Source organism: Halichoerus grypus, chromosome 11 (assembly GCF_964656455.1).
Source record: "Halichoerus grypus chromosome 11, mHalGry1.hap1.1, whole genome shotgun sequence".
In the NCBI taxonomy this organism is placed as follows: Eukaryota; Metazoa; Chordata; class Mammalia; order Carnivora; family Phocidae; genus Halichoerus; species Halichoerus grypus.
The window spans coordinates 7,371,962-7,633,099 of record NC_135722.1 but is presented as its reverse complement, the minus strand read 5'-3'; the positions used below and the strand labels follow the sequence as shown (position 1 = coordinate 7,633,099).

Genomic DNA, 261,138 nt, shown 5'->3' with positions numbered 1-261,138 from the left:
TAAATAATTCATTGGGATTAATTAAATGCCAATTCGTCAATGGGATCATTGGGTAACCTGGCTGAGAAGGGGGCAAGGGAGAGAAGCCAGCTAGGACCCAGGCATCCAGGCCCCAAACCCTCTCCATCCATGCAAGGACACATGTCTCCAATTCCCCCTAAACAACACTCACCCCTTCCTGGGCCCCAACCCCACTGCTCACCAGGCCAGATCCTTCCTAAACTTAAATGTCTGTCACGCTCAACCTCCAATTCCCAGTCCTCACCCTCAGTCCTGGCCCAATACCTGGGTTCTCTTCACCCTTCAATTCCACCCCCTCCCCATCCAGGGCTGGGGGAGCCACCAGGAGGCAGGCAGGCTTATTTACATAAAATTGCCTTTCTGAAATGATTACCCTTGTAACGGGCTGTCAGAGAGCAATTTATACCCCACACCGGGGAGGGGAATTTGCATCTCGTTAAACTCCAAGTCGTAATTATTTATATCCAACAACCCTCCTGAATATTGCATTGATTTTATTTTGGGGAGGGAGGAAGGGAAGGAGGTGGGGAGAAGCCTGGGAGAGAAGCAGGGCGGGGCCAAAGTTTAGGAAGAGACAAGGAAAGATTGAAGTTGTTGGGGTGGGGGGGTGGAGCACAGGAAAAGTGACAGAGACAGAAGAGTAATGGAGGAGAAAGGTGGCCTGATGGGGAGAAGAGGAAAGAGACGATAGAGAAAATTAATCCAAACAGCATTTGTCAAAGCCCTGGATGCTGGGCATTTTTACAAATGGCATTTTACTTAATCACTCTGAGAAGTCCCGCTATTCCCATTAACCACTGGGGAAGCCCTCATAGAAAGTCTAGGGACTTGCCCAAGGTCACACAGCCCGTCAGCAGGGAACTGGGACTTAGATCCACAGGTGTCAGACTCCAGTCTCTCCACAAAGGATACAAAGGGTAGGGCAGACACGGGTGTAGCTCAGGGCAGTGGGAACCAAAAGGAGAGAAGAGGGGTGAGAGAGAAGGTCGGATGGGTGTAGTTCCTTTCTACATGGGAGAAAGCTGGGGTATGAAGGGAGAGAGAGAAACCTAAGGGCCCCCTAAAAAAAACATAGCAGGGGAGTGAGAAGAGTCAAGGGAAGGCAGGGATGGTTAGAGTGACATGTGTGCCGAAGGAAGAAGGGCCAGAGAAGGTCCCAGGAGAACAGTGGGAGAGTTTGGGGAGCTATTTCCAAGAAACCCTCAAAGCCCAGTTCTCAGGTCCTTCCATCTGGCTTCTTCTGACTGTTGCCCCCACCACCACCAACCCCCCACCCCAGGCCCACAGGCATCAATGGGGACTCAAGTGTCCTGCGTCACTGCCCCTCCAAGGGCTGCCCCTTCCTGAGCAGGGGACAGAGCAGGCAGACAGCCCCCTCTCCCTCCGAACACTGTCCGGGTTATATATAGCTTTACCACTGCCTCTCCTCATTGGGTAATGGAGATAATTAACATGCGCGGGCTAATTAGCCAATCAAATTAAATGCAGCACCTGCTCCCAAGCTGATTGACGCCCTTACCCACACACACATGCACCCCCACCCCAGCCCTGGGCAGGGGAGGGGGACCCTCAGGCTTGGGGGAGGGAAAGGCCAAGCCCCCTCTTCTCCAGAAGGGGCAGGGAGACCCCCAGCGGAGGCACAGGCCGGAAGACCAGAAAAGTGACGTCCTTCCTCCCTCCCCCGCTGGGGTCTCAGTCTCCGACTGGCCCAGCCTCTCTCTGTCTCTCTCCCAAACCCCACCCCCACCTCTGGACACATTTTGGGGAGGGAATTAATTAGCTATCGATTTCCACTAGCAGAGGGAATAGGATTTCGTGCTGCTGTCCACTCACCCCTCAGCTCAGGAAAGGGAGGGGATCAGTTCTCCTGCCCCACCCTGAACCCAATCCCTCTGTCATACTCACATCCCCCACCCTCGAGGGAGCCGGCAGAGGGCTTCTTACTGAAAAAGCCTCGGGGCTGGGTCTCCCTTGTTCAGGAGGCTGGCAGAGCACAGATCGAGTGAAGGTTGGTGAGGAGGCCTCCAGAGGTTGGGGAGGTAGATGCCTGCGTCCTAGGAGCCAGAAGGAATTTACCTGGAGGCCAGTGGGGGTGGGGGAGGCAAAGTGCGTGAGAGTCCAGGAGGGGGTGACTCCACAGGGCAGTGTGTGCCAAGCTGTGGAGGGAGAGTGTGGGAAGGGAGCGGGTACTGTGCTGGGAGGCAGCTGTGGCGGCAGAGACTGGGCTTGTGCGGTGTCTCCTGGGAGGGGCGAGGGCAGGGTCTGGGAACCAGGGCCCCTCAAGACTCATTACTCATTCTCCCCACAGCCCACAGCTCCGCAGCCCAGGCCAGCCTGGCTCGGTGCCGGGCACAGGGGCTGCCGGCCTGGCCAGGAGGAAGCCCTAACCCTCCCCCGGTCCTCTCTCCAGGGACCTGGAGACCCTTTGGGCAGCTGCAGGCTTGTGAGACAGAGATGGCCCCAAGAAGACTGTGTGCTAAGTGGACACCTGGGTCCCTTCCACCCCACCCCACCTCACCCCACAGTTCCCCGGGAAACCTGCTGCTCTTCCCCTCCCCGGGACTAAGCTTCTGCTGACCCAGCCTCCAGCCCACCCTTCCTGCCAGGACGCAGGGCGTTCCTGCAAACCTAGGACCCACTAACCTTCCTCTACTCCTGGCACACAGCTCTCTGGGCTCAATCTCCTTGCCATGGGCCAGGCCCATCGCCTTGCACAACTACGTCAAGTAAATGGTTCCCCTGGAGTTGTACAAGGCAATGGCCCCTCCCCCACTGGAAGCCCCCTGCCCCCACCGTCCAGGCACTGCTCCCCAAGACCCACTCTTCTTCTCCAGTGCCCACTGTCAGTGCAGGGACACTGGCCAGAGCAGCCTCGGGATATCCTGTCTGCTGACTGACGTCAGTGTAGTGCACACAGCCAGCCACTGCTGGCCCCCCGACCACTGTTCCTGGGGGACCTGACCTCTCCCATGTTCCCCAGGACTCTGCACCCAGTCAGCCTCCTAGCACCTCCTACCCACAGATGGCCTCTGCAACCTTGAGCCAATGGGGAGGGGAGCTGCGTGGGGAGGGGGTGTGGGGTGACTCGGCCACTCTGAGGACCTGACTTACTCTCTCGCCCACTGAGCCCTGTCCCACAGACTCTTTCTAGGTCTTCCTAGGCTGACAGCCGCCTTCTCGTCTCCCACGGCCAGGCCAGGCCAGTGCCACGGCGGCACGTGGACTGCAACTTCTGGACTCCCCAGTGCACGCCCGGCGCCTGGCTGGACCACCACACGCACTGTCTCAGTTTCAGGAGTTTGATGAGCCCACTCATCACCCCAGGCTTACAGACAAGCAACCTGAGCTTAGCATGATAAACCCATCTGCCCAAGTGCGAGTGCAGGTAAGGGGTCTGCTCGCTCCAACGCCTGGGGCCTTCCTGCCACCTTGCCCGGGCCACAGGCCACAGGGAGGTGTCGAGCTCAGAGCCCACCTTTCTCTGATCTGGCCTTCACAGGGGGTCACTGCCCTCTACAGACAACCCAGACTTAATCGGCCCCTGGAACTGAAAACCACAGAACTCAGAGCTCATGGAGTTCAACCCTCTTGCTTTTTCTGAGGTGGGAACTGAGTCCCAGAGAGGGGCAGTGACTGACCCAGGGCCACATGGCAGAGCAAGACTAAAACAAAGGTCACTGGCCTTCCATTCTAGACGCTTCCCCCTGTACCCACCGTTCCAGACCTGGGCCTTCTGCCTGACCAAAAGCCTCAGCACCCCCACGCCCCCGGGGCAACCTGAGCGAACGGTTGCAAATTCCACGGATGCAAATTCCGGGAGGAGAGCTAGTCCATGCCTACTCTGGCAGAGCCCCTGGCCAGGGGCCTTCTCCCCACATCCACCCACCCCCATCTCGGGCCACCTCGATACCACACGCACCCGTGCACGCACACACACCTCCAGCCATGGGAACGCCAGCCTCCCTCTGGCTTTCTTCGCCTCACGCCAGCTGGGAGTGTGACAGCAGGGGCCTCCCCCAGGCGCCGGCGAGGAAGAGCTGGGTTTACACACATTCTGGTGGCCCCAGAAGGCAGCCCATGGACAGGTGGGAGAAGTGCGTGTTAGGGGGAGGGAGATTTTGGCTCGAGCTAAAGAGAGGCTTGCTGGCAATTTAAAGCCTCCAACAGTGGAGTAGGCTGCCTCCGGGGGGGTGGTGAGTTCCCCTTCTGTGGAGGTGTGTGAGCTGAGCAGGATGACTACTGCTCAGAGTAGCTCAGGAGGGGGGCCCTTGAATCCCATGGGAGGGGACATCACACTACTTGAGCCCTAAGGTCCCTTTCAGTCCCAATGTGTTTTTTTGGAGGGTCCCCTCTCCTCCGTGAAACCACAGGCAGGCTTGGTGGGCTGCAAACAGTTCTGACCTCCCTCCTCTGCTCCCTCCTTCCAGCCCTGATGACTTTTTTGGGGAGACCTAGAGCGTGTCCGCATCTGGCCACCCCTCAGGAGTGGGCAAAAACAAAGCAGTGATCGGAGGCACTAACTCCGGAGCCTGGGTTCAAATACCAGAGCTACCCCTTTCTGGCTGTGTGACTTTGGGCAAATCACTTAGCCCCTCTGGGCCTCAGTTTCCTTACGTGTAAAATAGAGGTAATACTGGTGTTGTCAAAATTAAGAGTTAATATATGTAAAGCACTTTATAACAGTGCCTGGCATAGCCTAAAGTATGTGTTGTGTTAATGATTACATTTAAAACTCCTCATCTCCAAATCTTGCAATTTGCAAAACTCCACGTGTCCCATGTTTCCTTTGATTCCACCAGGGCCCGGTGAGAGAAGCAATCAAGGCAGGTCTTATCACCGCCCCCTTTTGCAGATGGGGAAACACACTCAGAGAGGAAAAGGGGCCCCCCAAGGTCACAGAGCTTGGAGGTTGCAGAGCTGGGACTCAAATTTTGCCCCCTGGGCCCTCCCCAATTCTGCTGGACACCTCCTCCTGCCTAGGAAGGTGGGAGAAGGTCTAAAGACCAGAGGGAGTCCCATAGCAGCACCGCTGGAAGTGAGGGCAACCTGAGTGTGTACATGGCGGCCCCCTGAGCAGGTCTCTGTGTACCTGGAGAGAAGCATGCGGGGGGCTGGGCACAAGAGGCGGCACCTCGAGGCGTGCATGATGAGGCTGTCGTCAGGTGTGGGGCTGAGGAGTTGGGTGGGCTGGGGACGGAGGTGCAATTGAATGACTCGGCAAAGTGGGGGCTGGAGCACAAGTGCCTAGGAGCTTGGGGGCAGACAGTGAGAGCGGTGAGCTCACCCCTATGCCCGTCCCTGAGCTGTGCACAGCTGGGGGATGCCGACCTGGGTGGGCACACCCCAGTGATGCAGGGGGACAGATGGTTTCCAGGGGCAGCCTTGTGAGTAAGCATGAGGTACCTGGGACTGTTCCCATGACAGGTGTGCGCACACGTGTGTGTGGAAGGTTGTGATCATGAGGAAAAGAGCTGCCACTTGCCAGAGGCTCGCTCCATTCCTGACAAATACACGACGTAGAGTTGAGAGCATTTAGCCCAGAGCCGGGCCCACAGTAGGAACGCGATGCGTACAATTGTTACTGTCACTGGCAGCTCATGGAGTCCTTGCAGGAACCCCAGGAGGTAGGTACGAGGACCCCCATTTTACAGATGAGGAACTGAGGCTCACTGAGGGGCAGAGCTGAGCCCACATGGCGCCCCCATGGTGGTGGCAAGAAGGCTTTGTAAATGATCAGGTGCCATGCAGATGCTGGATTATCTGTTGAGTGAGTCTCTGAGCCCCACGGGCCTGCCGGTGTGGATGGAGCCAGGCGGGGAGCCGCCCCAACAGATGGAGCAGCAGGGTAGGTGGCGTGTGAGACACATGGTCGGCGTCCCCCTGGGAGCTGAGCTCAGAGCTGGGATGAATGGACAGCGTGGCTCCAGCGTCAGGCAGGGGTAGGGCCCCCAAGGATTAGTGCCGAGGGGGGGGCCTAGAAATGGGAGTTTCTGGGGAAGGCCAGGTGTAGCTAGTGACGGGGAGGGACTGTGGTCGTGGTCAGGAGGGGTAGGAGGGCCTGGGGCTTGGGGGGGCTCTCGCAGGGCACAAAGATATGAGAGTGAACGAGAGCGAATGAAAGTGGGGGAGAAGTTAGGGGGTGAGCCAGGGCATAAAGGGTGTTGGCAAACACGAGTGTGTGCCAGGGTGCACACACACACAAAGGCCTGAGGCAACGTGGTGCCATGACACATCGTGATGCCGACTGGGGCTGGGGGTGTCCGGGAGGGTGTGTTCCGGAGGCGAGGGTGTGTATGGAGGAGCGCAAGTGTGCTGACTTGACCCTGGCTCCTGGGGACGTGAATGGGTGGGTGGGGAGCTGTGTGTGTGTGTGTGTGTGTGTGTGTGAGGGTGAGGGCTGACAGTGCGGAGCTGGGGCTGGGGCTCCGGGGGCAGGTGGGGGCCATGCGTGTGTCGTGTACATGAGCGCAGGGCACCTGGGGGAGGTCTCTGAGGCAGGCAGCGAGGTGGCAGTCTCCGGGCGGGGAGTGTAGGCGTGTGCTGCCGGGAGGTGTGCTGTGTATGCATGTGTGTGTGCCTGTGTAGGTGTGTGTCTGGGTGGGCGCCACCGAGTGTATGTATCAGTGTCAGGTTGTCTGTGTCACTGTCAAGGGCGGGCAGGAGGGAGTAGCTGGACTGGGGCAGAGACTGCGAGCTTCCCAGAGAGCTCCCTAACAGCCCCTCCAGAGCCCAGCGCCAGCCTCTCAGGAGCCCGCAGTGTGGATTCAGCCCAGGCCAAGAAGCCAGGACAGAGCCCCGACTCCTGGAGAGAGCTTCCCGGCCACCCGGTGACCACCGGCCCCTGCCTATCGGTCAGTTCCACCCACCCCTGTGGATCTGAGGACAGGATGGGTCTGAGAACACTTCCTCCAGCGGGAATGAAGGAACCCCCGGCTAGACCCTTCTCCCCTGCCCTCAGGAAGATCCGACCCAGCCTCAGATGCCAGCATCCCCGAGGCATCCCTGGAAGCAGGAGGACTTAGGGACTGGAGTGGCTGAAGCACCCACAAAACAGAAGGCCTCACGATTAACAGACCAGCCGACCTCCTTCCACTCTTTCTTCCCTCTGTCTCCTTTCTCTTTCTACTTCTCTGGCAGAAGATAGAGAATGCAAAGCCCTAAAGTCCCCCAGAAGGAATACCCAGACACAAGGCAGGTGGACAGAGGGAGGGGGGAGGGAGTGGAAGGTCCTCCCCCACCCCACCCCCAACACACACAAAACCAGAGGTGTATGGAAACCCCCAAAGCTGTGGAGAGGACTGGATGCCCAAACCCAGCCCCTAAGGTTTATTCCATCCCTCCAGGTCTGGACGACTAGCCCCGTCACCTCCAGGCACCAAGAAACAATCCTTTCCCAGCCCTCGCTCATTCAATAAGGCACCAAATGCCTTCACCCAGGACTCAGGTAGGGGTTGAGAGTAAAGAAGACAACCGCCCCCCGAAAAGCCAATTTTGCCTCCAAGGGCCCATCGAGGGTTCAAGGGCTCACACCCAGCCCAAAGAACCCAGGGCAGATGGCTCCTTCAGCTGGGGGAGAGGCTGGGACATGAGAAATTGTCCCCTCCTCTTTGGGGGTGGGGGAGCAAGCCCAGGGCCCTGCAGCTGCCTCTCCCTGCAGCACTCTCTGACCATAACCCTGTCGCCGCCCCCAGCGCATTCCCATCCCAGCACAGCCCCCTCCTACTGATTTCCCAGTCTCCCTCTCCATCGCCCCCAACCTTCCCCCGCAAGCTTCCGCTCCTCTCCCTCAGGCCCCCCATCTTTCCCGGCTCTCCACAAGCACAGACCCATCTCTGCCTCAAGCACCTTGGCACCTTCCCCTCCGCTCCCTCCCAATAACCTCCTCTCCCCTTGGCTCCCATCCCCCAGTAAAGCCTGGTCCTCAGTGGTGCCCCCCAGTATGAAGCCCTTGGCCTGGCCCCTGCTCCTTCCTTGCCTCTCCACTTCTCTCTTTCCCCTCTCCAGCGCCCTCTCCTTCTCCCACCAAGCCCAGTTCCTCGCTGGTTTCTCCCCTGCAGACCCTTCAGAGCACAACAGCTTCCCAGCCCCTCTGGATGAACACTGCTTCCAGCCCTTGGGGCTAGCACAGACTGGGGACCCCCCTTCAGAGCCTCCCTCCCAGCCCTCCGGATGCCCCTCCTTCTCGGCCCATCCCCTCCCCCAACGACCCTCCCTCCCACCCCTCCCCATTCACCCCTGCTCAGGACCTGTGCCCCTTCCACAGGGAGCCTCCGACCCCCAACCCCCTCCCCAGCCACTTAGCCTCCTCGCTGTCACCCAGCCAGCCCTCTCAGCGCGGCAGCGCCCCCGCCCCCCAATCCATCCTTCCTGCCTCCCCCGCCCCTCCGATCGCTCCCCTCCCCCGATCCGCTCCCGCCCCCCGCCCGTCTCCGCCGCAGCCCCCCCCCGTACCTGGTTCTGGGGGCGCCAGGAGCTGGAGGGTGGGGATCAGAGCCCCAAGGCCGCCCCGTCTCCAGCGGGTGGCAGAGCCGGGGCCAGCGGTGTCGGCCGCCTCGCGCCTCTCTCGCTCCCCGCCGCGTCCCCTCCCGCCGGCTCGTCCGCCCGCCCGCCCCGCCGCGGTGCCGCTCGGAGGAGGATGCTCTGCGAGTCAGGGCGGCTGCTCCCGCCGCCGCATCCCTGCAACACCGACTGACGGCAGCATCAGCACCAGTGCCCGCCCCCCAGACACGAGCATTGGGCCACGCTGCGCTAACGGACGAGCGGCGCAGCCAATGCGAAGGCGCAGAAGCCGCCAGTCCCGCTGCTCCACGGGCCCACCTCCCTCCCCTGCCGGGGACCCAGGCGTCCCGGCCCCAGGGCATCCGAGCTCTTCCCCGCCTGTCGCGGTCCTTGGCCCTGGCGCCCAGGCTCCCAACCAGGCAGACCCCCAACTCAGCCCCAATGTCTTTTCCGGCAACCCAGACACCCTAACCTCTCCCGTATTGGGTCGGGTTCTCGGGTCCCGCGTCCCTCGGCCGACGGCCCCGTGTGGCAGCGCCCAGGACTGAGACGTGCCCAAGGAGAGGCTCTGGGCCCCGACTTGGGGCACCGAGGGAACAGGACCAGTGAGGGGGCTCGGGCCGCAGCGCCCTCTACTGGTTACGCCCAGGGACGGGCCCGGGCTGCCGGGAGCCTAGGGAAGGAGGACCTGCCCGAGGCCGCGGGGGGATCTTTCCAGCCCCTAGCCTGGCCTCCGCCTCCCACCGCCCGAGGGCGCCCTGGCTTCCCTTAGAACTGAGGCGTGAGGGTCTCAGCTGGGATAAGGAAGGAGGCAGTGGGGGAGGGAAAGGCAGCGATGATGGCGAGGTAGACCTAAGGGCTTGGGGTTTCCCAGCCCTGCCTGATGGGAATCCGAGTTTGAAGCCTGGTTCCCAGTCCTGCTGCTACCCCCCCGTCCAGAGTTCCGGGCAGGACTGGGGGCAGAGGTGAGGCTGCACTTTGCCTGGATCTCTTAAGGAATCCGGTCTTCTGTTCTCCTCACCCTCCCCCCCCCCCCGCCCCAACCAGGAGTTTCAGAGTGAGCCTGGCGCTGGGTGGAGGCCTTCTCCGTGAGGACACCCTAACTGTGCGCGTGTATGAGTGTGGGAGGAAGGGGACACCCCTTCCCTCCCTCAGCCAATCAAAGATGGACCTGGCACCTAGTGTGTGTACCACAAAGTTGGACCCTGGGCTTCTGAATGAGGCTGTGTGTGTGTGTACCAGACCATTCTGCCACCTCACCCAGAACCCTGATCTCTGTCGCAGGGTCCGTGATTTGCATAGCCCGTAGTAGGTAGTGCTTCTTTAGCCAGAGGCAACATGCAAGAACACTCACCTTCCACTACTAATGCATGCACGGGCACCCAGGGGCACACTCTCACAGCCATGCCCACCTATCCATGTGCACACAGGCATTCCCAAAGAGACACCCAGGGACAGTTGCAGAAATGCCCCACCGGGGCAAGATACCCACAGGAAGCACATGCTTGCCCAAGAACATACACCTACACATACAAACTTGAGCACACAAGTGCCCGCACACTTAGAGGTAAATGCACGCCCAGGGGAATAGGTGCACACAGAGGACTTGCTCACAGGGTCATTCTGTCCCCGTGAAGCACTTCGCACAGGAGTGGCCAATTACCGAGTAGATGGGCGGGGATCCCCACCCACAAAGTGGTCTTCCTCTCCAGACTGCGTGGGGGAGGAGGGGACCCAGACTGCAAGGGGCGTTTCCTAGAGGTCTGGAAGAGCGATCCCTAAGCCAGGTCCCAGACTCGAGGCCCACTCTGACCTTGGAAAGACCCTCAGCCTGGCCACCAAGGCCACTAGAGGAGCCAGAGAATGGGAACTGCTGAGTCAGGGACTGTAGATGTGAAATAGCCTCTCTGACCCCACAGCCCACTGCCCCACCCATCCCCCACTGCTCACACACACACACACACACACACACAAACATACACACACATACACAGACACAGACTTGCCCAGCCAGACACCAGGGCATGGAGAGACAGGCAGACAGGTGCAGTGACTCAGAGACTCTCTCAGACCCTTTTAGATGGGTGTAAAAAGGGATAGGAGGAGGACAGGGGCAGGGAGAGATGTAAGAGTGAGCATCTGTCTCCTGTCCCTACCCCCAGCTCCCTGGGCCACCTTTGCCCATCAAGGGCAGGAAAGGTCACCTGGCAGCTGCTTCACCTCCTGCCCCTCCTCCCAGGTACAGGAATGTCTCCCCCCAAGGTCCAAGGTTCAGACTACCCATCGTAGTTGGGACCCACCACCTCCAGACAACCCCCCCCAAAAAAGGCACCCACTCAGTGTGGCCCTTCTCCCAGGCACAGTCCAGCAGGGACACACAGTAGGGGGAAATGCAGCAAATAGAGCGTGTGCGTCTGTGCACACAAACACATGCGCACACACACACACACACACACACACAATGTGAAGGCTCATACACCACATTCACACAGGCAACCATGAAATGACAGTCCCACGTTACACTCCCGGGGCAGGGCAGACCTGAGCCCATGTCTGCATTCACACACACACACTGGGAAGAGGCCAGGCTGGGGCTGAAGGCTGCAGGGAGGGGAGCCGACCAGGCTGCAGGGATGGAGGCAGCGCGGGAGGCGGGCGGCACAGGGAGCGAGCTGCTCTTCACAACACAATCGCCGTCTGTTGTTATAGCAACTCAGCCCCCAAATCGTGAAACGGATATTACAGCCTTCAGAGGGGGAAGGGCAGGAGGGGGCTGAGGACGCTAGTGCGAGGGACCCGATGGGGGACAGGACTGGGGGCCTGGGAGAGGGCAGTGCTGCAGCTGAGAAGTAACAGGATGGGGGGAGGAGGTGACCTCAATGAGGAGTGGGCCAGGAGTAGGGTGTCAAGGGGAGAGGTGCGCATGGGGTCAGGGGACCCTGAAGGAGGGGCTGAGGCCATTGCTTTGCAGGTAGCAATTGGGGTGCTCAAGCCTCCACCCCCAGGACAACCCACAGCTGCTGGAGGATACACCCCAGGTTGGGGGCTGAGGAGGTAACTCCCCCACTCTCCCGGGGGCTGCTTGGAGCCTGGCCCAGCTTCAGAATCTTTAGAAGACCCCCAGTCCACCCTCTTCACCCAGACCAGCCTAGAAGTGGTCTTAGCCTTCCTCAGGTAGCGGTGACCCCCAAAACCTCCGTGCTGCAAACTCAGGAGGGAAGAGCTGGGCTGGGAGAGGCCAGAGGAGGCTTGAGAACAGGATCAATATGCATTTCCTCTGGAAGTGGCCGTCCTTCCGGCTGGCAGCAGCACCGGGCCAGGAGGCTGCAAGCTCAAGGAGTACACCCCCCACCCTGAAGCATGCAAGCCCAGCAGGGGCTACTGGGGCCTAGGCTGCCCGGGGCCCCACCCCTTCCCCTCCCCCTCGGCCAGCACTCTGGGCTGCCCTCTCTCCCCCATGATTCCCTGCAGTGAGGTCCCCATTGCTGGAAGGATTCAAGCTGGGGCTGAAAAGCCACCTGTCAAGCAAGGGAATTTCGGCTATGGGCTGAAGGCTATGGTTATACATGACCACTGGGCCCAGCAATTCTGGGAGCAAAGAAGCACAAGCTTCAAGTTTTAGACACCCAAGATTCTGGACTCCTGGAGATTCTAGACCCTTCCCCAAATTGTTATATTACAAGGTTTTTTGGTTCTACAGTTCTAGCTCCCAATTCTAGTCCCCCTACAATTCCCAACACATGAGATTCCAGACTTCCCAAGATTCTCTGACTACAGAGTTCTAGACTCCAAGACTCTAGTCCCTATGATTACAGTTCTCGGCTCCCGCACCCCATCCCACCACCACCCCCACCCCCCCACCCCCGTGAAGATTCTAGACTCTGATGGTCTAGGTTAATTACATGGGCCTTTTTATTCCATCTGGAAAATACAAATATTCACAAGAGTCTGTACAACCTTAGGGACGCCAGCCCTGGCCCAACCCTCAGTTGCATGCCACCCTCACACCCCGCCCCCCAGCCCCAGCCTGCTGCCCCAGCACCCCAGGCTTTCTGCTCTGGTCCAAGTCTTTTCTCCAAGGCAGATATGAGTGCTTGATCCAGTCACAGCTGGGAAGGAGAAAAAACAACAACAACAAAATAGAGGTTGTAAGGAAGACCCTCCCCAAAAAAGTAGGAGTCCACCTGGCCTGGGCCATTTGGACAGAGCACCTGTTTCCCGATCCTGCCCCCCCCCCCGCCCCCATGCCCCAGCCCTCAGTGGCACAGGCTGTGGAGGGACGACTCACCATCCATTACAAGTGGATGTCGAATACGCCATCCTCCACTCCCTGCACCTCCTCTTCTCGGATCTCTGCAGGGAAGTGGGGGGGGGGGTCACAGGAACAACACCTGGGTCATCGTGCCTTTGGCAGCCCTTCCCCCACTCACACGAGGCACCCCACCCCATCCCGGAAGCAGGCCCATCCACCAAAAATCAATTCACCAAATGACCAATTGGCCCCATTTTTGAGGCTCTTTCTCTAAGTTTTCATTCCGCTGCAGCTTTTTCACAGCCACAGATTTGTCAGTGCAGTTTGCTTAAAATGTCAATTTTGTGTGTGTTTCACATTAGACCCCCAGTACTTCTGGAAGGCTCAATGCAAATGGTTTCGTCTTTTCTATTTTTGAGGACTTATGCCTGATGCCTGCCTCTATTTTTGAGGACTTACGCCAATCCAAACGGTTGTGGTCAACTGCCTTAGACCCCCGTTTAACGTGGTTGCTCAGACTTTTCTTGGCAAAATAATCATTGGGGGAATTGTCATTCAGCAAACTGACCCTAAAGCCACCAGAGACCCCAAGAGAGCCGCCAAAGATGTTCAGGGCAAGGGACTTTTCTCAGAATGGTGTCCAGAGCAGCCAAAAAGGGAAATACAGGCAAATGGCTCACACAACTCTCTCTACAATCCATTGTCAATCCTCCTAACAAAATAAGAGTGTGACTGGAATTTTTTTTTTTTTTAATGCCCAACATAGGGTTTGAACTCACTACCCTGAGATCAAGAGTCACATGCTCTACAACTAAGCCAGCCAGGTGCTCCTGTGACTGAAATCTTGAAACCTCTTTCACTTTTACTCTTCTTTATGTATTAGCCTCTCTTAGCTTCAGAAAATAAAGGGTTCCCAAGCCACCTTCTGGCCCCCTTACCTGTTCAACCCTTCTTTATCGCCCCACCAAAATAATAGAATTACAAACTCTGGAATGGTTTCCATCCTGGATAAGCTAATACTTTGCCAGAATGGCCCTGCCTTCCTCCCTTCAGAGACCAAAACAGAATGAGATCCCCTCTTACCTGGAGGCCGGGAGCCTCGCCTACCGGGGCGGGGCAGGGAGAAGCTGAAGGCCCGATGATGGGTGTGTGTGGGTGAGGGTGAGGGTGCAGAACCCTCCAGACTCACACTCTGGGCCCGGCGCCGGCACTCAACTGACAGACGGTCTCTACACTGCTTGTGGCAGTTCACACCACAGGCTGGGGGAGGCAGAGGGGGAGCCCAGCCAGGGCCATTTGTCAGAACAACCTTCATCCTGTTCTCCAGGCCTCCACCTCTCCCCAGCTTCTTTTGCTCTTGAGCAGCTGCCCCACCGAAATAAGAATCTCCTTCCAAAGCGCTCTCTTCATCCTACTTGCCAGTCCATGCCCTCTCCAGAGCTCTCTGTTCCTGGGCAGCTCTCTCACCAAAATAAAAGCCCACTTGAAGGCTACCCCCTTCAATATGATCATCGTGCCTCTCTGGCTGCAAGGTTCTTCACTGCTCGGCAATTGCCCCACCAAAATAAGAATCCCTACCCAGAGAGTAACTGTTCCCCCGCCCCCCAAATTCAGCCCACCAGCCCTGCTCACCTCGGCATTTGAGGCCCTGCTTGTAGATGCCCAGGATCTGAAATAGAGGAGGGGGCCGTGCTGGGGAAGAGGTCTTTAGAGCTAATGACTCTACGTCTTCCTTCTCAAGGGCAGGGACTGGGACAGACCCTCTCTGGGCCCCTCTCAGGGCTAGTTAGGTGCAGAACAGCGAGAGGAGAGACAGTCGGGATTAATACTGTTTGCCCCGGCTGAGAAGCGTCCAGCAGGGGCGGGGCCAGAGGGCGCGCGGGGCGGGGGAGGGGCCAGGGCCGGAGGGGCGTGGCTTAGGCGGGGGCTCACCAGGGCCTTGCAGTGGCGGCAGGCAACCGGGCGCAAGGAGTTGCTCTCCTGGAAGTTGTGCACGAAGCCCATGCGGCCGCCCAGCACGGAGCTGGAGCGCAGGAAGTAGGAGACCATCTCCTCCCTGCTGATGCAGCCATCCCTGTCGGGGGAGGGGGAGCGCCTCAGGTCGGGCCCGCCCCTGGACCACCCACCAACCGGCCTAACCCATCCCACTGGGAAGCTCCCTACCAAGTAAAGATCCTCACCCAACTCCTGATTGTGGATTTGGATTCCTGGTGCAGGAAAGACTACGCTAGCCTTGGAGTCAGGCAGATGCGCGGGCTGCTACTAACTACTTGTGTGGTCTTGGGCAAGTCACTTGCCCCAACTACCAGTCACCCCCCAGGTTTCCTCCCCCCGAAAAATGGGGATCATAATTCCTGCCCTGGCCACTTCACAGATTTGGGGTGGACACTAACTAAAAGGGCTGTGCACTTGCCCACGAGATCATCAGCTTTTGTTTTCCAAAGTGAGCTCTTTGGAACACCAGTGGGGAGCCCTGAGAATTAAAAGAGATTTGTGAGGAGCTGCGGGACCGGGCAAGATTGGGAAAAGCCGCTGCGCCTCATTCTCATGTGAGTGTCAGAAGGACACCTGCAGTCAGGGTTCCCCACATAATCCAGGGCTGCCCACAGAACCCTTTTCTCACCCATCAACGTATAGTAGGGCAAGAGTGAGCATGTGCTTGGGAGACAGACCTCAGTTCAAATTCTGGTCAGCTACTTCCTGGCTGTGTGATCTTTGGGCTAGTTAATCTCCCTGTGCCTCAGTTTCTGCTTCTACAAATGGGGACTGTGATAATCCCTGCACCTCAGAGGGTTTGTGTGAGGATTCAGTGAGGCAGGTGCATAGGAAGCATTTACAACAGTGTCTGTGTAGTTAGCGGGTCCTGGGCCACCAGGAGCTCTTTCCGGCAGGGTTGGTCCTTGTTGGAAGCTCCTGCCCATTATATCTGGGGCTCTGTGACCTGACCCAGGCGACTGACCCTTCAGTTCAATGGGGCATGGGGGCCACTGGCCATCTAGAAAACAATATCACCCTAGATTCCTACCTCCACACTGTGCATGAACATTAAATCTTCATCGAACTGAGAACACTAATGTAAAAAAATAAAATTATTAAAGTATCTGCTGAAAAGGTGTAAGAGAACAACTTGGTAATTTCCAGGAGATGAGGGTCTTTCTACACATAACACAAATCCGAGAAGCCATAAAGGAAAAGACTGACATATTGAGCACACGACATTTTTTTTAAATTTTATATGGCAAAAGACAACATAAATGACAGACTGGGAGAAAATATTTGCGAACACATTCAACAGCAAAGGGTTAATATTCATTAACAGAGATTCTGAAAATTGATGAGAAAAAGACCAATGAACCCGGTGGAATAATGGAGAAAGAATATGAACAGGCAATCCACAGAATAAATATAAGAGGCCAATAAACATATGAAAAGATATCCTACCCCCACTGGTATTGGAGAGATTCAAATTTAACCAAGACACCATTTGCCAATTAGACTGACAAAATTGTAAAGCTTATTATAGCGTCCACTGCTGGCAGGGAAGTTGGGAAATGGGCACTTGCTCACTGCTGATGGGGGTGCAAACTGACACAACCTTGCCTGAGGTCACTTTGGCAGTCTCTCTCCTAATTTAGAATGTGCATATCTTTTGATCCAATTATCCCACTTCTAGGAATTTCTCCTACCAAAATAGTGACCTGAGTGCAAGGGTACAAAGAGGTTCACAGCAGCATGGCATATATTAATAGCGAAAAACTGGGAACAGTCTACATGTCCGTCAGTAGAGAATGGTGAGGCCAATGACGGCCCAGCTACACCGTGGGGCTATGCTGCAGCTATTCTAAAGAATGAGGTCGTTCTGCATAAAGCAGCATGGAAAGCTGTCCATGATAAAGGGTTAGGTGGAAAACAAAAACAAAAGCAAAAAACCAAGATGTGCAATTCCATCAAGACAGCGATTGAACAACAACACCACAAAAACCTGAAAATCCTACTGCTACAAATACATAGAAAATCCTAGTTAAAATACATCCACATTTGCTTTAAGGGCATAGGCGAGTTTTCGAGAAAGGAATGGAAATCCCCAAGTTGCAGAAACAAAGAGCGAGCTTCAAGCTGACGCAGGGAGTGGGGACCAGATGTTGAGGCTGCCCCAGGAGGGGGTTGCTGGTCTCCCCAGTGAGCCAGGTGCTGGGTTTTGATACCCAGATGCTCTGGGCACAAGGCTTGGGGCGTGCAGAAGGTGGGGAGTTAAGGCTGAGACCCCTGCGTGAAGCTATATCCAAGGTCTCCAAGGGCTGCACCCTCACTGAAAGTGTGACCTGGAAAAAAATCCACCCACCAACGCAGGGACCTAACCTAGAACTCGGGCTCAGTTCTGGTAGCAGAAACTAAGCAACCACAACCAGCACGATGGGCAGAGCCAGATTCGTACGATAGTCCTGTTTGTCCACGGAACAGACCCAGACAAACAGAATCTGTGTCAATTTGCACATACATGGAAAAAAAAAAGACTGGAAGGATACTCTGTTGCCAAGCCAGTAACATTGCTAACAAGTTACTAAGGATAATATAACCTTCTGATGGGAAAGAGGGGGTAAAAGAAGAAGGGATTTTCACTTCTTACTTCATAGGCTTTGTTCACTCTAAGTCTATTTTACTACCTGGATTTCTTTTTCACCACGGAGTGTTGCAGTATGAAAAAAAAAAAAAACAACCAGATTTTTTGAAACGTGAATAACATTAAAATATAACTCGACCCGAGATGGACTGTAAATTTCGACTGGAGTTTTGTCCGCTCAGCAAAACAGGGATATGAACATGGTTGCGGGGGGGCATGTTTAACCTACTTCAGAGAACCAGCTGTTTGTCCAAATTGTCAGGATGTGAATTGTTGATAAGCAAGTGGGTGCTGCTAATTACAGGCCTTTCTTTTCTATTCATTAAAACAGGCTACCCAGGAGTTGAACTTGCCCACACTTTTTGCCAGCTGTGAGTTCCACAAATAAAGCGGCATTTATGTCCCCAGGCCACAGTCTTTGCAAGATTCAGGTGTAGCCCCCCATCTGTCTGAATGAGTGAGGTAACCCTGTGCTGCTGGAGCTGGCAGCCTCCCCCCGCCCAATAAGAGCCCCTCCCCACATTGGTAGCTTCCTCTGCCGAGATCATCTGGTTCAATGGCCTCCTCTTGCACAGGAGGAAGCTGAAACCGGAGGGGAAGTGAGCCTGCCTTCCCTCTCCCCCAGCCCCCTGCCCTCCTCACTGGTTCTGGTCGAGGTCCCCAAAGGCGCTGAGGTAAGGGAAGTTCCCACGGATGATCTGGAACTCTTCCTGGGAGATGTGGCCATCCCCATCGACGTCAAAGTTCCGGAACACAGACTGGAGCACACAGAGGGACACACAAGGGCAGGAGCATAAAACAAGCATCAGCCCCGTCCTGCCCATATTCCCAGTCCACATTAGGAAGGGTGTCTCAGATGTGGCTGGCTCTCCCTCTCCCCTTTTATCTCCCTCTTCCATACCCTCACACCAACCCCACCCACTGGCTATGCCACTTGCCTTCTGGAGACTGAGCACTGGCCCTTGAACATGGCACTGGTGTGGCTCCAAGGGGAGTGGCCTGGCAAAATCACTCTTGATTGGCCTGTCCTATGGGCTTGTCCCCCAGCCCCACAGGTGCCAGGGCAGGCGGCCACAGAGTCTCACCTCCACCATCTTCTCGATGTGCTCCACCACAAGTGCCTGATCCAGCTTGGGTTTGGCAGCTGAGGTCCACTCATCCAGCACTGGGGGTCGGGGAGGTGGGGTGCAGCTTGTGGGGCTGGTTGGCTATGGGAATGGTCAGGACTGAGTGAGAGCCAGAGGGAGGGAGCCCAGGGCCCAGGAGAGCAGAGGGAGGGAAGCCCTGGGGAGAAGGGAGCCCACCCAACAAGCTGGAGAGGTGAGGTAGCCTCTAAGAGCTCTGCTTGCCCTCATGTCCTGGGATTTTCAGGAAGGGCAGAGGTAGGAGAGAAAGAGGGTGGGCAGAGTGGGGAAGCAGGGATTCCCTATCTCACCGAGGACTTGGAGCGTGGCTCCCGCTGCAGGGACAGCTGGTAGAGTTCATCCTCTGTCTGATACTGATCCAGGGATACCTGGGACACACACAGGTCTGATCATACCCACTGCCCCTGCTGCCCTCAGGAGCCCACTGTCCAGAGCCCAGGGTCATAGGTCCACCTAGAGGCCACAGCTCAGCCTGGAACCCAGTCCAGAAGCTAGACTCAGGACAAAGGCCAGCTTAGAACATACCCCAGCAGGGCGCCTGGGTGGCTCAGGCTTGATTTTGCCTTAGGTCGTGATCTCAGTGTCATGAGACTGAGCCAGCAACCACACGCCAGGCTAGCCCACAGACCAGAAGCCACATCTTGGCCCAAACCCGGAGCACAATGCACTGCCAAGAATCCAGCCAAGAATCCAGGTCAGAACACAGCCAAGAGCTCTGAGATAAAGCCCCAACCTAGAACCCAACCCAACGTCCAGAATCCAGCTCAGATTTCAATCCTGATCCCAGTCCAGAGCCTAGAAAGAGCTAAGAAGTCACTCTAAACCCAAAACCCAAGCCCCAGCTCCATGTCCAGCACCTAATCCAGATCTAGACTAGAACCTCACTCTCATCCTAGACCCCAAAACCAAGTCCAAGTCTGGGCTTGAGCTCAAGGCCATGTTTAGAAACCACCCCTGCACCCAGAACCCAGAGCTGGGCCCCAAGCTTTGAACACAGCCCATTTCCGGGAACTCAACCCAGGACCCAGGACCCACTTCAAGGCCCAGCACAAAAAGCCCACATGGCAGCCTTGAACTCAGATCTCCGTCCATAGCCCTGTTCAGAGCCTGGAACTCATCTCAGAGTCCACTCCAAACCCTGGAGCCCAGGCTGGATCTCAGTCCCTCTCTCAGAACCTCGAACCCAAGGTCAAGTCCACAGCCTTGCACAAGCCCAAGACCAGGTGTGGGTGTCAACCCTGGTGCCCAGCCCCCCAGCATCCCTGCTCCCAACGCCTCACCGTGAGTAGGCTCAGCAGGTCGGGGTTGGCTTGCACCGGTGGCCGAAGGCTGGTCACCATGGCCAGTTCCTCCAGGATGCTGAAGAGCTGCTTCATCTTGGCGCCGTTAAGTCGGGTCCGGGCAGGGTCCAGCCAGTCCGGCAGCGCCAGCTGCAGGGCCACCAAGTCCTTGAGGTGTACGCCCAGGATGGGAAAGCGGAAGCCCACAGAGGCGGCCAGCCGGCGCCGATAGTTGCCATAGTTGCCCGTGGCCGTCACTAGTTCTGTCAGACCTTCCCAGAGCTGGGGGGGGCGGGGGGTGCAGAAGGCAGAGGGTCACACACACACACACACACACACACACACACACACACCATTGGCTCAACTACCCTCCCACCCCCCCAGCCCGGGAAATGTGGGAGGGGATGAGGAGTCAGAGTCAGGGGTGGGTGAAAGGTTAAAAATCCTCCCTCACTGTCCCCCGACAGTGTCTCCCCGGAGGGTCAGAGTTCATAGGTCATGAGCTCAAGGGAACACCCACAGCCCAATACCACACCTCTGCACCAGGCCTGGGCATGGACTATCAATATTTCACAAGAGAAGAAACTGAGGCTCAGGGAGGCAAACAGCACAGGAGAAAGATCCAGAAGAATGTTCCTAGCTGTGTTGTTTGTGACAGCCCACACTGGAAAGACCCCCAGATGTTCAACAGGAGAATGGATCTATACATTGTGGTAGACTTACAATAAAATATCATATGGCAACAGAACCGAATGAACAACTGCTCCAAGTAACAGAATGTAAGAATGAAAGAAGCAAGACATAAAATAACATACAACAGGATTCCATTCATAGAAAATCCAAAAACAGGCGACAAAAACCCCGCATTGTTTGGAGATTCATACGTAAGTGGTACAGCTATAAAGAAAAGCAAGCCCATCATTACGAAAGTCATGACATTGGTTACCTCTGATGGGGAGGGAGTTATGCTCTAAGGTGCTGGGAGCTTCGGGGGCTGGCAATGTTCTATTTCTTGACCTGGGTGGTAGTTACACAGGCGTTTTCTTTATAATGTTTCTTTAATCTGTACATATGCTTTCTATACGTCTCTGTACGTATGTCACCCAATATGTGAAAAGATAAATATAAGAAGAGGAGAAAAGCGCAAACTTTGGGGTCAGGCAGACCTGTGAGCCCTCACTCTGCCACTCTCACTGTGTAACCTAGGAAGAGCATTGAACCCCTCCGAGCCTCAGTTTCTGTATCTGTCAAATGGGGACAGGAGTGGCCAGCCCCCAACACTACTGGGAGTTCTCAATGAGGCCAGACCTGGGAAGGCTGGCCCCGCAGGCTTGATGAGGTTCTTCCCCTGACACCCCCCCCCCTTGGGTCCCAGGCACCTTGATGGTCTCAGGGCTAACATGACTGTGGGTCTCCTTGAGGCGGGAGATGGAGCTATGGCTCAGGCCTCCGACCACCGCCATCAGTGTGTTGAAATTCTGCAACTGCAGCAGCTTCTGTGGGGGGGGGGGAGAACGAGGAGGGGCAAGGCAGTGAGTCACTGGACAAGGCCCAGGATTTGGCCCAGCTTTTCTGGAAAGGAGGCAGTGGGTGAGTGGAAAGGAGGGAGTCGCCCTCCTGGCCCCCTGGGAGCTTAGGAGAGGGGGAGAAGCATGCACCTCTGCCACATGGACGAAGTGCGTGATGACCAGGGCCCGCTGAGGGGCCGTGGGCTTGCTGAGGATCATGAGCTGCACCCACTGCGAGACACTGTTGAAGAGGGAGATGAATCGCTCCAGGACCGGGTTGTCCACGGTGCAGCCGTGGGTCACGAAACTGTGATAGTCCTGAAACTGGGGGCAGGAGTGGCCTCAGCCCCGCCGGGCCCCTCCCCTCACAGATGGCCACTCCTCACCCTCCAGCTGCCCGTGATCGGTTACACTGAAACCCCCGACCCACCCCGGGACCCTGCCTACCCCAGTGACTGACCCCGTTCCCCCTGGGACCCTCTCCCCAGCCCACACTCCACCCCCTGACTGAAGGCCCTTGGGCCGCACCAGGATCTTGCAGAAGGAGCGATACTCCAAGTAGGTGAGATGTTCTGCCAGCTCCATGGGCTCCAGGTGGTCGAACAATAGGGACATCTTTCGCTTTTTCTGTCCTACGGGGTTCCGCTGGGTCACCTGCCTCTTCCACTTGTAGGTGGGGCTGGGAGGTGGGGCAGGGGCAGTGAGCCCTTTGCTGGAGACGCCCCATCCCGTGCGGCCCCACACTCACGCAGACACACCACTCAGGCTGACAGAGGACCTACACCATCTGAGGCACTGTGCCGGACACTGAGGTCCCCCGTCCCAGCAACTCCTGCAATCTCCCCCTCGTCATGCACTCAGGTACTGTGCTAGGCGCTGGGGGGACAGAGATGAGCAAGACACAGTTCCTGCCCTTGAGGAGCTCACAGTCTACTGAGGGAGACAGACACAAAAACAAACAATCACAAAACAGCATGGCACATATACAGGTCTTTGCACGGGGCGGCAGGGGTGGGCGGGGGGTCTGCACACAGGGCTGCGGCGGGGAACACAGGAGGGAATGACAAATTCTGCCCTGGGAGGCCTCCGAGCCCTCCGAGCCCAGAGACACTCCACACTTGAGCGGAGTCTTCACAACACAGAGAGGCAGGCAAGGGGACCCAGATGAGCAGAGCACCATGGTGGGAAGGGAGGCAAGGCTGGAGAATGGCGAGCGGACCGTGCAGCTGCGGTATGGAGGGCGTGGGATGGGAGTGGGCTGTGGAAGATGGGGCAGGAATGCCAAGCTGGCCGGAGACTACCAAAGGCCTTAATCCCCGGCTGAGACATTGTGAAGGTGACAAGGAGCCATAGGTTTTCAAGCAAGAGAGTGACATGACCCTCACTCATTCAAGTCAACAAACATTTATTAAGCACAGATGGTGTGGGATGCTGAGTGCCCTCCCCAGCCCTCTAGCTCGCCCCACGCACACACTCTCGATGTCAATGAGGCTGCTGTGCCGCCTGTTCCCTTCTTGGTCGAGCAGAGCCTTCAGCTCCTTGATCTGCTCAGCGAGCTCAGGGTTCAAGTCAAACTCTGCTGGGAATGCTGAGATCCAGTACCTGCTGGAAGCTTCGAGTCACCCAAGGCAGCCCTTCCCCAACCATACCCGGAGACCGGAGCTCCCCAGAGAGGGGGAAAGAGCCCCAAACTGTGGTTCCCCCCAACCTCGGGGCTCATTCCTTCCCCACCCCCGCTGTGCAGATCCAGAAACCCAGGCCCACACCAGCAAGGGGCAAGCCCGCAGCCGCACACCCACCATGGACAGAGCCGGGACCCAAACCCACACGACCAACTCCCAGAACGTGCCCTTTCCGCTCCTTCAGGCCAGTCTAAAGCCTGAGAGAAGGAAGCAAGAGGAGGGGACAGAGCCCCAACAGGAAGACTCACCTGACCAGGTGGCATGTTTTCACCTGCAGCGAATTGGAGTTGTCCTTCCGGGATTGTTGGTAGGTGAAGGAGAGTTAAGGAAATCGAGAATGGAGACTAATTCTAGAAAGGGAGGCAGGGGAAGGGTTCCGAGTTCCGGAGGGAGGCTGAAGGCCCGGCCTGGTCCTCGGAGAAATGCTGGGGGCGGGATCTGGGGTGGGGCCTGTCGGAAAGGGGCTGAAGGCTGCGGGGGTGCGGGGTGAGCTTTGGGAGGGTGCACAGCTGAGAAGGGGGCCAGGTTCTGGGGGTGGCTGAAAGCATGGCCTGGGTCCTGGGAGAGAGGCCAGAGGACGGACCTGGGCTGGGAGTAGGGACAGGTCCTAGACTGTAGGGAGCAGGAGAGCAAAGCCCAGGTTGGGGAGGGGGCGGGGCCTGAGTCGAGAGGAAGAAAGGGGTGGAGCCTAGGCCGTGGAGAAAGGCTGGGCCAAGCCTGAATTCTAGGACCTAGGAGGGGCTCGCGAAGCCCAATCTTGGCCTGGGCTGGGCAGCCGGGCTCCCTCATGGACTGGGACTGCGGGGCCCATGGCGAGGCCTGCGAAGGATATATGTGGAGCAGTTTTGCCGCCAGCTGAGAAGAAGGGATGTACCAAGGGTGCATCATGAGGAACATGCGCACCAGCTGAGGATCCCGTACCTTCCCGGAGTCATCTAACTCCGAGGGGTCAGAGAGAAGCGGGTTGACCCTTGGTCCCCTAGCTGTGGTCCCTCAAGCCTACCTCACAGCCCCGCCGGATATCTGGCCCCCCGCCCATCACCTGCTTTCCCAGGACTCTGAAACCAGTAGGCAGACGAGAGAGAAAAGGTAGGGTGGGAGAGGGATAAGGCAGGATCCGAAGAACTGGAGGAGGGGAGCATCTGACCCGGCCCATCGTCCCGAGGGGAACCAGCTGGGGCGGAAGAAGCCTGGGTTCCCCAGGGTCAGGAATCCAGAGGTCATTTCCTGAGTGCTTGGGGGAAGGGGCACCCCTTCACCAGATAAGCTGCCCCCATCAGCCGGAAACAGCTCCCAGGCCGGAGATAGAGAGTTCCTCCGGATCCTCCGGGGAGGCAGATAATGCTCCTCATGGGCCAGAGTCTGGGGATCCCATCCCTCTCCCTTCAAAGCCGGCATACTAGGGAAGGGAAACAATCTTTCTGAAGCGTAGGGATCTCTCTACCCTGTGACGAAGAGCAGGCTTTCGTTAAAAAGGTTGCAGGATGCGGAACTGGATGGGTCTAGGCCAGGGGTCTGTCCTGGGAGGCAGGGACCCCGCTTCAGGCTCGGGGCTGGGCTCAGGCTGGGTGTGCCCTCCCGTGCCACTCACCGAAGGCTTCGATGCAGCCGCGGAGCAGCTCCTCCACTGTGCAGCCCTTGTCCAGGTCTAGGGTGCCCGCCATGGCTGCCGGAGCGGGTAGGCTAGACCAAGCTGCACTCCGGAGCCTCCCACGGGGCTCGGACCGGACCCCTGTCCCGGGAGAGGCAGAGAGGGAGTCTGCGGAGGCGCGGCGGGCGGCGGGGGTGGGTTCGAGTTGCCAGGCGAGGCGGGGCGGGGCGGGGCGGGCACGCCCCCTGCTGGGCAGGGGCGGAGTCGTCCCCTGCGGCCACTCCCGGGGTTAAACGGTCTGGCCCGGGGATGGTGCAACCCACCAGTTGGGAAACCGACCGGCCGAGAGGCTTCCGGCTCACCCTCGGAGTCACGGGAAGGCCGAGGGGGGCTCCCCGGGGATGGGGACGAGCCAGGACTCCGGGGACTGGTTTGTGCCCCAGCCCCTGGTGGGCCCTCTTCCCCTCGCGTCCTCTCCCCAGAGGCACCTGCAGCACCCCGCGGCTCGGCTCCGCGCCCCTCCCGCTTCCCTCCTGCCACAGCCTCCCTTCCCCCGCAGGGTTATTTTGGGAACCCAGAGCCTGAGGGGACCTCGGAGGAATTTCTCCCTGGGATGGGAGGGAGGGAGGAACCCAGGCGTCCTGCCCGCATCGCCCCCTCCTGGGCTCCCGAGGAGGGGAGGCGGGGCTGTGGCAGCCCCCAGGGGCCTTCCCCTGGGGAGGCGAGCTGGAGTGGAGAAGAACATTCCTGGGGCGGGGTGGGGGTGGGGGGGAGCCCGCGGCGGCCGGGAGGCGTCAGCGGGAAGCCTGAGCCTGGGAACCGCGCGCTCCCAAGCCACCTCCTCAGTGAAGGCCCCAGGGGTCCGGCCTCAGCCCTTCAGCTGACCGTCTTCCTCCCCAGCCGGAGTTCCTGACCCAGGCCCCCACACTGCACAGTCGAACTGGGAGCGCACACAGAGGCCGGCCACATTCGAGCACACAGAGAAGGGTGCCCAGAAGGGGGCGCTAGCGCCGTGAGGGGTGGAGAATGCCGGGCTGAATCCACCAGCAACTCCAGTCACTGGCAGGGTCGGACGCACCCATGCAGGGACACACACCCATTCTATACCCGAGGCCAGGGGCTCATATTGGGGTGTAAGACACCCGCCCCTCCCCCCACACACACACCCGAGCCTCAGCCACTTGCCTCCCATCCTCTGTCTCAGACACACAATGGCACTCACACCCGCACACACCTGCAGGAAGGAACCCTTCGGCACACATACCCAGCCTTCCAGCCCAGAACGCAAACCCGTGGATGGGGCCAGTTCCCGGACTTGCAGCTCACTCGAGCCAGGCCAGCCTGGAATTCCGCGGCCACAGAGGCGCTGGATCGCACACGTGTGCACACACACAAGACAGGGCACCTACACGCATGCACACTCCCACACATGCACACACCCCCATGGGTGCGCACACACGCCCATTCCGCCGCCCCCCCTCCTTCATCCGCAGTCCAGCACAAGCTCTGCGGCCGCAACGCCCTGCCACCCCTCATGCCCGGACGTTGGCAGGGCCTGGCCCCACGAAAAGGTACCCCGCCCCTACACAAACTCCCCCGGGGCTGGAGGGGGGCTCCTCTCCTGAGTTCTCCGGCAGACTTTCCTAGGAGCCACCCATAGCCAACCCCGTCTAGCCCTGCTGCTGCCTCGCTGCGTGACCTTGAGAGTCACTTGGCCTCTCGGAGCCTCAATTTTCTCATCTGTCAAATGGGGGGGGGGCCGCGGGAGAGAAGGTCCCGCTGAGACGTGGCTGGGAAGAGCCGGATGTGCCGCGGATGCCGCCCCCTCCCGCGGGTTGTCCAGGGCGCTTCAGCTCTCTCCCTCCCACCCCGGACCCGGCCGCAGACTCTGCACCCACCAATCCACCCGCTGCCCCCAGCCCGCCTGCGTCGCCCGGGGGGGAAGGGGGAGCCCTAGGGGCCCGGCCCTCTTCTGCCCAGCGCCCCGCCCGCTCTCGCTCACTCACTCTTGGGACCCGCGGCACGGAACCCGCACCCGGCCGGGCCGGCGCCACCTCGGTGCGCTCCCGCCCGCCGGCCTCGCTGCGGCTGCGGCTCCCGCCCGCTCTCCGCGCCGCGGCCCCGCTTCCCGCCGCCCCGCCCCCGCGCCGCGGCCGCCCCCTCCCCTCCCCGCCCCTCCCGCCCCTGCGCGGGGCTCCGCACCGCCGGCTGCCCCTCCCCCTACCGGGGGCTCCCTCTCGCCCCGCACGCGGCGGGCCCTGCGGCAGCTTAACCCCTCCCCTGCCGCGCCGCCCGGGAGGCCGGGGCCGCGGGCTGGGGCTACGCCACCCGCCGCGCGGAGGGTGGGCGAGTGGAGGTCAGGCCTCGCGGGACGTGGAGGGGGGAACTAAACCGAGAGCCCTCTCCCCCAACCCAGACGCCCCTATGCCCCCCGCCCTGCCTGGTGTTGGGGCAGAGGAAGCCGGGAGGGGCAGGAAGCGGACTGCGGTGGGGAAGGGGCGCCCCGCCCAGCCCCCGGCCCGGGTTCCTGTTTTCGAGACAAACCGTTCCCACGGGGCTAACCGGACCCGGGGCCGGGCGTCTTCCTGCGGGCAGAGGGGGGCACAGACCTGGTAGAGATCGGGGGCGTGGGGACAGCGGGTCCTTGTGATAGCCTGGAGCAGGGGCTAGGAACATTTTGGGGACAGGGGCCTGTGGGAGGGAGGAATGAAAACGCGGCTACCTGAAAACGTGGCCTCGGTGTCTGGGGATGGGGGCGGGGGGCTCCAGTTCACACAGCGGGGACGGGCCCCGGAAGCCTGGCTCCCCACGGGGCCAGATGGGAAGGGGCAGCTGCAAGCCGCGGGTGGGTTCTACGCAGCTTGGAGACTGGAAACCGGCGTGCGGGTCCCCCCACCCCCGGCAGGGAGGAACTTGGGAGGGGCAGCCACAGGCAGTTGGGGTCCCCACAAGCCAGGCCCAGGGGAGCCGGTAACCATTTCCGGCGGTTTGGGTTCAAACACACTCACTGTGAAACCACGGGCCCCAAACCTGCCTTTCGAGGCTTGCCCCTTCCTGCTTCAGGGCTAGGGAGGCAGAACCTCCCCTACACCTCAGTCTTGGTAATATGAGGCCCAGAAACTGGCCGTTTCTGGTCCTCAGTTTCCCCAAAGTGGGAGGGGGCAACACTGGCCTAGCCTAGACGGTCTGTGAGTGTCCCCCGCCCTAACTCCCCGACTTCAGACCAAGCGTAGCCACCTGCTTAGAGACCCTTAAACGCCGCAGTGGGGCGGGGCTAAGGGCGGAGTCAAAAGGGCGCCACCCACCCACAGGCTCCTCCCCCTCCCAAGTCCTGCCCGGGACGGCGTGGATCCTCGGTAGTCCCGGAGGCGTCTGCCCAAGTCCCAGCTCCCGGCCCCGGTGGGCTCCACCCAGGAGACGCCCCGCCCTCGGCCAGCCTGGCAGGCCGCTGACCTAGTATGGACACAGCTCTGGGAAGAGAGGCGTGGAGGGTGACGCCTGAAGGAGGCTGGAGAGTCTCGGGCCCCGCCCCCATGGGCTGCCCCCTCCTTCCGAGGGGACGCACCTGCGGGTGGAGGGGTGGGGCACGGTGACTGCGCAGCGGCTGTTACGCCTGCCCAGAGCTAAAAATATTTCCCAACAGACAGAGGAATAAGGAGGCTCCCAAGGAGAATCAATTTATTGGGGAGTGGGTGCAGTCGGTCAGACCCATAAATAGGAGGGGGCAGGGAGCCAGAGGACAGGATGGGAGCAGCGTCCTCAGTCACGCTGGACACTAGGATCTTGATGCCGGGGGAAAATGGGGGGTTCCAGGAGAAGGTTGAGAGATCTAACTCTAGTATCCCCCTCCAGATGAAGAGCTGGGGTTGGCCCAAGGGATTGCAAACAAACTCAGGGGCCAGTTTGGGGTCCAGTCTGGAGGCTCAGATGGTCTCGTCAGGGGCTGGCAGGCGCTTCCGCAAAGGCTCTATGCCCCAAATCTCCCGGGCATACTGGGCAATGGTTCTGTCGCTGGAGAACTTGCCTGATGTGGCTATGTTCCGGATCACCGTCCGCGTCCACTCTCTTGGGTTCTACAGGCCAAAAGACAGCTCTGGGTTCATTCTGCCAGTGGGATCCCCAACATCCACCACAGCCCAGCCAGGGCCACCAAAGCCTTGCTGACCCCTGGCCCAGGACGCCTCACCTTGTACAAGTCACTGACTTTCTCCTGACATTTAATGTAGTCTTCGTAATCTGCAAAGACTTTAAACCTGGAAAGGAATAGAGAGGCAGGAAGTTCCATGAAGTCAAGGGCCAAGCCTGTCCTGTCCCGGTGGTCTTCCGGGGGCCAGGAGAGTAAAGCTGCTTCCAAAGGAGCAAAGGAGCCTGACCCCAACTGCCCAGGACCCCTGCCCAGCCTCCCCACACACTACCTGAGCCCAGTTCAGCCCAGCAGCCCCACCTGCACGGTTCCCTGGCCAGTCAGCTCACCGGTCATGGTGCATGAGCATGTTGACAATGTCCTTGAATAGGTCCGGCTGTTTGGGGGAGAAGAAGCCACTGCTCAGCTGCTCAATGATCTGCCGAAGCTCGGGAATTCGGTCATAGTACTCCTGGGCGTTGTACCTGTGGGGGAAGAGTGGTCAGCACCGTGGAAAGGAGTTCCTGGCTCCTCCTCCCAAGAAAACCTGAGAAGTCCTAAGCCCCAGGGTCAAAACCCAGGCCCAGCCTGCTGCTGCCCTCCCCGAAGCAGCTGCACCACCTCTGGCGGTCCTTCCCTGGAGGCCCCCTCCCTTCTCTGCCCAGCTTTTCATCCCCCTTCTGTGCTTGAGGTCTGGAGAGGGAGAAAGGTAAGCGGCAGAGCCAAGGCCCCAAACCAAGTGCTCTTCCTCCCACACACCGCTACCTCTGCTAACCAGTATGTTTCCTTCCCGAATGCCTGGGCTCAAAACCCTCCCCAAGACCAGTCTCATCTCTTTCCTTCCCTCCCCACCTCCATCCAGCCATTCAGGCCGAGGAGTGGGTGCAGTTGGTCAGGATCCACAAATATGAGGCGGCAGGACTCTGGAAAACAGTATGGAGGTTCCTCAAAAAGTTGAAAATAGAGCTACCATATGATCCAGCAATTGCACTACTGGGTATTTACCCCAAAGATACAAAAGTAGGGACCCGAAAGGGTACGTGCACCCCGATGTTTATAGCAGCAATGTCCACAGTGGCCAAACTGTGGAAAGAGCCAAGATGTCCATCAACAGATGAATGGATAAAGAAGATGTGGTATATATATATAATGGACTATTATGCAGCCATCAAAAGGAATGAGATCTTGCCATTTGCAACGACATGGATGGAACTGGAGGGTATTATGCTGAGCGAAATAAGTCAAACAGAGAAAGACATGTATCATATGACCTCATTGATATGAGGAATTCTTAATCTCAGGAAACAAACTGAGGGTTGCTGGAGTGGGGGGTGGGGTGGGAGGGATGGGATGACTGGGTGATGGACACTGGGGAGGGTATGTGCTCTGGTAAGCGCTGTGAATTGTGCAAGACTGTTGAATCTCAGATCTGTACCTCTGAAACAAATAATGCAATATATGTTAAGAAAGAAAAAAAGAAGAAGAAGAATGTAGCAGGAGGGGAAGAATGAAGGGGGGGAAATTGGAGGGGGAGAAGAACCATGAGAGACGATGGACTCTGAAAAACAAACTGAGGGTTCTGGAGGGGAGGGGGGTGGGAGGATGGGTTAGCCTGGTGATGGGTATTGAGGAGGGCACGTTCTGCATGGAGCACTGGGTGTTATGCACAAACAATGAATCATGGAACACTATATCTAAAACTAATGATGTAATGTATGGGGATTAACATAACAATAAAAAAATTTAAAAAAAAATATGAGGCGGCAGGGAGCCAGAGGACATCCCTCACCCCGATCCCCAGCATGGACGCTGCAGGCCACTCTCCTCGCACTCCGGTGTCAGCCCCCACACTGGGGCCCCCACCTGCACTTTGCCCCCTCCTCCCCTGCAGTCCAGTCTCCACCTCGCAGCCAAAACCGTCCTTCTGGAGCCGCTTCTGAACATGTTGGATCTTGCTCAAAACATGTCCTATCTCCCTCCTGTCCAAAGGACAGAATCTGAACTTCCTAGTCAAGCCCAACAGGAGAATTTCCTTTCAATATTTAATGCCAGCTCTCAGAAGCAGTTGGGGGGAGCGTAAACTGGTACCAACTTTCTGGAAGGCCATTTGGCAACATGCATCAGGAGCCTTAAGAACTCATACTTTAAAAAAAAGAAAAGAAAAAAAGAACTCATACTTTATTTGACTCAGAAATATCCCCTCTACTAATTATCTTAAGGAAATAAAGATGTGGACATGGGTGTAAAAGGATGATCATCACAGGGATATTTACACTGCCGAACAGCAGAAATCAACCTAATGTCCAACACTATGGAACTAGTTCAATAAGTTATGGCACCTCCGTTTTGATGGAACCCTATGCAGTTAAAATATTTTAAAGACTGTTTAATGACATCAGGAATCAAAATTGTGTGAAGACATCAAAATTGTACAGGCGTTGGTCCCAACTTTTACAGATACACACGCATACATAAGTACGTGGAAAAAGAGCTGTGACTTTAAAAACGGATGATGAGATTATGAATGACAGTTATTTTATTCTTTGTGGTTTTGTATGTTTCCAATTCAAGAGCATGTATTGCTTTTATGATAAGGAAAAAATATGTTTTAAAATAAATTTTAAGAAATGTAAAGCCAGGAAAATATCTACTTTGAAGAATGGCATTTCCGACCACAAGCACAGCTGTACGTACTCTACTTATATTTCCCTTTTTGCCACAGCTGCCAGGGAGCTCAGAATTTAATTTTACTTCCAGAAATTCCAGAAATAATATCATGTCCTAGGAATGATATAATTTCCTTTTCCTTTGCCTTGAGTTCTGTGTGGCTTCTTTCTTTTCCTATACCATTAACCTCATGTGTTATAAGTGACCTCAAAAGTTCTCCAGAATCCTGAGGGCCAAAACTAAGACCTTACTTACGCAGGCTGGACCAGCCTTTCCAGGCATGCCCTCTGGCCCCCCAAGCCCTACCCTCCAGTAGCCACACCTCGATGCCTCCTGCCCACGGACTGTGAACTTTGGAGCCCTTGCCCCCCATACCCTCTCTGGTCAAGCTTTTCCACATCCTCCACCCGCATGCCGAAGATGAAGAAGTTCTCTTCTCCCGCCTCTTCCGCCATCTCCACATTGGCCCCGTCCATGGTGCCGATGGTCAGAGCCCCATTGAGCATGAACTTCATGTTGCCCGTGCCTGAGGCCTCAGTGCCTGCTGTGGAGATCTGCTCGGAGAGGTCAGCGGCTGGGATCACTGTGGGGAAGCAGCAGGGGACAAGCTCAGCTCCAGGAATAGTCCCAACCCAGCCGGGGACTGTGGAGTTAAACAGATTCAGAGCCCCCTCCATCCCAACCCCCCAGAAGTCACCAACTGGGTCTCCCTCTCATCACCAGCCCCCTGTCACTGCTTGGTGATCCTTGAACATCCGAGATCTAACCTGGACTCTCTCCCCATCCTTGCCCCACTGTGTGTGTGATTTGAAGGGCAAATCTTCCCTATCATTTCTGCCTGAAATTCCACCATGAGAGGGGGACATCCTCGTGATTGGAGCATTGTCCTCTCCAGATTCTTCTTCCAAGTGCCAGTATGCTAGGAACAGGTGACCAATAGCTCTTCCTGGCACTGAACTCATCCGAGCCTCCCTCTGGTGGCACCCCACCTTTCTCTGCCAGCGAGACTCGGTAGTTCTCCAGGAAGATCACACGGAGGCGGTCTCCTACCACCGGGTCGTGGTTAACCACATCCCCAATGGCCGTGATGAGTTTGATGATCATCTTGGCCATGTGGTATCCAGGGGCAGCCTGTGGGGGCAGAGTCTGGGGTCAACCCCAGAGCCCAGCCCCCTACCCCCTATCCTGCAACCCAGCCAGGCCAACCTCAACCTGGGTGTCGAAGGACCAGAGCCACAGTCTGTGTCCTGGCTTCTCACCTTCCCTCCAATCATCACAGTTCGGGGCACAACAAACCGATTGGGTTCCTGCTTGATGCCTGTTGAGAAACAGAGCAGAGATCAGTGGGCCAGGTCTTCCCTCTGGGTAACACCTCCTGACAGCACCCATCCAGTCAGGGCCTTGGCTAGGAGACAGTAGACCTGATTTGGGCAACTGCTTGCTATGTGACCTCAGATCTGCCATTTTCCCCCTCTCTGAGCCTCAGTTTGCCCGTCTACGAAATGGGGATAATCCTATGTCCCAAGAGCTGTCCCAAGGCCGAAGGAGAGACATTGATTAGGAAGTATGGAGTACACAGAGGGGAGCCCCAAGAGACAGAGTGAAACCCTGCCACTCACGGTTGTACAGAGTGATGACGTGGAGGCAGTTGAGGAGCTGGCGTTTATATTCATGAATTCGCTTCACCTGGATGTCGAAGAGCGAGTTGGGGTTGATATGGACTTTGTATTCCTTCTCCAGGTATGCAGCGAACTTTAACTTGTTTTCCTGAAGGGAGGGAGGGAGAAGAGCTCACCAACAGGCCTCAGCCTCAGGAAATCCTACAGTGTCATTTCTTTCCCAGAAAGATGGAGGATGGGAGTCTCGCTTGCCGCCCCCTCCATGCCTGCCCCAGAGCAGACATTGCTAATCAATGTCAGCACTCTTCCAGCGCCATCAGCGGATGCCTTCTCGCCATGGACTCCAGGTAACTTCTACCAGGGGCCTGAGGTTGCAGGAGAGACGGGCTCCCCCGGCCATTCCCGGACCCAGGCACCCAGCGCCTCCGGCACGCTCCCTCCCACCCCTGGCACGAGGGTCCCGGGTTGTCGCACTGCCTACCTGCTTCACTTGAGCCACATCCCGGATAAAGGCTTCATCATCCACAAAGGAGAGCAGTTTGTGCAGCTGGTCCAGGTCTGAGATGTAGTCCTCCCCAATGCGCTGCGGGAGACGGCGGTCAGGCCTATGTCCCTCCTCTGTCCTCCCTCACAGAGGGGTCCCTTTCCAGGTCAGCCAAGCCCTGTCCCCGGCAGACAGCCTCTCCTTCTCCAGCCTCCAGCAGGGGCGTTGTGTGTGCACAGCCATCTTCCCTCCGGACCTTGAGCTCTGACGGCTGACCCCACCTGACCCCAGCAGGCCTTCCTCCTGGCCTTTTCCTCAAACAGGCAATGACCCCGAAGCCCTGCTCACAATCTCTTACCCCCTCCCTGCCAGTCTCACTTCAGATGTGACCTGCTGATGACCCTCTCCATTAGACTGTGAACCCGGGAGCCCCCTACAGTGACCCACCTCCACATCCATACACAGCTGATCTCTGTAGTGACCCGTGTTGACTCCCACTGGCCATACAGTGACCTCTCACCTCAGCAATGACCTCTGCCAGCCCAGGGTTACACAGAAGTAGCCAGCGACGAGGGGTGATGCCGTTGGTCTTATTCTGGAACTTATGAGGCTCCAGCTCGTAGAAGTCCTTGAAGCTGCAGGATGGGGTTGGAGGGTCAGTACTCGTCCCTGTGGGACGAAGGCCTCCTCCCTGAGGCCTTACCCTGGTTTCTTGCTGAGAGGGGCCTGGAGGTGAGGGGGTGGTTGTGTGTGAGAGGGGGTCATCTGGGGACAGAACTGTTCTGGACATCAGGGCCACGATGGTTATAAAAGCCGTGCTACCTGTGGAAAGGGCCAGCTGGGGTCAGGTAGTGAGGGGGCCTGGCCTGTATGTCAAGGACGTGGGCTGGGGGCGGGGCCAGCAGAGGGGCGGGGCCAGCGGGAGGAAAGGGAGGTGTCTCACATTGTCTTCTTGAGGATCTCTGAGTGGATGCGAGCCACGCCGTTGACCGCGTGTGACCCGGCGATGCACAGGTGGGCCATGTTGATGCGCTTCACTGTGCCCTCCTCCACCAGCGACATGCGCCGCAGCCGGTCTACATCCCCTGGGAACGCAGCTGCCACCCGCTGTGCGGGGACAGCCCAGAGCTCAGGCACGGACCTGGAACCCAGGTCCCCAGCCCCATACCCCCAGAGCTCCGCGCTTAGCCCCCCCCCCCCCCCCAGTGTCAGGATGCCTAGTGCGAGCAGCCTTCCCCAGCCCACGCCCCCAGCCCAGGCCTCCTCGGCTCACATTCAGGAAGCGCTGGTTGATCTCATAGATGATCTGGAGGTGGCGGGGCAGCAGCGCCTCAATAAGATGCACGGGCCAGCGCTCCAGGGCCTCGGGCAGCACAGTGTGGTTGGTGTAGGCGCAGGTCCTGACCGTCACGTCCCAGGCCTGATGGGCAGGATGGGGAGTCAGGAACCCCGGGGCCTAACCACCAGGGCTCTCTATACACACAGTATGCAGCCAGGAGCCTGGGCCCTGCCACTGAGGAGCAGGTTCGAGGACACTCGCCCTCTGGGCCTCACACTGCTGTCTGTTCCGCTGGGGGGTGCACTTGCATATTTCCGCTTCCCCCACCGGGAAGGGAACCCTGAGACAGAAAGAGGGTCAGGCAGGGGGTGGAGGGGTCCTGAAGCTCACCTTGTCCCAGTCCAGCTGCTCCAGGTCCACCAGGATCCTCATTAGCTCAGGGATGGCCAAGGAGGGGTGGGTATCATTTAGCTGGATGGCCACCTGTGGAGAGGGGGGCTGGGAGTCAGTCTGGGATCCAAACCACGGCTGTGATCACTGTCCTTTGCCCCTTCAGAGCCCCCTCCAAGGGTCCACATGGCCCCAGGGCAGAGCTGGGGGTAGAAGTCCTCAGAGGGGCAGCTGTGGGCAGGAGGAGGGGGGCAGTCCCCAGGTGATGTGCCCATCGATTGAGGATCCTGAGCAGGGCACCCTCAGCCTCTACTTCCTCCTCTATAAAATGAGTGGGGCAGGCGGAGGCTGGAGGGGAGAGGTGGCGGCACACGTCATGGGAGGTGTGGAGAGGGGCCCTCCCTGGGCCCTGGTACCTTATCCGGAAAGGCATCGAAACTCGTGCGCACAGGGTCGCAGCTACCGAACTTGGAGGACTTGAAGCGGCGGATGATGTCCTGGAGGGTGGCGGCCACTACAAAGTACTCCTGCTTCAGACGCAGCTCCTTCCCCTCAAAGAACTGGGAACAGTCCAAGGCAAGGCTAAGCAAGTCAAGGTTGGCGGGGGGTGGGGGTGGGGTGGGGGGGTGGCCTAACGCTGCTGCGGGTGGGACCAGGAGACTCCTGCCCACACTGAGGCCCTTGAGCCCTGAACAACCCCCACCTCCAGGGCCCAGGGGTCTTTCGCCCACCAAGAAGTAGTGGCAGGGGATGGTGTTAGGAGGGGGGCACGTAAGGACCAGGAGTATTGTCAGCATCACCAGGGAACAACAGCTCCCAAGTGCCCTGCCCTAACTTGCTGTCCCCAGGACTTAGGTGTCCTTTTAAAGAACTCGGGGGGAAAACAAGGACACACAGGAGCAAACAGTATGTCCCTGGGTGCAGGGCACGTGGCTGGCTCAGTCAGAAAAGCACGTGACTCTTAATCTCCAGGTCGTGAGTTCAAGCCCCACATTGGGTGTAGAGATTACCAAAAAATAAACTTAAAAAACAAAAACTATGTCCTGGGTGTGACTAGGGCACCCAGGAACAGTGCCTCCCGGTCTTTGCCCTCTCCCAGGCCCTCAGGCTTCCTGTCCCCAGCCCAGGAGGTGACATACGTTGTCATTGGGGTACAGGACACGTGAGATGTTCTCAGCAAGGTTTCGATCCAGCACAGCTTGGATGTAGCCACCAATGTTGACTGAGGGGTGAAAGTGGGGACAGCGTCAGGCTGGGGCTGCGTGCGGGCAGGGGTGGGCGGGGCTGCTGGTGGCCAGGGCTGGACTCACAGTCCTTGAGGTTGAAGTCATTGGGGGCCTTGGCCGACCACAGGCGCATGGTGTTGACGATGTTGTTGCGATAGCCAGGCACTGGCGTGTCGTAGGGCATGGCCAGCACCACCTGCAGGGGCGTCGGGCTTGGTGTCAGGAGCTAGGTATCTGCCACATGAGTCGTGAGGCCCTGAGAGCTGGCATTCCAGCCTTTGTCCTTGTGCTCTGCCAATTCCCAGCCCTGGGTTCCCGCACCGACTCTGGGTGACCATGAGCAAGCCTCTCAGCCTCTCTGGACCTCGTCCATAAAGAGAGGACCCCCCCAGGACCTCCCCACAACTCCCACCCCACCTTGCCTGGATGCTTGTGAGGATTACAGGGGGCAGTGATGAGCCCGGAGCCCAGAGCTGGGCTCTGTTGGTGGCCACCCTGCAGGGGTGGGGATGAGCTGGCCTGCCTGGTCTGAGCGCAACCTAGAGGACTCTCTGGGCGCATGAGAGGGCTGGGGGGAGCCTGGGGCCCGGCTGAAGGGGACACAGATGTCAAGGCCATCCCAAGGGCTTATGCCTGGTTGACCACAGGGCTAATCAGCAGTATCTAATGCAGGCCCCACCTCCCGCGATGAGCAGATGTCAAAAATCGCCGCCAACAGTTCCTGCTACCACGGACCTGGGGGCACATCCACGCCCGCCAGGGGGCAGCACCCTTTCTCCCTAACACTAAGTCACTGAGCTGCTAACTGGAACAGAGTGGAAGCTGCAGCTCAGAGAGGGAAGGGACTGGCCCAGGAGCATAGAGCTAGGTGGGCAGCCAGAGCCCCTGCTGAATCGTATCACAATGGCAGCTGAACCAATGCCCGAGTCTGGAAGCCAAGAGGTTTCTGTGCAGCCCTCTGGAGGCCCATGACCTGCAGCCACAGCAAGAGAATTGACGGGGCTGGGATTCAGACACCTGGTTTGGCTTTTGGCTCCCTCTAACTTGTGTGACCTGAACAAGTCAGTTCCTCTCTCAAGGTTTTCACTTTCTCCCTGCCCCCCTTTCTGGGCTGTTGCTTTGCTCCCCATCAAGCTGCCAGTTTCGACGTGCTGGGGAGTCAAGTCACTGTGATTATTCTTGGATGAGTCTTGTTGGGTGGAAAGGAGCCAGGTCAGGGGAAGGGCACTGGTGGAGCAGGGTGGCCTCTCTCCTCCTCCTGGGCTCTGTGCTTGGCCTGGCTCCTCTGTGATCCTGTCTCCAGCCTCTCCTGGCTCCAACTGTGTGACCTTGAGTAAGTCACTTAAACTCTCTGAGCCTCGGTGGCCTCCATTATAAATAGCACTGGGTCCAGTAGCCTCCAAGCTCTTGCCTTATATCTCCTTGTTTTCTTCCAGAGCCTCCCCCACTTCCCTCTCACTGGGAGCTCCCCCAGCTCCCTCACCTGTGTGTCCACCCACTTGGCCCCCTGGCTGGTGTGCTCCACTCGGCCATAGAAGTGCACCGGCAGCATGAACTCGGGGCGGGCCTTCTCCCAGGGGTTTCCATAGCGAAGCCAGTCATCAGCCTCCTCCATCTGAGCCCAGGGCAGGGCGGGGAGAAAGGAAGGCAGCGTCAGACCCAGGCTCAGACCCAGACGCACACCACAGGGGGCAGTGGGTAGGGCGGGAGCCGGAGCCTTGGTATGCCCTCTCTAGAGTGTAAATTAAGGGCCCTAGGGTGGGCCCCCGGTCTGGTGGGGTATCCAATGGGACATGGCGTGTGTATGGGAGTCTGAGAGGTTCCATAGGTGTGGACCACCTGTTCCAAGAGTGACCAGCAGGTTTTGGGGCCAGGGAGAAGGGACAAGGATGCTTTCTGTCAAAGCCGAGGCTGGTTCTGGATCTATCCAGAGGTGGATGACCCAAGGGGGTCCTCTCCATCATGCCTGGGTCCCCACATGGCCAGGGCCCAAGGTTGCTCACCTGCCAGCCCCCGCAGATCTTCTGGTTAAAAATCCCAAATTCATAGCGGATCCCATAGCCATAGGCAGCCAGGCCCAGTGTTGCCATGGAGTCCAGAAAGCAGGCTAGGGGTTTGCAGGGAGGTGGGTGTCAGGGACCCGGCAGAAAGGAACCCTTCTGCCCACCCCACCCCTGCCACCCTGCCCACTTACCAGCCAGCCGACCCAGGCCCCCGTTGCCCAGCCCCGCATCCTCCTCGATCTCCTCCAGCTCCTCCATGTCCAGGCCCAGCTGGAGGGGGGAGGGTGTGTCAGTGGTCAAGGCCAAGGGCCAGCAGGTGAATCCCCCAATTCCTCAGCTTGCCCCACTCCCGGCCCCGCTCCCAGCCCCCTCCACACCTGGTAGGTAGCCTCATCACAAGCATTCTCCAAGGCCAGGTTCACCATGGTGTTTTGTAGTGTCCGTCCCATGTAGAACTCCAGAGACAGGTAGTAGATCCTCTGGCCGGAGAGACAGGTGCAGGGGAGGGGTCAAGGCTGCCCAGCAGCATTTGGCCAGGCCTCTCACACCTCCTGTCCCACTCCTCGGGCCCGGCACGTGCCAGCCCTGTCTCCATTTATTTTCTCCCCATCTCAGGCTTCCGGACCCATGGGGAAGGTTCCGGTCCAACATTTCCTCTGACTTTGGACACACAGCTTTTCTTCTCTGAGCCTCAGTCTCCTCATCTGGAAAATGGGGCTGCCCTATCTACCTCGGGGCTTGAGGTGCTTAGGAGAGGTGAGAACCCCTGCCATCGCACATGAGCCTCCCGACGGCCCACCGGGGAGTCAGGACGCGGAGAAGCCCCCCCCTAAGTACTCCCCCAGAGGGGAAGGCCAAGGTAGCAGAGAAGCCAGTCATTTGCTCAAGGTCACCGTGACTCATGGCTAGAGGTGGCCACCTCCTGTCCTTGCAGTGCCCAGTTCCCCTTGGTCCTCAAGCCTCAGCCCCAAGAAGAGGACAGGATGCTGAGGGTACCTGGCCTCCTGCTTCCCTAGGCTCCCCTCCCTGGCCCACTCGCCTGCCCCACCCCCTCCCCTGCCCAGGAGTGTCAGGTTGCTGACATTTGCCATGACCCCAGCAGACACTTGATCCCACTACGCCAGCTGTCCCGGCCACACACCGGCACACCACCCGTAGCGCAGGGACACCACGCTCATATTGAATGACCTGGCCTTCCGCTTCAGGTCCGACCCAGGCCGCAGGGGTCTTCCCGACCACCAGAAGCCCCTCTGCTCTCTGAATGGGCACTTGCCTTTGCAACCAGCCCGCCTGATCTGAGCCCCCCGACCTGCCCGCCCCTCCCCCGGGTTTCTCTGCCCGGGTTGTCCTTGCCCCAGCTGCACTTCGCACTCCCGCTCCTCCAACCTCAGCAACCTGGAAGGACCCTTTATTCTGCCGCAGAAACCCCTGACCCCCCACGAAGGGCCGCCACTTCGTCAGGATCTCCCGGGTGGGGCCCCCAGCCCATTTCCCACCCGGGGCGCCCCAAGCAGCACCTTGGGGTCCTTCTCGTAGTAGTGCTGCTGCGTGCGGATCCAGCGGCCCACGAGGTGGTCGCGCACGGTGTGGGCCAGCGCGAAGTAGTAGTCCCTCGGGGTGGCCACATTGCGGTCCTTCACGAGTGTGAAATGGAGGTGCCGGTTGAAGTGCTTCTTGAGTTCGGCCACATTCTCCACGCCGGCCAGGCCACGCACGCTGATTTGCTTTCTCTTCTCCTGGTCTGACAGGGGCCGGGACATGGCTGCGGGAGGGCGGGCCGGACTGATGGGTGGACAGGCGGCCTCAGCACTGCCTCCAGCCAGGGAATGGAGATCCCCCCCTGCCGCCTGGGGTTTTAAAGCCTGGATCTGGGCAGCTTGCCCCGCCTCCCCCTGCAATGGGAGGGTCTTGGCCTGGCAGCTCAGGGAGCTATTTTGGGGGCAAAGGGGGAGGGGGAGAGGGGAGAGGGGCAGGGAGAGCAGGCCCAGCCTGGCTCATTCACAGCCCGGGGCTGACCCACTTCCTCCAGGCCTCGCGCACTGGGGTCTTCGGTGCCCACCTCCGAGACAAGATGCCGCGGGCCGAGTGCTGCCTGAGAGGCCTGAGGCTTCACTGGAGCTCAGGGGCTGTGCCTTTGGCGAAGAGGCTGCCCTGATCCGGGCCCTTTCCCTGGGTTGTGGATGAAGGGTGGGGCCAGATTTTGGCCTCGTTCAGGGCTCCTGGAGAAGCCAAGGAGGGCTGTCAGGGGGCAGGTGTCAGGAGGCTCAGCCTTCATCAGAGCAGCTGGGCTTCTGTTTTAGACATTTGCCCAAAGACCACCAACCACCAGCTGCAAGACCTCTGGTCAAGCTTCCATGGTGGCCCTCCCCGGGGACAGGGGGCACCTGGGCCCAGGTGGGGTGGTCATATGCTGTGGCAACAGGGGCCAGGACACCCGCATGCAAGCTTAAGGGCCAGGAGCCGAGGGTCAGCTGAACAGAAGAGGTGTAGCCAGCAAAGGACACTGGGTGCCTGAGAAAAGGGGGACCAGGACCCTGGGTTCCAGGGGGTGGTATGGAGGAAGGAGGTCGCCTGAGGCAGGGCTACTGCCCACCCCCCAAAGCTGAGCCACCCTGAGTTCCCCCTGTTGCTGTCCTTCAAGGAGCTCTGAAGTGACCTTTTGAGACGGATGGTGGTCAGATTACAGGCCAGCTTTGGCTAGGGGCTGCCAGCCTAGAGCAGGGGCCTCTGGGAACTGTAGTCCTGGGCCCACAGTGGAGGAATAGACAAGCATCCCCCACCGACTCATAGTACTGGCCAGTGGTATTAGGTCTCCCTGTGCTGCAGCTTCCAGGTGACCGGAGACCTCCTCCCCCTCGTTCTTCCCACCTGGGGCCACATACGGGACGGAATTCAGTGGGCCAGGGATCACATGTGACCTCACCCGTAAACTGGGAGCCTCTGCACCCGGAACTTGACACCACTCGTCTTCACGGCTGGGCAGCTACGGGACTGTCCCCAGCCCACTGCTCATGCCCTGGCCCCAGCACTGATTTGCTGTGCGACCTTTAGCTGGTTGCTTTACTTTTCTGAGCCGTTGAATTCCTTCATCCAATTTATACTCTCAAATGAGAATATAAATTCCTGCCTCCTCCAGCTGCTGCCTCCTACTCCTGTGGAGGCAACTTTGGATCCTGCTTTGTTCTTTGAGCAAAAGGAGCCCAGGGCTTTGTGCTATTTCAAAGGATGCCTGGGCCTCCCAGGGCAGTGGGCTGGTGGAGAGGGGCTGGGTGTTCTGGTCTGAGGGCCAAGGAAGCAGGTCAGAGGCCTGGACAGCTGCAGGGTGCTACTGAGAGCCTGGTTTGGGGGAAGGCCGAGCTGTCTTCGAGGACATTCTGAGCCACAGCAGACCCAGCCCTGGAGGTACAAGCTTAGCGTGGGGTCTAAACTGCGAGTCTTCCAATTCCCGAGCCCTGCTCTCCCCTGCCCCCAAACAGCATTACGGTGTTCATCTCCCATAGCTGCCATGCTTCAAAGTGAGAAAGAAGATCAGGAAACACCCAAATGTGCCTACACAGATGTAGTGGGAATATAGAAAACTTCCTTACATTTCGCGGTATTTTCCAGTTTCTCCTTTTGGTCTTTTTGTATGCTCTAGTTCAATAGGGTGCTTGGTGGCTCCCTGGTCTCTTGTGAGCCCCATCCGCAAGGCTCCCCCCCAGGGCTGTGCCTCTGCTGGGGTCACCCACCCTCCAAGAACCTGGTCTCCGGACTTGGCTCGCATCTGGGGCTGTTGGGCCTGGACTTGCTCCCAAGAGGCTGCTCTGAGTCACGCTCAGAAGGCTCCTTGGCACTTAGTGCTCCCTGGAGAAAGCCACCTGTTATCTGTGCTATCACCTCACAACCCTGTTGTGGTGGCGTCGTGGCCACACAGCCCTTCTACTGACCCCTAGTTGCCTACCAGTTAATTTTCCTGCCACTAAGGACCTGCTCCCAAACCATTCCCAAATTCTCATCCGACTCCCCAGATGAATCCAATGCTCTTCCAGCCAGCTGGTTCTGATGCCCCTCTTCTGGGCATCAGCGCTGTGCTCGCCCTTCTTCGGGGCTCAAGGCACTTGCTCACCTGGGACTTGGCCTGTTTCTACTAGGAAACAGAAATTCCTTTTTTAAAGTAGGCTCTGTGCCCAACGTGGGGCTTGAACTCACAACCCTGAGATCCAGAGTCCCACGCTCTACCGAGCCAGCCAGGCACCCAGAAATTACTTTGATTTCTCCAACTACCTTCCTTGTGCGTCCCTTCCATCTTTGTTGTCTGTGCCCCCCACTCAAACTGTTTCCAGGCTTTTTCCAGGGGTGACTCCACCCTGAGGCCCCTCCGTTTATTTTGCAAGCCCCAGCCCAGCATGATCAGACCTTGAAGGCTCAAACTGACCCACTTCTTGTGTCCCCAGGTCCTCTCCAATCCCTCACTCCCCCGTGCTGCGGGTGCAGATCAATCTGGAACCCTGGAGGCACTTGACTAACTTGAATAACCCAAGGTTGTTTGTCTGACTAGGTTTCTAACCAGAAATCCTGCCTCTTTCTTCAGACCAATCTTGGGTTTCTCCAGGGCCCTAACGCTGACCTTTCCCAACTGGTATTCCTTTCACCACCCAAGCTGGGGCGGGGGCGGGGAGCCAGTGCTGCCAGGACAGGCAGGAACAGACCTGGTGGAGCTAAGGTTTTTTCCTCCACCCGAGGTGGTCTCAAGGCGGGTGGGAAAGCATTTCTCCTCTCTGCCCACCCTGCCACAAAGGCAGGTGCCCCCTGCGCTTCTGAGGGCCAAGCCTTCCTGCTCTCTCTTCCATCTCAGGGCCTGGAGCTCCTTGGAGAAAGGCCTGAGCCCGATGCCTTAGCTAGCCACTTTGTTACTCTCCAAAACCTTAACAAAAGCTGACGGCGGGGAGCCGGGAGGGAGCTAGCACAGGAACGGAGCTGGCCCCGGGGGAGGGAGACGAAGGAGATAGCTGGGCTGCGGTTAAGTCATTTATTGATTTTATTTCTAAAACCCACATAGCGCCACTTTGCCTCTTCCAGAGCTTCAAAGAGCTAATTAACCGCCCAATGAGCCCACCAGGGAAACCGAGCTTGTGGGGGAAGCAATGAGGTGAAGCCAAGGTCAAAGAGGGTTGCTAGGCCCCAGGCCCTGCCCCCATTCTGTCAGTTAAGGACAGAGAAAAGATCATTCTTTTAGTCAAGTGAAGTTTCGGTCTTGGTTAGGGAAACCCACTGCACTTGCCTTGCTTCCGAGGCTCCGTTAACCCTACCGGCCTATAGCCAAGTAGTACAGACATCCCATCCCGGACAGGGGGCCCACACAACCCGCTTCTGCTCCAAAGAGCAGTGGTCAGACCCAACTTGAAGGGAGAGGCGTCCCCACTGGCAGGTGCTGGGGGCAGCAGGGGCGTGCTGTCCCTTAACCTCCCCGAAGGAAGGAAAGGCAGCCGGGGAAGGGCAGGCACATAGGCACGGGGCGGCATGCCAACAGCCGGGCAAGGACCTCAGACCTCGTGGAGCCCTGACGTGGATTTTTCGGGTGCCACAACCAGCACGGCCCGCTGCCCCAGACGTGAAAGAACAAAACCACCTGAGACCCGCCACGAAGAAGTGCTTACAAAGCACAAGACAGGGCACTTTTTTTTTTGCCCCCAGCCATCCCCAAAGCCTGCAGTGCTGGCAGGCTTCAAGTCACCAGCGGAGAAAGAAAAAGCCACCTGGCGGTTTTAATTTTATCTGCTCTGCGCCTCGCAGGCAGGATCAGTTGGCTTGACCTTTAGTGCCGACGCCTCCCTAGGCCCAGGGCCTTCCGTCAGGTGGTAGCTTCCAGGCAGAGATCGCAACCAGAGCTCAGCAAATGTCGGGGTCCAAGCCCCAGGGAAAGGCCTTCAGAACAGCAGGGACCAGGGGATTGAGGGGTGATGGGGGTGGGTGATGGTGGTGAAGAACCTGGTTCTCAGCTGTGAACCAGTAAACAAAGGGGAGATGGTGGGACCACCCACATACTCAGCTTCCACCAGCAAAGCCACACACAGGGACGCAGGCGGGAGGCTCCCTAATGAAGGTCCCAGGGGTTCCCCAGAGAGAACGGGATGGCTGGGGCCAGGTGCTGAATGTGGGCAGGTGAGGTAACTTTGGAGCTGCTGCTAAGTACCGGGGGTTTGATGAGAAAAGAAAAATGAAGAAACAGACCCAGAAAACCACACTGCTCTTTTATTCAATGGAACATCCCCCTTTTAACGCAGTGTTGAATCATACACCGAAAAAAAAGCCCAGAGAAATTTCTGCAGATAAACCAGTGAAGAGAACGCGCATTATACATTATTGTCAACATAATCACTCCATGAAGAGGGAAGGGGAGAAAAAAGTAGAACGAAAAACAAGGGGCTTAAACCCCTAGACACTGCAAAACATTCAGACGTTTGGGATTAAAATAAAATTTGAAAGGAAACCTTCCAGGAAGGAGAGGAACAAATGGAATCTGAGGCAGCTCAGGTGCTCAGGGAGCAAGGAAAGGACTCTCCAGGGTGGCAGACAAGACCAAGGTAGCTTGGGTGGCCCCACCTACCACTGGCAGGGGTGCCAGGATGGGTGTTGGCCCGGAACCTGGAAATTAACCCACTAGTCTATTAAGGTGACAAAAACAAAATATCACACTACAAAAAACAAAAAAACTGGGGTGGTCATGGCAACCTTGAATATCTTAGAACCAAAAGGAACCCCCCCCTTCCAAACAGCCTGACATTAATGGCCAAAGCTTGCGCCTAAAACCATTTGCTCCCTCCTCTCCTTGGGAAGAGAAGAACAAGGAATGGAGAAAAAGGAAAGGAGTCTAATTGCAGCAGAAGATCGGGGAAGAGCATCTCCTTGGACGGAGTCTGAAGAAAGGAAGAGATACGGAAATAACAAAGGAAAAAGAAAAAATTAATAAAAATTTCACGATATGGAGCCAGCGTGTTCCGATTCCGTCCACAAAAATAACTCAGGCTGCTTTGCCGAACCATCCTGTCCACCAGGGGCGCTGCTGAGGCTGTCTGCCTGGAAGGGTCACCAATGGGCGCGGAAAGTCCTCACTCTCATGGCTCGGGCCATCGCCGCCGCGGGGAGGGATCCTGGCGGCCCGGTTTGGGGAGAGGCAAAGGGAGTTGGGTGAGGAGAGAAAGAAGACAAAGAAGACACTCGATGCTACGGGGCGCCAGGAGAGCCCAAGCTGGCGCCCCTACTACCACCTGCCCGTTCCCAAGCGAGTCCTCAGTCGCTTGGCCCAGCCCGGTGCGTGCACACACACACATGCGTGCACACAAATCACATGCGTGCATCCCAATGTCTGGCTCCATATGGTGAGGTTCGGCGTGTGTTTAAACGAGACCAATTCTCTCTCTATATAATATATATTTTCTTAAAAAAACCGAGTCTAGTTCTGTGGTGGAGGCGGTGGGGGAGCTGGAGGCATCCCGAAGGGCGGCATGCCCGCCACCCCCATGCCCATCATGGTGACAAAGTTAGAAGGGTCCATGGGAGGCGGAGGAGGAGGGGGCGGGGCATACATCATGCCGGCGGAACCAGGCGGCGGAGGCGGCGGAGGGGGAGGGGCCCCGGGCGGCAGAGGCGGCTGGACCCCGGGGGGCAGGGGCACCATAGTGGGGTTGCCTTGCATCTGAGGGGCTCCTGGAGAAGCTGCGGCAGCCGCCTGCTGCTGTTGCCATGGCGGGATGGACCCTGTGCCAGCGCTCGTGGTGGTAGTCGTCGTATCTGGGGTGGTAAAGAAGCCCAAGGTCACACGCGCGGGGGCACACCGCGGCTCTCTGCGGCTGCTGCCTTGGGATGGGGGGGCGAGGGGCGCCTGCTCCTTGCTTGGCATGCGGTACGGTGGTGGGGGGCGGGCGGGCGGGGCTGTCCTGGTGATGGGGAGTGGAGGGGTGGGCAGGACTACCCTGGGGTCAGCCTCGAGGTCTCTGGGCTTAGCAGAGCAAGCCCTTTGTCACCAGTGCCCCTGGAAGGGCTGAGGGGAAGGTACCAGACACAAGAACCGGCTCTGACATCCCTCCGCCCATCCGCCGCCACCACCGAACGGCACATTCAACCTCAAGGCCACAGCTACTCTCCCCACAGCCCGGTCCCATCCCTGCCGTCTCTCAGGCCCCAATCACGTCCCTTGCGCAGCATGCAAGCACCCTCCCCACCCCGGCCTTACACACAGGCTCGGGCCAGCCAGCAGCCGGCAGCTCACGCAGCCCAGCCCGTGAGAGCCTGGATTTCTGGCACCCTACCTACGATGGCAGGTTCCCTCCAGGTCCCCCAAAACCGCTCCCCAGACACAACCACGCCAAACATCAGCTCTCTTCCCCAAGACCCCCAGGGGCCACGAGGCCCTTTCTGCTTGCACCCCCAGCAGAGAGCAGCGTCTCCTCCCTGGGTGTCTGCCTGCCTCTGTGAGCCGTGAGCTTCTTCTGCTCCTCTCAGCCCCACCTCCCCATCCCACCCACCCCCACAAGCCCAAAATAGTCCACTCACTTTGCTGCCATGGCAAGGGGGTACTGGAAGCCATACTGCTGCTGGGCGGAGGGGGTGGCGGAGGCTGCTGCTGCTGCTGCTGCCATGGGGGAAGAGGGCCAGAGGGAGGGGGCGGGGGCTGCCCACTGGGTGGCGGCGGCGGCGGCGGCATCATGCCCATAGGCGGCGGCGGCATCATACCTGCAGGGAGGCGGAGGCGGAGGCGACGGTGAGCCTCGGGCCGGAGACCCCACTGCCAGGCCCAGCGCCCCCCAGCGAGCAGACGCCAGGCCGCGTTACCTTTTCCTTGATGCAGGCGATAGACCCCAGAGCCCACAGGCGTACTTCCCAGGTACTGATCTTGATGGAAGGAAAGAGCAGGGACTTAGCAGGACATGGGAACCGGCCAGGGAAGACGCCCCCACCGACAGCTTACTGGGTGCACACACCTTGCAACCACTACCCTTGTAAGAACCGTTCTGGAACCCTGCCTTTGAGACGTAGGTCTATGTCTACCCCACGCACAAACCACTTCCTAAGCCAGGACGAAGTCTTGCTCCTTCCGGAGCCCCGGCCTGGGCAGGAGACCCGATGCAATACCCAGCCACTTTGAGAGCTGCTTCCGGGTCGCAGCAACCTGACGTCACCCTTGCTCATCCCAAAGCCCCAAGGTTTCTGGTCTGACACTTACTTACCCATTGGAGGAGGGCCATGATGCCCAGGTGGGTGGGGGCCCTGGTTCATCGGTGGTGGCGGCGGCTGCATCCAAGGGGGTGGGGGTCCGTTAGGGTTGTGCTGCATGGGATGTCCACCATGCCCACCTGTCAGGCTGGGTAATGGGTGTGGGAAGCTGTGGGGGCCACCTCCAGGCCCACCAGGACCACCTCCGTGCATGCCATGGTAGGGCCGACTCTCTGAAGGGCCAGAATTCATCCAGGGTGGGCGGCTCTGGGTGGTGGACATGAGAGACTACGTGAGAGCATTTCCCGCCAACGTCCCTGCCTGCTCCCCCTGGTGGCAACACTGTTCTTTCGGCTACGCCAAGAGTACCAGAAAACACACAAGGACAGGATCTTTCTAAAGTGAAAGATCCCTGAACATCCTGACACCCGGAAGAACAATGTTGCCAGCCATGTCTGTCACTGCGCTCTACCCAAAGCACCTGGCCACAGCCCTCAGTCTCTGAGGAAGAGAATGGGGGCGGCCAGACCACAAGAACCAGCCCCTGAAACTCACCGGTGGAGGCGGGTTGTTGGCAGGAGCAGCAGGCCGAGGTGCGCTGGCCAGGGGCGCGGTGGCGGGCCCCGAGGTGGAGCCCACGGATGCCGGCACCGGCGCTTCGCCCAGCTCAGCCATGAGAGACAAATATTCTTTATCCATCCGTGCTTTATCCTGAGCTGACTGGGGGTCACCAGGCCTGAAGGCAGGATAAGAAACACAGAGAAAGAAAGAGAGAAGAGAAAAAAAATTCATTAAGAAGGAAAGTTCTATCCTGTAGAAGAAGTGACAGAGTTCTTTGAATTCAACCATCCTTTCTAACCGTTCCTCAAAATACTCTCATCAAGTCCTCAGTTCTGCGCCCAGCTCTGCATCTGGGAGACCACGTGGATTTCTGTCACAACAGAAAAGATGGAGAGCACCCAGCCAGCCACATGAGCTAGGAAAGCACAGGCTCTTCCAAAGAGCAAACCTTCATCAAATCCTACATTCCCAGTTTGAGGGAAGGAAGGTCTATGCAGGACTAGAACACCTGCCAGGTTTTCCAAAGGAGAACAAAGTAGAAAAATGTTGCTATCAAGTGCTGGTTCAAAACTGGTCAAAAATCCAGATGGCTTCTGAAACCGATCCTAAGCAGCAAAAAGTAGTTAATACTGAGCCACAGTGGAAACATTTACACTCAGGATGGAAGTTTCTAGTTTTCCTGAATTCAAGATGAGCCACAAAATACAGGTGTTCGCACAAGCTGCTTCTCATCATCCTGGGCTTTAACATCACACCATTACAGACCACATTCACAGAAAGGAAGCTTCTCTAGAGCCCAAAGGTTAACAGCAACCAACCAACATGCTCAAGCAATGTCTTGAACACCACGGCTACAAAGAAGCCATAATCCCAGGCCCTCACCTTTGGAATTTGCAATCGGAAGCGATGTGTCCAGCCCCACCACACTTGGTACACACTGTGGTATTGGTAATGCTGCGTGTCTCTGAGCTCTGCCAGGGTCTTAAGATCCTGTCGAGGAAGAAGGGGGGAAAAAAAAAAGAGTCATGTCAAGGGCTACGGCCAAGCATCCTACTTCCACAGGTTCTTCAGGTTTGTACACTCTCTCCACTCTAAACCGATCACACACCTGTTATCATCTTCCCGAAGGGTCCCATTCAAGCGAGCCAACTCCCGAAGCTGCATCTTCCGTAGATCATTCTGGTCCTCAGGGGTCTCAATACCCTGCTTCAGGATGTTTCTTATCTAGTGGAGATGCAAGGGTCACAGTTACATAAAGCGCTGGGGCCACCACTAGATTTCTAGCAAGAGGCTTCCTTTCTGGCTGCCTCACCTGTTCCACAGCTTTCTTCACATTCTCCATGGTGTTGGCGGTAACTAGGGCATGAAGTGGCTCATCTTCTCCAGGGAGCATCTGGCCATCTTTGCGGCCAACTTTCCCTTCTTTAACAGACCCTTTCCCCCGGATCATAATCTTGGCATTACACTCCTTCTCTATGTTCTTCAAGGTGTTCCCTCTATCAGGGGCAGAAAAAGTTGAATTGTTAGATTTGATAGGCAAGTTCCCATGCCAGAGGGGACAGAGTGGGCGGATCACACCGGCAGGAAACCATGAGTGCAGAGTTGGATTTTCCCACCAAGAGCTCCATGATCTCTTTTAAGTTAAAGGCAGCCACACCAAATCTGTAAGATTTGAGTTCTCTGCAGTAAAACGGGGTTGAAGAGATTTTCTCACAGAAAAGTGTGAACTCCCACCAAAAACAGGAAGGGAAGCCATCAGTGGTACCCAGCTGGGCCTAAGACCGATACAGCTCACAGTTTCTTAACAATCATGTATCCCACAGGGTAGCAGTTACTCACCTGGGCCCAATCAGCAGCCCCACAAAGTTGATTTCTGGATACTCGTCTTGTGGAATCATTACTTTATCGCTCACCCGTGTTGCTGGAGGTCTAAAAAAGAAAAGACTCATAGACTCTGCATGTTTCTGAGAGAGGACACAACCCACAGCTTTTAGAACTAACCTTGCTACCATGTATTAACTATACATGACTTGAGGACAAGTGGTGTGACGTTAGTACCAGAATAGTTCCACCAGATCACACGTGATCTGTACGTGTCCTTGGCCTGGACAACCAGCCCCTCTGCTTACTTGTAATCTGCAGGTGGCTTGAAATCAGGGTTGAGGGCAACCATCTCCGTGATCAGGTTATGCCGCTCCTCTTCAAGCTTTTTGCGGGTGCGGAACTCGCGGGTGTTAAGCCGCTTCCCCTCGCTATTGTAGATGGGCTCAGGGGAAGGGGACCTGTGGGAAACAGATCACCGTTACTGCTTTGCCTTCACTCTTCTCATCCCACATGGGCTAAAATTAGTCTTCCCCAGCCCCTCTGCCTCTCAGACCCTAACACAACACTCTTCGGAGGAACCGACCGTAACGTGTGCTACTCAAGATCGTGTGGAATGGGGAGATGAAAGCTGGCTTAGCATTAGGGGGACTGGGGTGTGTGTGAGAAAGAAAAAAAAGGTCTTGCTTCTAAATGTTGAGAAGAAAAAAGTCTGTCCTTCTGGGGGAAAATCTTTGGACTGTAAATGGCAAGGACAGTATCATCCTCTGGAGTCTTCTTGCCAAATATGGATTTTTCATTTTAAAAAATTGTACATTATTACAACTTTATGAACCACGGAAACCCAAAAGTTTAGGTAAAATGTGAACTCTTGCAGAGCTCGTGCCCTATCAGGAAGAGTGTCTGCACCCCTGCCACATAGTTAAGTATGAGCTCTTTAACCCAATGCAACTGGGACTCAAGGCTGCTGCAGCTACTTGGCCCCACAATGGAGAGAGATGGTTCAAGGCTTCGTCTCTGCTTTTCCTTCAATGGCCTGGCTGGCTGTGTCCAAGGCCCAGGAGTCAACCTGTTTTCTGGCTGTTCGAGGTTGGGGAGTCTGGGTAGAGAAAAACGTTAACGTGCTAAAGCAGCTTCTGCTAGAGGCTGCAAATGCAGATTTGGTCAAGTACTTGTCTAGGGTCTGGACCTGCAAACGGCAAGGGGAAAACCTAGGATTCTCCACCAGAGTTTACAAGTCCAGAAAGCAGATTCTCTCTCTCTCATTTTTTTAAGGAGTAAAATGCTGTTGCTACAAGTAAAAAATAGTAATGATAAAATGGTCAGTTTACCACAGCTGGATTTTGCGGTAATAAAAAAGAGAAGTTACACTCCTAGAATTCTGAGTTGAGATTACAAAAAGGACCATAGCTTGATATTCTGAATGAAAATTTAGTAGCAGCTGCAAGAAGGGAAGAGACCATGTGGATCAGGTTATTAAAAAAACATCCTGAAAGTAGTCAAGACTCCTATACCCTTGGTTTAGTTGAGAGAACCTTGCCTAGTTGGAGAGCAAGGACTGAACTCGGCTGCTCCCACTGTCTTCAGCCTAAAGGGAACCATGTCATACCACGTTACACACACGATGGAATAAAAGGTCAGGTTTGTTCATGGCTAATGACGGCTAAATGACACCTCCGTTTCTAGCATTTATATAAACTGTTAACACAATCCAATAATAATGAACAAAAGCAAACATACCCCAGCTCATTAGACTATCATCTTATACATTTAAGTCTACAAGAGATTTTTAAAACATTTTTAACTGTGCAACTTAAGCAACATCAAAATAGCATAGTGGCTTAATATTGAGAATACACCTTCTTAGGAAATAACCTCAGTAAGGTAAGAAACTCATGCAGTTCCCTCCAACCTGGGCTCAAAAGCAAAACCAGTCAGGCATTAGGCCCTCTTTCAAACTGAATACAAGGGAGAAAAAAACTGCTCTGGTTTTATTTCTAACGTGCTTGACGTTTCTAATTCCCACCCCGTAGCTGTCTAGAATTAAGCATTTCTGGCTAATCAACAGAACAAGGTTTACCAGTACCAAATTGGTCATTTAAAAGCCTCACAACAGTTTAATCTCTTCCCAAATTGTGGATGTGAAAAGGCAAAAGCTAATATTCTAGAGGTTATATTGGCCCAACTTCTTCACTTCAAAGAGGCATCATATAGATCAACTAAACTCTAATCCCATTTCTCCAGGAAGCAAAGGTTTGTTAAAAATTCAACCTTTTGAGGAATTGCCTGGTAACCTGTTAGACGTATTATTAAAGGGAAAAAGGCCAAAAAAGCACTCAACAGTTGTGGTCTACAACCTACAATGCAATCTTTAAAAAAAAAAAAAAAAAAAGAAATATATATATATATAAATATATATATATAAATATATATATATAAAACACAACACAACCCTCCAACCAAAATCTACAGGTAAAAAAATAATAAATTTCATTAAGTAAAATTAAAGAGCCCACATGGAGAGATTAAGTTAATTTGTTCCCTGGCAAAGGGCAGCAGAAAGATGCATAAGTGAGTGGCTTCTAAAATCACTACATCATCTTCCTGATTTAACAAGCCATTAATTGGGTAATAAAAGCTAAAAACACTACTTTTTAAAGTGAAGTGTTTTCAACTATGCCGCATGCACTAAGAGCAATTTCACGGAGAGGGAGGCATATTGCCCTTCTATTAAATGGACCAGATTTAGCTGTTCGAAGTTCAACCAGCCAATAAAATTCCTGGTTAAAAAGTTAATTTCCCTCAGACTTTTTACTTTTCAAAGGTGAGAGAAATTGTAAACTGAAAGGATGTGACTACAGATGTTTGAAGACCACACTCTTGAAAAATAAAGGTGACTTAGGGTTGGTTGCTAGCCTTCCCAAAACAGGCGAGAATATTCTGGACCCTCCCAATACCCCCCAGGCAATGGCCAAGGCGGAAAATTCACTGGCAGTGAAGGAAGCTGGTTAGAAATCTCATCTATTTTAAAACCACCTCAAAACCATGAGCAGGAAGACTGCAGCAATGAGCTAACCAGACTGAGCTTCTGGTCTGCTCAAATTCAGTGATGCTCAAAAATATTCTTAATCCCTGCACCATGTACCTGTGAGAAAAGCTCTACACCCTCGGTTTTCAACCAAAGCAGTTACTGAAAAGGCTGGTTAACGGGCCACCTCACTGTCCCTACGGGTGGGTAAATCAGGTTAAAATCTAGGTGCTTACCAATTGGAAACCAGATGTCCATTTTCCTGTAACTTTTTATTCTGCTAGTAATTAAATTTCATTCCAATTTTCTAACTGACGACTGACCATATAGATTGCTAATTAAACCCTAGGCCCCAGAATGGTCAAAGTATTATCACAGTCGTCTTACTAGGATTTCATTGAACTGACACAATATGTTGCCACCAGTAAAACGTATTGAGAAAAAGGTAAAAGCGTTACTGTCAGCTGGTTAAAACTGTTTCCCAACCTGTCCTCAGGGTTAGGGGGGATGCCCAGGTCTCCTGTGCGCAGTTTACGAGTCAGGTCTTCTATCTGCAGTTGCACTGGAAGAAACCAGGTTAGGAAAGAAAAAAAAAGGATGGAAAAAAGACAATGTTACCAAAAAACATCTCAAATCTCAACAACAAGCATGAAGAACTCGGAGACTTTGAAAGGGACGACTGATCAGTGAACACATTGAGGCAAAAACCCCCAACCACCTATCGGCAGGAGTCCATTTACATCTATAGGTATTTTTCACTTCAAAATGGTTAACACTTAAGGAAGCAAACAGTTTGTTGGAAGAGGGGTTAGCAGTATACACTGTTCACTAAGGCTAACATCAAAGCAATTATTAGGTGTTTCACCTCTCCCTCCCCTCCAAAGCTTGCTATACAATTGGCACCCAGAACAAACCATGTTATGTTATCACCAATACCCTGTTCCCAAACAAATTACTTCGAGGGCAAGACTCTTGAGAGTTTATTTTTCTTCATTAAATATTAAGCATAGCCCAAAATGAAATCCAATTAACATGGGACAAGGAAAAATACCAGTTGAGCAAAGATCATTTTCATTGATACCAGGTTCAAAATTCCTTGAACATGTAAGACATTTAATAACCAATTCAACACCTCATAAAAAGCCTATTATACATACTCTTTCTGTACAACCAGATCCATACTAATAAGGATCTCCCAATACCTGTTGCTTTTATTCCAGTCTTAGGTAACAATCCATATACCTTAATAAACCAGTAACCGTGAGACGTTAAGAAGTCTGTTCTCAGACTCGCTCCTCATGAGGGGAGTAAAAGTAGGGGATGTAGAGAAAGAAAGTGTGGGTCAAGGAGAATGTGTGGCCCTCAGACCTTGACAAAATGAGGCTGTACATAAAAAAGAGAGGAAGGTTTCACAGAAGTTCAATGACTCCAGGGAAATGTTACCCGGGTGACTTCTCAAGATAATGGCAACTGTAGAGCCAGATCACGGTCTTCAGCGTGCTGAAGAACCACCTGTTTCTTACCTTTGCAGCATCTGAAAGTTGTGAGCAGGCATCTCTAATAAGGGCAAGTCTTAGTGGGTTGGGTTAAAGTCGAGCTGGCTCCAAAACAGGATTAATGCATGTCTAACCCAAGATACCCTTCTACTTTTAAATACACCCCACAGGGCTATACCACATACCCATTCCAACTCCAAAGAACTGAAAACCCACATTCATATCAAGAGAAGATATTGGGGGCATTGTACAAAGCAGTGTATACCCTGAGAGACAGAAGATGAATTAAGATACATAGATCCCTAAGCTCTTCTACGCCAGAAAATTTCTGACTTGACAGTCAAGTATTTAGCTCAAGAACTCAAGGTGAAAGTCAGCTTCATGGAGGCAGGCAGCCCTCCTAACTGAACTGTAGGGGTGTGGGGTCTGACCTGAGGAAAACTGGCACTTAAATCAAAGTCTGTGATCTTTCTTGGAGCTGAGATCTACACTGGCCTCTGTTTTGGCTCTACCCACTTTTGATTATAGAGCTATAAATACCCTCAGGGCTCAGTGCATTAACTCCCTGCACAGGAAGAGAACTGGAGATGTAGAGAATAAGTCTGTTTTCCCCCCTTTCTAAGTCTGCTTGTGTCCCTGGAATGTCATTCCACTAAGGACATTTCCACAAGGTTGTAAAGACCCAGGCCGATCTAATGAGACAAGCGGGTGGGTGGAAGTAAATTGAACAGTGGGGAAAGAAGAAATATTAGTACCGTGAAAACAAGGTAACAATTCCAACACCTCAAAACTCTCAGCAGTTAAAAAACATAAAATATAATGATCCTCAAGAATAACACATGCCAGCCTTGAAGCTTTTGATCTGTGAAGGATACAGCCTCATAGGCCTAGGCGGCCTTTGCCCTAATTTACTCCAAAGGGGATGTTTCTTTGGTTAGTAAGAAATGTTCATCAAGTGAACTTTTTGGAGACAGCTGCAGATACATGAATAAAGGTAAAACTCACATTAAAAACCTTATATTTAAAAAAAGGTAATTTTGAGGTTAACTTCATTTACACTGTGGACAATTATTGTTAATTCTTGAAATTTCCCAACAGATAAGATCTTTTATCCTACCACCTCATTCCATATCCAAGTAGTACCCCTTTCCCAGCAGAGTTCTTTGATAGTAAAAGAGCCCTCGTTTTAAGACAGCTCTCCAAAGACCAAACCAGAAAAGATGCTGAAGGAAAGGTTAAATTCAACAAAATGGTAAAAAGGGGTGCACTGTTCAACACTTTCAGGACCACTCTTTGATAATAAACTGAGTTTTTCTTTTCAGAAAGTACCTATAAAAGTAAAAGACCACATTTGAAGGAGAGGGAGGAATATGAAATGGTGAAAGGCCATGCTGTGAAAAAGGTACTTAGTTTATAATACCTGCAGTGTTCTCCACTGGGGCCGTGTCCAGAGAGGCAGAAGACACTCACCTCACCAACTGGCAATGAACAGCAGCTGAAAAGGGTGGGGTGGGGTGCTGGACTGGGGACTACCCTCACTCCTAAGTGGGTCCCTCTACCTTCCTGGCACTCATGGAGAACACTGCTGTTACGAACAAACCAAAACAAGGAGCTTCAAATGCAGGACTTACAGAGTAAAAACTGATGGGTTATGTCAAAGTCATGAAAGTACACCTGACCGTACCTCATCTCAAAAGAACAAGACTTTAAGGTCTCAAACTTATAACACATAAAATGTTGCTCAGAATAAATCATATCAATCTGACAACGTATTTGGATGCAGAACGTGTATTTACCTATATAAGCTCTTTCTTGTTCCCGAGTAAGTCCAGGGGGGATGACTGTAGGCATTCCCGGAATCACCGTCTTCTGTTCCATTGTATCTTGGTTCCAGCGGCTCCTCTTCCGCTTCTTACTTGGAAAATCTGAAGGCAGATAAAGTCCATCAAATGCAAATATAAACCAGCAAACTACCAACAGGCACTTCAGGATACTTATGACACTAGACACAACCTCGGCAAACTGGGAAACTGAGAACTTGACCTAAAATATATATAGCAAAAAAATGAACACAAACCCGAGAATTCAGAGACACATGGCCACCACAAGGGTACCTAGCTCTGGATCCGAAAAAGTAGCATTTCACATTTATAATACGTATCCAGAAAAACTGTGAAGTATGTAAACAAGCAAACACATCTTTCAGATATGCGACGTCAACCATGAATGTTTTAAAAGCCCCAAGGGAGACAAGGTATACTGAATAATCATACCTTAGTAAAGCAAGATTGGGAAAACTGCTGATTCTTCTCACCTCCACTCCCCACCAGTCACCTTTCTAAATGGGCCGAACACAACCAAACCTATGATTTACTAAGTGAAAAAGCCCAGTTCTTCAACAAGATCACTTTTTTCTTCAGAAATTTAGCCTAGATAAGGATTCAATTTTCCCGGCCAACTAGACACTTAACATCTGAACTCCTAGAGGATGTATCAAAGTCCGACAACAACAAAAAAGCTATACAACAGCAGCCAAATCCTCCTCTTCTGATACAGAGGCATAAACTCCATACACATTGGTACACACAAGTCAGTTCTACTTCCCAGGGGGAAAGCCCCAACAACTAAGGGGAGGCATATCTGACTTCTCTAAGATAAATGGAGATTAGGAAAAAACTCCTTCCCCCGAAAAGTGCATCAGACCCAATCACACTCTAAGGATTTTCGGCCTCTTTCTTTCACTGTAGTGAAAACCTTGCCCTACTATAGAAATAAAAGCTACTCTTGCTACTTTTCTGCTTTTTGGACTTCTCTAGAACCAGGAAGGAAGTGCTCCACATTACCAGTTGACCATTTCACGCCCTCCTGACATGCACACCCACCCCTCCGTCCACCAAATCAACCTACTCGCCACCGCTCTCCTATACCAGAGTCTAGAATATAACACAGACCCCCCCCCCCCACCAGATTATAGTCGGGCCACAAAGCCCGGCCGCCACACTGCGCCTGCGCACAGGAACCCTCCGCTCTCCCCCCCCCCCACCCCTTCCAGCGCGCGTGCGCACTCGGGGCCCGAGAACCGGGCCGCGCGCCCTGTGGCGCCTCCGCCCGGGGCCTCCCCGTGCGCGCGCGCGCCCCTGCCGCGTGCAGCCGCCGTCGCCGCCGCCGCGCGCCCCTCAGGCGGCCGGGCCCGTCCGCGCGACGCCTCTCGCGCTCTCTCGGCCCGACTCACCTCCTCCGCCGCCGGCCGGGCCCGGCTGCTGGTCCTGACGGGGCGGCTGGGGTGGCGGCGGCTGCGGCGGCGACACGCGCTGGTAGAGCGGCGGCGGAGGGGGAGGCTGCGGCGGCGGGTACGAGGAGCCCGGGGAGGGCGGCGGCGGCGGCGGCTGCTGGGGAGGCGGGGGCGGCGGCGGTGGCGGCGGCGGCAGCGCCGCGAAGGGGAAGGCCGCGGTCAGGGCCCCCACCGAGCCCACGGGCGGGGGCGGCGGCGGCCCGGGCACCAGCAGCCCCGCCCCAGGCCCGGGAGCAGGCGGTGGCCCCGGCTCGAAGCCCCCTTTGGGCCCGGAAAGGGGGGGGAGGCCGGGGGGGCCCAGCTTACCCAGCGGCGTGGCGTTCGCTCCGGTCGCCATGGCGCCCCCGGGGACCGGCACCGGCGGCTCCTTTTAGGCGGCGGTGGCGGCTTCTTCTTCGCGAACCTTCCGGGGGGAGGGGACCCGACTGCGCTGCCCCGGAGCGCGTCCTCTCACGCGGCGGGCGGCGGCGGCGCGAGACGCACAAAGAGGGAGGAGAGAGGGCGCCGCGGGGGCGGGCCGGGGGCGACGGGCCCGAGGCCTGGATTGGGCCGAGCCGAGGCAAGGGGTCGGAATCGGCGGCCTCCAATTGGTGGAGCCTTAGCCCTCCTCGATGCACGCTGGGATTGGCCGGACCGTTAGGCCAGGCGAAGAAATGGCGGCCGAGCCTAGCGAGCTGGGAGGTGTCGCAGCGCGCACTTCATTTGTTACTGCGCGAACTGAGCTCGGAGTCCAGAAAGGAGGGGATAGGGTGGGGCAAACTCTGTGACGTAGGGGCAAAGGGCTTTCTCATTGGTTGAAGTTGGTTGAGTCAATCATTCTCTGTTGCGTCGTAGTGTCTTGGGATTGGCTGTCGCTTGTTCGATTCTTTTTCTACTCCCCTCCCACGGGGAGCAGCTTCGCTGGGATTAAGCGAGAGGTCGCGGCTGTACCCCGGCTGAACGAGATTTACCGCCGGGGAGGAGTGGAGCAGGAGCGCGCATGCGTAGACGAGGCAAAGCTACCTCTCCGCCCTTCGCTTCATGGTCGACCCTGGGGTCCGGCGCGGAAGCCCTAAGTGACGTCAATTTTCGATTCCCATGGTAACCCGGAACCGAGGGACGGGGGAGGGGCCGGCGCGCGCCCGTAAACCGGATCCGTTGACTCGCCGCAGGTAAAAAGGGACTTCCTGTTTTTCTTAAAAAAAAAAGGTATAAAATAGTCTTTTTGAAGGATCAAAGCAATATCTGGGCCTATGGAAGAACACGTAATCTTAGGAGGAAAACAATATAAAGTCAATTCCAAAATTAATTTACAAGTACATTGCATTTCCATTAGAATCTCAACTGGGTTGGGGGTTGATTACATCATCTTAAAATATAATTTTGAAAATAGTGGGGAAACTTGTAAACGAGGTTGAAGAGGAACTTGCTTTTCAGACAATAGGAACAGCACACAAGACAGGATAATGAAACAAAGTGATTTTGTTGTAGGAAAGACAGATTAGTGCTACAGAATAGAGACTGGAAATAGATTCCCCATATGTAAGTAGATTCAGTAAAGAAAAAATTTAGCTAACAGATGGTGTAGGGTCCTAAATTAAACAATAAAACAGACCTAGAATACAATATAGGCGAGTGTCACGGTCATCTAAAGGTAGAGACTTTTAGGGAAACAAAAACTCAGACCAATGAAAGATATACTTGATCACTAAAGAAATTAAAACTGTATGATGAAAGTCAACAGACAGTAACACATTAGGAAGATATACTTGCCATACATGATAGCTAATATGCAAAGAAATCTTAAAAACTAATTATAAAATAAGACAAAAACAATAGAAAATGAGCAAAGATTGTAATAGGCAAGTCTCAGAAGAGCAAATCCAAATAGCAAAAAAACATGAAAAGACAGCAGTACCCACCCTCTGCAGGAAGATGCAAATTAAGACGATAAGGAGGAATCTCTTTATATAACCATCAAAACAGCAAACAACCAATGTGCTAACACTACTGAGAATTTCTTTTTTGGAAAGCATTTTATTATCTATTAAAATTGTACCCCTTTCAAGAAAAACTAAAAATAAGCCCTTTCAATGTATCAGTCCCACTCCTGGGAATCTGCCCCAAAGCAAGGCGTGTGATTATATAATGTAATGTGTTCATGGTCTTCTACTGCATTTACTGCAGCACTGTCTGTAATAGTGAAAATCTGGAAACAAAGTGAGTTTCCTTTAATAAGTGAAGGGTTCAATAAATTGGAATCCCTAACCTATTTTAATAGGCAGACTTGAAAATCAGTTAATCCATACCAACTGATTTAGAGGGACGTCTGTGCTGTTACTAAATAAGAAAAGCAGAGATATATTACATGATCTTGTTTTTGTAAAACCCTATATATGTGTGCATGTGCCTGTCTGCATTTGATTACGCGAGGATAGAGAAAGCTATAGAAGGGTATACACAGCATGTTATTAGTGAAGACATTGGAGAGGAAAACAGGTTACCTGGAAATTGTTCCATACATTTCAAGAACTCAACGTATTTTTAAAATATGCTTCATGGGACACCTGGGTGGCTCATTCGTTAAGCGTCTGCCTTCGGCTCAGGTCATGGTCCCAGGGTCCTGGGATCGAGCCCCACATTGAGCCCCGTATCGGGCTCCCGCATCGGGCTCCCTGCTCTGCAGGAAGCCTGCTTCTCCCTCTTCCACTCCCCCTGCTTGTGTTCCCTCTCTCACTGTGTCTCTCTGTCAAATAAATAAATAAAAATCTTAAAAAAAAAAAATTTATGACAATCCCATTTATTTAACATATAACTATAAACATAAAGAAATGCATTATAGGAAAACACCAAATTTCTTTTTTTTTTTTAAGATTTATTTATTTGAGAAAGAGTGAGCAGGGGCAGGAGCCTGCGTGGCTCAGTTGGTTAAGCGACTGCCTTCGGCTCAGGTCATGATTCTGGAGTCCCGGGATCAAGTCCACATTGAGCTCCCTGCTCAGCAGGGAGTCTGCTTCTCCCTCTGACCCTCCCCCCTCTCATGCTCTCTCTCTCATTCTCTCTCTCAAATAAATAAAATCTTTAAAAAAAAAAAAAAAAAAGAGTGAGCAGAGGGAGAGATAGAATCCTGAAGCAGACTCTCCGCATAGTATGGAGCCCGACATAGTGATCCCAGGACCCTGGGATCATGACCTGAGCCGAAATCAAGAGTCGGATGCTTAACGACTGCACCACCCTGGTGCCCCAGAAAAATCACCAAATTTCTTTTTTTTTTTTTTTTTTTTTTTTTAAAGATTTTATTTATTTATTTGAGAGAGAGAGTGAGAGAGAGAAAGAGCACAAGAGCGGGGAGCGGGAGAGGGAGAAGCAGACTCCCTGCTGAGCAGGTAGCCCGACGCGGGACTCGATCCCGGGACTCCAGGATCATGACCTGAGCCGAAGGCAGTCGCTTAACCAACTGAGCCACCCAGGCGCCCAAAATCACCAAATTTCTAATGGTGGTGGGATCTCAGCTAATTTTTTACTTTTTTTTTCTATTTCTGTATGTTCTATATTCTACTTTAATTTTTTTATACTGAGAAAGTATTATTTGTATAATAAAAAAAGCTAATATGGACAAGAAAGGAAAAATATAAGCTGTTTATTTATTTTTTTTTTTTTACAGATTTTATTTATTTATTTGACAGAGAGAGACACAGCGAGAGAGGGAACACAAGCAGGAGGAGTGGGAGAGGGAGAAGCAGGCCTCCCGCGGAGCAGGGAGCCCAATGCGGGGCTCGATCCCAGGACCCTGGGATCATGACCTGAGCTGAAGGCAGACGCTTAACGACTGAGCCACCCAGGCGCCCCAAAATATAAGCTGTTTAAATCATCTGTTTGAAAATGAGGGAAAGTTAATTTATTCAGTAAATACAAATTCTCTGGAGAAAAAGAGAAAAGAGTCATTAAATGTGTGAGCAGCTGTTGAGTGCAAGACAGGTTGGTGGATACCAGAGTAAATGAAACACAGTTCCTGCCTTCCAGAAAATCACAGTCTAATAAAGGAGAAAAACAAATGCACAAATGAAAATGTACTATTTTTTTTTTTAAGATTTCATTTATTTGACGCAGAGAGAGAGAGTGAGCACAAGCAGGGGGAGTGGCAGGCAGAGGCAGAGGGAGAAGCAGGCTCCCCACAGAGAAGGGGGAGCCCGATATGGAACTCGATCCCAGGACTCTGGGATCATTACCTGAGCCAAAGGCAGTCGCTTAACCAACTGAGCCACCCAGACGCCCCGAAAATGTACTATTTTTTTCAAGATTATTTTTATAAGTAATCTCTACAACCCTCATGGGGCTCAAACCTACAACCCCAAGGTCAAGAGTCGCATGCTCTACTGGCTAAGCCAGCATTATAATGATGCTCCCCGGGGCGCCTGGGTGGCTCAGTCGTTAAGTGTCTGCCTTGGGCTCAGGTCATGATCCCAGGGTCCTGGGATCCAGCCCCATATCAGGCTCACTGCTCTGCGGGAAGCCTGCTTCTCCCTCTCCCACTCCCCCTGCTTGTGTTCCCTCTCTCGCTGTGTCTCTCTCTGTCAAATAAATAAAATCTTAAAAAATAATAATGATGATGCTACCATACTGACCTTGGTAAAGGCTACAACTCCGTCTGACGTCTGCTGGGCCAGTCCTTCTCACTGCTCTCTAGTCATTTCAGTTGCATTTTGTCTTTTATTTTTTTTAAGATTTTAATTATTTGAGAGAGAGAGCAAGAGAGAGCACAAGCAGGGGGGAGGGGAAGAGAGAGAGGGAGAAACAGACTCTCCCACTGAGCAGGGAGCCTGATGTGGGGCCTGATCCCAGGACCCTGGGATCATTACTTGAGCCAAAGGCAGACGCTTAACACCTAAGCCACCCGGGCGCCCCGTGATCAATTTTTATGTGTTCCAAGGGCAAATTTAAGACCTAAGAGTTTGGATGTTGGCTACTCCAGGCACTGTTTTGGGTTTTCTACATAGAGTAGTAGTTCATTTCATCTTCACAACCACCTTCAGAGATGCTTATTGTCTCTAACTTATAGATGAGAAAACGGAGGCGCAGAGAGGTTAAGTCAACCAGCCCAAGGTCACCCAGTCTACCAGTATAGTCTACCAGTCCCAGACTCCTGTTTGGTCAGAACGGGATTGGAATACAGTCCATGCCACTTTCTGGCTGAGGACCATCAGGCTAACTCTTCCCGGTTTTGAGGCAAGCTGGAGCCTTACAGACCCAGGCCAGCCATCCACCAGCTGGCAACTAGGGAAGTAATTTAATCTCTCCATGCCTTAGTTTCCTTGTCTGCAGAGTGCAGACATTGACACTAGCTACAGGGTACTGTGCTCCTTCATGGAGATCAGAGAGCACCGTTGGTTTGAATAGGATACCTCTTGAGTTGCAGGGGCAAGAACTACACACAGATTTCAGACACAGATGCCTCCAGATTTTCTACAAGGCTGCAGTACAATAAAAAATAATATATATTGCTTTGTCCCAAGATCCTGGCACAGAGCTTCAAAAACCCTTGGGATTTCCTGAGTGATAAGACTGTCCTTCCTTGGGTGCCTGGGTGGCTTAGTCGGTTAAGTGTCTGCCTTCGGCTCAGGTCATGATCTCAGGGTCCTGGGATCGAGTCCTGCGTCGGGCTCCCCGCTCAGCAGGGAGTCTGCTTCTCCCTCTGCCTGCCACTCTGCCTACTTGTGCTCTCTCTCTCTCTCTGTCAAATAAATAAAATATTAAAAAAAAAAAAAAAAGACTGTCCTTCCTTATTCATAACAGGCCCCTTTGGACCATACCAGACTTGAAGCTAACAGGTGACTCATTGCCATCTCTGAGAGCCCTGGGATAGCTTCAGGATGCTGGCTGATCAGAAAAACCACCCAACTTTCAGCCCCACCTCTGGGGAGGGGAAAGGGGCTGGAGATGGCATTCAATCACATGGCCAGTGATTTCATCAACCATGCCTGTGTAATAAAACCTCAATTTATTAACTCTGAACAGGGGGCGCCTCGGTGGCTCAGTCATTAGGCGTCTGCCTTCGGCTCAGGTCGTGATCCCAGGGTCCTGGGATCGAGCCCCGCATTAGGCTCCCTGCTTGGCAGGAAGCCCACTTCTCCCTCTCCCACTCCACTGCTTGTGTTCGTGCTCTCTCTGTCAAATAAATAAAATTTAAAAAAATAAAACTCTGAACAGGGGCGCTGGGGTGGCTCAGTTAAGCATCTGCCTTTAGCTCAGGTCATGATCTTAGGGTCCTGGGATTAAGCCCCACATTGGGCTCCCTACTCAGCGGAAGAGTCTGCTTCTCCCCTTCCCTCTGCCGCTTACCCCCACTCATGCTCTCCCTTTCAAATAAAAAAATAAAATCTTTAAAAAAAAATAAAACTGAGCAATGAGGTTTGAAGAGCTTCTGGGTTGGTGAACATACTGACGTAACAGGAGGTGGTACATACCCTGACTCCGCAGGGTCCTAATAAGCTCTTGGGCTCAGGACCCTTCCACACCTTACTGCATTTCTTCATCTAGCTAGTCATTTGTGTTCTCTGTAATAAAACAGTAATCATAAATGTAGTGCTTTCCTGAGTTCTGTGTGTCCTCCTGGCAAATATTTGAACCTGAAGGGGGGTTGTGGGAACCCTGAATTTGCAACCAGGTTGGACAGAGGTGTGGGTAACCTGGAGACCCAGGACTTACGGCTGAACTCCTTAACCTGTGGGGTCTTCACCAACTCGGGGTAGTTCATGCCAGAATTGAATTGTAGGACATCCGGTTGGTGTCAGAGAATTGTCACTGAAAAGTAAAAGGTACAAAGTTCCAGCCCTTCGTACTAACCTTTGATATTTTCGGTCTTTTAACTCTGTATCCTATAGTTCAGAAACCCCAGCCCTTGGTGAGATTGATTGGTAGTATCATGTAGCTAGCTGACACCATAGAAGAGCAAGTCCATGGCTGTTTGCCTCTGTGTCCACCCTTTGGAGAGCCCCACCTGTGATTCCATTACCTGAATTAGGAATAATATCTACCATGGAGTGAGGGATTCACTGTGCACTAAGAACTTTTCATAATTTTGTCTTTCCTGGAAAATGATGTTTCTTCCTATTATTAAAGGTAATTTGAACCGGGGGGAGATAGGTAGTGGAATTTGTGACTTAGGCACAGATTAGAAATAACAGCATAATAGGTACATGCAAATCACATATCTGATAAAGGACTTGTATCCAGACTCTCAAAAATAAGAAGACAACCTTACTTCTTTAAAAGGAGCCAAAGATTTGAACAGACTCTTTTTTTTCTTCATTTTTTTGAGAAGACTTTATTTTTAAGTAATCTCTACACCCAGCGTGGGGCTCAGACTCACAACCCTGAGATCAAGAGTCACATGCTCTGCCAACTGAGCCAGCCAGACGCCCCTGAACAGACTCCTTTCCAAAGAAGTCGTATAGATGGTAAATAAGCACAGGAAAAGATGCTCAACGTCAGTCATGAATGAAATGCAAATGAAAACCACCATGAGATTCTACTACACATCTGTTTGAGGGGCTAAAACGAACCAAGACCGACCATACTGAGTGTTGCCGCGGAAGTGGAGAGGTTAGAACTCTCCTATCTTGCTGCTGGGAATGCAAAATGAAAATGGTACAGGCGCCTGAGTGGCTCAGTGGTTCCTGCTCTCTCTCACTCTGTCAAATAAATAAAATCTTAAAAAAAAAAAAAAAAACGGTACAACCACTCTGGAACAGTTTCGCAGTTTCTTTTTTTCTTTTTTAAAGATTTTACTTATTTCACAGAGAGAGACGAGAGACAGGGAGAGAGGGAACACAAGCAGGGGGAGTGGAAGAGGGAGAAGCAGGCTTCCTGCAGAGCAGGGAGCCCGATGCGGGAGCCCGATACGGGGCTCAATGTGGGGCTCGATCCCAGGACCCTGGGATCATGACCTGAGCTGAAGGCAGACGCTTAACAACGGAGCCACCCAGGCACCCCAGTTTCACAGGTTCTTAAAAAGTTCAACAACACTCACCACACGATCCAGGCCTTATACTCCGAAGTATTTATCCAAGAGAAATGAAAGTATATGTCCACACACAAGACACACATACGTGAATGTTCATAGCAGTTTTATTTGTAATAGTCCAAAACTGGAAATAGCCCAAATGTCCAACAGGTGACTAGCCAAACAAACTGTGGTACATCTATGAAATGGAATAGTACTTGGAAATGAAAAAGAACGGCTATGAACACATGTAACAACATGGGTGAATCTCAGATAATCTGCTCAGTGAAAGAGGCAGAGAAAAAAGTGCATACTGTACGATTCTATTTATGTTAAGTTCTGAAAAATGCAAATTCTTCTATAGTGGAAGCAGTTCAGTGGGTACTATGAGGAGCAGGAGGGATGATTACAAAGGGGCAGGGGAAACGGCATGGGGGTGGTTTCCCAGGTTTATACATGTGTCATCATCAGATAGTACATTTTCAATACATGCAGTGTATTGGATGCCAATTTTCCTTCAATAAAGCTGTTTTTTTAAGATTTCATTTTTATTAAAAATTTATTTCCATGAGAGAGAAAGAGAGTGTGTGCACGCGCATGCGGGGGGAGGAGCAGAGAGGAAGAGAGAGAAACTCAAGCGGAGTCCCTGCTGAGCACAGAGCCTTACCCGACCCAGGGCTCAGTCTCATGACCCTGAGATCACAACCTGAGCCAAAACCAAGAGTCGACGCTTAACCAACTATGCCACCCAGGTGCCCCTTTAAGATATTTTTTTTCTAATATCATCTTTTTTTTAAGATTGATTTATTTGCCAGAGAGAGAGAGAGAGAGCACACAAGCAGGGGGAGCGGCAGGCAGAGGGAGAAGCAGGCTCCCCCCTGAGCAAGGACCCCAGGATCATGACCTGAGCCGAAGGCAGATGCTTAACTGACTGAGCCACCCAGGCGCCCCTCAGTTTTTATTATTTTCATTTTTTTAAAAAAGATTTTTATTCATTTGACAGAGAGATAGCACAAGCAGGCAGAGAGAGGCAGGCAGAGGGAGAGGGAGAAGCAGGCTCTGCTGAGCAGGGAGCCCGATGCGGGGCTCGATCCCAGGATCCTGGGACCATGATCCAAGTCGAAGGCAACCGCCCAACCGACTGAGCCACCCAGATGCCCCTCAGTTTTTATTTTTAAGTAATCTCTACGCCCAACGTGGGGCTCAAACTCACAACCCTGAAATCAAGAGTTGCATACTCCTCTGACTGAGCCAGCCAGTCCCCCTCAATAAAGCTGTCTTAAAAAACAATAGAAGAAACTAGAGAGAGAGAGATCTGCCCGTAGTTCTACTCACAATGCTGATTTCATAATCTAGGAAAGGATTATCTTGGCTTTTTTTTTGTTTTTTTAACCCATTACAAGGTTTTATTTTTTGAGGGATTATATTTAAACTTACATTTTATTACATAGTATTTGATACATACAAAAGGATGTGTGGCATCTTGTCTGAGTTAGGGACTGACACACATTGAATGCCCACGAACCCACCACCCAACCTGAGAACCAAGATTTGACCAAAACCCTTGCACACTCCTGGGGTCCTTCCTCATCGCTCCTCTACTGTCCTCTCCGAGACCATCATCTTGAATTTTGTACTTTTTCTTCCCCTGATCGAATAGGGTTTTATCACATGTGCCTGTCCCACCAGACAATAAATGGTTTCCTTTTGCTGGTTTTTTTGAGCTTTTGAAAATGCGACCGTACTGTGTGTAGTTTCATGCAATTTGCTGTTTGAGTTCAGTATTCGATCTCTGAGGCTTCCCCGTGTTGTTGCATTTTGTATATTATAGGATTTTCAATCCTCCCCATGGCCCTGCAGGCCGATTTAGGATTTGCTCTATGGGGAAAACACAGCTCAGCATTTGACAGTAGCTCTCACAAGAACAAACACGGCCACTCTGACGCAGCAATGTCGCTTCCAGAAAGTCACCGTACAGGACACTTGAATGGCCAGAGTGGCATGGGCGTGGTATTTATTGCACAAGGATATTTATTGCAGTGTGCCTCGTAATATCAAAGTCGTAGAAACACAGTTACATCAGTAAGGGATCTAATCGCAGTGAGTGAACAGGAGTTGTGGGAAAGCTATACAACGGAACACCACTAACTGTGAAAACAACAAGGGGAGGGGAGCACTGATGATGGAAAGCTCTCCAGAACAGATTTTAAAAGGGTAAGAGCAGAACAGTGTGTGGAATGTGTCACCGCACATTTAAAAAGGGGAGAAGAATAAATCATACGGAACTGCTTAAATACTTCCAGAAGGGTTCAGAAGTTTTCATTGAACCAAAGGGTTCAGACTTTTCATTGTATCCATTTTGTATTCTTTTAAAAAATAGCAGGCCACGGACAAGGGCTACCTATTTAAAAATACATAAATAAAATAACACTTTCAGTCTTTTCAGTGCAAATTCCCAGCTTCCTGGTCTTTCTTTGGCTTGTGGCCGGCCTGTGCTGCCAGTGAATATTTTATCAGAAGCCCTTGCTTTTCCCCCCGACCTCCCACTTTTTGGCATGTTACATTCTCAACTCCCCCAAAGCCCCTTTGCCGACCCGGGTGGCAGCCACGGGCTAGGGCAACCTGCCACAAGGTGGCGCTCTTTGCGGGCCGCTGCTTTGTAGGCGGGAAGGTCGTCCTCTCCCGGGCACCTGGGGTGAGGGTCAGGGGCCTCTTCTGAGTGGGAGCTCACCTCCCCGCCCCCGGCACACCTCAACTTAGTCCTACACCTCCACCAGGAAATCTGGAAAATGGGAAGTTGGGAATCATATCATGTCACTCCACCATTTGGTCCATCCAACGTCCTCCAGGCAGGTGCAGACTTTGAGAACTTGGGAGGTGCCTGCCACCCTCCTCTGGGTCTCAGGGAGAGGGCAGGTGTGACTGCCAATGTACAGCTCTGTCTCCCTCCCCGTCTGACAATTTATTTCAGCCAAAAACCCTAGGAGTCAGAGCAGTCAGGGCTCTGCGGGGGGGTGGGGAGGGGTGGGGAGGGTGGACAAGGGGACAACAGAAGAACCTGGGATGGCCGGGGCCCCTGGCAGGGGCAGTAGGGACTGAGCCGCTGCAGGCTCTCCACCTACGCTGCCATCTATCCACCACCCACCCACCCACTTGCATCCATTTATCAAATACCAGCAACCCACCAGGTGGAGAGAAATTCTTAATTCAAACAGTTGCCTTGAATATCAGAAGAAAGATAACTGGGCCACATTCGAGACCTGACCCCTGGGCCTTTGCTCAAGCTCTTCCCCCAGACCCAGGGCCTTCCCACCCTATGCAGCCGTGTGTGTGCACCTGACCTCTCCTTCAAGGCTAGCGGTCATCCTACCTCTTTGGCCTCACCTGCCCAAAGGCTCCGGTCCAGAGCAGCCTGGTCAGGGCCTGGGGCAATGGAGGGGGGGGCTTCCTGGCCTGAGGATATGGAGCCCTCTAAGAGGGAAAAGTGCAAGAATGACAATGCAAAGCAAAAGGTCAGCCACGGGCAGACAGACGTACCCTCGAGATGCAGGCTCCAGCAGGGATCGCTGCCTTCACTGGGGGCTGGTCCACATCTTGGTACTGACCTCTCTGTGAGCCCAGGGTCTGGCACTGAGGAGGCTGTCTGGGAATACTTGTTAAATGGACACAGGCTCATCTTCCCAGAGTCTAGCCTGATGACGGAGCCCATACTCTGCAGTCTTGGCCTGATGGAGCACGCTGATACCTAGGCAGCAGCTGGGAGGCAGGGATGCCGCCCCAGGCTTGGGCAGGGGACACAGGTCATAGCAGGCTGTGTCCACAGACCAAAGCCTCGCTGGCACTGGGTGGCGTAGCCAGTGGCCGGCCCTTCCTGGGCCCTGGCTGCCTGGTGAGACCCTGAACGGGGCAGGGGTGCCCTGGATGAGAGTCCCTTTGTTCAGCTTGGCCTCCCCCCCCATCTGCATGGTTCCTCGGCCACAAAAGAGGCCTCACACTTCAAAGCTGAGGGCTCATCCTGAGCAGGAGAGCCCGGGAAGACAGTGCCCCTGAGATGCCTTTTGGGGGCCACTGGCCTCTCCATCAGCTCTGCCGGGCTCCCCCATTAGGGAGTCACCAGAACACTGGGGGCCCCCCTTCCCTGGTGCCACAGAGAAATGTGCTGGAGGGAGGGAGGGAAGAAGGAGGGAGATGAGACAGTGGGCTCAGCTCCCCCAGACAAAGAGGGATCAGTGGAGTAAAATCAAACCAGCTTTAATACCAATATAGTCTCTCTTTTAAATACCATGTTCCCCAGGACAGGGTGCAGGGGCAGGCTCTTGGCAGGAAGAATGGAAAGGAAATGTGGAACAAAATGGAATGGGTCACCTGGGCCTGCCCCCACCCTGCCCGGGGACCCTTGCCACAGGCCCTGAGCTGCCCACAGGGGAGGGGGAGGTAACAGCAGCTTCCTCTGGTCCAGTTTTGTGGGGGGGCCTGGGGTGGGCTTCCCCCCATCCCCAGCCCGCAAAACTCTTCTCAGGATTATTTCTGCCCTTCAGACCAGCAGAGCCTGGGCTCCTCTGACCTGGGAGGGGCCCCTTTTGCCTAAAAGGGAATGCAGCTAAGGCCTGGGAGCAGGGTAGGGGGGATGCCCCCGGCCATGCCCGGCCCTCTCAGTAACTGCTCTGGTGGCCCGTGAGGATGTAGAGGTTGCTGTGAGCCCCTGGGTTGTCAGTGGGAATGCTCTCGAGGATGATATCCCTGGAGGGGAGAGAGAACCGGAGGTGAGCAGGGCAGGGAAGACCTGTGGCACATCCATATGGCCTCAGGGGCTTCTGAAGGGGAGGTCGGGGCACCGCGTCCTACCTGTGGGCCCCAAGCACTCGGAAGATCCTTGTCTCGTCTGTGATCTCCTGGGTCACCTGGGAAGAAAAGGGGCACTGAGGCCACCCCAGTGGCTCCTCTCCTAAGAGGCAGTGCCCACCAGGCCAGGGGCAGCGAGGGTCCAGAGTTCCACTCACCTCATTGGTGTCCAAGCTACGGCCTTGCATCCCATGGCTCCAGAAGGCCAGCACACTGTCTTGCAGACACACTAGGAGGCAGCAGGCTGCCTCAGCCCTGCACCTGCCCTGAGGACGCTGGCGCCCCCTGCCACACCCTGGCCCCAGGTCTGGGCCACCGAGGTCCTCACAGACCGCAGGTGACAGGTGTAGCTCTCGAGAGGGGCTGGGGCACCTGCCTCCTTGTCCCACTGCCCGCCCCGCCCTGGGCCACATCACATGCTCTAGGCTGGGGACCTTCCCGCCCCACCCCCATCCAGCTCACTCACCCACAGTCTCAATGGGGAAGTCGAAGGTCAGCACGGGCGCCAGCGTGGCCGTGGGCTCACCCAGCAGGTTGACCATCCTCACGCAGCCTGCACAGGGAGAGGGCTGGTGGGTGCGAACGGGGTGGTTCCCTTCTGGGGAGGCAGACCCACAGGCACCTGGCTTCCCTCAGCCTCCCCTCAGCCCCTCCACTGCCCCGAGCCCTGACCTCAGGGGCACTCACGGTCAAAGCAGACTAGGACTGTGTCCCTGTCCACCTGGATCACCTGCTGGGCGGTGCCCGGGAGCCCCTCTGCAGGCAGACAAGGGAGACACGGCCTGGCTGAGCCCCGCGAGGAAGACCCGGGGGGACGGCTACAGCCAGCTGTCCCCACAAGCGCCTTTCAGCCCCATAGCAGTCCGACTGATTCCCGCACAGCGCAGCTGGGGCAACTGAGGCTCAGAGCGGCTGAGTGAGCCGCCTGCAGGCGCCGTAGAGAGGCAGAGGTGAGTCCCAGGGAGCCGTGGGAGGGCAGGGTTTCTGGAGCCGGGAGAAGCACCGTGTGCGACTCCACCACCGTGTGACCACAAGTCTCTGAGCCTCAGTTCCCTCACGTGTAACCCAGGCAGGACGATGCCGACCTTGCGGGGCTGCCGTGAGGAGTAAGAATGAAGGCTTGTGTGGGAGGCCCCTGGCTCGGGGCCTGGGGCACAGCTGGGCCTTAGTCCAGTGCGCCCGTCCTTCTTGACCGACGGCCACTCCCTCTGCTCCCCTGAGCCGTCCCGACCCAGTGTCCTGCTTCCCTGCTCAGAATGAAGGCCCCCAGGCCCGCCCTGCCTGGTTTGGTTCTGTCCCTGCGGCCCCCTAATGAAATCTTTTAGAGAAGCCCCGCTGAAGGGGGGCTGGGAGCCGACAGCTGTGGTGAACCCAGTTCCCTGCCCGCCCCCTCTCTCTGACACACACACACACACACACACACACACACACACACACGCACAGCCCTCTGGCTCACCAGGCGGTATGAGGACGTCAGGCGTCAGACCAGCCTCCAGGGGCAGGACGTGGAACAGGACTCGGCAGCCCGGCCCCTCGGGGCCCTCCGCCCCCACACACACCTGCGGCAGCTCCTTCCCATCCAGCACCAGGGGCTCCAGCATCCCCGCGGGGCTGGGCAAGGGGCTGGAGAAGTTCTGGGGGCAGCAGGGGTGCTCAGGCCTCCATTTCTCCCCCCAGGCCCACTGCCACCATCCAGGCCCCCGCCCTCCCCCCCCCCCGCCCCCGACCGCCCCGCACCTTCAGCAGCAGGAACTTCTGCAGCGGCTCATACCACTGCAGCAGGAGCAGGCTGGTGGGCAGGGCAGCCAGCAGGAAGGTGCTGCCCGTGTAGGGGTTCCGCACTGCAACAGAGGCAGGCGGTGGGGACCCGGCCGCGCCCGTGCCCCCAGCCCCCCGACGCCCGGCTCTTACCCACACGACACTGCAGGCAGCCTTTGGTGTCTGGAATCTTGGCGGACAGGGCAAAGCGCCTGCAGGGGTGACGACCGGGGCACGTGTCATGGGTGCCGTCCATGGCCAAGGCCCCACAGAGCCCTGAGATGGGCACTATCCCCTTCCCTGCCTGACGGGGGAGAGCCTGAGGCTCCAACACCCACCTCCACAGCCTGCGGCCCAGGGGTGCGGGCACAGAAGCACCTTTACCTGTGCCCCTTTGGGCAGCTCACTTAACCTGCCCCTGCCTCAATTTGCTCATCCGGGGAATGGGGGTTACCGTGGCACCGACCCCGTAGTGAGGAGAAGGGCTTCCAGCAGAGCCCGGCACGCTGCGTGCACTCACGCAGGGCTAGCTTTTCCCATTCCGAATGATTACTTGCCCGCCTACTGCCCAACACTGGAAACCCTTCTGAGGCGAAGGCAAGGTCTAAAAGCAGACGGGAATGAAGAAACAAGGGCACGGAGGGGGCAGGCGCGGCTCCAGCCCTGCGAGCACTCACGGCGGTCCCCCCTCCGCCTGCCACATGGCACACGTCACAGAAGGGCAGGCGGGGCCCAAGAAGATTAACACTTGCAAAAAAACCACAAACAATCGGCCTGGCCTGCCCTCGCTGAAGTGACACCACAGGGAGCCGGCTGGTGGCTGGCTTTGGTGGCAGGGGGAAAATAGGTAGCGTCCTTGCTTCTGTTAGTGGCTGTCCCCCAAGCCCTCAGGGGACCTCCTGAGCCTGTTTCCTCCTCCGGGGAACAGGGTTACATGTCCGGAGGCCTGCCACCTCCTCCCAGCGACCCGGGCCGTCTGCCCCTCTGTCTCCTCTCTCCCTTTGCTGTCTCCTCTCTCCCCCAACTGGCTTCTGGACGGGACAGAGGCAGATATTTTTGTATCTGTTTTTTCTCCAAACAATTCTGGCTCTCTACTTTTTATGTGCAAGGTGGACAGCGTTGACTCCGTGACTTTCCAAACACACACCCGAGCTGGGGCTCTGACGGGCCTGTTTCCTGCAGGTCCCGGGACAAAGCAGAGGCTTGCTCGGGCACTGAGCTCAGGAAGCCCCAGGGCTGCAGGGCTCCAGATGTACACGAGCGAGCCCGCCGCAGGAAGGGCCTGGGCCCGCAGCTCCCCAGCTGGGGTAGCCACTGGCCTGACCTCTCCCACCGCCCCTACCAGCTCCCACCACACCCCTGGGCAGGGCAACATCTAAGCCTACCGCCCGGACCCCTCCTCGAATTCAGCCACACCTAGCCCACGGTCGATGGAGGTCCCACTTGCACATCTCAGACTCAATGTGACAACACTGAATTCTGCTCCACCCACACCTGATGACAGCTCTATCCTTCCTGCTGCCCAGGCCAAAAACCCTGGAGTCATCGACTCCTCTTTCTTTTCCATCTACCAACTATCAGGAAATCCTGCTGATACAACTTTCAAAAGAAAACCACAATTCAGCCGCTTTTCATGTCCTTCACTACTACCCTGGCCCACGCCACCATCACCTCCCACCTGATGGGTACAAGAACCTCCTGACAGGTTTCCCTGCTTTCCCTTCACCCTTTCAGTCTATTTTCAACACAGCGGCTACAGGGATGATCCCCTCAAAACCTCAGTCCATGTCACTTTCCCCCTGGATATCAACAAGCCTTGCTCTAAGTCTTTATTCAAACAGCACCGTCTCAGAAATGTCCTTCCTGACCACCTTGTTTAAGACCACCGTCCAGGCCCCACCCCTCCTGGTCCTCCTTCTCCCCATGCTTTAATTTACGTACCACTTTCCCCTCTGCACATCACCACAGAATACCCTTTTTATGTTGGTTGGTTGTTGTCCGTCTCTTGTGACAAGAAAGTCTGGAGACTATGAGGGACTCTTTAGTTCACAGAGGCCCCCAGGCACGTACTAGGTACTGAGGAGATACTCTCTGAATGACTGAACAAGGGACTCTATCTGGACAACTCCCCCCACCCCGCCGACGCCTCATAAAACACACGACACGATCTGCTCCCCCAAGGTCTCCCAGTCCCTCCCTTCTCCCTCCTGCTCACTCTGGTCAGGCCCCAGATCCTCTCAACCCCACTTCCTGAATATGGCTCAAGTCCGTTCATCTCTCACCACCCTGTAGCCTAACGCCCACCGCCTCAGGTCACTACACTGGCCTCCTTCCCAGGTGCCCTCTCACCAGCCTCCCCCTCCAAGTCATTGTGACCACTCTCAGCACAGCCAGCCAGCAGATGCCTCTAGTCTTCATGTGTCTCTCTTGACCCCCCAGCTCTAGGAGAAGGCACGTGACCCAGGCCTGCCCCCCGCCCCCACCAAGCTCCTCATGCCATGGCCACAGTGACAGGCTCAGAGTGCACAGGGACTTAAGCTAGACCCATGAGAATTGGCCCCCGGACTTTGTGGGAATTACTTGGAAGCAGAGGTTCTAGTACCACAAGCCTGTTAGCTAATGGAATGCTGGCCTGGAACCACGGCCCTCCCTCCCTGGACAGGAAAGCCTACCTGAGAACGAAGGTGATAGGGGAAAGCAGAGCCAAGAGATTCCTGATGAAGCCATTTAAGCCTGGATCCAGCTGGGCCTAAAGCTAACCCTACTCCTGAACTTGCAGTTACATGAACCACTGAATTCCCTTTTCTGCTAGTCAATCACTTGCATCGCCTGCAGTAGGAAGAGTCCCGATTGACATACTGAGGGATCCTTCTAAAATGCTCCCAGCACTGGGGCGCCTGGGTGGCTCAGTCGTTAAGCGTCTGCCTTCGGCTCAGGTCATGATCCCAGCGTCCTGGGATCGAGCCCCGCATCGGGCTCCCTGCTCCGCGGGAAGCCTGCTTCTCCCTCTCCCACTCCCCCTGCTTGTGTTCCCTCTCTCGCTGCGTCTTTCTCTGTCAAATAACCCAGCACTGCTGCCAGTTGAACAAAACCCAGATCCCGGGCCTGGCATCAAAGGAAGGGCTCTGCCACCCATGCGTCTTCCCCTCAGGCTGCTCCGCCCTCCTCCCCCAGGCCAAACGCCTTACATCTCCCCAGATCACCCACAAGAATTCGCTGGTGCTCTTCCCCTGCCTGGAATGCCATTCCCCAATTCATCTGCCCGGAAACCCACTATGCACTTGCCAACCCCACGCCCTCAGGCGGCCAGCCTCTCAGAGGCCTCTGCGCCCCACCCCCCCAACCCCCTGCTCTCCCCCAGGCTCACTTCAGGGCCAGGTCCTAACTGTCAAGGATGCATTTGATCTGCTGTCTCCCAGCCCAGCTTAGGACCAGGCCTACAGCTAGTGCTCGGTAAACGCTGGCCCCGTACCCTCACAACCACAACTGCCTCACTACGGTCTCCTTGCTTCCCTATGGGCCCAGCGGCCCGGGGCGGGGGCTACCAAGGCTCTGACAGATGAGGAACGTAGGCTCAGAGAGGCAAAGCCACGTCTGAGATCACAAGCCCAGTCACAGGCAAGGCCATATTCCAACCCCGGCTTGGCCCCTCTGCCTCCCCCTTCCCACCCTGCTGCACGTCCAGGCTCCCCTAGGGTCCCCGACCTGGGGATGATGCGCTGCGTGAGGCGGTTGGTGGGGAGGGAGAGGGGAACCTGTTGCTGGAGTCTTCGCTGTTCAAACAGGCCTGGGAGATCATGGGCCCAGATGTGCGTGGATTTCCCTGCCAGGGAGGGAGAGAGGGGCTCAGAGAGTGTGGGCCGGCGGGGTGCAGGCCCCGGCCCCCCGCCTGCCCCAACCTGTACCTGAGAGCGACAGCAGCACATTATTCACGCAGTAGAGCCAGGTGCAGCGGTGTGAAATCAGCTGGAGGCCACAGAGTGGTTGATGGACAGGGAGTCAGCACTCCAAGCCCCCCAGGACCCTCCCCCCTCCAAAGCCAGCCGGGCCTCACCTTCTCCAGTGTATCTTCATGCAGTTCATGCAGGTTGAGGGTGTAGATGCCTTCCTCGGCCCCCACCACCAGGAACTGGTCTGCGGGGAGGGGGGGCGGTTACGGGGTCAGAGGTCAGTCACACCCCCTGGCCCAAGCTGGGGATTCCCGGGCTCCTGCTTCCTCCCTGCCCCGCCTACCCCGGGTGACAGGGTGAATCCAGGTGACAGCAGCGTGGATCCGCAGGGGGCAGCCATTGAAGACCTTGGAGAAGCAGGCGCCCATCTGGGGAGAAGGCAAGAGGCCGGTGAGGAAGACAGAGGTGGGGGGAGGCAGTAGGTGGTAGGGGCAGCAGGGGGACAGGGCTGAGGGACAAACACTTACATGCACTTTGGGGGTTGGGGGAAGCCCATGGCAGGACGATCTCTGGAAGGGTGGGAAAGAGTCAGGGCCGAGGTGGCACCCCCAGTCTCCCATCTTCCCAGCCCCTCTGGAGCACCCCCTCACCTCAGGATCCTCCCTGTGCTTCATGGTGGCCCAGGCAGTGGGGAGCAGTGGGGGGCTGTTAGGGCCTGGGGGAGGTGGAGGTGGGGTTCCTGCAGGCACAGACTGGCTGTGAATTCCAGCTCTAGCCCCACCCACTCCTGCCTCCTGGTCCCCCAAGCCTGGACTCACCTAGGGGGCTGGATAGAGGGTCTTCAGCTGGAGGCTCAGGGGGGGATGGCCCCAAGAATGGGGCCCGCTTGATGGTTCCTATGGTATCGTCTGGGGAGTCCAGCTCCTGGCAGGAGAGTCAGGGGACCGAGCGTGGCTGTCAGCAAGACCCCATAACCTGGCCCTACCCCAACTGCGGCCTCTACAGCCCTCTCCCATCCCCTGCTCCAAATTCCCTGCACTCCATACCTGGAGTTCTGAGGCTGGCCGGATGGTCAGGCTCCTGTGGGGGACAAACCAGAGGAACATGAGGTGTGAGATGTGACCGGGCCCCAGGTCCAGCTGCCCGCCCCCCACCTTCAGGCCCAGCCCCTCACCTTTCCTCTAGGGCCTCCTCAACAGACTGTAGCAGGCTCCTGGGCAGGAGGGCATGAGGTCAGAGGTCAGCCTTTTCTGCCGCCCCCACCCTCCCCTGTAGCTTCCTTCTCCCTCCCTCACCATTCCCCTGTAGCTTCCCTCTCCCTCCCTCACCCCTCTCCTGTAGCTTCTCTCCCTCCCTCACCATTCTCCTGTAGCTTCCCTCTCCCTCCCTCACCCCTCCCCTGTAGCTTCCCTCTCCCTCTCTCACCCCTCCCCTATAGCTTCCCTCTGCCTCACTCACCCCTCCCCTGTAGCTTCCCTCTGCCTCACTCACCCACTCAGCTCCTCCTTTCCCAGCAGTGTCCACTCCTCCTCCCACTGCAGGAAAACCAAATCAGAAAAACCAAAAGAGAAGCAGAGAGAAGAGAAACGACATAAGAGGATGATCGAGAGACTGTGGGAGAGAAAGAACAGACAAACAGATGAAAAATGACATGGTAACAGGCGAGAAAATTGTGAGAGAGACAAGGAAAGGCAAAGAAACTATGAAAGAGGAGGACAGACAAACGGCGAGAGGGGACAGACGGGCAGCAAGAGCCAGAGCTGGTGGATTGGACAACTGGGCGAAGACACAGAACTGGCAGAGAGAACCATGCTGAGCGGGTGGGATGGGGGCTCAAGTCCGTGATAGGCCCATTTTTTAGAAAGGTGAGGTCACCATGCCCAGGAAGGAGCCCCCCCATCAATGTCACGGGCCTCAGGGATCTGAGGCGCTCCACCTCTAGCCCAGCTCCCTAGGCCGCCCTTGCACACCGCCCCGCCGACACCACCAGCCCCCTCACCAGCTCATTTAGTGGGTCTGTTTCCTTCCTGCGTGGGGCGCCAAATTTCACCTGGTGAACTGGGGGGCCCAGGGTACACGAGTTAGCAAGGCGGTCTTCCGACTGACCCCCATACTCACACCAGATCCCCACACCTAGCCCCTTCCACCAGATTCAGACACACACAGCCTCTGCCATAGTCACCCCCCAGATCCCCCCCACCACAGCACCCCCCACCAAATCCACATACACAGCCCCCCAAATCCACACATAGCCCCCCAAGTCCACACAGCTACCCTACCAAATCCACACACAACCCCCCACCAAATCCAAATACCAGCCCCCGACTCTACATACAGCCTCTCCCCAAATCCACACTCAGCACCCCCATCAAGTCCACACACCCCCACCAAATTCATATACACAGCCCCCAACCATAACCAAACACACAAGCCCCCACCAAATCCAAATCCACGCACACAGCCCCCCATCAAATCCACACACGCAGCTCCCCCCAAATCCACACACACAGCCCCCTCCACCAAATCCACACACACAGCCCCCCCAGCCAAGTCCATATACACAGTCCCCCCAAATCCACACACACAGCACCCCCACCGGATCCACACACCCGGCCTCCCCAGCCAAGTCCATATACACAAGCCCCCCCCACCAAATCCACACACACAGCCCCCCCACCGGATCCACACACACACACCCTCCCCAGCCAAATCCATATACACAGCCCCCCACCAGATCCACATGCACTGTCCCCCACCAGATACACTCACATAGCTCCCCCCCTACACACCCACATAACCTCCAGAGCAAACTCACACTGGATCTCCGAGGGGGTCCTCTCGGCCGGGCCGTGCTGCCCGCGGGAGTGAATGGTGTCTGGAAACATGTCATAAGTCTAGGAAAGAAAACAAACACAAACGGCTGACACGCACCCGGCACTCGCCTTCCGCCAGGTATCACTGGAAGTGCTTTACCCACACTTTGTTTTTACAACAACTTTCTGAGATTATTGTAAGATTAAAGATGAGAAAACCAGCACAGAGAAGAAGATAACTGGCCAAAGAACACACAGAAACCAGAAGAGAGCTAAGCTAGGGTCAGGTTAGCTTAAGCCAAGCACAGGAATTTATCAAGTGAGGGGTACCGGGGGCAAGATGGGCCCAGGGAAAATTTCTAATGGGTGGGCTCGCCTGGAGGAAAGCTCCCAGTGCTGGAAATTCGCAAGTTAAAGAGACCTGATCCATATCACCTCTGCATTCCTTACCACCTGGCCAGGCCAAGATCCATTCCTCAGCTCCCCTCACTTACCTCCAGGTCACAGTCCTCTGGGGAGGGGGTTCCCAGGTGGGGGTCATTGGCTTTGTCCAACAGCTGTGTGAGGAGAGCCCGAGGGAGGTGCTGGGTTGTGAATGGATGCTGGAGGATTGGGGGGGAGGGGCACAGGTTGGTTCCTGGCCTCCAGGCCTCTGCTTGCAAACACCTAGGCTCCTGCCCTGCCCCCATCTCCCACCTGCAGAAGCTTCTCTGCTGTCGGCCTCTTCTTGGGGTTCTTGGTCAAGGCCAGCTTGAGGAAGTGGTGGAAATGCTGGGTCCTAGTGGGCACAAGAGCCCCCGCCCCCAGACCCAGGTTAGCCCTCATGTGGGGCATCCTGCGAGCTCCAGAGGAGGGAGTCTGCTTCAGGAAGGAGCCAGACCGAAGCCAAGGGCAGCTGGCCTAAGCAATCCTGCTGTTGGGGCACAGCAGCTCCTCTATCATAACCATCTGTCCTTCCTCCCTGCCCACACCAGTCCCCCGGCCCAGGGGCAGAGCTTAGGCCCCTCCCACAGATGGTCCACAAAGGCTGAGAGTGCGGGGCTCCTCAGGTTGCACCCTGGGAGTTGGCAGGTTCTCCGCCCCCGTGGAGACTGCTGGAAAGGAGGCCCCAGTGGGGGATGTAGGCCCTCACCAGCGAGTCTTGTCTCTCAGCCTAGGCGGCTGGAAGCTACTCTTCGACATGAGCATCAAGGCCCTGTGGAACAGAGCACGAGGTCAGGGGACAAGGGCAGCAGTGCCCTGGAGGTCAGGCAAGGGGCAAGTAAGTGTTCAGCGGACCTCATGGGGTGCAGGTGGAATAGAGGGGGCTGCAGCTCGCCCAGCTCGATGGCAGTGATGCCCAGGGCCCAGACGTCACAGAGCTCGTTGTAGCCTCCTTTGCGTTCCACAGCGGCCACCTCTGGGGCCATCCTAGAGAGGGGGTCACAGGTGGGATGGCCAGGTGCCCGACCTGTGCCCCCCCCACCCCTCAGCCCAAGGCACAGCCTCACCAGTACGGAGTCCCAATGAAAGACCTCCTCTTAGCCACAGATGCCGTCAGCTCACCTGACACCCCAAAGTCAGCTGCAGGGAGAAAGAGCTGCTCCCACCCGCCCTCTGGCTACCACCCCCCACCCACCTCCAGGGCTGAGGCTCGGAATGCACCTGAAGGGTTCAGAGAGCAGGCGGCCCAGGTTCAGCCACAACCGCCACACGGTGAAGGGAAGGCCAGGGCCCCCTCCGGGAGGAGTCAACTACCTTCTCTCCCTGACCCAGTACGTAGTCCCGGGTTAGACTCCATACAGCCCCAACCACACCAACTTCTAGCAGGGAAGGAGGACGGTAACGCTTTCTCGATGGGGAAACTGAGGGTTAAGTGATAAAGTGACTTGCTCAAGGACACCCAGCACTTAAATGCAGACCCTAAGACTCCATAAGCTCCCACAGAACCCTCACCCTGATTGTGTCCCCGGGGTACTGACCCAGCTTGACATCTCCCTGGAGGGTGAGGAGAAGATTGGCTCCCTGTGGGAATGGAGGAGAGAGAATCCCATCTGGTGTCCCCAAGAGCCTCCTCCTCCCTCCCAGGATGTCCTTGGCCAGACCCCTACCTTGATGTCTCTGTGGATCTTCCCCTGAGAATGTAAGTGGTGCAGCCCCTGGGGACAAAGAGGAGCTCCTGAGAACAGCCACCCAGGACTATCTCCCCTTTCCTGAGCCCCCTCTCGCAACTGGGGCCCCCCACCCAAGCAGCTTCCTCCTCCCCTCTCCCCAAACAGGAAGTGACTGAGCCAAGAGGGAAATGTGCTGCTTCCGGCAACAGGGCTGGGGCCCCTTCCCCCCCAGGACCCACAGCCCCTCAGGCCAGCTCTGCCTGAGGCACTCCACCCCCCCCAACACACACACACATACACACACACACACACACACACAGAGGCAACCACTGGCCAGGCCAGCTGGGCTCCCTGACCACAGCTCCTGGGGCCTGGGGGTGTGAACAGCCGTAAGGGCCCAGTTACCTTCAGTGCCTCTCGGCAGACATAGGCAATCTGCCGTTCCTCCAGGGGCCCGGTGGCTGAAATGGAAGGGGTGAAGACTGGCATGGAGGTCGGGAGGATATGCTGACCTTCCCAGGCCACCCTGTGTGGGGGGAAGCAGCAGGCACTCCTAGGTGGAAGAGGTGTTGGCCACATCCCCTCCCTGCACAGCCTGGGATACAGAGCCCAGAGAAGGACACCAGTGTCTCAAGGTCACACAGCCAGTGAGGAGTGGAGAAGGGCCCAAGCCCAGGACCTCAGCTCTCCTCTCCTGCCCCATGCTGGGGAAGGGTGGGTTGGGAAAAGGCTGTGGCCCTCTGGGGCCTGGAGTCCTGGCCCTCACCGTGGTAAATCTCCTGCAGGGACCCCCCTCCGCAGAACTCCATGCAGATCCACAATCGGTCATTCCTGGTGGGGGGGGGGCACAGAACTGGGGTGGGCACATGGCAGGGCCACATGGGGGCTGCCTGGGGGTAGGCAAGGGGATGAAGCAGCCTCACCTGAGGTAGCTGCCAATGTAGGCCACCACATTGGGGTGACGGCACTCACGCAGGATGGTGATTTCCTGCTGGAGGGAGCTGGTGTCGTCCCCTGGGAAGCACAGGGAATCATGGGGGGGGGCGCATACGGATTGCTCTAACTCAGTGCCCCCATCTGCAAAATGGGCACATCCAGGCCAGAAAGATCCCAAGTGACAGTACCCTGGGGCCTGCCTCTCAGGGGGCCAACTCTCAGCGCCCGCCCGGCGCTCTGCCCTCCCTCCAGCGCAGAGGCCCTGGCCCCGGGCCCTCACCTGGGTCTAGCTTGACTATCTTGACCGCGGCCAGTTCGGACGTGACCGTGTCGCGGGCCTGCAGGGGCGGAGGAGGTGAAGCGGAATGAGGAGGGGGCGGGGCTGGGGGCTGGATGCGCGGTAGAGCGCAGAGCCGGCACCCTCCCCGCCGCTCTCCCGCGCGTCCGGCCGCCTGGCGCACCTTGTAGACGTCGCCATAGGTCCCGGCCCCCACACGCTGCAGCAGCTCGAAGCGGTCGCGCGGATCCTGCAGCGACACGTCCCGCAGCAGCGCCATTGCCCGGCGCCGGGCGGGCCGGCGGGCGGGCGGTCGTGAGCTGCGGAGCCGCGGAGCCGGCGCGGGGCGGCGCGGGGCGGGGTGGGGCGGGGCAGGATCGCCGGGGCGGGCGCGGGTGGCTCCGATGCCGCGGAGGCGGGGCCGGGGCCCGGGGCGGGGCCAGGAGGGGGATGCCCCGCCGCCCGGCCGGGAGGAGGCGCCCGCGGGACAGGCCCTCGGCGGGGAGGGGAAGCCCCGAGGCCGGGCGGAGCCGACCGGCAGAGGCCCTTCGGCCCGCCACCCGTTGCCTGCGCCCTACAGGTGGGGAGCCCGAAGGCCAGAAGGCAGGGGGAAGAGGGGACCCTTCTCCCTCGTCCCGCCCGCCCCTCCCGCAATTTCCTCGATGAAACACGGACGGGTATTTTTTTTTTTTTTTACAAAATGTATTCATCTTCCTTGGAACTGAAAAATAAATCTATGTACAAAACAGGAAGAGATCAGGCTCCCCTCACCCACTCGCAAACCCCTGCAGATTTCCTCCGGAGTCCCCTGAGACGGGCTGGACCTCGGGGAGGTTCCCAGAGGGTCGGAAAGAGGTCTGCTCTGATCTGGGGCCAGTTTGGTCAGGAAGGGGGCGGGGCTCAGGATTCACAGGCCGGAGAATGCGTTTCGTGTCCCAGACTCGCAGGACAGAGAAGGGAAGAAGCTAGGATTTCCAAACTCTGAAAGTTTAAGTTCTTTGGGGTAGGGGGGTTGGATTCCCAAGGGATGGAATTCTGAAGTGCGGAAATGTACTCCTAGGGGCTGAGCGGAGTCCCAGGTTCCCGGGTTGGAGACGGGACCTGTGCTTCTGGGGTGTAGGGCGAAACCTCAGCCCCACGGGCCCGGGAGCAACCGTGAGCAGCCCTGGTCTGGCCCAAGGTTAGAGCTTCGGTTCTGAGGTGGGGCCCTGTTTCCAGTGCTTGGACCTTTAAAGATTAATGATGGCGCTCAAAGTGAGGTTTCCATTGGCCGGCTGGGATTCTGGGGGATGGGATCTGCAGAGCCCTGGAGTAGCCTGTACTCCAGCAACTTGCAGCCTGGATTCCGGGTGGGGGTGGGGCCTGGAGGAGGGGCTTAGGCCCCCTCGGCCCGGGGGAGGGGCTTAGGCTCAAGGGGCGGGCGGGGGAGTGGGGGTGACTGGGGTGGCGCCCTCCTCCCCGCACCGCAAGGGCTGACAGGTAGTTCAGAGGCCCTTGCGCTGGCGCTTGAGAAAGGAAAGAGTGTAGTCGCTAGGTGTGGACACCTTCTGCTTCTTCATCTGCACTTGAGACTGCGCCGTGAGCTGCAACTTGATGGCGCTTGAGTTGATCTTGGTGGCCACCAGCAGCTCCTTCATGCCCTTCATCTTCTCGCTCTGGAAAGTGAGCACCGGACCCTCCGGTGGCGGCGACGCTGCGGGTGCAGGCGCCGGAGCCGTGCTGCCTCCTTCAGGGCCGCGCGCAGTGCCGGGGACTGTCCCTGGGGGCTTCCGAGGGGGTCCCGACATCGCCCCCTGGCCTCCGCCCGGGCCCTTGTCCAGCGCCGGCTTCTTAGGCGGCGGCGGCTCCTCGGGCTTGGACTCACGCCGCGGGCCTCGCCGCCGTCCCTCCCGGGCTTCCTCGCCCCACAGCTCCTCGGCCTCGGCCGCCTCGGCCTCGCGGCTCACGATGCGCACCTTCTGCCGCACCTGGACAGGGAGGAAAAGTGGAGGAGAGGCTGCAGGCCAGCGGCTGGAACCCCAAGACCCGCCTCGGCCTCTGCGTCCCAGGGCCTGTCTTAGCTGCACCCAAAGGGGACAAGCCAACCCTCTTCAGAACCAGAAAGGTTCTGCCTCGGCAGCTGCCATCACCCCCTGGCCCCCCCAAGCCACCCTGCACAGCTGCCCCTCACCTGTCCCTCGAAGCGGCCTAGGGACTGCACGAGGAAGGTGGCCCAGCCCACGTGCAGCACGGGCGTGGGGCTGCCCTCTTCCCACTTGCAGATGCCGTCATAGAACCGCAGCAGGTGGGCGAAGCACTCTGGGTCCTGGAGGGCAGAACCCTGGCTCTGGGTCCCCTGGGCAAGGGGAAATGAGGGCGCACGTTAGACCCCCGCCTTAGGCACCCCCTATCACAGGGCACAGTCCAAGCCCCTCGCCTAGGCAGAGAGCCCTGGCTTCAAAAGAGGTGAGCACAGGGGAAAAGATCGCTTAGAACCTCTTTCGTTTTATAAAACCAGTCCTTAGCCAGGACTTGGGGGGGAAAGCAGAAGCCATCTCTTACCTACACCCCACACCCTCAACTGAATGAGGGGTACAGACCATGAGAAAGATGGGCTTCCACCCCCTTTACCTGAAGGCACAGGGTAGAAACCCCTAAAATACCCTCAGCTCCCTCAGAGCCAGGCCGGGGACCCCCTACTGCAGCAGAGAATGTAGCTCTCCGCGCAGGACCACCCTCCCCCGGCAGGCCCCAGTCTGCACCGTAGCCCCCCGTCCTACACAGCAGTCCCTGTGTCCTGGGATGGGGAGCCTTGCTGGGGGAGAGGGGGAAGGTGAACACAGGCTGCAGCTCCAGCTCTTCACCTGGGTCTGCTCCCCGGGGCGCTCCTCGCCAGCCTCCAGCAGGCTAGCTGCCTCCTTTAGCAAGTTGGGGATGACATCATTGGCTACTTCAAAAAACTCCTTGTAGATCTCCTCGTCTTCACGGCAGTAGTTGTAGCTGTGAGAGCAGTAGGGCACTGTGAGGTCTGGGCCATGGCAGGGACCCCAGGGGACCTGGTGAGCGGTTGGGGTCTTCACTTGGAAATGATGGGTCTGAGCAAGGGGCCGGGGGGGGGGGGGGCATGGGGCAGGGCATGCGGATTCTACTGCTGGATGTCAGTGGTTGGAAATTGGGAGGCCAGGGGAGCCAGGGAAAGGTGTGAGGCCCTCATCAAGGGGTCCCAACCTCCTGCGTGATGGTGGCCTTGGCTGCCTAGGGACTGGATGGAAAGGGGATAGGGCTGGGGACCCAGGCCTCAAGCCTGGATGAGGGTGGTTGGAAATTAGGTAGAATGGGAAGAAAGGCTGGCCTGAGGCCCTAGTCGGGGGATCCTCACTCCTGGATGACAGTGGCCGTGTCAGCCCAGGCCTGGAGGGCTTCGCGCACATTGCGGTTGCGACAGTGGTAGCCAGCCAGGTACATGTAGGGGTAGATGTGCTCATCCCGGTAGTAGGTCTTGGCTGAGGCAATGCCCTGGGGATAGAGCGGAGGGACCTCAGGGAGCAGCCCCAGTGGCCCTGGATGGCACAAATCCAATTGAGTCACATCCATGAGGCACAGTAGGCAGATCCCAGAGGGTCCCGCCTCCAGTCTCACCTCCACCCCCTTCTATCCTCTCTGCCAGGTGCTCCTCCCCAGGGTCTGCAGGACTACCTGCTGAGGCCTGGGCCATGCTGCAGGGGGCAGGGACCCCCAGAGAACAAGGGCTAGGAAAGGGAAAGGACCCATCCTCCAAGCTCGGGGCATATCCATTTCCCTGGCTTTCTGACACACTCCTACACAAACACCAAAGCCTTCTAAGCCCAGCGCAATGTCCATCCTGCCCCCCCACCCCCACAAAGTTAACAACCCCTCCTCAGTGCTCCCGCCACATGTGACCTCTGTTATACTCTAGGACAATAAGAGGCAGCAGAAAAAGCAGGGCTGAGAGAACAAATTCAGGCCCCACCCCTCCCAGGCTGGGAAACCCAGAACGGATATCCCTCAGACAGTCCTGACTACACTGAATATGTGCATGGTAAATACAAAATGGGAAATGGAAGGGCGATACCCCCCAATACATATAAAGTTCCTTTCTCCTCACCTGCCCCCTCCCAGTCCCCAGGTAGAAGGGGACCCCAGCCACTGTTGGGCCTCCCTTCTGTACCCTCCTGAGATGTCCCCACCTTGTGGTAGAGGGTGAGTGGGTCTGGCCGGCCAGGGGTGGGCTCCAGTTCCTCCAGATCTGCCAGGTTCCCCAGTGCCATGGGGTACCTGGGAAAGGGTCATGAGTCCAGGCTGCCTCCCAGCCCCCTGAGGCCCAGCCTGGCCACTTCCCCCTACTGACCTTTCCAGATGTCCCAGGTCGTAGAGCAGCCAGAGCAGCTTCTAGGGGGGGCCGAAGGAGAGAGGTATGAGCTGAGGGGAGGTGAGGAGGGTCTCAGTCTACCAGGCAGATGTGAGTGGCATACCAGCAGGGACCTCCCACCAGGTGGGTGGGGCCAAAATTCAGGAACCAGCCCCTTATGGGAGTCAAAGCCCTTTCACATCTCAATTCTACTTTCCCAAGAACCCTGGGAAAGGCCAGGCCAAGAATGAGTAACCCCTGTTACCAAAGGGGAAGCTGAAGCTCAGGAAGGGAAAGTGCCCCCGCCCATGGACCCACAGGCACCTCTCACCTGCTGCAGCTGCAGCAGCTCCAGGGAGTCGGTGTGCAGGTCAATGGAAGGGTTGATGGCACACACCATAAATGCCACCTCCATCTTTCGGTCACAGCGCATGTATGATCCTTTCAGGTACAGCCAGCTCTTGGGAGAGGACAAGACCAGATGTCTCAGGATGGCCCCACCTGTGCCTGCTCCAGGGAATGACAGCCAGAAAAGGGGCACTCCCCCTTCTCAGCATATGAAGGTGATGCCAGGAAGAGGGGAGGTGGCTTGGGCTAGGAGAGGAGAGTGTGAAATGGACAAGGTGGGGGGAGGGGGCATACCCGCTCAGCCACACCCGCGTTGACTGTCTGGCCCCTGCGATCTTCGTTGCCCTTGCCATGCCAAGTGACCTCAGCTGTCTGTTCTCCGTTGGGCCCAAACACTACCCAGGCGTGGTCCTCAGACAGGGCCAGGTGGACATCCCGGAGACCCAGAGCCTGGCAGGCCCCCACCACGGCAAAGGCCACACCAGAGCTGTCCAGTTTAGTGCCTGTGGAAGGGAAGGGCATGGAAGAGGGTCCTCTGAGCTCTGACCTGGGGAAAGGGGCCAGGTGGTGATGGGCCATGCTCCCTCCCACCCTCACCTCCAAGCCTGTGCCCAAACCTTAGATGCTCCTGCCCATCAACTCTCAATCCCTTTCCCCCTATGTGTTCGAAGCCTCTCTCTCCCCCTTGACGTGCTGCAGCAAAAGACCTTCTTGGCTCTTCCGCAGCTCCACCCACCCTTTGACCCTGTCCCTTCTCTTTCTCTGCAACCGTATTATGTTTTATTGTGCCTATTAGATTATAACAGGGACAGCAAAAATGGGACCCTCTGGCCAACACTCTTTCTTCACACACCCACTGGTAGATACTCCTAATTTATCTCCGTACTTTTCCTGCTAGGCGCAGAAGCAGCCCAATTCCTTCTCAACGTGGCTCTCCAGGACCTGACTGCCAGTCAACTGGGCTTGGAGCAAAGTAGAAAGTTCTTTGCAAGCCCTGAGTCTTAAGCTCCTTGACACGAAGCCCCTCCCTCATCTGTTCACTTTCATTTAAGTGTCTCAAATGTAGCCAGATTTTGGCACCTCACTCCCCAGATTCGCTCCTGCCTTTAGTGCCTCATACTGGGCTGAGGGTCTCCTCTAGCTGCTCAATGGCAGGGATGGGGCTGCTGAGGAGGCAGAGTCAAGTGACTGAGGTGCAGGCCCAGCCCTGCCATTCCGTGCCTTTGGCATATCACTTCCCTTCTCTGTGCTTCAGTTTCCCTAGCTGCAAAGAGGGTAATAACACTTGCCCCACTTCACAAGGCTTACAGGTCTTAAAGGGCTCTGCAAACCATACAGTGTTGTGAAGAGGTCGGCCAAGGTTCCCAGGTGAGACAGGATTCTCCCCCTTTGCCACCTGTCAGCCTCCAACCTGTGATGAAGCTGAAGAGGGATTGGATGTGGGCCCGATCCTTGAAGTAGGAGCGGCTGAGGCTGTTCCAGATGACATCGGAGACCTTCTTCACCAGTTCTCGGCTGGAGACACCCCCCTCTCGCGGGTAGAGAGACAGGTCGACGGCGCCACGGATCTGGGCGGTGAAGCGGGCATACAGCGCGGCGATGATGGATAGGTCGGCCACAGGGAAGTAGGTAAGCCCGCCGGGTGGGTCGGGCGCAGGGCTGGGCTGGAAGGTGAGCTCGGGCACATTGGTGGGGATGACGCGGTTGACAGCTAGGAAATGCTCCACGAAGCCCAGTACCAAGGATAGAAGCACCAGGTCCGGTTCCTCTCGGCCCAGCTCGGCAGCGAACAGGCGCACCACGTCGTCGATGGAGCGCAGCGGGAACAGCGTCTTCTGGGCGGCCTTCAGCCCCATGGCGGCGGGCCTCGGCCTGCGGGCGAGCCGGAGGAGGGAGGGTCGGGCGGGCACGACCAGGGAGCCCCCTCCCAGGCTCAGCTAAGGTTCTACACGCCTATTCCCTACATTCTCTTGCTTCCCCGCCCCCCTGGCCCTCCGCTCATCTGTTCCCCCTCTTCCGTCGGAGACCCCTTAGCCGAGGCTGGAAGGGCCTCCTCGTCCCCCACAACCCCAGGAGCCGCGGCCCCGATGGGGGTGCGCCTCTAGGATCCCGCTGGGGAACTCTCCATGGCCGCTCCTACCCCTCTCTACGACCGTACCCCCGGACACCTAGAGTCCGTCCGGAAGGCGCCCCTAGGCCATGCCCCCCAAATCCCAAGGAGAGTCCTGGCCTGGGTCCCCCGCGCCCACCTCCGCGCTTACATCCCACACAAGGCACCACGGCGCCCGCCGCCTGGAGCCTGCTGGGAAATGGAGTTCCGCCCCTTGGGCCGCACTGCCTGCCGGGAAGTGCAGTCCCGGGCCCTCTCCTGCCCTTGCCGTGTCTTGAAATGGTGGCCGGGCCGACGGTCCGCGGTGGCTGATGGGAGTGGTATTCCGCTGCTCTGGGCTCCCCAGCGGTAGGTGAGGAGTGGAGGCTGCGCCACCTTCCTGAGATCCTCGGGGATTGGTCACTCCATTTCACGCCCTCCAGGTAGGCCGTGGACCGCGGTGCATTCTGGGAGATGTAGTCCGGGGAGTGACCCAGGCATTCCTCAGGCGGTCGCTAAGCTTAGGCTGTCACGTGACGTCAAGATGTGAGGAAAACCGGGGCGCCTGGGTGCCTCAGTTGTTAAGCGTCTGCCTTAGCTGAGGTCATGATCCCAGGGTCTTGGGATTGAGCCCCACGTAGGGCTGCCTGCTCCTGGGGAAGCCTGTTTCTCCCTCTCCCTCTGCCCCTGCTGTGTTCCCTTTCTCGCTGTGTCTCTGTCAAATAAATAAATAAAATCTTAGAAAAAAAAAAAAAGATGTGAGGAAAACGGGTACTTTCAAACACTGCCAGAGTACTGTTAGTGCGTTCAAACACTTGAGTTGGATATTTATCAGTATCCGTTAACATGTAAATGTGTCTACTGTATGTCTGGCAGTTCTTCCCTAGTTCTGCTCTTGAGAAAATTTAATATATGTACAAAGATGAACATCTGTGGGGCGCCTGGGTGGCTCAGTCGTTAAGCGTCTGCCTTCGGCTCAGGTCATGACCCAGGGTCCTGAGATCGAGCCCCGCATCAGGCTCCCTGCTCGGCAGGAAGCCTGCTTCCCCTCTCCCACTCCCCCCTGCTTGTGTTCCCTTTCTCGCTGCGTCTCTCTCTGTCAAATAAATAAATAAAATCTTAAAAAAAAAAAAAAGATGAACATCTGAAGAATCCTAGTTATTTGTAATAGGGTAAGAGCATATTGTTGAGGGAAAAAAGCTTCAGAACGGTATGTATGATAAGATACTATCTATATTAAGAACATTTTTTTTTTAAAGAGGCTTTTAAAAAAAAAGATTTTATTTATTTATTTGCCAGAGAGAATACAAGCAGGGGAGTTGCAGGCAGAGGGAGAAGCAGGCTCCCCACTCAGTGGGGAGCCTGATGTGGGGCTCTATCCCAGGACCCCGGGATCATGACCTGAGCTGAAGGCAGATGCTTAACCGACTGAGCCACCCAGGCACCCCTATTAAGAACATTTCAAAACTTCAAAATAATACAATAATTTCTACAGAATCATCCATTCACCTTCCTTATTCATTCAACAGATTTTTGATGCCTGTGGGCCAGGCACTCAGTCCTAGGCACTAGATATATAGCAGTAAATAAAACATCAAATTTCTGCCCTTCTTCACGTCTGTGGGTATTTTCCCCCAAATCCATAAGCCTAGTCTAATCATGAGAAAACATCTGGCAAGCCCAAACTGAGGAACATTCTACCAAACACTTGACCAGTACTCTTCAAAAGTGTCAAGGTCATAAAAGATGAGGAAAGACAGAAACTTTTGCAGGTTAGAACAGAGTAAGAAGACGGGACAACTAAATGCAACGTGGTGTTCTGGGTTGAATTCTGGGACAGAAAAAGGACATTAGTGGAAAAAAAATGGTCAATAGGGTGGCTGACCGTCGTAGTTTGCCCAGGACTGAGGGGACTTTGGGAGTATGGGATTTTAGTCTTAAAACCAAACTAATCAGGGCACCTGGGAACCCTCCTTGTGAAATTCAAATAAAGTCTGTAGCTTCGTTCATAGTTTTCATCAGTTAGGTTTGATAAATGTATCACTATTTTGTCAGATGTTAACATTAAGGGGAACCTGGGCGAAGAGTATATGGGGATGAGATCACCAATGACCGAGTTGTGGGGTACTTCTTCGCATAGAGATTAGGAGACCAGGAGGAACGAGCAAATGAGACTGGCCAGAGAGATAGTAAGAGAACCAGACGAGCATTTGTGCAGAAGAAGATGGACCACCGAGACAGGGGTGTTAATGACCGTGTCAGGCGCTGTTCATAGGTCAGCAAACTGAGCATGGAAGACTGACTGGATTTGGTTCAGAGGGAATGCCTGGTGACCACATTAAGAGCAGTTTGGGAGCAAAAGCCTGTTCCTTGGCTCAAGAAAAATGAGAGGAAAGAAATTGGAGACAGTGCTAATACTCAACTCTTTCAGGGAGCTTTGCAGCAAAGACAGGAGAAAAATAAGATGGCAGCTGGTGGGTGGGGCGGGGAGGGGGAAAGAAAGTCAAAGGAGGTTGTGGTGGTGTTTAATAGGAGAGAATTGCAGGACTGATGGCCTTGAATGGGTGGAGGGAATGGGAGTTCCTGAGTGGCAGGTTTGGCCTTTGCTAGGAGCATGAACAGTTTCTCTGCAATAATTGGAGAGAAGGCAGAATACATGGGAACATGTCCTGGTACTTTAACTTTTTCAATGAAAACAGGAAACCCAGTTGGTTGTCTCTTTTCCTCCACACCTTTGCTCAAATGCCACCTTCTCAATGAGGCTGACCCAGACCTGACCGGCTTACTTGAGATCACACTCTCTGGGGCGCCTGGGTGGCTCAGTCAGTTAAGCATCTCTTTCTTTTTTTAAAAGATTTTTTATTTATTTGACAGAGAGAGACACAGCAAGAGAGGGAACACAAGCAGGGGGAGTGGGTGAGGGAGAAGCAGGCTTCCCGCAGAGCAGGGAGCCTGATGCGGGGCTCCATCCCAGGACCCTAGGATCATGACCCGAGCCAAAGGCAGACGCTTAACGAATGAGCCACCCAGGCGCCCCAAGCATCTGACTTTTGATTTTGGCTCAGGTCATGATCTCAGGGTCCTGAGATTGAGCCCCGCCCTCCTCCCTTGGGCTCTGCACTCAGGAGGGAGTCTGCTTGTCCTCTGCCCCTCCCCCCATGCTCTTTCCCTCTCAAATAAATCTTAAAAAAAAAAAGATCATACTCTCCAACACAAATTTCTCTTTCAATCCCTCCACCCTGCTGTACTTTTCTCCCCCCTAAATTACTAACACCTTCTAGAAAAGAGTTTCTCAACCATGTTACTATTGACATCTGGGGCTGGATAATTCTTTGTAGTTGGGGACCGCCCTCTGTGCTGTAAGATGTTTAGCAGCATCCTTGGCTTCTACCAACTAGAGGCCAATAGCACTTCTTCCCCCGTTGTGACAACTAGTAATGTCTCCAGACATTGCCAAATGTCCCCTGAGGGGGAGGGGGAACAAAATTACCCCCAATTGAGCATATTATATAACCATTCCAGCATATTATATAACTTACTTATTTGTTTATTGTTTGTCTCCTCCCACCAAAATATAAGCTCCACAAGGACAAGATATTGTCTGTTTTGTTTATTGATGTGTCCCATATGCCCAGAATAGAGTCTGGCATATAATTGGTCTTCAGCAAAGATTTGCTGAATAAATAGATGCATTATGCAAAAGAGTAACTATAGTGATTGACATGGAATTTATGCTGTGTGAGGAGAGACGTAAGGACACATGAGGGATGAGGGACAGCAAAAGTGTGGCAAAATCCGTGGATTGTCGGTTCCGGTAGGGTCAAAAGTTTACTGGAGCTGGGGTGATAGAGAGAGCTGGAAAGATAGGGGTGTTGGTTAGAGATGTTTGAGATAGGGATGCTTGGGACTGAGATTACTGGGAGAGAGCTGTTGTTATTGGCAATGAAAAGACCTAGCCCAGTGCTTCCAGTAGAAATGTAACATGAGCTATATATATAACTTTAAAATTCCTAGTAGCTACATTTAAAAAAGTAAAAGACTTAAGTAAGATTAATTTTAATAACGTCTGAAATGTTGGGACACCTGGGTGGCTCAGTCAGTTGGGCGTCTGCCTTCGGCTCAGGTCATGATCCCAGGGTCCTGGGATCGAGTCCCCACATCGGGCTCCTTGCTCAGCAGGAAGCCTGCTTCTCCCTCTGCCTGCTACTCTTCCTGCTTGTGAGCTCTCTCTCTCTCTTGCTCTATCTCTGGCAAATAAATAAAATCTTAAAAAAAAAATAACGTCCGAAATGTTATTTCAACTTGTAATCGGTATAAAAATTAGTGATAATTTATATATATTTCCACACTAAGTTTTTGAAATCTGCTATGTATTTTACACGCAGAGCACATCTCATTTCAGGCTAGTCACCTGTCAGCGGCTCCACAGCCCATGTAATTGGTGGCTCTCATGCAGGCTGGAGCAGCTTTCCAGGATGGCTACGGGAGTGTGTGGCTTGGGCAGAGTGGAAGACACGGTCACGGGACCCAGTGCTGGATCATCTGTGTGTTATAGCACAGTCTCTAAGAATTAAAACCGGAGCGGGAGGGAGAGAGTGACGGGATGCCAGGAGCTAGAAATGGTCAAAAAAGGAGCGATCCGTGGGTTGGGAGATGTCAGAAACAAACTTGAGTGCACACCAACTTGAGTTTTTGAAAGGAGGGAGGAGGATGTCTGTAAGCATCAATGAGAATAATGGAGAGCACCTACCCCACCTCCAGGCCAGTGATAGAAGGTGGCGGGGCAGTAGTGACCTCAGGGTTCCTGCTAGAGCAGGGGGTTAGGGACCATCTACAGAAGGGGATAAGGACATGGGTGATTTTGCTGAAGACGGACCAGGAGCCCGGAGGGCACCGTGGATAGCTATTAGGAGCCGAGCATAGAGATGAGGTCAGAAAAGGGGACGGCCAGAGTGTGGAGAACCTTGGAGGCCTGAGTCCCTTGCCGTGAAGCTGAGGGTGAGGGAACCTGCCAAGAGTAGGGAAGGCCTTGAAGCTCTGACTTGATTTCCGCTGATGGAAGCAAGGAGGCTGCGGGAGGGTGGTCCCTCGATGTCTGGCTTATATGGCAACACATAGACATAAACTCATCTTATGGGGGGAGGGAAGAGAGTCACAGGGGAATTCACCCTCTAATTTACCTCTCCTCTAATTGCCTCTCCCCCCTACTCAAGTTCTCGTTCACTCTGCTCTCTCTCTTTCTCCCTCTCAAATAAATAAACAAACAATAGGGAAAAAAGACCAAAAGAAAAGGGGCGCCTGGGTGGCTCAGATGGTTAAGCGTCTGCCTTCGGCTCAGGTCGTGATCCCAGGGTCCTGGGATCGAGTCCCGCATCGGGCTCCCTGCTCCTTGGGACCCTGCTTCTCCCTCTGCCTCTCTCTGTCTCTCATGAATAGATAAATAAAATCTTTAAAAAAAAAAAAAAGACCAAAAGAAAAGGTTTTATTTATTTATTTGAGAGAGAGACTGAGCATGCACACATGAGCAGAGGTAGTGAGGTGCAGAGAGAGAGGAGAAGTAGACTCCCTACTGAGCAGGGAGCCCACTGTGGGGCCCCATTCCAGGACCCTGAGATCATGACCTGAGCCCAAGGCAGATGATTACCAACTGAGCCACCCAGGTGCCCCAGCTACATAATATTCTTGACAAAAAAGTTATTGGGGAAACCATCAGAAAAATATAAATTGCAGTCCATTCAACAAAATAACAGGCCTGGACCCTTAAAAAATGTTAATATCATGGAGGCAACAAAAACGGGAGGCCAATAGAATTGTTCCAGGTTAATGGAGACTAGAGAGCCCAGACCAAATGCAACATTTGATCCATAATTAGATACCCGATTTTTTAAAAATGGTACAAAGAACATTTTGAACATAGTTGTACCATGAACTGGGCAGCTTAAACAACAGAAAAAAATTGAAATGTCTTGTCTCCCCATCTGGCATTTGGAAGGCTGAGGTCAGGGTGTCAGTGGGACTGATTCCCTCTGAGGCCACGAGGAAGAATCTGGTCCAGACCTCTCCCCAGCTGCTGGGGGTTTGCTGACAATCTTTGGTGGTCCATGGCTTGTAGAAGCATCACCCCGATCTCTGCCTAAAGCTTCACATGGTCTTCTCCCCGTGTGTGTCTCTGCGTCCAAGTTTCCCCCTTCTTTAATTAAAAAAAATTGGGGGGGGGCCTGGGTGGCTCAGTTGGTTAAGCATCTGACTTCGGCTCGGGCCCTGATCTCAGGGTCCTGGGATCGAGCCCCGCGTCAGGCTCCGAACTCAGCACAGAGTCTGCTTGTCCCTCTGCCCCTCCCTGTTTGTACTCTGTCTCTCAAATAAATAAAATCTTAAAAAAAAAAAAAGTTTTTAAAGTAAACTCTAACCCCAATGTGAGGCATGAACTCACGACCCCAAGATCAAGAATCACACGTTCTATTGACTGAGCCAGCCAGGCGCCCCCAAGTTTCCCCTTTGTAAAAGGAACCGGTCATATTGGATCAGGGCCCACCTTAATGAACTCATTTTAACTAACTATTTCTGCAATGGTTCTCTTTCTTAGTAAGGTTATGTACTGAGCTATTTGGGGTTAGGACTTCAACAAACAAATTTGGGGGGATCACAGTATATCCCATAAAAGATTGTCATTAGATAATATTGTTGTATCAGTGTTAAATCTCTTGAGACAGTAACAGTAACTTCTGGTGGCTCCTTATTCTTTTTTTTTGCCAGAGAGAGAGAGTGAGAGAGCACAAGGAGGGGGAGTGGCAGGCAGTGGGAGAAGCAGGCTCCCCGCTGAGCAAGGAGCCTGAGGAGGGACTGGGGCCCTGGGATCATGACCTGAGCCAAAGGCAGAGGCTTAACCGACTGAGTCACCCAGGCGCCCCCCCCCCTTTTCTTGGATCTATTTATTTAGAGAGAGAGTGCGATGGGGGGGGCAGAGGGAGAGAGAGAATCTCAAGCAGACTCCCTGCTGAGCACGGAGCTAGACCCTCTGCTCGAGCCCAGCACCCCGAGATCATGACCCAAGCCGAAATTAAGAGTCGGACACTTAACTAACCGAGCCACCCAGGTGCTGCACGGTCGCTCCTTATTCTTAAGGGATGCCCAGTGAAGTATTTAGGTGCTCAGTTCAAGACGTCTGCAACTTACTTTCAAATGGTAGCAGGATACATGCTATATACACAGGCAGGTATTGACAGATATGGAGGCAAGGCGGAGGCAGCAAAATGTTAACAGTTGGTGAGTACAGGTGGAGAATCCATGGAGTTCTTATTTTCTCGATCTTTCTGTAGGTTTGAAATTTGTCCACATAAAACACTGGGAGAAAATTAATTATATTTATTTATTTTTAAGATTTTATTTTTAAGTAACCTCTCCGCCCAGCGTGGGGCTTGAACTCACAACCCCGAGATCAAGAGTCGCCCGCGCCACTGACTGAGCGAACCAGGTGCCCTGGGAGAAAATTCATTTTTTAAAAATGTGGAAATCTTTTGGATAAATCATTGCTGGGTATCTGGGAAGCAGCATTTCCCCAATTTGGAGAGGATGGCTGCGGGCCTTAGCTTGCAAGAGGTCTCGGCGTCCCTGCCCCCTCTCTGGGGTTCTGCATCTCAGTGGGCAGAAGCAAACATTTCCAGAGTGGGCTGAAGGCATTTTACACTCAGTGCACCAAAGTCTCGCCAGAACCTCCCATGAAGTGGGTTTTAGGATCCCGCATTTACAGATGAGAAAACGGAGGCTTAGAGAGGTCAGATAACTTGTTCATGACTGCACAGCTAGACTAGAAATCAGGTTGTGTGACCCTCAAGGCTGGAATTCCCTGGGCACCCTCCAACTCCCATCCCCAAGCAGATGTGACACTGGGGCCCCTTCTCGGTACTTTCCCCAGTTTAGGGCTGGCCATGAGTCTCAGGGCATAGCCCTCAGCTCCCCAGGCCTGCCCTGATCCCAGAGTCACAGGCTGTACCCTCCTTCCTCACGCACCTCTTGGGTCCTGCTCAGTCAGGGACCCTTGAGCTAAGAACCAGTGAGGGTCCTCCCACGCCTACCAGCCTGGGTGGGGCAACAGGGTGCTGGCACCCTTGGTGTGCCCTACAGATCCCGTTCTACCTTGCTCCACCCAGCTCGGTGCCCCCAAGGCGGCGCTGTTCCTGCTGTTCCCGGAGCTGCAGTGACCAGGCTCTAGTGTCCTTTGGCTGCTGCTTGTGTTTGGAAGAAGGGAGGCAGGAGGTGGAGGGAGGGAGTTGAGGGAGGTATGAGGAATTTATTCCTGGGCTGGCTGCCTTTCTGCTCAACCACAGCCAAATCCTACTGAGAGCCACAGCGACTGTCAGGGGACACCACTGCCTCTTCCTGCCTGTGGGGGCTAACAGCTTCCCACCCGCTAGGGCTCAGGAGCACCGCCTCTCCTTGGTGGGCTCTATGACCACTGCCCAACTTTTGTAAACCGTCCCTTTGCTGTTGAACTGTCCTCACCCCCATCTGCATGTGTCATATGATTCCTGAAAGTATGGGGATGACAACTCAGTCTGTAACTGTCCCTGACATCCCTGTTCCTCCCTCCATCTCTGGTCTCCGCCCCCCCATTTTCTGAGCCCCAGGAGGACAGATCCAGGCAGGGAGGCCAGCAGCTTAAAAAGTCATCTTTATTGGTTTCTTACTGCCTCACAGAGCATCAGGGTCAATCCCTCCTGGGAATATGGCATTTGAAGAGATAAATACTTATTTTGCCCCCAACTTGTCAGTAGAGGGAAGTTTAATAAAAATAGTAATATAATAACAATAATAATGACTATGACCAATAATAAAACGCCCCCTATGATCCCCTAATACACAGGTGGTTGAAGCTTTGAGAAAAAGGACCACCCCCCTTTCTGGGAGGGGCCAGAGTGTGCCTGGAGACCCTCCAGCGGCCCCCATCAGGTGCCATCTCCCACCAAGTAGCCTTTATAAATACCCTCCCCATCCCGTCCCTGTCTAGGAATGATCTCCCCCCTGGGCGGATTAGATGCAAGGTCAGTTGGTTCTCAGGGCCCCTCTCTGTTCCCAACCCTGCCAAGCTCCTCCCCAGAGAGAAAGGCCCCTATCAGTAGTGCTCTCCTCCCGGCCCCCCTCGGCTCTCTGCTCCTCTTCACTGCTCCTCCTTTATCCCTCTCCTCCTCTGGATGCCTCTTCTCTCCTGCCTCTTCCACTTCCTTTCCTTCCCCTTCCCTCTCCTACTTCCTTCACCCACATCCTCCTTCACTTACAGCCTCCCTGCTCCTTGTCTATCCTCCTTTCCTTTGAAAAAAAAAATATATATATTCTTATTTTTTAAGTAATCTCTACACCCAACGTGGGGCTTGAACTCACAACCCTGAGACCAAGAGTCACATGCTCTACTGACTGAGCCAGCCAGGCGCCCCATTCTCCTTTCCTTTGGATCAGACTCTGTCTTTCCTACCTTGACCCTGAGCAGAGACCGCGATACGCCCCAACTTGGCCTCACCTAGAGGCTACACAGTCCACAGCCAAGAGACCCCACATTGTTCCCAGGGACCCAGTCCTTCTCCATCCCTCATCCCAACTCTTGCTTGCAGGCCTTCTGAGGCTTGGCACTGGAAAGGAGAGCTTTGGCACAATCGCCCCTGGACTCCAGGGCAGATGGGCCCCCAGCGCAGAAAGGGGGCCATTCTATTCCCAGTAGCTAGCACAGATAGGGGCTGGGAGCAGAGGGGAAAGGCAGGATAAGGGCTGGGAGTCAGGGCCCCCAGGTCCTGGGTACCCAGACCAGCCTCCGAGTCGCTCTCCAACCCAGGCCCTCCCTGAGTCCGAATTTCCACACATCCCGGGCCAGCCGGAGCATGGCATTCCTCAAGCTCTTTGCTCGTTTCTGTCTCTCGGTCCTGGGATCGGGGTGGGCCCTGCCAGAGGGTGTCAAGGGGACCCCTCTGACTCAGGGGCTGGGGGGAGGCTCCGGGGCCGTTCTGACACCTGGAGGGGAAACAGAAGGAAGGACTCTTTCCTTACCAGACCAGTGCCCCCCAGAGGCCTTCCCAGGACCCATCACCTCCTGCATCCAGGCCCTTGGAGGAGACCAGATGTGAGGTGGGGGTGGGGCTATAGGAGAAAACCCCTGGGAACTCCTACTCAACTCTGGAGCCCAAATCAAAGTCCCTTTGTTCATTTACTCTATTCTTCCTCGATCAACAGACATGCTTTACTCTAGGCAGGCAGAAGACAAACTTGACCCTCGCTATCAGGGAGCCCACAGTTGAGGGAAGAGGACTGGCATCGGAGGAAGACCATAGCACAGAAGGACTGACAAGGAGGGGTGGAGGGAAGGGCACGGGCCCTAGGGAGGCTGGTGGCTGCCAGGCAACCAGGTGATCTTTGGAAAAGGTGATATTAGTGCAGAGCTTTGAAGGTGGCCTGGATGTTAATGAAAGGGCATGCAAAGCAGGGGGTACGTCAGGGGCAAGAGCCTGAAGGTGTGAAAGAATATGGCAAGTCCCAGGGCTCTGAGTGGCCTGGTGCGGCTCCACTGGGGGTGGTAATGGAGAAGTGGCCTGAGGGTGAATGGGAGCCTTCCCAGCTCCTCTTATGTCTTCCCCGTCCCCAGCCAGAGTGGACTCTCCTCTGATCCTTCCACCTCAGGTTGGGCCTCTAAAGAGTTGCTCTTCTGTGGCACTCTCCCCATGTGTCAGGTACCCTGCTGAAGTCATCATCACCTCATACGGTTACCACTTCTAGAATAATCTCAAATAATAACCTCATTTATAAGTGAAAGAAGCTGGACATCTCGCCCAGGGCCACACTCCTGGGACAGTCAGGGCCAAGATTCCCACCTAGGCCGACCTGCCTCCAGGCCTCTGTTGGGGCCCACTGTGGGGACAAGTCTGCTTCTCTTAGGATCCAGGGCAGGGATGGGCTCAGCTTGTTCTCTGGCTTCAGGTCCCAGCACAGGGTCTAGCACAGAACAGAACTACCTGTGCTTTTACACGGGAGGGGAAAACCCCCATCAGCTCACCTGTATCAGGGAGTCTGCGGGGCTCAGAGATCCCTGGGGGCAGGACACGGACTCGCTGGACAGAGATGTCCAAGGCTTCCTCTTCACTGCTCCAGGAGCAGGATGGGGGGGAGGGGGGGAGACACAAAAATCCAAGGTCAAATATGAGGGGCCCAAAGGGGGTGGAAGCTTTGGGGAGGGAAATGGAGGCAGTGGAAGCAGCGGGGTTGTCCTTACCGGCGTCCGCGTCTCCAGCGAGCCCGTCGCTGCCCACGGAGGCTGGGCGGCGCGAAGCCTCCGAGAAGCTATGGGGACGCTGGGGGCCGGAGCCGCGGGTACCTCGGCCCTTCCCTTCTGGAGCCTGTTGGGGGACAATGCAGAAGGGCTGGGACCGGGCGGCGCACCATCCCAGGGCAAATGAACCGCAGGGGGGCCCCCAGCCTGGACGTGCTGGGGTCCCGGGTCCGAGGTAAGCAGAGGGCTGCGATCGGCTCAAGCGCGTCAGGAAGACCGGTGATTGGCTGAGCCTTACTAGGGAGGCTTGTGATTGGCCCCAGAGAACTCACCCGGGGCAGGTCCCTGGCGCCGGGCTTCCCGTCCGTGGGGCCCACGTGCACCAGGTGGTTGAAGTTGGTGGGCGGTGAGATGAGCTTGGAGCGCACAAAGGGGTCCTTCAGCATCTCCCTGCGGGTGGAGGGAATATGGGGGGGAGGGGCGGCGCAAGAGACCTCCTCGGCCCCCTCCCGAAACGCCCCCGCCCCGCCCCCAAGCCTGGGAGGCCCCGCCCAGCTGCCGCATCGCGCACGCGCACCTGCGCCGCTGCTGCCGCTGCTCCTCAGACACGCGGAAGAAGAAGTGGCGCTTGCTCTTGGTGCGGAACAGCTGGCGCCGGCTGTTGTCAGTGAGGTCGGGGATGTCGAACTCGTCCTTCTCTGTGGGAGCAGCAGAGAGCCGGACGGTGCTCCCAAGTCCCCAGGGCCCGTCCGCTGGAGCTCAGGGTCACACATCCACACGTGAACGCACACACTCCGTACTCGCTTGCACACGCACGTCCTCACCTGCCAGCCGGTTCCTGAGGTAGGTCAGGCGGACCTTCTCCGTGCCAAAGAGGAACAGGGAGCCCTCCGGGTTTAGGGGTCGCACCTGAGGCAGTAGGCACAGAGGTCAGCCGTGCTCCCCGACTGCACCCCGGTGCAGGGCCCGGGGTCTGGGCAGGCCCTCACCTTCTTGAGTGGCACCGTCTGGACCCATTCTGCTTTCCTTACATCAAACACATCGATGGAGTTCTCGCTGAAGACTGTCAGGTAGGGGGCTGCATAACCTGCGGGGCAGGAGACCCGCACGTCAGGCACCTCTGTGGGCTTGTTGGGAACACCCCCCCCGCCCCCCCGCGTGTCCTCCTCCCTACAGTAACTTCCACGCCCAGCCGAAGGTCCTTCTGAAGACTCCAGGTTGCCCCACCCAAGGTCCATAAGGAATCAGAGATCACAGCCATGGAGCACTCGCTCACTATCTGGCATGCCAGGCAAAGTTCCAACCACTTGGCAGACGTTTTCTCCTTCACTTCTTAAACAACTCTGGGCAGGTCGTATTATCACCCCTAACTTACAGATGACAGAATGGAACCCCAGAGCTAAGTAATGGCCAAGGTCACCCAGTGGTGAGTGAGAGCTGGGAATTAGCCCTGGGCAGTCTGATTCCAACTCCTACAGACGAAGTCTCTGCTACACCCAACCCACAGGCCCAACCCCGGAAGAGCCACTGCTTATGAAGGGAGCTCTGTCCCTGTCTTCTAGCCTGGATGCCATCTCACAGTTACCTCCTCCACTGCCTTGTTCATTCATTCATTCAGTCATTCATTCCTCCAAACATTCATAGCCCCTAAGGTGTGCTTCCCTGGGCTGGGTGCAGGATGGGACGAAGAAACCAGCCCCAGCCCATTCTGTAGGCCCCCACTGTACCAAACCAGTCATTAGAAGAAGGTGCGAAGAGCAGTAGGGCAGAGGTCTGCACACAGAGGTGGGGGAGCAAAAAGGAACAAAGGACCAGCAATGGGGAAAGGCAGGGCAGGGAGCATGAAAGCAGTAATGACAATGGCAGAAATCATGGTGGTCATTTGCGGAGAGCCTACCAGCTCCAGGCCCTGAGCTGGCACTGCGGCTGGACTTGGTTAAGAGTTTGCCTGGTACAGGAAGAACAGTTTAGGCGGGGAGGAAGAGCATGAGCAAAGGCCTGGGAGAGGAAGATCCGGTGCAGTCCACTGAGGGCAGAGCAGGGGCTGGTCAGGCAGGAGGACCCTCCGCAGCCCGGCCCTCTGCAGGCCTTACCCCAGCCCGTGGGCACTGCTGGCCACAGCAACTCGTGGATGCGGGACTTGCGGCCGGCGCTGTCCACATAGACCCCCGCAGTGGTGAAGAGCAGCAGGAACTCACTAAGGCTGAGCTCCACGGCGCCCAGCGCCTCGCCCAGGCCCCCGCGGGACGGTGGCAGCTCCTCGGGCACCAGACCGGCCCCTAGCGCTAAGGGCGCAGCCTCGTTGAGCAGCGGGTAGAGGGCGAAGGCACCGGCGGCTCCCACGCACAGCCGGTCGCCCAGCAGCCCCAGGCTCTGCACAGGTGCGGCTGCCTGCAGCTCTCGGATGCGGCGCTGCCAGGGCCCCGGGCCTGGGCCCAGCTGGTAGCAGAGCACCTGGCGCTTGACGGCTACACAGAGAACGGGGGTGCGGGCCTGCAGGATGCGCCCGGCTGCCAGCACCTGGCAGCCTCGAGACTCGGGGATCTTGGCACCCACCACCTCCGCGCTCTCCAGCTTGGCCAGGGCGAAGAGGCGCACGCTGGGGCCACGGCCACACAGCACGACCAGAAGGCCTGCCGCGGGGCTCACAGCCAGCCGCTGCACCCGCCGGCACTCGCCCACCTGGAAGATGTCTTCGGGGTTGGCAAAGGTGAGTGTCACCAGCAGGTAGGTGAAGAACAGCCCCATGCCCATCCTCCTCTGGCCCCTGGGGCTGGCCCCCACCCAGCTCCACCCTGGCATGTACCATTCCTATGCAGGTGGATCACAAACAGCCCGTCCTCGGTGCCCAGAGCAAGCCGGTCCTGGTCTAGTAGAGGGAGGAAGAGAATCAGGGGTCAGGGAGCCCATCTGGCAGCCGGAGACGAGGCAGCTTGCCTGTCCTTGCTGAGCCTCAGTTTCTCCTGAGGACATGGGGATGGCGATCCCAGCTCTCCAGGGCAGGGGCTGGCTCAGGGCTGCGGCCAGCTGCCCGGGGAAGCCAGGAGGCACTGCTCCCTCACTTCCTCATGGAGGTCCCGCTGAGCGCCAGGCTCCTGGACGACCACAGCAGCCCCACAGTAGGTGGTGTGAGGCTCCCCTGTGGTCTCCCTGCTGCCAGTAAGAAAGCCAGCACGGGAGCCCTCGTTCATCTCTTGCTAAAAGCCTTTGCTCTTTTCACTCACTTAAGATTCTTTGAGAAAGAGCAGAAACTGAGGCACAAAAAAATGGAGTGGCAGGAGCCAAGCCCCCGGCCCCCCGGCTCAGGCTGCCCACATAGCCATGCCCAGGGGAGGGTGACGTCCGTAATGCGGAGCGTCCGCAGCTCGTGGCTGTAGGGACTGGGCAGGGACCCTCCCAACAGGCCTAGACTCCTCCCCAGAGCCCGCCCAGGGCAATGCCCCTCAGCGTGCGGCTCACCGATGATGGCGGCGCAGAGCGCGTGGGGCAGCAGTGGCAGCGCATTGTCATAGGCTTCCTTCAGTGTGTACACCGGCCTTGGCCTTGGCCGCGTGTCCAGCAGCAGCCGCTGCAGCTCGCCCAGCACCTGCAGCCAGCGCTCCCGCTCGGCCTCACTCTCGGCCAGCAGCAGCACGGTGCACATGGCGGGGGGCACGGTCAGCTGGGAGGCTGTCACCTGTGGGCAGGGACCCAGGCTGCAGGGCTGTGGGCCGACAGTCGGCCATCCCCTCCCTCCACCCCGGTCGATGCCTCTTAGCACCAGGTGAGCGGCCAGGTGCAGGGCCAGAAGCTGTCTTACAGCAGGTGATTCGCCAGACAGGACGGTCAGACTGTCACACCAACAAGGCCAGAGCCCAGAGCCAGTGCCGTGGTCGGGGAGGGATGGGGCATCATGGAAACACACAGCCCCAGGCTGACAGTGAAAGATGACCTCCCCGGGGAAGAGACATTTCTGCTGGAGCCCAGGGGGTGAGTGGAGTAACCAGGAATGATGGTCCAGGCTGGGGAGAGGCTCGGGGGCGGCCTGAGCCGAGCAGAGCAAACAGGATGGGAAGGGTCTGTGGTTACAGGGCACTTTTGGAACTGGAGAAAGCGAGCCGTGTTCCAAGCAGAGAGAGGCTCCAGAGGGAGGCCGGGGAGGCCCACAGGGTCAGAAATGTGAAGCCTCAAGGCCACGGTCAGGAGCACCCTGAGGGTGATGGGAAGCCACAGAAGGGTTCTAAACGAGCAGAACACGGCCAGCTTCACAAACGGAAAGCAAACCGCACTGTGGGATGGAGGCTACCATAGCTGTCCTTGTGGAGGTGGCGCAGGGGTGGGGTGGGGCGTGGAGAGGGCAGCCACGGAGAAGGACATAGAGAAGGGTGGCTGGAGCAGGGCTGCGTGGAGGCAGAAGATGGCCCGGCCCAGCCTGCCTGGCACTCACCCTGAAGATGCGGGGCAGGTCCCTGGACTGGGCGTGGATAACATCAGAGGCCAGGACGGGGGTGGCTGAGAACTGGGGGTCCCTGGAGAGGTCCATGGAGTTGGTCAGAGGTCACAGGGCCCCTGGCCGCCTCCCCCCACCGCTGCAGCCCTTCGCCCCTGCCGGGCACCCACCTCAGATCCAGGGCCTGCAGCAGGGCCCCGCTGGCCGGGCTGAGCCGTGGGTCAGGGGCGTCAAACAGGAGCAGGCGGGAGTCGCTGAGGGCCGCGAACACGCGCTGCCAGCCGCGCCGGACACCCGAGGGCCGCGGCACCTGCGGGGGGGCAGGGGGTAAGGCAAGCATGGGAGGGCCCGCCGGGCTCTGGGCCCCGCCCGCGCTGGCCACCCCCGCCTCCTCCCCGGCCAGCCACCACTCACCGACAGGAAGCCCTCGTAGGCTGTGCCCGTGCCCGTTTCGGGGTGCACTCCCAGGGCTGCGCGGAGGAGGTCAGGGGGCACAGGGCAGGGCGGGGCCTGGGGGGCACATGCTGAGTGACAGAAGTAGCCACAGGCTGTGGGGAAAGCAGGAGAAGCCGGTGGTGTGAGGCTGGGTGGGGACAGCCCGGAACCAGGACTCTGAACTCTCACCAATTCCCCCATCATGTGAGAAGAAACAAAACAAGAGAGCAAAATGGAGCAGCGGGAAACGAGCCGCAGAAAGTCGAGGTGTGTCAAGATCAGGGCCGTCTCATTCCTTCCACCCAGGGACGGGAGGCGGGCGTGAAGGTGGGGTGGGGGCCTCACCGTCACAGCCTAGGCCCTGGCGGCCCAGGCCCAGCATCAGCGAGGTGCAGCGGAGACACTTGGTAGGGGATGGGAAGCTCCGGGGCCGCAGCGCGTGTGAGCCAGGCTGGGGAGGCGGGACACGCCCGTTACCTTCGCCTGACCGTGGCCTCCCAGCGCCCTGCATCCCACCCCCGAGGCCAGCCTGAGGGGTCAGGTGGGATGGGGGAATGGGCCCGTGGCGTTGTGAACCCAGCCCCAGTGAGTCTGTCACAGCGCTCAAACTCACTGCCACCATCCCCCGTGGGCTCTGCCAGCCATCATGCCCGTGGAGGGACCCAAGCAGGTCCTTGGAGGCCTGGCAGAATGGCTTGGTGCCCCCAGCCTGCTCCACCCCTCCAGGTGCTAACCTTTACAGGAGGACCTTCTGCAGGGGCGGCGGGAGCAGCAGGTGCTTTGGGGAGCACGGCCTGGGGGTAGGCAAGCAAACAGGTGAGGAGGGCACAGGCAGCTGGTGGGGCCCAGCCCCCCAGACGCGGGACTCCCGCCTGTCCTCACCCCCAGGCGCAGGCTGCGGCGGCCCTCTGGCCTCAGCTCTGGCTCCACACCAGGCCTCAGGGCCTCCCCTGAGAGGCCAGGGTCCTTGGCGGAATCCTTCTGGGGAGCGAGATGGGGCGGGGTGGGGGGAGTCAAGGCCCCTGTGCTTCTCCTCAGGACTCCTCCCAACCAGCCCGCGCACAGTTCTTACCTCTGAGCTCCGGAGGGACAGGAAGGGAATCAGGGAGTTCGAGGGCTTAGTGTCTGCAAACAGAGAGCACAGGTCACTGGGGGTGGGTCCCTGGCCCAGCCCTAACACTCGTTCCTGAGGAACTGGGGGCCAGCGGGAGCCTCAGTTTCCACCTTGGTGAAATGGAGCAATGACTGCAGGCTGTGGTGGGCTCCGTAAGTGCCGGGTAACAGTGGGGTAAGCAGCAGAGTCTGGAACAAGCTCTTGTCTCCACAGTCCTGCAAGGCCGTCGTGGGCCCCCCTTGGTCCCCATGAAGCTCGAGCGGGGGCCTCGCTCCCAGACAGGCAGGCAGACGAGCACTTACCCCCTGGGCCGCGGGCCGCCAGTCCCTCCCGCAGCGCAGCCAGTTCCTGCTGCAGGCCCTGGTTCTGCTTCTCGGCCTCCTGCAGGCGGCTGGGGGAGGGAGAGCTCGTCAGAGCCCCCCGCAGAGGTCCGGAGCCCCCTTTGCAGGGCCTGCCCGTGCCCTCACCTCTCGGCCTGCAGCTGGGCCTCCTGCAGCTGTGTCAGCCGCTCCTGCAGGCTCTGCTTCGCCCGGATCTCGGCCTCCAGGGCCGACTGCAGCTCCAGCCTGGCAGAGGCCTCCATCTTCTGCAGCCGCCGGGCCTTCCACTGGTGGTCCTGGGGGCCAGGGGGCGCCCAGGTAAGACGCCCCCCAGGACCTGGGCTGCCTCAGAGGCCCCTTCCACCCTAGCGCACTGCCATCCATGCCACCTGGCCAGACTCAAAGCCCTAGACTGGCCACTGACCCGCTGTGAGCTCACGCAAGTCACTGATCTTCCATGAGCTTGGTGTCCCCGCCTGCCGAGTGAGGCTCCTAGCACGCCCACCCCCCAGGGTGTTTGCAGGGGCTCACCAGCGGCCGGGGAGGGAGCGTCTGGGTGCCCACGTTCCGCAAGGACTCCAGCTCCTCGGCCATCTTGGTGGCCAGGGCCTGCAGGTAGCCTCTTGAGCTCTTCTCATCATTCACCCTGATTGGGAAGGGGGCTCAGGGTCCTGGCCTGGACCCTCGGCACCCCCTGGGCCCAGCCCCTCCCCCACTAGCCCCTCGGCCCCCACCAGCTGAGGATGTCTGCGATCTGGGCCTCCCAGTTGCTCTCCGTCTCCCGCCGTTCGCCCTCCAGCTGCTGCTTGCTCTGTTGCTCCCGCTCCAGCTCTTCCACCAGCTGGGGGCCAGGCGGGAAGAGGGGTCAGTCCCCAGGGGCCCCTGCACGCCCCGGAGCCCCATCTGTGTCCACCCTAGTTTACCCACCGTAGCTCACCTGCCAGCTGTGGGTGCTACCGGGCTGGGGAGACCGCCTGCTCTGGGACCCTGGCAGCTCGGACCATCCACCCGGCCAGCTCCCCACCCCTGCCCCACTGCCTGTCGGTCTGTCCGCCCTCCATCCGCCGTGCTCACCCGCTCCTGCTCCAGGCTCAGCCGCCGGTTCTCTTCCTGTAGCCGGCACAGAGCCTCCTCCTTCCCACTCAGCCTGGGGAAGAGAGGATGACTCGATGACTCCCAGCACAGGCCCCCCTCCAGTCCCCCACCCCGGCAGCCCAACTCACCCGCGGCCCCAGGCCTGCTCCAGCTGCACGCGCAGGGCAGCCACCTCCTTCCTCAGCTGCGCTTCCTGAGGCCCGCCCTCAGGCAGCCCCGTGCCATTGGTCTCAGAGGCTGTGTGGATGGTCTTGAGGACACAGAGAGGGGTCAGGGCAGGGGCCTAAGGAGCTATGGCCCACTCCCCCCAGGGACCCAGGTGGGGCCTTCAGGGCCCTGAGTAGGTCGGGCCAAGGGAAGTGCCCCTTGGAAGAGGGTAAGACCTCACTACCTTGACCTGGAAAGATTCCTTCTCGAGACTTCGCTCCCTCTGTCTCTGGAGCTGTGTCACCTCCCGGCAGAGGGTGGCCACCTGGGCCTGCAACTGTGACGAGGCGTGGGGGCAGCCACTGCTGACCGTGTCCACCCTGAGCCACTCCCCCGCCTTGCCACAGACTCTGGGGCCTGCTGGCCACAGCAGGAATGCAGACAGTGAACCTCCAGCCGCGCCCCCCCGCCCCCGCCAAAATGCATCCCCTGGCTCGGGCCTCGGTCAGCCACAGTGGGGCCGCAGAGGCGCATGGTGTTGCCAGCCCCGAGGCCTGAGCTCCCTAGGCTTCCTCCAACCACCCTGGGGGGCCACAGGGGCAGGGCTCTGCCGCTGTCCCCACCCGCCCCCATCACTCACCCTTCTGCTGCTGTCCTGGGCTTCCTCCAGCTGGGAGCTCAGGGCCTGGGTCTGGCTGGCTGTGGCCGCCTCTCTCTCCTGGGCCTCCTGCAGCCTCTGGAGCAGGTCCTCCTGCCGCTCCTGGGCTCTGCGGAGCTCCTGTGCCTGCCCCCGCAGCCCTGCCTGAGCCTCGGCCAGCTCCTGGGCGGCCCGAGAAGGGGGGGAGGGCAAGGCCTGGAGTCAGGGCACGGACCCCCTTAGCATGGAGCCCTGGGCCGCGCCCCCCACCTCACCAGGCCCTCACCCGGACGAGCCGGTCTCGCTCCTGCCGTAGGTCGCAGTCCTGGCCCAGGCTACCACCCTTCGTCTGGGCCTTGCTGTCCCTCGGTGTCTCTGCCAGAAATCGTCACTGAGGCCCACACGTACTGACGGCCTCAGCCAGACACGCCGCGTGCAGCAGCTCACAGAACCGCCACCACAGCCCCGGAAGTGGGTCTCCTTGGCCCATTTTTCTACACGTAGGCTCAGAAAGTTTAAAATACTTCCCTGAGATCACACCTCATATACAGAGTCGGGGCGGGACTAGAATCCAGGTTGGACTCAGGTGTGCTGGGGAAAGCTGCTCAGCCTCTGGGGCGAGCGTGGGGGAAAGAGATGGGGGGCGTCAGGGGGGCGGGATACCTGACAGCCTGCCCTGCAGGGTCTGCACTTCCTTCCGTAGGCGCTCCAGCTCCCGGTGGTCTGAGGAGACCTGCAGGGCCTCTGCGGAGCGGGGGCACCCGTCGGTGAGTAGCTAGTCCGGCAGTAGCTCCCGGGTCAGACCCACCCCGGCCCGGCTGGGGAGCCCGTACCTTGGAGCTTCCGGCTCAGCTCCATCTTCTCCTGCTCCAGACAATGGAGCTGCTGCTCGAGGCCAGCCAGCTGCTCAGAGCTGCTCTCAGGGCCCGGACTGGGGACAGCAGGGCGACCCATGCTGGCAGAAAACCCTCCCCCGCAGAGCCCGCCATCTTCCCGCATCCAGTCGTCCGTTCACCCAAGAAACAGCCTCTGTCCGCCAGCTCTGTACCCAGCCCTGGGCTCCGTGCCGGCAGAAACAGACCAGCCTGGACCAGACCCCAGCCCAGGGCTGCGCCCCAAGGTCCCCCAGACCCAGGTTCAAGCCCCAGCCCTGGCACTTTTGAACAGTCACCTAACATATCTGAGGAACACCTCAGTTTCCTCACAGGCCCTCTTCCAGGGACTGGCACGAGGACGGGGAGATTTGGGCCAGCTGGCCCCATGCCCAGCACACAGTGGTGCTCGGAGTGCGGGTCAGACGCCTTTGCTTGCACATCAGAGTGCCTCCTCAGCGCAGTCTCAGGCCAGCCCCTCGAAGGAACTAGATCACCCGACCCAGTGTAAAATCGGCATAAAGAGGCATAAAGCGCAGCTCAGGGACTTGAAGGGGCCTGTCTAACTCTAGGCCTCTGGTTCTAAGTCCAGGACATTCTCAGCCTGCGTGGAGGGTCCTCTAAGGGCCAGATGCTGGGATAGGACCCATAGGGGGCATAGACAGGGCTCCACCAGAATCTGAGGACACGGGAAGTGTCTTCCCGAGGGCTCCGAGCACACTCCCGGACCACCTGTCACAGGCAGGCACCTGGTAGGCCGTTCAGCCTCTTTCCCGGGGTCCCAGCAGGCCACGTGCCCAGTGTCCTCCAGGCCAGGCCTCCCTCTAGGTATGTGAGGACGAGACTCACCTGCCCGAGGTGTAGGTGAAGCCCACGAATGGCAGGTGGTGGCCGGAGAAGGCTCCATGGGAGGGTGGTGGGAGGGTCCCCTGCAGAAGGAGGGGAAGGAGTGTCACTCTCAACAGGCAGGCCTGGCTCCAGGCTGAGGCTCAAGACCCAAGAGACTCCCCTGGGACTGGGAGTGCCGACCTCCTCCTGCTCAGAGGGAACCGAGGAGGGTGACGTGGCCTCCACCTAAACAGACCATGACTCCCACAAGTCCTTATGGCCATGGCCTCCCAGGCGCTGCTAGGGTCTTCTTCCTTACAAGACCTCTGGTTAACAGGATGATACTTGAGGTCCGAGGACCTCCACCCGTTACAACCCACTGTGGTACAGGTGAGCCCGCTCAGGTGAACCACAACGCCGTGAGCCTCTGGAGTGCGAGGGCCTCATCCTCCACCCAGCAGCTGCTCTGGAGAACTTCTGGGGGCTTCCCACAGCCAGCAAGGGTCAAGGCAGTGGGACCCGCTACTCACCGGATGGTTGAGGGTGTCGTCGTCCACATCGAAGTTGGAGGTGTCCATGGGCCCACGAAGCTCAGGGATGTAGGGGGCGGTGCTGGTTGCCAGTCGCTCCCAGTCCACGCCTTCAAAGAAGGGGTGGTTCCGGAAGTCGTCCAGCCCCCCACGACCCAGCCGCCCCTCCTGGCGGCACAGCAGCTGGCGGATCAGGTCCCGGGCAGTGGCCGGCACGTCAGGCACGTCTGAGGGGAACTGCAGATGGTCCTGCAGGCCAGGGGGAGGGAGAGGTGCAGGTGGGCACCCAGGACCCCACCCCCACCTGCGGGTGTCCCCGCCGAGGGGGCTCAGGACTCCTGCTGCCCTCCCAGAGCCCCGGAGCCTGGCAGCCAGACCTCATGGTTCATGATCTTGCCATAGGTTTCCACCAGGGATTCAGCATAGAAGGGCGTCTCCCCGAAGAGCAGCTCGTAGGCACAGACGCCCAGGGACCACCAGTCACACTGTGGGCCGTAGTGGCCTTTGCCTTCCTCCATGGCCTGCAGGATCTCGGGGGAGATGTAGTCCGGTGTCCCTACTGCCACTGACGAATCCACCTGGTTGGGGCGGGGGGGCGGTGAGGACGCCATGAGGACAGCCTTGGGCTTGGCTAGGCCTGATGGCCCCTCACCAGAGCCCCCGGTCTGGCCCTGACACCCCCCCTCCCTCAGGCTTAGCCAGCCTGCTGACCCCACCTGGGGCCTCGACTCAGTCCCTCCTTCCCCTGGGAGCTCTCCGGGCCGGGTGCCCCTGCCCTCACCCTGGGGCCTTACCATACCACTGTTGTTGAGACGGAGGCATGAGCCGAAGTCAGCCAAGCGGATGTGACCGTTCATGTCCAGCAGGACATTGTCTGGCTTGACATCCCTGGAGGAGCGCAGGGGAAGAGGGGCTTGACCCGCGTGTGTAGGTGTGTGTTCAGGCACATGCCTGGATGTGAGTACATGGGCACACGCAAACACCAGCATGTATCTGCTCACACATATTCCCGTGAGCACACAAGAACAATGTGTGTGCATGCATTGCATGCATACGGCGGGGGGCCGGTGGGGGGGCAAGGCCTCCTGGCTCTCAAGAAGGAAGAAGGTGGTTAGATTGGGAAAAGTGACCCGTAAGGATGATCTTTGGAGGCAGCAGGGCACGCTGGGGGGTACGCAGGAGTCAGACTTCCCGGGTGCAAACCGCTAGCTGAGTCACCTCAAGCCAGGTGCTTACCTAGGCTAAGCCCTGACTTTCTCACCTGTAAAGTGGGGACAAGGGCAGCCCCCATCACATAAGGTTTTTAGCGTGAGGATTCAAAGGCATCGTGTGTACGAAGCACCCAGCATAGGGCTTGGCATGTGGTGGGTGCTCAGCAACTGTCAGCTGTCCCCAGGGCAGTCAGCAGGTGGGTTGGGGGCCCTACCTGTGGACGTAGCCCAGCTGGTGCAAAGAGTGGATGGCCAGCACCATCTCAGCCAGGTAGAACTGAGCCAGCTCGGGTGGGAGGCGGTCCTCAAAGCGGCTCAGCAGAGTGAGGAGGTCCCCACCAGCATAGTAGTCCATCACCAGGTACTGGAAGGTGGTGGAAGGGGGGGTGGGCAAGAATCAGACAGGGAAGGTAGGGGGGTACCTGTCCCAGGGTCCTGCCTCCTGCCCACCTCCTCATGGTTCTGAGGGGTTCTGGGAAGGCGAGAGTGTCTCCCAGCAGCTCTAGGGTGGCCAGCTTCCAGCCAGAGCTCAGGCAAGGGCTCCAGGCCCAGCAGTTGGTGGGGAGTGGAAGCCTCGTGGTTCCCATAGGAGAGGTCTCTCTCTCCTCAGACCCAGCATCTCCTTTGTCCCCAGGCAACACCCTCCAACCTTGCCAAGTCTCCTCACCAGGTACTCGTCATCTTGGAAGGCATAATGCAGAGCAGTCACCCAGCGGCTGTCCCCCTTCACCAGAACGTCCCGCTCCTCCCGGAAACAGGCAGTCTGCAGCAGGTTTGGGGAGGAGGGGGAAGGGTGGGATCAGGGCCCAGAAAACCCTCCTCCCCAGCTCACGGGATGAAGAATAAGTAAATCCAGGAGCTGGGACTGAGGTTGCCTGTGTAAGCCAGAGCCTGTGCTCTCTGGCTCTGGGCCTCAGTGTTATCATAAGGAAAATGGGAACTACGCTAGCTTCTAAGAAAGGCTTATCGTGGGGAAGCAACAGGGGAGGTTGGCAGTTGTTGGGGTGGGTCCTCTGCGGGCTCAGCAGCCTCTCCTGCCCCTTCCCCAGAATGCCCTGTATGCCCCAGTGGCAGCACACCCGACCCATGCCCCTTGGTAGGGTGCCCAAGTCCCATCGGACCCCAAACTGACCTCGGCCCTCTTGAGCATCTCCCACTTGTGCAGCATTTTCATGGCAAAAATCTGCCCACTGTCCCTCTGCCTCACCACGGTGACCTGAGGCCATAGGGAGCACTGGGGTCAGCTCTGCCCAGGTGCGAACCCCGTCTTCCCACCTACCCCATGCCTTTTGCTCACCTCCCCGAAGGCCCCTCGGCCGATCACCTTCAAGATCTCGAAGTCATCTCTCTGCAGCCTCAGCTCTTTCACCTTCGCTACGAAGGGGCTGGCTGAGGGGCACAGAGTAGGGCTCAGGGAACCCACAGGGAGGGCCCTGGCTCCCTCTCTTGCCTGAGGAAAGTAGAAGCTGCAACCCCCAGGAGGCCAGAGCAGGGATGGCCTCCCCAGGGGCGGCCTCTGGTCAAGTTGCTAAGAGTAGGAAGCACGGAAGGTGGGGTCTGGGCTTTGCTGACCACCTGACCCCCAGACCTCCTGAAATCCATGGTTCCCTGGACCCGCGTCCCCAGACTCCAGGCGGTCTCAGTCCCAGGGGCTGATGGAACTTGTAGTCCTTCCCAGTCTGGGGTTGACCCTGGCTGACCAGGTCACCCTGAGGAGGAAGGGGATACCGTTCCCACCCTCAGCTCACAGTTCTTGGCGCCTAGCAGGACCAGGCCTGGGCCTGTCTTGGGAAACTGGACGGACAACATTCCTTGTCCCCAGAGAGGCTTCCCTGCCACTGGGAGCTGTGAGCCCTGGTCTTGGGACCCTACAGGCACAGAGGTACCTGGCTGGGAGTAAGGCCTGAGGCAGCCCCGGAGGACAAGTCACACAGTGGTTCCGCAGGGCTCCGGGAGGACAGGCTTTGTGCTCCCCATGTGGGGCCTTCTCTGTCTGCAGGCATAAATAGGTCTGCCCACATTCTCACAAGACTTAAAAACGGAGCCAAAAAACCTTTCCCTGGCGCCCGATGCTGGCACCTGAGGGAGCGAACACTCAAGATCTTCTCCAGGCCTGACCAGCCCTACAACTCTAGGCCCTGCCTCTCCCTCTCTGGACTTGGCTTTTATCTGAGCAAGAGCCTCCTCTTCTCCCAGTCCCTGATACTCCCTTGAGGGGCATCTCCAGCCACTCCCAGGCCTTTTCCAGGCCCGGAGAAGCCACAGGCCTGGGGAGGGAATTGGAGCCTGGAAACTCAGGGAGACAAGAATGACGGGTGGGAGGTTGGGGGCAGCTGCAGTCTGGCTCCCTGCCTCAGTTTCCCCCTGCCAGCAGGTAAACTCCCTGCCAGCTGGGCGGGTCTGTGGGTGGGACAGAGAGCTGCTCCACAGGTTTATCGGGCAGAACCCCCGCAGCAAGGGTGGTGTGGAAACTTCATTACAGAAATTAATTGTCTCCTTCCCAGGCCTGTGTGTGCGGCTGGGAGGAGCAGCCCAAGGCCTCCAAGGGGGAACCGAGGCCAGGTGGCTACCCATCAGCCGGACAGGAGCCAAAGCCAGGGGCCATAGTCAGGAGGATCACGGTCCCCAGGACAGGCTGCCCAGTCCTCTGGCCTTGCCGCAGGGGACGGGGGCTCTGGGCAGGAGCGGGGACGAGTTGGAGCAGGAGCTGAGTGAGTCACTGCCCTGCCGGTTACCTCGGGAGATGTCAACAGACAGGCCCCCATGCTGGGGTCCCAGGCGGAGACGCCAGAGGCTGGCAGGGAGGAGCACATGTGTGTGCAAACACACACACACACACACACACACACACGTGTGCGTGGGCGTCACAGCGGGTGATGACAACATGGTCAGATACACATGAATAAGGTGCAGAAGTGCCAGGGAGAGTGGCAGGCACCGGAGGCTGGGGCTTCCTGGCTGCCCTCACCCTGGAGGACAGGGCTGGGCTGGGGGCTAGCTCACTGGAATGTCTTGCAGGCCCCCAACTGGGCCAGGCCAGGCCTCGTGCCGGCCCAGAGCTAAGGAGTGCCAGGAACGCTAGTCACCCACTGGGCAAACACCGGCCTCGCCCCACCCTCCGGGCCGGGCCCCTGTGCCCTCCCCCTATGGCCTGGCCAGACATAACCAGGAGGCCTGGGGCTGGTGCCAGGCCGGTGTCCGCACTGGGTTGAGGGTTGCCCCAGGTCAGCCACTTCCGGTGACTCAGAGGAGTCAACCAGGAAGGGGTGCTGACCCACCTCCAGCCAAGCCCCCCTCTGCGGCCCTGGGGAACAGACCTCAGGAAGCCTGGCCAGCGACCTGCACAGGGAAAGGGGCTGAGGTTGGTGTCTGTGTCCAGTTTGGGGTGGCCTTGTATGCCGAGAGATGGAAGTGTCTGTGTGTGAATGTCTGCAAGTGTGCGATCCCTGTGGATCTGTGCGTGGAAGTAGGCAAGTGTGTAAGAGCCAGTGCGGTTGGGGTGGTGTTCAGGGTGAAGTGTGGGGCTCCCCGGATCTCTCCTTGAGCTGTGAGTATCTCAGCGTGTCCGTGTGGTATGGGGGAGACAGAAAGCGCGTGTGTCAGTGTGGGAGACACACAGGGGTCTGCGTGTGTGCCTGTTTGTTCTCCAGGGTCATGAAGTATGATGTGTGAGTGAGGAATCCCTGAGGTGACTCTGTAGCCCGTGTATTGTGTACCTGAGTCTGAAGTCTATGCTTGGGACCAAGCTTGTGTGTCTGTGGAAGCTGTGTGTTGTGTACACGCGCCAGCTTCTGTGCGCGGGAAGGAGGGTGTGTGCGTGAGTCTGAGGCAGGATAAGGTGTGCAGCTGAGAGGGCCCGAGGGGTCGGGCGGCACGAATCAGGGCCGGTGCGGGCTCCGCGCGGGGAGCCCGTGGGGGTGCCGCTCCCTGCGGGAGGGTCTGTGGGCGCAGGGCGCGGGGGGGAGAGGGTCCCGGCGCGGTGTCCCTCGGGCCGCCCCACCTCGGCCCCACCTCGGTCCCGCCCGGGTCACTCACCCCAGCTCAGGAACTGCGCCACGTTGCGCTCCCGCCGGAGGGGGGCGCTGCTGAGCTCGTGGTGCAGCCCCAGCAGCAGATCCAGGAGGCCGTCGAGCCCGGGGCCACCGCCGGCCTCGCCCCGCGCCAGCCGCTCCAGCGCGCGCAGCCGCCGCTCCATGGCTGCGGCCGGAGCCCCGCGCCCGGGCTAGAGCCGGGCCTCCCGCATGCCCGCCCGTCGGCCCGTCCGTCTGTCGGTCCGCGGGTCGTCCGCGAGTCCTCCCCCCACCCCTCCCGCCCTCCCCGCTGTCACCTTCCTCCGCTGCCGCCTGCGCGCCCACACCTGGGCGCCGCGCCCCGCCCTCTGCCCCGCCCCTCGACGGACGGGCAGGTGAGCGCCGGCCAATGGGAGACGCGACTGGAGGTGAAGGTGGGAGGGCGGAGGCGCGCGGGGGCGGGGACAACCCTCGGCCAGGAAGTGGGGGGGCGGGCCCCGAACAGTAAACTCCTGGCTGGGCTGGACAAGGGGGTCTTCCCGTAGGGGCCCGGGAAGGCTGCCTGGGTTTCCGCGCAGCCCCAGACCCAGCCGTGCCCGGCCCTTCGCCGGCCCCTAACCTAGGTAGGGGATGCCCGGGGCAGTTCGGCTTCCCTCGCCCGCCCTGGGACAGCGACTGCCTCTCCCTCAGGTCAGGGAGAGGGGGCTGGAGACGCCCGCGGCCCCGGAGCCGGATGGGAGTTGTAGTCCCCTCTCTCCCCGGGATGCCCGCAGCGCTTGGCACCCCCCCCCAACTCCCAAGGGCTGGGGGGGAGAACCTCGGTAGTTTCAGATTTCATTTTATTTGTATCGTTACAGTCGACTTGGGAGACAGGTAGGTGAGGCGGGGATGGTTACACCCATTTGGCAGATGGACACACTGACGCTTGAGAAGGACGAAGATGAATGGAGAGGCTGAGGGTGAGGAGGCCCCGCAGCTAGACCCTGGAGTGGGGCTGGGCTGGCAACTCCACCACAGGCTTTTCAAGCCTAGGCGGCAGCAAGGCCTGCAGCCGACCTGGGACATGAGAACCAAGGAGAGGTGGAAGCTGGGCTGGAGGAGGTGGGCGAGGGGAGGGACTGATTCTATCCAGTGGCATTTCTGATTTCTGCCCAGCTGGAGACAGCTGGGCTGGACCGGACGCCATGGGACTGTGGGTCTGTCCAAGAGGAGGGAACAAAGGGTGGGGCATTTTAGTGGCTTTAGACAACAAATTCTTCCATTAAAAGATCTCTTTGGGGTTTTGCCTGCCCCCTCAGACGGGGACCTCCCTGAGTCCGGACAGGGTCATTGCCAGCGTTGGCGGAGGAGGCGCTCTGTGAATGTCTGCGGAGCTGAGCTGAGCCTCCCTGGCAGTACGCAGGGGACTTTCTGTCAGGCCTCCAATTTGCTGTCCTCTGAGCCCTGCCCTGTGGCTTCCCTGTGCCCACCGTCAGCCAAGTGGGGAAATGAAGTCAGGCTGTCTCACTCACTCCTGGCAGGGAGTGGGGGCAGGAGTTCTGGTGCGCTCTCACCTGAAGCATTCTGGGTCCTCCTACTGGGGCAGGGCTGGGGTGGGGCCCACAGGAAGATTCCCCCCACTACAGGCCACAGGGGGGCGCCAGAGACCAGAGGAGGGCCAGGTGCTCAGGCCAAGTCCAAGTGCCCATCTCCTAAGGAACTCTAGGGTAGGGAAGGTGTCCTGGGTGGGAAGATGGGCCATTCCTCATTGCCCCTCTTGGCCACCCTGATTCCCTGCCCCCCAGCCCGCCACAGCCCCCAGGGGTCAGCAGTCACGGGCCAACCAGTGAGGCCTCTGGGTCCTGGATCACTCCAAGTGCGACCTCTGGCAAGTCCCTAGCCTCTCTGAATGCCATTCTCAGACAAGGCTATCCTCTTGCTGAGAAGACTCCATCCCCACAGGGGGGCCTGGCTGGCTCAGCCCACCTTATGGTGACCTGAATGCCTGGAATTCCTGCCTTTTACTGGGGGCTCCCTCTAAAAACCATCACAACACAAGCCCCCGGCTGAATCAGTCCATAGAGCCTGGGTCTCTTGATCTTGGGGTTTTAAGTTCAAGCCCCAGGGTATAGAGGTTACTTAAGAAAATTAAAAATCTTAAAAAGAAAAAAAGATTCCGGGCGCTTGGGTGGCTCAGTTGGTTAAGCGTCTGCCTTCGGCTCAGGTCGTGATCTCAGGGTCCTGGGATCGAGTCCCACATCAGGCTCCTTGCTCAGTGGAGAGTCTGCTTCTCCCTCTGCCCCTCCCTCCCCCTCTTGTGTTCTCGCCCTCTCTCTCTCTCTCTCTCTCTCTCTCTCGCAAAAATGAATAAAATCTTAAAAAAAAAAAAAAGATGCCATCTCCACATAGGACGGCAGAAAGGAAACTGAGTCACAGGCAGCAAAAGCTGAGTACTGCTGAGGTCTGCTTGGGCTCAGAAGGGACTGGCGCTTGGCACTCCCTGCCCATCTGGTACTTGATTCTATTTGGTCCTATATTTGTTTTGGGTTTTTTTTTTTTTATTAAAGATTTTTAGTTTATTTATTTGACACAGAGAGAGAGAGAGACAGCAGGAGAGGGAACACAAGCAGGGGGAGGGGGAGAGGGAGAAGCAGGCTTCCCGCGGAGCAGGGAGCCCGACGCGGGGCTCAATCCCAGGACCCTGGGATCATGACCCGAGCCGAAGGCAGACGCTTAATGACTGAGCCACCCAGGTGCCCCCTGTATTCGTTTTTGTCACATCCTTGTTCCAAGCCTCAGTTTCCTTGTCTGTAAAGGGGGTTGGGCGCCCTGCCCACTCCTGTGCGGCCTCAAGGTCAGGAAGCCCCTCAGGACTCAGTCAGTGCCTGAACTCCTGCTCCAGCCTCCACAAGCCGCCGGTCCTCCAGCCCTGACGGCAGAAAGTTCTTGCACGCAGCGCTGCTTTGCCTCAGTAGATCTGTTCTCTGAGCTTGTGTGAGCCAGACCTCTAGGGCCACAGGTCCTTGCCCCAGGGCGCCCTGTGTGGGACGAGGATCCTGGCCCAGGCCGGTGGGTGTTCAGCGGGTGAGTCTGAGCAGGAGACCCCCACCACCTCCCTCTTCCCCACTGCCCTCTTGGTGACTGCTTGTGGGAGGCCCACCCAGCTGCAGGGACACCTGCTCCCCTCATAACCTCTTCCCCGCTCTGAGTCCCTTTGGTATTGAGGTGTCGGCACCATCTCTCATCCAGCCCTGTGGGGAGCAGATCACCTGGATAACACCTTACATTCCATTCCTACTGTGCTTCTGAGCATTTCAAAGTGACTGCAGATCTGTTATCTTCAGGAGGAGGGGGTTATTACTTCCTTCTCTTAATAGAGTAATACCTTGAGGCTGGGGAGGTGGGAGGTGGGCGGTGCCAGCTTGCGTCCTGACCCAGGCTGCAGGGGTCCACCAGTACCTGGCAGCAGGAGGGCAGCGTGTCGTGCCCAGCTGCTGGGGACAGGGGCGAGGACATAGTCCTCGAGGACATAGTCCACAGTGGACTTGACATAGACTTCTGCCAAGGTCCTCAGATGGCGAGACCCAGGCCTAGCAGGGGAGAGAGGCCAGCCCAGATAAGGGGGCCCCAAGTGAGTGACAGGGCACTCAGCTTCTCCCGCCCCCAGACCATAGCCCTCTGGGTCTGCGAGGGGATCAGAAACAAGCCAGGCTCCAGGGTCTCTTGCATCCACGGCCACGTCTTAAGCCTCCCCAGCCTGGTCTGTGGCTCCCCTTTCCCCCAAGGTCGAGCAAGATGCAGCCCCAGTGGCTGAGGCTGAGCCCCTCCCAGCCCTGCTCGGGAAGCCACTCTCAGCAGACGGTCCTGCAGGGCTAACTAGGGTGCCAGACTGCCCTTGCCCTTGACCACAGCAGAAGCAGTGACCCACTCCTGCCCCAGAGAGCCAGGGAAAACCGAGAGGCTGGCTGCGGCCTCATCCTGCCCTGCCTACTGTGGACCAGGCATTGGCCTTGGGCAAGTCACTTCCTCTCTCTCTGGGCCGCTGTCTCTGTGCACAAGGGAGAACTGCCCAGCTCAGGCGTGAGAGGCAAATGGTCCGCAGGATGGCCACCAACGGTTGCTGGAGCTTGTTTGTCTAGTTAGAGTGTGCGGTTGGGGGGGGATGGTAAGTCGGGGGGGTTCCCTGTGTCCTGCTGCTCAGGCACTCGGGTTTTATCTCCCTGTCTGTCTACTGGGGTGGCTTTTCGGGGAAGGACTGATAGAGATGGTGGGGTTGAGGGCCCCCACTCCCCAAGCTAGTCTTGGCAGCCCCGCATGCCCGCTCCCCCGCCCTCCCCAACACACCAGGGGTGTGTCCTTTGAAAAGTCCAAAGCTCCAAATGGGTGGACATATGGTGATTTCATCATCCTGGTTTTTCTTCCAAAACCCTTCTCTGTGCTGCTCCAGCACACTATAGGGGCTCCCACGCTCCACACAGCGGCTGCAGCCCCACGTGGTTTTATAATTACCAATCCCTCTGGGTGCACAGGAAGCCAGGCCCTGAGCCCCCTTGGCCACCACCCCTCTGGCCCATGGGCGCCACCCGGTCTGCGAGCTGCTTCAGGGAAGGGTGGGTCCTGCCTGCTTTGTTCTGGGAGTTGGGTGCGGTGCTGGGCTCCCTGCACCAATCCTTACCGCCCCCCTGACCAACCACGGTGCACCTCCGGAGCTGGGCACCCCAGGGGCCTTCCCTCTGTGAAGCTGGGGTCCCTGCATTTGGCACCTGAAGAAACAGCCTCGGGAAGGGAGAGGCTAAGTCCTAACAAGAGGCCGAGCTGGGATTCTAACTGCCCCTGCCTGGCCCGAGGCCTGCCTTCTGTGTACTTTCTCGGCTGGGGTGTTCTGAATGCAGAGGGGCAGGAGTGGTGGCTTTGGGCAAGTCCTGTAACCAGCCCGTCTGAGATAAGAACAGGACACCGGGTTGAATTCAATGGTTTACTTTTTTGTTTACTAAGAAGTAGAAGGAATGTTCATTCTGATGTGTTCTCACGTGGGATGTCAATGGGTAAAACAGAGCTGCCAGGGCACCTGGGTGACTCAGCCGGTTAAGGGTCTGCCCTCGGCTCGAGTCATGATCCTGGGGTCCTGGGATTGAGCCCCTCGTTGGGCTCCTTGGTCAGCGGAGAGTCTGCTTCTCCCTCTCCTTCTGCCCCTCCTTCTGCTCATGCGCACTCTCTCAAAAAAAAAAAAAAATCTTAAAACAGAGCTGTCGACTGGGGCCTACACAGGGGGTGGGCCCCAGTGCCCCCTGGGTGCTGGACTCTGAGGTGCTACACGGGAAGATGGCCCCCAATGCACCTCATTCCAGGAGCTCTGGGGGCCGGGTGCAAACAGCCCCCTGTGCCCCAGACTAGTCTCTGAAGAGGGGCCTTTTGCCCAGGATTCTGGCCAGCTAGGGAGGCGGGGAGGAGGAAGGGATGGGGGGCTGGCCCTCAGGAGGGTGGCCACATCGGAACCTAGAAGACCCCCCCCAACTATAAAACACAGACCAAGGACAGGAGCTCTGAAGCAGCAGGGGGGCAGACACCTGCTGAGGGCCCCTCCTTCAAGCCTCAGATGGGCAGCCATTTCCTGGGGCAGCACCCCCCTGCTGAGGTTTCCTGGGGCAGCACCCCCATGCTGAGAGTGCGGGCCTTGGCTGGAAGGGGCAGAGCAGGCCAGCAGCGCCTCTCACCCACATTCCGTAAGAACTCAGAAGTTGTGTTTTCTTTCTCTAACAGCTTGAACAAGCACGCTCTACCTCTTGGGTGACCCCTGGAAATTGAGGGCTGTCCCAAGCCTTCAAGGCCCTGGGCTGGAGTGACCTCGTTGGACCTTCAGTGTGGGGTTCTCAAACCTGTCTTTAGCACAGACTTTGGGGACACAGCGAGCTTTTTCTCCCCCCCCGCCCCCCGCCTTTAAGATTTTGTCAGAGAGAGCGAGCACAAGCAGAGGGAGCGGCAGGCAGAGGGAGAGGGAGAAGCAGGCTCCCTGCCAAGCAGGGAGCCAGACATGGGGCTCCATCCCAGGACCCTGGGATCATGACCTGAGCCGAAGGCTGACCCTTAACGACTGAGCCACCCAGGCGCCCCTCGAGCTTTTCCTTTTTAAAGGCTGCTTTCGAGAGCTCGTGTTCTGGAGTCGGGCAGACTGGGTTTGAGTCTCCCAGCTCTCCCGGGTCTCCGCTTCCCGGCTGCAAAATGGGAAAAAGTGACCTCCTAGGTTTTGGAGGTCAAGGCAAACCTTCTGAGTGGTAACGGGAGAGCTGAGCTGGTGGGCCCCCCACTAGCTGGGCCACTGGCCATCAGACCGGACGCCTGCCACACGAGCTGCGGCCCACAGCCCGGCCCTCCAAAGCCACGGGCACCTCTTTGTGCTCTGCCATTTGCCACACACGGGCCGGCCTGGCCGGTCTCCACCCAGACTGCACCTCGAGTGTTCTACCTTCCAGGGCGCATCAGCTTCCGATTTGCCACCCTTCCCTCCCCTTCCCTCCGCTGGAACCAACAGTCCCCCTGACCCTCGCGGGCCCCACCCTTCCCAATTGTGTTTCTGTCGGTGCCGGTGTGCCGCTGGGCCAGTCTCCAAGTCACCCCGCGGCTAGTGTGGAGCACAGTACACCCTTGTCTACTTGACCCCTCCCGGTGCCCCCATCTGCCCAAGGCCAGGGATGGGCCCAGGTTGGAGAAGCTGTGAAGGTGGCAGAATGCGGGTACCTTCTCCCCCAGCCCCTGGGGGGCCGGCCTAGCCTGTCACCAGAAGTTCTCCTGACTTCACCCCTTCCCACCCCCGCAGGAGGCAGCAGCTGCCGCCGAGCTGAGCATCGCGGGGCGGGGACCACCACCGCCCCCCGGCAGGCTTGCCCATCGGTCTCTGCGGGCACCTCGGCCCTCCAGATGCTCTGCCAGCGTCCCAGCAGGCGCCGGGCGGGGCAGGCCCCTGGAAGAGACAACTAAGCACCGAGAGCTTCAGCACAATTAAACTTTTTTTTTAATGCAAGAAAAAAAAGCGGTGTCTGGTTGCTTTTTCTTCCCACAGGCAAGTGGGGAGGAGCCAGGACACCTCACAGTGACTTCCCCACCAGGAGGCTGCCCCCGCCCTCACCTAATACTGCACACAATGGTGGGCCGAAGCCAGCCGCAGGTAACACAGACCCCGTGGGGGCCCGGGGAGCAGCCCTGGCTGGAGGGCGGGGGGTGGTGGTGCCAGAAGAGGTCCACCGGAGTCCCTGAGACCTACCCTGGGAGTGCCTGGTGGGAAGCGTGCTCCCCCCACCGCGGTTCCAGCAAGGAGCCGGTGAGTGGAGTGCATCCCGGCCCCCCGAGGCTGTGCTGGGAGAGCCCGGCCAAGGCAAAGCTGATGAGGCAGGCTGCCCTGGCTGCTCGCTGCCTCCAGTCCCTCGTTCCTCAGCCTGGAGGGAGGTTACTCGAAGGACATCCAAGACATCTGCTGCCCGGCTCTGCTCGATGGGAGGAGAGAGCTTCCATGGAGAATGAACGGAGGTACGAGGAGAACGGTCGGGGTTGTCCCTGGTCTCTGCTGTCTGGACACTAGGTCCGGGCTGGAGCACCAAGCCAGGCCAGACTCATGAGGGCCCACCACCCATCCAAGGTGGGGGAGGAGGTACACCAGAATGTTCCAGGAGAGTGAAAGGGAGAAGCAGGAAACACAAACGCTGGGGTCCTCGACAGGGTGTGCTCTGTACATCCAACGGGTCCTGGGTGGAGCTGCCCCCTAGTTGGAGTGTGAGAAAGGAGACAAAAATCACAGCTTCTGAACAAGAGGTTGGGAAGTTACTGGAAAATTCGGTCAGGTATGAAAGGTGTCACTTTACAGAACAAAACTAGCTTGTATGTTTTTCTGGGAGACGTTCTCACATCCCTCCTCATCCCTTGGACCTCATAAAAGAGGGAGTTGGGCTTGCTTCTGTGACTGTCAAGCTGGGGGAGGGGGTGCGATGTGAGAGCAAAGAGCAGGGCCCGTGCATGGGGGCCACCGGGGAGGGCAAGGCAGAAGGCACCAGAACCAGCTTAATCCAGGAGCGTGGGGAGGGGGCAGAGCTGGACAGGGAAGGAGCCACTGGGTCAGTGAAGCAGTACTCAGCTTAGAAACAAACTGGAATCCTGGGGTTCCTGTCTACACACGGCACCTGCTGGGGGGTGGGGGCTGAGCCAGGGTGGGCACGTGCTGTACGGCAGAGCTGGGGGGGGTGGGGGGAGGACAGGGGCTCGTGTGCGTGGGGCTGTCAAATGGAGGAGGCAAGAAAGAACGCTGCCTCTAACGTTATATATTAAAAATATCCATAGTTCTTGTGCACAAAATTCCATCATTCACATACAAGTATCATCCGCCTCCCTGCTGGGCCCGCGAACAGCCTGAAAAGAAAGATGGTGGTTTTCCTTTCTGAGAGCCGAGGAAACTCTGCTCAGTCTTTCCAGCCCCTCGCCTCCCCCCGGTGGGCCCGGCCGGGCGGTCACTCGTGCCTCCGCTTGGAGGGCGGGATCAGGTGCGGGGGCAGGTCGGCGGGCAGCTCGTGGCCCTCCAGCTTGACTTTGATGAGGTGGTTGGCCAGGGCAAACTCCTCGTCATCCAGCAGCCCGTCCTTGTCCACATCGGCCAGCTTCCAGATCTTCCCCAGCACTGTGTTGGGCAGCTTGGACTTCACCATCTCCTTCTTGGCGTTGGCGCCCGTGATCTTGCCGTTGACAGGCGACAGTGTGTAGAAGATCTCATCGTAGGTGGGCTTGTCCTTGCCCACCACCCACTCCACGTCGTCGATGCCCTCGCCGGCCCCCTCGCCGTAGCCGTGCCCAAAGGGCCCGTTCATGGTGCCGTCGAAGGCGCCGCCCTTCACGGCCTGGGAGGGCATCAGGGACTCCTCCTGGCGCACCATCACCATCAGCCGGGCGATGTCGTTGGCCAGCATGTCGTCCACTGTGTCCAGCAGCTTAGGCTTCAAGGCCTGGAACTTGCTGAAGTCCTGAGTCTGCAGGAGCTCCTGTGGTGGGCAAGGGAGGGGGAAGGGCTGGGTCAGGTGTCCATGGACTCTAGGCAGAGTGGCCGGAGCAGGGGTCCCGAGCCACAGAGCCGGCCCCAGGTCACGCCCCCACCGAGGCTTGCCCCTCGGCCTTGGCTCCCCAGTCTGTTTAGTGGAGGTGGGAACAGTTCCTTCCCTGAAGGGCTGGGGGGGATGAGCCAGGATGGTGCTGGAGGGCCTGGCGCCCCGCCCTTTCCCCACCCCTGGGGGTGAGTCACCACATTCCCCTCTGCGGTGTCACGGCCACTAAACTCAGGGGCTTCCAGCTGGGAGGCCCGTCCCAGGGAGGGCGGCGAGCGGGGGACAGCCATACCTGCATCTTGCGGAGGCTCGGGAAGTCCCCGGGGGAGATCTGATGCTCCCGCTCGATCTTCTGATAGATCTCTCCCAAGTTGTTCACCAGCTCCTTCTTTTTGCTCTCTTTCCCGAACACGTTGGGCATCTCCTTCTTGAGGGAGCTGATGATGTAGGCGTGCACCTGGAGAACAGGAAGGGGCACCATGTAGGCAGAGGGCCTGCGCCGGGCTGCCCCAGACGGCCGGGACCGGGACCGTCACCGGGGACCGCCTGAAGCAGTCCGGGGCCCGTGCTCTCTGGGGCCCCGGGTGCACCCCCAGCTTCCTGTCCCGCGGCGGAGATGCGGAGCCCGCCATCCCACATGCGCACACCGGTGGCCGCTGACGTCGAGTTCTCAAAACCCCAACACGGCCCGAGTTCTGCTGGGCGTGAGTAAGGATTAGGAAAACCACGTGAGGCTTCACCCAGATATTCTGAAGTTTATCTGCGCTCAGTACCTTACTTGGGTGTTTGCCAGCGAAGGGCCGCACACCCTTCACTTCCCCACGGCGGGCTGGTAACGCTGGGCACCCTCCAAGGCCCTCAGAGCCCTCCGCCTCGCCAAGTAACGTCCGGGCGTGAAGGGCCGCAGCCGGCCGCCCCCCCCCCCCCACTGCCAGCTCTGCGCCATCGAAGCCCCTCCCCCGGCCTGGCCCTGTGTGCGAACGGCCCGAGGGCAGCAGGCCTGTCACAGAGCGAGGCAGCCGCCCCTCCGCCCGTCACGGCCCGTGTAGGTTGGCCTTCGCAGGTTGGCACAGAAGGCCGCTCGCTCCAGGAAAAGCAAACAGCCCGGAGCCGCAGGTGCAGCACGAGATCGGAGGCCCGGGGGTTTTCCAGGCGTGATGACTCAGGGTGCCCGGAGGAGGTGACACACCATTTCTGCAGATGAACGGGGAGCCCGCCCTTTGTTCTGTCCCGGAAGGAGGCTTCGAGAGGGCACAGGCGGCCCTGCTGGGGGAGGGGGGGGTGCTGGCCAAGGAGGGAGCAGCGCTGCCCTTCCCTGCAGCCTAGAACCGGGAGGCCAGGAGCCAGTGATGCGGGTTTTCTCACGGGGTCCCTTCTCAGAACCAGCTCCCTGCACGGGGAAGCTTCCAGAAGTGAGAGAGGTGGAAGACCCAGAGCAGATTCTGCAACCTCACTGTGCATACAGATCCCCAGGCGGTTGAGGTGTGCGGGGTGGGGCCTCGAGGGCTTGTGCTTCTAGCACACTCCAGTATGGTCCACGAGCACTCTGGTAACCAGTGTGGACACACAGACTGGTGGTAGAAGATGAGAGGTCAGTTCTTTTTACTCAAGACGGTGAGCACCAAAATGCTACCTGACTCCAGACCTCGAGATGGTGTGGGGCGGCCTGAGCCGCTGTGTGTGGCCCACAGCGGACTCTCAAAAGCCGGAGCTACGCGGCTGGCTCCCGGAGGCAGGAGCGCGGGCCGTGGGGCTCCTCCTGGCTCTCCCCGGAGGGGGCCTGCCACCTGCAGAGGAGGCGCCACTCCTCAGGCCTTTACTTGGGAGCCCGGGCGACTGCTGCACCGGCCACAGGATGCCTTCGCTGAAGCCCTAGCGCCCCCGACACCCCTACGCTCCGTGGCCACTTCGTCAGAGGAGCGGCGATGCACGGGGTCCCCGCTGAAGCCAAGCTCTGAGCCCCACGGATCCATGATCCGCGCATGTGCATGGTGGCGGCCCGCGGACTTTTCCAGGCAGGCTCAGAATGTGCAGCTGTGCTCAATCGGGGGGTGTTCTGCCCCTGTGTGTCTGAGGGGCCCGCTGGGGGCATCAGCCTTCTCTCCCAGCCCCAGCCACGCCGGGGTCTCCCTGAAGTACGTGGCCCGGAGCTGAGATTCCAAGCTCTTGAGCGATCCAGACGCCGCCAACAGGTGCCATTGGGAGGGGCTGGATGCTTTACGAGACCTCTGGGGGCTGAGGCCGCCCAGGGTTCTCCCTCGGCCCACAGGCTTGCGCCCCATCTCTCCGCTAGCTCCTTCCTGTCCTGGCTTATGCGTCAGCACCCACCCGAGGCCTCCCAGTCACCTGCTTCTGCGGCATCCCACGACAGGACAAAAAACCGTGCCTGACTTCCCTTTACACGTTCCGCTTTCCCGGTACGACTGGTGCGTGCTGGAAGGGCAGGGACTGTGCGTGTCAGTCCCCTTGTGTCCCCAGCACCCCGCACACGCGGAGTGCTCAATCAACAGGCCTGGGAGGGGAAGCCGATGAGGACTAGAGCTGCACCCGCACTGGCTCCCCACTTCCCAGGCCGCCCCTTGGCCCAGTGTTCCCTTCCCGCTTAACATCTACATGCATCAAGAAGACTCAGTTGAGAAAGGGCCACACGCATGGGCGCACAGAGGACCCATCTAGACACAGGGCAACGTAGGTGTGGCTGTAGGTCTGCGGGGATGGGTCTCGGGCACCCCAAAAGCCATGGCAGACCAATCCTGGGGCCCCAAGTGCCAGTCCCAGCCCCCATGGGCCCCACCCAGCAGGAGGCCCTGCCCCCCACCCCCAGTCTACCTTGGCCAGCCGTGCCCGCTTGATCAGGTCATTGAGCTTCCTGAGGGCAGCGTTTCGGGGCAGAGACTGGATGTCTTTGAAGAGGTCCTGCTCCTCCGCCTCAAAAAGCTTGCGATTGTCAGGGATGAGGAGCGGGTGGGACCAGAAGGAGCCGATGTATACCCTGACCACCTCGGGGGTGTTGATGATCTTCCCCAGGGACCACATGAGAGCCCCGTAGACCCGCATCAGCTGCTGGGTCTCGATCTGGTCGGCTTTGTTCAGCACCACGCGGATCTTGTCCTCATGGTTCTTGAGGGCCTTGATGACCTCGGAGAACTCGTCAGAGATGTCCAGCTTGTGGGCGTCGAAGAGCAGGATGATGCGGTCGACCCGCTCGGCGAACCACTCCAGGACGGCAGCGAAGTCATAACCTGCAGGAAGAGCGGGGTGAGCTCGGGGGCACCGGAGCCAGGCTGCTCTGAGAGCTCTCCTCCCTGACCCGACCTCGGACTTCTCAGCCTGGTGTCATTTAAATTTCCACCATGTCCTCACAGGGCCAGCACAGCACCCCGAGGGCAGGGGCGTCAGGTCCCCCCTATTTCTGTACCCACCCGATACCCTCGCCCAGCAGCACCTGGCACAGAGAAGTGAGCCACAGATAAATAATGCAAGAGAAGTCACAAAATCCAGGGGCGCCTGGATGGCTCAGTCCATTAAGCGTCTGCCTGAGGTTCAGGTTATAATCCTGGGGTCCTGGGATTGAGCCCCGTGTTGGGCTCCCGGCTCAGCGGGGAGTCCGCTTCTCCCTCCTCCTCTACCGCCCCCGGCCCCACTCATCCTCGCTCTCTCAAATAAATAAATAAAATCTTAAAAAAAAAAAAAAAAAAGAAGAAGTCACAAAATCTGGGCTCTAAAGTGGCTCAGACCAGGGCAAAAGTGAGGAGGGGGAGCCCAGCAGTGTGGTGAGAAGAACAGAGACTCGGGGGCTGCCAATGCCGGCTGGATGCCCTTACACGACAAGGACAGTAAGGAACAGCTGGGACACCTGCAGCTGCTACTCGTGGGGTGCTCGTGCGGGCCCCCCCTCTCCAGGAACCTCACTTATTCTCCACAACAGGGGTTGGCAAACTGCAGCTGGCCCATCACCTGTTCCGTAAATAAGTTGTTTTTTTGTTTTAAAGATTTTATTTATTTGACAGAGAGAGACACAGAGAGAGAGGGAACACAAGCAGGGGGAGTGGGAGAGGGAGAAGCAGGCTTCCCGCTGAGCAGGGAGCCCGATGCGGGGCTCGATCCCAGAACCCTGAGATCATGACCTGAGCCCAAGGCAGACGCTTAAGGACTGAGCCACCCAGGCGCCCCCCACCCCCCGCCCCGTAAGTAAGAGTTTTAGCGGGACACGGCCACGCTCCTCCGCACCGTCTGTGGCCGCTCTTGTCCACAGCAGCAGAGTTCAGCCACGGCAGAGACCACAGGCCTGCAGGCCAAAAACACTAACTCGGACCCTTCAGAAAAACTTCGCTGGCCACTGCTCTACGACAGGCCTACGAAATGCTACACACCGCATCCCCTCTCTAGGCCTTAAATGCGTCTCTAAAACGAGGTGGCTGGACTAGATCACGTCCAGCTCTCAAGTCTAGGCTACGCGGTCTCCCAGCGTCCAGTGGAGGCCCCTTGGGGGGCGGGGCCGTCGGCAGCAGAGACCGCTCACCGTAGCTCTTACCTTGACAACAACGGTCTAGTTCTGGCTGAACTCAGGGCCCCCCAGTTTAAGACCGCATTTTCTAGCCTCTCCTGCGGCAGAAATGAACAAGGTCTATGAGACCTTTGTCCTTTTCTCCCTTCCTGAGGGATGGAATGCAGATGTGATAGCAGGGGCTGGAGCAACCACCTTGAGTTCAGAGATGAAAGCCGAACGTTCAGGATGGCCTGGACTGTTATTTTCCACATGAACTAGCTGATATCTGGTTTAAGCCAATGGATTTTGGGGTCTCTCCGACAGCAGTTTAACCTAAATCCTATTTCACAGTCACGCCTCTTTTAAATGTTTCCACTTCTTCCACTGCCCCCAGAAGAAGTGAAGGTTCTATTTCTCATCTTTTATTTATTTTTAAGATTTCATTTAGTTGAGATAGTGAGCGAGACAGAGAGCACAAGCCAGAGGGAGAAGCAGACTCCCCGCTGAGCAGGGAGCCCGATACCGGGCTCCATCCCAGGACCCTGGGATCATGATCCGAGTTGAAGGCAGACGCTCGACCTACTGAGCCACCCAGGCGCCCCTATTTCTCATCTTTTAGGAGCAAAGATGAGGAGATGTAGGAAGACCAGGTGACAAGAGTGGCCTAAAAGTCTTTGGGAAGCTTGGGTCGAAGCCCCTGAGCTACCATTTCCTCTCCGGCTGATTCTGGGCAAGCCTCCTTGTCCCTGGGCTCCTCCTTGTTCTTCACCTGCTCCCCACAGGCCACCTCAAATACAGGCCGGGCCTCCTAAGAAGCACCAAATACACCCCAGAGCGCAGTCAGGCTCCGAAAGTAAGCCGGAGAAGCTGCTCTCATAGAGAAGAGCCCGAGACCCTGCCCAGAAACGGGCCCACCAATCTCCTCATCCTGACAGCCTGCTCCTGGCTAGCATCCCTTGCAAAACATGCTCGCGACCCTCTGACCAAACTGGGATTTGGCCACGCATTATCCAGACTGCCAGGTTACAGAAAAGTAGCAGGTAGAGGGAGAGAACAAAGAAAACGGACAGAATGAACTACCGCGCCGTGAGGAGGGGGGGCAGCCCTCCCCGCCCCTCCGGTAAGGAGCCTGCTGAGTGGGTCATCAGAGTGGTATTCGGCTGCTCCCGCTCCTGCCAAGCCTCCCAGACTGAAGGCAAGTCAGCAGCTGGGCTCCCCAAGAGGCTACCTCCACTCAGGCCAGAGCCAGGCCCCCATCGCAAGGGCTCTAAGATAAACAGTTAACACTGGGGGTGTGCCGAGGGGTGAAGGTCTGCTTGGCGGGATAAACATTCTGGCCGCCAGGCCCCCCAGGTTCAAGTGCGCTTCAGAGCCATGTGCGCCCGAAGCCACAGCATTCCAAGCCTCTCCCCGAACTTAAACACTCAGAAAGAACACAGGCTCTTAAATAAGACAGCCCTGGATTCGACTCCCGGCGCCGGCCGCTGACTGCGACCTGACCTGAAGTTCCGAACTCCTGAGTTACCATTTCTTCATCTGTAAAACTCCAAAAACAACTCCTCCTCCTCTGACCGTAGGGGGGATTAGATCAGGTAACACACGGGGCTCCCAGCACAGGCCCCATAGGCAGGAGGGGCCGAGGGGCTGGGGACAGCTGAACCGGTCAGGAACTGAGAGCCGCCGAAGTTCAGCCTGGTTCTGAGACCAGCGGCCAGCTCTCGTCCTTGGGGTGAGACACCGGAACCTCAGGAAAACCCCAGATTCACTGTTTCTGTTGACTTAGCACAGCAGCCTCGCGACGCAGCAACGGGCAGTCTGTTCCCCCCACAGCACGCCCGGGAGACAGGGCGCTCCGATCAGAGGCAGCCCCTCAACCGGCCGGAGTCTCTAATGGGGGCGGGGAGGTGGAGCGGGGGGGGCAGGGGCAGTAAGGTCCCAGTGAATCTGAACTTGAGCCTGGTCAGGGCAGCCATCGGCCTTCCCTAGGCCCAGGCAGAGGGTTGGAAACAGCCAGACCACCCACCACCCGACTATCGGTGCTCAGAGAGTGGGAGACAGCCTGGAGCCAGCACCAAAGGCCGTTGGGTGCAGAGGACATGGCCACCCCCACCCCCACCCCTGGCCCCGAGAGCCACCGGACGGCGTGCCCAGAGAGACGCCCCCAGCAGAAACCCAGGACGGGAGGGCCGAGGAGCAGGCAAGGGAAGCGGGCAGGGAGCCTTTTATGGCTGCCCCTGGGAGCGGCAGGTCAGCCCTGGAAAAGCAAGGCCTCAGGACTGAATGACGGCTCCCTCTCAGCAAGAATGAGGCCCAACTCGTCCCTCGTCACACTGCCTGTCCTCAGACCGCCGCACGCTGACGGAGCACAGATTCGCAGAGCTGGGGAGGCAGTGATGCCGGATGAGAGGTGCCTGGAATGGGAATGGGGGCTCCCGGATGGGCTGGGCTCCAGCCCAAGTTCGCTTTGGCCCTGCGGTCAGGACAGCACACAGGGAGCTGAGCTCACTCCCCAGACTCCACCCAAAGTGGCCTCGCGCCCCCTCCCGCGCTGGTGGGGACCCAGGACGACTCCCGGAAAGACAGAGAGAGGAGGAGGGGGAGGAGTCACCGCGGCAGAGCCGAGAACCCCAAGTGCCCCCCGCCCGCAAACCCAGTTACCCGCCAACACCTCAAGTTGGAGCCAACAGAGCTCTAAGTCCATTTTTTTTGCAGGTAAATGAAATTTCCTGTTTATTATGAAAAACGCTCTCACTTTTGGGGAGGGAGACATGGTGCTGGCCAAGTACGTCCACGGGTCACTAAAAGGGTCACGGCACGGGCGCTATGATGTCATCACAGGCATATGACCGCGCAGGCCCACCCGGCCCCCATCTGTCCACCAAACCCTCACTCTGGCCTGAGAGATGGTGTCTCGAAAGACACCGAGGGCTGGACCCGCAGCAGCAGCAGCGAAGCCTCCATCGAGCCCATGCACCTGGCAGGGCGGCCGCGGCCACCACTCAGCCCGGAGCGGGGCGGCAGGGGACAAGTGTGCCGGTGCCCCCTGCCCTCAGCACTGCCCGAGGCGGTGAGCCTCCAGGTTTCGGGACACACGAGGGGTCTGCCTCGGTGCCAGGATGTGTCTGGCCACTGAATTCTGGGACTTTGGGGAGATTATAAAATAAGCCAGGCACAAAAGGACCAACGCTGCACGATGCCACGCATCCAAAGTCCACAGAGACAGAAAGGAGAGCGCACCCAGGGGCTGCGGGCAGGGGGAAATAGGAGAACGAGTGGTTAATGGGGTTACGGTTTCCGTTTGGAAGATGGCAAAGTCTGAAAGGTGGACGGTGGGGACAGTCACACAACAACACGAAATGTACTTGATGCCACCAAGCTGTGCACGTAGAAGGGTTACCGTGGTTAATCTCAGCGCACACGCATGCACAGTCGTGGGGACTGGGGAAGGGGGCACAAAGAAGAATCGCTTGTACGCTCAGGGCCACCCAGCTGAGGGCTGGGCTCGGCCTCGGGAAGTAAGCACAGGGGCCACGTGGACAGGTCTCTGCTCTGTTCCCACCCAGCCTCGTCTGGGCCGCTCGGGCTCCTCACCAGTCGGCAGTCCTGACAAGAGTCCCGCTCCCCGCCACGGGCACAGAGGCGGAAGAGAGGAAGTTGTCACAGGTCCTCTCCCTCTCCTGACACCCTCCAAACACAGGTAGTTCCAGCAGCTGGTGGAAAAGCTGCTTCATACGTTCCAAGTTTCTAGAACATCAACAATAGAGGGCTTGTCTGCAATCGACTTTTGTTTCCTGCCATTCAAGCTGTGTGGGCCTTGGTATTTCTTGCCGTGGCTCCCACCATACACGTTTCTAACCGGTGCCGCGCCCGGGAGAGGGGGGCACAGGATGGCAGGACGAAGATTAAGGAGCCGAGAGAGGACCGACATGGGTGCCGAGCTTCCTCGGGCGGGCACACTCTTCAGGGAAGGACTTCCTTGGGGTGGCTCAGTGGCGAGGAGAAAGGGGCCTCCCCACTCCTAGGTATTTACCCAAGGGAAATTAAGAAACTGAAATCCACACTGTACGCAAATGTTTGTAGGAGCTTCATTTAAAATTGCCCCAAATTGGAAACCCAAAGGCTCTTCAGCAGGTGAATGGGTAAGACATGAGGGTACACGCATGGGACGGGAGGAATGGTGGGTCGACGGTCATGCTCTCGAATACATGATGAACGCCCCCAAGCACACACTAAGTGGAGGAGGGCAGGCACGGAAGACTCGTATGGACATTCTGGAGAAGGCAAAACCTCAGGGCTAAGTATCAGGTCTGAGTTGCCGGGGACTGGAGGGGACTACGAAGGGGAACAGGGAACTCTCCAGGCTGATGGAAAGACTAGATTTGATCCTGGCGGTGGTGGTTACGCAGCTGCTTCCTTGAGCCGTGCGCCTAACGAGGGCGAAGACCTCTGCAAATGTGACCGGGAAATGGACAAAGGGCAGGGAGGGACAGATGGACTCTGGAATGAGGCCGGCACTTGAATCGGAGCCCTCTCCTCGTCAAGCAGCTGCGCGACCCCAGCAGCCACGGCCCCTGTCCGAGCCTGTCTCTTCGTCTGTGACGGCAGGGTGTTAAGTCCCTGCTGCGCCGGGCTGCTGTGGGCAGCAAGGGAGTGCCTGGCACACCGTAAGCACTTGGTAAATGTTTACTCTTATTTACACACAGGAATTGTATTTCGGGCTCAAGGAGCGCAGATTCTGAGTGGTGTGTAGGCGACGACCACTTCTCACGCTCGAAGAATGCCTCGTACCACCAAATATAAATGGAACGTCCGCAGGCGCTCACACAGCTGCTCGAGCGGGGACCGCGCAGGGGCCGGGCGCCGGCTGGTACCAGTCCTCCGCGGGCGGCGGCCCACGCCCCTCGGCAGAGCGCCGCGTTCCCACCAAACGCTCGGGCCAAAAGCTGTCCAGGGGACCGGGGGCGGGGCGGGGGGGCATGGCGGGGTGAGAGGGAGGCTTGGACGAGGCTGGGGGCCCTGAGAAGGGAGACTCCGGCTGACTCAGTGTTCCCCTAGCCTCTGGCCTCCTCGGGATGTTAGTCAGAAAAAGGCCTTTCTAATCAGTCTGGGAATCCCTGGATTTTTGGGTGTCTATCTGTAATTAGCTGGCATTGGCTGAACATGTCACTGAGCACTAGGTGCTAGGGGTTAGCACATGGGCTGCAGTAACCCCCCCCAGGGTCCCCGGCTCCTAAAGTATTGCGCTGGGGCCTGAACCTTCTGTCATCATCTGTACTGTGGGCGCTGGGAATCCAAGAGGGACACAGCACATGGCCTAGCCCAAGGCCTGCAGGCAACCTCATGGAGCCTTCTATGGGCTGCAGAAAACCCTGACCTGGATGGAGGGCTCTTAGGGGTGGGGCAGCTCCGGAGGTCGTCAGCACAGGGGTCAGCAGGAAGGGAGGGCTGCCCACAGCGCGGCCCCACCTCGGAGTCAGAGGACTCCGTTCTGCACCTGGAAGGCCCTACCTGCCTAATGGGATGGCTTCCAGGCTTGGAGGGAGCCTGGGAACCAGGGACAGTCAGCAGGAGGGCAAATGAGAAGCTAGGGGACCAGCCAGCCTCGACCAGGGGTCCTACACCCATCCACAGAGGGTCTGGGGTGGAGGGAGCGATTTCTGGCTAGAGGCAGAGAACAGGGAAAAGGAAGAAGATGCCAGCAGGGTTGTTCCAAGCCCTGGACCTCGGGTCCATCTGTGAACTGAGTCTGATTTCAGGGCGGGAGAGAAGGCGAAGGCCTGTCAGGAGAGCGCAGAAGCCCAGCACGGTCACCACCCGAGGGTCAAAGACTCGCCCGGTATGCGCTGTCAGCGCTCCCGGGAGCCGAGCCGAGCGTCCGCTCTCAGCAACCGGGTGGCGTGAGCACAGCCCCTGCTGGGCCCGCAGACACACACTAGCCCGGGCGGCAAGCCTCGGCCTTCTCCTCTGCAGAGCAGCAGTGTCATCCCAGGGGCAGCTGTGGGACAGCTGAGGGGCACCGGCTCCCGAGGGGAGGACGCAGATGGTCTGCAGAAAGCCGGGCACAAGGCCGGCGGGGCGTCGGTCTCCAGACCCGAGTTTAAGGAACGCTTCCCTGCTGACGCGACTCGCGTGGGGGAAACCAAGGCGCAGAAGTTACGGCCAGCTCGCAGCCGCGTGGTGACAATGGCAGGGAGAGCCCCAGCCAGGGCCCTGAGCCCCACGCTGGGACCTCCACCTGAGCGCGCCTGCCCCCCGGGGACCCGCTGTGGGAAATCTCTGCTCCGGCTCGTGACTGCGCAGGCGCGGGCGGCAGCCTGGGAGCCAAGGGCGCCCGCCCCACCAGGCCCCGATGCCCTTTGGAACGCCCTTTATCAGTCACATGGCACTCAAGAATGAATGCTGTCCCCACAGATCACCCTTCTCTGCTGACACAGGAGAACGTTTATCTTTAAAGTCACTCAGATTAGCACAACAGGGAAGTGCACCCTGAGACTCCCACGGAGGCCCCGTCTCTTTCCCGGAGTAATTCTCAGGGGTCTCTCGCAGAGCCTGCCCTATATCCTGACTGCTCTGGGCCTGCACGGCCCCTACGTTATCTTTCCAGACAATATTTCCTGCACACGTAAGGGACCATGGGGAAAAGGGGAAGAAGCCAGGAGGGGCCTGGCAGATAGGGTGGGAAATGGATGTAAACCTAATTAACAACTCTAATGCACAGGCAACCTCCAGAAGAACCCTCTGTTCCCACGTAACGAGATCGGCAGACCGCAGAAGCGCACGCTGCTTGCCCAGGACCCGTGTTTTCTGCTGGCCCTATCTCGCTGAGAGGGAAACACCTGCTCTCCATGCTGTCAGCAAAGGGAGCAGACGGGAGAGCTGGCCGGGGAGGCTGGAACGCACTGCCCTCCTCTGACTTCCTCTGCTGGACAGGGCAACAGGGGACCTTTGCGAGGACTGGTGGGCGGGGCCTCCAAGCAGACGGCCACTCCTTCCCCGCCCAGCTAGCGGCCACCTCCCTTGAAGACCACAGCCAACAGAGCAGAGAGGTACTGAGATGGTCTCTCTCCGGCTGATAAAACGCCGACACCAAACATACTGCAGAGCAAATCCCAACTTGGTAACTTTTAGTAAAATACTTTAAACCGAGAGACCTAGGGTCCCGGAGGGAAAGAAACTGTCTACTAAAATCAGTTTGATCTCGCTATTTCACAGAAGGAAGCCCTCCCCCAATCAGAGCAATGCCCTTATCTTTAAGCCCCACTCCTCCTTCCTGCCCACGATAGGGTGGGGGAGGCCTTGTGTCGCCCCAGGACAGAGAGGGGCCAGTCTCACACCTGGAGGGGGGCAGAGGCAACCAGGGGTGAGCCTGGCGTCTCTTGCGGGCCTCCTCCTCTGAGTATCTGCCACCTGCGTGGACAACCTGAAGGCCAGGACTGCCTCGCGCACCACATCCCCCACTGGCACCGCCGAAGTGCACCCCGGGTGCCGATCCACCACCTGGACAGCCCAGAGAGGTGCTGCGGGGGTGCCCGTCCCAGAGAGAGCAGGTCTGGACATCACTGCCCACCTTTTTGCCAACCAGGAAAAGAGGAGGCGGCGGGGTGGAGGGGGGGACATCCCAGCAGACAGGGCCAGGCTGCCCAAAGCAGCAAGACCTATACTCCCAACCCGTCAGCCCACTAGGCTCTCCAGACCCAGGGTGACGTGTCAAAGACATGCCTCCCAGCAGGGGACTCCACAGCACTGGTGGAAAACAGTGGTTACGGGGGTCACAAGGGCCCTATGCCCTTTCCCTCAAATGCCTTAACTCCCAGCTCTGAAGGCCACAGTGAGCACAGCCTGCTGAGATGGTAAGCCTCTTCTCGTGAGCTATTGTCCCTATCCGAAGATGTGTACACATCAACTGACCCCAAGGCTGGGAGCATTGTGCGCACCCCAGAGATGGCTTAGTTCTCTAGCCCACGGCCCCAGTCAGAAGCAGCCCCCCTGCCTACTCTTCCAGATCATTACGAAGATAACACTGCGGAGCCTCGAAGAGAGTCCCTCTAGGATAACTCAGGCCTGGAAGTAAACGGAGAATAAATCCCCCCTTGTGGGTCTTTTTAATGCTTACCAGACATTTTCTTAAAACCAGCTTGGAACAACAAGAGCAGTAAGGAAAAACAACCTCGCCTTTTTATTTTTAAAGTTGTTTTTTTTTTTAAGATTTTATTTATTTATTTGAGAGAGTGAGCGAGAGAGTGAGTGAGAGAGAGAGCAAGAGCACGAGCGGGGGGCGGTGGGGAACAGAGGGAGAAGCAGACTCCCCGCTGAGCAGGGAACCCAAGGAGGGACTCAATCCTGGGACCCCGGGCTCATGACCTGAGCTAAAGGCAGACGCTTAACCGCAGGTGCCCCTTCTTTTTTATTTATGTAAGTAATCTCTGTACCCAACGTGGAACTCGAACTCACAACCCTGAGAGCAAAGAGTTGCATGCCCCTCCAACTGAGCCAGCCAGGTGCCCCTAGCCCTTGCCTTTTTAGAAGGGGTCCCAAAGCTGCTCCCTTGAACTCCTAGGAGTGTCTTTATCACTGGGGTGCGGAGCTTAAGAGCTTAAACGAGACAGAGAGAGAGCAGTTTCAGGGTGCTCTGATGCAAGCCCTTCCTGGCAGGGGCCCAGAGCCTGGAAAAAAAGAGAAGCAAGGTTTCTCAGCACCAAGAACGGGGTCCCCGCCCCCTTTAAGCCACAGGAGACATAAACATCTCCCACATACCAGGTCGTTGGCTTCAAATGCAAAGCTGGCCAATGCTGGCCAATGCTGGGCAGCCCAGAGGGAAAGGGGCACGGGAAAGATTTGCAAGTTAATGATACACAAATCCGGCCCCTTCTCAACCCCTGTCTGAGTGTGGTCCTACTTCATTTTCACATCTGCAGCTGCAGACTCCCCTCCTGGCCTGCCCTCACGCTCCTGCCAGGAAGCATTCAGGCCCCAAGGCTCCCCGCCCCTCCACAAAATGGAACAGCAGCAGAAATATAACCCAGTTCAGGCTCATCCTGAACCAGATCTTCGGAGTCCAGACAGCAGTTGACACAACCGGGGGCCTGGTGCACCAACACTCGGCACGAAAACCTTCCAGGCCCCGGGAAGGCTGCTGATTACCAACCCGAAGCAAACTGAAACACCTTTCCAGGAGCCCCTAAACACTTAACAAATTCCTGCAGCTTCTCCTTCCGGCTGGCTTGTTCGGGTCCAGTGTTCCCTCACAGACCTGCTGGGCTTGCCAGGAATTTAGACGGCGTCGGGAGGCAAAGCTTTTACACACCAAGTAGGGTGAGGGCGCCCCAGGGGAACAGCAATGCTGGCAGAGGTACCCGGAGCCCAGACACGGAGTGACTTCCCGTGACCTCACAGCCAGCCCCAGGTGCCATCTCGCCAGCTTGCCCTCTCTCCCAGCATGCCCCGGGGGGTGGAAAGCACGAGAGCCACGCAAAATAGGCTGTGCTCTCCCCCGGACAGCTCTTAGTACCCTCGGCACAGGGAGCCAAGGGAGAGAGCAACTCCTGCCCCCTTGGGGTTCAGCGCGCTGGGCAGACACGGGCCAATGTAAGATGGGCTGGGAGGGACCTCAGGGGCAGCACGTGGTCCGCGTCACAGACCGCAGAGGGAAGGCGCCCTGGGCTGTGTCGGAGCCTGTTTACCTCTGCTGATGCGCTGTTTCTCTCCAGACAGGATCCCGGGAGTGTCGATGATGCTTATGCTGTCCAGGACCGGGTTGGGCAGCTGGGCGCACATGAACCTGCACGGGAGCAAAAGCCGGAGGGGAGACGTCAAGACTCAGCCCTCGCAGCTCTAGAAGCGACGGGCGGCTTTCTGTGTACTCTCCTCTCCACCTCTGCCTTCCTTTCCCAAAGCAAGGCATTTACAGGAGGTTTTCTAGTGTTTCCAGGGGTGGCCCCTGAACTCTGTATTGTCTTTTTTTTTTTAATATTATTTTATTGTATTTATTTGAGAGAGAGAGCGAGCGCGAGCAGGGGGGAGGAGCAGAGGAAGAGGGAGAGGCAGACTCCCTGCTGAGCTGGGAGCCCGAGGCAGGGCCTGATCCCAGGACCCTGGGATCATGACCTGAGCCAAAGGCAGACGCTTAACTGACTGAGCCACCCAGGCGCCCCTGAACTCCGTACTGTCTTAACTGGGAATCCAACCAGGGGCTCAAACTGGCTTGCATCAGCATTTCCCTCACATTAGCTTTTCCCCCAGAGTTCAAGAGTTCAACTTTCAAGTTGCTGATGTGCTAGTGAAAACTGCACGAGATAGGCCACCGGTCAACTCCAGAAGAGAAAGAGAAAGGTGACACTGGGACTTAGCTAAATTTCCACACACTGAAGGCGGGGAGAGGCTTTCCTGCTGCTGCTGGGACCAGCCCATCCCTCCCACCCAGCTGCCTGGACGAAGGGACAGCAGGGGGCGGCCAGTACACGCTGGGGGACACGTGGGCTGGTTGGCGGGGCCGGGAGTACAGACATCATTCTCCGAAAGCCGGAGCAGGCCGAGGAAGAACAAATGAAGCCACAGAGGGGCTGGCAACTCCCGAGCGAGGGCTTAGCCATGTGTGCCTGAGTTCCCACTGAGCGTAGAACAGCCCAGAACAGCAAGGGGCTGTCCCAACTGATAGCAGAAATTCTTTACTGGACACAGAAAAGGCTCCTTTAAAAACTTCTCTGAAAAAGACACTGTGAGCAAAGAAAATACTGACCCTTTGTCTGTAGGATGCAGGCTTAAAGCTGCCTTTCCAACTGTGGGGAGGGATCTGAGCTGTAAGGTTCTCCTTTTGGCCCTACCCCCCCCCCCACAGCTCCCCCCCAAGTGACCAGGGGCCAGGCCCGGGGCAGCTGGCCAGGGGGAGGGGTGTTGCCTGCAAGCACAACGGGGCAACACCGGCTGACCCGCAGACCTTGGACCCGGTCCTCACTGTTGCCCTGACCGTGGTGCGCCACACCTGGGGCTCCTGCTCGGGAAGGGTCACAGAGGGAAGCCCAACTCAGAAGAACCTGAAGTACAGCTGGCTCTGAAAAATAACAGTACATAAAACCGCCCTGTAAAGGAGACCCGCGAGTACGACAACATCGGTAAGACCCAGAAACGAGATGCCCCGCGGAGTCCTGGGAGCTTGGCGGGGGAGACGAGGAAGGGGGCAAGCCGCTCCCACAGACGCAGCCGCTTCATCTCCCACCACCAAGGGCGCACTGACTGCCTCTCGCCCCGCAAGCGGTTTTCACAGGCTGCTCTTAGGACAACCTAACTGTAGTCTGTCTTGGTCTGCTCCATTGGATTTTAGTCTTAGAGCAGCCACTTAAGAGTAAAAAGGGCAGAAAGTCAAGTTCATGGCTCAATGGGTCTCTTTAAGCTGCCTGGAGAGGCTGTGTCAGCCAGAGAAGAGCCCCCTTTGTACGCCCTGGCTAGCCGGCCGGCACTCTGCGCACTCCACAGGCTGACAGCTCGGGGCCCTGCTCCAGGGCAAAGCAGTGCCCTCCCTGACCCTTGGCTGTTAAGACCCCTTTTGGCAGGGCTATTAGTGATCGAGAACCCTCTGGAGATGAAGTGGCAAGAGGGAAATAAGGGCTGCCTGGCTGGCTCAGTCAGTAGAGCGTGCGACTCTTGATCTCAGGGTCATGGGTTCAAGCCCCATGTTGGGTGTGGAGCCTACTTTAAAAAATAATAATAATAATAAATAGAACTGTGGGTCTTGAATCCTGTGGCACCAGCATCATCAGAGTGTCTGTTTTGGACCCAGCATCCCTGACCTGCGCTTTTTTCCGGGCAGAACCCACAGTAGGTGGTGACCGGAGGCATGAAGGCGGTCAGCCAGCGGGCACTGCATTAAGCTGCCCTGGTGAGCTCAACAAAGAGCACAGCCCTCCAAGCTCGGGCTTCCTGAACCACCGAGATGACGTCTACGATCCCCTCCGACTCTGAAACTTTAGGTCTCCAAATTCAGAAACAGGTTGAGTACCCCGTTTCTCCTTTCAAAAGCAGTCTGCTCTCACAATTAGAAGCGGAGGCCCGAGGACAGAAGGTGTACCTATCCCTCCTTCTAGCTTCCCAAAGTTCTGTGTGAAAGGCAAGACCTAATAATGGTTGGAATTCCCAGCACAGCAGCCAAACTGCGCACAAGATCCTCTGGGGCCCACCAGCTAAGAGTCTGGGCCAATTGCCCGTGTACGGGCACCATAATTCCGAGACACAGGTATTCTCTGGAGGAGGGCTCAAGGCGAAGAGGGTCATGCCCCTCACACGAAGGGCTTTATTCAGCTCCAGCCGTGACACACCAACGCCATCAACCGTAAAACAGGAGGCCGGCCTTAAATGCCCAAAAGGGGCAAAAAAACGTAACAGGAGTCTGCCTGTCTTCTCTGTTAAAAGTCAGCTCTGTGCACAGAGGTAGGCTGGCCACTGGCCTGGATCAGGAGCAAGCTGGTTCACCCTGTGTGGCTGGACAGTGTCGGGAAAGGAATGTGATCATACAGGGCGGAGACCTGGAAGGCAAGAGTCAAGGATTCTTTCCTAGGTCGTCCCCGACACATACTTTGAAAGGCATGTGAAGGGGCGCCTGGGTGGCTCAGTCGTTAAGCGTCTGCCTTCGGCTCAGGTCATGATCCCCGGGTCCTGGGATCCAGCCCCAGCCCCGCATCGTACTCCCTGCTCGGCGGGAAGCCTGCTCCTCCCTCTCCCACTCCCCCTGCTTGTGTTCCCTCTCTCGCTGTGTCTCTCTCTGTCAAATAAATAAATAAAAAATCTTTAAAAAAAAAAAAAAAGGCATGTGGAGTCACTCCTTGCATGGGGTCTGGCAGGAAAGGCAGATCTGTGAAGTCCTTTGGTATGTCCCTGGGGGCAGGGGTGGGGACAGGGATTTTAGAACCATTGACAAGCGCCTTTGAGCTCCTTTAGAGAAGAGTGAACTTGACTCCATAGAAAGACCAATGTTTTTCATTCCCAGCATCATGAGGGTCAGAGTCTTGGAGCATGACCCGGATCATGAGGAGACAGATTTCACCCATGTAACTGGGGAAACTGAGGCCCAAGCAAGTTAAGGAACATCTTCGTGAGGGAGTCAGGGCCCAGATCTTCCAGGCCTCCCAGTGCTACAGACTGAGGCTGTTTCCCGAAATCCCTAAAGGAGTACAGACCCTTTCGAGCTGACCCCCGGGGAGAAATGTTCACACTCCATCTGTCTGCTACCCCGTGGGCTGCCCCCAAACTCAGCAGGCCACAGCAGATCCTCCTTGTCCCTCCCACACAAAACCAGCGGTCCCGGGGGAAGCACAGCACAGCAGCAAAGGGAATGACGAAAAGTTTCACATATTTTTCCATGACACTTAGGCAGCAGCCACTTGAAGGAAGGGAGGGGGGAAGGGGCTGGTTTGAATGAATTCGGTGCATCCAGCCTGGGACTACACTGGGAGGAGGTGGAGACAGGAATCTCTCACCTTCCCAACGCTGACCCCGGTTCTGAGGGAAGTGGGGCTGGGATCTGCTGGAAGGTTTGGGAGTTAAACTGATAACCTGGAAAATTCTGGGGGTGACGGGGCGGGCGAGGGGGCGGCGATACCCACCCCCCAGACCTCCGGGTGGGCCGAAGCGGCAGGGGCCCTTGTCCCAGGGAGCGGTCGCCGAGGGGCTCGCTGGGGCCTCGGAGACAAAGGACGATGAGGGAGGCGGGGCCGGGCCGCCGCCACGGTAGGGTCGGGACCCGAGTGCGGCCCCGGGGGTCCCCCTCCGCCCCCCTCCTCCGGGCAAGGGGCGGGTACCTGTTGAGGAAGGCGTTGCCGAAGGCGTTGAGCTTGCGGAAGGGGCGCCGCGGGTCGACTACAAGCGCGTTGCCCGGCACCACGCCCTCGGTGGGGCCGTGCATGACCGCGATGAAAGAGTCGGTGGTGGGCTCGGGCCCGATGCGCATTCCTGGGAAGTCCTGCTCGATCAGGTGCCGGATGAAGGTGGTCTTGCCCGTGCTGTACTGGCCCACGAGGAGCACCATGGGCTTGTTGTCGAAGTCAGCGTCCTCCAGCGCGGGCGAGTGGAACTCGTGGAAGCGGTAGTGCTCCTCCAGGGGCAGCAGCTTCTGCGCGTACAGCTGCCGCAGCCCCTCGGCCACCGTCTGGAAGAGCTCCGGCTCCTTCTTGCGGCGGGCATCTTTGCTGACCCAGCTGAACATGCTGCCGGGGACGGGGCTGGCTGCTGCGGGGCAGAGCGGCGGCTAAGAGCAGGGCGAGGGCGCGGAGCCGAGGCGGGGCCCGGCCTGCCGGCGGAGGGGCAGCGGGGCAAGGGGGCGGGGAGCGGCCCGCACTGCGCAGGCGCACGGCACGGCCCGCGGGGCGCCCTCCGCGGAGTGGAGCGCGCGCCTCGCCGTGCGGCCTTTATAGGGCCGGGCCCCGCGTTCGGGCGCGCGCGTGCGCGCGCCGCCGCCGCCGCTACCGCGCCGGGCCGCGGGGAGAAGGGCAGGGGGGGAAGGAGCCCCACCCGCGAACTCCGCGCCACGTCCTCCCCTCCCCTGCCTCCCATTGGCCGATTCCAAATATCGCGAGCGCCGCTCGCCCTGCTCCCCGCCCCCGGCCCGGGTGCCGTGACAACCGCACCTGTTTTCGCCCCTCCCTTGGCGGGGCAGCTCGCGCAAGTGCTGCGGTTGGGAAGGCGGAAAGCGCGGGTCGGGCGCGAAGAGGTCCCGGAGCCTACGTGCCTTCCAACATCCGCGAGACGCCCAGTTAGACACCCGGCTCCCCGGCCGCGCGCCCCACCCGCAGCTCCCCCACGAACGGTCCTCCCTCCCCCGCTGGCTCGGAATTCCCCGGAAGTATCGGCGGACCCCCGGGGCGGCGGGGGGGGCCCCGCGCCTCCCGTCCGAGCTGCCCTTCCTTGCCGCCTCCTCGCCCCTGCTTTCCTGATACTACTTCCTACCCCTCTTCGTTATCTGCTTTGGGAGAGGGCGAGACAGAGTAGAGGAGGCTGAGGGAGTAGAACATCCGAGGCCGGCTGGTGACTGGGGAAAGAAGAATGGGGAGGGAGGGAGAGGTCCCTGGGGAAAATCTGACCAGCAGCAAGAGGCCTGAGCCCCCCGCAGGCCGGTGGGGCTGGGGATTGGAAGGGGGACACAGCAGTGGAGGACACATAGGACATAGGACATGTGGGGGAGAAGAGATGGCCTCTGAAGAGGCTGCATCTGTGGGTGGGAGGGGGTAGGGGTACACAGGAAGGCCTGGACGCTTGAGTTTTGAGGAAGTGAAATCGGAAATTCCCTATGTCTGGGGGAGGGGAAATGTGGGGCAACAATGAAATCTTGTGGGAACTTAGGGGAAATTAAAATACCCAAATACTTCTGCTTTCCTCTCAGGGACACCACAAGTTACCGTCTTTTACTCTGACCTGTGGGCCCCCCCTTACCAGTTCCTGGCTGTTCCATTACACTCATTCCCCGGCCATCATTCCTGGCCACACATCGGCCCCCTTGGCTGTCCAGGTTGGTGAGAATCTTCAGTGGGTGATGTCAGAGCTTTGGGGGACTGTGATTGTTAGGTAACCAGTGTCAGGACACCAAAGTGTAGGAGGAGGGGGTGGGGGTGTGGTGGCGCAGTGGTGGGGTGGGGGGAGACTCCTAGGTAGATCTAAAATGCACCATGTCCAACTTTCTGGCTTCTGGGAGATGTGGGATGGAGGCAGGAACTCTCAAACCTGAGAATGAGCCAAGTTCTTAGGGGAGCTGGGTCAAGTGGGAGCCAGAGAGGGCAAAAGGGGAGGTTTTGCTTGCCCGCCCCTTGTAGGATCAGGCCTCAGGGCCTTCTGAAGAAAAAAGATGTTCAATCAATTGCCTTCCCCTCCCCCCTTTGTCTCCCTAACCATTGGAGAGCCCTGTCTGCACTCTTAAGCCTCTGGCTTACTGCTTTTATTTGGGATTTCATTAGCATTCTTTTCATCAATACCAGTAAACCAGAAGCCACAAGACTCTTTTCTTGGTAGACTCCTCAAAAGGCCATATTGAGAACTCCTGGGCAGGGCTGTGCCCAGAGGCTGCCTGCTGGCTGGTGACGGGAGCCTTGGGTGGGCCCAGTCCAGACTTCCTGGGCCAGCCTTAGAAGCCAAAGGACTTGCCTCCTCCATGGCACTTTGAGGGGTCCACCCCGGAGATGCAGTTTCTGGGCTGTTCCAGGGAAGGGCTTGGGGCTGAGGCTCCTGAAAGAGGTGGTTGTTCAATGGCCTGAATGAGGCTTCAGGAAGCCCCCTCTCGGCAGAGTTCACATTGACCCGCCGTGGTCTTCACATCTCCCCAGAGTCCTCTGTGCTGGGAATAGCTAGCCCAATAAAACTGAAAACAACAAAATGTTCCTGGGTTATTTATACATGAAACTCCAGCCCCTGTTTGTTCTATATGGCCGCTTGACTTTCTCCAAGGAGCGCAAAGGACTGAAAGAAGGCATCTCTCCCCCTCAATGAGGCTCAAGAGGGCAGAAATTAGTTTCCCCATTTCACAGAGTTGGCACTCGGGTCTTGGGAAGCTTCCTGAGCTAGTAATTCCCAGACTGTGAAAATGTCCTAATTCTCTTTTTGTTGTTGGAGCCGGCGAGATTCTATTCGATGGGAGTTTTGTAAATCATGAGTGAAGCATTTCACTTTTGGTTTCTCTATTTCACTTTCTGTCTGTCTTTGCCCAGGGCCCTGGCAAAAGACTAAGGAAGAGTTCAAATATTTTCCTTTCTCGTGGAAATGAGGCCCGGCCCCCACTCCCAGGGTTTCCTTCTTTCAAATTCAGAAACACACCCCTGCACAACCGGGCCTCGTTCTCTAGGTCTCCACGGAGACTGCTCTCAGCAGAAAAGACCTACCTGCTTTTCCTCGAGGTGATCTGCTCAGTCCCATAATGGCCTGGTCTACAAAAGGGTCTATGTACAAGGCCCCTAAAAACAAAAAGAGAGAGAGAAAAGAAAAACAGACTTTTGTCCAAATATGGCAGAAGAGTTAGGCTGGAAAAAACCAAAACCACATGGGTTTGTCCCTGGGATGAGGAGTGGTTCGTTCTTCCTACTGAGAAAGTCTGTAGACCCAGCTTTTCTTGCAGTCAGGAGGAATAGATTTGGCCAACAGGCGAGTTTTGTCAAACCAAGGTAAAGAAAGGGGGAGGTCTGTTCCTGTGCAGTCCGGGGTCTCCAGCGCCGGCTGCAAGGGCATTCTCTGCACCCCGTGAAGCCTCTCTCCCGAAGGGGTACGGCAGTGCATGAGGCCATGGGGCTAGGGTCCTGGTGACAGTTGCTGTGTTCTAGGGGCCTCTGAAGGTGTCCCGCCGCAGGGATAGGCCCAGCTTGGAGGTGACAGGGTGTCAGGGCTGCTCGGGATCTCTGCTTTCAAATCACAAATGAGAAGAGCCCAAGGCCCAGGGATGGTGAGTGCCTTGCCTGGAGTCACTCAGGCTGAAGAAGAAGCTGGGCCTTTGGAATCTTAACATTGCCCTCTCCACGCTCAAGTCTTGAATTGGCAAGGTCAAGGTCAAGCCGGTGGCCACGCAGAGGGAGAGGGTTTCCAGAACCTCCTTTCCAGGTGCAGGCTGGGGTGAACTCTGCCCGTAAGCTCTGCAGCCTGGGGGCCCAGCCTGCGTATGGACAGGGCGCTGTGTATACAGAACCCAGTAGTGCTCTGCAGAGCTGAGCCACAGAAGCCTCTGAGCACCTGGGCTAGACACTCCACCCACTGCTGGGCTTCCCAGCACCCCACCTCGCAGGGGCCGCCGAGGCAGGAGCTGCCGCTGAGCACAGGATGCAGTGTTTATGCTAAACTCCCCGGGAGAGCTCAGGCACCACCCCCGGGCTGCCCTCCAGGCTTTGCTGTGGACACATCCGGTTGGGGGACTCCATGGGAGGTTGTTTATTATTTGGCACATGAGAATTCTGCCTTCTACAGTGATAGTATCAGGGGTCCTTTGGCAGGGTCTTGGGGTCTCCTTACTCTGTGCTGATAGAAATGGAGGGTACAGGAGGAGAAATGGCAGGAAGATGCCGAGGTCAGCAGGGGCCACGGAGGATGCGAGGAGGCCGTGGGCCGGTTAAGAGGCTGCCAGGGCTCGTGGCAAAGTCAGAGACAAGACGAGATTTGGGAGGGTCGGTCTCAGCAGTCTGAGGGTGCACCTGAGGGGCTCAGATGTTGCTGCCTGAGCGACCACAGGTGTAGCCCTACCTGTGTGAGTGCAGGCCACTGCCCTCCTTGCGTCCCCTTCACGCACGCTTTTCTGCTCCAGCTCACTCTCCCTCACCGTAGCCTCGAGCCCCTGTTTCCCCATGGCGGGGGTGGAGGGGGGGCTACCCTGAGCCTCTGCATGGACCTCACAGGCTGGGGGCCGGGGAGCAATTCTGTGCCCAACAGGGTGTCACACGTGTCTACCAGGGCACAAGCCCAGCTCCCTTGGCCTCTGGCCCAGCCCCTCACACCCACACCTCCGTGGGGGTCAGAAATTGTGCCCAAGGCCACCCTCCAGGCACGTCTGCTGACCTACATCTCCCTCCTCCTTCCCCCACATCGGTCTCCATGAAAGTCCCACTGAACTGTGTGGTCCATGAAGCTGCCCCAGGTGACCTGCTCTGCCAAGAGGCAGTCTCTCACTTCCCTTTTGGCCCAGCTGGAACATTTCTCTGACCTGCGTCTTCTTCATCCTGCCCTAAGTACAGGCAATGAAAATGGGTCATCTGAAAAGGGACTGGGAGCTGGGAAGATGAGAGGGCCCAGTCCTGCCCAAGCTCCATGCTTGCTCTCAGAAATAGTGTGTTGGGACTCGTCCAAGGGCAGGGGTGCAGCAAGACCCTTCCCAGAGCTGGCGTCGAGCCTCCATTTCCTGCTCAGCTAGCCTGGCCTCTGGCCCCTTGGTTCCAAGCCCTCGCCCTGAAACACCCCATCACCCTTTGCTAATCATGGTAGGCAGAATTCCAAGCTGTACCCGGGGTTTCCCACTCTGGTGTACACAGATGCTGTAGGACCTGGGATTGTGACTAGGATGGGTTTACTCTGTGATAGGTCATGTTCAGTGGCACAGTTGACTTTATTTTGTTTATTTATTTATTCACTTAAAAGATTTTATTTATTCGAGAGAGAGAGAGCATGCGTGTGTGCACGAGAAGGGGGGAGGGGGAGAGGGAGAAGTAGGCTCCCCGCTGAGCGGGAGCCCAACGCCAGCTTGATCCCAGGACCCTGAGATCATGACCCGAGCGGAAGGCAGACCTCAACTGACTGAGCCACCCAGGTGCCCCCACAGTTGACTTTTAGATACAAGATACTCCCAGTGGCCTGACCTAATCACAGGAGCTCTTGGAAAGCAGAGTTTTCTCCAGCTGGTGGCAGAGGAAGGAAGTCAGAGATTCAAAGCTCAAGAAGGATTCAATGTACCAGTGTTGGCTTGAAGATGGAGGGTGGCCTCGTGGAAGGAATGTAGTGGCCTCTAGGAGCCCAGAGCTGACAACAAGGAAGCTGAGGTCTCTGGGACCAGCTGGAAGGAAAGCACCTACCTCTAGGGGTAAATGAGTTAACGTACAGAGTGCATAGAACAACAACGTCAGCTAACTTGAGTGATTACAGGAAATGTCTACAGGGCTATGCTTGCTTCATAGGAGCTGGGGCAATTCTTGTTGACTTTTCTATATTGCCCAAATTTGATATCATGGACATATTTGACTTCCTTAACTGGGGGGGAGGGGGGAAGCTGAGGGATAAAACAACTGGCCTGTACTCTTCAAAAATGTTGAGATCTTGAAAAACAAAGCAAAACTGAGGACAGTTCCAGACTAAAAAAGGCTGAAGAGACCTGGCGACCACATGTGGGGTCTGATCTCCGTTTATTGGGACAGGTGGTGACATTTGAAAGGGGATGGCAGGGGCACCTGGGTAGCCCAGTGGGTTAAGCGTCCGACTCTTGATTTCTGCAGCTCAGGTCATGATCTCAGGGTCATGGGATGGAGCCCCAGGTCGGGCTCTACACTCGGCACAGAGTCGGCTTAGGATTTTCTCTCTCCCTCTCTCTCTGCCCCTCCCCCTGCTTGTGCTCTCTCTCTCAAATAAAAAAATAAAATCTTAAAAAAACAACAAAAAAAAGAAAGTGGATGGTATGTTCGATCACATCACAGTATTGCTTCACTGTGGCCAGACCTAAATTTGGTAACTGTATCGTGGTTGTGTAAGAGATGTCATATTTTTTTTGGGGGGGGGAATACATGTTGAAATATTTAAGAGTGAAGAGTCATAACCTATGTAACCTTCTCTCAAATGGTTGAGAGGAAATTTGGGAGGTGTGAGAGAGAAAGAGAAAGCAAATGTTGCAAAATGTTACTACTATTGGTGAATCCAGGTGAAGGGTAGATGGGTGTTCATTATACTTTTCTTGCAACTTTTTTGTTTTGTCAAAAACAAAAACAGGCCTGTAACTAGGTGCTCCTCCTTCAGGCCCTATGGGGCCTGGGCCAGTGTTACATTTGCTGCCCCATGCCCGACCCAGCAGTGCCAAAGTCCATTTATAGTAGAATGGAGAAACCAACTGTTTTCTATTCATACAGTGGAATGCCGCACAGCCGTGAATGAAGTGAACAAACTATGGCCCCAGCGACCTCCTGGGGACAGCTGGACCCAGCAGCAGGGTTCCACTTGGATAATAAATACATACCACCACCAACAAAGACAAGCAAAATGAACATATATTGTTTTAGGCTGTGTACTCGGGTGGGGAACCGCAGGGAAGGGCAATGAAGTGATGATCATAAAGGGCAGCATTGTGTTTACCTGGGGAGGGGGTCACCTAGAAGGACACTTCTAGGTGTGGGGGGGTCTGAAGCACAGAGATTTTCTTTTCTTTTTCTTTTAAGATTTATTTATTTATTTGAGAGAGAGAGAGAGAGAGAGAGAGAGAGAGAGAGAGCGTGGGGGGAGGGGCAGAGAATTTTAAGCAGACTCCCTGGTGAGCGAGGACCACCCCCCCCCACGCCTTGATCCCTGGACCCTGAGATTCTGACCTGAGCCGAAATCAAGAGTCTGAAGCTTAACCGACTGCGCCACCCAGGCGCCCCCAGAGATTTTCTTTTTTGAGTGGTACTTATACAGGGACTTACTTTATAATTATACAAACGTACACTATACATTTATGTTTTATACACAAATAGCAGCTGTTAAAAGTCCCAGCAAGGAACCCCCCACTTTGTGCCAGGTGCGCCCTGACTGCCTGGGACCCGCCACTGTGTTAAGGACACTGACTGACCCTTGTGAGGGACTGGAGGGGGCCTGGCGCCCGCCTCCCCCCTCGGAAGGGCTGGGGAGGAGGACGGGGAGGACTAGGCCCACCCAGCTTGGGAGGGACGCGGCCCAGTGCACCCCCTGGTGGTAGCTTCAGGGAGTGAGGCTTGTAGAAGAGCAAGTTCCCCACCGCCCCCAACCCCATGCCTCCTTCTTTCAGCGCCTTTTCCCCTGTTATTCCCTCCTCCTCCAGTGCTCACCACCTATTCCTGGGAGTCACCTCAGCAAAAGCTGGACTCGGACTCACCTCTCAGGGAGACTTCCCCAGCCAAAGCCGCTGTACTCTGACCTTTCCTTCCCCCATCGGCCTTTCTTTGCGGTCGGAACAGACTTTGCATATCCTCTCTGGGCACCTGGTCAGCATCCTGTCGTTTCGCAAATGTGTGGTGAAGCTGATGGCCGCCATTCACTGAGGGCCTCCCACCTGCCAGCGCGGCTGACCGTCCAGCTTCGGACGCCTGCCTCCCCCCAGGCATCCACGCATCGGGCAGTCCTGCAGCTTGCAGTTATGAAGATGCTACTCTGTGCCAGTCTGAGGCTACAGGAAACCAAAAGTCAGTGGCTGGTGCTGCCCGGGGTTCACAAGCTGGGCGGGAAATAGCTAGGCATTGGTGGTGGCTGTCATGGGGACTCTAAGAGAGCTCACAGAACATCCTGGGAGCCAGCGAATGGGACAGCGAGCAACAGGCATCCTGGAGGGCTCAGGAGGAAGCGGGAGCAGGATCCAGGCGAGGCAAGATGGGCACAGGGCCTGTCGGGAAACGGCCACAGGTCAGTGAAGAGAGAGGAGCCAGTCCGAGGCAGCCGGATCTGCCTTGCTCAGGAGTCGGGACAGGACCTGCTGGAGCTCGCGGAGGCTCCGTGGAGGCTGATGGAGGTGGACACCCAAGGCAGGGGCGGCTGCCTGCCACCACCTTCCACCCTAAGCCAGTACTCTGGGCCTGCGGCCTGACAGCCCCGAGAGGGTCAGAGTTCAGCTCCTTGCCATTCGGCCAGTGTATCTTGAACACCTACTATGCTGGGGTGGGGGGGAGACGGGGCAGGCAGGAGGACTTTGCCCTCAAGGAGCCTCAGACCAGCACCAGGATAAGATAAGTGCACAGAGGGGCGCCTGGGTGGCTCAGTCAGTTAAGCGTCTGCCTTCGGCTCAGGTCATGATCCCGGGGTCCTGGGATCGAGTCCCACGTTGGGCTCCCTGCTCTGTGAGTCTGCTTCTCCCTCTGCCCCTCCCCCCACTCATTCTCTCAATCTCTCTCAAATAAATAAAATCTTAAAAAAAAAAAAGATGGGCGCCTGGGTGGCTCAGTTGGTTAAGCGTCTGCCTTTGGCTCAGGTCATGATCCCGGAGTCCTGGGATCAAGTCCCGCATTGGGCTCCCTGCTCCACGGGGAGCCTGCTTCTCCCCCTGACCCTCTCCCCTCTCATGCTGTTTCTCTCTCTCTCTCTCTCAAATAAATAAATAAAATCTTAAAAAAAAAATACACAGAGCTGTCAACCCTGCAGGAATAAGATGAGGGGGTGGTGGGAGAGGCCCACAGAGCCCAAGGTGCGGTGGGGGGGGCAGCTCCTGCAGTCATGGGAGGGACCTCTGAGCAGGGCCTCAGTAGAGATGGGGGCCCAGAGAGCCGGAGCAGATAGGGCAGTGTGAGCAAAGCCACACTGGGAAAAGTGAAAGTGTCATAAGGGCCAGAGTGGGTGGCTGGATGCTTGTCAGTGGCATAGTCCATGGAGAGAGAAGGTTTGACTACTCTGTGACTTTATTATTATTACTATTATTTTAAAGATTCTATTTATTTCACAGAGAGAGAGACAGCGAGAGCAGGAACACAAGCAGGGGGAGAGGGAGAAGCAGGCTTCCCGCTGAGCAGGGAGCCCGATGTGGGGCTCAATCCCAGGACCCTGGGACCATGACACGAGCCCAAGGCGGATGCTTAACCAACTGAGCCACCCAGGCGCCCCTACTCCGTGACTTTAGCAAGATGTGCACCCTCTATGAGTCCGTGTCTTCATCTCCGGAACAGGCTCATGACGGTGGCTTTGCAAGGTCGTCGAGGTGACCCCAGGGGACTGACGTGAGCAAGTGCTCAGCACACAGAGAGGGCACAAGAACTGGCTCCTATTATTATGCAATTTGAACTTTATTCTTAGGTCTATGTTTCTAGTTTTGGAAAGTTTATCTTTTAGCAGCAGAAGCCTTTTTATTCAAATGAGAATGTCTCCAGAACTGCATCGTATCGAAGCCGAAGCCGGGCAGGAGTGAGGCCGTGTGGGAAGCTGGCTCAGGGGCTGGGTCTGCAGTCCTGCCCGCTAGGGTGCCCAGCTGGTGGCGGGGCCGGGGGAGCCTGGGGGTGGGGAACCCGAGAGAGAGAGAGAGAGAGAGAGAGAAAGAGAGAGAGAGAGAGAGAGGAGGGAGGGGGCGAGTGGAGGGAGGCCGCTCTGGGTCCTTGTCCTGGGGGGAGTTCTGACACAGACTGGGGCCCAGGGCCCTTGGCCCCTCTTGACCACACGGGACATTGGTGGTGCTTCCTTGGGGTGCAAGACAAAGGCTTAGGATCTGTTCAGACATTTATCGAGCACGCACCTGGGCCTGGCCTGGGCTGGGAGCTGAGCTCCCAGGTGGTGGGGAAGATGGAAACACTGAGGGAGTTCAGTCCTCTGGGGAAGCACAGGGTGCTGGGGGCGCCCAGGTGGGCAGTTGGGATCAAGTGGGCTTCAGGAAGGCTTCCTGGAGGCAGCAAATGCTTGGGCAGAGCTGGGAACAGTTAATGAGGGTGAACCTGGTCAAAAAAAAAAAAAAGCTGGAAGGGTGTTCCAGGCAGAGGGAACAGCATGGATAAGGCACAGAGGCTTGCCACAAACAGTCCATATGTAGGTGGGGCCCTAAAGCAGTGTGGGCTCACAGGAGGGGAAATGGAAAGGTAGGCATGAGACAGGAGGGAGTTGGGCCTGAGTGCTGCACTGGGGTAGCAAGTCTTCATCGCCCTCTGGGTCCCCGAAGCCCCATCCCTTCCCCCGCAGGTCCTGGCGGCCGGCATTGAGGCGAACATACCTGTGACCTATGGAATTGGCAGCCAGAGGGGAGAAGAGAGCACTGGCTGTCAATTCATAGGTCAGAGCCCTGTGCACTCGGTCTCAGCAGCCTGCTGACGGCCCACCGGCCTTGGCCATGCTGGGCCTGGGAGCGTGGCCATGGAGGTCCCTGCTGGTCTGCTCCTCCGTGGGTACTGGCCCCCATCCCCGATAACAGCAGCCCCACTGGAACCAGTGGGCACTTCCACATGGAGTTGCTGTTACAGGGGGTGAAAACCGGCTGGAGGCCTGGGCCCTGCCTGCCTGGTAGCTGCCCTTGGGCAGAAGTCTGGGGAGGACCTCAGGCCCACCCATCGGGTCCATGGTCTTTTTATCGAGGCTCCTTATCATCTGGGGCCCACACCTAGAGTCCCCGCGCCAGCCCCCCTTCTCTGGGTGAAGTCCAGGCTCAGCCCCAGCTCTGCTCATAAAGCCGGGAGTGGCTCCGATTTACAGCTCCCGGGCAGCCTTTGCCCACTCTGCCATCCCCACGCCCTCTGTCCCCAAGTTCCTTGTTTCCTCCTTTCTTTCCCAACCAGAGCTGGGCCTCAGTTCCAGGTTGGGCCACAGTGGCCTCCACCCTCTGCCCTTTGCCCACCCTTCCTGCCACAGCCACAGGGCAGAGGGACAGTGAGGGACAGCTGGGCATCTGTCAGTCTCCAGGGCCCAGATTCCTGGGGATGGCCCCAGATGAGAAGCAGGAGGCAAGACTCAGAGGGGCGGGGGGTGCAGCGGGGAGACAGAAAGTAGGAGAGTGAGGCAGAGAGGCCAAGAGAGAAGCAGATGTGGAACAGGAGGGAACTGGAAAGGAACAGAGCAAATAGGGACAGAGAAAGGCGAGGGGGGAGGCAGGGGGAGAACAGGGAACTTGAAAAGATGCTGATACACAAACCTGCTGGCCTCATGCTAAGAACAGGGCTGTCAGCAACCACCATCTGGAAGAACACTTAGCACCTCAGTGGCCTGAGAGCCAGCAGGGGTCTGGGAGCTGGGTGACCTTGAGCACGTGGCTTAACCCCTCTGAGTGGTGGCTGGTTCCTCACGTGCAAATCAGGGCCTGTGAGGCCTGTCCTGCCCTCTGGCCTTGACTGGTGGGAAGCCACCTTCCCTTCAAGCTTTGGTTCCATCCCCGCTGTGGGGAGTGGAAGGGGCTGCTTGCTGTGGTCCCTGAGCGGGCCCAGGACCCCCAGAGGAGCAGACTTTTCTCTTGCAAAGTGTGTTTGCACCCACCCTCCCATTCTCCAGACCGGATCTGGACCAAGAGGTTTCAGTGACAGGTTCCAATACCAATCCTACCCACCTAGGGGACATTTTGGAGAACCCAAAACTTCTGGAGGGGAGAGGGGACCTGGGACTCTGAGCCTTGAGAGTGGACTTGGGCAGTGGAAATGCCCAGAGAGGCAAAGGAGGCTGCCCAAGGTCACAAAGCAGGGCCTTGAGGTCTGTCCTGTCTGACAACTTCTCTGAAGTGGCCTCCTTCCTCTTGGGATGCAGTCAAGGTGGGATGGGAGGTCCCTGGGCAGGAGTCCTTTCCCCAGGAGGACAGGCCTGTGAATGAAGACACCATAGCAGGTGACACCTCCCACCCGCCAAAGCCCAGAAGGCCCTCCCGAAGATGCCCAGGCAAGGCCGAGCGCCAGGCTTGGCGGAGGCAGTGGGGGTGGCCGCCCAAGCAGGAGTCCCGGCCCTCTCATCTCACAGGTGGAAATGGGAGCCCAAGATTGGAAGGGACTTGCGTGGCTCACCCAGCGGCTGCCTAGGCCCTTTCCTTTCTTCCTCAGAAGGGCTGGGGCCCCTGCAGCAGGTGGCTGGGCTCAGGACAGCCCTGGGGCCCAAGGGCTGTGGGGGTCTGACTGCCCGGGCAGGCTCTTACCTGGGTGCCTGGCTGGCCCTCGGGGCACAAGGAGGAAGTAGGGGCGCCCTGGGCCCAGTGCCTTTTGAGCCGTTGGCCCAGCCCCTGGCGGTGGTTAATGATTATCCTGCTGCCTGTCAATAGGGATCACAAGTGTGGTTCGAAGGGCATGGAACCCTGGACTGTGCCCAGGCAGGGTGGGGCACTTCTAGGAAGCATCAGGCTGGGCCCCCCTCCGTCCCCTCCGGTGGCATCAGACCCCAGCCACCCACACCCTGTCTTCTTCCCCTCCCCCTCCCCCTCTGCTTGGCTGACTGCCCCAGGTGACCATGGGCGGCCAGGACCCCCGGGATCCACCTGGACAAAACTGCTCTGTTCATTTGGTGCCCAGACACAAAGGGGACAGCAAGGACACAGAAGGGACCGGGGGGATCTTTGCTCACCCGAGAGGTCTGTAGATGACCCTAGCAAGTGAGGGTTCTCTAAGTCTGGGCCTCTTAACCTGAGCCTCAGTTTCCCCAGAGGCCCACTGCCCACCTGCCTCAGCGCAGTGCTACTGGGGAGCGAGGCGGGTGGGGCATGATCAGATGAGCCCCTCTCGCTCTGAAGAAACAAGGTGTGTGTGGGGGGGGTTGTAATGGGCATTTTCCCTACCCCATGTCAGGAGCCCTGCTAGCCAGTGCCGCCCCCAGCGCCCCTCCCCGCCTAGTGCCCTGGAGCTGGGACCCCAGGGCAGAGGCTCCGATCACCCGACAAGCCTTCTGCCAGGGATGGCAGGAGCAGCCTCCAGGGGGCGCAGCCCTCCAGGAATGGTCCCTGGGTAGGGATCACCAGGAGGGGCCCGAAGCTCAGAGACCAAGGGTGCAGCCTCAGACCACACGGTCAGGGTCTGAACCTTCTTGGGGCACCCCACAGCCTGACCCTTTGCTCCGGCTCAGTGTCCTCCTAGCTGTCCCCTCACCCCTGGCCCTAGGTAAGGCTGGATCCTGGGCTCTTGCAGGGCTAGAGCGGAGAAACATGGTCGGGGGGAGGTGGGCTCCGGGCCCCTTGGGCCTCTTCGCTCAGCCCCTGCCGCACAGAAGTGGGGCTGGCAGCGGCGAGGGGCAGAGTGCGGACGTAGGGCAGCCGGGGGGAGTGCAAGGCCGGACAGCTAGCTGGGGGCCAGTTTTAACCTGCTGGGCAGGTGTGGTGACCCCTGGTAGGAACATGGGGGATGCTGGGTAGGGAGGTGGGGATCTGGGGGAGAGCCCAGGTCAAGGCTGAGGCCGGGGCAGCGCAGGTACACAGGACGAGGGGGCCGGCGGTGGGCACAGTTTATTGCATTTCATGCAGATACTGACCCACACGCTCCAAGGAGCTTAAAAATACATTGACCCCCACAGTGTCTGTCCCCCACCTCCCCCCAGACACAGAGAGACACTTGGCTGAGTGGGGTCGGGGTCTGAGGGTCCAAGAGCCTCCGTCCCGGGACAAGGCGGCAGTGTGGGCCCAGGTGGTGGTGGAGGCGGTGTCCTTTCTCCCCAGAGGAAAGGTGCAGAGACGGGGCTGAGGCCCCAGGCAGGGAGGCCTCGTTCTCACAGCGACTGGCAGGGGGGCCAGGCAGGGTCCTTCCGGGTCCTTCCCGAGGGCCCGCCCGGCTGTGGGCCGAAAGCTCTGGGGAGGCGCAGGAGCCAAGACGCCACCGGGGCCGGCCGGGCGAGGTGGGGAGCAGCGCCCGTGGGTCCCGGCGCCCGGTGCTCAGTCCTGGCCTTCGTCCGAACGCCACTTGAGAGCGTGGTCCTTGTGTGCGTCGGGGAGGATCTGGTTTCGCATCCCCCCGAGCAGACTGGACGTGGCCTCGGTGGCTAGAATGAGGGGCTTCACCACGGTTGGGGGCAGCTGGCGGATCACGCCCCCCACGGCGCCCGTCAGCCCCTTCTGCTCGTGGCCCCGAGATGCCACATCACAGATGGTCTGAGCCGTGTCCAGGATGCCCTGTGGAAGTCGGAGGTCAGCGCAGGGGTTTGGGGGTGGGGGGGACGTGGGCGTGGGACTGGGAAGAGGGCAGGGTCTCATCACCTCTCGAACCGTGTCATAGGCCTTCGCCACACCCTCCCGGAGGTCAGCGGGCTGGTGGCCCTTTCGCAGCCTTCGCACGGAGCGCTTGTCCTGCAGGGAGCGGGGGATGGGTGCTGCTGGGGACAGGATGTCGTACACGGTCTCAGCTGTGGCCTGAGGGGACATGGAGGGCACCAGATGAGGAGAGCCAGCGCGGGCACACACACCCAGCCCCTAGGACCCCAAGCCAGCCCCAGAGGACCGTGCTGGAAGGCCTGGCCAGCCTGGGGGGGGGGTGTGGGGCATCACACCTCTGCCTCCCCCACAGCCGTGCTTTACGGGGCTGCTCCTGCATCCTGCCGATGCTTCCAGCGCCCAGGTCGGGGGGCTTCAGGTGGAGGGCATTCTCCTCATGTCCACTGGACCCCAAACCCTCCTCGGGTGGACCACCACATGTGGACCCTTGCGCCATCTGTGAGGTGCCGCCCGTGCAACTTTCTCGAGACCGAGTGCACCGTCTCCCCTACCCTGCCCCTCGTCTGGCCCTGCCAGCTCTGGGGGAAGCCCGGGCGGAGTGCTGGGGTCCCTTAGCTCACCCCACCGACTCTCATCTGCCTTCTTATGCTGGCTGCTCTGTTCCTTTTGCCCCTCACTTCTCACCCTGCCTCCTCACCTAGCTGTGCCTTTGGGGGGCTCTCTGGGGCCTGCTTATCCTTCCAGCCTCCTTGCTAGAGATCTTCCCCACGGCCTGCAAGGGGCTGGGCGTGCAGATCCCAGAAAGCCCTGAGCTCCCCCTTGCATCTGCACGCTCACCGCCCCACAGAGGCCTGCCCATCCTCGCCCTTCCACTAGCGTTCACGGCACTGAACTAGAGCTGCTCGCAGGACAACTCCCGGGCCTCCCTGGGGACCTGTCTGGGCCTAGCCGAGTGCGGGGCCTGAATGAGTGAGGGCCAGTCTGCGCCGCGGTTCTCCTGTCTGTAAACAGAGCCACACCCCCTTCCCTCCTCGTCAAGAGCTGGCCAGGAGCAGACACCCGGTGGGCTAAAAGCATGCAGGGCCCCCACCCCCCGAGGAGTTGCTGTGGGCCCCAGGCCGGTCAGTGGGCCTCTCCTGTCCATGATTGTGTCTCATAAAATGAGACTGCTCATCCAGACTGTCCATCCTTAGTAGCGCTCTGGGGACGGATCAGGCACCGTGGAGCAGACTCTCCCTGCCCTCCTGGCCTGCAAGCAGGTGCCCACTCACCTGGATAGCTTGCACCAGCCGGTTGCTGAGTTCCAGGGCGGCCGAGGCCGTGGATGAGCCAAAGGAGGCGGCCCCCCGCTGCAGCCCCCGCATGAGGCGCCCGTCCTTTCTGTACTGCTCGATGGGCAGCCAAAGCAGGTCCCGGAACCCTTGAACTGCAGGGACCAGGCTGTCAGAGATGCCCGAGGCTGTGCGGCCCGCACCGACCCTGACTTAGGACCTCCTCCCCCTACTCCTGGGGGCAGCTTCTAGGCTGCCCAAGAGTCAGAGCCGTTTCCAGAGCCCCCACAGCCAGCCACTCACAGAGCTGGACAACGGAGTGCATGGGGCCTACACCGCCCAGCAGGCCAGGCAGCTGGTTCTTGCGGATATCCTGTAGCCACTCGTTGAGAGCGTAGCCCAGCACCTTGTCCACACCCAGGAGCCTGGGAAGGGGAGAGGAGAGGAGGGTACAGGGGCAGAGCCACACACTGAGGGGTCCTGGGGCCAGGACCCGAGTGAGGTACCCCAATGCTCTCCAGCCCAGTGCAAAGGATGACTGTGCCCACTTCACAGAGTGGAAACTGAGGCACCAGAGGGGGACTTGGCCAAGGCCACACAACCAGTCAGGATATAGCCAAGGGAAGACAGGAGACTGGGGGTGCTGGAGGGGATGGGGGGCTCACCCATGTCGGCAACAAAGCCGCTTCAGCTTCAGCTCGGAGCAGTTGAGCTGGGCTAGGCCGATGAGGAGGCCAGCGAAAGTACCCTGCGGAAGGAGGGATTTGGGCTCACACGATTCAGCTCCTCGGAGCCCCTGGAGGCCGGCTCAGCAGCCACTGCTGCTGGATCAAGCCCCGGCCCCCAGAAGACGAAGCCACCCCCGGGTAGAATGGGGAGCCCCGAGAGGGATGGCCCACGCAGCCACTCTGCGGGACAGCCCCACTCACCACCTGGTCCATGGTGACGTGCTTGCCGTGGTAATCCAACCAGATAGGCACCTCGGACGTGAAGCGGAACTCCCTGGATGGGAAACAGGGAGAGGGGGCCTTTAGTGCCTGACCCCGCCCCCTGCAGCCTGGGCAAGGACCCCCAGCCTTCAGCCCTACCTGAAATAGATAGGCTGCTGCTCAGCAGAGGAGCTGTGTCCACCGCCCGCGGCCTCCTGGGAGCCGGTCATCTTTGCGTCCTCAGGCCGGCCCTCCTGGAGGCTGCTGGGCTGGACTCGGGTCTCAGGGCGAGCTAGGGTGGGGGACACCGATGGGGGATGGGCCCAGGGATGGCTGGGAGGCGGGAGGCGGGAGGCGGGAGGCCCAGGCCCTCCCCTCCCAGCTCAGCCTCTCACCCTCAGCGGACGTCTCTCCCGAGACCATAGGATTGATGCTAGCCACCAAGCTGGTGAAGAAGTCCTTGAGGAAGAGCAGGGCATCCTGCCGGGGAAGGTGCAGGTCAGAGAGGCCCAGGGGCAGTGGGGCTCACCGCGCGCTCTGCCCCCGTCTGGCCTACTCACCTGGTCCACGTTGAGCCGCAGGGGCATCAGCGAGACCCGGAGACAGCACTCGGGCCCCCCCAGGTTGGTTGTGGGGGCCACATGCAGTGCTTTGATGGTGAGCTGGGGGCAGAGGGCAAGCTCTGGGAACCCGCCGGGCCTCAGGCCCCTGCCCCCACCCTGTACCCCGCCCCCCCGGTGCTGCATCTGCACACGCTGGTCCCTCAGCTGGGCCTGCCTGAGCCCCAGCATCCTCCCAGGCTCCCACCCCCTGCTGTGTGGGCACACACGGCCCTGCCCGCGGCGGCAAGTGGGGGCGGCCGGTACCATGTTGGAGTGGGCGCGACGTGGCATCCGCTCGCTCGTGTGCAGGTATAGGAACTTGTTGATCTGGGAGGAGGCCAGCCGGTCCCGGACCTCCAGCTCCTGCACAATGAACACCTGGCGGGACAGGGGCCGCTCCTCGAGCTCCTGGCCGGGGGCCGCAGGGCCTGTGGCTGGCTCCACCGGGTACACCTCGTGCTGGAAGCTTACCTGCGGGGCGGACGGACGCCTGAGCCGGGGAGGCAGGGCCCCGCCTCTCCCAGCCCCCCTTCTGCCCCAGCCCCCCCCCAGCCCCCCACCTGGCTGCCTCCCCACAGTTGTCCCATAGTCAGTTCAAACTCCACTTGGCATGCTGAACTCTTGACCTGAATGTCTGCCCTGAATCTCCTTGCTCCGTTCCCTTCCTGTCACCTTAGAGGCCCCCGTGTGCCTGTCACCCAGCGCCAGCACCGCCCTTCTCCACACACCCAGAGGGACCTTCACACAGCACACGCCCACCCACCTTGTGCCCTGCAAACACCCCCTCGGGGCCTGGAGGGGCCCGGCCTCTCCCTCCACCTTGCTCCTGACCGCCAGCCCCACTGGCCTCTCTCCTGCCCCTCGAACAGCTCAAGGCCCTTCTCGTCTTCGGAACTTTGCCCTGGCCTTCCCTCTCCCCGCCCCAGTGCTGGCTCCCCAGCCCCACTGGCTGCAGAGAGCCCCTGAGTTTGCTCGGCACGACAGCCCCGTGCGCTGGGGCAGAGGGCCCGCACGGCCTCGCCCTCAGGAAGCAGCACCTCTGCCCGCACCGCCTCGTGTCGCCCGGCCTCCCAACCTGGGGTTCCTCCCCATCCAAATCTCTCCAGGATCGGACCGCCGTCACCGGCTCTGCGGCTGCCACCACCCTGTGCGGCCACCGTCTCTCCTGCTGACCGCATCTCACTCTAGTAAAAGCCAGAACCGTCCTGTGGTCTGCGGGGCGGTCGGCAACCTGGTTCCCAGTCAGACCCACGGCCCCTCCCGGCCCGGCTGCGGTCCTGCTGGCCACGTGGCTCCAGCACGGCAGGGATGCTCCCGGCCCCGGCCTTCGTGCTGCGCCCTCTGCCCGAACCCTCTCCCCGCCCCCTTCCACGGGTCTCTGTGCCAACAGCACCGTCTCAAGAAGACTGTGCTGATCCTCCCCGGCACTCCCTATGCCCCCTCCCTGGTTCACCTTCCCCAAACACTGACCCCAGTCCACACCACACAGATCTGGGGCTCCCTCCCCTACCACACACGTGACGGGCAAGCAGGGCTCTGTCTGCTGTGCTCGCCGCTCCCTCCATCGTCTAGAACAGCACCTGGGGTGCAGTGTGGCCGCCGCTCTGCAAGCGCTCAGGGACCTGGTGCCTGACCAGGGACCCGGAGCCAAGGGGCCGTGGTGGCATGCTGGCTGGGTGCCAGGGATGGGAGGGCCTGCCCTGTCCCCCTCCCAGCTGGCTTTCCGGACTCTGAGCCCCCAGCTCACCTTGCTGAGCTGGATCTCCATGAGGACGTGGTGCTGCCTCCCAGTGCCCCCCTGTGTACGCCAAGAGTTCTGGGGCCGGTTGGGGCCGGAGCAGCGGGAAGGAGAGCCCCTGGGGCCCATGAAGCTGCCTCTTGCCCTGGAAAGAGGGACAGGGGACAAGCTGACTCGGGGGAACCCCCTTCCTGTCAGAGCGGGCCCTTCAGCCTGGGGCAGGACACCCTCTCCAGCCTCAGCCCTGGGGAGGGGGGGTAAGGAAGGAGGAAGAACGGAGGCCATTGAGGCAAGGACACTGCTCAAGGTTACCGGCGGCTGAAGGTCAGAGCTGGCCCCCAGCCCGGGCCCCATCTCCCAGCTGGGTGGGCCCCACGCCATTGCTGCCACCTGCACCTGTCCTTCTCACCTGTGGCCAGGGTGGGGGCCAAAGTCCCGGCCCCCATAGAGGTGCCAGACGAGCGAGACCTCACGGAGCACCACACGGCTGCTAGGCACGGGGAAGTGGGCAGGCGCCCGCAGCAGGTCCGTGCTGCCCAAGGGCCGTGAGAAGTACCCGTCCTGCACGACGATGGGGCCTGGATGCAGCTGTGTCACCACGGGCTCCCCATCTCGGGGCTGCAAGGAGGGGGCCGAGTGAACACAGGTGCAGATACCGTCCCCAGTCCAGGCCACCCTCTCCCAACTTCCTCCCCATCCTCATACCTCCCCCCCATTTTGGACAAAGGATGACCGTCCTGGGCCACCATCCCCAGAAGCTGTGTCAGAGTGCTCTGTCCAGGGGGGATCTAAGTGCCCCGTGCTCTCGCCAACCCTGTCTCCCTGGGCCTGGGTCTCACTTGCATGTGACATTCCCATTGGCTCCTGGGGCCAGCCGGTCAGCACCCCGGCAATCAAATGGTTCTCCTCCCCCTCCTGCTAACCACCCTGCTCCTCTCTTTCCCTCCCCTTGATGTCCTGTCCGTCTGTCCTCGATGCCATTCTTTCTTCCTCTGGAAATCCACTTGCTCCTTCAAGGCCCAGAGTCAGAGAGACTGCCATGGACCCAGACCCACCTCCTCAGTGACAGAGACCACCTCCTACCCCTCTACCAGCAGGAGCTCTAGAAAGGTGCAGAAGGGAGCCAGCCTCTCCTACCACTTCCTGGCCCTGCCCAGCCTGCCCCCCACACACCGGGATGCCCAGGCCAGGAGCATCAAGGATGCAGAACTCGTCACTGTCCAGGGTGTCTCCATCTCCCTCTTCCTTTTCATCTTCCTTGGCCTCTGAGCAGGACCCCAGGCTGCCAGCGGGGGCCACAACAGGGGGCGAGTGGGGCTGGGCCCCACTCCGTTCACCTGGGAATAGGTAGACTGACACAGGCGAGGTCTGAGGGAGGGGGCCACCTGTGGAGACAGACACCAGTTTTGGGGGCGATGCCTGATTTGGGTGCCTGATTGTGTCCCCTGGCCCCAAAGCACCTCCGCCCCCCACCTGAAGGCTGGGTCAGCTCCCGCAAGCTGCGCTCAGTGTCCAAGAGGGCGTCGGCCAGGTCCCGCTGGTTGATGAGGGCCGTCTCCACTGGAGGGCAGGAGGGCAGGGAGGCAGGGCTCTCGGAGAGCTGGGCCGGGCAGGGGAGGAGTCATGAATGAGGGACGGGAAGGAGGGGCGCCCCTCCTCGGAAGCCAGGCCCCCGGGGGCCGCAGAGTGCCAGTGGCCTCACCTGTACCTTCTGGCCGGCGATCTCCGTGGGGCTGGGGGCCCGGGGAGGGGGGTGGAGGTCGCCCTCACTCATTACGTACTGGAGCAGGTTGACCAGCAGGGCGCAGGAGTCTGCACAGCTGTGCACGTGCACCACGTTGTTGGAGCAACGCAGTTCGAACAGCGGCTGGCTCTGGGGGCGGCGAGGGACGGGGAATGGGGCACCATCAGCCCAGGCTTCATCCCCGCCACTCACGGATAGGACCCGGCCAGGTCTTCCCGGGGCGGGGGGGGTCAGTCTGCTGCCCAACGGCCCCACTGAATGAGGAGCAAACGGAGCCCCGGGAGTGAAATCACCCAGGGAAGGAAGAGTGCACTCCCCGCATGAAAGTGGTCCAGTGCCCAGTCCTTCATCGCTCACCTCAGCCTGGCCACGTGGGGCCTGTTACCTCCATTTTACCGAGGAGGAAGCAGGCCCCACAAAGGCCGGCTGACTCCCGAGGCCCTGCTTTTGCCCTGGCTGCAGCTGCCCCCTGGTGGTGGGGTTCATATTATGGGATGCCCAGGCTAGGCCTGGCCCTTCCCAGGGGGGCCACGAACCAGAGCCCAGCATGGAAGGGCAGGCAGTGACCGGAACCTGAGCCCAGACCCAGGGAGCAGAGGGAGGAGAGAGTGCAACGGCAAAGGGTGATCCCCTGAAGGCTCCCTCGGCCCTTGCACCTGCTCTGGCTCCGGGGGACTCTGCACAACACTCACCAGTTTGCCCTCGGTGCTCCCCTTCCAGGTTTTAATCACAAGCTCCAGAAGGTCAACATCCAAGACACAGACATAATCTGAAGCAGAGAGCAAGAGAAGTTCCAGTTGCTTCTTCACGCCCAGCCCCTGGCCCACCACCAGAGCAGAGAACCTGGCGTTTCTCTAAGTGCAGCCCTTGTGCGCGTGCATGCGTGTGTGGGTGTTAAGAGCCCAGCCAGCAGCTGGGTGAGGACTTCTGGCTGCTCTGGGTGTGGCCCGGGGCTGTGGGCCCTCAGAGGAGAGGGAGCCCAGTCCAGGCCCTGCCCACCTCGCTGCAGATCCGGCGTCTCCACCTCACACTTGTCGGACAGGTATAAGGCTGAGTCGTCCAGGATGAACCTGGTGGGGAACAGGGCTGAGAAGGGCCCAGGAGCCGCTGCAGGCTGCAGCTCCATGGGAGCCACGGGGGTGGGGCCCCTAGAGACAGGCAGAGGGGCAGCCACAGGGGGTCCCAAACCCACAAGAAACTAGCGCTGGGTCCTCGCTGGCCTCGGTGTTCTTGTCCATACACTGGGGAGACTGGGCCTGTCTCCTGCGCCGCAGGCCCAAAATAGCGCCTGCTTGCTTAGGTCAGAGGGCAGGTAGCGCTCTCCAAGTATTTCCTGCTCCTCCTCATCCAGGCCTCGCAGCGGCCGCAGGAGGGAAGTGTCCTGCTCCCCCCACCCACCCACAGCATTCATTGTTCTTTCAAAGTCAGTCCTTATTTTAATGGCAACATAACACAAGCTCCTTTAAGATATTTTAAAACACAGGAATAAGAAATAATCTCTAACCATATTCCCTTAATCCCAAATTCTGAGAAAAGCGCCCTATGTATTCTCTTCATCTTTTCTGTGAAGCCACAGACATGTATACAAATAAACCTTCATAAATCTTAAAAAAACACCACCACCATGTAGAGCTTTCTGTCTCGGGTTTTCAGCACATATTGCATTACGGCATCTCTCGTGTTTTTCAATGTTATTCTTCAACTTGACTTTAATGGTCGGGTCAGCCATGTTTACTGACTCAAGTTGTCATCTGGGGGCATTTAGATTGTAAGTTTTAAATTCTACAAAGGCATCGCATTCCACCTCTGTTATCCTTACATCCTTGGAACAAGCACGTCAGTGAGCCTATCAGGTTAGAGAGCACAGATGTTTTAAGGCTCTGCTGAGGAGGTGCCCACTGTTGTCCGGGAAGGTGGAACCAATTCTCATTCCTGAGGGAGGGATCATCACCCAAATGTACAGAAAGGCACAGAGACTGAGGACACAAATCAGGTAGGCAGGACCCTGGGGAGTGGCAGCTGCAGCCTAGTTTGGGGGGGGGGGAGGATGGAAAGTGAGCTGGGTGGGGGTGGCGCATACCTGAGCAGGAAGGTGGAGGTGTCCATGATGATGTTGCTGGAGAGGGTGAAGGTCTCAGCGGTGATAAGGACACGCACAGGGAGGTAGAGGGGCCTGGGGGGGGGGGGGGTCACACATGCACTAGGGCGGGCTCCTTACACAGAGAGCCTGCCCCCGGCCCCTGGCTCTTGGCCCACCCAGGCTGGGTACCTGTAGTCCACGGCGCAGGAGAACAGGTGAGTGTGTAGGACAGTAATGACGGTTGGGGGCAGGTAGCCCAGCACTGGGTCATCAAGCACATCTAAGAACTCCAACAGCTTTGGGGGCCGGCACAGGAGGGGTACCGAGGATCAGGGGCCTCTTCCTTCCTCTAATCCCCTCCCCGCGCCCCAGCATGGCTCCCCACCTGCTGCCCATCAGCTGCTACCATACCCCTTGCCCAGGGGCTTTGCTTGGAAGTCAGCTCTGGCCCAGCCCAGGCCCCTCACACTGGCCTCCCCCCAGGTGCAGAGACCTGCCTGCCCACACCACTTTCGCTCACCTGGGAGTGCCAACTCTGTTCTGGTAAAGCCATGAAGTGGCGCAGGGTGGCCCTGTGGAGCCTCAGTGTCACCAGGAACTCCTGGAGGTGGGGCACAGTCAGCACGGGGGGAGGGGGACTAGCCCACCAGGCACCAGGGAGGCAGTTGCCCCAGCCAAGTGGGTAGACCAGAAGCAGGCACTGTTGTACCTTGACATTCTTGTGGGGGTCCAGATGGATGCGCACAGCCGTGGACAGCATGTGGGGACCCCGGCCCTGGCCCTTGGGGCCCAAGGCTCCCCGTTCGGTCACCCCTTCCTCCGATGGGTAGATGGTTGGGGCCAGCTGGGCCGGAGGAACAAAGCTGGGCAGCTCCAGGCGACTGGGCAGCAGGTGGTCTTCCACAACCGCTGGGGAGGCAGCTGGTGAGCCCCTTGCCAAGCTGGCTGACCGTCCCCTCCACCCAGAGCCCACGTCCCTCCGGCAAGTCCCCTCCTTTCACACCTCGGTGGTAGAGCTTGGCCTTCTCGGCTTCCAGGCAGAAATAGCCGAGTCCCGGCTGGCCTCGGTACTGGGAGACGCTGAAGATGGTTCCTTGCTCCACATCCAACACCAGTTCCCCGTGTGAGGTCTCTAGCCGCCTCCCAACCTCGTCCTGCAAGCAGAGCATGTGGCGTGGCCTCACCAGGGCCCTCGGCAGCCCCCGTGCCCTCAGGGGGGTGGCCTCCAGGAGCCCTGGCCTGCGTAAGACCAGCTCTCGCTCTACCCAGACTCCGCTGAAGACCTAGAGCAGCACTTGTCTTTTTTTTTTTTCTTTTTAGAGAGGGAGTGGGGAAGGGGCGGAGGGAGAGGTAGAGAGAGAAGATCTTTTTTTGGGGGGGAAGGGGGAGAGAGAGAATCTTAAGCAGGCTCCATGCCCAGTGAGGACCCCGAGATGACCTGAGCCAAAATCAAGAGTTGGACCCTTAACAGACTGAGCCACGCAGGCACTCCATCACTTGTCTCTTTTGCTAGACGGCGAGTCATCCCTGCCCTGTCTGCCATCCAGCATGAGCTAGTGCCCATGTGGACCCCTAACCTGGTGCCTTACGTACAACAGGTGCTAACGGGGTGTGATGGATGGTTGGGGAGGCATGGGTGGTCAGTGGGTGGTGGGTGGGTGCTGCTGGCCAGACAGACCACTCTCAGCCACACTGGGGTTTCTTTTCCTAGATTCCCAATTTGGAGCTGCTCACACTGGTCTTGTTCTCCTGCCAACGGTAGGTTGGGGGGGCGCTGGAGTCAGCGGGGCTCACCTCCCCAGGGCTGCCCTCACCTTAGTCTCACAGAGGGCTGTGATCCGACCCTTCAGCACTGTCACCAGTGTAGAGAAGGTACTCTGGGAGCGAGGACTTCGGGACTCAGGGGCAGGGGGCTGGGGAGCGCCTGATGCCCCTACTGAGAAGAAGTGGGCATCCTCATCATCCGAGTCTGAGTCTGGGGTGAGATCAAGGAGCCAAGTGGGAAGGAGACCTGGGAGGGCTGCCCCAGCCCTGCCCAGCTCTGGGGGCCTCAGGACCCCTGCTGGGGCATCCCTCCTACCCAGCTTGAAGGCTGACTTGCACATCTTGAAGTTGTCGTGCCAAAAGCCTGAGGGGCCTGGGAAACCAGTGGGGTGAGCGGCGGGGTCAGGGGTGGGAAGCAGGTCTGCAGGCTCCCACATGAGCAGGTCGTTGTTGATCCTGGGGCAGGTGGATGGAGAGCAGCAGTTGAGGGTGGCCCAGCCCAGCCCCTCCCCACGCTCCCCCTACCCACTTGAGTCACCACCTGTTATAGAGGCTCTCGTAGACCTCCTTGCTGGGCAGGAAGATGTGGGCGCTGGGCAGGAGCACTTCCAGGCTGCAGCGCGACAGCGCCAGGGCCCGGCTCTGGAAGGTCCTCATCTCCTCAGGGTCTCCAGGAATCACCATCTAGACAGGCGAGCGGGAAAGGCATCTGAGACATGTCAGGGCCTGCTTCTGGCTCGGCAATCAGACCCTGGTCTGCACCCTGACTTCCTATCATTCATTCATTCATTCTCATTCATTCATAGGAGCCCCTCTCTGCTGGGACGTATGACAGCCAGCTCGTGCGAAGCGCTGACTGCGTGCCAACCCTGTTATGAAGGAGGACCTCACGTGGAGTCAACTCCTTTCTCCTCGTGATAAGCCTGTGACACAGGTCATTGTATCCACTTTCAAGATGAGGAAACTCATCTGCGTAGAACTCTGAGATTAGACTAGTTCCAAGAGGACGAAGCCACTGAATGGAAGAGCCTGGATTTAAACCCAGACCTTTTGGCCCAGAGGCCAGGCCCTTAACTCTCTCTCACTCAAATCTCAGCACCTTCAGAGAAGAGGATCCTGAGGTCCAAACACACACTGTCAACAGACGGGGTTGTGATCTTCCCCATCAGGGACCTGTGCCTTCCAGGGCCTGCCCTCACCAGTGTCCTCATGCCCAGGCCCCATGAGCTGGGGTGCTTTTGACTCCCCACTGGTCTAAGATGATGGAAGAGATGAAACTCTAGCTGGTGCCAGGTCACGTCAACTGGTGCCCCAGGTGGTCTTGTCCTCCTATCCCACAGCCACCAAGTGGCTCCCCTGGGTTCCAGGGGCCTCACCTCCTCCGTCTCGTACATGGTCCTTTTAGAGGAGAAGGGCGAGGGCTCAGGCTCCCGCAGCTCACATGGACTCTCAGCTGACAGCTCCAGCAGCTCTCCCTTCTCAGGGGCCACTTCCCACTGTGTACCGCTGAGCTGGGGGCGCAGCGTCACCACTACCCTGCCAGGGCACAGGCCTGTCACTGGCCTGCAAGGCCCCCTCAGCCCCGGATCCCACCTCGGGAGCCACCCTCAGCAGCCAAGCACTCTCCTGTCCATCCCTTCCGGAGCCCCCACTTACTGGGGCAGGAAGTATTTGCGCCCAGAGCTCTTGGGATCCAGGGCTTTGGAGACCCGCAGGCAGGGGATTGGTGGCTTCTCTCCATCTTCGTAAGTGCCTGGAAGGATGAGGAGGAGTGGGGGGCTGTCACTGCTGCCCTTCCCCATTTCTTCCCCAGTGGGAGGTGGGGTTAGTGGGGGCCTGGAACCTCCATCATGGTGACTGTCCTTTACTGTTTACAGGCCTGCGCCCTCCCTCACACCCACAATCTGCAGCAGGCCAGGGATAAAGGGTCCACTCTGCCCACTCTCAGACAAGCCTGGAGACAGGCCATGCTGGTGCGTCATGGAGCTGGTGAGGCTCGAGCCAGAGTCTGCCCCGACTGTGACTCAGTCCCTTCCGTAGGCCCGGGCCCACCTCTCCCAGAGGCCTGAGGCCCTGCCCTGGGTACTGTCCCCTGGGGGGCTCTCACCATGCAGATCGGAGCAGGTAAGTTCCAGGCGGGTGGGCACTGGGGGACCAGGACCGCTGTTCAACTCTGACCGGAACTGGGGCTCACTCAGCTCCAGCCGCAGCTGCTCGGCCCGCACAGCCCGGCCTGCCCAGGGGTCCCGCTCGGGCCTCAGGTCGGCAATGGGGAAGCGCAGCTGCAGCGTGGCTCGGGGTGCTGAGAGCCGCACCACCGTCTGCTGCTCAGCAGCTGGTGCGGGCTCTGTCTGCAGGAGGATGGGGGGCATCAGAGCTGCTGCCAGGGGCCCCACCACTGTGGCTCTGAGCCAGAGGGTCCATGCCAGCTCCCTGCCCCAGCTGGGTATCTCACCAGGAGGCTGGCAGGTGGCTCAGGAGGGGGTATGGTAGCCAGGCGCAGCAGGGCAGCAAGCCGGTCCAGGGCCCCCAGCTCCACATCTGCCTGGAAGTCAGCCAGGTCCAGGGCCAGTTCTGAGTGGCAATGGCAGGCAGCGGGGCGCCGGGGTCGGCTCTGAGGGCAAGGGTGTTCAGGTCAGCGAGGACTGTGGGGTAGGTGAGGGCAGGATGGGAAGGGACCCCCTTGAGCAAAAACAAAACACAGAGCCCTCCTGGGTGATGGGAAGGAAAGTTTGAGCAGGGGACCTGGAGATCCTCACCACATTGCCTGAGAAAGATGACCATGTTTGTTTAATAAAAGCCACCGATATCTGCAGACCCGCAGGGGTTTGCCAAGATGGGCCAGGGAAGGGGCAACCAGGCCAAGAGGATGCCTTATGTAGGGCCCAGCTGTCTTCAAGGGCTCCCAGATGGGGAGGTGTGCTCTAGTTGAGCACGGGCAAAGGGGGTGGACGGTGGGAGCAGGGAAGTCACTGCGGAGGCTGACAGGTGAGGAACAGCCAAGGGCCCTTAGGCATGGGGTGAAGTGGGTTACCTTGGACATCCGGCGGAGAGTCTGTGTGTGACGCAGGTGGGCACAGGGCCGAGCTGAGGCCTGGGAACCTAGGGTGCTGGGGAAGCTCAGGATCTGGGATGGGACACAGGAGGCAAGTCAGGCCGAGCCTCCACACCCACTGGAAGCTGCAGGCCTTGCCACGTACTCGCTCTCGGCCCTCACCTCTGTGTACTCGGGCTCTGACGTGTCCCTGGGCCACAGGCACTCCAGCACCTCGAGCTGCCCGAAGTGCACCTGTGTGCTCGTAGTCCTTCGGCCCCTGCCTGTCCGCAGCTCCCAGGACAGCTGCACAGCTGTCCCCGTTAGCCTGCGGGGAAGAAGCTGGGCATCAGAGGTTGGGCTTGGGGGATGGAGGGGGTCTCTCCTTGGGCCCCTGCCTTGGGCTTGTACCGGACATGGCTACAGGGACAGGCCCTCTGGAAGCGCGGTCGGAGATGGTGGAAGTCACGGGAGCCGAAGGGCCCATCCTTGGTGGCATCAAACTCCGCAAAAAAGTGGGTGGTGAGGTCAGGTGGTCCGGAAGATGGGGCAGACGTCTGCAGCAAGGTCAGGGTCATGCCCCCCAAGGTCATCTTCACCAGCGAGTCAGGGCGCAGGGTGTCCGGGAGGGGCGTGGGGGCCGTCTTGCCTGAGAGGATAGAGGTTTCACCAGGGACTTCCCAGAGCTCGTGGGTACCCCAGGTAGAGGGATGGTCAGACACTGGGCTGCGGGCTGGGAGAAGCCCTGGCCCAGATGGACTATGACTCTGGCATGGGGCTTGGCCGGGCAGGGCTAACCCAGAGCCTCGTTATGCCGGATACTGAGCCTAGGCTCAATCCAGCCCTCTCAAGGAGCTAGAAGAAGTGGGTGATAAAGCACTCAGGCCAGCACCTGACATACATAATCTCTCAATAAGCATCGGCCAAAACATATAGCCTACGAAGGTCAGATCTTAGTACACTCTTTTTACAGAAGGGAAAACTAAGTCTCCAAGAATTTAAGTGCTTGGCCCAAGATCACGGACTTTGAAACCTGGCCTCTATCCATTGTGTTACCAGCCTCCCCTGAGCATCCCCAGGGAACCAAGTAACCCACAGTGGACTGCTAAGCATGGATGGGGGCCTCCTACACATACATGACATCACATGGGCACTGAGGCCTTTTCCAGCTCCTCTTGCCCCAGGAGCACTCACCAGTTGGGTGGGCATGGGCAGACAGCCGGCGGGGGGCCATGTCGCTGTGCACAGAGGATCCCAGGTCTACATCCGAGAGGGAGAGCTCAGAGAGGGCTGAGGCCACACTGCTCGTGAGGCCCGCCATGGAGAAGAAGAGGTCTGTGGGCCAGGGCAGGAGAGGTCAGGGAAAGCCACACTCGGCGCCCGTGACTCCTACACCCCGGCTAGCTGCCTGGACAACTGCCAGGTCTGGCCCCACACCCACCAGTGTTGTCCAGGTTGACAAGAGGATTGGTAAGGGGTTCTGGGCTGAGGGGCTCGGCCACAGCCCCTGCCTGCAGCTGCTGGTTCAGGTCCTGCTCAATCAGCCACAGGTCTTCAGCACCGAGCGGGCGGCTCTTATTCAGCTTGTCAACCAGGCCGTCAGGGTCTATGGAGGAGGACACTTCCTTGTGTCTGTCCAGCCTAGCTGGCCCCTCCCCAGCCATCCCATCCCCTGGACGGCCCAGGGGCCTCACCTGCGAGGCTCATGGCACTGAGCAGTTCTTGAAGCTGCTGGAGCTGCTGAGGCGTCAGGAGCAGGTGCAAGGAGCCCAGCTGTCCAGCCACCTCCAGCTGGGGACAGAAGGGGCCAGAGGGGCCAACCATGGAGCCTACACTTGCCACCTCGGCCCTCTGAGAGCCACCGCCCACCTGCCCTCACCCAGAGGAGGGAGGATGCCAGTTGCCAGGCTAAGCTCCGTCACCACTAGGGAGCCGTGTGACGCTGGCCACAGCTTGACCACCAAGCCTGCTTCTCTATCCAAGGAGGCAGTAATTTCTCCCACTCAATGACCCTGCTTTGTACAGGGCAAGATCAGCACTGCTGAGGAGTATTCTGAAATGGGCCACACTCCCTCCTCCACAGGGGCTGGGGACCCACCTTGGGGCCTGGGAAGGCCTCATTCTGCTTCAATTTCACTGTCAATTCCATATACCCTGAGCAGCTGCCGATCTGCAAGGGGGGTTGTGGGGGATCTTCCTGGAGGCAAAAGGAGATAGGAGGGAAGGGGTCGAGAAGATGAGGTCAGAGATGGTCAGAAGGGATGGGGCGCAGCGGGGCAGATAGGAGACGGGGATTAGAAGGGAAGAAACTGTGGGGATCAGAGCCAGCCCACCTGTGGGGGGAGCTCCTCGAAGTGCAGGCGGACTCCCGCCAGCTGCAGCAGCTTGTGCAGGAAGGCAGGAGGCTGGTGCACGTCCACTGGAGGCGCCTGGCCTGGGTCCCGCACTGCCTCATCACAGTACTCCAGTCTGCCGAGTGCAGGATCAGCCCTCGCCCCAGCCACCCCAGGCTGGAGCCCTTCTCCCCACGCAGTACTCTGTTCTAGGGGCCTGGGGCCAGAGAGTCTGGCCAGCAGAGCTGCCCCATCATAGCCAGGCCATCCTGGACCTCCATGGCCAGCCCTTGCCCTTCGGACCCTCAGTGTGTAACCTGATCCTCGGGGTCCCAGCCACCTTGGGCCTGTACCACTTTGCCCCTGGACACCACTCCAGGCTCACAATATGGTCTCCCTCCACCACAGCCACCACCGAGGCCCACCCAAGATTTGCCCTGCTACTTCCCTGGAGCCCAAGCTGGGGTTAGGGGCAGGGCCAACACCATTCAGCAGCCCCTCACTCCCCCTCATCTGCACCCCAGCCCACCCCGCTAGGCATACCCCTACCTCTGTACATGGACTTCCACTGCCACACCATGCTCCCCATCACCCGGCGAGTGCTCCACCCTCACGACAGTGTCCAGGAAGGTCACCTTGATCCTTCGCAGCACTGAGGGGTGGAAAGGGGTCTCAGGCCAGGTGGAACAGCAAGGGGCAGGCAGAGTTTCCCTGCTGGGGCAGCAGTGTGGCCATCCTGCTGTCTGGGGCCCCTGTCTTGTGGGCTATGGAGGGGCGGGCAGCAGGGTAGCAATGAGAGGCCTACTTACCAGTCTCAATGGTCTGGGCAAACATTTCCAGTCCCTCCAGGGGCTGTGGTGGCTCCGAGGGCTCGGGCAGCCCGTCCCGAAGGCACTCCTGAGCCAGCTGCAGGCTCGTGGTCATGCATGAGGCCCAACTCTGAGAGTCGGCAGCCCCTGGCCCTGTGAGTAGGAAGAGGGTCTCAGGAGAGGCAGGCCTAGTCAGCTCCTGGGTGCCCAGGCCTACTCCTTACCACTTGCTCCCCACCACCCCCCAACCCCAGCCTTGCCCTGCCCTCACCTGGGCCCCGACGAGGCTGCAGGGTGAGCTGGAGGCCTGACACGTGCACGGTGCAGTGGTCAGTGAGCAGCGCAGCCCAGGGCACGGCCACCTTGATAGAGCCCACGAAGCCTTCCACCAGCTCTAAGGGTGATTCTATGGACTCCAGCACTTCGTTCACAGACTAGGAGCAGGGAAGGGACAAAGCTGGCTCAAGGAAACCCCAAATGTGGCTGTCTCCTTGGCTGCCACACTCCTTGTTAGTCTGCTCTGACCTTGGAGAGCTCCCTTGTTCTCCCCGCCCCACCGTGTGCTACTACAGAGTTCTACCCTTGCTTTAGCTGATTCCTACTCTTGGCCCATCCAAACATCTTTCATCCTTTAAGCCAGAGGAGGGGTGCTGAAGCATGAAAAGGAGGAAGCCAGGGGCACCTGGGTGGCTCAGTCGTTAAGCGTCTGCCTTCGGCTCAGGTCATTATCTGGGGGTCCTGGGATCGAGCCCCGCATCGGGCTCCCTGCTCAGCGGAGAGCCTGCTTCCCCCTCTCCCTCTGCCTGTCGCTCTGTCTACTTGTGGTCTCTATCTCTCTGTCAAATAAATAAAATCTTAAAAAAAAAAAAAAGGGGGCGCCTGGGTGGCTCAGTTGTTGAGCGTCTGCCTTCGGCTCAGGTCATGATCCCAGGGTCCTGGGATCGAGCCCCGCATCGGGCTCCCTGCTCTGCGGGAAGCCTGCTTCTCCCTCTCACACTCCCCCTGCTTGTGTTCCCTCTCTCACTGTCTGTCTCTCTGTCAAATAAATAAAATCTTTAAAAAAAAAAGAAAAGGAGGAAGCCAGGCAGAGAGGACGGAAGGTGGCATGATCGAGGCATGGGAACAGCATGTGGAAAGGCCCAGCAGAGTGCACCCATGTTATCTCTGGGCAAGTATGGAGTTCAAGGGGAGTATGCTGGAGAGGCTATCAGAGGACCGAACTGAGCCAGAGGGGGACCCCCCCCAACTCCAAACATTTGGTGTAGCTGTACCTCTTTGAGGTACAAGGCTGAGAGCCCCTGGTTACGATTGGGGAAAGAGCACCACCGCCATCTGGGAGCTAGGCAGGAACCCACCTGCCTGCTCCGTGTGATCCCAGGTGCTGTGTGGTACCACCCAGAGAAGTTCCCAGTAAACACTTGTTGGATCCAAGAATAAACAAACACATGGCAAAACTAGAAGGCTTATAGAGGTCTAGTTGAAACTCCTTACCCAGACATCCACAGATAGGAAACTGAGGCCTAGAGAGAAGGAACTAGTTTAATCACTCAGTGTAGTGTGAGGACTACAACTGGGAGACAGGCCTCTCTCCTCACCCCATCCCAGGCACTCAGCTTCTTCTGGGGTCTTCAAGGGGGGGGCTGCAGGCTGAGTGGGTGGGAGGAGGGGCTGGCTATGAAAGCACCTGCTTTTCACCAGGGGATAACTTCTCCCTGGAGGCCAGCCCAGAAAGCAGCCTAGCTAGGAGCCATTTCAATCCCCACCAAGAGGGCAGGGCAGGGCAGGGCAAGGCAGGGCAGAGTGGGAGTGTTTTCTGGGACTGGAAATAGAAAGCAGCAGCCTAGAGGTCTTGGCCATTTCTTTCAGGCCAGTCTAAGTCAGAGGTCACAAAAGGCCTCCACTAGGATTCATAGACAAGAGGTTATCGGGAGGTGTCCCCAACTCTGGGCTTGGATGTCTCCCTCTGCCTCTACATTTGCTCAGGAAGTCCTGGCCTACCACTCAAGCTCAGCTCTTCCTGCCCCAGATTTCGTCTGCTCAGCCAGAAAATTGAGAAGCCCCTGACCCCATGCCCACCCCTGCTGCTCTGGAGTGGGGGGTTGACCCCCTGCCAGTCCTGGCCTGATGCCTCTAATTGATGGCTCCTTTGCAACTTCCCAGTTCAGATGAGTTGAGTCACTGCCCCTCACCACCCCCAGCCTCAGGCTTCTGACCCAGACCTATTCCTCCCTGCCTCCCCAGCATCTCCCCTGGCCTCCTCCCTGTCTGAAGCCAAACCTCTCCACCTTTCCTCAGGGGCTTCCCGGCAGGTAGGGAGGCCGATTCCCAAGCCCCTCCCCAAACACCACTGGGTCCATCCCACTCTCCCCAAAGCAGGAAGTAGGCAGCCGAGGCAGTCACACGAGTGTTGATCAACACGGGTGCTGACGCGGTTGTTGACATCCCGGTCCCGAGGCGAACCCCACCCACTTGGCCCAGGATCCGAGGGTCAGGAGGTCAGAGCACCTTTCCCACAGGTGCTCTCAGCAGGACTCCAGACCCCTACACCAGCCTTGCCTTACCAGCTAGCTGCAAGGCTCCAACTCTGTCACTGCCCCGGACGGGTTCTGTCAGAGGCCCCTAGTTCCTTCGCTCCCTCTTCACCTTCTCCTCAGCTCCTGAGGACCACGCTTCTCAACTCGGGCCCCAAACTCGATGTGCTTACTCTGGCATTCTCCAGACAAGTGACACCCCCTTCCTCAGCCTCAGTTTCTCCTACTGGGAAGTGGAGGCAGGGACCCCCTTCCCACCCAGCTTCTGGCTCCGAAGCCGACCAGTCGCCTGGAAAGGGCCTGACTCCACAGCCTCTTCACGCCCTCTGCCCGGTCCCCCAACCTGACCCTTCAGCCAGGATCCTCAGGTCTCTGCGCACCGCTCCCCCGCTTCCCGATCTCGGGCCTCGTTCCTCACCCAGATCTCCAGGTGGATATCCCGCAGGGCAACACTGCCCTTGTACAAGTCGAGGCTGAGCTGATCCAGGCTGAGGTGCTCCTGGAAGAAGTGACCCAAGTAGTGGTGCAGCAAGTAGCGGCATACCCGCTCTTTCACACAGTTCGACCATGGCCACAGCCATCGTGACATCTCGGAGACCGCCGGGCCCAGGCCGCCTCCGCTCGCCGCCCGCCGGCGAGCCCTGTCCGGCTTCGCTGTTCACTAGAGCCCCCGGCTGTCCCCGCCGCTTCTCTCAGCGCCAGGCCGCGCCCCCGGACCCTCAGCCACGCCCCCCACGCTCACTGCCATTCGCCATTGTAAAGGGCGAGGCCTACTGATTGGCCGCGGGGGGCGGAGTCTTCGAGCACGAAAAAGGGACTGGGCTCTCTGCATGATATAGTGCTCCCAATCTCGATTTACGCCTGCGTAAAAATTCTGTGTGGGAGGACCTTTAGCCTCCCTTCTACGGGCTCCGGGAAGGCTGGGGCTTGAGGTGCCAGCCCCGCGGAGGAATGCGCATGTGCCGACTGGTCCACCTCCTTGAGGTAGTTGGGGAGAATTTAAAGGGACAAAGTCCCATCAAACTTAATAGGAAGCTTCCCAGAGGAGTAAGAGTCTGTGTGAGAGCTCCAGCACGCGTCGTAGAAACAATTAAGTGAGTAAGCATTTGCATTTTACAAAACGCTTTACCGTCTTTTATCTCATTCAACCCTTATAATCCTCTAAGGTGTCGATTTTACAGATAAGAAAACCATCTTACAAATAAGAAAGCAAATTTGTAAAGGTTGTTGTAAATCCATCACCAAGGAAATCTTTTTTCACCCCTCCTCACCTGGAATCCCGATCAGGAGATTTACCCACCCTCCCTTCTCTCTGCATTTGGTCAGGCCTCCAGCTCCTCTGAAAAAAACGATGGTTTTTCTTATCTCTAACCTAAAATTAATAACGAAAGGATTTTAAATCCCTTGAGCAGGGGTCTATTGTTTTTGTACAATTTTTATTTGCTTTTTTCTTTTTTTTTTACATTTTTAAGTAGTTGAAAAAAATCCAAAAAATAGGATTTCATGACACATGAAAATGTCATAAAATTCACAGGTGAGTATCCATAAAGTTTTAGTGGAACACAGGCACACTCACTTGATTAAGTACTGTCTGGGGCTGCTTTCTTGCTACAGCAGCAGAGTTGAGCACTTGGCGCAAGGTGGGGGGGGGGTAACTGCAAAGCCTCAAATAATTGTTTTCTGGCCATTTACAGAAAGTTTGCCAACTCCTGCTCAACAGGGTTGGTCACCCAAGCCCTCTTACATCATGGGTGACTTAACGGATACCCAAAGGTAATTATAATCCTATTTTAGCCTTACAGGGAGGGGGACTCTACTGCAATCTAATGCTAAAAGTAAGCCTGAAGCAAGGGCAAACACCCTGGCCTGAGGGGCAGGGACCTGGAGTCCAGTCCTGTGTGGCCTAAGGCAAGTCACTGTCCCCCAGGAGCCTGTTCTATCCCCTGTAACCTGGGGTTGGGTTAGTAGGTGGTAGAGCTCGTTTCCTTGGAAGGGACTAAGGAATAACCTCAGAGAGAATTTGGGGAAGCCCTGGGAAGTTTCCATTCAAGGAGGCAGGCTAACAGGGAAATGCTTGTGGAACGAATCAAAAGATCAGTCTTTCCCCATGACAGGCTAGGGGCAGTGTTGTGTTCATCACATGTTTATTAAATTAATAATAATTAAAGTGATAGACACCATGAATTGAGCCTGTGTGATGTCCTGGGCCATGGGCTTGTCACTTTATAGGCATTACTTCATCTGCTCTTCACCACACCCTTGGAGGGAGGTACTATTAATATCCCCATTTTACAGGAGAGGAAAACTGAGGCTGTGTGTCTAAGAGCCTATGGAGCAAGTGAATGAACAAACATCACTTCTCCCAAAGGCAGTGGGGACTGGAAGGGTGTATTCTGGAGTCTAGGGAAGTGTCCTGATGTCCAGACTAAGAGAGGGGGTCATTCCCCTGCTGTGAGAATGGGGTGCATCATGTACAAAGCTTGGGAACACAGAGCCATTCCCAGTATCCAGGCCCCCAATCTGGGTGGCTGCTTCTTGGGCCAGCTTCCCTCCAGTGAGGCTGTACTCACATCTGTGACATAGAGCAGTGTCTGCACCACCACAGGAATAAATAGGACTCAGAGGGGCACAAAAGTCTTTCCTGCTGCCTCCCCCAGTGTACCATGAGATCCACAGAAGACCAACTCCAAAGACCTAGTCCTTCCACAACCTGGCCCGGGCCTTGGAGCAGGAGCTGAATGGGAGAATAAAAAATACGGAGTAAAGAGAGTGGTATGTTCTCGGGAGGGAAGGTGGTGTGGGGGCCCCCTCATATATTTCTGGGATGAAGACCCAGGCCATGGTTCCTCTCTATAGAGATAGAAGGGGGGAGGGTCAGGCTTTGTGGGGCCCCTTGGGGGCCTCTCCATATTAGATTAGGTAGAAACTCAATAGGCAACCCAGGGGCTGTAGGCCTCAAGGGCCTTGGGGGGAGGCTCTCCCTTTCCCAGGGATGGTCCACCCAGAAGAAGCCCCTCAGGGAATTCCCTCAGTGGCCTTTGGATAGGTGTGGAAGGGATCATGGAAGGTAGCCTGGGGGCTGTGGCTTTTGACTTGATCCATGGTGGAGGGCCTGGATTTTGCATTTTGTCTAAATTGTGGTAAATTACACATAACAAATTTTACCATCTTAACCATTTCTACGTGTACAATTCAGTAGTGTTAGAGATACTCACATTTTTGTGCAACCAATACCCAGAACTTTTTCATCTTGGAAAACCGAAACTCTGACTCATGAAATGACAATGCCAAAGTGGGTGAACTGTATAGTATATGAATGGTATCTCAATAATGATGATTTTAAAAAAGAATTTTTACCCAATTGCCCCCAGGTGACACTGTATCTATTTTGAGACCCAGTTCAAATGCCACTGCTTGTAGGAAGTCTTACGTCTTCCACCATTCAGGCCCCCAAATCCTCAAATGGAGCACACCCTTTCTATAAAACATGAACCTTTCACACCCTCATTCTGGCCTGGAGACCCTCAGAGTTCAGGGCACTAGCCTCCAGGGAGCCTAGCGTGGGAGGCTGGAGCTGGTGCCCTCCTGACTCAGGCTGGGAGATCTGTGGTCCTAGCTTTGCGACCTTGGGCAAAGCACTTCTCTTCTCTGGGCCTGGGGGTTCTCACCTGGCTGGAGAAGGCTCTGTGGGCCTGCTGTCCCCCAGCTTTTTCTGCAGGGATGTGGGACGGGCTTCTCTTTCTGAGCCTGGGAGGTAGGCAAGGAGAAAATTGTGGGTTTTCATTTGACAGATAAGGACACCAAGGGCAAGGTGGACAAGGCCGGCTGAAGATTACCAAGCAGGGGGGCTTCTGGCCAGCTCCTCAGTCGTAGAGCCCTTACGCCCACCTGGCTAAACTATGGCCTTTGCTTTCTGTTGCTCCAGCAGGTGGGCACCTCTCAGGGAAGATGGCTGGGTGGTCACCAAGGCTTAAGGCAGGGTAAGAAGACTCTGAAAATGGCCCCAGTCCCCTTCCTGACCTCAGTGTCCAAGTCTCATTGCCCGTTCCCGCTGCTTACATGAACCAGTTAGTTGTTCATCCAGGCAAAACTTCTGGGTGGAGATTTCACAGTGTAGTGTAGGGGATGGAGTTAAGAGATATAAAGGGTGTTGGGGTCCAGGGTCCTAAGAAGGAGGCCCAAGACTGTAGGCCAGGAACTTTTGTCCAGAATGCCAAACTCCTGGAATCCCACCTGTACCTTGGATGCCCTGCAGTAGAATTTTGAACAAGAGACCCCACTATCACATCTTAGGGCCTAGAGGGGCGAAGGGAGGTCTGTCCAGGGAGGCCAGCTTGCCTGGGGTGGGATGGCGCCCCAGGGAACACCCACTGCTCGGATGCTTTGCCATTCCAAGCTGGCCCTTTAAACCCTACACCATGATGTCACCATAGACAGCAAGGGATGGGAGGGGGACTGCAGGCCTGAGGGCGGACTGCATTTCCCAGCAGTCTTGGGTGCACCACACCTCTCCCAGCAGGCAATGGTTCACTGCAGACTATTAACCAGTTCAGTGCCCGTTTCCAAGTGGGTTTGAAGTGTGCGGCCATTCTGGGGTGAGGGTGGGATTCCCCCGCGGGTGGAATGCCTGGGGCACGGCTGAAGCAGGCCAAATCTTTGGGCCTGGTATAGGATTGGGCCTCTTTCCTGTCACGGTCCTGGCCTCACCCCCAGCTTCCTGGTGCAGACTCCCGAGTCCTCTCTTCCGATGCAGTCTCCTTTCTAGAACGTGGGAGCCTAGCCCCAGTTGGATCCATCCCACTCTGCTTAAGCTTTGGCCCCAGGCCCCTGCAGGGGTTACCCCTCTGGTCTGGCATCCCCCTTTAAGCAGTGCGGGGACTACATCTCCCAGTGGCCCTGGGAACTTACTGACGCAGCACCCCCCCTCCACCCCCCCAGCCCTCGGGGAGGTGCGGGCCGGGCGGGGGGAGGTGACTTGATGTCATCCTGAGCAGCTGGGCGGCGGGTGCCGGTGCGCACAGAGCCGGGGCTCCCGCAGCGCAACGCCGCGCTGGGTCGGGTCCCAAGACTTGAGGAGAGGTCTGCACGCTGCCGGGGTAGCCCAGAGCGCACCGGACGCCCGCACCCCGACCTGGGGCTGAGCTGGGGGCATGCTCCGGCTCTCCCGGAGCCCGAGAGAGAACCCAGGAGCGCCGCCACCCAGAGCCAGCGCCGGGAGCGGAACCGCTGCGAAGGAGACCTGAACAGCGGCCCCTTCGCCACCCGCAGCCCCCGGTGGTTGGGGACGGAAGTCTGGGCTTCTGAGAAGTGAGTGTTCCTCCCCACCAGGAGGCAGATGAGATTTGGGGGGCGAGGAAGGAGGAGCTGAGGTGGAGAAGGTTGCCAGATTTTAGGAGGGAGGGGTGGCGTGGGGATAGGGCCCCCATTCTTGGGGAAGTCGCTGGTGGCCTGGATTAGTGGAGCAGAAGGGGGCCCCATTCTTTTAGGGGCCAGGGCTTGGGATGGGGTTCCCCATTCTAGGTAGGGGCTGGTTCGGGGGATAGGCCCTATCCCAAGAGGGGTTGTTTTGGAGCCTGGGATCTTAAGGTCTGGGAGAAGGGTGGGACATGCTCCTGTGGGAAGGGACTGCACCTGTATTTAGGATCTGGGAGGGAAAAGAAGACTTGAGCACTCGGACTTGAGCAGCCCCACACACTGTCTTTCCTGGAAGAACTGACAGGCTCTCTCTGTTTCTTTTGCTGGTCTCTCTGCCCTGACTACATTTTCAAAAGAGCCAGGGTGAGAACCCTAACTGGACTCTGCGGGACCCCCAGGAAGGACCTGAGGCCTGAGCCATCCTCCTCTCTACTCTGCCTGCCCCCCAGGACTGGGCAGTTGCCGAAGGCCCTGGGGGGGGGCCCAGACTGTGGTTGTGTGCCCCCCCCCCCAGCATGGGCCCAAGTTAGTCAGCCTCACCCCATTCGGCATCCTCCAGGCCCAGAGGGAACCCCAGGGGCTCTGAAGGCTTGACCCACCACCTGGCCACCATGGAGACAAAGCTGCCCCCTGCAAGCACCCCCACCAGCCCTTCTTCCCCAGGGCTATCGCCTGTGCCCCCACCCGACAAGGTGGATGGCTTCTCCCGCCGTTCCCTCCGCAGGGCCCGGCCCCGGCGCTCCCATAGCTCCTCCCAGTTCCGCTATCAGAGCAACCAGCAAGAGCTCACTCCACTGCCCCTGCTCAAAGGTGAGCCCTGCTGCTGGCTGCCAGGGTACCTGAGTCCCACCGCGGGCAAGCAGGGCTGCAGCAGGTAGCGACAAGCACTGGCAGCTGTGATTAGAGGGTTTAGATGGCCCCTTCCAGGCGAGGGACTCCACCACTGGAGATGACCCCCACCCCCCAGGCCTCCAGCCCTCTCTGCTGACGCATGGCCTGACTGGCCTGTCATCCTTGGAGGTGGGGCATCTGGAAGTGGCGCCACCCTGGGGGGCAGACCAGGGCCAAGGGTGGGGCCCATAGCCTGGGTTCCCGGAGGCCACTGCTAGGGTCCTGGAGCAAGTGCTCAGCATGGCTCCCCGTGATCACCATGTAGTCTCCCCACCTCTGGGTCACAGGGCCCTCGACTGGCTGAGCCAGAGAGCACCCAAGAAATCCTCAGCCCCCATCCTCCTTCTCATTTCTGGCTCTTAGAACAGAGTGCCAGCTATGAGAGGGAGGCATGGTGGTTTTGGGCACCTGTGGAAAGCCCGGGCATCCAGGGTTTCTTACCTTGCTTTAAGTCAGGCCATCATGCTGTCTGAGCCTGGGTTGGAAGGAAGAGATGCAGCTCCTTTACCCTGCAGGAATGGAGGATGGGACAGGAGTCGTTTGCTCCTTGCAAAGAGTGGGGGATGTCACAAGAGCAGGGGGTCTGGGGGCAGGGGAGGCTGCTCTGTGGATTCGGAGGGCACGCCGATGCCCAGAGCTGTGGTAACTGGGGCGCAGGCTCAGCCCCCTCCCTTCTCCCCAGATGTGCCAGCCTCGGAGCTGCACGAGCTCTTGAGCCGGAAGCTGGCCCAGTGTGGGGTGATGTTTGACTTTTTGGACTGTGTGGCTGACCTGAAGGGGAAGGAGGTGAAGCGGGCAGCACTCAATGAGCTGGTGGAGTGTGTGGGGAGCACCCGGGGGGTCCTCATTGAGCCTGTCTACCCAGACATCATCCGCATGGTAAGCACCTGGCCCCTGACCTCTGGGGGAGGGCTTGGGGGATATGGAACCCTACTGACCTGCTTGTGGTCCCCTTCTTCTGCAAAGAATACCTGCCTCTCTTTGGCTTAGCCTCAAGGCCCCCATCTTTCTCTCCCCCCCCCCATCCCCCAGCCCCACTGCATCTGGCCTGAGTAGGTCCCTCAGTGCCTCCTGGGCCTGACCCACCCTGCACTTTGGCTTATGCTCTCCTGTGGCCTGGTGTGCACTCCCACCATGTCCCTTATTGCCATGGCCTGGCTCAGGTGCTGCTTCTTCCATGAGGCTTCTCAGTGTTCAAGCTAGAAATCTCCTTTGTGCTGACTAGAATGTCTGTAGACCTTACCACTTAACATCTTGTCTTCCCCACTGGACTGTGCCCAGTAGAGGGCGGGGATGTGTCTTGTTTATTTCTGGGTCCCCAGCCCCCGGCCCAGGGCTTCCCTGTGTTCAGGTAATGATTGATGAGGAGTGAATTGCTTGCTGAGGCAGGTGCTGAGGCTCATTAGAACTTTGGATAAGAGATCTCCTGACTTCTGCCTTTGAGGGCTCTTCCTAAAAGAACCCTGATCCTGCCCTTCAGATCTCAGTGAATATCTTCAGGACCCTACCACCCAGTGAGAACCCTGAATTTGATCCTGAAGAGGATGAACCCAACCTGGAGCCTTCCTGGCCACATCTGCAGGTATGGGGGCTGGGGAAGGCAGGACGCTGAGTTTCAGTAGAGGGGAGAGGGTCAAGTAGACTGGCGGAAGGGGGCCATACGGCAGGGGGAAGAGGGAGGCTGTTCCTGAACTCACCTTTTTTGTCTGTCCCCTCTCCCAGCTGGTATATGAGTTTTTCCTGCGTTTCTTGGAGAGCCCAGATTTTCAACCCTCCGTGGCCAAGAGATATGTGGATCAAAAGTTTGTGCTGATGGTGAAGTGGGGAGCCCAGGCCGGGTGGTGCCATGGGACAGGGGCAAGGCTCTCTGAGGGGTGTGGGGATAGGATGGAAGCGACCTGGGCTTGGCCTCCCCCCTGACCCCTGACCCTGGGTCCCCTAGCTCCTGGAGCTATTTGATAGTGAGGACCCCCGGGAGCGTGAGTACCTCAAGACCATCCTGCACCGGGTCTATGGCAAGTTCCTGGGGCTCCGGGCCTACATCCGCAAACAGTGCAGCCACATCTTCCTCCGGTGGGTGCCTGCTGCCTGCCCAGCTGAGACCTGGGGAGGGAAGGGAGAGCTGTAGGGGAGAAGATGGAGGCAAAGGCTCCCGTGAGGTCAGCAGGGAAAGGGTATTTATTTCCATTTTACAGATGAGGAAATACAGACTGAGAGAGATGGACTGGTGTGCAGGGACTAGACCAGTCCTGGGGGCCTAGGATCAAATCTTCTGACCCTTATTGTGCTGAGCCATAAAGATCCAAATAAGATTCTTTCTGCAAATGTGTATTGAGCAACAGTGCCCACTGGGCATAGGGGCCCACATGGCCTTGTAGTTGAGATTGGCTTTGGAGCTCAATGGCCTTTTTGAGTTTGATTCAAATGTTTCGGTGAACGTGGGGAAATTATTTCAGTTCTCTCATCTCTAAAATGGGAATGATAGCTCTACTCACCCAGGGACAGTCATCAGGGTGAAATGAGACAATGTCTCCAAAGCACACAATATGTAGCTCTTTGACCAAGGCTGGGACTCTGAAACATTAGCTCTTTTTTTTTTTTTTTTTTTTTAATATTTTATTTATTTATTTGACAGAGAGAGACACAGCGAGAGAGGGAACACAAGCAGGGGGAGTGGGAGAGGGAGAAGCAGGCTTCCCGCTGAGCAGGGAGCCCGACGTGGGTCTCGATCCCAGGACCCTGGGATCATGACCTGAGCCGAAGGCAGACGCTCAACGACTGAGCCACCCAGGCGCCCCTGAAACATTAGCTCTTATGGTATTGGCTTACAAAATAGCTGAGAGAGATCCCTGTCCTCCAGGAGCTCCAAGTCCATTAGATCCCCTGCTTATTAACTTTGGGGCAGGTGTCATTGAACTGCTGAACCTCGATTTCTTCATCTGTATAATGGATCTAATAAGCCCTATCTCTCGTTATAATTTTGAGAAGTACATAGCACAGAGTAGACGCTCTAAGTGTTTGTCATTCTTTCGGTTGAAAGGCATGAAGAGCGAAGGATGCAGGCTAGGTGCCTGCTGATTGGATGGGGGCCAGAAAATGAGAGTTAGGGTCTGGGGCGAAGAGACAAGTTAGAATGCCTCATAGAAGAGAGGTTTGAGCACCAGTGCCTGGGCTGAGGAGGGTGATTCAGAAGTGGGCGTGGATCTCAGTGGGGCCTGGTTTGGGAAGGGAGCTCAGCCTCTGGGTTGGGAGAGAGTTGGATTAGTGTGCAGGGTGGGGTGGCAGGTCGGATGGCTGAGGGGGACTGGGCCTGCTGTAATTGCTCTAAGCCCTTCTGCATCCTGCTCTTCTTCTCGCAGGTTCATCTATGAACTTGAGCACTTCAATGGTGTGGCTGAGCTGCTGGAGATCTTAGGAAGGTGACTCTCTGGGCCTTGGCTGGAGCATCAGGATTCTGGGAGCAAAGACTGAGGCCCGGTCATCTGAGCCCTCCTCTCTTCTGCCCCCTCCTCAGCATCATCAATGGCTTTGCACTGCCCCTGAAGACCGAGCACAAGCAGTTCCTGGTCCGGGTCCTGATTCCCCTACACTCTGTCAAGTCACTGTCTGTTTTTCATGCCCAGGTAAGGCCCAGGCCTGGCCCTGCCGCAGCAGAGAGATGCCGACAGAGTCAGGGCAGCCGTGGGGTCAGCCCGACACTCTGCTACAGCCACACTAAGTCATGAACTCATGGGATCCTCCCTCACCTTCTTTTTCTTTGCTAATTCTGTTCCATCCACCTTAGAGAATTTCCGCGACACTTTAAGGCTGATCCCAGACATCAGCTTTGTGAAGCCTTCCCAGCCTTTTCCCTCCTGACCTGCCCTAGGCAGGATTAAACTCTTCTCTTTCCATATTCGCATAGATTGTGATGTAGATTTCAATTATGGAAACTTTTGTGAAATTTATAAGGGCTAGTTTGCTGCATGTTCCCCCTGGGGGAACGTGCTTGTGTCCCTGCACACAGGACATGGTGCCTGGCACGTCCTAGGTAGTCAGTCAGTAAATGTGTGGTGAATGAGAGAGGAGACACAGTGAGGGAGCAAACATCTGGTGTCCTGTCATGGTCCCCTCCTGACCCCAGTCTTCTTTCTCTCCCCCAACCCCCACCCCCCTCAGCTGGCATACTGTGTGGTGCAGTTCCTGGAGAAGGACGCCACCTTGACAGAGCACGTGAGTACCTTGGTGGGGGAAAGGCAGGCCTCACCCCTGCAGGTCTGACTCCTTTCTGCCTCAACTCCCACAGGTGATCCGGGGGCTGCTGAAATACTGGCCAAAGACCTGTACACAGAAGGAGGTATGAGGAAGGGCTCTGATGTCCCCCAGAGGGGGGTCAGGAGGGCTCTGGTTCCGGAGGGCAGCCAAATGTGTTGCGGGGGGGAGATGGGAACTGCTGTCTCCCGTGTCCCTACCCCCAGGTGATGTTTCTGGGGGAGATGGAAGAGATTCTTGATGTCATTGAGCCCTCCCAGTTTGTGAAGATCCAGGAGCCGCTCTTCAAGCAGGTGGCCCGCTGTGTGTCCAGCCCCCATTTCCAGGTATGGGGTGGGAACAGGTAGGGGTGGGAGCCAGGGTATGGACTAGGAGGGCTGACCAGTTGACCTAACACAGCTCCCTCCACCCTCAGTTTCACCTCTGGACCCACCAGGGTCTGATAATGGGGAGATGCTGGACTTAAGGTCAGGAGACCTAGGGTCAGGCCTCAGATATGCTCCCCATGGGCTAAAGGGCCCTAGGCAATCACTTTGCCACTCGAATCTGATGAACCTTCCTCATCTGTGAAGTGGACCACAGTGATCTCTTCACAAGGTGGTGATGAGGACTAAAGAGAGTGTAGTGCCAACCTGTTGGGTAAACTGGAGTGAGCTCCAGAATGGGTTCTTATCCCCGCTCCCCTCTTCTTTGTGGCTTTTGATTCCATTAGTCCCACTCCAGTGCCCAGCCAGGCGGTTCCACTTCCTCAGGCTGGCTGTAGTTGCTATTTTCCTGCACATGTGCGCAGACTTTCGCCCATTCATATGTGCCTTAACCTGGTGGAAGTCAAGTCTTCCTCACAGGGACTCTGGCATTTAAGTTTATTAAATACCTCATTTGATTCTTACAACAGCCCTGGGGAGATAGCTGTTATTAGCTCCATTTTACAGTTGAGAAGACTGAGGCTGAGAGGTTAAATGCCTCACCCTAGGACATCTGTCTAGTGTGTAGTGGAACTAGGATTCAACCCTGAGCGTTGGACTCCAAATCAGTGCTCTTTTTCTCTTCACTACATTGCCTCGTCTGTGGGTCAGATGAGCCCTGAGGATTGGGTACACGTGGGGAGGACAGGGCTCCCTGGGTTTTGGGGGTGGGGGTGGATACCAGGCCTTGCACCTGCAAGGGAAGCCACCACCAGGCGCTCACTCTGCCACCTTGCTGCCCCAGGTTGCAGAGCGGGCTCTGTATTTCTGGAACAATGAGTATATCCTGAGCCTCATCGAGGACAACTGCCACACTGTGCTGCCTGCTGTGTTTGGGACCCTCTACCAAGTCTCTAAGGAACACTGGAATCAGTGAGTGCCTAGGCCCTGACCTAACCCACAGAAGCTGGGTGCAGGGCCGGCCAGTCCGGACTTGAGAGGGTCAGGGATGGGAAAGGGGGCAGGTTGAGAGTAGCGCTTGTGGTGTTCAGAGCTACATGTGTGTTTGGGGAACAGGGGCAGGCAGAGTGCTGGGGAGGGAGATGGCACCAAACAAAGCTGTTCCCATTTCCTCACCCCTCCCCGGACCCTGTCAAGAACCATCGTATCTCTGATCTACAACGTGCTCAAGACGTTCATGGAGATGAATGGAAAGCTGTTTGATGAGCTCACAGCCTCCTACAAGCTAGAAAAGCAGCAGTGAGTGTTGGCCTGGGCATGGGGGGAGAGGGGAAAAAGCAGGATGGAGCTGGCTCCTTGTGGTTGGAAGGAGCCTAGGACGGCCCCACATCCTATGTGATCAGATGTTTAGCCTCTCCCTGTGTTCCTGCTGGACCATCCATGCCCAGCTCCCCACTGCATCCTCCAGTCATGTTCCCAAGTCTTCTTCCAGGTATGGAGCTTCCTCCCCTTCAGCTCCATGACCACAGGCCGGGGCTGGTTTCCCAGTGCTCTTTTCCTTAAGTGGAAGGTCCCATAAAGTCCCTTTACAGTTGGGTGGTGGTGAGCGAAGCTGGACGGTAGGTGGGCCCGGATAGGGGAGCTGCCTCACCCTCTCTCCCCAGGGAGCAGCAGAAGGCCCGGGAGCGTCAGGAGCTATGGCAAGGCCTGGAGGAGCTGCGGCTACGCCGGTTACAGGGGACCCAAGGGGCCAAAGAGGCGCCCCTCCAACGGCTTACACCCCAGGTGGCCACTGGTGGGGGTCAGAGCTAGAGATCGCCTAGAAGGGGAGGAGCTAAATCCAGAGCTATCAGTCCCTCCATCCCCTCTCCTACCCAGGGGCCCAGAGAGACACACCTACACCTGGCCTTGCCAGAGCAGGCTTGGAGGGCTCCCTGCCTGGCCCAGCATGGGCAGCTTTCACTGTGGGGAGAGGAGGAGAGGAGATGGTGGTCCTGGCAACAGAACTCTCAGGCCTTTGTGGCAGGACTTGACCAGGGCAGGCTTGACCAGGAAGCTGCCACTGGGGACTGCACCTGCCCCGCAAAGCTGGGCTCCAGACTGCAGGCCGGTTCCCCCCCTGCTCCTGCCTAGAGCAAGGGGACTCAGCCCCTCGCCTGCCCCGCCTCGTGCCAGCACGGGGTCCTTCCTCACCCTACCATGGGATCCATGGTCTATTTATTCTCCCCAGCTCACCCCAACACATGCCCCTGGGGCATCTTCTTTCCCTCCCCTCCCTCACCCTGTACTTCCTTGTCCCCTTTTTATTTATTGGGCAGGGGGAGGGGTGAGGGCACAGGCAGAAGAGATTCCCCGTGTCCTAGGGTGGGGGGGTGTCACAGTTACCATGGTCTGTCCCCCTTCCCCTGGCTGGGGGTAGACTTTAAATAAAGAGAGAAACTTGAGAACTGCTTGCTTTATTTAGGGGTAGGGACAAAGAGGGGAGTGAAATGATGACAGACTGGTTGGGAGGCCAGGCTGAGGCAGGGGAGAGGCAGAATCTGGCCTCTTCTCAGGAGTGACAATCACAGAATCTTAAGAGAGCCGGATACATGGGCTATATGTCAGGATACATGGGCTATACTCCACCTCAAACCCTCTGACCGAGGCGGAGGAGGAGGGGAGAGGACGGGCTAGTAGCGCGACAGGCGACACATGTCACACTGGCAGGCCCTGGCCGTGAAGATCTCCAGCTCCTCCCTCCGGTCCCCCCCACACTGCAGCTGCACCTTCACCTGCAGGAGAGGGGGACCCGTGTTCCATTCACCTTCCTTGGGCCATCTTAGATCTCCATCTCCCCTGTCTCTCCCCACCCCCAAAGAGCCACTGCTGGGCTGGGCTGTCTCACCTTCTTCAGGCCACTGATGGTACAGCACTGAGAGACGGAGGTCACATTATGTCGATAGCCACTAGCCACCAGCACGGAGTACCGGGAAGGGAAGGCGCTAGACTCACAGTGGCCCACACAGGCCTTTGCCACATGGGAGCCCTGGCAGGTGCCTTGGCGGTCACTTCGCACTGTCACATTGAAGGCTAGAAGGAGACAGGCGAGTGGGAGACAGCACCCCTGCAAAGCCTCACCTAGCTCCTGTCGCCAGAACCTCAGTGTGGGTCCACTGAGGGTGCTGCCTGCCCTTCGGTCCCGCCCATTAGCGCTCGGCTCCCACCCAGCTGTCTGCTCCCAGGGTTACTCACGGTGCAGGTGGCAGCCTGGGATGGCCGCCTGGCGACCCCAACCTTCCATGACCGCCAGGACCAGCAGGCAGAGGAGCAGCGTTTGGGGGGATGCCATGGGGATCTGAAACACAGTGGGTAGCTCGCTGTCTCTAGATAAGTGTGCAGGTGGGAGGGGCAGTTCCTTACTGTGTGCCTCCTGTGAGTGAGCCCGGGTGAGGCTGCTCTTTCTGACTGGGGTGAGGCAAGCCTGTGAGCCGTGCTGTCTTTGCCCCGGAGCTGCCTTTGGCTGCATGTTGTGTCTGCTCGTGTGGCTCTCTGATGGGTGTGAGTGTGAGCAGCTGTCAGCCCACGGCAGTGATTCTCCCCTGGAATCTCCTGCCACCTGGAGCACAAACATCTGCCTCCCTCCATCTGCCCCATCTACAGGCCCCAGGCCCTCCCCGGGCTCCTCCTGCCTCAAGCGGCTTACCACTTCCAAGGCCCAGGAGCTGAGTGGCTTGCGGAATGGGTTCCTCAGGTCTTCCACTCGTCTCCAGACAGTGCCGGCTCTCCGGATTTTTATTTGCCAACGTCCTGGAGCCACGCCCTCTTGGGGATCAGCTTACAGGCCTGCCTCCCGGGCAGAGGCCTCAGAGCAATCCCACCTGGGAGATCCAACTCTTCCCTGAGGTGTAGTCCTCAGAGAGTGGCTTCTGCTGCTTTCGGCTGCCTGAGGTCCCGGGCTGGGGGCAGTGAGATATGGAAAAAAGCCCAGGAGCTGCTGGAGTGGGCGGCTTGTGTGCAGTTGGGGAGAGAGGGATCAAGACTGGGCTGAGTTGTGGCCGCCAGGGTTCTCTTCTCTGCTGTGTGACCTTGGGCAAGACACTCCCCTGTTCAGGGCCTTGCCACCCCAACCCTAAAGCTACTAAACTCATTCTTGCTTGTCCCTTATCCACTGCACAGGAAAAGGGTTGGGAGGATATTTTTATGGACAAAGGAACTGACACCAGTAAGGGCCTCCTGAGATATGCTGGGTGGCAGAGTTGGGGAGAATGGGGGGTTCTAAGTCCATTTCAGAGCTTCATTTTCACTCATCATCCTGGGGGTCAGCCACAGAGTGCGGCTCCCCTTAGTCCCTGGAATAACAGGGACCTGACTCCTGGGACAGTCTGAAGCTGTCAACACCAGCAAAGCCCATCTTTTAGTCCAGCTCTGGCTCAGGTTTTACAGGTAAGGCAGCTAAGGCTTAGAGAAGGAAAGCTACTAAAGGTCACACAGTTAACGTCAGGCCAAATCTGCTCTCCATACGTGGTGCTAAATTACACTTGGGGCAAGAATGTGGCAAATTGGAGAAGATCCCTAGTTAGCAGTAGCTGCACGGGCTAGGGCAGGCCAGAGATCAGAAAGAAGCCTATGGTGATTTGGCCCCCACATCCCAGGGCCACTGCCTCACTGATTTGTTCAGAAAGGCAGAGCCAGCCACACACACCACCCACCCTTCGTTGTTCAGATGAGAGAATCCGAACCAGAGAGGAAAGTGACTTTGCCAAGGCCTCACTGTAAGCTAGTCAGAGTCAGAATGGCACTCAGATCTCTAGATTCTGGAGTTGTGCCTTTCAGCAGCTTTGTAAAACAGGCCATGTTTGGGACAGTAGGACAAAGGCTATAAACACAACTTGTCCTTAATCTTCCAGTTCCCCTTCAGCCCTTCTCCCCTCAGGACCTGGGCCTGTCTACAGCAGCCATGTCTTCTCCCCATCCAGGGTAAGTCAGCCAAACAAGGGGACCCCAAGGGACCTCAGCATTCCAACCCCGTTTCTGCCATTCATCACAGAAACCTTCCAGCATCTGACAGACCATCAGCTCTGTTTAAAGACTAGAAGGACAAGGACTCATCTCACAAGGTGGCCCATTCTAATATAACAGATTCCTTTGTTCTGAGCTAAATTGAGTTTCCCTATATTCCCATCTATTTGATCTGTGGCCACACAACGCAAGTCTAACCTGTCTGTCCCAGATCAGCCCTTGGGTTACATGAAGTCAGAGCTTGGGTGCCCTGGTCTTCTCCAGGGGCCCTAACCTGGGCTGCCTTGCAGTTAATCTGAGAAGCTAAATTGCATTACTGTCAAAAGCCAGAGGGATAGGTGAGTGGAAAGCATTTATCTACTGAGGGTGCACTTTGGGGCCAAACTGGGTGAATTTGGGATAATGATATCTTGAGGGTCAGTTGGGCTCAGGAAAGTGAGTCTTATAAGACCCCATTCTCTAAGCCCTGGCGGGGAGGCTAAGGTTTGCAGTCAGCTACAGACCCCACCCACCCAAAGCATCCCACCAACAATAACTAGGTAGACCCAGGGGAGAGGTTTCAGCCATCGCTTCCCTGTATCTTCAGGGAAGAGTTTGCTGTCTCTCTATTTCATGAAATTCAGTCAATAACTCTTCATAAATAATTTATTTTCATTAGGGTCCTAAGTGCTGGAGATGAAAGACCTAAACTGGCCCTCAGAGCAGCACAGTTCTTAGACTAGAACATTTTAGGAAGTTCTTTTCTTAGTGTTTTAAATTGAAAAAAAAAAAAAAAATCCATTGTAAAGGGGCAAAGGATAGGACAAACCCACAAGAGGACTCAGGGAGTTTGTGGCCTGCATTCCCCATGACTGAAATGTCATACACAGAGGACGGAATGCGAAGAGTCACTGCGAGAAGACACTCTTCCCACTGCTGCATCTGGAAGGCTCACTGGCTGCTCTTTCTGAAGAAATAGCGAAAGGGGAAGAGAGAGCTGTGGGAAAGAGAGCAGAATGGGTTGAGATTCTAGAGGTCCCTCCCTTCTCCCAGTTCCATTAGGGGCATTAATGAGGGCATTTTTGCTTTGGGGAACCACTGTATGGATTCAACTCTGGAGCAGCATTTGAAAAGGTACCCAAAAGCTAATTTGGCTTTATACTCAGGAGTGGGGCATGAAGGAGAATTGCAATGGGGCAGCTGAGCTCTAGAGAGAGAAAGGGATTTGCTAACAGTCTTCTGCAAAAAGGACTCTGAAGATTCAGAGGGGAGAATGGAAATATTTTGGTAACCAAAGAATCTGAATGGCCCAACAATAAGAATAGTCTCTGTCCAAGGAGCATTTATGGAGTGAGGTCCAATGCTAGGCACACTGGGGTGGGTTGTGTAAAAATGAACAAGACACAGTCTTTATTAAATCCAGTTAGGGCCCTTGTGCTGAGTCTCATTTCCATCATGTATCCTGGGGAAAATAGAGATTATGCAGGTAATCTGATTTCTTTTCTAATTTCCCTGAGAGACTCACTGAGGCAGACTCTGGTGCTAGACTGCCCTGAGTCTCAGTGTGATGGTAAGAGAGACACCTGTCCTACCTTAGAAACCCAAAGAAGCCACTGGTTCCCAGCTCTGGGGGTCCTTTAGGTGGAGATGGGTTGTTTTGCTGCAGTGGGGAGATAATCTGCCCTGCTGGGCTGTCCTCCCACTTAGAATCTACAAGGAAAACAGGGAAAAAATGTTAGTCCGTGGGCTACTTTCATGTGACATCCAGTGTGGACCAAGGGCAGCCTCACACAAAGATTCGTTTGAAGCCAGGTAACTTGTTTGTTCTGACCCTCCCAATTTCATCTCAGGAGATGTTATTCTGACCTTGGAGTATTTTTAGTTGGGTCCCTGAGATTTTTACACTGCTCAAGTCCTAGCCACCCACCACAGATTGTCGTCTTCTCATGGAATGACGACTTGTTGAAGAACTCACGTGCTTACATCCTAGCATCTGCGACAACTACAGTCCTTACCGAATCCTTCTGCTAGACAATGCCTTCACATGCATTCCTAGCCCTTGCTGAGCATCCACTGCACCTTCAATATTAATACTAATGCCCCGAAGGGAAGAGGAGGAAAGACAGCTTCCTAAAGATTATTCTCCAACAAGACAAAAAAGTGAAACACATCCCTCCCAACTTTTCTGTAAAACTTATCACCCCACATGGAAATGTTTTCAAATAGTGGGAGCATCATTTTCACCATCAGAAGCACAGGAAGTACATGCATTGTTTCCTTTCACTTCTCTTGCGGGTTGGGGGAGCTTTTATTATTCAAGGGCAGGTCCCCAGACTGAAGGATGGCCAACAGGCATTTCCATGGGAGCAAGACACATCACCCAGCCAGTGTGCCCACACTCAGAACTCTATGCTGCTCTGCTCATCAGAGAACTAAAGAGGACAGGATTATTATTAAAAGAGAATAAATTTCCCAGAACCTACCCTGTTCCTGGGTATCAGTGATATTAAATGTTGGGATCTCCTGCCATTCCTGGTGGGTTTTTCTTTCTCTGTTCTGATAAAAAGAGGACCAAGAAAAGTTTTAAACTTTACTCCTATAGAGCTTGGTGGTCTGAATGCTATTTGTTGATTGGTGGTCAGTCAATGAAGACTTCATAGGGGAAGTGCTATTTGAATGGGGACTTGATGGACGAGTGGGATTTTGTCATAATGAGGGTGAGGAGATGGTCAGAGAGAGTAGGGCATTTAGATAGGGACATGATGTACAAAGGCACAGTACATTAACAAGTAAATGTGATGAGCGTGGCTAGAGCTGGGGCAGTGTAAACATAACTATGGCCTAAGCAACCAGCACACAACTCACTCTTCTCCCTGGGCTACTCCTTTATAGATATTCTTTCGTACTTTGAAGGGGACATCCTATAACCTGGTTCCAAGCCCACAACATTTCCAGTTGACACCTTGATATTCAGAATCATGGTTCATATGTTTTCTTTGGAATTCTCTGCCAACTGGCCACTCCCCTCACCTGGAAAGAACCTGAGGGCCTGACTACCTAGTGGTGCTGAGAAGTTCCTTGGGCCGTTGTGCTGGTGCAGAATTCTACAGCAAGGGACTGCAGACTGTCAAGGTGGGTCAGGAGGCACAGACGTGATAAGCCTCTGGGAAAGTTAGGATGTAGCCCCCATCCAAAGCAGAAGCTGTATTTCTTTTTTTTAAGATTTTATTTATTTTTTTGAGAGAGACAGTGAGTGAGTGAGAGAGAGCACAAGCCAGGAGGAGAGGCAGAGGGAGAAGCAGACTCCCCGCTGAGCAGGGAGCCCAATGCGGGGCTTGATCTCCAGACCCTGAGATCATGACCTGAGCCGAAGGCAGACACTTAAGTGACTGGGCCACCCAGGCACCCTAAGCTGTATTTTTAAGAGAAACTTTTCCACAAAACTGCAAATTCCAGAACACATAGGCTGCTACCTAAGTAATATTCCTGTAAACATGAAAGGGAACTCTGGGGAGGAAGGAAACCATCTCTTACCTCTTCTAAGTCTCCAAGTACACTGGCTTACAGGGGTACAGCTCTGATTTGTAGCTTGAGGAAATGATTCTTACAAATTTAATGAAACTACGGTTTGGAGCTTAAATTCTGCTGCATTGGCCCTAATGAAAGCACCTACATAGGTTGGCAGTGGGGAACAGAAGGGCAGAGGCCCTGGGGCAAAGGTAAAGATCTCCCAACCAGGGGAGATTCCCCTCATGAGACAGTCTAGCATTTGTGCTCTCCTGAAAACTTGACAGATGTCTTTTTAGGCAAATGTCGTTAAGAAAGGAAAAACACAGCCTGAAATAAGACTGAGAGTACCATCTGGGACATCCAACAAGACATAATGCACTTACAACCCAACACAAGGTTGTTCTCTGTATGTTCAGGGCCAGATCTGCTTAGAAGTACAGTTCAAGCAGAGGTGGCAAAAAAACAAAAACAAAAAAACTACCTACATGATAATCTGTTTTACTTCTGAACCATTCATTGGCTCTCCCCCACTTTTTATCCTTACAAAGTCTGGATCTCTAGTCTGGGACCTGAAGTAATAAAGGGAATGGGTCTGCCTTTCCTTCCCATTCTCCCCAAAACACCTCTTATGAAACAGAGACCTTATTCAGATATGTGTCATGTTCTTCTAAGCTTTCCGCGTACCATATCCCAGTGGTGTCATGTTCAGACATGACAGTCCACACTGATGTGACCCGACACGCTGAGTTCCCCAAAGGGGAGAGAAAATATTAAGCATTGGACCATAGGAGCAAATTCAATTTTTCCAGCTCAGGTGACTTACACTGAGAGTCACTGTGATCAGCCTAATTTAGGAGAAATCCTCTCTCTGGGAACAGGGTCTACAGTGGAGACCATCATTGGGCTTTGAGTCAAAATCAATAAACATGTTCCTTTTGGGTTTTTTTTCTTCTCATTTTTTTCTAAACCCAGTAGCAGGTTGAAAAGGTAATTATGTTGAGTAAGAAACTGTGGGTACTGTTCTTGAGGGAGATGATGTGTCAAACTAAGAATAGGAAGGTATGAAGGATAGAGAGTGAGAGAAATGTTCTTTTAATAGTAATTATCTTGGTTGTATAAAGCGTCTTTGTTCTTCAGATCTTCATGTACTCCTCCTGTACTTTCTCATTTCTTTTTCTTCCTTCTTGAAAGGATGGGAGTATAGAAGAGGGCAATCATCTGCCTATAATCACTCAGTGGGCCAGATGGCTTTGCACAACGGGTCCTGTGCCCTGCCCCTACCCACAGAGGCAGAGGTCCCAGTCCCTAAGGGTTCCTTCTTCCCCCAACTAAACAATAAGTTACTGGAAAGAAGCCAGGTTTTACGTGTTTGCATGCACCCCAGCAACTAACACAATACCTTGCAAACAGGAGGCAGAATAATCATTTAGAAATGTAAATCACTTTACTTTTCTACTTTAAAAATGTTTTAGGGAAATCCTGTGATCTTGAAAGTGGCATTAAGCCCTTCATGATCTAGCCTGTGCTGACCTCTTCAGTAACATTTCTTAGCACTGTACTTTAACTTTAACTAAGCTCCAGGTACACTGGCTTGCAGTCACCAAATGCACTGTACTCTCTCCTCTTGGCCTTAGTTCTTTGAGCTACTTGGAACCCTCCCTCACATCCACCTAATTTGGGTGAGGTTCTCCTTTGTGGTTCCTTTGTTCCCTGTACTTCCTTTATTCCTGTATGTAGCACATCTATCAATAATTGTCTGCCTAGCTTTATACCATTGGCATTTTTAGAGGAGAGCATGATATCTCTAATACTTGGCACACAGTAAGTCTGTTGAATAAATGCATATATAGATACACTGATCATGCTATGGAACTTGGGAAGGTGAGGGAGGTGAACTGGTAGTGTTTAAACACTGAAGGTCAGAGCTACTTTAGAGCGGTAAGTGAAAAGTAAGAAAAGAGCACAAATAACAGCTATTTCAAGAGGGGAAGAAAAGAAAAAGAGTGCTCTTTTAGAGACTACCATGGAAAACAGCTCTGAAATGGAGTAGCAGCAGATATAGAAATATCTAAATGGGGAATAAACCTCACAAATGAAATTGAATACTATTGGGGCCAGCCCATCACTGCCCTGAATGAAGTTTTCTCTTACCAGTATCCCATGCGATACATGCCTAGCTCCTCTATAAAAACTAGATGTTCCCAGGCTCAGACCCCAGTGTAGATGATGGCAAAAAGGTTTCTAAAATGAAAAAAATTCTCTACTGGATCCCACCACACAATTCAGCAGACCTGTTTTCTTATCTCACTGCAGAGTACAAGAAGCAGCTTTTTAAGCTGAGAAGAAAAGACCTTTTAACAAAAGGATTCATCAATATATGTATTACGTGGCCACTTTGGGGACAGGTTGTGGCAAGGGTGGAATGGTTGGATGCTGCTCTGCGGATGGTGAAACCTGAGAATGAGTTCAGTCAGCTCAGTCTGTACTTAGGACCAAGAAGTGCTGGTAACAGGAATCCTGACCTGCAACAGAGCAGGAACAGCCAGAAGCCTTAAAGCCTCCATTTTGGTGCTTACCCTCCTGGTTTCCATAAGGGGCTTCTTTTTGCTGGGGCCTTGGCTGGAAATCCCCATCTTGGCCCTGAGGTGAGGGAAAAGCCCAGGAAATGTTACTGGCAGCAGCAACATCACCACATTTAAGCAAATGTGGCCCAAATGAATATTTCAGCAGGTTGGCTATTTTTATACCACTCCTGGCCTGCAGAATAAATTGTGTGGCCAAATTCTCTTTGGGTGCTGCTTTAATTCACAGCAGAATCCCAATTTGAGACATTTAGTGATCTAGGGATTGAGAAAGGAAAAATGCGGTTGACAGCAGGTAATCAGATTTTGAAATACTTGTCTGCATCAGAACCCAGAGAAAGGCAAGATGTGAGGCCTCATCCCCATGGAAAATTCAGTCAAATAGAACCGAGCAAAGCTTCACACCCCTAAGTACCTTCACATTCCACCTGGCTGGGAAAGAAATTTCCTAACTCTTCCCTGACATGTGCATTTGGAGGGTAAAGGGCTCAGCTCCCTCATGGTCCACCCTCACTGCTCCTGTGTGCCCCCATGATCCCAGGAAGGGAGCAGCTGCTCTCTGTGAACATGGGCTGAAAGCACATTGGGCTGGGGAGCAAACCACATCTTGGATTATTCTAGCTGCCCTCTCTGGGTGCTAATAAGAATGACTGTATTACCTTACTGACTCACTCTGTCCCTGACAGAGATTCGGAAGAAGAAAATAAGTACCCTCCACAATACCAACTTTGACATGTTAGGGATGTGTTCAACATTGCCCCTAATGTTGCAGCATCTCACGCAGTAATTGATACATAACCTCTTGCAGACATTTCCATTTTAGCCTACTCCATCTCTTAAGGTAGAGTTCCAAAAGTTTACTGCTTACTAGGTAAAACAGAATTATATTTTATTTTTTTCTCACGCTCTTGAGGGTTTCTCTACATTCTTGTATAATATTCTGGGACTTCTTAAGTCTTATGCCTTCTGGTAGTATGACCATACTAAAAGCTCACTGAATAGGACTTGGATTCAATTGTATAGATCTGATTGCATTTCCTCCCAGCCATTGTCTGAGGAACAGAAGAATCCTACTTTGCTGAGGAAGGAATTGTGTTCAAATTGCATTGCAAATATCAACTTGCCTCCTTCCCTTAGTCCACCCATGGAAATAGGCAAGTACCAAAGAACCCAAGACAAAAAGTGACTCACTGAAGGACAAGATGCCTGGCAGCAGTAGCTGGCAAAGCCTAACCAGGATACAGGATTTAGATTCTCTCTCAACACCACTGACCTGTCCAGCGCTGGCCTGCTGGGGGAGCTGGGCACTTCCGCTCGTTTTCGTTTCCTCATCATGGCTCCTGCTGTTTTCCTCTCTGCTAGGACCTTGAGAGAGGAACCCGACTCCTGTGACTCCTTTTCCAGAGCTGGTCACAGTTCATGAGGGCACAGTGAAGAGAACTCCCCATCTTTAAACTGCCAAAAGTGACTTTTAACACCAGCTTTTCAAGTAAGGACAGATATTCTGTTAGAGACCGTCTCAGAAATCTAGCCACGAGGAAAAAGATGGTCTCATGTATACAATTCTGACTGCATCTGAGCAGCAACCAAGGGGCAGAGGAAGAGATAAGAGCAGAACTTTTGGACAACACAAGGCAATAAAGGCAATTGTCATCTTGTACAGAAAAGGCAAACTTACCAATCCAAGAGGACTGTCGTTTATTGGCTCCCCTACAATAGGAAATTTGAATGTCATAATGGATCAAGATGCTGTTCACTTGGATTTCTAGCTATCATTTATTTCTCAGAACTGGTCCTAGACAAAAACCTGTGTCTGCCCTTCTCCTTTCTGCCTGGTACCACTTTTGCTAGAAATACAGTGTCTTCAAATTCTCCTCCTCCCGTTTTAGAACTCTTGTCATCTACAAGCTCAAAAGTATTACATTCATACTGTATTCTAATGATATGCCACTTAAAAGGGAATGATCCTTACTAAAAGAAACAAGGCGGAACTTCAGACATCAGTGATAAATGAACTGGGTAGATATTTTGAGGCAAGGTCTTTACACTCTTTTCCAAATCAAACTGGCAGGTATCTATTTGTCCCTTTATGAGTAAAAATAGTAATGGCCTTCAGAGATTAAAAACTGGGAGATGTCGGGGCGCCTGGGTGGCTCAGTTGTTAAGCGTCTGCCTTTGGCTCAGGTCATGATCCTAGGGTCCCGGGATCGAGCCCCGCATCGAGCCCCATATTGAGCTCCCTGTTCAGCGTGAAGCCTGCTTCTCCCTCTCCCACTCCCCCTGCTTGTGTTCCCTCTCTCGCTGTGTCTCTCTCTGTCAAATAAATAAATAAAGTCTTAAAAAAAAAAAAAACTGGGAGATGCCTTTAAGATACCCCTAAGGTGAAAGTCACTGCATACTCTAAAATGGAAGGAAGTATTTTTATATAATAGATCGCTTTCACTGAGTGATTACTGTCAGTCAGACTTTGTACTCCTTTCCATCTACCAGTATTTATATATATGTAATCCTTTTAACAACCCAACAAGATGGGTGCTATTATTATTCTTCACCATTTCACAAAGGAGGCACGGAAAGATAACTAATTCATCTAAGGTCATACAACTATTAAGTGGCTAATCCACCAGGATTTGAACCAGGTAGTCTGGCTTGGACCACTTTGTTCCTAACCTCTGCACTGTGCAGTGTTAGGGCCCAGTCTGGCTGACCATTTTGCCACATTGAGCTTGCACTGCTAACCATGGACATTCAACCTTCCCTATTTCTTCTCTACCACTCACTTCCATCATTCTACTTACCAGGTGATGGGTTTTCATGAAACCGTTTCATCTCCACATATAGAGTGAAAACAAATGGATAAGGGACCAAGACAATTTCCCCATGTTTGAATTTCAGGTGGGACACTCTCTCCCATTTGCTTTTATCTGGGAAATGGTGCTAAGGAGTGAGGAAAGAAGTCAGTCAGTATGAGTGCTTGAGTACTATTTTAGGGATAAGACCCTCTCCTTTCCCTGGTTTGCCCGGTGGGTTTGCTGCTTCCATTTGAATCTACAATGCGACCTGCAGCTCATTTCTATCCAGAAATGAAAGGATACAGGGAAATATAATGAAGTGGTCTGTAGCAAATGGCTGCAGATTGTCCAAGTTTCCCAAGACTACACGAATAGAATCCTGAGGAAAAAAAAAAAGTTGAAATGACTTTAATACCGTCTGGTCCCAGCCAATCTTTCCATTTATACCTGTCACTGTTTTTTCCATACTCTATATTCTATTAAAGCTGAACTATTTGCTGTTCCCTGAACATGCCTTCTGCTTCTCCATTTCTGTGTTCTTGCATAGTCTGTTCCCTCTGCCTGAAATGCCCTTTCTACCCATCAGCCTATGTCCAAATCCCACCTATCCTTTAAGGTCCAGTTCAAAAGCTATCTCCTCCAGAAACTTTTCCCTGATTTCCCAAGTTGTAAATTAACTATTAGTCTCAAACTTCACAGTAGTTAGCCTTGGGTCTTTACTACATTCCATCCACATATGTTTTATTTTTCTTACTGAGAAATCTCCTTGAGCTAGAATATATACCTGATTTATTTTAGCATCCCTTCTATGGTGTCTACCTCAGTAAATGTATACTGACTGACTGAATGAATAATACTGGTATTTATTGATATGTAGTTATTTTACTTTAGCTTAAGTTCAACCTTTTCTTGTACTCTTTTAAAATCTTAATTGATTAGTCTCTAATTAACCTATGCTTATTAGTATACACCAATTAAACAATTTGGTATCATAAAAAGACTACTGGATTTCTATGGGGGAAACATCTGAACTTCAGTCTTAGCTTTGTCATTTCATCTCTCTAAGCCTCGATTTCCTCGTATTAGGGCTCACAGTAGGTAGAAATGGTGCCTTATTTATCTTTGTATTCTCTGTACTACCATAGTATCTGGCTTACAATTTTAAAGTTTATTTATAATCTCTACGCCCAACACGGGGCTTGAATTCATGATCCCGAGATCAAGAGTCGTACGCTCCACCAACTGAGCCAGCCAGGAGCCTCTGGCTTATAATCTTAATAGCTAATATTTATTGAATAATCATGATGTCAAGTGTTATTATTTTTATACATATTAACAGTCATAGAGACCTTATGAGATAGGCACTTCTATTATCCCCATTTTATAGACAAGGAAACTGAGACAAAGAGAGGTGAAATAACTTATTCCGGTTTACATAGATAGTAATGGTGGAGCCAAGATATGAACCCAGGCAGTGGGGTTCCAGAGTTTACCCTCCTAACCATTAGGCTCACTGCCTATCAATAAACGTTTTCTGAATAAATAAAAGAGGATGGTAACATCTGACTCAAAACTGAGAGTAAGAACATATAAAAAGCACTTTGAAAAATTTGGTAGGATTATAAATGTAGATAGATGCTTTCTAGCTATGATGTGGCAAGCATTGCATACATCTATTTCCAATCTTCACCACAATCTTGGAAACAGGTATTATTTATCAACTTCATTGACAGGTAGGAAAACAGGCTCAGAGAAAATAGGTAACTTCCCCCAAACCCCAGTGTGAAGGCAGAACTTAACTCCTATCCAGATGTGACTGGCTCTAAGGTCTATGTTCTCTCCACTTTACTATGCTGTCTTGAGCTGTTCTCTGCCAGAATTAACTGAAGCAAAGTGAAATAAACTTTGCTCTACTCACAATTAAAATAAGCAGAAAACTGTCATGGTCCTATATTAAAATAATTGTTATTTATAATGATGTCTATGAGCTCCTGCAAGATCCTAATGTATCTTTCAACACTTAGCCAAAGAGCTATAGATAGATACCTTTAAGGCTATGACTTAAATTTTTGGTTGAAAGAGTTTTGTTTGTATATTTCATTGTATTCAAATTCTTTGAAATCTGGCAGCAGATGTCTTCATAAATTAGAACAGCCATAAATCACTGAGTTGTGAAGTTAGAAGAGAAATAACCTAGTTTAGCCCTCTCATTTTATGTATGAGGCAATTAAGACCAAGAGAATGATTTACTGGGGGGCTGCGCAGCTAATCAGTAGCTCAGCCAGGGCTGGAATCCAGGGCCAGCACCCAGAGCTCTAACTCCTTGGACAATGCTTTCACCAATTTACAAAGCTTTTCACTTGCTCAATCTTCTTCCTGGGGGAGAACCTAATGCTGGGTAGAAAAGGAATGAAAATGAAGTGGGAATAAAGCAAATTGCAAATGTTTCCAATTAAAGTGAAGACACAGCAGTCTTGTCTGTGTATTTACAGTTGAGTTTCCTGAACGTCAAGTACCAGGCAGTGGTTGGGAGGGTGAGGTTTCCCAGAGCCCTGGAAGGCGGCAGTCCTCCAGAAGCTTTCTCTATGCCGGCTGCCACAAAAGAGAGCTGCAGAGGGCTGGGAACTCTGGTGGAAACAATAGAACTCAGCCTCAAAGGTGCTGACACTTCAACTAGGAGAACTGAAAAAGGATACAGGCTTTAATTTCCCTGGAAAAACAGTGAAGTTTCTTTGCAGAGGAAATATGGCAGGGAGAAGCCAAGTGATCAAGTGGAGGCTATGACTCAGTTCACAGGAAATAATTAAGATCTGGATATGGACACATCCTTGTCTTAAAGAATAACTTTCCCAGAAGTTGTCTGCTTCTTTCCCTACCTCCAGCTCCTGGACGATGACTTCCTTATTCTCTATCTCTTCCCCTCTAGAAGGTAAACAGATAAGACATAAGTACACCAAGAAGTAAAACTCTGAAGACAGTAGACTCTACGGTCAGTAGAGAGAAGACAGTAGAGCAAAAATGACACTTCCAATGAGCTACAGAAACATAACTAAGTAACAGTTTGTGTGTTGACCCAGGGCTCATGGGAAAAAGTGATCACTTAGGTGGTGTGATCTGAGAATCGGTAGAAGGCTGTACTAAAATATCTTCATTAACCTGCCAAGACCCAACATTTCCACTGTGAAAGTTAATAATTTGTTAGACGAGGTGTACTCAAGTGTAGTCTGTGGACCACCAGGTGTCCTCAAGACCCTTTCAAGGGATCTCGAAGGGCAAAACTATTTTTATAGTAATAATAAGATGTTATTTGCCCTTTTTTGCTGTGTTAATATTTTAATCGTTAGTGCAAAAGCAGTGGAGGGCAAAATTGCTGGTGCCTTTGCACAAATCTAGCCAGTTGCACTAAACTGTAAGTTTAAATTGTGGTCATTTTAACTGCCACACAGGAAAAAAAAATCCAGCTTCATTTAATATATTTGAGGAAGAAGGAAAAAATTAATAATTTTATAAAATCTCAACCCTTAAATACACGTCTTTTTAATACATTATGTGATAAAATGGAAAGTACTCATACAGCACTTCTGCTGCACACCGAAATACGACAGTTGTCTTGAGGAAAAGCACTTGTGCAATTGTTTAAATTGCAAACTGAACTAGCTGGTCTTTTCATAGGATGTTGTTTTACTTCAGTGATCAGTTAACAGACAAACTATAGTTGTTTTCAGATTTAGGAATGTGACATTTTCTCAAAAATGAGCTTATCAATTCAAGGAAAGCAACTGACAGTTTGTGTCAATGATAAATTTTGGGATTTCAAGCAAAAATTTGAACTTTGGAAAACTTCTATCCACCACACTGAGGGTGACAACTTTCAAATATTTAAATACTTTTCTAAGATTGGTAGGGATATTAGCAAATATGATTTTATGATATTGTATAATGAAACGAGTCGACATTTGGATGATCTATATAAGTCAGTGAACCAATATTTTCCAAATGACCAATGAAATGCATCATGTTACAAAATCATTCTAGGTAAAAGATTCACTTACAGAACAAGACAGACCAATAGCTTTTAATGTAGCAGAGTTCAGAAAGTTCACTGATACAATTCAGATTCCATATTGCAACTAACCTTTAAAAAACTACCATATTAACGGAGAGCCTGGGTGGCTCAGTTGGCTTAGCAACCAACTCTTGATTTCAGCTCAGGTCATGATCAATCTCAGGTCATGATTGATCTCAGGTCTTGGGATCGATCTCCGTGTAGGCCTCTGGGCTCTCTGCTCTGTGTTCAGTGCAGAGTCGGCTTGAGATTCTCTCTCTCCCTCTCCCTCTGCTTCCCAAACCTGCCTACCCACTCTCTCTCTATCTAGATAAATAAAGTCTTTAAAAAAAAAAAAAAAAAAAAGAACAAAACAAAAAAAACTACCACATTAGGGAAGCCTGGGTGGCTCAGGCAGTTAAGTGTCCAACTCTTGGTTTCTTTTCTTTTTTTTTTTTTTTAAGATTTTATTTGTTTATTTGAGAGAGAGAATGAGATAGAGAGAGAGAGCATGAGAAGGGGGAGGGTCAGAGGGAGAAGCAGACCCCCCGCCGAGCAGGGAGCCCGATGCGGGACTCGATCCCGGGACTCCAGGATCATGACCTGAGCCGAAGGCAGTCGCTTAACCAACTGAGCCACCCAGGCGCCCCAACTCTTGGTTTCGGCTCAGGTCATGATCTCATGGGACGTGAGATAGAGCCCTGAGCCTGGCTCTGTGCTGTGTCTGCTTGGGATTCTTTGCCTCTCCCTCTCCTTCTGCCCCTCCCCCTGCTCACGCACGGGCACACATTCTCTCTCTCTCAAATAAATAAAATCTTTAAAAAGAAAAAGACACTCCCTCTGCCTCTCCACCTGCTCTCAAATAAATAAACAAATCTTTTTAAAAAACTACATTAAAACAAAACAAAACAAAACAACTACCACTTGTTAATTTTTAATGCAGGGTCAAAGAAGAATATCCACAATGATCTGTGAAGGCTATTATCAAATTCCTACCCTTCCCAACTACAAATCTATGTGGGGCTGGATTTTTTTCATATAACTCAACCAAAAACAAACAAACAAAAAAATTCACAACAGATTGAATGCAGAAGCAGATATAATCTAGCAGGCTTCTATTAAACCAGACACTAATGAGATTTGCAAAAATTTAAAACAATACCAATCTTCTCATTAATGTTTTGTCTTGGAAAATATGGTTATTTTTAATAAAAATGTGTTAACATTTAATGGATATATTATTATTTTAAATTAATACACTTTAAAATTGTGGTAAAATATATACAACCTAAAATTTGCCATTTTAAACATTTTTTTTTTTAAAGGTTTTATTTATTTGACAGAGAGAAAGACAGCCAGAGAGGGAACACAAGCAGGGGGAATGGGAGAGGGAGAAGCAGGCTTCCCACGGAGCAAGGAGCCTGATGCAGGGCTCGATCCCAGGACGGTGGGATCATGACCTGAGCTGAAGGCAGATGCTTAACAACTGAGCCACCCAGGCGCCCGCCATTTTAAACATTTTTAAGTATACAATTCAGTGGTATTAATTACACTCATAACCATGGTGTGCAACCATCACCACTATTTCCAAAGTTTATCTTCCCAAACAGAAACAGTGTACTCATTAAGCAATAATTCCCCATTCTGCCCTCCACCCACCCTGGCGACCCCTAGTCTACTTACTTATTTTTTTTTAAGATTTTATTTATTTGACAGAGAGAGACACAGCAAGAGAGGGAACACAAGCAGGGAGAGTGGGAGAAGGAGAAGCAGGCTTCACGCCGAGCAGGGAGCCCGATGTGGGGCTCGATCCCAGGACCCTGGGACCATGACCTGAGCCGAAGGCAGATGCTTAACGACTGAGCCACCCAGGCGCCCCCCAGTCTACTTTCTATTTCTATAAATTTTCCTATTTAATATTTCATGGAAGTGGAATCATACAATATTTTTCCTTTTGTTAGTGGATTATTTCACTTAGCATAATGTTTTCAAGGTTTATCCATGTTTTACCTGTATCAGAACTTCATTTCTTTTGCAATTTCTTTTTATGGCTGAATAATATTCCATTGTATATATGTATATACCACACATATAACTGCATTTTGTTTATCCATTCACTAATTTGATGGACACTTGGGTTGTTTCCGTCTTCTGGCTATTGTGAATAATACAGCTATGAACAGTGTTGTACAACCACCTGCTTGAATCCCTGTTTTCAATTCTTCGGGGCATATACCTACAAATGAAATTGCTGGGTCATATGGTAATTCTATGTTTAACTTTTTGAGGAACTGCCAAATTGTTTTCCACGGCAGGTGCACTACTTTATATTCCCATAAGCACTATACAAGGTTTCCAATTTCTCTACATCCTTGCTAACTGTTAATTTTCTGGGTGGTCTTTTTTGTTGTTTTTTGTTTTTTTATATAGCTATCCGGGTAGGTGTAAAGTGGTATCTCATTGTGGTTTGGATTTGCATTTCCCTAGTGACTAATGATATTGAACATCTTTTCATGTGCTTATTGGCCATTCATATATCTCCTTTGAAGAATGTCTATTCAAGTCTTTTGTCCATTTTATTTTATTTTATTTTATTTTTTTTTAAAGATTTTATTTATTTATTTGAGAGAGAATGAGAGAGAGCACATGAGAGGGGGGAGGGTCAGAGGGAGAAGCAGACTCCCTGCCGAGCAGGGAGCCCGATGCGGGACTCGATCCAGGGACTCCAGGATCATGACCTGAGCCGAAGGCAGTGGCTTAACCAACTGAGCCACCCAGGCGCCCTCTTTTGTCCATTTTAAAATTGGTTTATTATTTTGCTGTTGAATTGTACTTCTTTCTATATTCTAGACATTAAACTCTTACCAGATATATGATTTACAAATATTTTTCTCCCATCTGTGGGTTGCCCTTTAACTCTGTTGATAGTGTCCTTTGATGCACAATTAAAAAAAAATTTAGTTGGGGCACCTGGATGGCTCAGTCAGTTAAGCGTCTGCCTTCGGCTCAGGTCATGAGCCCAGAGTCCTGGGATCGAGTCCTGAATTGGGCTCCCTGCTCAGCAGGGAGTCTGTCTCTCCCTCTGCCCCTCCCCCCCATGCTCTCTCTCTCAAATAAATACATAAAATCATTTAAAAAAATTTTTTTTAATTTAGTCAAGTCCAAATTTATCTAATTTCTTTTGTTGCCTATGCCTTTGGTATTGTATTTAAGAAACCACTGCCAAATTCAAAGTCATGAAGATTTGTCCCTATATTTTCTTCTAAGAGCTTTACAGTTTTAGCTCTTAAATTTAGATCACTGATTTTTTAAAAGATTTATTTATTTTTAGTGGGGGAGGGGCAGAGGGAGAGGGAGAAAGAGCCTTTTTTTTTTTTTAAAGATTTTATTTATTTATTCATGAGAGATAGAGAGAGAGAGAGGCAGAGGCAGAGGGAGAAGCAGGCTCCCCGTGGAGCAGGGAGCCCGATGCGGGACTCGATTCCAGGACCCTGGGATCATAACCTGAGCTGAAGGCAGACGCTTAACCGACTGAGCCACCCAGGCGTCCCGAGGGAGAAAGAGTCTTAAGCAGATTCCACACTGAGTGTGGAGCCCAACATGGGTCTCAGTCTCATGACCCCAAGATCACGACCTGAGTCAAAACCAAGAGTTGGTAGCTCAACCGACTGTGCCACCTAGGTGCCCCTAGATCTTTGATCTATTTTGAGTTAAGTTTTGTATATGGTATAAGGTAAGGGTCTAACTTCATTCTTCTGCATGTGGATATCTACTCTTCTCAGAACCATTTATTAAAGAGAATGGTTCCTCCCCTATTGAATGGTCTTGGCATTCTAGTCAAAAACCAATTGGCCAGGGCGCCTGGGTGGCTCAGTGGGTTAAGCGACTGCCTTTGGCTCAGGTCATGATCCTGGAGTCCCAAGATTGAGTCCCTCATCAGACTCCCTGCTCAGTGGGGAGTCTGCTTCTCCCTCTGCTCCTCCCCCTCTCCTGTTCTCTCACTGTCTCTCTAATAAATAAATAAAATCTTAAAAAAATTTTTTTCTTTTAAAACCAGTTGACCATAGATGTGAGGGTTTATTTCTGGGCTCTCAATTCTATCCTATGGTCTATAAAGTTTTCCTAAGGCCATACCATACTTTTTGATTACCTGTAGCTTTGTAGTAAGTTTTTAAATTGGGAAGTATGAGTCTTCCAATTTATTCTTTTTTAAGATTATTTCAGCTATTCAGGGTCCCTTGAAATTCCATATGAATTTTAAGATGGGCTTGTCCATTTTTGCAAAATATGCCATTGGGATTTTGATAGGGATTTCACTGAATCTGTAGATTGCTTTGTCATCTTAATAATATTAAGTCCTCCAATCTACAAACATAGATATCTATTAATTTAAGGCTTTGATTTCTTTCAGCAACTTTTTGTAGTTTTCAGTGTGTAAGTCTTCCATTTCTTTGGTTAAATTTATTGCTAAGTATTTTTTTCATATTGATGTTATTGTAAATGGAATTGTTTTCTTCATTTTGTGTTCAGATTGGTTTTTGCCAGTGCGCACAAATACAACCGATTTTGTATGTTGATTTTGTATCCTGAAACTTTTCTTAATTCATTGATCAGGTCTAATAGTTTTTCTGTGTACGTGTGGATTCTTTAGGATTTTCAACATGTAAGATCATGTCTTCCACAGATATAGTTTCACTTCTTCCTTTCCAATTTGTATGCATTTAATTTCTTTTTCCTAATTGCTCTGGCTAGAAACCAGTACTATGATGAATAGAAGTGATGAAAGTGGGCATCCTTGTCTCTTTTTTTAAATTTTATTTATTTATTTGACAGAGAGAGACATAGCAAGAGAGGGAACATAAGCAGGGGGAGTGGGAGAGGGAGAAGCAGGCCTCCCGCAGAGCAGGGAGCCCAATGTGGGGCTCGATCCCAAGATCCTGAGACCATGACCCGAGCCGAAGGCAGATGCTTAACGACTGAGCCACCCAGGCGCCCCATTGTTTTTGATCTTAAGGAAAAAGCTTTTTTTAAAAATGAGTATGATGTTAGCTGTGGCATTCCCATATATGGCCTTATCATACTGAGGAAGTTCCCCTCTATTCCTAGTTTATTGAGTGCTTTTATCATGAAAGGGTGCTGGATTTGGTCAAATGCTTTTTCTTTCTTTTTTCTTAAAGGAGGTGAAAGTTTATTGAATACACCTCAAGGGGGCAGCAGGCAGGACAGCAGAGGAAAGGCTGTCTGCCTCAAATGCTTTTTCTTTATCAATTGGGATGATTATGTGGGGTTCCCCTTCATTCTATTAATGCAGTGTACTATATTGGTTGATTTCTTTTTTTTTTTTTAAGATTGTATTTATTTATTTGAGAGAGAGAGTACACAAGCAGGGGGGAGGGGCAGAGGGAGAAGCAGACTCCCCACTGAGCAGGGAACTCAATGCAGGACTTGATCCCAGGACCCTGGGATCATGACCTGAGCCAAAGGCTTAACTGACTGAGCCACCCAAGTGCCCCTATATTGGTTGATGTCTGTATGTTGAACCATCCTTGAATTCCTGGGGTAAATCCCAGGTATGTGAACAATGCCAATCTCCTCATTAATTTTTTAGAAATACAGTTGTTATTTTTTTTTTTAAGATTTACTATTTATTTTAGAGAGAGGGAGAGCAAGAGCAGGGGGAGGGGAAGAGGGAGAGGAAAAGAGAGAATCTCCAGCAGACTTCCTGCTGAGTGTGGTGTCTGATGTGGGGTTTGATCTCATGACCCTGAGATCATGACCTGAGCCAAAATCAAGAGTCAGATGCTTAAGTGACTGAGCCACCCAGGTGCTAGAAATATACTTTCAATGAAATATATTATCTGTTAACATTTAATGATACATTATTTTTAAATTAATAAGTATGTTATTTTAACTTTTCTGTTTTAATCTTTATATGATACATATTAACAGGTATAACCCACATAATCAAAACCTCTTTGGGATCCTCAATAATCTTAAGAGTGCAAAGAGATCCTGACATAAAAAATCATGAGAACCACTGCTCCAAAGGTATGCCATCAATAACTTAGAAACTTACCTGAATAATAATATGTGGAATATAAAATATCTGGGAGAGTCCTACAAGATGCTACTTCAGCCAGTCCCCTGGACTGAGTGAAGGCAGAGAAGGGATGACCCGTCGGAATGTACTCACCTGTATTTGCAAAAGCTACTCTCCTAGCTTTAAAATTACCTGATGTTGTTGCCATATCTAATTTTGAATTTATACACATTGGGTCCTGCATGAAGAAACCTCGTTTCTGGAAATGGGTAGGTGAAGGGTTTTAAACTCATTGCTTCCAAATGATAGCCTAATAAAACAGAAATATTAGAGAATTATTAAAAAGCTAAAGATGGTTCCTTATCAACTTTATGGTATAGGAAAGACAGCCTGCCCAATATATAGCATCTCTTCATGAGTAAAACGTCCGACACTCAGCACCACTGTCCCAGGCTCAGTTTTTATACTAATTTTCTATATTAATCACTGGACCATTCTCCTACCTGCATGGGGAAGATATGGTGATGGGGGATAATCCCTATACTTGAAATCAAAAGACGTGAGTTCAAGGTTTGTAGTTTACCTTACACCTCGGGCAGATCACTTCTCTCCATGAGACTAATAATAGCAACATCTGATGACTCACAAGGTTTTTGTTACGATTAAATCCATCTCCCAAATATCTCTTGAATCTATTCTCCTCCCTTGTCCCCACTTTCCCTGGAACCTATGCCAGTGTGAAGAGGGCTCAAGTCAAATAATTAAACAATCCAAATGCACCAATAGGTGGCATAATTAGGAAGACCTCTGCTGTTAATTTTAGATGAAGTTAAGGGATGAGCACACGTTCCAGCCACAGCTAATACAGCAAATAAGGATGTACACTAATGTTTTCCAGTGCTGCCGAGGAACGCCTTATCTTTCCTAGCTCTCAACTGCCCTTCCTCTTCACCGTTTGTGAGATTGCCCTGTGCCACAAGAGTGCCTACTATCCTCCTAGCACTTACTAGTTTCACTTTTCCTATTCCAGAATCTCTGCCCACTTAAGGTCCTCTCTGAGGGAAACTGGGGAAAGGGGGAAGATGGAAAAAGAAGAATGGCATGTCTCTTCTCCTCCAAGAGGGCATTTGGTACACACTCAGAAGTAAGAATCAAGCACAGCAATTAGTGATTTTCTAAGTCATCAGGACTTTTCTGTGTCTCTTATTACTTGTAGAGATAATAAACCCTGCCTTTTTGTCTCTTCATATGGAAGCTTTTATCCTCAGGATAAAAGCTACCTACACACAACACAAAGTATTAATTTCAGAGGCAGCTAAGATGGGGTAGACAGACAGGCACAAAGAAAGAATAATTTAGGTTTGAACCTCAGCTCCAACATCCCTCCTTAGTTTCTCTAGGCCTTGGTTTTCTTACTTATACAATAATAACAACAACTAACAACAGCTTTTTGTTATGCCCTATTGTAAGTGCCTTACATATCTCACTTAATCCTCACAATAAGCCTGAAATCAATAGTCTAAATTTGATAGATAAGGAAACCGAGGCACTGAGAGATGAAGTAACCTCCCCATAGCTGTATGAATGTTGGAATCAGGATTCAAAGTGAGGTAATATAAGGCCAGATTTGATACTCTTATCCACTTTTCCACTCTGCTTTCTGAGGGTTTTAGTATCCCCCCCAAAAAAAGACAATATAAAATCATTTTGTAAGTACTAAAATATTATGTACATGTAAAGGACTATTTTCATTATTCTTTCCTCCATATTACCCCAATACCATTTCTACTCAGCAAAGAAAACTCTTGTATGGTGGAGTCAGGAGATCTATGTGCCCAAAGCATGGAATTTCCCACAATTTCGTAAGTTCAAGTCTGGGACTGCCAGTAAAGAGATATCCCAGTGTCTGATCTCGGCTGCTTCGGATTAGAATGACAGGAGGCTGGAGCCAGAGCCCATGAGACTATTTAGACTAGAATTGCAGTCAAAAGTGAAAAGAAATAGTTGGTGCCAACTGCAAAGTTACCAGAGGGGAAATATTGTTCATATCCTGAAAAAAAAAAAAAAAAAAAAGCTTGCTGATTCTCATGTCCAAGGCATGGCAGGAACCCAGCTAGATTTGATTGTGTTTTTGGTGCTAAGGTGACTTTTCTAAGTAGGAAAGGAGTGCACCTGGTGAGACTTAGGTTGCGGCCACAAAAATTTAGCTTTTAGTTATTCAGAGGGTTCTCCTACAATGCAGTCACCTCTCACCACAGACTGAGGGCTGGGGGGATCAGAGCAAAGGAAATGAAGGACATTTGCTGGAAATGACAATCCAGAGAGGAAACTTCATGTACTACACCACAGCTGGCTGTCTGAAAGAGGTAAAAACAGCCCTCTCTGGCTGGGGCCCGTCTGTTAATTGCTGGCTGCCTGCTTCAGAAACAAACACCACACACTAATTACCTCATTTGAAAATAAAGATTAGACAGCATAATCCAAAAGAACCACATAGTAGTAGTGGTTCAAAGATTTCACAAGGTTATTTTCCAACATGAGTACTGCAGTCATGATGACACTGTGGGATCTTAACAGATGAAGAGTCAGACTCTCAACCCATTTTTAGGTGATCAAAAAACATGATGGGTTTAAAAGAAAAAAAAAAGTTTAGAGTTAATATGCATTAGTTGGAAAGACATAAGATTTGGAATTGGAGGATCAAAGCTTGAGTCCTAGCTCTGCCTCTAATTATTAGTCATTAGACCCTGAGCAAGTCACTTAGCTTCATCATTTCTCGGTTTCTACACCTGCAAATGGGAATCCTATCTACCCCTGGAATTGTTGAAGGATTAAATAAGATTATATTGTAAACAGCACTTCAGAAACTGTAGAGTATTATATAAACATTAGCTGTTTTGATATATTTGAAGTTTCTCTCTTAATGCTTCACTAGCAAAGCAAATTTAAGAGAGGAAAACCATCTTTAATCTCAGTGCAAAAATCTGACACATCCCAATCAAGAACCTTTCTTTGAAAATCCCCAATAATTAGATTTAAATGACACATTGGCAATGATGTTAGATTTTTAAGGGTTTTTAGTAATTTATTTCACATAAAGAAACATCTAGGTCAATGCATAGAATCTAAAGCAGGGCTGAATGCTATATGAGGATAATGATATTGACTACTGAGGTAGAAGGAGATGATAAGGAAGTACTGTCACTAAATATATCTGGTGACATTTGATGGAAAAATCCTCCACAGGGTTAAAGAATAAAAGAGCTTTCATAAGCATTTATTCAAAATACATTTACTGGGCAGATCTAATATGACAGGCTCTGTGACCAGTGAGTGTGGGCAACAACATAGGGAAATCCCACTGAGACTATGAATTTACTACCAAAGTTTTAGAACTGAGATTGAAGACAGATGACCAGCTTCTCCTTCTGCCTTCACAAATCCTTGGCTGGTCTCAGAGGTCTGCCTGGCTCTGCTGAAGTGTATTCAGACTAGAGATTCTATAGTAGAGAATATTTCCAGACTCATGGTTGCCTATAGCCTGAAGTGCCCTTCATTTTAGAGGGTACGAGAAGAAACTGATTTCACCAAAGAAGGAAATAAATTCCACAAGGTCACATAACTCAGTATGGAACCAAGATTAGCACTCCCCAAGACTGCTGATTCCTTTGGCCCACACATTTTCCATTACAACACATCACTCTGTCAGTCACTTTATTAAACTGTAAACCCTGGTCACTCTCATAATTGTGGATGACTCAAGACAAACTCAATCTGGGTACAAAGGCATCAAACCAAAATGTTAGCTTTTCTGATTAAATGTTTTAGAATTATTTCTTGGAGGTGTTAAAGGGTCACATTCACATTTGTTTGTCTTCAAGCTCTATTTTCAAAAGGAACTATGCTCAGTTTCTTCACCTTGCAGGGTGACTAGGATGGCTGATGAAATAATGCAGGTATAATTGCTTACTGTAATGCTCTACACATAGATTATTCTTTATTTAAAAACAAAACAATGTGTTAAGATACGGGACAAGAAGAGACTAAATAAGACTACCCAGGATACTTTCATGCTTATCGATGTCACTCTTTCTCATTAGGTTTCTTCCTACTCTTTAGACACAGTCTTTAAAATGCTCTTGGCATTTGTTCAGGAATAGATTTGCTCTTGGAACTACCAGATTTTGTTTTGTTTTGTTTGAGAGGGGACGACTAACTAAACCTTCTAACAGAGAGGTAGGAAGATGCCCCAAAATGAAACCAAAAGGCTTACTGGGACAACTCAATAGACCAGAAAGGAGTCTAAGTTAATCTCTCACGCTACCTTTTGCACCTAAGTGCCACTTCCACTTACATCTTAACCATCCTAAAAGCTACTGGAAAAACTACCTTTGGTCAATAGGTCCAGAACTGTGCTCCTTATTCTGGAAAAGCAATAGAATGGTATCTCATCTCACCATCCTGCCTAGTAGTTGTGGCTTGTTAATGACAACCTATTACATTCACATCATACCGCAGCACTCTAAACATCTTACCAGCCCCAGGAACCCAAAAAGCATTTAGATGTAAAACTGCAGGCAATGAAAGACATTTTATTTTTTGGTTACACCATTGGGTGAGTTGCCCTGAAGCAGTACATGTAGGGATGAAATTTTTAAATGGGGGGAAAAAGCATCAGTAGTTTCTGAAGGGCAAATGGTAGAGAGAATAGGTAGAGAGAAAGGAACATTTTTATAATTTTGAGCTAAAAACTCTTTGAGTCTTTGATGTACATATCTCAAGGGTCTTAGTGACAGAAGAATGATATAGGAAAGTGTAAAAAGAAAGCTTCTAAAATATACAGCTTTGTTCTTGCCATGAGACAATGGCATATTCTGAAGAAATTAAGTTCATAAGAAAATTAAATTACTTTTTATGTAAAGAGAGCAAATTTCACACAGGAAATTTGAAATATTTTACTAACTTTAATCCAATACTGGTGAGATACTGGGGAGATAAGAATTTTATTTACAAAAAGATATATCTGACTTAAGATCATCATCTAATTTGGCCAAGATCATACAACAAGAGCAAGACTAAAACGCAGATGTATTGCTAAAGCAAGACAGTGTAGGGGCGCCTGGGTGGCTCAGTCGTTAAGCGTCTGCCTTCAGCTCAGGTCATGATCCCAGGGTCCTGGGATCGAGCCCCACATCGGACTCCCTGCTCTGTGGGAAGCCTGCTTCTCCCTCTCACGCTCCCCCTGCTTGTGTTCCCTCTCTCGCTGTGTCTCTGTCAAATAAATAAATAAAATCTTAAAAAAAAAAAAATTTTAAAGCAAGACAGTGTAGCTAATTATGAACTGGCCTAGACTCCATATTAGCCTCAATTCTTTATATTTTACCACCTAAGCCTAGCTCCAAAATAACAAAATCAGTTATTATTGCTAAGAAACATAAAGCTTTGTACTTTGAAAAACCATCAAACCATATGAATCTGATGGTGAACAGATCTTAACGAACAACCTCATATTTATAAAGCACTTTCAGTGTATATAATGCTTTCCTATCCTTATCTCACAAGATCATAAAACTTCTATTAAACTAGGAAGGGCAGATTCAGCTACCTTATACTCTAACTGTTCTCCTCATTTTTACCTGATTTGGTTCTCTCAATCTCATGTTCATTCAACATTCATTCAGCTCACAAATATTCGAATACCTACTATGTTCCAGAAATGAAGTGTTGGATACAGTGGAGAAGAATAAGAACTTGGTCCTCACCTGCAAAGAGCTTACAAATAATTTTAAAGTGTGATGACTGCTACAAAAAAGAACAGGGTGATGTGGCAACATGATAGAGAATCTAACCCTAGGATGGAAATCATGGAAGCCCACTCTAAGTAACAGACTCACATCTGAGGGATGAGTATGAGTTAGGGAGGCACAAATAGAGAATGGGTCTGGGCTGGGTACAGGAAACAGCAGATGTAAGAGTCCTCAACTGGGAAAGAGCATGGCACTTTCAAAAGAGAGAAGTATAGTAATCCAGAACATAATGGGCAAAAAGGACAGTGTTATGAGATTAATTCTATACAGATAAGCAATGAGTTAGTCAACATACATTTGAGAGTCTACTATGCACTAGGCACTGTTCTGAGCCTGTTTACTAGAGTAGGTAACAAGAGAGACATGATAACTTGTCTTTAAGGGCTTACATTTTAGGAAGTGTGGAGAGCAACAATAAACATATAAATACATAAATGTAATTTGAAGTACTCCAAGTACTATAAAGAAAATAAAATAGGGCTTTATAGTAAAGAGTGACCGGGAGGCTGGTTTAACTACTGTGGCCAGGGAAGGCCTTTCAGACAAGATCAAAATTGAGTTGAGGCTTTAATGGAAAGTGGAACAACCACGCAAAATCAAGGAGAAAAGCATTCCAAGCAGCAAAAAAAAACCAAGCAAGCACAGATGCCCTGTGATGGGTGGTTTAATGGACAAAAAGTTCAGTGTGACTGGAGCACAGAGAATGAAGACAGATTAGAGGGAGATGAAGTCAGAGATAGGCAGAAATCAGATCATTTAAGGCCTGTAGGGCATTGTAAAGAGTTCAAATTTTATGCCAAGGGTTTTATAACAAAAAGTGAAATGATTTATGCTTTAAAAAGATGAACTATACATGGGGCGCTTTGGTGGATCAGTTGGTTAAGCGTCCAACTCTTGATTTTGGCTCAGGTCATGATCTCAGGGTCATGAGATAGAGCCCTGCGTTGGGCTCCAAGCTCAGTGGGGAGTCTGCTGGAGACTCTCTCTTCCTCTCCCTCTGCCCTCCCCCACCCCCCGCCCATACACTCTCTCTCTCTAAAATAAATAAATAAATCTTAAAAAAAAAAAAAGAAAAGAGAAAAGAAAGATGAACTGTACAAGGATAAGAGTAGAAACAGGGAACCATTCAGGAAGATTTTGTAGTAATCTGGGAAAAGATGCTGCTGATTTTGACTGGGGAGTCTCAGTGGTTAGTGACTAGTTCAATTTGGGGTATATTTTATTTTATTTTATTTTTTTTAAGATTTTTTATTTATTCATTCGACAGAGAGACACAGCGAGAGAGGGAACACAAGCGGGGAAGCAGGAGAGGGAGAAGCAGGCTTCCCACAGAGCAGGGAGCCCGATGCAGGGCTCGATCCCAGGACGCTGGGATCATGACCTGAGCCGAAGGCAGACGCTTAACCGACTGAGCCACTCAGGCGCCCCGAATTTGGGGTATATTTTAGACTGATGGCCTAGGTGGGGGAATCAAGGATGGCTCTATGTTTTTAGCCTTTGCTATTTTATTAGGTGGATAATGGTACATACCCTTTACTGAGATGAAGAAGGATTCTAGGGAAAGAGATTTGGGGAGAAAACTCCATTGTTCTGTTTTGGTTAAGTCTGAGAGGCCTATTAGACATCTCGGTGGATATGCCAAGAGAGTGGTCGCCTAGTGTGCAAAGGATGGAAATCAGGATGGAAATATAAATTTAACACATCAGCGTTTAGATGGTATTTAAAGCTACTGAACAGACGAGATCATCTAAGAAGGTATAGCTAGAGAAGGGGTGAAGGCCTTACTTATAGTCCAGGTTATGACTTATGGAGTCTACCCTAAGAGCAATAGGAAGGCACTGAAGGGTATAATAAAGAAATGACCACACAGATGTGAGTTAAAGTAGACATGTTTATGTATCTGGCTGTAATGTGGGAAACAGCCCCGGACAAGAGCAGATAAAAAAGGACCAGGACCAGCCTGTGGGTCAAGGTAGAAGCTGGTAAGTAGCCTGGTCTACAGTCACTGGTTTGGAAGATGCCTAGGAAGTAGTCTAGTTATGACTGGGTGAATTGGTGGGGGGAGGCAGAGAGAACAAAGACGATTCCCAGTTGCTTGAGCAACTTACTGAAGAGAAAAAAAGTGCCACTTCCTGGAAAAGGCAGCCTTAGAAAGTAAATTTTTGAGGGGAGGAGGCGAAGTCCTTCCTGGGACACGCTCAATTTCCAGGGGCCCGCGAGAGAGCCAGAGAGAGATTTCAGGTGGCCTGCTGGGGTACTGTGATAGGTTTGCGACCTGCGGAAAAGCCAAGGATGTACAGCAAGGTGTGCCCGCTTGAATCTTTCCACTCTCTCAGATGCCAAGATTCAAAACCCGGAGGCGCTGAACACAGAAGTCTCACTGAGGGCCATGACTCAAATCTCTACCTCCGAGGTTCACTCAGGCATTCGAAGGCAGAAACTCACTGCGATCACTAAGACATGATGTGACAAGAAATGTCTCAATGGGACAAGTCTTGCTTTTATGGCAACCGCGAAGCCGGGGTCAGAGGGAGGCTGCAGACCAGAGCGCACGCTTTCCTTCCGGGGGGGGGGGGGTGTTCCAAGGGGGCGGGGCGGCCAGAGAAGCGGCTCCGGGCTCCGCGCCGCTCAGCCGGGGAGGCGGGTCTGCATCTGGCACCGCTCCCCGCCCATCCCGGCCCTCCCTCGCACCCTCCCGGCCCGCAAGCGGCCACAGCCTGGCCGTCGGGGGCAGCTGCGGAGCGGTGGCGCCGGGGCTGTAACTCTCCCTCGGAAAACTAAGGCGCCGACCTCAGGGGAGCACCAGGCCGCAGTGGGCCGTTACCTCAGGCCCAAGAACTTCGCGGGGGCCGGCCGGGCTCTTACACAGGGCTCTTCGCGCCTCATAAAAGTGGCCTAGGCCGAAGCTGCCACTAGAGTGCGCCCCGAAAGGGGCTGGCGTCGACTACGCACGAAGCCCGGCTCGTGAACTCACTCAGCCTCTCGCCCGCGCTTTGGCTCTTGCCGCGCGCCCGCCAGGCGTTCTGCGCGCGCGCAGCTGCGCTCCTCGCACCCCACCCCCACTCCCCCACGGCCGGCCGGGCGTTCTGCATATGCGCAAACGCGCTTCCTGGCCTCGCCCAGTTGGCGCGCGCTCCGAGGCTTGGCCATGATGTGCGCGTGCGCGGCGCGGCTACACCGCCTACCGGTTGGGCGAAGCCGAGGCTGGGAGTGGCCGATGGCCCCACCCGTCGGAACACAGGATCCCGGCGTCTTTTTGTCACTACGCGGCCTGTCCACCGATTGTTCATTTAGCGAACATTACGTCCCTGCCGTGGTCCGGTCGGTAGCTGTCTACTGCGGAAATCCTACTACGTGTCGAACATCGTGCAGGCACTTCCCGTACTCGCTCTGCTTTGATCCTGACCGCCGTGTTGTAAAGCGGTTATAAATATCCTAATTTTAAAGAGGCCTGGGAATGGGAGTGACTTGTGGAGGTGCAAGGACGCGAACAGGGGTCTCTGATTTAAAAGTCCAGCACCTTCCCTTCCACTTCCTGTTGATCAAATGCTGACCATGTTGTGAATTATTAAGCGATTTGGCCCCACATCACTGGAGAGGTAGGGGGGCGGGGTGTGCTGCGTTCCTAATCATGGACCCGCCGAGATACCTCGCGTCCCAATTCGTATCCGTATAGTCCTCCTGCATTCTCCTGCCTTCCTCTTCACAGCTCTTGCTGTTCCCTCTGCTTGGAATGCCTCCTCCACCCCACCTAAAAACTCTACTCCACATGCCCAGATAGTAAGCTCTTCGAAGGCTGAGTCTTGTATATCTTTTTATACACAGGAAACTAAGCACCTACTCTTGGGTAGCACACGCAAAGACCTGGAAAAGCGAGGCCGGAAAAGAAAGAAAGAAAGGTGGACAGAGGGTGGCTGAAAGAGGAAAATAGATCTCAGGAGGTCACCTGCCCCATCTAAAGAAGGCATCTGCTATCCAGTGTCCCACTAAAGGAAGGCCTGTGGGAAGTGTGACCTGGTAATGCCAGGTCCGATTTTCATGGGAAATCTCCCAATTTAAAAATGTTTGGGCAACTGATTGAAAAACTTGAATATACTGTGGACTGAAACTAACACATTTGTGTGGGCACAGCTCTCTAGCCACCCATTTGTGACTCTGACCTTGCTTGGCACAGAGTAAAAGTTGACCAAGCTAGTCAGACTTGAATCCCAGCGTAGGGCAGCCTTCTGGCAGCTGTTATGGGCATATCCTTTGCACAATCCATGTTTGGGAACCAAAAGAAAGACCCTTCTTTGGGCAGGGGCAGGGATGGGGTCCATGCAAGGTAAAGGAATCAAGATTCTGGTGAGGCTGGAGAAACAGTACCTGTGCTGTTGTAGGTAGTAATAGACAAGGTCATGAGTCTTAAATGGCCACCTGTGTCATGTACATGATTTCCTGTAGAGGATGGCCGCTGGTCGGGTGTGAAGGACAGGGGAAATGATCACTGGACACAAATACTCTTTAGTTTCAACCAGCCCGCAGGGAAACAGGCAGAAACCCAGGGGATTCTAACCCAAAGTCTTATTACAACCCCAAATGACCAAACATCCCAGTTCCTGTCATCTACAATTACGGGGTGTCAAGTGAAATAAAAGGAACACACAAACACTTTGAATGAGTAAGATGGAACTGAAGTGTCCTAGCAGACACAAACACACACACTGCTGATGAGGCATGACAGCAGCACCTGGCGAACCGGACGTGGCTTCCCAGCCCACGTGGTCCACTGTTATTTCCTTCCTGTTTGAGGAGGGCACCAAACCCATGTTGGGCACTATTTTTTGTGATGAGGCCAGGCTGCTTCCACTGGGACTCTGACTGAGGGTCCATAATGGGATGCAGCTAAAGGGAGGAATTCTTACCTGAGATAACAGGAGACCCTTGGGCCAGAAAAGGGGCAGAGCCAACACCTGAGCAGGAATGTTAAGTGCCAAAATTCCAGGAAGGAACTTAGAGCAAGTGATATTATTGGAGGAGGGAGGCTGCGGTGAACATTTCAATGAAGAGGGTGGATTCAGGAATTTGGAGCCAGTCAGATAAAGGGATAACAAATATTTACTCAATCAACAGATATTTATTTGAATAACTATAAGCACTATTCTAGCCCTTTGGTGATGCTTAGGTGAAGAAGACAAAATTAACTGTCATTATGGAGATGACCCTGATCAAACTAGATGGGAGGACTGTAGCTTGCTATCTATGAGCCAACCAGGGAGTCTGTATGACCCACTGACCTTGTCTAAAGAGATAGAGGTGACATAGACACTGGCCGCTGCAGACAAGACAGTGGGAGGGGCACCACTTGTGGGCCTGAGGACTACCTTGTCCCTTGGGATTCTTTTTTACTTGAAACTGGTATTACATTTTTTATTATTATTTAATTTTTTAAAAAGATTTTATTTATTCATTTGTGACAGAGAGAAAGAGAGAGACAGTGAGCATGAGCAGGGGGGAGAGACAGAGGTAGAGGGAGAAGCAGACTCCCTGCTGAGCCGAGGAGCCCCAGGGCTCAATCCCAAGACCCGGAGATCATGACCTGAGCCAAAGGCAGATACAACCATCTGAGCCACCCAGGCACCCCAAAACTGGTATTATATTTTTTTTAATTACATGTAGTACAATTCACTGTTTTTGGTGTATAAGTCTATGATTTTTTAACATATGCATAGATTCAAGGATAGATCAGAATAGAGAACAGTTTTGTCACTCCAAAAAATTACTTCAGGTTACCCCTTTGTAGTCAAACCCTCCTCCCCACCTCAACCACTGGCATCCTGTTCTCCACTCCTAGTTTGGCCTTTTCCAGTGTGTCATGTCAATGGATTCATACAATATGTACCCTTTTGGAATTGGATTATTTCTCTGAGTGATACATTTAGATTTATCCATGTTGTTGTATATATCCATAGCTCATTCCTTTTTATTGCCGAGAACTATCCTATTGTATGGATATTCCACCACTTCTTTATTATTTGCCTATGTATGGATGGACATTTGCATTGTTTTCCATTTTTGGCAATTTTTTTTTAAAGATTTTATTTATTTATTTGTCAGAGAGAGAAAGAGAGCACAAGCAGCGGGAGCAGCAGGCAGAGGGAGAAGCAGGCTCCCTGCTCAGCAGGGAGCCTGATGCAGGACTCCATCCCAGGACCCTGGGATCATGACCTGAGCCGAAGGCAGATGCCCAACCGACTGAGCCACCCAGGTGCCCCCATTTTTGACAATTTTGAATAGAGCTTCTATAAGGATCGACATCCCAGTTGTTGTATGAACTTAAGTCTTCATATTTCTCAAGCAGATACCTAGAATGGGGATCGCTGGGTTGTATGGCAAGTGTATGTTTGACTTTATAAGAAACTATCAACTGTTTTCCAGAGTGGCTGTATCGGTTTGCGTTCTTAGCCATAGAGTATGAGAGTTTTGGTTGCTGTACATCCTTGTCGGCAATTGGTATTTTCAGTTTTAATTTGGGGGGGGGGCATTCCAATAGATGTTAATGGTATCTAGTTGTAGATCTAATTAGCCTTTCCCTCATGACTAATGATGTTGAGCGTCCTTTCATGTGCTCTTGAGATTCTTGAGAATTAATAAACCCGAACCCCAACTCAGAAACCAACCCACAGTGCTAAAGAGACTTCTGTGGATTCACGTTTGGCCTGACAGACTGGAACATTTTAGCAGCAATGCTCAGCAGATGACAATTGGATTCAAAGCACATATGCCAGATCTGTCAAGCCAGCAAGCAGGCGGCAAGAGGCTCCTGGCTACTAAGCACTGTCTTCTCTGTTCCAGGCTTTAGGGAGAGAAAAACATTTTCTGCCTTTGCCTTCGGATGTCCTCCTTGTCAGGCTCTACATCGTTCCTGCCATGGTTTTTCCCCTGGACCTCCTTTTTAACATTCTCCCTTTCTTCTTTCCTTTGCTAAATAACTGTTTATTGAAAGCACACTGCATGCCAGGCACTGCGCTAGGCTCTAGGGTCATAAAGTTGAAGAAGATGCCTACTCACAATAGGTTCTCATTCTAACGGGGGGATTAGCATAAAGCAGCTTTTAATTTTTTTTTAAGATTTTATTTATTTATTTGTGAGAGAGAGCGCACACAAGCAGGGTAAGAAGCAGGCTCCCTGCTGAGCAAGGAGCCCTATGTGGGCCTTGATCTGAGGAACCTGGGATCATGACCTGAGCCAAAGGCAGACAGACACTTAACTGACTGAGCCACCCAGGCATCCCCCTAAAGGATGACTCTTAACCAGCCAGGAGTCAGGAGGGCTTCCTGGAAAAGGAAACACCTAAAAGGAGTCCTGAAGGATGGGTGGCTATTAGGCTAAGAGACACAAAGAGGGCATTCCAGGCAGAAGGGACAGCCTGAACAAAGACCTGGCAATAAGAGATAGCATGCTGTGTGTGCACTTCTGTGAGAAGCTCAGTTTTACTCAGATCTAGGGATGGAGGTGTGGAGTGGCAGGAGATGGAGTTAATGAAGGAGATAGGAGGTGGATCATGGAGAAGCTTGCGCTGAGGCACTTGAATTCATCCCCAAAGCTATAAGGTGCTTTTAAAAGCTAGGTTTTGGGGGCACCTCGGTGGCTCAGATGGTTAAGCATCTGCCTTAGGCTCAGGTCATGGTCTCAGGGTCCTGCTCAGTGGGGAGCCTGCTTCTCCCTCTCCCTCTGCCCCTCTCCTCCCCTCCTATCCCCTCCGCTCCTGCTCTCTCTCTGTCTCTCAAATGAATAAATAAAATCTTTAAAATAAATAAATAAATAGAAGCTAGGTTTTGGTGGGGCACCTGGGTGGCTCAGGTGCTTATGCGTCCAACTCTTGATTTCTGCTCAGGTCATGATCTCAGTGTCTTGAGATGAAGCCCCGTATGGGGCTCTACGTGTGGAGCCTGTTTGAGATTCTCTTTCTCCCTCTCCCTCTGGCCCCACCCCACCCGCTTATGTGCTCTCTCTTTTTTTTTTTTTTAAAGATTTTATTTATTTATTTGACAGAGAGAGACACAGAGAGAGCAGGAACACAAGCAGGGGGAGGGGGAGAGGGAGAAACAGGCTTCCCGCGGAGCAGGGAGCCTGATGTGGGGCTCGATCCCAGGACCCTGGGATCATGACCTGAGCCGAAGGCAGACGCTTAACGACTGAGCCACCCAGGCGCCCCGCTCGCTCTCTCTCTTAAAAAAATAAATAATTAAAATAAAAGTTAGGTGTTGGTTTTAGAAGTGCCTTCCTTTTCTGCTGTGTTGATTCTAACTCATCCTTCAAGGCCCGTCTCAAAGTCCACCTCCTCTTGGAAGTCCTCTCCAATCCCCCTAACCAGAAAGATTGGCTCCTTCCTGGGACTCTTTGCCCTGCGTTGTACTTACTAATCAGTCTGCCTGGACGATGGGAACTATAATTTGTCCCACTTTGGGCTCTTCATGACACTTGATGCGGGGTCAACACACAGAAGGTGCTAATAAATGTTTGACGAATATGAATGAATTTGTGAATGGAGAAAGTTTTCTGAGCAGCCCAGCTCTCGAATCTGATTATACTAGTTCTCAAATCTAAGCATGTGTCAGAATGACCTAGAGGGCTTGTGGATTCTGGGCTTAGCCTCCAAGTTTCTGATTCGTACGTCTGGGAAGGAGAGGGGGCCTGAAAATGTGCATGTTGAACATGCAAAGTAAGTTCCCAGGCGATTGTGATGCTGCTGGTGAGGACCACACTCAGGGAACCTTTGATGTGGCTGTGGTTACAATTCAGGTGCTCCTCACAGCCAAGCAGTGGGCCAGGCATTATCAAGGGGCCCTCATTGCTGCTGCTTATCACAACATCTGACCACCTGACCCTTCAGAGGATCTCTTCCTGGGATTTCCTTAGTCTTGCCTCCGTCCCACCCCTTGGAGCTGGAGCTGGACATTAGAGTGCCCTCTCCTGGTTCTTTTTTCCCAGGGACTCCCCAAGGCTTCTCAGAGGAATCCTGGTCACATGGGTTCCTTAACAGGCTTCTCTCCCACTGAATAGTTTCACCAGTGAGCCCCAGAGGACAGGACAAATCCTGGGTGTGACCTGTGAAGAAGCCTGGGATATAGCACAGCTCTTCCTAATAGGTTCAGAAAGGTGTCTTGTCCCCTTTAAGGGCCGCTGCTTCCTGGGCCTCTGCAGCTCCCCATCTCCCTCTCCCAGGGTGGGAAGGAACTGCTTAATTAACAGCTCCACTTCCTGTAGCACCTGGGGCTCCCCCTCCCCTGAGCCCCTACCACCTCCCTTTGGGCTTCCCAGGTCAATTACCAGAGCCAGGTGATGGTCCTCAGCCCTCGGCTGGGGGAGGCTGAAGGCCAGAGACTGGCCTGGTGGGGCCACAGGGAAAACTGACTGGTACAGAGGGGCAGCCCTGGGGGTAGAGCAAGGGAAACTATCATTTGATTGGCCGGTTTTCTCTCCTTCTTTGAGTGTTGGGTGTCTGGGTTCTCTGCAAGGCTGTGAAACCCTGTGACTACCCAAGCGGGAGCCTTGTAGAGCTCAGGGATGCAATGTGTTGGGCTAGGTCTGCTCAAAGAGGCCTTAGAATCCTTCTGGGCTCCTCCAGTGCCGGGCAGCACTGCCGGCAGCCCCAGATGGAGTTGCAACCCGAGCAGCTGGTGGGCTGTCTATCCCCAGGTCCATGGCCAACAGTGAACACACCTTCATTGCCTCAAGCCTGATGGGATCCAGTGCAGCCTCTTGGGAGAGATCATCAAGCGTTTTGAGCAAAAGGGATTCCTCCTCATTGCTATGAAATTAATTCAGGCTTCAGAAGACCTTCTCAAGGAACACTACATTGACCTGAAGGACCGACCTTTCTTTGCTGGCGTGGTGAAGTACTTGCAATCAGGGCCTGTGGTTGCCATGGCCTGGGAGGGGCTGAATGTGGTGAAGACAGGCCAAGTGATGCTCTGGGAGACCAACCCTTCATACTCCAAGCCTGGGACCATCCATGGGGACTTTTGCATCCAAGTTGTCAGGAACATTACCCATGGCAGCGATTCCATATAGAGTGCAGAGAAGGAGATTGGCTTGTGATTTTGGCCTGAAGAGCTGGTGGATTAGAAGAGCTGTGCTCAGAACTGGATCTATGAGCAACAAGAGAGCAGACCTCAGTGCTTTGCCCATTCCATTCCCTCTCCCTCTCATGGGCAGGGGGCCAGGTTCTAGCAAATCCAGTTATTTTTGAGAACTTCCGTATAATCTGGAGGGGAACTGGGAGCGCTCTCTGTTCAGTATTATGTGCTACCATCAGATTAAAATGTTTCATTCCTCCCACCCCCCCCCCCAAAAAAAGAATCCTTCTGAGCTCAGCTTAGACCTTGGAGGCCTTTGTGAATTTAGTAAAGAGAGTTGATTTCGGCTGGTGGTGTCTGCCATAGGACAGAAGCAGAGAACCCCAGCAAGGAGGTGAGAGAAACTCTGGAGAGACCCCTTTAGAAGAATGATCCTTGGAAAGGCTTTGTGTTTGGACATAACTGGGAGCCTTTAGAGGCTCAAGTGTGTCAAGGATCCTCCAAAGAACATGATCTAGACACTAGGTCCCAGGCCCAGCCCAGGGAGTCACATTGCCAGGAGGCCAGGGGCCCTCTGCATTTGTACCAAGGATTCCAAGTGGTTTTTGTCTAAATTCAAAAATATATATCATGAAAATCTTCAAATATATATAAAAGTTATACACCTACCTCCCTAGACTATCATTCTGATTCAACTCTACTTGCTTCATCACATACCCATTCATCTACCCATCCTTCTTGCCATCCATCAATCCATTATTTTTGAGAATTTCAAAGAAGTTGCAGACATCAGTATGCTTCCTGTAAATACTGCAGCATGTACTTCATTAAATAGGAATCATATTGATTTATGAACTTTTTCTTTTGAGATAAAATTTACATGAAATGAAATGCCTAAATCTCAAGTGTACATTTGCTACGTTTTAATAAATATGTATACCTGTGTAACCCAAATCCCTATCAAGATATGGAACATTGCCAACACACCAGAAACTTCCCTCAAACCCCTTCCCAGTCAATCCCTGTCCTTGCTCCCACCACCACCACCACCCCCCCCAGAGGTTACCACTATCCTAAATTTTATCCATCATAGATTATTTGCTTGTTTTAAAACTTTATATAAATGAAAGCATATAGTGTATACTATTTTGGGTAAAGCTTCTTCAACTCAGTGTAATGTTTTTGAGATTTATCCATATTGGTGCAGTTTGTTCCTTGTGATCACTGAATAATATTCTATTGTGTGAATGTACTGCAGTTTATTTATCCATTTTTCCAATTGATGAGCATAACTATTACAGCGATTGTGTTGTAGAGTAGTTAATGACATAGGAAATGCCTATGCTATTCTTTTTTTTTAATGCCTATGCTGTTCTATTAAGAAAAAAATTTCAGGATACGAAATTTATATACAATATGACCCTAACTGTGTGAAGAAAATAATTCATAGGAAATATGCTAAAATGTTAACAGCGAGCTTTGCTATGCTCTAAAAACTTTTTTATTAATTAATTTTATTTTATTTATTTTTATAAATAATTATAGATTCACAAGAAGTTGCAAAGGCAGTACAAAGAAGTCCTATACACTTCATCCATTGTCCTCAATGGTTACATCTTACATGACCTAGTACAATATTAAAACCAGAAAAATGTCATTGCTATAAAGTGTGTGTATAGTTCAGAATCATTTTATGAGGTGTGTAAATTTATGTAATCACCACATGCAAGATACAGAATTGTTCCATCACCTCTAAGATGCAACCCTTTATAGCCACACCCATCTCCTCCCCGACCATCCCTAACCCTTTGCAACCACTAATCTGTGCTCCATCTCTATAATTTCATTATTTTGAGAATGTTCCATAAGTGGAATCATGCAGTATGTGGCCTTGTGAGATTGGCTTTTTTCATTCAGCATAATGCCCTTGAGACCCATCAAAGTTGTTAAGTGTTATCTGTAGTTCATTCCTTTTTATTGCTGAGTAATATTCAATGGTATGGATAATGCCCCTCCCCCCCCCCCCACTTTTCAAAGTTCCTACTGAGCATGAAATGTTTTAATTTTTAGGAAAAAAGAAAAGTACTGATGGGAGGGGGCAATGCATAGAGAAGCAGTTCATGACTTCAAGGAAATGTTGTGTTGAATTAAATAAGAGAATTTTAGGCTTGGGATGCCCTTGGCAGTCACCTAGGTAAGTTTTTTATTTTGCAGGAGTCCTCCTTGCAATATCCTGACAGGTAGTTGTACAGCCTCTGTGTGGATATTCCTAGTAACAGGGAACTCACTATCAAATAAAGCATTAAATCGATAACAAAATATGCCTTTCTTCCTAGAGCCTGGGCATGACTGAGAGATCTCTGTCACAGGTTATCTTTGCCCTACCTAGGTCTCTTCCCTGTCTCCCCTAACCAGGTAAACATAAGCCCAAGACAGTGAGCAAAGCCTGCAGAGCCTGAGCAAGCCATTGGGTATGCTAGATCCAGGAATGGACTCTCCAGGGAGATTTCAGTATTCACTCGCTTAGAAAAACAAGAGGCTGCAGACCTTTTAAAATAGAATGAAATTCTGCATGAGCACACACAGAGATACCCACAGTCCCCTAGGAATAGTCTCCTTTCTGCATTGTAGGATGCCCCCAAAAGGCACTGAACCACTAGTCCAAGAGCAAAGGTCTCAGATTCTCACCTGCTTCCAATCCTTGGTAGCTGACCTAAGATCACTTGCTTTTCCTTCGGCTTTCCTTGAGAGCAGACTCTGACCTGTCCATGGTTCTGATTGCTAATGTATTTCACTGGAAGGCAAGGTGAGGGTTCTTTCATTCGTTCCTTCATGATAACTAACATTTATTGAGTACTTACTATGTGCCAGAGACTGTGATATGCTCCTTACATTTAGCCTCTTTTTATTGAAGTCTACCAGACATAATGAAGAAGAGCACAGATCATACACATACAGCTTAGTGAAGTTTCATACAGTGAATTCATTTCATACAGTGAACCAAAACAAAGATCAAGACGTAGAACATTATCAGCACCCAAGAAGGCCTTTCATCTCCCCTTCCAAGTGCTATCCTCCAAATGTAACCACTGCCTTGACTCTTAACAGCATAGATTACTTTTTTTCCTACTTTTGAACTTTATATAAATGGATCATACAGATTGTCTTCTCTTTGGGGTCTGGCTTCTATAGCCCAACATTATGTTTGTGAGGTTTATTCGTATTGTTCTAGACAGTTGTAGTTTATTCACCCTTGTAGCATTACCTTGTGTAAAACATTCCGCAATTTATTCATTCTACTGCTGATGGGGCATTTGAGTTGTTTCCAGTTTTCTGAAATATCGCTGATGGAAACATTCTTGCTCATATCTTTAGGTGAACATATGCTTTTCCATAATATATAAGATATTATATATACATGTATATATGAATATGTATACACATACACACATATACAGTGAGTGGTAAATGTGGTACATTTTTCAATTCCCATTTTTCAGACGACAAATGGAGGCTTGAAGACGTTGAGCCAGGAAGTAGTGGAGCTGGGACATGAATCCTATCCCATCTGGCATTGGAGCTCAAGTTCTCTAACCATCATGCTTTACTGCCTCCCAATGCATGGGCCATTTAACAGTATTCATGACGTTGGGGCACCTGACTGTAGAACATGCGACCCTTGATCTTGGGGCTGTGGGTGTGAGCCCCACATAAGGTGTAGAGATTACTTAAAAATAAAATCTTTAAAAAAGAAAAAAGTACTCATGACGTGCCGGCCTGGTTGCTGCCATTGAGGGAGACAAAAAGATAGGAAGGCACAATCACACAAGGAAGAAAATGATAGATGGGTGGATAAGGAGTCTGAGGAAAAGGGGGTCATTTTTATCTTGGAAGATCATAGGAGGCTTCCTAGAGGGAAAAAAAAAAAAAACATCTAAAGAGAAAAGACAGGGGCAGATTCTGGGCATGCCAGGGTGATGAGGGAAGGAGTGCCAGGCTGAGAGAGTGGGGGCAGAAGAAAAGGAAGTCCTCATAGAGTCACAGCTACAAGGGCCCTCAGAGGTCACCTTGTCCAGTCCCCATTGTCTACTCATCCATTTTTACATTGCTGGCTTCCAAATTTATATACCCAGTCTTGAACATTACCCTGATCTCTAAACTCCTTTTTATTTAGTTGGATGACAAATAGGCATCTCAAATTAACATTGCCAAGAGAGGGCTCCCGATCTTGTCCCCACACAATCCAAACTGCTCCTCTTCCAGTCTTTCTTGTTCTTTGGAACTACCAGCAACCAACTACTCAGGCGCCCTCCCACAGCATCATCCTTCCTTCCTCCCTTTCCCTACATCCAATCCATGAGCATGTCCCATCAGCTATATCTACAAAGCCTACTCTGAATGTGATCTCTCCTTATGACCTCCCCACTACCACCCTGGTTATGATTACCATCATCACTCACCTGGATGACTACAACAGCCTCCTCCCTGTTTTCCCTGCTTCCATGCTCCTTTGGAAGGCCACAGGGAGAAGCCTTCTTTGCCTCTTCCAGCTTCTGGTGGTTCCAGATGTTCCTTGGCTTGGGGCTTCCTAACTTCAATCTCTACCTCCGTCTCCACATGGCCTTCTCCTCTGCACCTTATCTTCCTATTATTGGTGACCTCCTCTTATTGGTCATTAAATTTCGGGTCCACTTGGATAATCCACAATGATCTCATCTTAAGATCCTTAACTTAATTACATCTGCAAAGATCCTTTTTCCAAATAAGGTCACATTCATAGGTTCTGGGTGGACATATCTTTTAAGGAGCCATCATTCAACTGAGTACAGAGGTGAATCTCAGAAGCTAAAAGAGTTTAAATTGAGTTTAAACTTTAGTCCTCCAGTGAGTGATTATTTTTCAAACCATAGAAGACTCTTGGCCTGCACATACTTGCTATCTCAGCACTGACTGTCCATGCATCACTTCAAAGGTCATTCTGAGGAGGGAGTGTCTGCATTGTGTTTGCTGCAAGGCTAACTTGGGGCTATGAGTCTAGCCAGGGACCTTGCCGCAACCCCAAACCCACCAGATCATTGCTGGGGGTATTGTCATTGCTACTAAGGGGGCCAAAACAGTTTCCTTCTGAAAAATGACCTCCCCGAAGAGAGCTAGCTACCTGCTATGCTGGTGACAAAAGGAAAAAGAAGGGATCCAAGAAAGTGCTGGTTCTGATCGAGGATGGTAGGCTGCCTCTCTGATGGATGATCCCCAATAATCTCCCCACCTAGTTTTTTTTTTTTAAAGATTTTATTTATTTATTTGAGACAGAGAGAATGAGAGAGAGAGAGCACATGAGAGGGGGGAGGGTCAGAGGGAGAAGCAGGCTCCCTGCCGAGCAGGGAGCCCGATGCGGGACTCCATCTAGGGACTCCAGGATCATGACCTGAGCCGAAGGCAGTCGCTTAACCAACTGAGCCACCCAGGCGCCCTCCCCACCTAGTTTTTACGCCCTTATGTAATCCCCTCCCCTCAAGCATGGGCTGGGGATACAATATAGTAAAATTGTCAGGATGTTATTTCTAAAATTTCCATGGCTTCTGTATTGCTCACCTTTTCTCACTCTCCAGCTTTCTTGCTCTGAGGGAAGCCAGCTCCCATGTCAAGCAGCCCTGTGGGGAGGCCCGTGTGGCAAGGAACTAATCTCTCCAGCCAACAGCCTACAAGAACCTGAGGTCCTTGGTCCAGGGGCCCTCAAGGAACTGAAGCCTGCCAACAGCCTTGTGAGGAAGCTCGGAAGTGGACCTTCTGAGGCCCGCAGACAGCCTATGTGTGAGCTTGGAAGCTGATCTCCCTGCCCCAGATGACCTCTCTGATGATGCACCCCTGGCCAACACTTTGATTGGAGCCTGTGGAAGACCTGGAGCCAGATGCCCCCCCCCAGGCTGTGCCCAGATTCTTGCCCCACAAAAACTGTGAGATGATAAAACATTTGTCAATTAAGCCACTACGTTTTGGAGTAATTAGTTGTGCAGTGATAGATACACTCAGATCTAAATTCCTAGGATATATTCAACTATGTGGAAGCCTCATGCTATAACAGTAGCTGTGTTTACAAATTTGAGGATTCACAGATATTAGCTCATATCCCTTCTCAAGAATCCTACAACATCTCCTCCTACTCCTTTTCTTTTTCTATTTTTAAATAAACATATCAAACTATAGTGACAGTTACACATTCTATTTTTTTCTGCCCCATGTGTTGTGAGCATTTCCCCATCTCATTAACTATTCTTCAAAGCATTCTTTATTCCTCGCACCTCTTCAGCAGCCCATTATAGGAGTGCGCCAATGTTAATTTAATCCCTCCCCTCTCTTATGTTTTGAGCTCAAGGTAGGGTTTTAACTCCTTGGGTCACATCTATGAGTACATGCCGGCCCCTTCAAGCAGGGCTTATGGGACGAGTATGGGGTAGGGGGAAGGCAAGATCGTCTGTGTTTAAGTGCTCCTGATGTTGCATCAAGTCTGTGCCACTTCCTGGTTATGTGTCCTTGGGCTGGTTACTTAACACTCCCAGGCCTCAGTTTCCCCTTCTGAACAGTGGGAATAATATCCATACCTACCTCACAGAGTTATTGAAGGATATTAGAGGCATAACCTGGAGTTAACCCAAGTAAAACACAGCACAGTATCTGACTATATTTAGGGTATATGGACACAAGTCAGACCACAATATCCTCACAAACACACACCCTGCTCCTCGTTGAGTCCTGGTCCATGGTGCATTATATCACCTCTTGTTCCAGACTCCAGCTGGCCTCCAATCAAAAGCACCTTGGCTTTCCTCCCACCAGTCTGCTCTCCATGAACCTGTGGTGACCCCGGCTCTGGCACCATCCACAATCCTGCAACCATCACACCAGGTCTAGCTGTGTGGCCCTGGGCAAGTTCAGCCTGTCTCTGGGTCTCAGCTTCCTCATTTGTGATATGAAGAGGGGATTAGATTGGGAGGTCCATGATGGATTGCCCACCTCTAAACTTTAGACTATTACCTCTTTTTTCAAAGGCCCTTCAGTTTCAACCATGCCGAGTACAATCAGAGCTTTAAAGAACGGGCCAACGCAAAAAGAATTGGAAAACATTTTAATTTATTTACCATAACATGTGTGCCGAGACTTGTGCTCAGCATCCTGGAGTGTGTTAAATACTAGCATAGTGTCTGTTTACATGTGTGTGAAAATCTGGGTGAAGAATTGGGGTTTCTCATCTCGGGCCCCTTACAGAGCTTGTCCTGAGTCTGAGTGAGAACCCACACACACACACACCCCCCAACCCCTACCCCAGTAGATACTGCAGCTGAGCTCCTGCCTGGGAGAGGCAGGGAGCCATTTGGGAATAGCCTGGGGAGCTGACCCTGGAGAATCTCCCAGAGGTCTTGGTATGGCTATGGGTGCCCCTCCTGCAGAAATCCCTGGGGGGACGGTTCCAGGCTTCTCCCCAACTCCAGCCCACAGGTTCAGTTCCTTGGCACTGAAAACACTGCTAGGGAAGAAAGAGTCCACTTCCGGGCTCCTGCTTGGCCTCTCCCTATCCAGGCTTGGACTCTGGACTAGCCCCAGCTAGGGTGAGGTTTCAGGAACTGCAGGGCTCTGTCACAAACCAGAAGAAAGAGCTCCTTCCCATTCCCAGCACATAAACCTCACACCAGCCCCCAGTTTCTAGGACTTCAGCTCCTAGGGTGCCCGGGCCAGGATCCCACCAGGAGAAGGAGGAACAGATGGTGGTGTTTCAGGTCCCCAAAAAGGCTGTGTGACCTTGGGCATGTCACATGGCTTCTCTGGCCTCTGTCTCCTTATCTAAAAAAGTGGTGTGATCATCTGGATTTTGCAGAATGACCATGAAGTTGAAATAAGATAATGGCGGTGAGAGGGCCTGGCAGTGCTGGGCAGCAGTGATGACGTTCTCTTCCTGGTGAAATGCTGGGCCAGCTGGTCAGCCAAGAAAGGCAATTCCAATGGTAAAGGAGGAGCTGCCTGTGTGCTGAGGCTGCTACTTCAGCCCAAGGAAGGGGCTAGCTCGGCTCCCAGGGATGGGTTAGAAGTGGACTTGAGCAGAGGAGAGCAGGGGGAAAGCCAAGAGTGGGAGGGGGCTGGAATCCACACCCAGCCCTTGCTGATCTGCTGCGGATAACGCCGCAGGCTTGTGCTCCCCACCCTGCAGGCAGGCCAGCCCCAGAGCAGTTGGGAGGCTGTCAGGTGAGGACCCCAGCTTCCCTCTGGTGGGGTGCCCCATCACAAGGGGCTGTAGAGGGGTGGGTTGGGCTGGGGGACCGGGCAGGAGGGTGTCGAGCTTGGAGGAAGGCCTTGGCAGGCTGGAGCCAGTGGGCGAGGCTGACTGGACAGGGCTGGGGGACAGTTGGGCAGGAGGTGCAGTGACCTGGGTGGAGTCAAGGGACAGAGAAGGCAGAGGGGACAGGGGGAGGCCAGGCGAACTATGAGGCTGTGGATCTGGAGAGAGCCGGTGAGCCGAGGGAGAAGAGACTGAGGTCTGAAACAGGCCCCGCTGCTCCCGGCAGCCATGTTGTCCATGGAGCATGGAGTCCGGGGGCCGCTCGGTCTGGCCCCAGCAGCCAGGGGTCACTGGAGCCAACCAGGTGGCAGAGTCCATGAGGCACAGGCGCTCGTGCGCATGCAGGGTCCGGCTCCACCACAGCAGCTCGGCCTGCAGGGCCTGGATCTCCTTCCGCAGCACGTGGTTGTGTTTCTCCAGGGTCTCGTGCTGCTGGGGGCAGAAGCAGATGGGTGGGGGAGGGGATGTCAGCCAGCATGAGTCCTGTACCCCGTCCCTAGCGTCCTTCACTTAGAGGGAAAGGTGTATTGCCATCCAAATGTCTCAGCGAGGGCCCCTTGGCTCCTCTCTGGCCGGCTCTCCACAACCACCCAGCCCCTCTTGCCCATTCCACTCCTACTGGGGCTCAGATTGGCCTGCTCTCCATCCTCACCACCGGTCCCCTGGGCCAGCTGGTCTCCACCAGCCGGCCACCTCCACTCACTTGAGAACTCCACCAGCGTCCTGACTGGGGCGCCCCTGAAACCACCCTGTTCTCTTGGCCCAGAGGAACAGTTTGGCAATTACGGGATCAACTGTACATTCAAGTTCAAGTCCTTTAAAGGCTCCCACACCTCCCTGTGCACCGTGGCCCCAGCTCACACCTCCAGCTTTATCTCTCTGAGATATCTAACTTCTCCTGCTCCCCTTAACTTCCTGTCCCTCCAGTGGACTCTGCTTCCTCACCACATTTCCTGTCTCCTCTGCCTGCACACTCTTCCAGTACCTCCTCCCCTGGGCTAATCCTGACGTGGACTTCTTTTTTTTTTTTTTTTTTTTTTAAAGATTTTATTTATTTGGCAGAGAGAGAGACAGCCAGAGAGAGAACACAGGCAGGGAGAGCAGGAGAGGGAGAAGCAGGCTTCCTGCAGAGCAGGGAGCCTGATGCGGGGCTTGATCCCAGGACCATGGGATCATGACCTGAGCCGAAGGCAGATGCTTAACCATCTGAGCCACCCAGGCACCCCTTGACGTGGACTTCTCCTGACAGCTTGGAGGTCATTCTGTCTCGCACACTTCTAGGCTGCTCCATGCCCCTGTCAGATCTCCCTAGTGCCCAGAACTGACTCACAGAGGCACTGTGGGAGGAGCCCCGAGTAGTGTTTCAGAGGGTGGCAGCACCGGAATGTTCTATTCGGCACCCCCGAATCAGCATCTGGTAAGTTCTGTTCTGCTGGACTCTGGGTTCTGAGAACCCGCTGATAGTGTGCAGTTCTAAACGACCCTTTATAGTGACAGCAATGAAAGACCTTTCTTTCCACAGCTCCTAAGGCTGAGTGACTTCCTCTTGTTCCCTCCCCTACCATACCTCTTTTGTGGACAATTTTTATTTATCTTTTCTTTATTTTCTTTTTTTCATTGATTTGAAAGAGAGACAGAGACTGCGTGAGCGGGGGAGGGGCAGAGACAGAAGCTCAAGCTGACTCCTTGCTGAGCACAGGGCCCTACTGGCCCCACACGGGCTCCACTTGGGGCTCCATCTCATGACCCATGAGATCATGACCTGAGCTGAAACCAAGAACCGGACGCTTAACCCACTGAGCCACCCAGGCGCCCCTTTTGTGGACAGTTTTTCAAAGGAGAAGCCACAAGGATGTTTTACATAAAAATGTTGCTGAGAGCATGAACTCAAAATGCTAACAGGCCTCAAAACCACTAGCAGCCCTACTTCCAGGCTGGTCTCTGCATGTGGAATGATATTTTTAAAACATGGCATTAGGTCACCTCTCACCTAAATTTTCCACAGGCTTCAATTCACCTCCAGAAACTGAGTCATTTGCTGGTTCACTCCTTCGTTCCCTCGCCATCTCTAGGCCGCTCACGTGTTACCTCCTCAGGGGAGGCTTCCCCAGTTAGGTTTCCGTCACCCCACCCTCCCCGCTCCCTTGCTTCTGCCCTGCTGTATTTGGCCCCACAGCGCTTATCACCAGCTGACATCCCCAATCCCCCACGGATAATTTATTTGTCTGTCTGGCTCCCCCATGAAAATATGAGCCCTGGAGAGTGCGGGGTAGGTTTTGGTCTGCTTGTTCGCAGCTGTATTGCCGATGCTGAGAACTGTACCTGTCACATGGGAGACACTCAATGGGCCTTTTTAGGAGGAGTGAACACATGAATGCATGAAGTCTCCACCCTGCCAGGCGGGCACCATCCTGGGCCTCACTCACACACGCCCACGCCAGCACTATTTCATCTGCCAGCATGCCTTTTCCTACCTTCATCCGTTTGGAAAACTCCTATGCATCCTTCAAGACCAGCTCAGACTCCATCTCCATTATCACCCTGATGCCACTACCCGTGTGTTGTCCCCACTTTGTGCTCCTAGAGCACTTTATTCTGATTCCATCATCTGTTCCACAGGGCACGACTGAGTTCCTTCTATTTGTCGGGCACTGCTCCAGGTGATGGGGAAACAGCAGAGGACAAAATAGTTCCCTGCCTTCATGGTGCTTCTAGTCTGGTGAGGGAGATGAGCAATAGACCTCAAATATGTAAGTTCAGGGCTAACAAGAAGAATAGAGCAGAGTACAGGTAGCCGGCTCTTTAGATCATGTGGTTTAGAAAGGCCCTTCGGAGGAGGTGACATTTAAACCAAACCACCGGAAAGAAGTGAGGATCTAGCCGGACTGTGGTCTGAGGCTAGAGGGAACAGTCTCTGCAGAGCCCCTGGGCTGGATGTGCGTGGCCATTGAAGGAACAGGGAGAACAGGGTGTGGGGTGTTAGGGGAGGAGACAGCATAGGGCCTTTGGCAGGCAGGGCTGTAGAATTTCACTCTGCACTATAAGAACTAAGGTGTAAGCATTTTTTCCAAGGGCCAGGTCCTGAGCCCAGCTCTGAATCCTTTCCCTGGGATGGAACCGGTGATGTCCTTTCTCTCTGCCACAGAGGAAGAAGAAAAGCTCCAAGGGTCAGCTTACCATCCAAGGTCAAGTTACCATCCAAGGTTAAGAGGCAAGTACAGTGGAGCCCTCCCCAACCCCACTGGGCTCCTTTGCCTCCTTTAGTCGCCACAAGGGTCCTGCCAGTGGGCAGGGATTATGGTCCCCGTTTTTGGATGAGGACAGTGAAGCTCAGCGAAGGAAGTGACTTGTAGCTATGAGTGCCATGGCTGGGACTCTAAAGCAGCCCATCTTAACCCTGAACGAGTTTCTCATAGGGTGCTTGTCTCCTCTCCCTAGATCCGGGGCGCCTCAAGGGCAGGGCTGGGCCACGGACACACCTTTGTGTCCCCAGAGCCCAGCGCAGGTCTGGCACAGTTTATACTCAGCACCTCTCTCAAGCTCAGGCGACGTGGAAACACACACAGCAGTGGAGGGAGAGCCGCTCACAGGCGTGGAGATAGGGATGGAGGAGAGGTGGCCAGACCAGGAAAGTGGAGTCAGGGTAGGGAAGGGAAGGCATCCCCCACCTGGTGCAGGGCGTCCGCCTTGTCCGTGTGCTTCTGCCGGCTGCGCTGGGCGGCTGCGCGGTTCTTCTGCTTCTTCTTCAGCCTCTGATGCTCCTCGGGGTCCTGCAGGGTGTGAGGCAGAGGGCTCAGGGGTCCCGGCAGGGGCTTGCACCCTCTGTCCAGGCCATCTGTAAAGCCACACTCTCCCCGATCCAATTCCCCGAGGGTCTCCTGTCTCCTAGAGGCCCCACACACGGCATTGCTCACAGGTACACCTTGTTGGAACACCTGCCTCACCCACACGGCCTGCTTACAGCTCACAGTGGGGGAGGACGGACGGAGAAGCCCAAAGCCTCCGCTGGAATGCAGACAGAACGGACTTCACGCCTGCACTCTGCTTAGCAGCCATCCGGCTCCGGGCAAATCGCTCCCTGCTGGAGCCCAGCTGCCTCATCCGCACAAGGGCCACAAAGCAGGCATGAGCTTCATCAGCAAGGGCAGGGCCAGGGTCCGATTCAGCTCCGTGAGCCCAGGCCCAGCCCAGGCCCGAAGCTGATATTCAGTGACTCAACAGATTTTTATTGAGGACCTACTGTGTGCCAGGCACCGAGTGAGGGGGACAAAACAGCAAATCAAGCAGGCAAAAATCCCAGCCCTCAAGTTGCTGACATTCTGTGTGGCAGCAACCTGGAAGGAATGCATGAGTGGACCCAGAGCTTCCCAGCAGTGCCCCTCCCCCTCCCCGGGACCCCACATTAGGGGGTCTGTGAAACTTAGACAAAATATTTAACCCCAATGCCCCACGTTTTGGAAGGTCGGGCAAGAGAGAATGTTGGAGACCCCACAGCCCAAATCCCCCTTCCCCTAGGTCACTCTGGGAGTGTGTTCTGACTGTAGGGAGCTCAGACAGGACCCAAGACCCTGCCCTCCTTGGCTGAGAACTCCATGTTGCTCAGTTGATGGTCATAAGAGGTCCATCGCAGGTTCTGGGAGGGCGAAGAGACTGGAGCCTGGGGGAAAGACCTGCACTTGACAGAAGGAGGTAGGCTTCTGGTACTTGGGTCCTGGGACAGGAGCAGGAACTCCAAGGGGAGCCACGCCAGAGAATTTGGGGAGGGAAGAGAATGCTCCCATAAGGGCAATGAGGGGAAGGTGGGTGAGGAGACAGCACTATTCAGAAGCCACGTTCTAAAACGGGAGCCTGGCTCTGCACTATGAAAGCAGGAAAGCCCTCACTTCAATCACCTGGGGAAACTGAAGCCCAGAGAGGGGATATGTGGATCCCATGGTCGCACCGCCTGTAAGTACAGAGCTGGGACTAGAAGCTCTGACCGTGTCCCTCCCTGCCTGGGAACTGGGGCCGCTTGGCCATATTCCCCTTCTCATCCCCTGTCCCTGGTTCCCTGTACTCACCGTCCTGGTCAGCAGCCCACTGCCCCCACAGAGGTGCATGGCTTAGGCAGGGGGCGGGCAGAGGCTCAGTTCGGGTGTCCCTCTGTCACTGTGACCTCCCAGTGCCCTCTGGGGGCCCAAGGAAGTGGCAGCTCTTTAAATCCCCGGTGACCACTCCGCCCCCAGCAAACCAAGTTTCAGTTTCTTCTAAAGCCACTGGCTGCTCAGAATCCCTGGCTCGGGTTGGCTCACGTGGCTGGAATTTCCTAACACGAACTGGCCTTCCGGTTGGGTCCCTTTTCTGGAAGGAGAGCGATGACAACGGAGGGTGGCCAGAGGAGGGGACACCAAAAGTCTGTTATTGGGGGAGGGTTCTGGGGGAGGGAGGGCAGGCAGCCAGGCACAGAGCCAAGAGGCGAAGCCAATGGGGAGCCAAGGGCTCATGTGGGACACGGGAGAGCCTCTGGGAGCTGGAACTGCTGGCGTCCAGGTTTGCCGCCCACCTCTGGCCCGTGGGAGCTGCGCAGCTTTGAGAACGTGATTCATCCTCTCTGAGTCTTAGTTTCCTCATCTCTAATGGGTGTAGGGGGATGGGACAAGTAGCTACTCACAGCTTCACGGAGGAACCAAGCAAGATAATACAACCACCCCCAAACCCTCGGAGACCAATGTTGAGGCAAGTGTGCAAAAATAAGCAATGGCCCTTAAATAGGAGAACAGATGGATAAATTACTGTGTTTTCATTCAACAGACCACGCAGAAGTAGAGAGAGCGGTGTCTAGCAGTTAGGAGAACAGCCTCCAAGCTATGTGACTTGGGGACATAATTTCACCTTTCTGGGGAGCCTGGGGGGGCTCAGCTGATTAAGTGTCTGCCTCAGGACATGATCTCGGGGTCCTGGGATCGAGCCCCACGTCGGGCTCCTTGCTCAGCGGGGAGCCTGCTTCTCCCTCTCCCTCTGCTGCTCCCCCTGCTTGTGCTCTCTCGCTCGCTCTCTCTCTCAAATAAAAAAATACAATCTTCAAAAAAAATAATTTCACCTTTCTGTGCCTTTGTTTTCAAATCTATAAAGGGGGGATAAAAATAATTCTGTCAGGAATGTGAAATGAGGTGAGGCGGGCAGGGCACCCGCAACCATGCCTGGTACAGAGGAAGAGTTCGACAAATACTTGCAACTCTGATCTGCTGGGCGATTCAGAGCTGCACTGAGCATCGTGCCTGAGAGTCCGACACGTCCGGTTGTTTGAAAATCACAAGCTGCAACAAGATCCGAACAACACCATTTCTGTAAGGTTGAATCATATGGGTACGCAAATATGTAATAAAAGTATAAAAATGTGCATGGGAATGAGAAACACGAAATTCAGAATGTGGTGGCGTGGGTGACCGACACACAGGGATTTCAGCGTCTGTGGTGTTCTGTGGCTTAAACACTCTGATAATATTATTACCTACATGTTGGCGTATACCTGTTTCCTTTTTTTTTTTTAAGATTTTTTTTTTTTTTTTGTCAGAGAGAGAGAGAGAGGCAGACAGAAGGAGTAGCAGGTGTCCCACTGAGCAAGGATCCCGATGCAGGACTCGACCCCCGAATTTGGCATCATGACCCGAGCTGAAGGCAGACGCTTAACCGACTGAGCCACCCAGGCGTTCCTGAAGTGTTTCCTAATAAATACTTCTATTAAAGACTTAGCAAACCCAGAAGCCTCAGGCAAACCTGCACGGTTGTTGTATCTCTAAGGGAGACCGTGCAAGGAAGGGACATCTGTCTGGGGACAGAGGAGCCAGGAACCCCGGTCCGAGAACAGCATAGCAACTGATGTGCGGTGCCCAGGGTCCCGTGGTCTGCTGACTAGAGCACCTCGGATTGTATGTGAGTCCTGAGGGCTCAAGGCTGATGGTGTGGGACCACAGGAATGGCAAATAGTGTAGATGGGATCTTCTGATAGGTAATGGTGTCCTGCAGTGCGGTGTTGAGGGGTTCACAGCTGCCTCGGAGCTTCTTAGAAAAGAGCAGGGCAGATGAGTCGCAGCCTCTGCCGTGCTGTGATTGATTAGTGATGTCTGCCTTGAGCGGGGCTGGGGGAGTGGCCACCCCTGCTCTGCCTAGAATTGGGCATGAAACCGGTCTGGGCTTTAGAGTCAGACGCGACTCTGATACTTGGCACTCAAAGGTCGATGCAGCCTCAACGTTGTCATACGTACGCTGTAGATGACAATGAGATCATACCTATTTTACAAAGTTGCTTTGAAGATGGAAAAGAATGAGCTGAGAAGAAAGCTCTCTGCATATGGTAAAGTGCTATCCCGCTAGAATCCGTTCCCCTTGGTGAGATTTGTGGGAACCCGGGATTAATGAAGCCTCCTAATTGTAAATGCCCAGGCGGGGGGGGGGGGGGGGGGGGATGGGCATGACAGCTGGGTCTGGCCCTCCTTGCTTGAAAGGGGTCGGGGAGCAGAGGCTGAAGTGGGGCACCCCATGCAGGGAGGCTGCCTCGATGTCTCTGGATGATTTTTGTTCCTCAGAAACCAAGAGGGCCCGGTCATCTTGCCTGAGGGGGCACCTAAGGGGCTCATTAAGCCAGTCCATGAGCTCCACAGGGAAGGATCTGGGAAAGCCACACATGTGATGTAACCAAGAAAAAAAAAAAATCTGTGGGGTAGCAGGGCAGTGGCTAGGGCCCAATCGTTGCCCACCTCTGCCCCCAGCCCCAGACCTGGACCCCCAGTCTTTCCCTCTGCAGACCCTAGCTTGGGGTGGAAAGGAGACAGCCCGCAAGTGTGCCTGTGGCCTCTCTCAGGAGGCCACAGCCCTGGAGGAAGTCTGAAGAAGGCAGCGCTTATGGCTGGCTCTCCCTGAGCCGTGTCAGGGATGAGGGACACAGAATGGGTAATGTTTAACCACGAATGGCTGTGCGTGGCTTCCCCAAGAGGTGGACGCCCTCCCAGGCCGGCAGGGCAGGCTTCAGGGTCCTCCAGGGCAACCTCCTACTTAGAAGGGGAAGAGACTAATGCCCAGAGAGCCCAGGTGGCCTGGAGGGAGGGGGCAGAGCTGGAGGGAGGACACACCTCTCTCCTCTGAGCCCTGAGTCCTCGTCCACAGCCAGGGCGGGAGGGCCTGATCCTCTAGTTCGAAGCCTGCAGCCCCTGCAGGGGGAGGCTGGGAGGCCTCCCCAGACCAGAGCTACAGAGTGAGCTCTCGGGCAACGGGGTCGTTTCCTGTCTTACTCTCCAAAGTATCAAACACTGCCTCCACATAAGGGGTGATCAACTGATGAATGAATGAATGCAAGTCCCGCAGACAGCTTGCCAGAAACCCCAAAAGCTTCCTGGACGAGTAAAGAAACTTCTGCCTTACTCATTCCCACAGGACCTGCCTTGGATTCCTGGGGGGAGCTCTCCTCAACCAACCTCCTCATTTTACCAGCGAGGAAACTGAAGCACAGGGAGGATACAGTCACACGGCTGGTTTGGGAGAAGCCCTGTCCCAGTTCCTTCCCACACCTTACGGGCTTGGAGAGATGCTGGGGGTCTCCAGTTGTCCAGGCATGAAGACCCTCTGTCTAGGTCTCCCCCACCTCCCACCGTGCGCACCCCTCACTTGAGGCCTGGTCTTCTCGGGATAGCGGAGAAAGAGACCAAGTGGCTGCGGACGGGGCTGGGGCTGGCTATCGACTTCCCACTTGCAACTGTGGATGGACCTGCGTGGGAGCGAAGCCTCGGCCCACACCAGTTCACACCCCGCCCAGGGTGGGAGACTCACACCCAGCACATCAGCTGGCTGGCAGGCCTGGCAGCAGAGGGCACTTCCTACTGGGGAGATCAGAGAAGATCCTCCAAAGAAGAAACTCTTTAGCAAGGACACTGAAGGATGGGCAGGCTCCATCCTGGGGCCTGGAACTTGATCTCGGGCAAGTCACTTGACTCTTTCTGCCTCTTCTGTAAAGTGGGCATAATAATATAAGGATTTGATGAAGTCATATATGTAAAGGGCTTAGCACAGTGCCTGGCACATAAACATCGGTTCAACTTTTAATAAAGGCACGCAATAAATATCTGAGAAATTTTTGTTCACATAACCAAAGGCTTGTATTTTAGTTCATTATTATTATGTATTTTAAGAAAAAAATGGTGGAGGGGCGCCTGGGTGGCTCAGTCGGTTAAACGTCTGCCTTCGGTTCAGGTCACGATCCCAGAGTCAGAGTCTTAGGATGGAGCCCCACATCGTCGTCGTCAGGCTCCCTGCACAGCGGGGAGTCTGCTTCTGCCCCTCCCCCTGCTCCTTCTCTCTCTCTCTCTCTCAAATAAAAATATCTTGAAAAAAAAGGTGGAGTACATGACGGATGAGATTTTTTTTTCCTAATGAAATACCTTTTTAGTGGAAAAAAAAAGTGTTGCTGTCCACGTGTAAGCAGCAGCACTTAATATTTGATGTCAGTTGTTCAAAATTTCTCATGCTTATAAAGGACTATTAATAACAGATGGGAAATTAGGATTCTCTGCATTCTTAGTTTTCTAAATGATCTAACTCAAGCTTAAGTTACTGGCAAGTCTAGAGCGTAACAGCTTTAGGCACAGCTGGATCATGATGCCCAAACTATGTCATCAGGAGCGAGCGTCTCACCCTCACTCTTCTAGTAAGATGGCCACGAGGAGGGCGCATCCCTCCACCCCCTGCCACTTTCCCAGAGGTTCCCACAAAGGGCCAGGACTTGGTTTGGCTTAAGTCACGTGGCTATTCCTGACATCAGTCACTGTGGCCAGGAGATAAAGTAAGATGGGCCAGGCAGGGGTTTCAGGCCCATCCTGGAGCTCAGGAGAAGGGGTCAGCCCTGTTTTAACTCTAGGGACTGGGGGTGAGGGAAGGGCAACCCCCATAGGGCTGTTGGCGGGAGAAGGGGTAACAGATACTGGGCTGACGCCACCACCTTGGCTCAGATTCAGACATGAGGAAGCTGCTGCTAGAGATGCATCCCTTGGTGGAGTCACATTCGCCAGGTGGGACGGACCCCATGCCCCGACGTCTGATACCAACCCTACACCCTCTCTTTCCTTTGCTTCACAGGGACCCATGGGTGGAAAAGCGGAGGCCTGCTGAGGGAAAGATTCCAAATGAACCGAATGCTGGGCAGGGACTAGGGCAGCGACATCTTGGGGACTCCCCAGGGCCGAGGGAGGAAAAGACTGACTTTCACTTCAGCACAGCACCCTGTGAACACTCATCCCAGCTGCAATCTGCAAATAGCCGGGCTTGCCAGGAACTGGGTGACTTCACCAGGGCTCAGTGACGCTGTCACTGCTCAGCTATCAGTGGGAGCTGGGGCAGGGTGCCCAGCCCTTGTCCTGCTGGGCCCTCTGCTGCCCCCAAAGCTTTGTGCTTCTGATTTTCTGTTCCTTGAACATACACGTCTTTCCCGGAAGCAGACTCAAACTTTTGGGGGTGGGCAGGGAGTATAAATAATTAACAGCTGAGCGCTAGAGTCAGCAAACCTCCCAGGGCTTCGCAGGATGTGGCCCTGGTGACTGCAGCTCCTGGATTTTCCAGGTGGTCCAAGTCCCAGACAGGCTAGGGTTCAAATCCCTGCTCTGCCACTTCCAGCTGTGTGACCTTAGACACGGCCCATGGTTTCTCTGGGCCTCAGTTTCCTTGTCTGTAAAATGGGGATAATACCCTTACTTTGCCAGCGCTGTCATGATGACGGAAACCACGGATGGAAAGCAGTCACCAGGGGCGCCTGGGTGGCTCAATGGGTTAAGTGTCTGACTCTTGATTTCGGCTCAGGTCATGATCTCAGGGTCCTGGGATCGAGCACCTCGTCGGGCTCTGCGCTCAGTGTGGAGTCTGCTTGAGATTCTCTCTCTCCCTCTCTTTCCCTCTGCCCCTCCCTCTGCCCACATTCTCTCTCTCAAAATAAATGAAAAGAAAATGTTAAAAAAAAAAGAGAGAGAGAAAGCAAGCAAGCAGTCACCAGCAAGTTCCCTCTTGTCCCAGCGTCCCTGGCTGGCTCTCCCTTGTCACATCTCCTCTGCCTGCTGCACATAGCAGAGAGGCCCATGCTGGGGACCCTGCTAAGATCCTAGACACTAGAGAGGAAGGGCTGTCACCCTGGCCTTTGAGGGAGCCTCTCCACTCCCCAAATGGCTCTCCCTCATTTTGTCTTTGGTGCTGGACACCAGGAAGGCCTTGCTCTGAGGCTAGTGGGGCAGGGTCATGAGCCAGAGCCTGGAGGGCAGAAGTGGGTGGGATATACAAGCCCAACTCAGCGTGGCCAATGTCCCCCAAGCAAGAGACAAGAGAGCACTTGCCTTGGCTGACCCATCCCAAGTACTGTACCAAGGGTGCCAAGAGCTTTGGCAAGGCAGCTTGGCCGTAAGTCGTGGTCAGAAGATTCCGGAGATTGTCCATCCGGTCTCCTTGCTTTATGGGTGGGGAAAGTAAGGTTCGGCGAGAGAAGGGGACTTGGCCAAGTGCAAGGACATGGCAGAATCCGGCTGACCGGTTCTGCCACAGCCCCAGCAGGCTTTTACCATCGTGCTCTTCTTGATCCAGCTCATGGCTTCTGGCTCTGGAGCAGAAATAATGAGGACACAGAGCACCCTCAGGGAGATGGGGAACGTTCCTCCTTCCTGTGGAGGAAACCTGCTGTGGGTCTGCAAGGGAAAGACTGCTGACCCACGGTGAAGTACCCATGAGGATGGGGCCTCCCACAGGTCCCGGGCCAGGGGTCCTGAAGCCGAAGGGGGTCCCCATGCAGAAGAAAGCCTAGGAAAGGGTCCCAGGAAAACTGGATCTACCGGCAGCTCACGTGCTACCAGGCACAGGGCCTCAGGCAGGCTTGTGCCCTCTCTGGGGTTCAGTTTTCTCATATGTAACGTGAAAGAATGTGACAACTCACCTTTCAGGGCCCCTCTTGCTGTGGCTGGAGGCTGGGGCTGGCCTGAGGCTTTCTGGGAGCTGGACACCTTGCAGCCTGGGGAGTCTGTGCCATTTAAGAGAACAGAGGGGGCTTTCTATCAGACAAGGGGACACTGAACTGAGGGTGGGTACGTGGGCTCGGGAGGTCTGGGCTCTCTCCTGGTACTGCCACCTGCCTGACTCCCACTCTAGGCCTCAGCTCCCCGGGTGCCCAGGAGACGCCCTTTTCAGTGTGGGCCGCTCTGGGAGTTGGCCTCTGGGGGACCTCAGCAGCCAAGGTCTGGAGGCCGAGAAGCCTAGTGGTTAAGAATAAGGCCGACAGGGCTCAGCTGCTCTCTGGCTGAGTGAGCTGCTAGGAAGCAGTTAACAGACCCTCTGCCTCTGTCCCCTTTACTCAACAGATATTTACTGAGCATCCACTACGTAGCAGGCCCTGCTCTAGGTGCTGGGAGACATCTGATTAAAGAAAAAAAAAAATATATGGGCGCCTGGGTGGCTCAGTGGGTTAAGCATCTGCCTTGGCTCAGGTCATGATCCCAGGTTCCAAGTTGGGCTCTCTGCTCAGCAGGGAGTCTGCTTATCCCTCTTCCTCTGCCCTCCCCCTCTCCACCCCCGACTCATGCTCTCTCTCTCAAATAAATAAATAAAATCTTTTTTTAAAAAAAGTATTAAAAAAAAAACCCAGATTTAACACCAGAGGTGGATAATCGGGGAGGGGGAGATGGAGGAAGGTTGTCCAAAGATACCAACTTCCAGTTGCAAGATAACTAAGTACTGGGGACGTAATGTGTGACCCCAGGCCCACAGCTAACAGTGCTGCACGAGGTATAGGAAAGTTAAGAGAATAAATCCTAAAAGTTCTCATCACAAGGAGAATTTTTTTTCCTTTTTTTTCTCCTTTTCTTTACTGTATTTACATGAGAAGATGGATATTAGCTAAACCTATTGCAGCAATCATTTCACCACATACTTAAATCAAACCATCATGCTGTACACCTTAAACTGATACAGTGACGTAGGTCAATTATTTTGCAATAAAACTGGGGGAAAGAAATCCAGATCCCTGCCCTTTGAAGCTTCCATCCAAGGGTGGATGGAGGGGTGGGGGAGGATAAATGTAACAGCATAAAGGAATTATAGAGGCTGCAGAAGGCCTTAAGTGTCATGGGGGAATACAGAGCAAAGTAAAGGATTTAAGGAATGGGGGTGGGGGATTAAGGGGTTTCAAATTAAAACCTGGGCACCCTCCCCCCCCCCCACCATGGTGCAGCACAGTCAGGGTGGGCCTCAGTGAGACATTCGAACAAAAAAAAAAAAATTTTTTTTTTTGAGACATTGGGTATTTGAGCAAAGAATTGAAGAGAGGGAGGTGACCCGGAAGTGTGGGTTAGGGGCAGTGGGAACGTGCCAGTGTGTTGGGGGACTGGTAGGGGGAGGGGGAGGAGTAGGTGATGGGGGAGAGAGCCTCGTGGGCCATTCATACAGGCCTTATGAGCTGCCGGAGACCTCGGGCTCTAACTCTGGGAGATACAGGGAGCACCCAGCAGACAGGGCAGGGCTTTGAGCAGAGGAGGGACAAAATCTGAGCACAGGATAAAAACGTCCCTCTGCCTCGGGGAGAAGGAACAGGAAAATGGTGGGAGGGAGAGGCTGTGGTAGTGATGGGGCGGGTGGAGCCCGTGGCTCCTACGTCAAGTAAGGAGAAGAGCGGAACCTGACCCTCAGGTGGCCGAGCTAAGGCACAGCCACTATGCACCCCGCCAGCCCGTGCACCCCGCCAGGCGCCGCGGCAACGAGAAGCCCACAGGCACAGGTGAGGTGAATGTGTTTGTTGGAAGAGCTCAGGTTCTCAAGCCCCTTCCCCACGCCGAAGGTTCTGGAAAAGCCTGAGGATGTCATGTGCCCTTGGATGGATGATGAAGGTGTGCGCAAACAGCTCGTTTTGTCATCTGTAAGTTGGAGAAGATACCTCCTCTGCCTCCCACATGAGGCAGCTGGGCTAAGGCCTGGAATGAGGACGCATGAACACTCTGGCTGTGGCCGGCACCTCGTACACACCCACTGGGGACAGGGCTTTTCCTGGATCCTTACGGTTTACAGGAAGATCAGGGGTGGGAGTACTAGAACAGGCCAGGGCAGAACTGTGGTCTGGAGGCCGTGGTCATTCCAGGGATTAGGTTGCACACACTCAAGCTTCCAGTTCTTTGTTTACTGATTAGTAGGACAAAGCCTACACTTGGGTATGCTGCCACCAAGTGCTGGTTGGTGCTTCTGTCATGTGCTGGTGCTCCACAGATGGGTCTTACCAGAGAAAAACAGGCTTCCTTTTATCAAAGCTGTAACTTTAAACAACGTCCATGAACATTATACTTTAGAAGAATCAAATAGAAAATTCATCTAGGACAAGCTTAAAAATAAATATTTATATACACAAATAAATAAATAGGATACTTAGGTATGGTTCTTGCCAGTGCTTAATGACCAGCAATTTGATTCAGGCAGGGTCTTTTCCCCGGCTTGCTGTTGTTCCGGGATAAAAAGAGTTGTTACTTTTCTTTTATGATTATAAAGGTGATACATGAAATGTATTGCTGACTCAAAAAGGCTACACTACTTACAATTAAAAATTATAATGCGAAAATTTCCTCCCCAGACATTGGGTAAACACGCATGCCTTTTTAAAAGGCATCTAGAACTCTGTCCTCCAGCTACAATCCACTTATTTAGCCTCCAGAAACTCTCCCTTCAGCAGCAGGTTTCACAGCTGACAGGATTTGGTATTTCAATTTCCCGATTCTCTCTCGTGAATATATACATATTCACAGTTATATATAGCTACAGCTCTAGAGATCTTTCCAGTTTTCTTCCAAAGGTATTCCCTAAAGATTTTACTTCCTTAAGAGCACCCTTTCTTCCTCTCAATGAGGCAAATGAAAATACTGCCTGTCACTCACTAGGCCCCTGCCCTTGTCTTTAAAAGCCCTCTGCCCCTCCTCTCCACCCTCCAGTCTAGATTTCTAGCTATAGGCAATTATTATTTTTTTAAGATTTTATTTATTATTTATTTTAGAGAGAGAGCAAGAGAGAGAACATGCGAGGTGGGGGGCAGAGGAGGAGGGAGAGGGAAAGAATCTCAAGCAGACTATATACTGAGATCATGACAGGAACCCAAACCAATTGTCCAATGCTTAACTGACTGAACCACCTAGGCGCCCCCCGGCAATTATTATTCAAAAGTTAAATACAGGGCCGCCTGGGTGGCTCAGTCGGTTAAGCGTCTGCCTTGGGCTCAGGTCACGATCCCAGGGTCCTGGGATCGAGCCCCACATCGGGCTCCTTGCGCAGCGGGGAGTCTGCTTCTCCCTCTGCCTGCCGCTCCCCCTGCTTGTGCTCGCTCTCTCTCTCTCTGACAAATAAATGAGTAAAATCTTTAAATTAAAAAAAAAAAGGTTAAATACAGTTACATCCTGGCCTACTATTTCACAGAGCTTCCAGGTTTTTTTTTTTTTTTTATTGCTATCCATTACAATCCTACCCTGTGGCCCGTGGGAAGCTACAACAGCTTTGCACAGGGCAGGGCTTTCATCCTGACATTTAAACAAGGATTTCAGTACTAGTGGTAGTCATAAAGTAAAACAATCCAGATGTGCTTAAGGTAATGGTTTTAAGTTTCCCTCAAACCTACTCCAGAGTTAACAGTTGAATTGCAGTGATTTTCAAACTTTCATGACTAGGACTCTCACTAAGAATTAGACATGTACATATAAATATCTGGATTTTGGGGGCGCCTGGGTGGCTCAGTTGGTTAAGCAAATGCCTTTGGCTCAGGTCATGATTCTGGAGTCCCAGGATTGAGTCCCGCATCAGGCTCCTTGCACAGCAGGGAGTCTGCTTTGCCCTCTGACCCTCTCCCCTCTCATGCCCTCTCTCTCTCTCTCTCAAATATTTTAATAAAATCTTTAAAATAAATAAATAAATATCTGGATTTTCCGACAAACATGACTTACCTTTACTCCACGGGTAAAGGCAGCGATATTGTCTAGTGTGTTCATTCCATGTAATTTTTTTTTTTGCTAATGCTCCTAGGCTGAACCATATGAAACTGACATCTTTGTAGTCAAAACGGTAAAACATGGGCGATTTCATATGGTTCAACTAATTTGTGACACTAAAGTAGTTTCACATTCTGCTTAATGGGCTGCATCCCGTATGAAAACATTGTTTCATGGGTCATTGCTCTTACTGTTATTTTTAATATTAAAATGGCATTGAAGGGGTGCCTGGGCAGCTCAGTCGTTAAGCGTCTGCCTTCGGCTCAGGTCATGATCCCAGTGGCCTGGGATCGAGCCCCGCATCGGGCTCCCTGCTCAGCAGGAAGCCTGTTTCTCTCTCTCCCTCTCCCACTCCCCCTGCTTGTGTTCCCTCTCTCGCTGTGTCTCTGTCAAAAAAATAAATAAAATCTTAAAAAAAATAATAAAATGGCATTGAAAAAAAAAATTTTTTTTTCACTTAACATGGCATGACATCTTTCCATGCAGGTACATTATGCTTCATCTCGCCCTTCTCAAAATCTTCATGGGATCCACCACACAGGTGTACTCCAGCTTAGGTAACTGATCCCCACTGAAGGCACTTAGATTTTTTTTCCAATGTCTTGTTGTTCCAAACCCTGCCACAGTGAACTTCCTTGTCATAAACGTTCATGTGCTGGTGCTGGAATTTCTGTAGCATAGACTCAGGGAGGCAGGATGGCAGGCATCTTGTGATCTTAGTTGTGTCTCAAAGACTTTGAATAGGAGTTAGGCTCACTTTCTTCCCTTGCGTGTGCTTGGTGGAGGGTAAACTGTACTGACCCAGGGGGCTCAGCCAGGCACCCTGTTCTGTCCAGCCCTCATCTGTCCACAACCTTCTTCTGCAGGACTGGAAGCTCAGGCTTGCTCCAGACTTCTCCCTCTCTAGACCAACCCTATGGAGAGCCCCTGAAAAACAGGGCATTTTACTGTCAACCAGACCTGAGTTTCAACTGCTGCCCAAGCTCCTTTTAAATTCTCTGGACTTCACTGTCACATCTACAAAAAGGGAACAAACCTCCCCAGGTTGGTGGGAGGATGAAGTAGAAAACGTGGAGTGCTTTATAAACAATTCACAGAAATCAGCCATTATCTTCAGCTGGTGAGGGACTGTTCCTTCCCAAGCAGGAGAGAAAGCCCGCTCTGTGTTGTCTACTCACATTTACCCTGGTAGTGGGCTGGGGGTAGGGCTCAATGTAAGACAATAAGCTTAGCTCCCCCCTTCTGAGTTTACAATTTACCTAGTCCCTGCCCTCATTCTCTTCACTTCTTCAGGACTTGAGCGCTGAGGTAAAGAACCAAACTCTTGGACGAAGTCATTCATTCAACAACAAATATTTAATGAGTACGTACTATATGCCAGTCACGGTGTAAGCGTCATGTGCACCTCAATATTCTCACTGGCAAAATGAAAAACAGTGCTTCTCAACGGAGAAACGATGGGCATCCTGGGCGGGACAATTCTTTGCGCGGGTCTGCCCCCTACCTTCAAAACGACAGGGACTGTACCTTGCAATTGGGACAACCCAAAAATGTCCCCGCACATTTCGAAACGGCCCCTAGGGGGCATTTTCGCCCGCGATGAAGAATCCCCGGCCCACCCTCGACGAGTCCAGGAGACAGGGAACGGGGGAGGCCCTCTCACTGGCAGGTTGAGGATGATGCCGAGGTCCACGACGAGCAGGATCTGGACCATGTTTCCGGGGAACGGGGCCCCGAACGAGCTTGTCAACCGCCTTGGGGCTCTGGATTTCGACTCCCGAGTCAGAACTCCTACTCCTATGCAGCCAAGACACAACCCGGGTTTCCGTTCCCAGCCGAGCCTAGGTTCCTGGGGAGGAAGGAATGGCGGTACCCTCGTCCCCCAAACCCTCGGGAAGCGAAGAGTTAACGCTGGTGGCCCCGCAGAAGCCCCCAGCGCCGCTAGAGGGACCATCTCAGCGGCACCTCCGGGCGGCTTCGCGGTCACGTGGGAGGAGGGCGGGACCAAACGAGAGGCCTGCCAATAGGCTGCGCTGTCGGTGGGCGTGATAGCCAATAGGAGCAGGGAGAGGGGTCCCGGGACTAGGAAGAAACGGCGGCCGGGAGGGGGCTGCAGGGACCATGGGGCTTCTGACCATTCTGAAGAAGATGAAGCAGAAAGAGCGGGAGCTGCGACTGCTCATGCTGTATCCTCCCAGACGCCGGAGCCGCGAGGGTAGCGGGGGGCTGGGGGGGCTCCCCACCGGGCAGGCGGTGCCAGGCGCCCCCTACCGGGCGCGGGGTGCGCGGCCGGCGCGTACCAACTGCCCATTGTGCGTCACGCACGTGGGCCCTACCAATCGCCCCGGCGGGGGGCCGGGAGGAGGCCGTACCACCGGCTCGGGGCGGGGGGGGGGACTCCGTCCCCAAGGCCAAAGATGAGGGCCTAAAGGCGCAGCGGCCGGACCGGATGTCCCTATGTAGGGAGGGAGGGGGTCCCGGAGGCGACTCGGATGTCACTGGCTCGGGCGTGAGGCCGCTGTCCTCCCTGCCTCTGACCTTCCTCCCCCCATCCGAGGGTGCCAGGCCCCGGCCCCGCCCTCAAGGTCGGAATCCCGGGGGCGTGCGGGCCCCGCCCTGGGCTCCTAGGGGAGGCGGGTGTAGACCGCGCGGGGTGTTTTTCTCGTGTGTCCAATTTCTCGTCTCTTACCGCATGGCGGGTCGGTATCCCCTCCAACGGCGACTGACGGCTTGTGGCCCGAGGGCCCCACGGACCCTCTGAGTCCCGTTAGCGGGCGCCTGCACTCTTTCCCCCTCCTCTGTGCCAGGCCCGATCGGGACTCTGCGATCCCAGAGCGGGGCGGGTCTTACCCGGAGCTCCCCTAGCAGGGCAGAGAAGACATTTAAGTGCGCAGATAACTTTATAATACTCACATCATGTCTGTTTTAAAGAGGTCAGAGAAAGGCACAGAGAATTCACTCATCCAATTAAATATTTATTGAGTCCCTACTGGGTGCTCAGCACTGTCCTAGGGGCTGGGGTAAAACAGCAAAACAGATCCTTAACCGTCATGGACGGTCTATAATGCTGTGGGGAGAAAGATATTAAAGCAAATAGGTAAAATGTATAGGATGCATTAAGAAGAATGCAGTTTAAACAAGGTCAAAGAAGGCCACACTGAGAAAGTGACAGTTGAGTAAAGACTAGGAGGTGAGGGATGAACCATGTAGATACCTGGGGAAATTTGTTTAAGCAAAAGGAACAGCAAGTGCAAGGTCTGGAAGGAGGAACTCAGCTGGTGTGTTAAAGGAATGTCAAGGAGGGCCGTGTGGCTGGAGAGAGTGTGCAAGGAGATTAGGACAGAGCGGGGACAGAAGAGCCACCTCATGTAGGGCCTTTTTGTTCTTGGATTTTCCTTTAAATGAGAATTGCCGAGGGGAAGCGGGATCAGAGAGTAGTTGCTGCACCACAGGCGAGATGGGATGGTGGCATAGACCAGGACGGAAGCAGTGGGGTGATGGAAGTTGGGGGACATTCTGACCCGAGGCCCAGCCGGTATCGCTGCTGGATTGGACTCGAGTGTGAGAGGGAGAGTGAAGTCAAGCCTGACTTCTAGGTTTGAGCAGGTTTGGCCTGAGCAGTGCAAAGAATGAGGAACCACTTGCTGAGATGGGGCAGGGAGCAGGTTCAGAAAGATGGGTTTGGCCATGCAAGATGCCTCTGAGACATCCTGTAAGTGTCAGATGGGCAGCTGCATAGAGGGACTGAGTCCAGAGGAGCAGCTGGGTGGGATGTGTACATTTGGGAGTCATCAGCATAAAGATGGTATTTGAAGCCGTGATCCTGGGTGAGAGCACTAAGGGATGAGTGTGGACGGAGAACTGAGGCGTACCTGGGTAAGAGGTCAGGGCGATGGGAACCAGGTAAGGGAGTGGAGGAAGGGGCAGGCCACTCCGTCAGGTGCTTCTGATGGAGAGGAAGCCGGGGGGCTGAGGACTGCCCAGCCAGAGCACAATGTGAGGTCTTTAGGGACCTTGGCAAGAGCAGTTTCAGGGAAGCACTGGGAGCAAAAGTCTCATGGGTTCAAGAAAGAGCAGGACAGAAATGGGAGAGGGTGAGTATGGACAGAGGTTTTGAGGAGGTTTGCTATAAAGGGAAGGAAATAAAGGGATCAAGAGAGGGTGTGGTTTGTTTTCCTAAGGTGAGAGAGACACCAGCTTGTCAGCTGATGGGAATGATCCAGTGGATGATGGGGTTCGGAGGTGGGGGGGTGTATCGGAGGCAAAGTCTGGGTCTCCGGAGAGCTTTTGTCATCCTCATTCTACTGGTTTGAGTCACCTGGGCCCCCTCCCAGCTGCAAGCCCTCTTAAGTGTTAGAAGGATGGAATTGGGGGGAGGAGGGTTCTTTCCAGCTGCTGAACTCCCTCCCCCCCCCCACTTAGCAGTAAAGGGTTTGGAACATTCCAGAAAAAGAAAGGTGAGGGTGGCTACCTCCAGATACTTACTCTTGCTCTTCCCACTGTCTAGAAGGCTCTTCCCTTAGTCCTTTGGAAAGCTGTCTCCTCCTTGTAGTTTGGGTCTCAGCTCGAGACCCTGAGAGAGTTATCTGAGCTAAAGAAAGCTCCTGTGGAGGCCCCCTCCGAAAGCCTCTTAGCTGTATTTCTTACACTCCCCAGGAGCTGACGGTGCCTTTTCTCATTTGTTTGCACTCTATCGATTGTCTCTGTACTTGAATAGGAGTTGCCCAACGGTGGGGACTTAGGCTCTGGGTACCCCCAGCACCAGGAAAGGGCCCGGCACATAGTAAGCATTCGATAAATATTGTAGAGTAAACTACGGGACCTTTGGTTAGGTAGAGATGAGCACTCTCGATCCTTTCCCATTGAGCGTGGGCCAATACATTGTGTGTCAGGCCCGTGCTCAACTAATGTGCTCCCTGGTGGGAAATGACTCGTCCCCTAAAAGAGGGGCACTGGGATGATGTCACCACCCTGCAGAGCACGGGGACTTCCCCTTAACCTGCTGTGCTCCAGCGGCCTGGACAACGCTGGCAAAACCACCATCCTCAAGAAGTTCAATGGGGAAGACATTGACACCATCTCCCCGACGCTGGGCTTCAACATCAAGACCCTGGAGCACCGAGGGTGAGCGGGGACCCTGCGGTGGGCTGGCCCCGGCGTAGGGCAGGGAGCGCGGGTGAGGGGCCAGGCTGACCCTCTCGCCACCCCCCTTCCCGCCCAGATTCAAGCTGAACATCTGGGATGTGGGCGGCCAGAAGTCCCTGCGGTCCTACTGGCGGAACTACTTCGAGAGCACGGACGGCCTCATCTGGGTGGTGGACAGCGCTGACCGCCAGCGCATGCAGGACTGCCAACGGGAACTCCAGAGCCTGTTGGTGGAGGAGGTGGGCAGGGCGCCAGGCTAAGCAGGGGAAGCCAGGCTTCCAACAGCAGCCGGGCCCCGAGGCTTGGTGCCCATGCGTGGATGTGTGAACACCTTCCTCAGCGGATCCCCTGAGGGACAACTAGGGCGGGGTGTCCTTCTCCACAGAGCCTCACCAGGTGCCCAGCACCCTTGGGGAGGCAGAGACCACCTGTACGCTTGGTCCCAGGGAGTCCCACAGTGCTGTGGGCAGGACGTTCTATGAACGGAGACCTGGGTTCATGTCCCTTTGATGTCACTGCTCTTCAGCACCCTGAGCTTCAGGTTCTGCACCTTGAATGGGGCTTTAGGGAGGATGACTCGAGGCCAGTGTGTGAAGCTTTGGGAGGCAGTGGATCCTGGCTCAGGAGTTGGACTCTTTGCTGTGTGACCGCAGGCAAGACACTTAACCTCTCTGAACCTCCACTTCCTCATTTCTCAGTGGGCATTAGAATTAGGGTGATCTTATAACTTATTATCTGGCCCCAAACGCTTCCCTTTAAATAAAATTTTAGATTTACAGAAAAGTTGCAAAGGTAGTGAAGAGATACCCCATATACTTTCCATCCTGCTTTCCCTGATGGTAACATCATATGTAACCACTGTGCATTTGTCAAAACTAAGAAGTGAACATTGGCAAATTACTCTTAACTACAGATTCTATTTAGGTTTCACCAGTTTTTCCATTAATACCCTTTTTCTGTTCCAGGTTTTGATCTGGGTTACTACACTTGCATCTAGTTGAAAACCAGGTCACTTTTTCTTTTTTTTTTTAAAGATTTTATTTATTTATTTGACAGAGAGAGACACAGTGAGAGCAGGAACACAAGGAGGGGGAGTGGGAGAGGGAGGAGGAGGACTCCTGCGGGGCAGGGAGCCCGATGTGGGACTCGATCCCAGGACCCCGGGATCACGACCTGAGCCGAAGGCAGACGCCTCAAGACTGAACCACCCAGGCGCCGCCCAGGTCACTTTTAAGAACAAAAGAGGGACTTGTTAATAATTACACAGGGACAACAGACATAAACAGGACTGTTCTGGGCACACAGGGACGCGGTCATCTGGTCTAGCACTAGCCACCTCCAGGGGGTGCCAAGCAGGTCCAATGAGATCATGGCTGTCTGTGCTCAGCCCTCAGCCTGGCACCTCGAGGCCCTTTATCAGGCCCAGATGCACCTACCTACCTGGAGGGACTCCTGGTCAGGAACACATGTGGAAGTAACTGGAAGCCGAGGCAGAGAGTGAGGCCCGGTAGTGAACAGTGAAAGCGCTACATGACCTTGGAAGAGGGAAAGGTCACTCCCAGCAGACCCTATGGCCCTGGGACAATTGCATTCTTTGTACAGGTCGGGTTATCACATGGGACAATCTAGAACCAGAGGGCTCAGGAATCATCTTGTCCATCAGCCCCTCCCCATTTATGGAGGAAGAAACTGAGGCATGGAGAAGAGAGGTGCCTGCTGGGCCCCAGCCTAGGACTCCCTCCCTGCCCCCCCCCATGTATGGCTAGACTCGCAGGCCATGTCCACACTCCCTACTCCACTTGGGCCTCTTATACCACCCCGGGGCCTTGCCCTGATTTTCCAGGTTGATCTCTGACCCCACCTGATCTGGGTGATTAGAGGAGGGGCCGGGCTACCCTCTGAGCCCCCACTCCCCCCCCCATTTCTCTCCCCCAGCGCCTGGCTGGAGCCACCCTCCTCATCTTTGCCAACAAGCAAGACCTGCCCGGAGCGCTGTCCTCTAACGCCATCCGGGAGGTGAGTCCAGGCCTTAGTACAGGCCCGTGGAGGAGAAGGGGCACGCGTTTCTTGGTTAACTTACTTCAGAAGCAAGTATTAGCTCCTCGCGTGGCAGGACCTGTGGCGGACGCTGGAGGTTGACTGAGAAGAACTAGTTGTGCTCCGCAGGCCGGGGGGAAGGCAGACGTGCAAACGTTACCCTGCAGGGTAACAGCAGCCGGCCGGTAGTGAGCACTCTCGGCCTGGATGAACTCATCCACTTCTCACCCCAGCCTCCTGAGGGAGGAGCCCTTACGATCGTTCTGCAGATGGCTGGCGAAGCAGGTTTAGAGAAGTGAGGTCACTCGGCGAGTAAGCAGACAAGTCAGGATCTCAGCGCAGGCCTGTGGGACCCCAAATTGTGTCCTGCCTCCTACTTGAGAGGCAGGATTGTTGTTCTCCTCAGTAAACTGGCCAGCAATCCCTGGCTCCCTGGGCCTTGGGAGGAATGGATGGGAGGACGATTGTGGGGCGCAGAGCACAACAGATGCTCAGGAGCCCACGTTGCTATGCTGTTACTAAGGGGGGTGTGGTGGTGTACCCGGAGCCCAGGTGCCCCCAGGACCTGACAGATCTTCACCAGGGAGACTTCCCCAGGAGACTTCTGAGGGGCCTGGGGGGAGACCTGGGAGGGGGGAGGGGCTGTGGGCGGCAGGGCCCGCGGTCACCGGGGCCCACCCCCCTCTTCCGCCCTCCCAGGCCCTGGAGCTGGACTCCATCCATAGCCACCACTGGTGCATCCAGGGCTGTAGCGCTGTCACCGGGGAGAACCTCCTACTCGGCATTGACTGGCTCCTGGATGACATTTCCAGCCGCATCTTCACAGCCGACTGAAGCGCTCCGGATGCCCCCCACCTCACAGTCCAGCCCCGCCTCCGCCCCCAGCCCTCATCAGGCACCATCCTTGGGGGAATGGGAGTCAGCCAGCCTGGCGAACACCCCCGACCCCGCGCCGAAAGCTGCCGCTCTGTGGCCCGCCGGCTCCCGTGGCTGGAGGGCTGCCGCCCTGGCTCCCGACACAGCCCGCCCGCAGCCTCCGTCCAGAGAGGAGAGAGAGGAGAGGGCCGGGCCCGGGAGGGGGCCGCCTCTGCTGCTACCAAGGCTGTGGGCCTCATCCTTTGCTCAGCCATGAGAATAAACCGTTCCTTGCCCCAGTTCCTGGTGGAGTCATTTGTTGCTTCCCCAGCTCTCCGAGACCCGCCCCCCGGGAGCCCGCAGGGTAGCAGGGCACCGAAAGGGACAGATCGTTCCAGTCAGAGGGTTCACTGCTGCTGTGTCACCTCCTTCCCGGAGGAGGTGACATTGATGTTGGGCAGGAAGGCTAAGTAGAAGTTCTCTGTGTAGAGGAAGGGGGTGGACAGTTCACTAGAACAGTAAATAAGAAGAAGGGACACAGCCCCACATCAGGGCTCATGATTTGCTGAAGGGAATACGGACTGAATTTCAACTCCCAACTCCCCACCGTAGCCAGGAACCCACAGGCAGCAGGCAGCGCTGGCTCAAGCAGTGGAACTCATGTGACCGAGAAATGAAGCTCAAGGGCTCTTGGGAAGTGGGGAGGGGAGAGGACTCGGGTGTAAGGATGTGAGCGTCAAGCAGGGCTTGCTAACCGAGCAGAGCACGGAAGGGTCCTTCTCTGAAGACTAAGGCGCTCTCTGAAGCAGAGTTGCCCCACAGGTGACCCGACAGATGGGTGTTTTCACAGGGCCCCCTGCTGTGGTCCTACTGGGGGCTGCTTACTCCGTTGGGTTCTGTTCAAAGCACTCCCCGGTATCATCACATTGAAGAACAGCCCTAAACAGTACAGACTCTCCAGATCCCGTCTATAGGGGAACTAAGCCTCTGGGAGGGAGGTTATGTGATTTGCTCAAAGCCACCAGCTAGGAAGTAGGGAGGCTGGGATTTGGGCCCAGCACATTTAACCACTACGCCATACTATTCTAGGTTTTTGTCTCTCTGCTCAAAGCTCAGATGGCAGAGAGAGGAGGCCTAATGTGTCTAATGAGGAAAGAGTAGTTTTCCCAAGGAAAAGGCAAGGAAGAGACACCAAGATTTGCTCCTAAACTGGCACTAGGATCCCTTCCCGAGAGGTACAGATGTGTGCAAAATCTGGGCTCTGTTAGGATAGAAGAAGGGAAATTGATGTTGGGTAAACAACCTTAGAACATAAACTGTCCTTCAAGGTGGAAAATTAAAACCGCCTGCCCTGTCCTCTGTGCAAGACAGACGTTGTCGTCCCCGTGCTACCCAAGCC

General features: G+C 54.9%; 13 protein-coding genes, 5 long non-coding RNA genes and 1 pseudogene across 59 annotated transcripts; 6 read left to right on the top strand and 13 right to left on the bottom strand.

Moving 5' to 3' along the window:
- Window positions 1-12,408: 12,408 nt before the first annotated feature.
- On the bottom strand, window positions 12,409-26,722 carry RASGRP2 (RAS guanyl releasing protein 2). 4 transcript variants are annotated; one of them, XM_036101155.2, is made up of 17 exons: window positions 26,606-26,722; window positions 24,600-24,740; window positions 23,841-23,943; window positions 23,257-23,319; window positions 22,797-22,931; window positions 21,855-22,005; window positions 21,477-21,650; window positions 21,198-21,314; window positions 19,819-20,100; window positions 18,829-18,906; window positions 18,479-18,601; window positions 18,036-18,151; window positions 14,705-14,846; window positions 14,405-14,441; window positions 13,856-14,032; window positions 12,809-12,873; window positions 12,409-12,629 (listed from the first exon to the last, which is right to left on the bottom strand). In XM_036101155.2, the coding sequence occupies exons 2-16, from the start codon at window positions 24,670-24,672 to the stop codon at window positions 12,815-12,817; spliced, it is 1,830 nt and encodes a 609-aa protein (XP_035957048.1). In that variant the 5' UTR covers window positions 24,673-24,740; window positions 26,606-26,722; the 3' UTR covers window positions 12,409-12,629; window positions 12,809-12,814. The 4 variants fall into 4 exon arrangements, with proteins under 4 accessions (XP_035957048.1, XP_035957049.1, XP_035957052.1 ...); XM_036101156.2 differs by lacking the exon at window positions 26,606-26,722 and adding an exon at window positions 25,864-26,473; XM_036101159.2 differs by lacking the exon at window positions 26,606-26,722 and having other exon boundaries at window positions 22,797-22,928.
- A 1,529-nt stretch (window positions 26,723-28,251) lies between these two features.
- Window positions 28,252-40,228, bottom strand: PYGM (glycogen phosphorylase, muscle associated). The gene is made up of 20 exons (XM_036101141.2): window positions 39,908-40,228; window positions 38,768-38,869; window positions 38,582-38,660; window positions 38,391-38,494; window positions 37,871-38,002; window positions 36,472-36,583; window positions 36,301-36,383; window positions 35,578-35,721; window positions 35,162-35,254; window positions 34,766-34,912; window positions 34,436-34,599; window positions 34,013-34,127; window positions 33,490-33,591; window positions 33,009-33,156; window positions 32,649-32,707; window positions 32,379-32,520; window positions 31,765-31,972; window positions 29,073-29,207; window positions 28,786-28,852; window positions 28,252-28,672 (listed from the first exon to the last, which is right to left on the bottom strand). Exons 1-20 carry the CDS (start codon window positions 40,148-40,150, stop codon window positions 28,523-28,525), a joined length of 2,529 nt encoding a protein of 842 aa, XP_035957034.1. The 5' UTR covers window positions 40,151-40,228; the 3' UTR covers window positions 28,252-28,522.
- A 4,371-nt stretch (window positions 40,229-44,599) lies between these two features.
- SF1 (splicing factor 1) lies at window positions 44,600-58,509 on the bottom strand. Of its 15 annotated transcripts, none has more exons than XM_078057805.1 (14): window positions 57,721-58,509; window positions 56,285-56,413; window positions 53,479-53,554; window positions 50,273-50,425; window positions 49,983-50,072; window positions 49,456-49,639; window positions 49,252-49,367; window positions 49,026-49,133; window positions 48,138-48,318; window positions 47,597-47,870; window positions 47,202-47,261; window positions 46,923-47,102; window positions 45,956-46,160; window positions 44,600-45,520 (listed from the first exon to the last, which is right to left on the bottom strand). In XM_078057805.1, exons 1-14 carry the CDS (start codon window positions 58,115-58,117, stop codon window positions 45,391-45,393), a joined length of 2,283 nt encoding a protein of 760 aa, XP_077913931.1. In that variant the 5' UTR covers window positions 58,118-58,509; the 3' UTR covers window positions 44,600-45,390. The 15 variants fall into 15 exon arrangements, with proteins under 15 accessions (XP_077913931.1, XP_077913939.1, XP_077913936.1 ...); XM_078057813.1 differs by having other exon boundaries at window positions 47,593-47,870; window positions 58,087-58,506; XM_078057810.1 differs by having other exon boundaries at window positions 58,087-58,506.
- On the top strand, window positions 57,657-66,306 carry LOC118541513 (uncharacterized). The gene is made up of 2 exons (XR_004920143.2): window positions 57,657-57,838; window positions 58,615-66,306. It is a non-coding gene; the product is annotated as an uncharacterized LOC118541513 (long non-coding RNA).
- A 3,690-nt stretch (window positions 66,307-69,996) lies between these two features.
- On the bottom strand, window positions 69,997-82,704 carry MAP4K2 (mitogen-activated protein kinase kinase kinase kinase 2). Of its 8 annotated transcripts, none has more exons than XM_036101142.2 (32): window positions 82,555-82,704; window positions 82,374-82,431; window positions 82,081-82,171; window positions 81,924-81,988; window positions 81,563-81,618; window positions 81,155-81,202; window positions 81,026-81,068; window positions 80,555-80,627; window positions 80,343-80,474; window positions 80,197-80,259; window positions 79,761-79,842; window positions 79,559-79,666; window positions 79,067-79,145; window positions 78,251-78,309; window positions 77,743-77,786; window positions 77,426-77,464; window positions 77,298-77,331; window positions 77,070-77,175; window positions 76,902-76,990; window positions 76,779-76,820; window positions 76,595-76,679; window positions 76,416-76,495; window positions 76,267-76,327; window positions 76,067-76,184; window positions 72,515-72,573; window positions 72,341-72,444; window positions 72,060-72,237; window positions 71,291-71,359; window positions 71,070-71,156; window positions 70,762-70,832; window positions 70,607-70,680; window positions 69,997-70,501 (listed from the first exon to the last, which is right to left on the bottom strand). In XM_036101142.2, exons 1-32 carry the CDS (start codon window positions 82,648-82,650, stop codon window positions 70,414-70,416), a joined length of 2,481 nt encoding a protein of 826 aa, XP_035957035.1. In that variant the 5' UTR covers window positions 82,651-82,704; the 3' UTR covers window positions 69,997-70,413. The 8 variants fall into 8 exon arrangements, with proteins under 8 accessions (XP_035957035.1, XP_035957037.1, XP_035957036.1 ...); XM_036101144.2 differs by having other exon boundaries at window positions 76,902-76,966; XM_036101143.2 differs by having other exon boundaries at window positions 70,607-70,662; window positions 82,555-82,703.
- A 637-nt stretch (window positions 82,705-83,341) lies between these two features.
- Window positions 83,342-89,449, bottom strand: MEN1 (menin 1). Of its 3 annotated transcripts, none has more exons than XM_036101153.2 (10): window positions 89,316-89,449; window positions 88,478-88,938; window positions 87,361-87,569; window positions 87,050-87,178; window positions 86,719-86,759; window positions 86,558-86,645; window positions 85,729-85,865; window positions 85,214-85,349; window positions 84,541-84,705; window positions 83,342-84,337 (listed from the first exon to the last, which is right to left on the bottom strand). In XM_036101153.2, exons 2-10 carry the CDS (start codon window positions 88,920-88,922, stop codon window positions 83,855-83,857), a joined length of 1,833 nt encoding a protein of 610 aa, XP_035957046.1. In that variant the 5' UTR covers window positions 88,923-88,938; window positions 89,316-89,449; the 3' UTR covers window positions 83,342-83,854. The 3 variants fall into 3 exon arrangements, with proteins under 3 accessions (XP_035957046.1, XP_035957045.1, XP_035957047.1); XM_036101152.2 differs by having other exon boundaries at window positions 89,328-89,446; XM_036101154.2 differs by lacking the exon at window positions 89,316-89,449 and adding an exon at window positions 89,225-89,243.
- A 295-nt stretch (window positions 89,450-89,744) lies between these two features.
- Window positions 89,745-116,293, bottom strand: CDC42BPG (CDC42 binding protein kinase gamma). 4 transcript variants are annotated; one of them, XR_013442282.1, is made up of 38 exons: window positions 116,057-116,293; window positions 113,319-113,410; window positions 113,154-113,237; window positions 112,689-112,784; window positions 112,237-112,385; window positions 111,605-111,698; window positions 111,188-111,388; window positions 110,811-111,059; window positions 110,302-110,381; window positions 109,414-109,511; window positions 109,244-109,324; window positions 108,867-108,955; window positions 108,584-108,763; window positions 108,188-108,280; window positions 107,925-108,046; window positions 107,776-107,848; window positions 107,436-107,542; window positions 107,233-107,347; window positions 106,849-106,997; window positions 106,684-106,772; window positions 106,340-106,392; window positions 106,150-106,248; window positions 106,002-106,061; window positions 105,613-105,718; window positions 105,247-105,380; window positions 105,003-105,142; window positions 104,830-104,911; window positions 103,863-104,079; window positions 103,210-103,272; window positions 102,497-103,096; window positions 101,393-101,490; window positions 101,228-101,312; window positions 100,981-101,101; window positions 100,736-100,853; window positions 100,407-100,530; window positions 100,191-100,276; window positions 96,332-96,468; window positions 89,745-89,870 (listed from the first exon to the last, which is right to left on the bottom strand). XR_013442282.1 is itself a non-coding variant. In XM_036101136.2 (37 exons), exons 1-37 carry the CDS (start codon window positions 116,214-116,216, stop codon window positions 99,098-99,100), a joined length of 4,644 nt encoding a protein of 1,547 aa, XP_035957029.1. In that variant the 5' UTR covers window positions 116,217-116,293; the 3' UTR covers window positions 97,811-99,097. The 4 variants fall into 4 exon arrangements, 2 of the variants coding, with proteins under 2 accessions (XP_035957029.1, XP_077913945.1); XR_013442283.1 differs by lacking the exon at window positions 89,745-89,870 and adding an exon at window positions 92,657-93,010; XM_036101136.2 differs by lacking the exons at window positions 89,745-89,870; window positions 96,332-96,468 and adding an exon at window positions 97,811-99,154.
- LOC118541514 (uncharacterized) lies at window positions 116,155-123,037 on the top strand. The gene is made up of 3 exons (XR_004920144.2): window positions 116,155-116,426; window positions 116,889-116,990; window positions 122,825-123,037. It is a non-coding gene; the product is annotated as an uncharacterized LOC118541514 (long non-coding RNA).
- Window positions 123,002-143,954, bottom strand: EHD1 (EH domain containing 1). Its single transcript, XM_036101162.2, has 5 exons — window positions 143,364-143,954; window positions 139,257-139,354; window positions 127,917-128,329; window positions 125,380-125,544; window positions 123,002-125,027 (listed from the first exon to the last, which is right to left on the bottom strand). The coding sequence occupies exons 1-5, from the start codon at window positions 143,765-143,767 to the stop codon at window positions 124,503-124,505; spliced, it is 1,605 nt and encodes a 534-aa protein (XP_035957055.1). The 5' UTR covers window positions 143,768-143,954; the 3' UTR covers window positions 123,002-124,502.
- Window positions 143,955-144,053: 99 nt separating this feature from the next.
- LOC144379405 (uncharacterized) lies at window positions 144,054-151,917 on the top strand. 2 transcript variants are annotated; one of them, XR_013442285.1, is made up of 3 exons: window positions 144,054-144,585; window positions 144,941-145,066; window positions 151,052-151,917. It is a non-coding gene; the product is annotated as an uncharacterized LOC144379405 (long non-coding RNA). The 2 variants fall into 2 exon arrangements; XR_013442284.1 differs by lacking the exon at window positions 144,054-144,585 and having other exon boundaries at window positions 144,772-145,066.
- Window positions 145,461-156,000, bottom strand: LOC144379406 (uncharacterized). Of its 2 annotated transcripts, XR_013442286.1 has the most exons (5): window positions 155,801-156,000; window positions 155,228-155,475; window positions 151,106-151,609; window positions 146,427-146,498; window positions 145,461-145,909 (listed from the first exon to the last, which is right to left on the bottom strand). It is a non-coding gene; the product is annotated as an uncharacterized LOC144379406 (long non-coding RNA). The 2 variants fall into 2 exon arrangements; XR_013442287.1 differs by lacking the exon at window positions 155,228-155,475.
- Window positions 156,001-157,076: 1,076 nt separating this feature from the next.
- Window positions 157,077-177,319, bottom strand: ATG2A (autophagy related 2A). Of its 3 annotated transcripts, none has more exons than XM_036101132.2 (41): window positions 177,046-177,319; window positions 174,368-174,530; window positions 174,097-174,249; window positions 173,837-173,939; window positions 173,288-173,423; window positions 173,053-173,151; window positions 172,649-172,745; window positions 172,396-172,560; window positions 172,149-172,289; window positions 171,366-171,603; window positions 171,138-171,282; window positions 170,955-171,047; window positions 170,376-170,534; window positions 170,028-170,271; window positions 169,577-169,673; window positions 169,297-169,456; window positions 168,462-168,604; window positions 168,237-168,376; window positions 167,971-168,131; window positions 167,160-167,310; window positions 166,866-167,065; window positions 166,677-166,757; window positions 166,346-166,452; window positions 166,157-166,249; window positions 165,076-165,146; window positions 164,769-164,845; window positions 164,035-164,205; window positions 163,806-163,932; window positions 163,506-163,717; window positions 162,742-162,950; window positions 162,342-162,477; window positions 160,859-161,065; window positions 160,553-160,654; window positions 160,388-160,472; window positions 160,152-160,284; window positions 159,993-160,065; window positions 159,729-159,811; window positions 159,367-159,488; window positions 159,064-159,218; window positions 157,838-157,990; window positions 157,077-157,753 (listed from the first exon to the last, which is right to left on the bottom strand). In XM_036101132.2, the coding sequence occupies exons 1-41, from the start codon at window positions 177,214-177,216 to the stop codon at window positions 157,517-157,519; spliced, it is 5,793 nt and encodes a 1,930-aa protein (XP_035957025.1). In that variant the 5' UTR covers window positions 177,217-177,319; the 3' UTR covers window positions 157,077-157,516. The 3 variants fall into 3 exon arrangements, with proteins under 3 accessions (XP_035957025.1, XP_035957026.1, XP_077913929.1); XM_036101133.2 differs by having other exon boundaries at window positions 164,041-164,205; XM_078057803.1 differs by lacking the exons at window positions 174,097-174,249; window positions 174,368-174,530; window positions 177,046-177,319 and having other exon boundaries at window positions 173,288-173,400; window positions 173,837-173,857.
- A 4,253-nt stretch (window positions 177,320-181,572) lies between these two features.
- On the top strand, window positions 181,573-189,996 carry PPP2R5B (protein phosphatase 2 regulatory subunit B'beta). Its single transcript, XM_036101164.2, has 14 exons — window positions 181,573-181,934; window positions 182,399-182,852; window positions 183,616-183,812; window positions 184,414-184,515; window positions 184,656-184,748; window positions 184,876-185,006; window positions 186,293-186,352; window positions 186,448-186,556; window positions 187,092-187,145; window positions 187,219-187,269; window positions 187,391-187,510; window positions 188,394-188,521; window positions 188,747-188,848; window positions 189,214-189,996. Exons 2-14 carry the CDS (start codon window positions 182,654-182,656, stop codon window positions 189,359-189,361), a joined length of 1,494 nt encoding a protein of 497 aa, XP_035957057.2. The 5' UTR covers window positions 181,573-181,934; window positions 182,399-182,653; the 3' UTR covers window positions 189,362-189,996.
- Window positions 189,990-190,880, bottom strand: GPHA2 (glycoprotein hormone subunit alpha 2). The gene is made up of 3 exons (XM_036101174.2): window positions 190,784-190,880; window positions 190,437-190,621; window positions 189,990-190,323 (listed from the first exon to the last, which is right to left on the bottom strand). The coding sequence occupies exons 1-3, from the start codon at window positions 190,878-190,880 to the stop codon at window positions 190,222-190,224; spliced, it is 384 nt and encodes a 127-aa protein (XP_035957067.2). The 3' UTR covers window positions 189,990-190,221.
- Window positions 190,881-191,350: 470 nt separating this feature from the next.
- Window positions 191,351-220,367, bottom strand: MAJIN (membrane anchored junction protein). Of its 8 annotated transcripts, none has more exons than XM_036101165.2 (11): window positions 220,130-220,367; window positions 211,691-211,808; window positions 204,290-204,335; window positions 201,717-201,792; window positions 201,420-201,545; window positions 200,300-200,331; window positions 199,895-199,986; window positions 198,616-198,679; window positions 195,013-195,085; window positions 194,122-194,239; window positions 191,351-191,487 (listed from the first exon to the last, which is right to left on the bottom strand). In XM_036101165.2, exons 2-11 carry the CDS (start codon window positions 211,789-211,791, stop codon window positions 191,367-191,369), a joined length of 849 nt encoding a protein of 282 aa, XP_035957058.1. In that variant the 5' UTR covers window positions 211,792-211,808; window positions 220,130-220,367; the 3' UTR covers window positions 191,351-191,366. The 8 variants fall into 8 exon arrangements, with proteins under 8 accessions (XP_035957058.1, XP_077913925.1, XP_077913926.1 ...); XM_078057799.1 differs by having other exon boundaries at window positions 220,171-220,367; XM_078057800.1 differs by having other exon boundaries at window positions 220,280-220,367.
- A 6,623-nt stretch (window positions 220,368-226,990) lies between these two features.
- LOC118541511 (nucleoside diphosphate kinase A pseudogene) lies at window positions 226,991-227,430 on the top strand (annotated as a pseudogene).
- Window positions 227,431-234,477: 7,047 nt separating this feature from the next.
- BATF2 (basic leucine zipper ATF-like transcription factor 2) lies at window positions 234,478-241,034 on the bottom strand. Of its 2 annotated transcripts, none has more exons than XM_036101171.2 (3): window positions 240,756-241,034; window positions 239,364-239,465; window positions 234,478-236,124 (listed from the first exon to the last, which is right to left on the bottom strand). In XM_036101171.2, the coding sequence occupies exons 1-3, from the start codon at window positions 240,792-240,794 to the stop codon at window positions 235,441-235,443; spliced, it is 825 nt and encodes a 274-aa protein (XP_035957064.2). In that variant the 5' UTR covers window positions 240,795-241,034; the 3' UTR covers window positions 234,478-235,440. The 2 variants fall into 2 exon arrangements, with proteins under 2 accessions (XP_035957064.2, XP_035957063.2); XM_036101170.2 differs by having other exon boundaries at window positions 234,478-236,127; window positions 240,756-241,032.
- A 12,005-nt stretch (window positions 241,035-253,039) lies between these two features.
- LOC118541520 (uncharacterized) lies at window positions 253,040-254,617 on the bottom strand. The gene is made up of 2 exons (XR_004920146.2): window positions 254,392-254,617; window positions 253,040-253,551 (listed from the first exon to the last, which is right to left on the bottom strand). It is a non-coding gene; the product is annotated as an uncharacterized LOC118541520 (long non-coding RNA).
- On the top strand, window positions 253,729-260,038 carry ARL2 (ARF like GTPase 2). Its single transcript, XM_036101179.2, has 5 exons — window positions 253,729-253,888; window positions 256,716-256,826; window positions 256,924-257,086; window positions 258,783-258,863; window positions 259,584-260,038. The coding sequence occupies exons 1-5, from the start codon at window positions 253,824-253,826 to the stop codon at window positions 259,716-259,718; spliced, it is 555 nt and encodes a 184-aa protein (XP_035957072.1). The 5' UTR covers window positions 253,729-253,823; the 3' UTR covers window positions 259,719-260,038.
- The last annotated feature ends 1,100 nt before the right edge of the window (window positions 260,039-261,138 follow it).

Coding starts and splice junctions, on each gene's coding strand:
- RASGRP2 (XM_036101155.2), bottom strand. CDS start 24,672: ATGGCGGGCACCCTAGACCTGGACAAGGGCTGCACAGTGGAGGAGCTG. Junction 23,944..24,599: donor CGGCTGCATCGAAGCCTTCG/GTGAGTGGCACG, acceptor CCTCGGAGTTAG/ATGACTCCGGGAAGGTACGG. Junction 18,907..19,818: donor ACCTGCTGAGCCTACTCACG/GTGAGGCGTTGG, acceptor TGTGTGTCCCAG/GTATCCCTGGATCAGTATCA.
- PYGM (XM_036101141.2), bottom strand. CDS start 40,150: ATGTCCCGGCCCCTGTCAGACCAGGAGAAGAGAAAGCAAATCAGCGTG. Junction 38,870..39,907: donor ACTACGAGAAGGACCCCAAG/GTGCTGCTTGGG, acceptor CTCTCCGGCCAG/AGGATCTACTACCTGTCTCT. Junction 36,584..37,870: donor CCAAGTGGGTGGACACACAG/GTGAGGGAGCTG, acceptor ACGCCCCTGCAG/GTGGTGCTGGCCATGCCCTA.
- SF1 (XM_036101150.2), bottom strand. CDS start 58,117: ATGGCGACCGGAGCGAACGCCACGCCGCTGGGTAAGCTGGGCCCCCCC. Junction 47,262..47,596: donor TCATGGCCCTCCTCCAATGG/GTAAGTAAGTGT, acceptor CCTTCCATCAAG/ATCAGTACCTGGGAAGTACG. Junction 47,103..47,201: donor TCGCCTGCATCAAGGAAAAG/GTAACGCGGCCT, acceptor GCCTCCCTGCAG/GTATGATGCCGCCGCCGCCT.
- MAP4K2 (XM_036101142.2), bottom strand. CDS start 82,650: ATGGCGCTGCTGCGGGACGTGTCGCTGCAGGATCCGCGCGACCGCTTC. Junction 82,172..82,373: donor GATAGTCAAGCTAGACCCAG/GTGAGGGCCCGG, acceptor TGTGCTTCCCAG/GGGACGACACCAGCTCCCTC. Junction 81,619..81,923: donor CCTGCAGGAGATTTACCACG/GTGAGGGCCAGG, acceptor CTTCCATTTCAG/CCACCGGGCCCCTGGAGGAA.
- MEN1 (XM_036101152.2), bottom strand. Junction 87,570..88,477: donor CCTCTTCAGCTTCATCACAG/GTTGGAGGCTGA, acceptor TCCCTTCCACAG/GCACTAAACTGGACAGCTCT. Junction 87,179..87,360: donor ACGCGGGTGTGGCTGAGCGG/GTATGCCCCCTC, acceptor TCCTCTCCCAAG/AGCTGGCTGTACCTGAAAGG.
- CDC42BPG (XM_036101136.2), bottom strand. CDS start 116,216: ATGGAGCGGCGGCTGCGCGCGCTGGAGCGGCTGGCGCGGGGCGAGGCC. Junction 113,411..116,056: donor GGCGCAGTTCCTGAGCTGGG/GTGAGTGACCCG, acceptor TGTGCCCCTCAG/CCAGCCCCTTCGTAGCGAAG. Junction 109,512..110,301: donor TTCACCTACACCTCGGGCAG/GTGAGTCTCGTC, acceptor TGCTGTCCCCAG/TCCGGGCCCTGAGAGCAGCT.
- EHD1 (XM_036101162.2), bottom strand. CDS start 143,767: ATGTTCAGCTGGGTCAGCAAAGATGCCCGCCGCAAGAAGGAGCCGGAG. Junction 139,355..143,363: donor GGCAACGCCTTCCTCAACAG/GTACCCGCCCCT, acceptor GCTCCCGTGCAG/GTTCATGTGCGCCCAGCTGC. Junction 125,028..125,379: donor CGAGCCTCCGCAAGATGCAG/GTATGGCTGTCC, acceptor TGCCCACCACAG/GAGCTCCTGCAGACTCAGGA.
- ATG2A (XM_036101132.2), bottom strand. CDS start 177,216: ATGTCACGATGGCTGTGGCCATGGTCGAACTGTGTGAAAGAGCGGGTA. Junction 170,272..170,375: donor AGCCACCTGCCAGCCTCCTG/GTGAGATACCCA, acceptor ATCCTCCTGCAG/ACAGAGCCCGCACCAGCTGC. Junction 164,846..165,075: donor GACGCCGGATCTGCAGCGAG/GTGGGCAGGGCC, acceptor TCTCTGCTTCAG/ATTATGTCTGTGTCTTGGAT.
- PPP2R5B (XM_036101164.2), top strand. CDS start 182,654: ATGGAGACAAAGCTGCCCCCTGCAAGCACCCCCACCAGCCCTTCTTCC. Junction 184,749..184,875: donor ATCAAAAGTTTGTGCTGATG/GTGAAGTGGGGA, acceptor TGGGTCCCCTAG/CTCCTGGAGCTATTTGATAG. Junction 185,007..186,292: donor TGCAGCCACATCTTCCTCCG/GTGGGTGCCTGC, acceptor TTCTTCTCGCAG/GTTCATCTATGAACTTGAGC.
- GPHA2 (XM_036101174.2), bottom strand. CDS start 190,880: ATGGCATCCCCCCAAACGCTGCTCCTCTGCCTGCTGGTCCTGGCGGTC. Junction 190,622..190,783: donor CCCAGGCTGCCACCTGCACC/GTGAGTAACCCT, acceptor GTCTCCTTCTAG/CCTTCAATGTGACAGTGCGA. Junction 190,324..190,436: donor CCATCAGTGGCCTGAAGAAG/GTGAGACAGCCC, acceptor CCTCTCCTGCAG/GTGAAGGTGCAGCTGCAGTG.
- MAJIN (XM_036101165.2), bottom strand. CDS start 211,791: ATGAGTTTAAAACCCTTCACCTACCCATTTCCAGAAACGAGGTTTCTT. Junction 199,987..200,299: donor ACGACAGTCCTCTTGGATTG/GTAAGTTTGCCT, acceptor TCCTCTCTCAAG/GTCCTAGCAGAGAGGAAAAC. Junction 198,680..199,894: donor AGCAGGCCAGCGCTGGACAG/GTCAGTGGTGTT, acceptor CCCTCACCTCAG/GGCCAAGATGGGGATTTCCA.
- BATF2 (XM_036101170.2), bottom strand. CDS start 240,794: ATGCACCTCTGTGGGGGCAGTGGGCTGCTGACCAGGACG. Junction 239,466..240,755: donor GTGGGCTGCTGACCAGGACG/GTGAGTACAGGG, acceptor CACACCCTGCAG/GACCCCGAGGAGCATCAGAG. Junction 236,128..239,363: donor AGGCGGACGCCCTGCACCAG/GTGGGGGATGCC, acceptor TTCTGCCCCCAG/CAGCACGAGACCCTGGAGAA.
- ARL2 (XM_036101179.2), top strand. CDS start 253,824: ATGGGGCTTCTGACCATTCTGAAGAAGATGAAGCAGAAAGAGCGGGAG. Junction 253,889..256,715: donor GAGCTGCGACTGCTCATGCT/GTATCCTCCCAG, acceptor GCTGTGCTCCAG/CGGCCTGGACAACGCTGGCA. Junction 256,827..256,923: donor AAGACCCTGGAGCACCGAGG/GTGAGCGGGGAC, acceptor CTTCCCGCCCAG/ATTCAAGCTGAACATCTGGG.